The sequence below is a fragment of the Orbicella faveolata genome, unplaced genomic scaffold (assembly GCF_042242905.1).
Source record: "Orbicella faveolata isolate gen_17 unplaced genomic scaffold, um_ofav_v1 contig_25, whole genome shotgun sequence".
In the NCBI taxonomy this organism is placed as follows: Eukaryota; Metazoa; Cnidaria; class Anthozoa; order Scleractinia; family Merulinidae; genus Orbicella; species Orbicella faveolata.
The window spans coordinates 6077905-6324370 of NW_028301553.1; the positions used below are offsets into that span (position 1 = coordinate 6077905).

General features: G+C 39.4%; 13 protein-coding genes, 2 long non-coding RNA genes and 5 pseudogenes across 22 annotated transcripts in view; 9 read left to right on the forward strand and 11 right to left on the reverse strand.

The window, feature by feature from the left end:
• Positions 1–2910, reverse strand: part of LOC110065737 (uncharacterized) — a 3476-nt gene extending 566 nt beyond the window's left edge. The window contains exon 1 of the mRNA XM_020772898.2: positions 1–2910. This exon is cut by the window's left edge and continues 566 nt beyond it. Coding sequence (XP_020628557.2) covers positions 731–1537 — 807 coding nt within the window. The 5' untranslated portion in view covers positions 1538–2910 and the 3' untranslated portion in view covers positions 1–730.
• Positions 2911–3620: 710 nt separating this feature from the next.
• On the reverse strand, positions 3621–8863 carry LOC110065754 (activating signal cointegrator 1 complex subunit 1-like). The gene is made up of 8 exons (XM_089293252.1): positions 8608–8863; positions 8171–8371; positions 7317–7495; positions 6752–6841; positions 6607–6653; positions 5860–5979; positions 4571–4781; positions 3621–4151 (listed from the first exon to the last, which is right to left on the reverse strand). The coding sequence occupies exons 1-8, from the start codon at positions 8720–8722 to the stop codon at positions 4035–4037; spliced, it is 1080 nt and encodes a 359-aa protein (XP_089149378.1). The 5' UTR covers positions 8723–8863; the 3' UTR covers positions 3621–4034.
• A 6015-nt stretch (positions 8864–14878) lies between these two features.
• On the reverse strand, positions 14879–15837 carry LOC110065739 (uncharacterized; annotated as a pseudogene).
• Positions 15838–21303: 5466 nt separating this feature from the next.
• LOC149108724 (uncharacterized) lies at positions 21304–32009 on the reverse strand. Of its 3 annotated transcripts, XR_016208540.1 has the most exons (4): positions 31908–32009; positions 28556–28635; positions 25521–28303; positions 21304–22258 (listed from the first exon to the last, which is right to left on the reverse strand). XR_016208540.1 is itself a non-coding variant. In XM_089293958.1 (2 exons), the coding sequence occupies exons 1-2, from the start codon at positions 22625–22627 to the stop codon at positions 22061–22063; spliced, it is 321 nt and encodes a 106-aa protein (XP_089150084.1). In that variant the 5' UTR covers positions 22628–24367; the 3' UTR covers positions 21304–22060. The 3 variants fall into 3 exon arrangements, 1 of the variants encoding a protein (XP_089150084.1); XR_016208539.1 differs by having other exon boundaries at positions 25521–28635; XM_089293958.1 differs by lacking the exons at positions 25521–28303; positions 28556–28635; positions 31908–32009 and adding an exon at positions 22505–24367.
• Positions 32010–40647: 8638 nt separating this feature from the next.
• On the forward strand, positions 40648–64009 carry LOC110065744 (uncharacterized; annotated as a pseudogene). Its single transcript, XR_016208482.1, has 17 exons — positions 40648–41146; positions 43601–43725; positions 44800–44887; positions 45971–46084; positions 46852–46923; positions 47985–48073; positions 48795–48909; positions 49493–49546; positions 49666–49743; positions 49846–49942; positions 51129–51286; positions 51836–51875; positions 55431–57936; positions 58787–58832; positions 59181–59417; positions 59956–60033; positions 60494–64009. The product of XR_016208482.1 is annotated as an uncharacterized LOC110065744 (transcript).
• Positions 64010–65575: 1566 nt separating this feature from the next.
• On the forward strand, positions 65576–67151 carry LOC149108725 (uncharacterized). The gene has a single exon (XM_089294846.1). It carries the CDS (start codon positions 65811–65813, stop codon positions 66813–66815), a length of 1005 nt encoding a protein of 334 aa, XP_089150972.1. The 5' UTR covers positions 65576–65810; the 3' UTR covers positions 66816–67151.
• A 1200-nt stretch (positions 67152–68351) lies between these two features.
• Positions 68352–91838, reverse strand: LOC110046993 (uncharacterized). Of its 2 annotated transcripts, XM_089294802.1 has the most exons (8): positions 89501–91838; positions 87485–87701; positions 86146–86447; positions 81733–81873; positions 73913–74241; positions 71856–73001; positions 70940–71207; positions 68352–70461 (listed from the first exon to the last, which is right to left on the reverse strand). In XM_089294802.1, exons 1-8 carry the CDS (start codon positions 89612–89614, stop codon positions 69883–69885), a joined length of 3096 nt encoding a protein of 1031 aa, XP_089150928.1. In that variant the 5' UTR covers positions 89615–91838; the 3' UTR covers positions 68352–69882. The 2 variants fall into 2 exon arrangements, with proteins under 2 accessions (XP_089150928.1, XP_089150929.1); XM_089294803.1 differs by lacking the exon at positions 81733–81873 and having other exon boundaries at positions 89501–90105.
• A 577-nt stretch (positions 91839–92415) lies between these two features.
• LOC110047003 (uncharacterized) lies at positions 92416–110443 on the reverse strand (annotated as a pseudogene). Its single transcript, XR_016208798.1, has 10 exons — positions 110052–110443; positions 109510–109757; positions 108805–108990; positions 102997–103204; positions 102250–102560; positions 101523–101663; positions 100576–100901; positions 98583–99728; positions 95222–95489; positions 92416–94782 (listed from the first exon to the last, which is right to left on the reverse strand). The product of XR_016208798.1 is annotated as an uncharacterized LOC110047003 (transcript).
• On the forward strand, positions 106212–107844 carry LOC149108726 (uncharacterized; annotated as a pseudogene).
• Positions 110444–110572: 129 nt separating the features above from the next.
• Positions 110573–130539, reverse strand: LOC149108727 (uncharacterized). Its single transcript, XM_089293823.1, has 8 exons — positions 130522–130539; positions 130179–130395; positions 128835–129136; positions 127790–127930; positions 113756–114084; positions 111865–113010; positions 111047–111314; positions 110573–110629 (listed from the first exon to the last, which is right to left on the reverse strand). Exons 1-8 carry the CDS (start codon positions 130537–130539, stop codon positions 110573–110575), a joined length of 2478 nt encoding a protein of 825 aa, XP_089149949.1.
• Positions 130540–133755: 3216 nt separating this feature from the next.
• Positions 133756–151593, reverse strand: LOC149108728 (uncharacterized). Its single transcript, XM_089294804.1, has 8 exons — positions 151084–151593; positions 149131–149338; positions 148385–148695; positions 147653–147793; positions 145322–145647; positions 142261–143406; positions 136724–136991; positions 133756–136270 (listed from the first exon to the last, which is right to left on the reverse strand). Exons 1-8 carry the CDS (start codon positions 151258–151260, stop codon positions 135875–135877), a joined length of 2973 nt encoding a protein of 990 aa, XP_089150930.1. The 5' UTR covers positions 151261–151593; the 3' UTR covers positions 133756–135874.
• LOC149108729 (uncharacterized) lies at positions 143578–144168 on the forward strand. Its single transcript, XR_016208799.1, has 2 exons — positions 143578–143841; positions 144019–144168. It is a non-coding gene; the product is annotated as an uncharacterized LOC149108729 (long non-coding RNA).
• A 3744-nt stretch (positions 151594–155337) lies between the features above and the next one.
• On the reverse strand, positions 155338–157345 carry LOC149108730 (uncharacterized). Its single transcript, XM_089293824.1, has 2 exons — positions 156079–157345; positions 155338–155412 (listed from the first exon to the last, which is right to left on the reverse strand). Exons 1-2 carry the CDS (start codon positions 157240–157242, stop codon positions 155338–155340), a joined length of 1239 nt encoding a protein of 412 aa, XP_089149950.1. The 5' UTR covers positions 157243–157345.
• Positions 157346–168565: 11220 nt separating this feature from the next.
• LOC149108731 (uncharacterized) lies at positions 168566–169202 on the forward strand. The gene has a single exon (XM_089294175.1). The coding sequence runs from the start codon at positions 168739–168741 to the stop codon at positions 169090–169092; it is 354 nt and encodes a 117-aa protein (XP_089150301.1). The 5' UTR covers positions 168566–168738; the 3' UTR covers positions 169093–169202.
• A 1438-nt stretch (positions 169203–170640) lies between these two features.
• Positions 170641–171944, forward strand: LOC149108732 (trace amine-associated receptor 1-like; annotated as a pseudogene).
• Positions 171945–178487: 6543 nt separating this feature from the next.
• Positions 178488–179795, forward strand: LOC110046994 (adenosine receptor A2b-like). Its single transcript, XM_020752704.2, has one exon. The coding sequence runs from the start codon at positions 178488–178490 to the stop codon at positions 179793–179795; it is 1308 nt and encodes a 435-aa protein (XP_020608363.2).
• Positions 179796–192536: 12741 nt separating this feature from the next.
• Positions 192537–195338, reverse strand: LOC149108733 (uncharacterized). Its single transcript, XR_016208234.1, has 3 exons — positions 195258–195338; positions 195083–195173; positions 192537–192810 (listed from the first exon to the last, which is right to left on the reverse strand). It is a non-coding gene; the product is annotated as an uncharacterized LOC149108733 (long non-coding RNA).
• A 1382-nt stretch (positions 195339–196720) lies between these two features.
• On the forward strand, positions 196721–216967 carry LOC110046995 (uncharacterized). Of its 2 annotated transcripts, none has more exons than XM_089293192.1 (33): positions 196721–196965; positions 197963–198074; positions 198759–198972; positions 199544–199888; positions 200749–200886; positions 201368–201430; positions 201735–201815; positions 201930–202019; positions 202649–202740; positions 203261–203338; positions 203916–203969; positions 204585–205119; positions 205769–205969; positions 206400–206459; positions 207026–207088; positions 207330–207473; positions 208054–208137; positions 208640–208708; positions 209009–209136; positions 209212–209283; positions 209433–209721; positions 209924–209954; positions 210122–210259; positions 210766–210850; positions 211329–211422; positions 212128–212193; positions 212474–212530; positions 213101–213211; positions 213769–214322; positions 214690–214826; positions 214990–215053; positions 215121–215270; positions 216435–216967. In XM_089293192.1, the coding sequence occupies exons 1-33, from the start codon at positions 196893–196895 to the stop codon at positions 216553–216555; spliced, it is 4593 nt and encodes a 1530-aa protein (XP_089149318.1). In that variant the 5' UTR covers positions 196721–196892; the 3' UTR covers positions 216556–216967. The 2 variants fall into 2 exon arrangements, with proteins under 2 accessions (XP_089149318.1, XP_089149319.1); XM_089293193.1 differs by having other exon boundaries at positions 214690–214790.
• A 250-nt stretch (positions 216968–217217) lies between these two features.
• LOC110047044 (cilia- and flagella-associated protein 44-like) lies at positions 217218–244543 on the reverse strand. 2 transcript variants are annotated; one of them, XM_020752773.2, is made up of 36 exons: positions 244351–244543; positions 241800–242397; positions 240165–240282; positions 239610–239772; positions 238946–239265; positions 237743–237831; positions 237106–237380; positions 236664–236735; positions 236396–236443; positions 236064–236163; positions 235561–235655; positions 234859–235065; positions 234303–234413; positions 233784–233942; positions 233357–233611; positions 232731–232885; positions 231538–231811; positions 230878–231015; positions 230180–230275; positions 229592–229648; positions 229432–229505; positions 228386–228584; positions 228101–228271; positions 227395–227583; positions 226632–226706; positions 226161–226270; positions 224116–224248; positions 223263–223468; positions 222401–222529; positions 221728–221842; positions 220910–221227; positions 220166–220327; positions 219589–219785; positions 218933–218990; positions 218318–218485; positions 217218–217744 (listed from the first exon to the last, which is right to left on the reverse strand). In XM_020752773.2, exons 1-36 carry the CDS (start codon positions 244351–244353, stop codon positions 217415–217417), a joined length of 5967 nt encoding a protein of 1988 aa, XP_020608432.2. In that variant the 5' UTR covers positions 244354–244543; the 3' UTR covers positions 217218–217414. The 2 variants fall into 2 exon arrangements, with proteins under 2 accessions (XP_020608432.2, XP_020608431.2); XM_020752772.2 differs by lacking the exon at positions 244351–244543 and having other exon boundaries at positions 241800–243785.
• Positions 225108–225885, forward strand: LOC110047047 (uncharacterized). The gene has a single exon (XM_020752778.2). It carries the CDS (start codon positions 225112–225114, stop codon positions 225883–225885), a length of 774 nt encoding a protein of 257 aa, XP_020608437.2. The 5' UTR covers positions 225108–225111.
• Positions 244544–246466: the final 1923 nt, after the last annotated feature.

Sequence of the window (246466 nt, forward strand, 5' to 3'; positions counted from 1 at the left end):
AAGATATCCAAACACCGTGACGGTCTTGATTTGCATTGTTTGAACTTGATGACATATTAATGAGTTTGAAAAAAACATGTCCCAAAATTTGTGGTGTTATGTAAATTTATTATAACTTATACGTTTATGTTGATTAACTCAATCCACCAGGGATTGAACTGTAAGAGTTTTGTGCTAATTCCGAACCCAGATCTCCCACTTTACAGCGTCAAACACAGTGCGATCTGAGTACGACTCACTGTCCTCTATATTCTGAATATTATTTTACTGATAAAAAATTCAAGCAGGATAGCTACATTATCTAAACAGAAAATTGTATAGAGTTTGCATTTTTACGAGAACTGCCGACAGGCACCATAAGCAAATTTACGATCAGAATTTATCCGATACTGTTACTAATCCTTTTGCCGCCAGCTGTTAGCGTTTACAGTCTTCACAGAGTGGTTTTGAGATTACAAAGTGAAATCTAAAATACATCATCGTAAAGTTCTGAAAGTAAACTTTCTCTAACCCGTTTCAAATATTGAATTAAGTGTGACTCAACCTGGGCTAACCTGAGCCCTAAGTCCTTTTGGTAAATATAAAAAAACTAATAAAAAACGGAACAGATCTATAATATATCATAGTGTATTTTAAATATAAAAATAAATACCCTATAAATTCAATCTTCTACGTGACATAAATAGTGGTTATTTTTATAGTATATCAGGACTATACCTCTTAAACTTACTTAGCATAGTTCAATGTTTTTTGGCAAGATCTTTTTCGCGGCCAGCGCCTCGTAGTGTGGCATACACTCTTCTACAACAGCTGCTACTTCAGGCGGCAGATCTTCCACGTCAAACGCCGTGCAGGCTCGGGACCTGTTCTTCTTCACTCTTGGTTTGAATCCTGAACTCTTCAGGGCATCCTCGTGCCACCCAGCCCAGGTGTCCCACTCCGGTACAGGACCCGGCTCCCACGAAGTCATGTTCTCTTCATACTCCAGACCCACTGCTTCACAGTAACTCTGCAGGATTTCGTTTGGATAATCCAGAAGATCGTCTGCATCGACGACAACGGGATTTCTGTGGATGTTTCTGTCGACGAACTCGTACAATTCCAACATCTGGCGAAATCCCGCTTCCGCGGGATCGAAGTAATCCCATCCCGTAAGCTTCGGATTCGTGGAGGCCTTGAAGAGCGAGTAAACTGCTTTTAGAGGATGGCGGATCAGGAAGGAGTGCTGAAAGTTTTTAAAACCCTCTTCAGTGAAAATATGCATCTTGTTTTCCACGCAGTAAGCCATCTCCTTTGAGAACAAGAAATCTCTGCCATCGTACTCTTTTTGAAGCATTTTGCTAATGGAACGGTATGTAGCTTGATGATTGGTCTCTTGTGAGGCGTATCTTGGACTTTGCTTCTCTGGGCCAAAGTAGTACGCTTTTGAGTACGGTTCGTGAAAGATTTTCGAGTTCTTGAGAGTCATGATCGATCTCTCAAACGCCGTCGAGACGCAACGGGGAGCCGTCCATAGAATTATTCTATTTTTTGACATATTGTTAAAGGCTGTGTCAGCGCTGAATAGTACGAACGAATTTGATATAACTTCTTCAGATACTTATTTTCCCGCTTGTCTGTGCGATAAGCTTGTTCCAGCTGACCACCAAGGGTTCTTCTGTGTACGATTCACTCTTTTGATATTAGCTTTCCTTGTGTCCAGAAGTCTGCTTTACTATCAATGGATCTCAAATGGGTCTGGGCGTTGATTCAATCCCGCGGTTTTTATAGCCTGTGACCCGCTGCTCGCAGTGTGTCAAAGGTGCGAAGTATGCTCCCCACGCACTGTCAACTTGAACGTACTCCAGAGAAACAGGTGTACGCTTAGGAAAGCAATTTCCTTCCTTTCACGAAGAAAAAACTGAATGCAACAATTCGCGAAACAATCACATCGGGAAAATCAAAGTGCAGTCCAAAAACCCAATTGAAAGACACACTTTCAGTTTAAGAATCGAGCTACTAAGAATAAATGATGTACTTGAAAGTTTAATGAGAAACCAAAGCTTCTTTTTGCAATTTAAACTGGCTTTGTTTATCCAGTGGATCGCGGGATTAAAAGATCATTTATAGCGGTTTTTATCAAGCTTAGTGGCTATTTGAACATCTGTGTTCTGGCCACAAAAGAAGCCATGTTAAGTTCTGTGACGTCACTTGTTAAAATCCACCTGAGTAATAATTTCTTGCGGGGCGATTTGCGCGCACGAGCTGCTCGCGATTTTTAATCCAAAAATTACAATGAAGCATACATTTGTCGGAAATACTATTCAATGCTAGTCAAGAAAAAAAGAAAGTTTTAAAGCTATGTTTAGAAACATAATTATCAAGAGAAGCGATAACATTTTTAACGCGGTTTTAGATCAACTGACCGTGAAAATTTGACCATGTGATAAGAAATCAAATTGTGCCTCAGAAAATGACGTATATAAATAACTAAAGGATTTAAGCTCATTAATAATTCGTCATGACTGTGACGGGTGTTTGGCATGGATATCAGATCTTAATTAGCATAGATTTTTACGATTCCATTTCTCTGTTTTCTCCTTGGTTTTAGAATCGAACACTCAACACTGTGTTTGACCACATTACCAAACACCACGAATTTCGTCAAAAACTCTCCACTACGCGTCTTATTTTTCACTGTCTTCTCGCTGTTTGGAAATGTGGTCAAACACGGTCTTGTGTGTTTGATCTATTACTTGAAATACTTCTCTGCTTCCTTCTCAGAGTTTTTGACAATTCGCTCACTGTCAAAGTATCAAGATTGTGTCTCTGCGATCAGGCTATATGAAAAAACCTCTTTTTTGCCTCTTTTTATGGCATTAAATTAAGATTGAAAAAAAAAAAAAAAAAAAAAAAAAAACAGTTGAAAGAGAAGCGAATAAGAATGTCTTAAGACCAGCGCCACTGCATCCAACTAATATGTTATCATTAATTGTAGATTATTACGTATCTGTCTTCTTAGTGGACTCTCTTCTACTAGTTTCAACACCTGTTTGGAAATTTTCTTTTCTTTCCAGTCTCTTCATGGTTTATTTTCGTCGTGGGGACATTAAAAGATGCAAACTGAGATAATCGGTCTAATAACATTTAAGATAACACCTGCCACAACACTATGTAGTAACTGGCATCATCTGATGATCGGCGGAGAACTGACTGCAGTGAAAGCACTGTCTATTCATTGATAGGCGGTAATTTCGAAGAACGGTAGAGCGAATTACTGGAATCATAGCTCGGATATGCGTTGGCTAAGGCTTCCTAACCTTGCAATTCTAACTTATCTTCATTGATCATTTTTGCACGAATCCGAAGAGCTTGAACTCTTTGATTTGACCTCATTCTCGTCTCCGAGCGAGGGCTCCGAGGACGAGAATGATTTGTCTTGACACGTCAATCATGCCGCGGTCGACCAATCACCAGGTAGATCAAACTGCGGCGACAATTGCTTTTTGAGTTCATCTAACTTCGGTTTATTTATCCCCCATCTGATTGGTTTCCCTCGTAACACAATTACAGTTCGCAACTTGTTTATACCAGCTAGTGTTTGCGCCTTTCTCTGATTCGCATTGCTAAAGGTTGAGGAATGAGTCAAGAATTTCTTTTTATTGGTTGCGAACCTGGGAGGGGAGTTTAAAACCGTTTGCTATAGTCAACCCTCTTACTAAGGACAATGGTCGTTTGTTTGGGAACAATATTTGATAAAGAGATATGCACCATATATATTTTCTCGCGCTTGGCGCTGGTTTACCAGTTCGATTTCCGATTGGTCCCAGCCAATACTTTGATTTTACCAATGTAATGACATCCACAGTCATTGGGTAAACACTAAGAAAAGCTCTTTTGATACCTTTTCCATATTTGACTTGAAAAGTTTTCGCAGCAAACCAGTTAGAATTTAATTCGTCGTGTGAAATGTCTTCTCGACTGTGTTTATGTATTGATCGAGAGAAAACCGGCGTTTGACCCATTTTCTTGTGCTATAAATCACTGCAGTTGTTTCACGGTAGAGGAACAGACGCAGCGCATTCATAATGTCCCTCGGCATCGAAGCTTCCTCTTTTGGAAAGGTGAATCGTGTCCAGGTGATACTCGCCAAAGCTGAAGTCTTCAAACAACTACAAAAGAAGATTTGTAAAAAAAGACTGTGAATTAAGAGGAATATTGATCCTGGAAAAAACCAAGGGTAGAAACCACGAAATACGCCATGAGTCGTCTTTGCTATAACACACAAAAATCACAACAACAAAAAAACTGTCCGGATGAAAGGGCACTGCCAAGTCTCTATTTCGTCTGAATTTTGTAAACATTTTGTTCAGCTCCTATTTGACAGAATTCCAGCAACATTTTTGAGGTCGCCATTTCGAGATACTCCATCCCACATTTTTCTCAATGCTTGTTGTTTCTTTTCTGTTTCTAGGGTCTGGTTTCTAGGCTTCCAACTCGTATCCGACTTGGCTAACAGCACGAAAATTTTATAGCGAAGAAGATACATGTAATGAATTGATGACATCTCATGAAAATCTAAATGGCTCACCGTAATGATTTTTTTAGCGTCAAATGATATCCTCTTTTTAAATCTGGGTGGTACATCACTCCTGCTCTTTTTGGCTGGTGCTTGCTCGTCAGGATTGTCACGCTGTTTGGTGTTCATTACAGTCGCATGTAGCTTGACTCGGTCATATTCTCGTTTCATTAAACCTTTAGATACGAATTTATCGACCAGGGCATCAGCAAGATTTTGTAGCCTGGTGAATATTGAACAATCAAAAACACCCTTAGTAACTACCTTTAAAGTTTCAGTAGGGTCAGTGTTAAACACAACTTTAATTTTTTTTTTTGCTGATGTCCATCCCTGACTGCAATCAGTTTAGCACCTGTAGTATGATTTTGATACCACTCAGGGGAGTAAGAAGGTTAGAAGTTATTCCCCAGAGCCTCGTACTGAGGTCTATTGTTTTAGGCTGAATTTTAATATATCAAAATTGGTCTATTGTAATCACAAAGAGATTCGAAAGACACTTCTCAAACTCATTATTAAATCATCAAAGAAAATCACAACCATGAAGGAGGTTTGGATACCCGGTCTTAATTAGCATAGATTTTGGAGATTTTACTTCTCTGTTTACTCCTTAGTTTTTGTTTTGATTGAGACGATATATCTCGAGACAGTGTTTCATCAGCTATCCAAACGCCTCAAATTTCATTAAAAATACTCCGCTGCGCATCTCATTTTCAACCCTCTCCTCGGTGTTTGGATATCCTGATGAAACTCTGTCTCTCGTGTTTGATATATTACTTCAAAGGCTGGTTGTGGCTAAAGGAAGGATATTTACTCTTTTGCATGGGGTTCGTCAAAATCATGTTGGAGTTAAAATTACGTAACTCTGGGAATAAGGGTGTTTTGAAGAATTACAATGTTGCTATGACGACCTGTCATTTGATAAAGATGACAATGCGGCCACTTGACAAAAGTGTGGGCATTTGTTTGGTATCAACTTAATATTATTATATACATGTAGGGTGATGGTATAATCTCATCAAAGAACAGGTGTTTTAAACAGTTAGACCAAGATTACTCCAGAAGGAGTCGCACCAGTCTAAAGGTGGGGAAGGAATATTAAACAAGGAGTGACACCTAACATCATAAGCTTGCAATGGATTATGAATGCAAATAGTTGCAACTACTAAGCTCTCTGCCTTCAATAGTGAATCCATGACCCTTAAGTACTTGGTCTGGGGTGATGATGGACTACAGCATATACATGTATTATCAGCACCCATCTCCTACCCTCATTAACCATGGCAACATCTCATAGTTTTTACCTGTTGGAGCCATCTTTGATGAGCACCTTTGCATACAAAACATCAACCTCGGCTGGATCGTCATTCATGTATTCCACACCCTTGAGTTCAACAACTACTGCAGTATCTTGCAGGCAATTGCTAAAGAACACACAGTATGTACATTAGTAACAGTGACTTTCACCCTGGAGCTGAAACATGTTTAGATGTCTGTTTTAATCTTGTAGGAACAGATTTTTAAGAATATTTTTGTTGAACAGATTTTAGGTTTTTGCTTTTGTAGATTTTTTTTTTTAATTTTTAGCGATATGTTGTAAAGCACAGCTGATCACTGGGCGGGCGCTCTAAACCAATTTGTTCTACAACAATTAAGATATGCACTAATTGGTGCAATAATAGCAACAATTTCCAATGCTCTTCAAGTTCAGTCTGGGAAAACTTTTTTTAAGCAAAACATGAAACTCTAGTGTAAATGAAAGCTTTTACACAAGTGTATTGTTTTCATATATTGTACTACTTATTTTGCTTTACAATGTAAGGCATGGGAGGTTGTAGTTTACAGCTTTATCAACAACAATAAGCTATTACTAACAGTAACAAGTTCTAAAAAAATAATAAAATACACCTAACAGTACTTGAGTGAATGTTTGTGAAAACTCCAAGTAGTTGGAATAGACTAGCACTGTTCTGATAAAAGCATTTCTTGTGGAGGATAGAGAACAATCCTGATATGTTTTCTATTTGACCCTTAATTTACGAGGCAATTACCTTACAAGTTCTTCGTAGCATTTTGACAGCAATTCTGCTGCACTTTTCTGCGACAAAAGTAATGTCAAAATGAGCAAGGTAAGGAGAGTTTATTAAAATCATGTTATTTGAAACATTGAATGTTAATTTTGACACATCTTCTTACCACTTCTTTGTCACTTAACAAGGTCATCATACCAACAGTTACGTGAATCTTGCTTGGCAACTGAAATATGCTGGCGTCAATTCCTCGACACTACAAAATAAGACAAAATAAGGATCAATTTCTGATTTTTTGCAAAAAAGTGAAAACCTGAGCTTCTCATCTAACAAATAAAAAGAAGAGAATGATATTAGTCTGGATGAGATATCACACTTGATGGAAATCAACATGCAGATATGGATCATTGACTTAAGAGATCAAGGAATTTAACTGGCTTGTATTAGTAACAGCTTATATTAATAGTATTTTTTTTGTCACCCAGATGATCACAGTAGATGAACTAACAAAAACCAACATATTCATATTATTTTTTGTCAATTAGATCAAATACTGTGTGGTAAATAGTTCTAAAGAGAAAACTGAGAAATATCAATTACAAGGTTCCCTTATTCCTGTATAGTTTAATGGTTGGTTGTCACATATTTTTTAAAATATTATATTTTTCAAAATGATATAAGCACAGTGATAATAGAGCATTAAAAAAATAATCCAGTGTTGAATAAGTTACCTCAAAGCAATCTTTAAGCACTCTCACTTTAAACTCATCAACTTTCTTTGCCAAGTTGCTCTTATACAGAGGAAAACACAAAAAATGTGTAAAAGGAATCTTTTGTCTTGATGATTCAACTATCACTTCAATGCGACTTCTTGCTCCCACAACACCACTTCTATTGGGGCCGGTTATAACTAAAATGGGACATGAAATGAAATTAATCAGCAACAAAAAAGAAGTTTGAGAACAAGTCTCAAAAATGGGAACCTTGCTAATTTTTTGAGTGTTCTATCAAGGAGTAAGGCCTGGTTCACGCTAGCACCATACATGTAATGTTGTAATGGAAAAGTCACCAATGCGAACATTGCCACATGACTGCTACATAGCAGCAACACAATGATTTGAGCAGAATGGCATAAGACAAAAACTATATTTCCTTTATGTTGTTATCCTCACGTTATTATGTCATGATCAGTGGTGCGAACAAGACTTAAAGAAAAGGACCATCGCTTAAAAGTTTCAAGTGTTGGACTCTGAACACGGTAGTCCAAATTTGAACCCTCATAAGTTTGGGTCATTATGTTATGTTCCTGGGATAACATGTTATTCTCACAGTACCTCTCTCAATCTACCCAGGTAGAATGGGTACAGGCAGAACTGATGTTGGGAAATAACCCTTCCAGGAATGGATAAGGCAACACTTCATAATTTTTTCATCATAATTTTTCATCATAATTTTTCAACATCAATGTCAATGTTATCCACATCATCATCTCCATTTTCATCGTTTCTCAGCCTAGAAGGCATAGAAGGCATACAAATGGTAATACTTAAAATCCCTGAAATTTCAGTGGGTATCAAAAACTCACCAACATCTCCTTCTTCTCCCTGCCTAGGAATCATGATCTGTGTGCTCGTTTCTTTTTCAATTTTCTTTTTTGTTTCTGCTCTCTTTCCAAGAATAAATTTAAACAATGAACTTGGAACTTCCATGGACAGTCTGTATCCTTGTTCGGTCTTCTCAACTGACTCAACAGTGTCACAAGCTTCATCTTCCCAAATCAAATCCTCTGAAAGTAAAGAATTTCTCGAATAATGTTTAAGCTTATTTACTTTAGGACTGCTTCATTAGTCCAAAGATTTAATACTTTAACCGACGTTCAGAAATAAGTAACGCCACAGGTGTCGTGAGTTTAGAATTAAGGGTGATCTATTTAAAAGTTTACAAGTCTTACTACAAATGATAGAAAATGTAAGTTTATGATGATCCAAGATTTTAAGCTTAGTGTTAAAAGCTTAAACTTACCTTCATAATGCTGGCCTGAAACCTGGTCCGAATGATGTTCAATTTTTTGTGTAAACGGCAGTTTACGGTAGCATCGTCCACCTATGTTTATTAACGTTGGATTCATTACATCCATGTTTGGAAAACAGAATAAAGGCTTAAATACGGTTTATAGACTTAGCAGACTTAGCTCGATCTTGCTCGCAGTCGCGTTGGCCGCCATCTTGAAAATACGCTCGTGTGGACTGGCGCGAGTCCATCCCAGGTCCCAATGCTGTCAATGCTGTCACAGTTTAGAGTTATCCCCGATTGGTATCCCAAGTAGCCGACGTTCCCTCCCTCCCGTTTTTCCTCGGGCGTTGGGTACGGCTACACGTAGGCTATATCCCCAGTAAAAATACGAAGCTTTGTCTCAATAAATCAAAACACATAACGTCGCTGAAAATAGCCGCAGTTTATAACAGACTGTCTGATCCGACTCCGCAGTTATAACGGCAAACAAATCCGGTTTTGCATGTCGTTATAACTGCGGACTCGGATCAGACAGTCTGTTATAAATTGCGACTATTTTCAGCGACGTTATGCGTTTATGTCAAGATTAAGAAAGCTTTAATTTATTGAGACAAAACTTCGTTGGAGGTTAAATGGTTTTTGAGCAGAATTATGAATGATTTCACTTGCCCCAGGCTAGGGTATCTGACGCTTTCAGTGTTTTGGGTATCCCTATACTGGGGATAACTAAAACACTAGGGATTTGGGTACGGGGGAACTGATATTACTGTTACACCCGGGGCTCTTCCATTCGATAAAAAATTGGAACGGAAACTTCCTTGGGAAAGAATTCAGAAAATCCAGACATGGTTGAAATTTTCCGAAAAGCGAACCATTCAACCGAAAATTCTGGAAAGTCAGCGATGAAAATCAAATAGAACGGAAATTTCCAGGAAAAAATGTTCGCAAATTTGGAGGTTGTCCTCTTTTCCGGAAATTATGCAAATTCGCGATTTCCTTACCAGCCCTAGTTCTTTTGGCCGCGATCACAGCGAGTTGGACATCTCACGCAAGGATGACGGAGACGCGTTTTCGAAAATGGATTTATATTTTACTTTGGAATCTTGCCAGTTACGCCCTCATGTAAATGCAAATCTCCTACTGGGACGAGACTTAAACTGTTCTCGCAAAAATATTGATAAAATAGGTGGAAAAGATGTACGCAGTAGGAAAAACGCCATTCAAAGCATGGTCAAAATGTGCAATAATTTAAACCTTGTCGACATTTGGAGACTCCAACATCCAAACGACGCACGATTTACTTGGCAGAACAGCTCGGGAAAGATAAGATGTAGGTGAGATTATTGGCTTATTTCGAAGCACATAATTCCTCGCACTAGTAAAACAGATGTGAAGTCTTATTATGATTCGAATAAAAATAAACAACCAAAAATCGTCTGGTCCAGGGTTTTGGAAATTTAATAACTCCCTCCTTGATAACGAAGTAAAATGCTTGTTCTTCAAACCCCAAACGTAGAAATGAAACTAGTTAAACAAAATCTCCCGGTTAAGACTATCTATAAATTACCCTTCAAGGTCACGAATGGAAAATAAACTTAGATGTTTTCAATATAAGGTACATAACATTCTACCCACTAACAACAAACTTTACAAAATGAAGTTGAAAACATCTCCGAGCTGTGATCGTTGTAGTCACCCCTACCAAAATTTACTTTATCTCCTATATGAATGCCCCAGAACTCAAACTTTTTGGCAAATGGTAATCGACTGGTGGAACGAAAAGCGATCGGAAACTGTCGCTTGAAATGCTACAGATATTTTATATGGTTATCAACCAGAATCGAATCTTTTTCAAGCCCTTAACCATTTTGTAAATACCACATCTATCTTTCGTGGTTAAACAAAGCCTCTCTCAGCTTTGAAATTTTCAGCTTGTTACTCAGTGAAAAGATCCTTTGTGAACGTACAACTGCTTTAAAAATAATACATTGACGAAATTCAGAGCAAAATGGACAACACTATGTATATGAGCTGCCCCAAATATCTTTGTCTCAGAGGATGTGCTACTTCTATTTTTTCTAGTTCGTCTTTCATTTTTATTTAAGTTTTGTTTATTTTAATTTTTCTCTCTTCCATATATAATTGTTCCGTTATAATAACATCCAATGTATCGAAAGTTAAAAAAAATGCTAGGTATTCAGTATTGTATAAATAGTGTAAAGTAGCTGTATGAGCATTGTAGTGTACTGACCGAAAACAATGTAAAATATCTTATAGGTATAGGCCCTTTGCACGATCCGGTCACATGGTACAAAATCACACATGCTGGTGAGCAAGTTGCGCAGTGGGACTTCCAAAACAAAGGCAGGTCCAGGTGGACTGGTACGAGTTGCATTGTTTTGGAAGTCCCACAGTGCAACTTGCTCACCAGCATGTGTGATTTTGTACCATGTGACCGGATCATGCAAAGGGCCTATTGCAAGCAATGTAAAGTAGCTGTGTTTGTATTTTAAGCTGTATACGTAGATGTATTGTAATGGTAGTTGTGTAAGTATTAGTAGTGTAAGTTATGTAACTGGCTTTACTGTTTGCAAATAAAAGTTTATTAAAAGAGAAAAAATCCATATAAGCACACTACTGAATATATAAGCAAGAGAGCCTCTCAGCAGGCAGGTAGAGCCTCGTTTTCTTAACAGTGAAATGCCGAAAAAAATTCATGCTTGCCCAAAACTAAAAGAAATCAACCGAACGGCATCCTCACGTACCGCACAAAAAGCTGCGGCGTCTTTTTTCCGATATCTGAATACTGCGCCCGTTTCAAGTACTGAAGTTAGCGGAGTACTATAAAACAACATGTTCCACGCTCAGAAGTTTTGCATCTATTAAATCACATTACAGTAATATTCATTCGTTTGCTTTTCTTGAAAAAAAATTCATTAAGAATCCATCTAATGTGAGAATTCTGAATATACCCTGATGTTAAAAGCTTGCAAACAAAAAGTCAGCGACGCGCTTATTCCAACAAAAATAGCATTCCGCATTGATGATATAATCGGAGTGCGTGCTTTTCTCAAGGCATTGTTGAAGTGATTAAAGGTTCAAAAATCGTAACGCAAACATTCTGAGGACGCCTTAGCTTACGATGCATTTTGTTTGATTCAAAATTTTTTTCTCGAAGCAGCGTGCAATGAATTTTAATCTCGTACATAAAGAGGCGTCAAATGACACACCCTTAGTTTAGATGTTGCACATCGTTGTATTGTGAAGCGAAGCCGCGGACATCTTTCATGTTCTTCCTTCAGAAAAGTTCACCTTGTCTATCTTTTTTGTATCATTTCTATTCATTTATCTGTTATATAGCTTTAGTTTTATTTCTAAATTTTGCTAGCCTTCCAACTTTAGCCTCTAAACGGACTTGTGACCACGCCGTGAAGTTCAGTGCGAGTTGTCCTTCGCTCGCGCCGCGGGAATCGTCGAAAGTAAGTTGCTGCATGTTGTTGGAATACTGGAGAAGCAAATACTTTTTTTCTAGTGAATAATTATTGCATGACTCTGCTTGTTTTCCTGCCAATCCTGCCAAGTGCGACCAGTCGGTTAAAATGAAATGTCATTTTCATTCTTGTGTATATGAAAACTTTGACGGTCAAACCGCATTGCTCTGAGATGATGAGGAAATGAATTTTCAATTTTCTAAGCAATTTTACCTAGACTCCGGCCAGTTTCCACAGCCCTGTTTGCAGTTGCTTAAAAATTATATTCCGAGCGAGAAAATATTGCAGTTAGCAGTATTTTATGTTTCGTGCTTCTTTGTAGCCACAGTGCCAGTGTTGCCTCAGTTTTTAAATTTACTGCGCTGTTGCTGTCACTTCAGCCGTCCTTCCCTACAGTAACGGTTTGAAAATGCGCTTTAAACCAGACATGGAGGAGCGTACGTCAGGTATATATTTGCTAATCCCAAGCAAGATTTCACAGGAGAACTTTGTCACGCTCCAGGCTTTCAGGCTTTTGCTTGTTCCCTCTTTCCTCTGAAATTTTGATTCAGGTGCAATCATGGTCATAAATATAGTGTTTGTGTCCTTATGATGTCGAATTATTCGGCAAGATTTCCGTATAACCCCATACATTTATTATGTATACAGCTCTTTGTTTAACTAAACATTAACTAAACAATAGCGAAAACAACAGCGCTCCTTTGAGACTTATCTGATTTGAATAACTCTAAATTTTACCTTTTTTTTCGTGTCGCATACTTTTAGACTTAGATTTTTTTCGAATTTTCTATCTAAAATACGCAAAAACGGAACGATTTCTTGGAGACTTCGAATAATTTTTCGAGTTTTAGGTCTAAATTATGGAAAACCGAAACGAAATATCATAATTTTGGGCGCATATACCGTATTTTTAAACTGAGCGCAGGCTTAAAACTGCTTAAAATAATAACGATTTAGACCTGTTCTCTAGTTTAAAAAGCTTAAAATACTGTTTTAGACCTAAGCAAAACCGGCTGCTTGCGGTTAGCTATAATCTGTTGCGCGGGTTAGCGACTATTATACTAATTTTGTAAATGTAAACAAAGTGAAATAAAATTCTAGCTTAACTGTCGCGTCTCTGCGCGTTTTTTTCCCCTTGATTTCCTTCCTCAAATTCAGGCCCATGAGCTGAAGCTCTGTATTTTGTTTCTTTCCTCCATGAAGTGGCGATCAGATCACGAACAGTGCATACGGTGGTACGAGGAACAATTTACGCATCTTTGGGCACTTCGTATAAGTCGGCGATATGCTTCCAAAAGGATCATCTCCATAATGTTTCCAAAAGGATCATCTCCATAGTGCTGACGCCACAACCATTCCTGTAGATTGCTTTCGAAGAGATCTTTGGATGTTCCTGTACGAGGCATACTTCGTTTGACTCCCCACCATGTATTTTCAATGCGCTGGGTGTGCGCACCTGTGTCTGGGTCTGCGAAGTTAAGGTTGTGGTTGACTGTGAGATGACTATAGGCCTCGTCTTTTAGGCAGTCGTAAGCTTTCCACATTTCGCTCATCAGGCGTGTCCCCGGCAATATGTGGGCGCGTATATGATGGGCAAGAGTGTGTCTTTATCCCTTTGCCCTACCGGAACAAGGAAGCAGGCTTTGGTTTCGCGGCAGAGTTTAAAGAAGGGTAGGGGGGTAATTCTCAACTGAACCTCGTAGTGTAGTGGTGTAGAAGAGAGACTGGTAAGCGAGAGGTATGCGAAAGGTAAGTGGTTCGAGACCTGATGAGGTACAAGAAAAAAAAGGAGGAAAAAAGATCCGTAAGGAGCCTGGGTAATATGGAGAAGAAAAACAGAGAAGAATGGAACTAGGGGAGAAGAGAATCGGCGAAAAGACAACGCTCGCGACAGCACGTAATCAAATCCTCTTTTATTCACACGGTAAGTAGTAATTATCAATGTATATATTCAATACCTTAGGGAGTTACTATTGTCTTCAAAAACAATAGAGCGCATACATAGTTAATAATTCAGAATGCATAATAAATGTATGGGGTTGTACGGAAATCTTTCCAAAAACACTTCATCTTGTATTGTAAGATTAACAATAAGGACTCTCCCGTTTTTGTCACCGGTTATGCTAATATTTTCAGCTTTTAGAGTTGGTCGAATGAGAGTCATCACGCCTCTGCTATGTTTTGAACCATGGGAGTAGAAAATGTCTCGTTCCCACTCCCCTCGCCAGACATTTTCAATTGCTTTGTCGTTATAAGTTTCTTGTAAAAATATAACATCATATTTACCATTATGAAGCCACCGAAATAATTTTCTCCGTTTGATCACCTTGTTGATGCCTCCAATATTCAGAGAAATGTATTTCACACTCATCACAGCTTGTACAATTTAAAAACTCTAACATTTGTAAGGCCGCAACCAAACACGCTTTATCCAGGTGTGCCAAACCAAGATACTACAAACGAACATTACACAAAACAAAAAACCTGAAAAAATGCACATACTGATTGAGGCGCTTAGCGGCTTGTATAGAAGAGATATTGTTGGTATACGCCAAAATTCCACGTTAGTTTTGGTTGTTCTCTTCTACAATTCCCCGCGCGTGAGTTAGAAATTCAGATTTTTGAGTTCATTGATAACCTGCTATCAAGCGTTCTTCGCCAAAAACAAGCCAACCAACAACAAAAAAGAGACACTCAAGAAAAAGAAGAAGAAAGCCCGATCGCAGGTTTTCTAATTAAGGCAAAGAACAATAAGAAAAAGTAAACAAAGCAGGAAAAAGTCGCGCAACTTTCTTCATAAATGGATGCAATAACCATGGAATAACCAGCGAGATTGAACCATTAACGAAGAGAGAAACTGAGAATAAATTTAAAACCTATCTAAATCCTCTTGGCTGTAAATTCTAACTGGTTGGTCAGCTAATGATATTTTCATAAGGATTTTACCGTCTATTGTCCAAGCACTGTGCCACTGCTCCGCCTTCTTGCGCCTCCAGACTTAAGCAAAGAGTTCGCGCCGCATTCTTGTCAGATTTTCGTTGGCGTATACGATACCAGCGCCTTGAAAAGTTCCGTTCAAGTTTTGATTCTTGAGACTTTTGCGAGCTGCATATAGCTCCTTCCTTGCACGATATGATTTGAATCTGACAATAGTCGGCCTGGGTTTGCTTCGGTTCCTGCCTGTAGACAATCTGTGACAAATATCGATGTCGTCATCTCGAATCGGAACATTGCCGGAGCGCTTTTCCAAGTGTAATAACAGTTGCTCGGCAAGGTTTTCGCCTGTTTGCTCTGCAGGTGTACCGTGTATTTCCAAATTGTGCTTGCGGGTGTACTGTTCGAGATCATCGATTTGATCAATCGCCATCCCCAAGTTGACGTACAACTGGTCTCGTTCTTCGATAGTTTGGCTTAAGGATTTCTTAAGGGAATTGATTTCAGTCTTGAGCTCTTTTTTCTCCGTCGCTAATTTCTCCATTTTAGTAATATGGAACTCCAGTGACATCTGAAGATCGTTGTACTGTTCACGAATAACTTCATGTTCTTCAAGCAGTTTGTTCGTGTTTTCTTGGATGTTGTTTAAGACTTTCCAGAACTGCCAAATCCGCTATGTTAGGTTTCGTAATTTCACGGATTTTGCAGGCGGCTTCTCGGTTTCTGGAGAACTACTACCACTGCTTCTTTCAACGCTTTTACCTGGGAAGTAGTATGTAATTTGTTCTTCCTTTCGTATTTCCTTATCATCCATTCCTTAACACCACAGCGGGGGAAAATAAAGGCAGACTACGAAAACGTGCTGCCATTAGACCGTCCCCAGTCTGTGAGAAGGTTTACTACCATTGCATATAGTTTTCGTTTAGAGATGTATATATTTTATGGATGGCATTTTAAACCTAGAACTTTATAATCCATGATAATGGGAAAAACTCGTAATTGTTTCGTGTTGCTTACATGAAGTTAATGCGTTGTCTTGTACATGCATGAAATAAGGGTATTTTTCTTGGGTAAGTCCAAGCCTAGCCCTTTGCGAACGTTGTTATCTGAATGTTACAGAATTTAGCCTTTTTGTCCATGTAAGCACATAATTTGCAAACGACGCATTTTACCTACAGTAATGAAATTGTTTGATGTTTTGTGTCGGTAGTTGTTTTTTTTAACGGAGCTCCGGCGGCCCGAAGGGCCGCAAAGCGGAGCCCCATACTCCTATGGGAAAGAAAAGGAAACCCATGAATTGATTTTCTCATGGTTATCATGGCTAGCGGTATTGCTCTTGGGCGCGTACGCACGACGACGACGTTGGAGTCGCGCAACATGGCGGTCATACTCCAAATAATAGGCTGGCAGAGACCTGCAGCCTTGGTTTACCGTGTACCTCTTTGGTTTTGGACATCCATGTTATGATCAATTGACACCTGTCAAAACAAGGTATCCGCTGACCAGTATCACGTGACCATATTGCGAGCTCAAGTTTAGGGCTCATCGAGGTCACGTGTTTTTTGAAGTTGAACGCTGACCAAGTGCTGGTTTTCGATTGGATCGCGAGCTCACGTCAGGTTAACTTGTTGAAAACGGGGCCGGGTTGTTCGGAAGCCGGTTAACGCTAACCCAGGATTAAAAGTTAACCGAATTATAACTTTATTCTCTATACAAATGTTTTTCGCTGCTTTGTTTTGTGTATATTGTGATTATTAAAACTCGAAACAGAAGGCCAAATAATACACAGAAAACCTCACCGCAAAGTTACAAAACTCAAATCAAAATTCTACCTTTTCCTGGGTTAACGTTAGCTTAGTCGGGCTCTGAACAACCCGGCCCAGGAGCTACGCTTTTAGGCTGGCCTAAATCTATATATTTTTTTCCATTGGCAAAAACACTCTTTCACGTGACTCTGATGATGACTTCCGCTCAGGTTGTCGACTCGTCAGTCGTTGTCATCGATAACAGTCCTTTTCAGGATCGACTGTGACGCGCAGGTTTTAACTCTGTTGTATTTAGGAGTGGGGATAAATCCTACTTTCACATTGTGATAGTTGGAAAGTTAAATTAAAGAACTGTGCTTTGAGAGACTTATTTCAAAAATAGAGCCCATAACTCGGGGCGTCTATCTTCCTAACTGTGCGCCTGTGAAACGGCTTTTCAAAGACTTTTACCGCGACCGATCACAGCATCCTGTTACTAATAACAAGTGATGGCTTGCAGTGTCCACGCGAACAGCCATACTTATTCGCTCATGTACATGAGAAAAATTCTCGTACTGGGTTGCATGAAAAGGAATAGCGGTACGTCTCTCCTTTGTACCTTGTCGTTGCGCCGCTCTGTGTAGCATATTGCGGCGATATTTACGTACACACCGAACACCTGGCACAAGCTATGCCTCGCTTGTGTCGTTCTTGGCTTTCTTGTTTAGAGTCATTTCTGGCGCGTCACGAGAACCGAGTTTTCAGCAGGATGTTTTTTCGTATCGTGTGCACGACAAAAGTTTGTTTTTTTAGCATTCTGTTTTTCCCTAATCATTGTGGGTCATTGCTCTTCGTAAACTAATAACGCTTTCGATGTCGCTCTTTTTGTTTGGAAGAGAGCCTCGGGAGCGGAAGCACTTACGGGATTGTTTGGGAATGACCATGTCTAAGCGACTACCAGTCAGCTAGTGTTTTTTCTAAATCAGCAACAATATTCTTTGGGAATTTCAAACTTTCACAGCTTAACCAACAACGTTTGAACTTACTTACAACAACTTTTCTTGTCATATATGAGTGAGTGGAGGCGAATTATTGAAAGTTAATTGTTGCTCTAGAGGAAGAAAGACGACACGTTCATTCAACGATATAAAGTAGCTCAACGCAACGATTCCTACCCGGCTCCCCGGCAAGGTGAGATAATTCTTAATGCACGTTTTGATGAATTCCTCCTCTCACGCACAGAGAAAAATCATTATACTGTATTGTCTTCACCATCAGTAATTATTTTCGCATAGTAATTTTTTTTTAGTTAGCTCTGAATAAACCGATATTCCAGAATCAAATATGCGCTGTTAGGCTAGAGCCCTGCACCCCAGTTCACTGGGCGGCTTAGAGCTAGTTCTACTGCAGTCTCCCCGGGGGGCGGGGCGGTACTCCCAGAAAAGTTGGGCGGGGGTGTGCGGCCCACTTCCCAAAACCCTGACACTATTTATGACCAAAATCTGCGATTTTTGCTACTCTATATATGACCTGACCAAAAATTAATACCCTATTTATGCCCGTTGTGGCAGGCACAGTTCAAGTTATGAAGGGCTTTTGTTGACAGTCTTATTAATAACGATGAAAAAGTAGCTTCTTCTAAGAAACATACGCAATTAAAGACTAGAGTGCTAAAACCATACCCTATTTAACACCGAAATGGCCAAAATCGATACCCTATTTATGACCAAAACGGCTGAAAATCCTTACCCTTTGGGGCCGCACATACCTATATAGCACATATAAGGGGGTACCCCCCATCCCGGGCTGCAGTCTGCCTGTATATAGTTCCTCTCTGGTTTTCTTGCGCCGGCTAGTTTCACTCAAGTATGCTTGAGATAAGTAGCACTTTGGTTTTGCATGCGGTTAGTTTCACTCCAGTTTGCTTACGAATACTCGGTTCCATATAAGTACCACTTTGGTTTTGCACGCGGTTAGTTTCACTCCAGTTTGCTTACGACTACTCGATTCCACTCTAGTTCGGTAAGCTTTCACTCTGGTTTTACTTACGGTTCGTTCCACTCTGGATTGGTAGCCGTAAGTTCCACTCCGTCCTACCAGCGACTAGTTCTACTGCTGCAGGCTTCTTTAAGGACAAAGCATTTCCAACACTCTCTGCTGAACTTAACTTTATGCATAAAAATTAACAACAAAACGTTTTTACATCTGCAGTTTAAAGCTGCAACAACCGACCTGTCAAGGCCATGTCCGTCAACCATCGTGTTACACTTCCTGGCGAATCGTGATCATCTCTAAATACGGTTTACATTAACATATTTTCCTTCGCATTGTTAGCTCTTTACAAAATGACTTTCTGACTACAATTTTACACTGTTCCAGTTAGATCTGATTAAAGTAAAATTAAACCAGGAATACAAAAATTATTATTATAAACAACATGTTTCTAGCATCAAAACTAAACTTAACAATTAACTTACGTAGAGAGTTGTCGTTGAACAACTAGATAAACATTACATTTGGAGAACAAGGGACGGACTTAAGGTACCGCCTGCTCCCTGAATTACAGGAGTACGTGTTCCAAGAATGATTGTCTCAATTACAAATTCAGGGAGTAAGATAAGGAACTATAGTTGTTCACGCTGAAAAGGTGTTAAACAGCTCTGTAATTAAGGTCAAGGAAAAAATTCCCTTATCGTAAATTTGGCAATATTACTCTAAAAAGTCAACCTAAAAAACCTAAAATATAAGGGAAAGGTAATTTCCAGGAAATTCTTGCGTAATCATCCAACCAAGTAAAAAGGCAATCATTCTTTTAATACGAGAACAAATAACTGTTATTTTTATAAGGTAACTAACTACATGCAAACATTCTTTACTAAAACAATATTTACCACAGAAACAGGACATCTGCTCTACGCCGAATTCACGATAAGAGAAAGCATATGTTGATCGGTACTAATAACAACTCAGCGTAAGTATTCAACAAGTTAAGTAAAACCATCTTCTCATACTAGGAGAAAATACCAATTGATCTACGCTATTAGAGGTGATCTTAATATTCCCGAATACATATGTTACATTTATAATGTGACCCTTTTTGTTCCTGCACCAAAACAATTAAGCTATAATGTTTTTAGTCTCCAAATCAGTCATTATACGCGAATACCTCCTTCTTAATACATTTTTTACCAGTAACAATATTAACTCAGCTGGCTTGCGGTTTGTTCTATTCTGGTTTACTTGCGGTTAGGTCCCCTCTGGTTTGCCTATGGTTAGCTTATATTTTTCAGCCATAGTATTAAAACAGTGTTTTATCTAGAAACAAGTGTTTTTAAGGTCTCTCAGCGAATAACTGAATTTGGAGTATACATTCTAGGAACGAATATGCTATCATTCAATTCTACATGATATATTTAGCGCTTGCAGGGAAGGTTATTGCTTTTGGCTCTCCACAAGGACTGTTGGATATATGAAGGCGTTACAAACTAGGAAACATCCTTAATTAGATCAATCAAACTTTTGGCTGAGAGAACTACACTTGAAATCTTCGCTGTCAATGCCAATCCGTCTGTGGCGAGCGTTGCAGTGACAGTGAAAGACACTTGAACAGCAGTCATGAACCAATCCCACTTGCTCATCTCGCAGACCATACTCTCAATGATCATCCATAGGAGTCCAAATGCCTGGAGCTTCTTGATAAGTTCGAATATGGTTTTAGCCATTTCCCATGTATCATTTCTTTCCCACGCAGTTTTGAAATCCGAAATAAACGTCTCTATCGCCATCCTGGCCTCTGGATTCATCCCAAGAAAATCACAGGCTTTTTCTATTGCGCGTGACCTGGCAAAGCTGCTCAAAGATATTTTAATGCCCGTCACGTCCAAGACAAGGAGAACAACATTGATGACGGTTCTAGCATATTTCAAGTACAGCCAGTGCATAATCTAGGAAGAATGGATTAATTGAAACAAGACGCCTGTTGGGCGTACACTCCGGCCATTTTAGGGGTATGTAGGTTTCGCGTTTGAGATCGATGTTGGGGGGTTGATTTATGCCAAAATGATATGTATGTATGCTTTAGAATAAACAATGGGCTGTTGGGCATTCAGTTGGGCTATTTTAGGATTTGGGTTGGAATTGGAAGATAACTTTTTTTTTCTTGTTGTGCTCTTATATTTGGCTCTTATATTTGGCTCTTCCTGTTCTGGATTATAAATGGGTGGGTGGGGCGGGGGTTTACCTGTGATGAACTGGTGTGGTACAGATAGCTGAGCAAAGTGCTGGCTTTATGATACACGTATAATTGCATTTTGAGTTTTCAATATGGTAAAGGAAATGTTTGGTTTGGACTAATTATAACATGTGATTACTGAAGTACATCTGACTAGGGGTTTTTCAATCCATAAATCTAATGAGGGTGCACATGCGCCGAACCATGAACCACTCTGTTTTAGGTTTAGGTTGTGAAGGTAATTACAAAAGCTGCATAATTGTTAGTGTTTCTTTCCCTGCATTCCCCTAATAAAATACAAATGTTTTCTTATTATTAACTAACAGTTTTATTTTCCTTATAGAAAATAAGTTAACATGGTGATAAGTAGAAGGCAGGAAACTATGTAAAATTGTACGGGAACAACAACGAAACAGATTCTACGAAAACTAAGAACGGTATAATAAGAATAATATTAGGAAGGCTAATATTGTTCTTGTATGGTGGAAATAAAATGGGCTTATTTTCCACTTTAAATCTCTTGTACAACATTAACTAAAACATGATAAAACGTAGTCAAGCATTTACCAAAATATTAATATTAAAACACTAACTAGTACATGGTAGTACTGTGTTTTGGCAATGTTTGAAAATGATTTTGTGACTGTGTATTTGGAACAACAATTATTAAGACCAGTATTGTAAATGTCATAATGTGTGGTCCAACATTATCTAAAGCATGCTAAACATTAACTACAACATGGTGGTACTTTTCAAAGTGATCTTGTGACTGTGTGAAGGTTCCACCATCAGAGTTTTAAATTTCTGACACAGCAAGAACTAAAACATGGCAAACATTAACTAGAACATGGTAGTGCTTTGGTGAAGGTTCCACCATCAGAGTTTTAAATTTCTGACACAGCAAGAACTAAAACATGGTAAAACATTAACTAGAACACGGTAGTACTTTGTTTTTGCAACAATTTTTCAAAGTGATTTTGTCATTTTTGTGAAGGTTGTATCACTTAAGACAACAATAAAGAGTTTATGAGGCCACTAAGTGTCTTGTCACTCCAAGTCTTTTACTGTGTTTTTACTTTCTTTGATGGTGACTCTTGTTCTTGGGAATCACCTTGTGTTTCTTTAGCTGGTGTAGCATGTTCAATTACTTTTCTGTCCAGATCCAGTCGTAAGATGTACTTTGTATTGAGAAGGTTGATGACATCTTGCTCTGTGGGCTTTATTTTGGGAGTTTGCCAATTAAAGAGATGCTGAATGACCTGAAAATTAATAAAATGTTGGGATTGAGGAATGAACTGAAATGGTTCTTGTTATATATCATAATCTGGTGACAGTCAGTGTAAGGAAGGAAGGGGGTACTTATTGGAATAACAAGACGATAGTCGAGGGGAAGCGCTTCTACAATGGGGGTGCTTATTGGAAGGAGGGTGGTAAATGAAATCATTATTGAAACGTTTTTAAAGTAAGGAATGCATGCTTGTACAGTGTACAGTTTAGATACTTACTCCTGTATTTGCTGAAAACCATTGCTTGTTGTTTAGGCGAACCATACAGTGGTTACTTAGCTGTGTGCTTTCTTTTAAGAACATGGTCGAACATGTTGGACTTGTTATTGTTGGACTCTCCATGTACGTAGTTTATTGTACACAGCTCGACACGGAACTTTTCCTTTTGAAACCTTCAAGTCACATGTTTTACAAATGTATTCATTGTTATCAAATGATTTCTTATTTGTGAAAAGAAAGCGAGCATTATATTTAGCTTCCTTAAGTTGAATAACTGATTTTCTATAAAGTAGTCTATTGCACACAGAACATGTGTAGTATGGACCTTCCATAATCTTCTTATGGAAAATTGAAATAAAATGACTCAAGTCATATTGTGAGGTTTTATTCGGATCTTTTGGAACTTTTTTGGATCTTTTATTGTGAGGTTTTGTTTGGTTATTTGGATCTGATGTTTTGTTTTCTTTCCTCTTATGACAAAATACATTTTTGTAATATAAAGCTTTTTGTTCTGTGCGGACTTTTTTCTTAGCAGGTTCAATTTGAGCATAGTTCCGTTTGCGTTTGTTTGCAGCTAATACTTTCTGTGAAGTTGACATATGCTTTTTCCTAATTCTTTGCCTTCCAGTATTAGTTAATTGGGATGTACACAATAAAAATTGAATACAGTACTCTACTTCATGACAGTTGAATTTGTTTGTTATAACATTGCCCAATGTTTGAATAAGGGAATCTACATCATTGTCTTCAAATAATTGAAGTCCTTGATTTTCATGGAATTCCATTACAAAATATTTTGTCTTCTTTGTTTTAGTGGTACCACGACCAGAATGGCAAAAAACACAACATACACAGTAACCAGAGATCCATAGAAGAAATCCAGTATTCATGTTTTTGTTTTCTAAAATTAACCTCTGAAGGACTAGTTTGGTGGACAAAGAACCACATGAAAGGATTCCTTGGTGTTTTGAACTATATTCCACATCTACATCAGCGTCATAGATCTTAAGCCTACTTGGTAACTCATTAATTGTGGGCTGGTTACTGATGTCAAGGTTTTCTTTGTAAAATATATTTCCATGTTCAACAACAGCTTCTAATGTAACTGACTTCCAATTACTACATGGTTTGATAATTGAAAAACAGATACAATAAAAACATATGGCACAGTTCTATTTTGCATTAGTTTCCATAGTAACATCTGCATTAACTGCAGCTGTTTGACAGGTCACATTTTGATCATTGGATGAGAATGGCTCATTATCATTATGAACAACTTCATTTTCTGATACAGAAATGTGTAAACCTTTAAGCTCAAATATGGCATCAACAGTATATGAAGTCTGAAAGTATTCCACTAATTTATTCATTCCCTGGGCATGCAACAATACACATGTTCCTTGAGGATGGGCCATACCAAATGAATCTCTAGCATGGGAATCAAATACTTTAAATGTACCATCTAAAGTATGATAAATTGCTACAGTAGTATTCTCTATTGTCAACAGGAATGAGTTATAGGTTTCTGCTAGTAAAGTGTGCAAAGCCCTATCCAGGGGCATGGAGTAAGGAAAGTCTTCAATTGAATAATTGCTGTTTGCATGTAGCCTGCAAGTATAACTTTCACTATACTGCAGCTTGTAATTAGTGTCGAACACTGTAATCATTGTTGGTAACTCTGTTAACATCAAAAAAGAGTTTCTGGATATTCTTGATAGACTAGAATACAGTTCATTACCAATGTTCATAATTTCAACCAAGTCTTCTGCAGAAGTAATTGAATTCTTGTTGTTATATATTAGACTACATACTACGATTATCAGTTGAGTAAGGCGGGACGAAAGTTTGGTCACCAAGTTTTAACGTAAAAATCGTGTTGTTGTCACGGGCAACTTACCTCGTTTCTGTTGGTAACAATATCAACAGCCGTTGGTCACCTGTCGCGTCGCCTACAATTTCGCGCACTTTGTTGCCAATTGACGTCAAAGGCGGACAAGTTGCCAACGGATACGGAGCCAGTTGCTCGTGACAACAACATGATTTTTACGTTAAAACTTGGTGACCAAACTTTCATCTCGCCTTACTCAACTGATAATCGTAGTAAAGACATGGCTACACATTGCTGTCCAGCATTTTGACCAAACACTGCAACATTACCTTGACAATATGGTGCATCGAGTGTTTGAGAAGGAACAACTGAAACTGGCCCTGGATTTTTTTCTATATCCGTACAAAGGCTTGATTGGCAATAGTTGACTCTGTGATTCAAATTCTTATAAACCCGTGATTCTGTTGAAATATCTTTACTTGATGCATTTGGAAATCTACCGTTTCCTTTCAGCTTAAACTTCAGGTTAGCAGTCTTACGATTTCCTCTGCGTGATGCTACAGCAAGATGAGATTTCATTCCCACGGAGAAAACTCGCTTTTTTCTTAGTTTAACCTTATGAGAAGATCTGCATTGAACGGTGTTATAACTGTAATCAACAGTTGAACGAGCACTTCTAAATGTAGTATAAAGATGAATTCGAGATGACCGTGGTACATTCCTGATAATGTGTTTTTTAATTAACCTCCTTATTTTCCTGCTTTTTTGTAGAACACGAGTAAGCCGTTTCACTGAAATTCTGCTTGGTTCACGATCACATCGAACTATATGGCAGCTAGCCTTAACACGATGATAATAAATAAACTCAGCATATCGAGATCTACAGTCCTTTATTGAAATAGACTTGTCTTTGCCAAGTTCTGAGCAAGAATAATTACGGTCATTATTCACTTCTAACTTGTTTACATAGGAATTCTGGCATTCAGGTTCTGAGTGGTACATTTTCGTGCAATCGATTTTTGCGCAGGCATTCAGTGTACTTTCATAAGTTTGGCATTCAAGGTATCTCACTGGCATTCAACTTTTATTTGTATTCGGCCGATATGAAGGCTAGAATGTTGCAGTGTTTGAGAAAAGCTACAGCACAACTCAAAATCATAACAAAGAAAACACAACACTTGAGCTTACCTCTACAAAAGTGTTCGCTCGCCAGTAAACAGTATTCCACCGATCTTTTCCGCCAGTACTTTTCCACAAGTTTTTCCACGAGCGTGGCCTGTCACGTTGAGCAAGTGATAGGTCCGTGGAAAAGCTCGCCAGCAAAGCGCCCTGGGATTACGTCACACTATTGCGCAAGAATGCAGAATTCTGGCGACGACTACAGATCAAGCCGAATTTTCAACTCCTGCCCTGGCCCTGAGGGCCTGGGCCGGAGTAATTAACCAAGTGCGTTTCTAATCATTTATAAACCTTGTCTAAAATAATAGGTTTGAAAAAGCTATTCTAATTGCCAATTTACACTCTATCTACCTACAATACCTACCTTCCACCCAATCGATTCATCAGCCCGCCCGCCCGCCTGTCCGGGCCTGCCAGCCAGCCAGCTTATCAAACCAAGTCAATGTAAAGCGTCTTTAGGCAAACAGAAACTTGTCAATTTTTCATTTGAATATTGTCCCCAAGAAGTGCCCGGCCAAAGTAGTGCTTAGATCGCCCGTGATGGGTTAACTTCCTCAGATAGTTCTCAAGACACTCAAAATTTACTTGCTGCTTAAACCTCATTCGACAACAAGGAAGCAGCTGAAATGTGTTTGCGACCATGGATTGGATAGAGAACGGTATAAACATTTAATTATTGATCCCCGTTCTAGAGTTTAGTCGTCAAAAATATCTACTTTTGATAAATTTTGTGTTCATGGCGTTTGTTTTTGCAATAGATCGTTTTCACTGTCACGCAAGAAAAAATAAATCGAAAACCATCCAGTGGAAAAAGCTATGAAATTATGATGTTATAGAAGATAACTAAATAAGCCATTTCTCCAAGTTTTAGGCCTGTGCGTTTCCCCAAACTTCAGATATTCGTCGAAATGTTTCGCCGATATTTACAGAGCCCAGTATGAAAACGCCATGTTGGTGTACCTCCGTGGTACACCAATATGGCGGCGGGAAAATAGTGTAAACATCTGGAACTTACTTTGGCTATCTAGGCGACTGATTATCAGTACTGATCAAACAAGCATCTACATAAGCACTTTTCCTAATGCTTTAACTTCTAAAAAGGCTCAAAATCATGGGATAAGTATATATTTTTCGACAAACTCGATCATAGCCTTGTGTCACGCACCTCCATAACCCTGAAATTCAAAATGCTCCGGATTCCAAAAGAAGCACGCTATTGAGCTGTAAAATTGTAAACAGATATAAATATACCGCCTCTTGTACCTGATGAGGACAAAAACTTCGGTGGCTCTTTCGTTTTGGATTTTAGAAAGTGATGACGTCACGTGAAAACGATCTATATTTTAAAAACTAAGGTGTATTCACCAGTTTGTTTATCGAGCTAGAAGATTCTAGCATTATTTAAATAGTTCACCATTAGGGTAATGTAGACTTCCGAGAAATGAAACAAAGAAATAAAATACTCTGCACAAATTCGCCTAACTTGTCCACGTTTTCACCAAATAAAACGCTAGATTGGGACTTTAGGAGTGCTATTGCATCAAATAATATGAGTCACAGCAGGACCTCTGAGTTCGTTTCAACATCATTGGAAAGAAACTTTGATCTGCATAATTAAATCATAAATATCTAAGTTTCTTGGAAACCCAAGGATCAATACAGCATTGGACTAAGTTTATCTATGTGAAATATGACATGACGAAAAAGGGGCGGCAAGAGCAACATTGATTTATTTATACCACTGTGTTTAGTCAGGATTTCCAAAAAGTCATCACAAAGCATGTTTGAAAAGAAATTCGAAAAACCTAGTCGCGCATGTCGCAATGGCGAAGGCTTCGCAACGTTATTTTTCATAGAACTAAACGTTGTTCTGCGGTTAAAAACAGGCTCTCATCAGTGGCTCTTCTCAGCATAAGAAGCAGGCGAACTTGTAGCATACGGAAATTTTCGTCAGGCTTCGCCGTATTCAGCATTATCCGGTCGCTTTTTTTTTTTTTTTTATAAACTTTCACTTTCGTATTTATAGAGCTTGCCAAACCTTGAATGGGCTGCCAGGATAAATTCGCGTTTCATAAAAATCATGAACTACTGGGAAATGAATCGCCCCCGCGTAAAACCGCAGCAGCCTACTTAGAACACCAAAATTTTCCCTCGGAACAATGTGAATACTCTTTGACTGCCATTACGTAACGGCATGCAACCGACAACAGTCTGTCTCTTAATCGATAACTGTTGGCCGTGTTCTCACTGTCGATATTTTCTGACGTACTCAGCCAATGAAATCATTGCTCATATAGCCCAAAATTAGATTTTCACCCTGCTTTCATGATTAACTTGTTCATGAGCTTCTCGAACTTCATTTAACAACAAGAGGAAACGGGTGCACGACAACGGACTAGAATGGACTAGAATTACTTAATTCTTGTATTAATTTTTTATTAACTGTATTAATTATTTATCTATTAATTGTAGTTATTTTATGTATCTTATTAGTACACGACCCCTCAAGCTTGTTAGCTTTGACGTCTTTTATCGTATATAAATAAAGGTTGTATGTATGTATGTACGTATGTATGTATGTATGTATGTATGTATGTATGTATGTATGTATGTATGTATGTATGTATGTATGTATGTATGTAATGGTCATATAAACCAGCAAATACTGATACCCGCTCATGAGACGTTGTTGCATCGGGTACTAATCAACAATTGAAAGTAATTCTGATTACAGATTAATACTCACCGATGTTTTACTTTTCTCGATAAAGCACAAGGTTTCAGGACACCGCCTGCAATGGTGAGCGATGGAACTAGGCTATATTGGACTTGTTTAATCTTCCAAGTCAGATACATTTTTCGATTGGAGGAGAACATGTCACGTGCCATGGATTAAAACACACTGAATCCCTTGGGGCGGGCTAAGCCCACTAACTCCAGTTTCAACTTTAGACTCGCACGTGATCAGGTCGTGGACCAGAAAAAGCCTTGCAAATTTCACAGGGAGCTCTCACATCTGATCAGCGGAATAAAGATTTACTTACCTTGCTAGTGTCGTCTGATGTCAATGGCGGCCATTTTGAAGACGATTTGCTTGAGAGATCTGGAACGAGTTGCGAGGAGTCTGAGAAAGAAAAATTTTCGAAACGGTTCGGATATGTAACTTTAGAGTGGAAAAACGTATTATGCATGTCCGAGTTTTGACTGTGCGCCAGGCATTCTCTTTCCCAGAGGCCGCGCTCCTTCTGTCAGCACCAAGAATCGCGACCTTTGGGAAGGTCTGATTTTCTGAGCACGGGCAGAGTAATCGTTAGGTTTCTCAGACTTGACTCTTTGCGTGCGCAGAGTGACGGGAAGTCGGTGAATTGCGGACTTCCTGTGTTGGACCTTCCCAGAGGTCGCGATTGTTGGAGCTGACTAAAAAGGAGCGCTGCCTCTGGGGACGAGAATGTGCGCCAGGCTCCAAGTTTGAAAAAATGGCGGTAATTTCGTTGATCGTGTTAATAAAAGAAGTTGCGAACTTTATACATTTTCCCAATATTCCCGATAGGCAGCAACATTTTATAATCACTAATGGAAGCCAGTTGTATTGTTTTCGTGGGGAATCAATTTTTTTCAGACAAAATTAACCTAAAGACGGTTTCCGAACCCTTTCTTTTCTCGCAGAATACAAGAAATTTCGTTGCAAAGACACATTTTATCTACAGCCCTTTACATATTAAGAAATAACACACAAACTGCGGTGACAAACATGAAAATAAAACGCATTTTGGAAAACAAAAGTCATTAACTTGACGTTTCGTATGTTTCGACATACATCTTCAGCAGTGACCGTTTGGAATAGAATTAACAACTAAATGTAATTAAAGATAAGTGTCTGATTAAAGTGCACCAACACCAAAAAAAGTTTTTCTCTAAAACGAATCCGCTTGTTATTCGAAGCATTTGGGCGAAAAACTTTTTGAAGTGTTGCGCGACCGCGTTTTAGGAAGTCTGGGGCGGCGGTTGCTGATAACGTCTACCCAGGAACCAAACACGATGGCACCTCAGTCAGCTCTCTGTATTTGCTCGAGAAAATGGAAAACAAAACTGATCGTTTTAATATACTTTGGGACTAAAAGGTCCAAGTTTTGTTTCAGAATCATTTCTTTCTCGTCACTGGAGTGAGAGTTAAGTTTGGATTCGGAAGGCTCCGAAATAAACTTCGATCGAGCATGTTCGACAACTGTGAACTCACTGTTCAGAGCTTTGAGAGCAATTTGCGATATTTCAAGCGACGACGGGGAAGACTTCTTCGCGGACGAGCTGCTTGTATATTAGAAAAGGAAAGCTAGATACGAAGTGGAAGAGCAGGCAAACGAAAAGCAGGAGAGAAAACTCAAGGACTGCTTTGGACGGGGTGTCTGGAAAACCCGAATAGCGAATAGCGAATAGTCGCGAATAGCGAACAGCGAATAGTCCCGAATAGCGAATAGCGAATAGTACGAATAGTGCGAATAGTGGCGAACAGTCTCGAATAGTGGCGAATAGTGGCGAATAGTGGTAAATAGTGGCAAATAGTAGCAAATAGGGTACCCAGTATCTCGCAGTCAACCTCGAGCAACTTAGGATGGGATTTTCCCGCTAAAAAGCACAGACGCTTATTAGGACAAAAGGTGTTACTAAAGGTAATTTCTTCTGTTTTAACCGCTGCAAAAGTGTAAATACGTCTTTATTAGGTTATCCTTGTGTTTTCTGTTTTCTTAATGTCGGCGATGGACAGCCTACTAGCCTGAGTCCTGAGAAGAAAAGGTAATAAATTCAGTGAAATTCTGTTGTTTATTTAAATAATTAATTAACGCTGGATATTAGGTCTAAAGCGGTGACTATCGACGACTATTCGTCACTATTTGCCACTTTTCGCGACTGTTCGCCACTATTCGAGACTATTTGCACTATTCGGGACTATTCGCGACTATTCGCCATTCGCTATTCGGTTTTTCCAAACACCCCTTTGGATGGTAATTTCGTCACTTAAACACAGGATTTCCACGCGTGTTTATAACCCGTTTACTCTTGTCCTTAGCGAGAATGTATTTTGTCAAGGTATGCATGGTTGTTCATGGTTCGTTGCAAAGACACATTTTATCCACAACTCTTTACATAGTAGAAGTAGCTTCTTCTAAGAAACATACTGAATTCAAGACTAGGGTGCTAAAACCATACCCTATTTCAGACCGAAAAACTAAGGTGTAATAACTTGTTTGTTTATCGAGCTAGAAGATTTTAGCATTAATATTTAAATAGTTAACCATTACTGAGGGCAATGCAGATTTCCGAGAAATGAAACAAAGAAATAAAATACTCTGCACAAATTCGCCTAACTTGTCCACGTTTTCACCAAATAAAACGCTAGATTAAGACTTATAATCTTTAGGAGTACTTCTGCATCAAATAATATGAGTCATAGCAGGACCTCCGAGTTCGTTTCAACATCATTGGAAAGAAACTTTGATCTGCATAATTAAATCATAAATATCTAAGTTTCTTAGAAATCCAAGGATCAATACAGCATTAGACTAAGTTTATCTACGTGAAATATGACATGACAAAAAAGGGGTGGCAAGAGCAACATTGATTTATTTATACCACTGTTTTTAGTCAGGATTTCCAAAAAGTCATGTGGCTACAAAGCATGTTTGAAAAGAAATTCGAAAAACCTAGTCGTGCATGTCGCAATGGCGAAGGCTTCGCACCGTTATTTATCATAGACCTGAACATTGTTCTGCGGTTAAAAACAGGCTCTCATCAGTGGCTCGTCTCTTAACATAAGTGGCAGGCGAACTTGTAACATACGGAAACTTTCGTCAGGCTTCGCCGTATTCAGCCTTATCCGGTCGTTTTTTTTATTTATAAACTTTGACTTTCGTATTTATGGAGTTTGCCAAGCCTTGAATGGGCTGCCAGGATAAATTCGCGTTAGTTTATAAAAATCATGAACTACTGGGAAATAAATTACCCCCACGTAAAACCGCAGCAGCCTACTTAGAGCACCAAAATTTTCCTCGGAACAATGTGAATACTTTTTGACTGCCATTACGTAACGGCATGCGACCAACAACAGTCTGTTTATTAATCGATAACTGTTGGCCGTGTTCCCACTGTCAATATTTTCTGACGTACTCAGCCAATGAAATAATTGCTCCTGTAGTTCAAAATAAGATTTTCACCCTGCTTTCATGATTAACTTGTTCATGAGCTTCTCGAACTTCATTTGACAACAAGAGGAAACGGGTGCACGACAACGGACTAGAATGGTCATATAAACAGCAAATACTAATACCCGCTCATGAGACGTTGTTGCATCGGGTGCTAATCAACAATTGAAAGTAATTCTGATTACAGATTAATACTCACCGATGATTTACTTTTCCCGATAAAGCTCAAGGTTTCAGGACACCGCCTGCAATGGTGAGCGATGGAACTAGGCTATATTGGACTTGTTTATTCTTCCAACTCCAAATACATTTTTCGATTGGAGGAGAACATGTCACGTGCCATGGATCAAAACACATTAAATCCCTGGGCGGTCTAAGCCCACTAACTCCAGTTTCAACTTTAGACTTGCACGTGGTCAGGTCGTGGACCTTAAAAAACCTTGCAAATTTCATAGGGAGCCCTCACATCTGATCAGCGGAATAAAGATTTACTTACCTTATTAGTGTCGTCTGGTGTCAATGGCGGCCATTTTGAAGACGATTTGCCTGAGAGATCTGGAACGAGTTGCGAGGGGTCTGAGAAAGAAAATTTTCGAAACGGTTCGGATATGTAACTTTAGAGTGGAAAAACGTACTAGTATGCCTGAGTTTTGACTGTGCGCCAGGCATTCTCGTTCCCAGAGGCCGCGCTCCTTCTGTCAGGACCACGAATTGCGACCTTTGGGAAGGTCTGATTTTCTGAGCACGCGCAGAGTAATCGTTTGGTTTTCACAGCCAGCCAGATTTGTTAGACTTGACTCTGTGCATGCGCAGAGTGACGGGAAGTCCGTGAATCGCGGATTTCCTGTGTTGGACCTTCCTAGAGGTCGCGATTGTTGGAGCTGACCAAAAAGGAGCGCTGCCTCTGGGGACGAGAATGTGCGCCAGGCTCCAAGTTTGAAAAAATAGCGGGAATTTCGTTGATCGCGGTGATAAAAAAGTTGCGAACTTTATGTATTTTCCCAATATTCCCGATAGGCAGCAACATTTTAAAATCACTAATGGAAACCAGGTGTATTGTTTTCGTGGGGAATCAATTAACCTAAAGAAGGTTTCCGAACCCTTTCTTTTCGCGCAGAATACAAGAAATTTCGTTGCAAAGACACATTTTATCCACAACTCTTTACATAGTAGAAGTAGCTTCTTCTAAGAAACATACTGAATTCAAGACTAGGGTGCTAAAACAATGCCCTATTTAAGACCGAAATGGCCAATACCCCGTTTTTACCAATACAGCTGAGAAACCCTACCCTTTGAGGCCGCACATACCTATATAGCCCATATAAGGGAGTAGTACCCCCACGCCCGGGCTGCAGTCTGACAGTATATAGTTCCTCTCCGGTTTTCTTGCGTCGGCTAGTTTCACTCAAGCTTACTTGAGATAAGTACCACTTTGGTTTTGCATGCGGTTAGTTTCACTCCAGTTTGCTTACGACTACTCGGTTCCACTCTAGTTCGGTAAGCTTTCACTCTGGTTTTACTTATGGTTCGTCCCACTCTAGATTGGTAGCGGTAATTTCCAGTCCGTCGTACCTGCGACTAGTTCTACTGCTGGAGGCTTGTTTAAGAAGAAAGCATTTCCAACACTCTCTGTTGAACTTAACTTTATGTACAGCAACAAAACGTTTTTAAATCTGCAGTTTAAAGCTACAACAACCGACCTGTCAAGGCCATGTCCATCAACCATCGTGTTACACTTCCTGGCGAATCGTGATCATCTCTAAATACGGTTTACATTAACACATTTCCTTCGCATTGTTAGCTCTTTACGAAATTGACTCTGACTACAATTTTACACTGTTCCAGTTAGATCTGGTTAAACTAAAACTATAAATCAGGAATATAAAAATTATAATTGTAAACAACATGTTTCTAGCATCAAAACTAAACTTAACAATAAACTTACATAGAGAGTTGTAGTTGAACAACTAGATCACATTACATTTGGAGAAGAAGGGACGAACTTAAGATACCGCCATTTCCATAAATTACAGGAGGCGTGTTCCAAGAATGATTGACTCAATTACAAATTCAGAGAGTAAGATAAAGAACTATAGTCGTTCACGTTAAAAAGGTGTTAAACAGCTCTGTAATTAAGGTCAAGAAAAAAGTTCCCTTATCGTAAATTCGGCATAAAATAATACCCTAAAAAGTCAACCTAAACAACCTAAAATATAAGGAAAGGTAATTTCCAGGGAAATCTTGCGTTATTATCCAACTAAGTAAAAAGGCAATCATTCTTTTAATGCGAGATCAAATAACTGTTATTTTTATAAGGTAATTATGTGTAAACATTCTTCACTAAAACAATATTTACCACAGAAACAGAAAATCTGCTCCACGCCGAATTCATGCACGATAAGAGAAAGTATGTGTTGATCAGTACTTATAACAACTCAGCGTAAGTATTCTACAAGTTAAGTAGAACCATCTTCTCATACTAGGAGAAAATAACAATTGATCTACGCTATTAGAAGAGATCTTCATATTCCTGAATACATATGTTAAATTTATAATATGACCCTTGTTATTCCATCACCAAAACAAGTAAATTATAATGTTTTTAAGTCTCCAAATTATTATACGCGAATACTTCCTCCTTAATACATTTCTTACAATTAAGAATACTAACCCAGTTTGCTTGCGGTTTGTTCTACTCTGGTTTACTTGCGGTTAGTTCCCCTCTGGTTTGCTTATATTTAACTTTTATTTTTCAGCCATAATATTAAAACATTGCTTTATCTAGAAACAAGTGTTTTAAAGTCTCTCAGCGAATAACTGAATTTGGAGTATACATTCTAGGAACGACTAAGCCATCATGTAATTCACGTGACATATTTATCGCTTGCAGGGAAGGTCATTGCTATTGGCTCTCTACAAAGACTGTTAGATTTATTAACCCTTTGGAAACTTGGAAACATCCATAATTAGACCAATCAAAGATTTGGCTGCGAGAATTCCACACGCAATCTGCGCTACCAGAGCCAATCCCCCTGTGGCAAGCGTTGCGGTGACAGTGAGAGACACTCCAAGACCAGTCATCAACCTATCCCACTCGCTCATCTTGAAGACCACACTCTCAATGATCATCCACAGGAGTCCAAATGCCTGGAGGTCCATGATAAGTTGGACTATGGCTTTAGCCATTTCCCATGGATCATTTTTTTCCCACGCAGCTTTGAAATGCGAAATAAACGTCTCTATCGCCATCCTGGCCTCTGGATTCACCCCAAGAGAATCATGGACTGTTTCTAATAGGCATGACCTGACATAGCTGCTCACAGCTATTTTAATGCCCATCACGTCCAAGACAAAGAAAACAACATTGATGACGATTCTAGCATATTCCAAGAGCAGCCCGTTCATGATCTAGGAAGAATGGATTAATTGAAATTAGCAAAGTGCGTTTCTAGAGATGATAAATCTTGCCTAAAATAATACGAAAAAGAAGCCGTTTTTTAAAACATTTAACGATAAAAATTGCGATAAAACATTTCGTAAAAGCATGTTAAAAGTTTGTTGACGACGTTTCGACGTTTGGCTAACGTTATTATCAAATCAAAGAGTGAATGATAAAAAATGTTTAAATACTGAAAAGACAATAGGTGATGGAATGTTAAAAAAAAAAAAAGAGTTTTGCGCGAATCCATCACCTATTGTCTTTTTAGTATTTAAACAGTTTTTATCATTCACTCTTTGACTTGATAATGACGTTAGCTAAACGTCGAAACGTCGTCAACAAACTTTTATCACGCTTTTACGAAATGTTTTATCGCAATTTTTTTTATCGTTAAATGTTCTAAAATAATAGGTTTGAAAAAGCTCTTTTAATGAACAATATATTTACACTCAATCTACCTACAATACCCACCTACCCACCCATTGATACACCAGCCAGCCATCTTATCAAACTCAGTCAATGTAAAGCGTCTCTAAGCAAACAGAAACTTGTCATTTTTCATTTGAATATTGTCTCCGAGAAGTGCCCGGCCAAAGTAGTGCTTAGATCGCCCGTGATGGTTTAACTTTTAAAAACTAAGGTGTAATAACTTGTTTGTTTATCGGGCTAGAAGATTTTAGCATTAATATTTAAATAATTAACCATTACTGAGGGCAATGCAGATTTCCGAGAAATGAAACAGAAATAAAATGCTCTGCAAAAATTCGCCTAACTTGTCCACGTTTTCACCAAATAAAACGCTAGATTGGGACTTATAACCTTTAAGAGTGTTACTGCATCAAATAATATGAGTCATAGCAGGACCTCGGAGTTCGTTTCAACATCATTGGAAAGAAACTTTGATCTGCATAATTAAATCATAAATATCTAAGTTTCTTGGAAACCCAAGGATCAATACAGCATTAGACCAAGTTTATCTATGCGAAATATAACATGACAAAAATAAGGGTGGCAAGAGCAACATTGATTTATTTATACCACTGGTTTTAGTCTGGATTTCCAAGAAGTCATGTGGCTACACAGCACTTTTGAAAATAAATTCGAAAAACCTAGTCGCACATGTCGCAATGGCGAAGGCTTCGCACCGTTATTTATCACAGAGCTGAACATTGTTCTCCGGTTAAAACAACAGTGGCTCTTCTCAGCCTAAGAAGCAGGCGAACTTGTAACATACGGAAATGTTCGTCAGGCTTCGCCGTATTCAGCCTTATCCGGTCGCTTTTTTTTTTTTATAAACTTTCACTTTCGTATTTATGGAGTTTGCCAAGCCTTGAATGGGCTGCCAGGATAAATTCGCGTTACTTTATAAAAATCATGAACTACTGAGAAATGAATCGCCCCCACGTAAAACCCAGCAGCCTACTTAGTCACCAAAACTTTCCCTCGGAACAATGTGAATACTTTTTGACTGCCATTACGACGCGGCATGCGAGCGACAATAGTCTGTCTATTAATCGTTAACTGTTGGCCGTGTTCTCACTAAAACTGTCGCTAAACTCGTTGTTTTTAATATTTTCTGACGTACTCAGCCACTAAAAGTATTCTTGGTTTTCATGTGACGTAGTCATATTCCAAAATTAGAAATTATCCTTCCTTCTGAGGTTTTAGTTTCATCAGATAAAAGGCCCTGTACGAACGTGACGTTTGGCAATGTTTTAGCTCGACAGAGTTCTTCTTTTTGTAACAGAGCACTCCAAGCTTTTGCGTTGCGTGACATGAAAATGGCGGCCAGAAAAGACTGTCGCGTAGGTCAAAAGACGAGTTATCGCTTTAGTTTTTGTTAAATAAACGGTGCTTGCACTAGAAGAAACATTTATTTCAATGTGTCGGAGCACTAGAGTAAAAATGTTCGTTTCAATAGCAAAACTCAAGGACGGATGTTTTTGTTATTTTACGGTCGCCATGTTTGTGCCCCTCCGAAGGGCACAAACATGGCGTCTCCATACAAAGCTCTATAAATTTGGATGACACGCTTCTGCGAATAACGGGCGAATGAACAACAGCAGAAACCTGATTCTTGGCGAGGTTGTTTATATAGCAATCATCTATCATATCCTAGATTCTTGAATTTATTTATTGAATGGTTACGATTTTTAGTTTTGATCTCATGACTGGTGAAAACCAAGAATTGCTCAGATAGTCGAAAATTAATTTTTCACCCTGCTTTCAAGATTAACTTCTTCATGAGCTTCTCTAACTTCATTCGACAACAAGAGGCCGAACAGGTGCACGACAACGGACTAGTTAAAGAATGGTCATATAAACCACCAAATACTGATACCCGCTCCTGAGACGTTGTTGCATCGGGTGCTAACAATAATTGAAAGTAAATTGGGTTACAAATTAATACTCACCAATGTTTTACTTTTCCTGATAAAGCACAAGGTTTCACAACACCGCCTGTAATGGTGAGTGATGGAACAAGGCTTTATTGGACTTGTTTTATCTTCCAACTCAAATACATTTTTCGATTGGTGGAGAACGTGTCACGTGCTATGGGTCAGAACACACTAAATCCCTGGGGTGATCTAAGCCCACTGACTCCCTTGAAAAACAACAATTTGAACATTAGACTCGCACGTGATCAGGTCCGTGGACCTTGAAACCTCGCAAATTTCACAGGGAGCCCTCACGTCTGATAAGCAGAATGAAGATTTACTTATCTTACTAGTGTCGTCTGTTGTCGATGGCGGCCATTTTGAAAACGATTAGCGTGAGAGATCTGGAACGAGTTGCGAGGGGTCTGACAACGACAAATTGTCGAAACCGTTCGGATATGTAATTTTAGAGTGGAAAAACGTATTAAGCATGCCCGAGTTTTGACTGTGCGCTAGGCATTCTCGTTCCCAGAGGCCGCGCTCCTTCTGTCAACACCAAGAATCGCGACCTCTGGGAAGGTCCGATTTTCTGAGCACGCGCAGAGTAATCGTTTCGTTTTCTCAGCCCGTCAGATTTGTCAAACTCGACTCTGTGCATGCGCAGAGTGACGGGAAGTCCGTGAATCGCAGACTTCCTGTGTTGGACCTTCCCAGAGGTCGTGATTGTTGGAGCTGACCAAAAAGGAGCGCTGCCGCTGGGGACGAGAATGTGCGCCAGGCTCTAAGTTTGAAAAAATAGCGGGAATTTCGTTGATCGTGTCAATAAAAAAAGTTACGAACTTTATACATTTTCCCAATATTCCCGATAGGCAGCAACATTTTAAAATCACTAATGAAAACCTGGTGTATTGTTTTCGTGGGAAATCAATTTTTTTTCAGACAAACCCTTTCTTTTCTCGTAGAATACAAGAAATTTTGTTGCGAGGACACATTTTATCCACAACTCTTTACATATTGCATCCATATAAGCAACCCACTGAATATATAAACAAGAGAACCTCTCAGCAGGCAGGGAGCCTTGTTTTCTTAACGGTAAAATGCCGAATTAAATTCGTGCTTGCCCAAGTATAAATAAATTAACCGAGCAACATCCTCACGATCACGCACCTTATAATATCACAGTCCGCCGCTCTTTCCAACCATTGCGAACCGATCATGCGAGCCATTGCAGCTTGCATTATTACCTGAGCCCGCAAGTAAGGCTAGGGATGCGCAGAAAGCTGTGCAGTACGTTTTCCCGCTCTGAAATATGTAACAACACTTTCATCACGGGGGGCTGGAAGCCCTTTCCGTAATGCAGGGCGTCAAAGTTCGCTCGAGTTTTCACAGATGCAAAGAAAACTTTTCCTTAATCAGGTTCACTCGCCGGTTTTTTCACTTGGTTGCTACTTCAATGTTGTGACCCCAAGCTTGGGTGTATCTTCTGTTTATGCGTAGAGGAAAATGTAAAGTAAGATTGTAATGTTTGTAAATGTTTATTTCAATCGTTTATCTTTGTGAAAGTTCTCAATTTCTGTCCGTATGCAAAATGGATGACGTCCATAAAAATGCCATATAAATTATAACCGAGTGTCAACTTATACCTTGTGGGATTTGCTGACAGATTTGTGGGATTTACTGACAGATTCTGTAAATAGAAGATAATAAAGTCGATTGATCTCAAATTAACTTCACTGTTTGGTATGTAGAAAAACAAGCACTGAGTAGAGTGTCTTCTCACTGTGTTCCTTTCGCCAATCTGGAATGAAGAAGAAATTAGTCGGGCGAAATTATACTTTGGGCCTTATTACATGAGTTTTAAAGCTAGCCTTTGACATAATAGCGGAGCTCCGGCGGCCCGAAGTGCCGCCAAGCCAAGCCACCTACCCATATAGGAAAGAAAAGAAAACCCATGAATTGATTTTCTCATGGTTATCATGACTAGCGGTATTGCTCGTGGGCGCATACGCACGACGAACGGCGATGGCGACGGAGTCGCGTAAGATGACGGCCATACTCCAGGTAATAGGTTGACAACCGTGAGACATGTACCGGCTCGGTTTGTAGCGTCGCTCTTTGATATTTGACATCCATGTTATGGTCAATTGACACCTGCCAAAACAAGGTATCCACTGACCGTATCACGTGGCCATATCGCGGGCTAAAGTTTAGAGCTCATCGAGGTCACGTGTTTGTTGATGTTGACCGCCGATCAAGTGCTGGTTTTCGATTAATTCGCGGGCTCATGTCAGGTCAACTTGTTGTAAACAGGGTCAGGTTGTTCGGAAATCGATTAACGCTAACCCAGGATTATAAAAGTTGACCGAAGTATAATTTTTTCTTGTATACAAATGTTTTTTACTGCTTTTGTTTTGTGTATTCTGAGGACCATTGGATTACTCAAACTCAAAACAGAAGGCCAAACAACATTAACGGAAAACCTCAGCGTAAATTTGCAAACTCAACTGAAAATTCTCGCTTATCCTGGGTTATCTTAATCGGGCTGTTAACAACCGGGCTTTGAACAATCCGCTATCAGGCTTGCCTAAATCTATATATTATTGCTGAAACCAACTTGACGGTTTCAATTAGACAGCTGTAAACCAGGCACACGCTATAGCTTGGTTTGAAAGGAGACACCACTTAGCGCTTGCCTGGTTGATTCGCTTTGGCCCCCAAAAAATCTATTTGGGCCATGATAAATTTCCAAATCCCTGAGTGACAGTAAAATAAAAAAAAATAATAAAAAAACAAAAAAACAAAACAAAAAAAGAACAGATATTTTGCATTCCGGAATCCCGCCCCATAGTTTGGGCCAATTCCAGATCCCAAGCATATCCTTCCAGACCTAGCCAATTGTAACTAAAGTCAATTATCTCTACTGACCACGTGAAGGTAAGGTAAAACTCTGCCTACGAGCCAAGTGGCCTATCAGGCTGGAGCTTATCCCGGTTTCTCTGTTGTAAAACATCTCCAATTGACTTTTGCTACTAAAAAGGAAAGTTCCGCCAAATTGAAATTAATCCGCTTCACCTAACGCAAGGACTGTTCATTTAGCAAAACATCCCTTGACCTGTGCGACAGCCCTCTCGCCGCAATCTTAATGTCACGCAACGCAAGAACTTGGAAATTCAAACGTGCACTATTACAAAACAATGAGCCCTGTCGAGCTACAACTTTTTAAAACGTCAAGTTCTTATCTAGGGGATTAGGTAATTTTTAATTTTGGACAGTCGCAACGCCACATGGAAACTGGCAAGTGAAGGTCTGTGTACGGCATTACTTCAGAATCAACGCACCACAATTCACCAACAATACCTTGCGATTCAAAATCTTCTTGAATCACAAGGCATTGTGGTCCGTGTTCCCTGTATTTTTCGAACTGGATAGCATGGCCCATGACATGGCCACGATGCATAATTTGAAATCTTGATAATCGGGAAACTTGGGGACCTTCTATATATAGAGCCTAGCTATCACAAAGGATAAAGGCTGCAGAAAAAGCGAAGAGTTTCCGTCATGAGTCAACAATCCGGCAAGGGGTCGAAGAAAAACACCAAGATGAGGATAAGAGCTTTCCCGGTAGGTGGACTTATCAACAACTTTCAAGTTTATTGGCATTGGCTTAAAAATGCCACTTAACATTGTGAATTTTCATTTGCACTCGATTCACTCATTTTCACTGACACGTACTGAACACCTGCCACGAGATACATGTATAGCTGATGTATAGGCGGTGTAGTAGCTCTCGTAAGCTTATAGTTTTTTTGCTTGTTTATAGCAGCTGTTATTGTTTTGGGGCTAAGGACATTGTTACTGTTAGGTTTGTTCCATTGTCATCTCGAAGGGTATCAAGCCATTCATGTGAGACCTTTGAGAGCTGGGGGCATGACTGTTACAAATGAGTCACTCACTTATTCGTACCCGGAAGTTCGATTAATCAGCCAGTTACCAGTGTTTAAGAAAAGTCTGAAGTTTTCAATAACAAGTCGATGTAAACTGAAACAATTACATTATTCGCTCTCAATTTCTAGGCGTGATAGTGGACATTAAAGGGCACAGCCTGTGTCAACTATAACATGATAGAAATCTTAAGCTTGCAATCCAATTTCAAAATAGATGAATGAGTGAAAGTTTGAGAGAACAAGAAATGTTGTGGGAACAATTGAGCCAAGGGGTGACCCAGTGTGAATGTTAATCCACAGATTATTTGTGTTCTCTCAAACTTTCATGAGTATTTTTAAATCTATAACTCAATGAAAACATGTGGAAAATGTTTTTTTAAATCTTTTTTTTAGAAAACAACCCAAAAATGATAAACAATGTTACTACAACAACTTTTAAAATGTTAAAAATTGTTGTCACTGACTTAAAAATCTTAAAAATAGACGTTTCAGCTAAAATACTATAACCTTCTTCAGTGATGAAATGAATGTTAACGGCGTCTATTTTTAAGATTTTTAAGTCAGTGACAACAATTTTTAAGATTTTATTACTATGCCTGCTTACAACTACAGTATTTTTACAACAACTTTTCTGTGCTTCTATTTAACAATTAGATTATGAGCTTGAGATTTCTATGAGGTGATAGTTGATGAGGCCAAAGGCCGAATCAACCATCGCCTCTTAGAACCGCTAATGTCCTTCTTTTAGTCTTATCAGGAATTTAATTCACCGGTATCCATTTACATCTAAATTAACTTTCTTCCAAAACTTCGGAAAAACGATAAAAATGTCGCATTTTGTGGAGGACCGACAGCCACTGCAGTCTAATGGCTGATAGTATACGAGTAGCTCAGCCAATCAGATTGCAGCATTTGCATTAGTATATAAGTAGAATTCTACTAATGAGTTTTAGTAGAATTTTACTAGTACACTAATGCAAATGCTGTAATCCAATTGGCTGAGCCATTTCACAGTATATCAGCTATTAGTGTGAAGTGGCTTAGTGTGGTCAACAAAATTGCAACGTTTCCTCGTTTCTCCAAAGCTTTGAAAGAACATTTAGAAACAAAAGGAGGGCATTTATAGTTTCTTGGGTTAAAAAAACCTTGAAAGTTTTGATAGAAACTGATAAGCATGCATACATGAGTGCAAATGTCAAATTGATAATTTAGTCCATGCAAATTCTCTAAAGTGTGTAGTTTAACACTATTAGCACTGAGGGCATGTTTTGATAACAACTTATGCTGAAGGGTTTACCCCGGTTGAATGTGTGATTATTATTTAACTGCCATTATTATGCCAGTGCCAAATGCCCCCTGACATGCATTGTTAAGAGACCAACTTGGCCAAATTGCAATAATTCTGCTTAATGTTTGCACATAATTATGTCATCATATTTAATTTGAAGATGTCACAAAACCCCTCTACATAAAATGTTTAAATCCACACCACCAAATGTATATTTTAAAAGAGACTAGAGGAATTATGATCATACCAAAAAACCAATCCTCTCTTGAGGAATGGTTCTCGTGCAACAACAGTTTAAAGCAATCTCAGTGTCCCCTCCCAGAACCACACCTACCAGTACCGTTTCTGTTCATTTATCAACCCCTTATATTTTTTCTTTCATTTTTGGACAAATACTAAGCACCTGCTAAAGAAAGTGTTATTACCATGTTTCTAATTGGTTTCGCCTTGAAAGTAGGTGAATATTATATTGATGCAAGAATATCACATTGCATACTACACTTTTTGGTGCTAACAAGGGCAGGAAAAACTTCTAGGACTTTTTTTAAGTTCTTAATTATTATGGTATTAATTATTGTTCTGCTCATCCAGGAAAATTAGTCTCAATATAAGTGGAACACAAAAAAAGTGTACCAACTTCAATCATCAAGGGGTCTCTGTTTTTGGGCTTCGAGTGTTCTCTAACATTAACAATATTATAAGATCTGATTTGATTTTTTATGTATCAACAAACAGTTTTCACCTTTTAACAGCACTTGATTCCCTCTTTCAAAAATTAAGAATTTGGCTCCGACATGTGTGCTTGTCATACATTGTGTATTGATTTATGTGCTTACTGATTAGATGACTATAGATGATAAATATGCGGAAGATATTTGGCAATTGCTGAAGACTGCCTTTCAGCAGATTCTGGTCAGAAAGGCGACCGAGAAGCTATACATGCCACATAGTGCTGAAGAATTGTATAGGTAAATGTTTCTTAATAATATAGTTAAGTTTATAACCAAAGGTAGTATGTATGCACACATTCATTGCCAGGCTGTGAACTCAAAGTTTCCTAACCATGAAATCTTGGGTGCCCAGTACTTAAGCATATGTGAAAAAAGTAAGTTGTTCCACTTTCCCCAAAGGGAAAAGTTAGTTGCCTGTGGCACATGTGCACTTCTAGAGCACAACCCTGCATTGTACATGTACAGTGTACTACAATGTAACATGTGATTTTCCTTCATTTAAGGTGGCTCAAAACAGTTTCAAGCACTCTCCAAGACTTTTGATGGGTCATTGTAACCGCTCAATTGATGCGACAATCATGGTATTAAAAAACTGCCCAATCATTGGTCATGGTGAACACGTTGCTATCATTTTTGTGACACAATAAGTTTACATAGTGCTCAACTCTATCGCCTGCTAAAAACACTGTTAATTATAGCTTTAAGGGTTAATATTATTGAAAAATAGCATGAAGAAATTTTTTATATTATCAAGTTGTGGTTAGCAGGATAAGATGAAACTTTTAGCAGAGTTTTAAAAAAATCCGAATATGGGGTTCAGAGCCACCTTAAAGTCTTGAAAATTTAAGGTGGCTCTGAACCCCATGAACAGATTTTTTTTTAAACTTGGCCAAAAGTTTTGTCTTATCCTGCTCATCAAAATTTGATAATATTAAAAAATTTCACCTTGCCATTTTTGAATTATAAGTCCCTAAAGGTGTCATTAAGGATGTTTTGAGCTGGTGGTACTGTTGCTATGGTAACCTATTGGACATCAGAAAAGTGATAACAACATGTTCACCAATGATTAAGCAGTTTTTTGATACTGATACCATGATTGTAGCATCAAGTGATAAAGAGTGGTTATAACGACCCATCAAAATCTAAGTCTTGGAAAGTGCTTCAAACTGTTTTGAGCCACCTTTGTAGTACACTGTGCATGTACAATGTAGGGCTGAAAGACATGCATAAATTATTTAGTTAATGAGACTTAACAAAGGGATATATATATAAGCTGTTGATGTCCTAATGATGTTAATTTAAAATGGACAGGAATGCTTACACTCTGGTGCTTCACGGGCATGGAGAGATGTTATACTCTCGACTCCAGGAAGTTGTCACAGAATATCTGGTAGAAAAGGTATCAAACTGCGTTAACTACAGTTGAACCTCCATTAAATGGCCACCCTTGGGAAAATGGAGGTGTCTGCTTAATAGGGGGTTTTATTGACAATATTTCACTGACAATAATTTTGGGACTTTGATAACTGGCACTTAATGAGGGGTGACCGCTTACTGGATGGCCACTTTATAGAGGTTCGACTGTACTTTGATTTCCTAAAAAATTAAGCTGGTTCTGAACCCAATCCACAATTTTTTTGATACCCTGACTCCAGCATTATCAAATTTTTACCCCTTGAATTCTTTGGCTGATCACATAGAATTCTATGAGAGATTAAAAATGCCGTTTACCGTTTGCAAATATCTGCATTAGTTTGGGAGATATTTGAGTTTGAAAAATGTGTTAAATATGCAAATGAGACTGATGACGTCTTACGCTCAACCAAATATTACATCAAGTATATAAATAGAGCTATCTCGGTCAATGTGCAGCAGAAACCATTGAAACTTGGTAGGCTCTTAGTTCTACATGCAACACACCTAAGGCTGTAAACATTCCAGTTCCTATGACAACCCACTCTTTTCCAGTCCCCTCCAACCTGATTTCAATATTTTAGTGATTTTCAGCGCGAAAAACATTAAGCAAGGCCATGAAATCGACTAACATATTTATATGCTTGCTGGGTCATGCAGATCAGGTACCATTGGCAAATATCAACGTAGGACGCTAAAGGTGGCCAGGAAAGCCTTTAATATTAGGGAGGTCTGGAACCCAGTATCTTGCCATGGTATCAAAATTGTTAGGTTCATATTCTGGGGCACCTCAAGTAGAATCGTCCTGCCAAGAGTCATTCATTTCTGATTCAAAGTGGCTGAGATATCTTGTTCATCCGAAAACGGGCTGGGTATAAAATGAAAGTAAAATGTACGTCGTACTAACGTTCTGAAGGGAAGTAATTATCTGTGTATTTGGAGAACAAGTTCGATAATAATGCTGTAAATTGACCTGAGTTCAAGCCTGTTAGCTCAAGTATTTACTTTGCATGTCCTCGGCACATTTTCAGAGAGGATCTTAACAAGCTTCCATTGTATTTCTCTCAAGGTATGCCACGATGTATTGCTTTCACACCATGACAACTTCCTGGACACACTGAATACTGCCTGGAGTAGATATCAGGAATCGATGGAATTTATTAGAGATATCCTTATGTACATGGTATGTTCCTTTCCTACATGTTGATCTAACATAATAAATAACTTAACTGGAGTGAAAACTTAACAGCAGTTTACTAGTAAGTGAATATGAAATATCATAATTATTGTTATGGCAAACTGTTCCATGGTGAATAAAAAAGTTATGACTGGTTCCCTGAGAAATCTGAATTTTACAATACTAACCATTAAGATGCACCGCTCGTTTCAGCGAATTGCTTCTTCCAAACATTGCACAAAAGAAAACAGTTCGTACGTGTAAGTAGAAATCTTTTCCCTTCGTGTTTGGTGGGCAATTGCAGTTTAAAACTCATTCATAGTACAGTCAAAATCAGTGAAAATTGACCACATCGTTTCTTTGTTCATTTGTTCAATGGATGTTTTCTCAATCACACGGAAAGCTATACCTCCAAGAGCTTTCCAAAAATACGTTATTCCCACCCCACACCCGCCACCCCGCCTAGGAAATTTTGAAATTCACAGGCTTGGAAATTCTATTTCAGTCTTTTCCAGTCAGTATTTGGGCCTAAACTGAAGAACAATCAAACCTATGAGTTTAGCAACCGTTCTTTTACTCATAATTTCAAGGAGCTCGATCAGAGAATCTTTCCTATTTTGTTTGTTATTTAGTATTAAAATATGCAAGCAAACTCCATGATTGTTCATCAGTGATGATTAAACATTTGGTGATTGAATATGTCCATCTCGCTCTCCTGCCGAGCCATTCTTTAGTTAAGTATTATGTGTTATATTTGTTAATTGTATTCGCAGGACAGAGTTTATGTTCACCAAAATGGTGTTCACGATGTTCTCACGTTAGGATTAATTCTTTTTAGGGACTTGGTAAGTTTTTTTTCGGGAAATTATTTTCCCGATTTTTATACAGTGGAACCTCGTCAATCCGGTCACCAATGGGCCGCAAAAATCTGGCCGTATTAAAGGGTTCTTTAAATACGAAAATGGCTGACCGAGCTTTTGTTCGGGCAAGAATAAAGTAGCCGTAATAACGAGGTGGCCGTACTAACGGGGTGGCCTTAAGGCGGGGTTCCAACCGTGGCAATAATTTGTGCCAAATCACTCATATGCACTTTGATTTCGTGACTCCTAAGGGCCTTAAAATCACTTCAAACTATGGGAAGAGAGTGGAGAAAAAAAAAGTTGGACATTCCTTGTAATTTGCATATCGTCTACTTTATATCGGCTCTGGCGAAAACACTGTTTTCATAAATCCAGACATGTTTATATTTTGGTAACAATCAAATTGCCGTCAAAGTTTTATGCGTTTGTCCTTGTATTGATTGCATATGAAATCATTGTTATGGCTGCACGGGTTTGCCTCATGATCCACAGACTACCTAGTCAATGTTATAATGAGATTCACAGTCAATAAGAGGACATGCGCATAGCTTTTCACAACAACAAAAAGCGAAAATGGTCAGAAGTAAACTGGTGAATCTTTTAGACAAGAGCTGCTGTTAAGTAAAAGTATGAGAGAACCAGAAACAAGATTTCCATGATTCTATTCTTGCATCAATAAGGTTACCTTGAACACGGCAAAAGAGACAGACTTCCATCGACTGAATTCCGCCTCAAACATTGGCTATTGACTGGGAGACAATGCAATCTAGTTTCATATGAAAGTAATGTTTAACGATTCTGATGATTCTGTCTTAAAACAGTTCCCATTTAGATGCCGCTTGCCGCTTTTAATTTATATCAGTAGCTAGATACGCCTAACACCCTGTAAACAGATGTAAAAGGTTCGAGACTGTGGACGTCATCTTCGTGCCTGTCAATGAGAAATCATATGATACAGGATCATGTTAAGACCATTAGATATGCAGAACGTATGCTAATGTGCATAATTATTTTTCTGTTATACTTTTTTGTCAAATTGTTTTAAGGTGGTGAAGCATGATAGTATAAGGGATCGTGTATCTCAAACATTGCTTTCACTGGTGAGAAGAGAACGTGAAGGAGAAGTTGTTGACAGGTACACTGTATGCTGTAGTTATACTGTAGAACACAGATTTAATTAAAAACAGTACAGCATTTCGATCAATAGGGCCGCACGTTTTATCCTTGTCAGTAACTATAGTCAGTTAACAGACCTGTGTTCTCTTAAGGTCGCCGTGAGCAAGAGAAATGAAAAAAACACAAATTAATAGAACAAACTCATTCTCATATACTCGCTTCTTTAAAACTACACGTAATAAAACAAAAGAAACGCCTGTGGACAGACTACAGTGGAAAATACCTTGCTGACCTTTCCATTGGTGGGCAACCACTTCATCCCGTAACATTTTCATAATTTCCTTGGCAGGTAGCAGAATGAGTAAAGGTACACCATAGGTGGGAAAACAATTTTTTTTTCTAAAATCAGACCAGGGGCCTGTTTCTTGAAAGCCCCGGAAACTTTTCGGGCCCGTAAAGAGAAATAGCAAAATCTCGAACCTTACGATTAGAGAGCTGTTTTATTCACTTATTCTTAATATGAAGAGGGGTTCCATTTATACCAGAAGTTTCAGGCGTATACACTTCTCCGTTTTTAGATACAGATGAACTAAAAATGGCTTTACGGGCCGGAAAAGTTTCCTGGGCTTTGGAGAAACAGACCCCAGGATACAATGAGGATACTAAAAGGATTTGATTTAGTGTCCGGGACATAAGATCCATCATCTTGTAGTAAGAATTAGATTTTTTTTTTCTTGAAGGATGGCCATTAAAAATACATGTGAAATGTTACTGGCACTGGGAATTAACTCTAGAAGTGTTTATGAAGACTGTTTCGAGAAACCCCTCCTTGACGGGTCTGCAGAATTCTTCAAAGTAAGAACTTCACAAGGCTGACAGTAAATGCAACTTAACAGTAAGAGTACTTATACTCACTTAAATTACTGTTATTGGATTACTTCCATTTCACCAGCGTGAGATAGTGATGAGACTGGTTGTTGTTGTTTTTTTGGAGTTGCTAATTGCGGAGGGCGTTATAAATTGCAGGGAATTTTCTATGTTAATGTTTCTGAGATGTTAGGGGTGGTGCTTTTATTTGAAAGGGAGGCTGTGTCATAGAGAAATGAATTAATGAAGAATTCCAAATACAGAGACAATTCGGCAAAATGTTGGCAAGTCAATCATAAAATGAAAAATCAAGGGTATTTAAAATACTGTGCAATACAGTACAGTCTCTTCTCTAAGGCCGGGAACTTTTAAAGAGTTGAGCTAGGTGGATAGTTAGTTCGTCGTAACCTTGTTGTTTAGAGACAATTGCATTCCACGAAAATTGCTCCTCCTCATGATAGTTTAAGGTGTTCAAGTTGTATGCGCGGTTTAGTCATGTAATACCAATTGGGGCTCTTTTCTTTGATAGATTAGAGTTAACTTTTTGTTATTGCTTCACTTTTCTTGACAGTTGGAAAGTCAGATTTTACTTGCAGAGAACAATGTATCAGTGTATCTGCAGAAGGTCTGTCAGTTTCTAGTATTCAAGCGTATTCACATTGGAGTTTTTTTTGTTGTTGTTGAATTCTGATTTGGTTAGACTGACAGAGGTACTGATGTAACTTCCAATGATATTCCAAACAGGTCGAAACTAGGATGCAGGAGGAGGTAGAACGCGCGCAAGATTGTCTAGATCCCACCACAGAGGAAAATATTATAGAGGTAACATGTACTTGATATCGAGAACATGCAACTGGAATGAAAATACAGAAATATTTGAATCCCTTGTGTAGTTCAAAACTTACAATTCTTCTCTGCATACAGATTGTCCAAAAGGAGCTGACTTTCTATAACATGAAGACAGTGATTGAAATGGAAAATTCTGGTGTCAATCATATGCTTAAACACAACAAAATAGAAGGTTTGTTTAGATTCAGAGAGTTGTTTCCATTATTTTTGTAATTATCTAATGGTCCAATGATCACGATGGTGCAGATGAAGTTGTTACACTCCCTAACATTCGTTGTCAATGTCGTCTTTGTACTTTTTTGATTACCTCCAGGGCCGTAGCTAGTAACAGGCAAATCGAGGCACTTGCCTCAGTCATTTTTTTCGTTTTCGTTGTTTGTAGTCGTCAAAAACACCCTAAAATCCCAGGAAGAGAATTAAACCATGGACATTGCCTCAGTCACAACTCATTTCTTGGACACTGCCTCAGTCATGATTGGTTTCTGGCTACGGCCCTGACCGCACAATTTATTTACGGGTTATTGACTGAGTCTCGGGGAAAGCGGCCAATAGCAGAAATTTTGGCAGTTGATATAATAATTTTCTTGCCTTCTCCGAGTTTGTGCTAACTGGCGCGTAATTTCACTCGTGATTAGCGCGCGCGCATTAAAAAAATGGCGGCTTCTTCTTTACGGCGAGACCTCGCTATAGAGGTAAATCGTCATTTCCTCAAAAACGAGTACGGTGACCTATCATTTTTTTTCTGTTGTTTTGAATTGAGTAATCAATTTCTTTATGTAAAATAAATACGGACCAATTCTCAGTGTAGAACAAGAAACGTAAATTTAGCAAGCAATCGTGACTATAATGATTGTGCTATTATAAGGATTTTTTGGGTACAAACAAGGTGCTGTTGCTCCTAAACGAGCATGGGGACCCCTCATTTTTATTTCAAAATAATATAAACAATCAATAGACAAAGTTTGACAAAAATTTCAGTGCAGGTTCTATTTCAGTGGAATGACCTTATTAGTGCCAGTATTTTCAACACCTTTGATGGCAGATAGACTTTTAAATTTCTAAAGCAACTACAAAGCCAAAGCAAAAACGTAAAAGAACCTTTCAGGTGTTATGGACAGTTAAGATAACCTTACAAGTAAATATGTCATCAGTGACATAATGCCCCTTGACGGTTCTTGGGCTGTGGGTTTAATGGCTCCCGGGATCATGGATTGCTTACATTAATTCAATGTTAGTTTTAAAAGGGAGGGAGGAGTTTCTTGTAATCATGCGCAAAGATTTCACCGTGATGATGATGATGATGATGGCATCATCAAGAATTTCTAAATTTTACTTTTAACTGTTCTTTTCATATTCAGATCTATTAAGATTGTTCCGCCTCTGTAAGAGAGTCCAAGGAAAAAATAATGATGTTTTAATGGATTGGTTGAAGACGGTGCGCGACTGTATGAGGCGATACTTTCCAGAAGAGGTGACAGAAATGGAAAGTGTTGAAGATCCCACCTTCTACTTTGAGGTTAGGGGTGTATTTTATGTCAATTTTTCTAGGCATCGTGTAGCTCTGCGACAATCTTTTAACACACTATTTGCCGTCGTGAGTGAAAATTTGTATCAGCAGCTACATTGTGTAGGGTAGTCATCAAGTTAGCGATCGTTACACAGCTTAAATGCAGTACGGCAGTACGATTCTACAAATGTGTATACAAGCTGAAGCATTTAAAGTGCGGTAAAGAAAAAAAGAAGTAAAAAAAAAAAACTTTGCAATAATGCCACAAACCTGATGCAAACGAGTAGTAAACTAATTCAATAGTACCTGACATATTTACTTCTGATGATAATTATGGTAATATTTTGATCAGTGTCTCGTGTGGTTGTTGCGTAACGCAGATGTAAATGTTCGTTATTTGCGAGGGGTCTGTCTGGTGTTCTTTTGTACGAACCCCGTATTAGGTCGCCGATGTGCACAGTTCAAGATTCTATAGTTTCCATTTGGCGACAAACTCCTTAAAACTTTCTTGTACTATATTACAGAAGAGGTAAACGTGTGCATTTTGTTCTCCTCTAGGAATTTGAGCGAGTTCTCAATCTCATTGCAGAAAATAAAGGTAAATACACGGTTGATTGACTGAGAAACGGACGGTCGGACGGCCTGACTGTCTGACTGACTGACCGGACGGATGGAATAACTGATGTAATTCATTTTTTTTTTTTTTTCATGATAAAGTTTAACGTGATGCTGCTTGTAAAGTCGTGTTGGTAGATGTAGCTTAAAGAAGTAACAATAAGCAATGCATATTATAAAACACCAGATCAACTACTGCTATTACTACTATAGCAAATCTCCACCAGTTAGCGTCGCCTTTACTGAGTAAGATGCGGTAGCTACCAGGTGACTTACCTTAACAGCTGCAAGTTAAAAATAAACTTTAAACCTCATGGTAGTATTTTTTATCCGGAATTTGATTATTTGCATGAATGGAATCTTTCAAAGCAATGATATTCTACCCAAATGTATTATAGCATAGCGCGCGCGCTAGTCCTATCTAATTCCTATTGAGCCATCACGAACGAAATCTCTTTTTAGAAAACAGTCCTAAGAAAATACGCGCGCTGATTGGTTAAAAATCGTGTTTCTATTTAAGCAATAGACCACTCTTTCTAATTGTGCACTGGCGCAATAAACCACCGGGATGTTGAAAAGCTAGTAAATCACTCGCCTAACGGCTCGTGATTTACAAGCTTTTCGAGTGTTCTCCCGGCATCCCAAGTGCTTTATTGTGCCGGTGAACCCATGGAAAGCGTGGTCTATCGCTTTTATGAAATAACTATAGAAAACGTCTGTCAATGCGAGGAAAATTCATTGTGCTTTCTTGATCAAGTTGCTTATTCTCATCAACAATCACAGCAACTGGAAGAATGAAAGCACAGACTCCGCGCCGCACACGAAATCCGCATAGGGACGAAAACATTTCATGCTAAGAAAGTTTTAAGAAAGGAAAGGTTATCAATGAAAGGCAAAAAGCAAACTAATTAACTCAAAAGTATTTTGATGGGGAAATGCAGTGATTCGTAGGTGGAATCGGTCATCACGAAAGTAAACGGCTGAAAAGACGAAAAGTGTGCAAGTAGTCCAAACTTCATGTGCTGAAGGCGAAGCGATTCAACGCTGTGTTTAACGATAACTTTCCAATGTTTAGCGAATGTAATAAAGGTTAGTTCGTATAGTGTGATCGTCCGGGTGAGGGTAGTTCTGAAAAGAACTGTTTTTGGTGACTGACGTTTCGACAACCTGAGTGGAAGTCATCTTCAGAGTCAAGTGAATAGTTTTTTGTCAGTCGATGATGTTATAAGTCTGGTCCGTGGAACATGATTGGTCAGTTTAGCCATGATGGTATTGGCTGAAAGACTCGTGTAACTATACCTTACGTTAAGGGTACTTCTGAGACCATCTCACGGATCCTACAGCCCTACAATATCCGTGTAGCCCACAAACCTACATCTACGTTACGACACTTACTGACCAACGTGAAAGACAGGGACGAACCTAACAACAGACAGGGAGCAGTTTACAAGATCAAATGCTCCGACTGCCAGGCTTCCTACATTGGTGAGACTGGCAGAAACCTTAACACGAGACTGACTGAACAGAAACGAGCCACGAGAAATGGTGATGCCAACAATCACATTGCTGTACATCATCAACTGACAAACCACAACATTGACTGGGACTCTGCTCAGTGCTTAACCTACAGTTCAAACTATTTTCAACGACTGACTCTGGAAAGCTGGTACACTAACCTAGAACAAACGCCTCTTAACAGATGTCAACAACCACCGGCGCCTTACAAACGACTTACCCATGACGGAATGAAACCGACAAACGGACGTCCGACAGACCGACGTAATTTGACAAACAATAGACAGACCAAAAACCGACCAATTTGGCTAACAATAGACGGATCGAAACCCACCAATGACTGATGACAAACTTTACACGAGTCTTTCAGCCAATACCATCATGGCTAAACTGACCAATCATGTTCAACGGACCAGACTTACAACATCATCGACTGACAAAACACTATTCACTTGACTCAGAAGATGACTTCCGTTCAGGTTGTTGAAAGGTCAGTCACCAGCAACAGTTCTTTTTAGAACTACCTTCACCCGGACGATCACACTGTACGAACTACTGATACTCCTGGGTTCAAACCATTTACTATGTAATAAAGGTTAGTAACAGAAACGCTGCTTCCGAAATTTATTCACAATTTATTTACTTATTTCTGATAGAAAGAAATCTTTCCCCTGCAAAACTTTATCTAAATACTGTTCACAGACACCTCGAAAACGCAAAGAAGCGGCCTATTTTTTATGTGTTAAGTTTCATTGAAATTTCTCAATTATATGTTCGACTAGACAATCATTGAATTATGATACGTGCGCCGAGAAGTCTGTAGGCAACTAAATTAGGGTAAGAGTTGCTGTAGGCAAACGCAGTAGCAACGTTAGCTTCTTGTTTTGCTCTCCGAACTTTTCAAGTGCATATTAGCGGAGCTCCGGTGGCCCCAAGGGCTGCCAATCGGAGCACCATAACTGTAGGAACAAAACCACATGCAATGCATGCATAGAAAAAAAATTCATGCGACGTTTTTTCGTGGTCAACATTGCTAGCGGCATGGATCGCGGGCGCGTGCGCCTTGCAACGATGACTACGTCGTGCAACATGGCTGCTATACTCTAGCTAATATGCAGCCTTGGTTCACAGCGTACATCTTTGATATTGGACGTCCACCTTATGGTCAGTAGACTAATTTCGATATATTAAAATTCAGCCTAACACAATAAACCTCAGCACGAGGCTCGGGGAAATAGACACCACAAACTCTGTAGTTATTCCCCAAGGCCTCGTACTGAGGTCTATTGTTTTAAGCTGAATGTTAATATATCGAAATTGATATATTGACACTTGTCAAATCAAAGTATCTGCTGACCAGTTTAACGTGACCATATCGCGTGCTCAGACTTAGAGCTCATTGAGGTCACGTGCTTTTTTAAGTTGACCGCTTCCCAGCTTTTCATGCTCGTACCAGGTTAACTTATTGTAAGGAAGAGCTCCGCTTTTATGCTTGGCTAAATCTGTATATTAAACTTGACAATGCCCAGCTAAAATCATCAATCATGCGAACCTAATAAACAGCCCAGCTCATCGAGAGTCTTACTGTAGTTCAGTGGCAAGAGAACCTGACCGGTATCTGGGAGGTCATGGGTTCGAATCCCCATCAAAAACCCAGGTTTTTTTGCTCTGCGCCACACTTATGACATGCTGAACGTTTCATCTTTCACGTGATACACTTGATTTATGATGTTGCCGACTGAAATGTGCCATCAAACCCAGGCGTCAGGCGTCAGGCGTCGTTGTACCTGTTCTACTTAAATCACGTTGCTTTTCGCGTTTACTTCCTCCCTAAAAATTCTAACCGGACAATTAGGCTTTTTGTGGCGCAACTTGCACAGGTTCAACTAACTAGAAAGTTAAATTCCTGGCGAATTTGCTCACATCTACTGAATTTGATAGCGGGGCTAATAGCTAGCTATACTTTAATTTTTTTCGTGTTGGTAGGTTTGTTTACTTAGTGTCTTTTGTTTTTTCATCTTAATACCTCCAGAGATTCTTGCACGTGGGCCTTTGGCTTTGGAAGCTTACAAAAATGCCCTCACGGAAGGAAAAACTCATGTCAAGAGGGTGCCAGTCATGTTGATCGGTCAAGAGCGCTCTGGAAAGACCAGCTTACAGAAGTCACTCAAGGGAAAACCTTTCAACCCAGATGAAGGCAGCACTGTAGGGATAAACGTTGACCCTTCTCATTTTAAATTATCAACCGAGATTTGGAAGCTAGGGGAGAAAGACCAAATAACAAATTCTGGGTCGACTATATCTTATGAGCACCATGCAGCCCGATTAACTGTTGAAAATTTGAGGCAGAATAAAGGTACTCCTGAGAAAAAACTTGCAGAGTCTCTGAAGTCTGGAAGCACACCCCTCGTCGACCCAGTCTCTGCCACTGTAAGCAGTGATCTCCAGTCAGCATCTTCAGCTTCCAATGTGCCAAGTGGCCATGACTCTGTGGTGGAAGCAGATATTAGCAATTTCACTTTAGGAGCTTCAGCTGCAGCTGTAGCTGTTCCTGGCACCAGCAGCCACGAGTCAGCAGCCTATCACGATATCCCTGAAGATACTCGATCTGGTGAGATGCCAAGAGATTCAGAAGCTATTCAAACATCCAGAGGCCCACAGGACGCTGATTTCACACCTGACATGTCAGAAGATATGGCAACTTTGGTTGAAATGTTTCTTAAGGAAGATAACAAAGTGGAAGAAGAAGAAGAAGAAGAAGAAGAAGAAGAAGAAGAAGAAGAAGAAGAAGAAGAAGAAGAAGAAGAAGAACGAGAAGAAGAAGAAGAAGAAGAAGAAGAAGAAGAAGAAGAAGAAGAAGAAGAAGAAGAAGAAGAAGAAGAAGAAGAAGAAGAAGAAGAAGAAGAAGACGACGACATATATTCAGTATTGTGGGATTTTGCCGGGCAGTCGGTTTACTATACAACTCACCCAGTTTTTCTTACTCCAAGGGCGATCTACCTCTTGGTAAATAATCTGAGCCAAAATCCATATGAAATAGCCGAACCGGTTGTGAAGCGCGGGCTGTGTGGAAAACGGGAAGACACATTTAATGTGAAAATCAATTTAGATTATCTAGATTTGTGGATGTCCTCTGTTGCTTCCCTAGCCATTCAAGATGAGAGTCGTGAGGTATACCCGGAATCTGAATCTGAGAAGCTTCCCCCTGTTTTCTTGGTGGCACTCATGCTGACAAACCTTATGGTGGTGGTGATCCTCATGCACTGGCCGAGAACGTATTTGGCTCTCTACGGAGCAAGCCCCACAAAAGCCACCTGTATGACAGTGTCTTTGTCGTGGACAACACAAAGTCAGGCCATGAGGTTCAGTGTTCCGAAGTCGTACGCTTGCGTAAAAAAGTTCTTGAAGTTGCTAAGGAACTGCCACATTTGAAAGAGCCCATTCCCATCAAGTGGTTAAAATTCGAGAAGGCTCTCAATGCTCGGAGAAACGATGGTGACAAATGGATCCCTCTTGACAGTGTTAAACAGATTGCATTTGAAGAATGTAATATTACAGATGAAAAACAATTTTGTACATTATTGGACTTTCTACATGACCAGAGAATTCTGATTCACTTCAGCGACACTCCAAAGCTGGACAAGTTGGTAGTTTTGGAACCTCAGTGGTTGATTGACGTGTTCAAGAAAGTGATAACCATCAGGCCTTGTGATCGTAAAGAAGAGAATTTTCAACAACTCTGGTGTAAACTCGAGGAAACAGGAATACTAGAGGAGAAACTTCTAAGTCATGCTTGGGATACTCTCTTTGACAACAAAGAAACTATTGAGAGTCTAATTGAAATTATGGAGAAATTCAGCTTGCTTTGTCTTTGGCCTTCATCAGATGCTTCATGTAATAAGCAGTACCTGGTGCCATCCATGTTGATGACCTATCCACCAGAGGGTATCATGAAGCTGGTTGCATCTGCCCAAGTTCCACCTCTTTTTCTAACATTTGAATCTGGTCAAGTTCCGTTTGGCTTGTTTTCGCGACTGGTGTTGCAATTCATTCAGTGGGGCAAAGATAAATATATGAGCGCAGTGGACCCACACTTGTACCACAGTTTTGCAAGATTTTACACCTCAAAAAACTGCTCTGTAATCCTGCTGTGCCATTCATCTTCCATTGAAGTTGTTGTCCACACGTCTGCAAATGTCAGCAATGACACCTTTGTCGTGAGCTGTGCCCATGCAGTACGTAGGCAGCTGGGACTGTTTCTTGAGTCCATGCGAAATGAGTTTTGTTGGCTGAAGAGCATGAAATATGAAGAAAGTTTCCTCTGTCCAATCTGTTGTCAGGGAGGTGAGATTTACTACTGTCGCAAACATTGTGCACAAGGTTGCAAGCAAGAGGAATGTCTGCACTTCTGGTCCGAGTCTGAATTGCACAATGTTGAGACGAACTTTTGCACCAAGTTTGCTGTTGCAGAGAAAACTAGTGTTCAGGTCGAGCAGTTTGCACCATGGCTGGCGCCTATAGGAAATCAGGTAGTTAAGCGAAAAGTAATGTACGTTTGTGAAAGTGTTAAATATAACAAAGAATGTAATAGAGGGTAAAGGAGGGGGAAATGGTTTGACTCCATACTGAGCACTATTATTTTATTAACATACATCGCTTAATGGACTTAAACAACATATGATCTTAATTACAGTACTTCCATGAAATTACTTTAACTAGCATAACATTACGTTAAAATTAACAGAATTGTCCATTTCAGTTCACAATCCAACTTTGAGTTTAAGTTTATATCATTGTGAAGAATGGTTCCCATTTTAAACCGTCAGCAACTCGTCCACCAACTGTCGGCTGACATAATAATACTAGCAAATGAAACTACTTTGGTTCCTTTAAATTGTGTATTAAAGCGTGCCAGCGACTTAAAAACGATTGCATATTGACTCATTTTGCTTCGATGTGCATCAGTCATTAAAAATTGGCTAGAAATTGTTTCTCAAACCTGTCAGGCACACACTAAAGATACATTAAATATCTGACTAGCCTCGATCTCTGGGCTTGCGCTGTACGTTACGGGTCCTTGTTTTCTCCCCTTTTTTTATAGCCCGAGCACGGAGCACTCGGTCCGTAACAGCGGACTTCGAACTCGTTTAGTAAGAGGTATATATATGCAGAACACCCAGAGCGTATTGTATAACACATTACGCGGGTATATCTGTGAGTAGCTACCAAAGGGTAAAAGATAATGTCAAATTTTAAAGGTGGATCTACCTTCCTGATTGCACTTTATTGCATATTTGTTTCTTAAACTAATCTTGTGTCTATAGCACGTTATAAGGAAGGCACTCCCTGTGGTAATTTTTTCATATTTATATTCCACAGCCAACACTTGGCGAAAGTGATGGAAGAAGCGTAGCCTCCGTGGAAGGTAACCTTATATGATTGTGTTTTTGTCCCTAGAACCCTGGCCGAAAGGGTTAGATGTGTTGAAATTTATTATGTGGAAATAGTAACCAACCAAATAGCCCTACAAAGATCTTTCGTCCAGTGTTGAAGTTGTTGCACTACAGAAGATTTGGGGCACGTGTTTACAACCTGACAACTAACATTATCAGGTGGGGGAAATTAGGAGTAAATTGAATGCGGTTTTTTTTTTTAAATTAAAAGTGATGGGTTCAAAAAAATTGTGCAATTCTATTACATGAGACTGGCACTGTCCTCTTGCTAGAAAACAACATGTAACAAGCTAATTTTGTGAATTTGCCGCCATTCATAGGAAGTAAAGAAATTGCCATTCCTGATCAGGTTCTAGGAGCTCTTTTGTCACAGTCATGTGATGCCAAAGAGACTGAACTTCAGCTGAGAAAGACTATAAAGGTAGAGGACGCCTCTCTGGAACAGCCAGATTCTGAGACCAAGACAATGATTCGTTGCTTAGCAAGGAAAGCTAAAGAGTCAAACAGACTTGATGTGTTCCACCATTTGAGAGAGATTACACCAGCTGGATGTACCGGTGAGTCTATCATTGGGCAAACATCTTGTAATCGATTGCCTTTCTATAAATGTTTTTGTTGTGAATTTATGGGAGTTAGTACTCCACGTGTACGAACAATCATAGCACGTACTGTTAACATATATTGCTATCGTCATGGAACTTGATTTGGTATCATAATTCTACGGAGACGTTTGTGAAATCAAAATGTGTATGGAGTTTCTTTGTAGTAATTGACTGTTCACTAAAATGTACTTAAGCATTTCACATAAAATGGTCTGAAAGGAGTAGTTCCCATTTTTGGATTTTTCTTTTGAACAACTAATCGCATTTTAATCTGAAAACCTTACCAAGAGGTTACATCGCTAGTTTTGCTTTTGTCATGGCAATGGCAGTACCACTTTCAGAAATTCCTCTATCACATCGCTTGGGGTTCTGCTAGCCGTGGCTGGTGTGAGGCACGTTTTGTCATTTCCCCCATGGTCTGGCATCCACGCGTCGGGAAAATAGTGACCGCTATTTTTGTTCCTCTATGACCACACCCTTTGCTTTTCTCCAGGTCCCTTGTTGTCTGAACACCTTGATATTCGAAGCATCCCAGTTTCCAAGGGAAGAGAACTTACAATTGACTTGAGTGGTAAGTTATGCTGGTTGTGCTGAACAGGGGCGTGACCGCAATTTCTAAAATGTAAATGGATCTTTCCTGCATTCCTCTTCAGTGTGTAAGAACAATAACGCCAGAACGAGGTTGGGGTGGACGTTTTCGTAGATTCAGTTCTTGTATTTCTGTCCACTCTGACCTGGACTCAGCGTTCTTGGGAAAACAGGGAAGGTATTTTGTTTTGAATCTCGTGCACTCAAATATCTCAATTTTCATTGCTTTCTTTCTCTCCACAGCAAGTTACCTTGATCAATGATCAGGAGTGAAAACGAAATTGTTTATATTAAAATCTTTATTCAGTGTCAGCTGCCCACTTTAAAGACCAATCAACAGATTCTAAACCTTTCTTTTGTATTTTTGTTAGTTCACGTTGTTCTTTTCATTATTTTACCACGCCAGTGTATAAAAATTAGGTTTGATTTTGTGTTTGTCCTAGGTGGTCCAGAGTGGGAGGTGGTTGCTGAGGGACTGGGCTTAACCCCATCGGAGATCCGTTTCCTTGACAAGCGTACTTTAAACCCGTTTGATGCTGCACTGTCTTTCATTGCTAGGCAGCGCCACATAACCGTGGGTAACCTATACGACTTGCTAAACGAACTTGGATATCCTGTGATAGCTGACCGCCTGCTGTGAAAGGATATCTTTTGTAATTATGTTAATTTGCTCAACTCCCATGCAAGAAACTATCCAACTAATTCCCAAATTGGACATCACTTGGTCCACTGTACAGAATAGGACTACATGCTCAGTGTCCAACTTGGAAATAGTTAGATTTAAAAGAGGCTACTTTCTGCTAAATTGGCAGTCCTTAGTTTTTCTCAATCCAGCTGTTTCTTAATAGGATAGAAATGAACCGGTTCATTCTAACCGAGGAAGAGAATTCATAATTAGGTTTATGTGTAGTTAGAATGGAAAAATAATGGGCGACTTTACACTAGACTATTTTGCAAAACGAAGCTTTTCGAAAACGATTACGTTACGATAATCGTGTGATTTCCCTGCCCGGATTTTCCTTAAACACAAATCCAAAATGGCCCGTGATTGCTCCGTTTTCAAATTTCTCCGGCGTAGTGTGGACGGAAAACATTCGATGCTTTTTCTGAGTGAATTCTCCGTTTTCAAATTCGTTCGGCGTAGTGTGGACGGAGAACATTTGATGCGTTTTCAGAGTAAAACCTCCGTTTTAAAATTTCTCCGGCATGGTGTGGGCGGGGCGTAATATAGTTTTGAAAACCTGTACTTTTGCGAAGCCATGCAATTTATGAAAATTGTAAACCGTGTTCTGCAAATTGCTGTACCGGTACGATAAGGCATACCATGGTTTAAAATTTAAAATAATTTAAATCGCTTTTTTTACTTAGAAATGACCTCGGAGAGGTCGAAACGTCGTTCTTTTTTATCGCTAGTTTTTATCTTTAAACATCAAAGGCAATCCTTAAATACTCATGCCTATAAAAAAAAAATGGGGAAAAAACACACAAAAAACAAAAAGTCACTTTAAGTCACTTTAAACCTAGCATTAAGCATGATGAAAGGAGATTGACCGTTTCGTTCCCTAAGCATTCAATGTAGCTCAATGTTGGACGTATAAATCTTTGATGGTTCAAAATCGAAATAGGTGTCAAGTCTTGGGGCGTAATTTATTGATGGCTCAGAGTCGAAATAGCAGTCAAGTTTTAGGACGTGTTAATTTACAAGTAACATCGTCCATTGACTTTATTACAAATATATTTGAAGAACAGTCTTGGTTTTAAATATATAAGTATTTTATATGTCTTGGTATTTGTTTGGTATTGAAATTGTGGTAGCAATGCGCATTTTAATCAAATGGTGCTCTTGAAAGGATGTATAAAAACAGTTCAAAGAAGCAGGGAAGAATTTACGAAATCTTTCATCCGACTTCTTGTTACTGTGAAGGCTGGTTTGATTATCCGAAATATTTTGTAAGTACACTTTCAGTGACGATCTAGTTTAGGTAATTTGTGGGATATTTTTATATATGGCGGAAAACAGTTGTCGGTGAAGTTTGCATGGATATGGAAAAATTGGCAATGAAGAGTTTTTTTAATTGCTTTCTCGTTTGTAACGGTAATATTCAATATTTTTGATGACACAAGAAAGAGTTTCATGAATGCCGCCTGGGTGTACAATATCGCCACGGATTTATACACGAACTTTCTTGAAAAACTGACTGGAATACCTGTCCTATCTTGTAGGGGTTGAGAATCGTGAAAATTCTTTTAGTCCCTGCATATTACCTGCCTCGTAGTACGCGTTTACAACGTTTAATGACAAAAGCACGAATTTCGTGTTCTTATTGCGTGTTGTTCTTATAATTAGATAAGGTTTCATTTTAGTTAAGTAGCAGATGTAATTTTTAACATTTTGCAATGTATCCTTTCTTTATTAGGAAAAAGGTTCAATATTTTTATTCAGTGGATTTTGATTTTATTTTTAGGACTTGTATATGTTATTGTAAAGCGCATTTGATCATATACATATATGTTAATTTGCGCTGTAGAAATGTATTAATAATAATAATAATAATAATTATTATTATTATTATTACTGTTAATTTCGTAGTAACAGAATATTACATTTGCCATAAAACTGGAGTGTGCCTTCACACGGATGTGTAAAAAACAATCTTTTTCTTAATAAAAAGAAGCAAAAATTCCAAACCATTTCAGGCACGAGATTAGTTAAGACGAGTGACTTGGACAGTTATTGTTTATTGGTATGGAAATTTTACTGTTTATTGTTATGGCAGATTATGTTACTTTTACTGGCTTTTTTTATAACATATATTGTAAAATTATGTCGTGAATGATCTTTTAAGTACCTATCTTTTTTTTTTTTTTACCTCCCTTTAATTTAAAAAGAGACCCTGTTCATTTAAACGTGCACACTCCCCAAACTGGTAAGGGGTGGACCATTCTTTTTTCGTGGGCTGGGATGGGGGACGAGGTTGGGCAGTTACCAAATAAAATTCCTGGAGAGTAAAAACTGGTCAAAAAAATTCGTGCAAGTGTTTTCTACTGTCGTTATTATTATTTTTGAAATATGGCCCACCAGAAAAATCATGCACAACCTTAAGGTGAGAGAAACATTTTAGGCCCAAGAAAATTGTCCAACCCCTCCCTCCGCCCACCCCTGGAAAATATAATGGTCCGTCCCTAACTTCATATTGTATATCTTGTGTTGGCTGCTGATCCTTCCAACTCATTAATTTTGTTACTATGGCTTAATTACATGTGTTTTCGATGGTTAACGTTCTGTATTTAAGTATTCCACTCCGTCATGTCTCACACTCATCTCCTTTGAAAGCTGCTCACAAGAAATACACTTTTAAGGACTTAAAAGACATTTTACGGTAATTTGTAAACTTGACGTAGAGAAATCCTAGGAAGTGGTGTCAGCCATCTTAATAGGATCAATGAAATCAAACTTTCAATTTTAATTAATTTTTTGTGCCCTAGGTAGAAACGCTGTATTGTTGCAGCAAAACTATTCCAGATTAATAAATAGAGATTTTTTTATTATCATTATTCCTATTTCTGAGTTTAGTGAGATTGTTCTGTTTCATTTTACCCATAGATAACTTGTGCTCTAATAATGAACGGTTATCAGCTGACTAATTTTGAATACGTCTGAACAAGTGATGTTTTGTTGAATCGGAAAACAGAGATCGTTTGTGAAACTAAGAAACTTTGTCTGCGATATAGCTTCTGAGATTATATCATTTTGTGCAAGCCTTTCTCAGCTCAACTGATTTGAAGAAAATGGCGGTTTCGTCTCAACGGGGTTTCCAGTTTTAGTTTATACTATTTGTCATCGCTGAAAGATCAATACAGGCCTGTTTGGTCGTGGTCTTGACTAGAAGGTAGTGTACAGAATACCATGTGAAGGTGAAGAATCAGTATGCATAGAAGAAACAGCGATTATTCAAAAAGAGAGCATGAATGTAAAGTCAGACTGACCAAGGAAGACATTTTATGAGGTAGACTGGATTCAGTTGAACAACGCATGGAAAAGGAGGACGGTAGTTTAGCGCGACACAGTGCAGAATGTAACAGAGAGATCAGTTGGAAAGAGGCGAAAATAAAAACCATAAAAGAAAACTAAGACAGCGAAAGGCCCTTAATTGAAGGGATTACGTCACCTGGTGAAGAATGGAGGAAATCGAGTGCTAAACTCTTTTGAATAACTAGAACACTGGAAACACCCTAAATCGCTTTTTTTTTTTAGAAATTTTTCATTGAGCTCCCTTAGATTACTGTAATAGGAACGAAATACTTAGTAAAACTTTCATTTCCAAACTAAACAATTTCACGAATTCCAAGCACAATTTCATTTTCCTCTGGCAAACAAGACAAATCAAAAGCCTTTTCAACCTTAAAGACAAAAACACTCACGCATCACACCCTGTCTACAAAGGAAACTGTTCTGGCGGTGACAGCTACATTGGCGAGACCATGAGAAATGTGCAGGTGTGATTTGATGAACATACTTACAGTGGTAACGACTTTGAACCTGCCCGCCATTTACGAGTGAATCCTTCGCATTCTTTTGGCTTGCGAATGCTTTGCAAGGCTCAATCCACTGCAAAGTGTAGAATCCTCGAAGGCCTAATGATCCAACAATGGAAACGTTATTTAAACAGACAGGTTCATTGCTGCATTGTGTCTGTACCCATCGGGAATTACGTAACTGATTTATTAAATACGCAATTAGCGGACGGTCTTTACTTACCCTGAAGATAACCTTGTGTCGACACGGTTCGGTTTGTTACATTTAACTTTTTTAGCCTGGTAAATAGAAATTATTTTTAATAATAATAATAGTAATAATAATAACAATAATAACAATAATAAAAATAATAATAATAATAGCAATAAAAGCAATAATAACAATAATAACAATGATAATAGCAATAATAAAAATAATAACAATAACAGCAATAATAACAATAATAATAGCAATAATAGCAATAACAATAATAACAATAATAACAATAATAATAGTAATAATAGCAATAATAACAATAATAACAATAATAATAATAACAGCAGTAATAACAATAATAATAATAACAGCAGTAATAACAATAATAATAATAACAGCAGTAATAACAATAATAACAATAATAATAATAGCAATAATAGCAATAATAACAATAATAATAATAACAGCAGTAATAACAATAATAACAATAATAATAATAGCAATAATAGCAATAAGAGCAATAATAATAATAGCAACAATAGCAATAACAACAACAATAATAACAATAATAGCAATAATAATAATAATTATAGCAATAATAGTAACAATAATAACAATAATAATAATAGTAATAATAACAATAATAACGAATAACAAGCGTGAAAGAAGTGTTCAAGGACACGGCTGTCAATGTGACGGTAGAGGGACAAAAACATCTGGGTGCGGTGATAGGTTCACGGGAATATCAAGAGGAATACGTTAGCGAGAAGGTGACCAACTGGGTCAGCGAGATTACCAAGCTGACAGAGTTTGCTCTTTCTCAGCCTCAAGCGTGTTATGCTGCTTACACCTTTGGCCTCAAGCACCGATGGACCTATTTTTTGAGAACTTTGCCTGATATTCAAGAATTATTGGAACCTTTGGAGAATGCCATATCTAAGGTGCTCATTCCTGCAATTACGGAGCATAGGTGCACTCGGCTGGACAGGGACATTCTAGCACTGCCAGTCCGTCTAGGGGGGCTTGGCATGACAAACCCGTGTCTTGACGCAAATCTTGAGCAATCCTCCTCCGTCAAAGTTACCATCCCGCTGGTCCAACAGATCGTGGCTCAATCCCATCAGATGCCGGATGATTCTTTGGTCAAGCCACTACAACAGGCAATGAGGAGTGAGAGAGCAACGGTGCTCCAAGACAGGGCAGAGCATATCAGAGGGGTAGCCCCACAGAAAGTCCAACGGGCACTTGACCTTGCTGCGGAAAAAGGGTCATCTGTTTGGCTGACGGTACTCCCCCTTCGCGAAATGGGTTTCAATCTAAATAAGAAAGAGTTCCGCGATGCAATCAAACTGCGCTACGATTGGCCGGTCGATGATATCCCCTCCACCTGTGTATGCGGTGATGCTTTTACAGTGGACCACGCAATGATATGCAAGAGAGGTGGGTTCGTTACCCAACGTCACAATGAGCTGAGGGACTTAGAAGCCGAACTCCTGAATATGGTTTGTACCGATGTTGAGATTGAGCCTGTCCTGCAAGACATCTCGGGTGAACAGCTGGGAAGAGGTTCTAATCGAGCTCCAGATGCGAGATTAGATATTCATGCGCGCGGGTTCTGGGAGAACCAACGATCAGCATTCTTTGACGTGAGGGTTTGTCACCCTAATGCTGATTCGTATAGGGACCTAGAGCTCCAACAGATATACCGCAATCATGAGAACGAGAAGAAGCGTCTTTACGCGAGGAGGGTTTTGGATATCGAACAAGGAACTTTTACGCCCCTTATTTTCACGTCAACAGGCGGCATGGGAAACGAGTGCCTGCAATACCATTCCAGACTGGCGCAGCTGATCTCCATCAAGAAAGGAGAACATTATGCTAAAACAATCTCCTGGATAAGAGCAAGGACATCCTTCGCTTTACTAAGATCCGCACTAATCTGCCTAAGAGGTTCAAGAGCTAGAAGGAAAGCCTTTTGTGACTTTAAGAACATTGATATTGACGTTGAAACCCAGGAGGGAGCCATTATGTAAACACTGTTGAAATACATTTTAATAGTTTATTTCTTCTTTTACTTACTTTTACCTTGTATATACCTCATTTATAAAAAAAAAAAAAAGTAGTAGTAGTAGTATTAGCATTAGTTGTAGTAACCATGATATCATGACATATATGATATGACGATAATGATAATAAATTGTTATTATTATTATTATTATTTTGATATTATTATTACTATTATAATTACCGAAAACTTAAGGAACAACAGAATTTCTGAATTTTTTATCAGATACATGTAAGATTCAAGTTTGTATGGAAAAGTGCTCAATAAAGTTTGAATTTCTTATTTAAAAAAAAAAAAAAAATAACGAATAACAATAATAGCAATAACAACAATAATAACAATAATAACAATAATAATAATAACAATAATAACAATAATAATAATAACAATAATAGTAACAATAATAACAATAATAATAATATAATTATCGTTTTTCTGCCTTGAGCGCAAATCTAGAGTTTTAGATCACACTGCACAGTAAAGGTCGGCACACACGAGGGTCTTGTCCCAGCAACTAGTCCCCTGAAGAGTTTACAGGGAAGGAGTGCTCGCAGGGACTTGTCCCACGAACAATTCACACGAAGCGTTTTGACGAACAAGTCGCAGGGACTTGTCCCAAAAATTCAAACTGATTTGAATTCGAGGACCAGTCGCAGGGAACAAAGTTTGGTCCCTGCGACAAGATTTTGAAGCAAAAATGGCCAGTTCACACGATGGGACTTGTCCCCGCGACTTGTTGCAGGGACTAATCCCCTCGTGTGTACCGATTTCAAGGCGGTCCAGCAATAGCGAATCGTGTGACGCAGAATTTGCTCGCATGGACAGCACAAACAGCTTTACAGGTATTTTCATCCTCCAAGAACAAAAATCCACGCAATGTTCGTGGCAACATTATGTAGGAACTACTATGGCCAAAAATAACTTGAGAGGAACCATTTGGAAATAATGAATGTATGGGGGAGTTGACTCTCTCATCTTTCATCCTCTCCTCATATAGTAAGGTTAGAGCGCAAGGTTTACATGATCAAACTGAAAAGAAAACAGTTTCGAATCAAGCAAGCAATACTTGGTTGCCCCCTTCATCTGTTCCTCGATTGTACTCCAAACACGTGCGAGCATGTGTCTTGATGTTATTTTGCTCAGTAAGTCTTTGGTACGAGCTGTACAGGAGTTAATATGCTCTCAAATTGGGAGCATAAACTTCACGAAACAATTCTGACAAACGACAACAAGAGACCTGCGTGCCAAGAAATGTGAGCAAAAGAACTTAGTAAGTCAAGATAAGGAAACTTAGCAGTGGAAAATGAAACACTCACCGGATAAAACTTATAAGTCATTGAAAACTGATGATGATGATGATGATGACAATGATGACGATGACGATGACGACGACGATGATAATGATGATGTGATGATGATAATGATTAATTCTAGCGACTACCTTAACGTCTTTTGTAATTACAGTCAAATACCAATCTTTTGTCAATCAAATTTTCAACCGAAAGTTTGTAACAGTTATTTAATTCAATGCCAAGCAATCTGCAATACTTCTCAATGTATAGCATAAGTTCATTTATCCCTCTTCGCATTTACTCACGTTGGACCTATTGTTTAACCCTGCTACCATTTTACACGTCATGTTTATACGTTCAAAGTTCTTGGTTAATAACAATAATCCCAATATAGGGGATGTCACACGGTAGTGTGATGATATGAGATTTATGTTCGAATGTCAAGAACAAAATCTCAGGAGTGAGCACATCGACCACAACAACATAAAATTCGTATCTTCGAGCTTATTAACTTGCGCTGTTCTTTCTGTTACCTGGGCAATAAAAATACATCATGGAGGTACATGTTTTCAAATACAGGGTGTGTACAAACATTGACTCAAACAACACACAGAATGCAACATAGTCGGTTTAACCAAGCAAAACAAACTTGAACTGGTTTTAAAAACTCAAAATTGCATAGAATCCATAGTTACTTGTCCGCATATAGCGGCTGATTCTTTGGATAAAGCTGTGAAGTGTGAGGGCTTGCATTCTTATCCGTTTCAGTTTCAGTTTCGCACACAAAGCACGAACTACTTCATGATTGCTGGCCCTTCCACCTGCGTAATATCGGTCCGCTATTTATGTTTTCTTGTCACGTTTCGAGAAATTTTCTGAGAACCTTTCATGTAGTTTTCCATTATTTTTATTTTTGTCGTTCTCATCTGTTCAGAAAACACAATTACATCGTCGTCGCTCGACAAAACAAATTTACCAACGGCCGCCATTATTCCGGACAACAAACCGAGTTCATTCAGCCAAGTTTGTAAAGGTGGGAATCGTGACGTCATTTGCCGATAAATATGCCGATAAATATGCCGATAAATATGCCTCTCGGGTCCCGTATGAAGTTATTTGTGGATTCTATGAGTGTTTTACTCCTGTACATATAATAAAACATTATATGTAGCTATCCAACATGTTGTGGTAACCTAATATGGACACCTCATTATTTTGAGCACAGCGGTGCGCAAGGAACAAAACTAAGTCAAGAATTGGCTCCATAATCTCCGTTCCTATTAACAGTGACAAACTCGTTACTGGAAACAGTTTGATAGGAGACCGATATACCGGCTTAGTTAAGTAACCTTACCACTATGTTAAGAACACCTTGCCTTTACAGAAGGTTGACGCGTTCCTGGAAAGATAAGGTAAACCTAATAATAAACGGCAGTCAAGTCCGCACTTTCTGCATTGGTGCTAATGAGGATGTATAAACAGCATTTCCTAAATTAAAGAAGGAATTGACTAATACGTACTGTCATACTTCTGTTTACCTAGCATTCACATCTATGACTCTGGCACTAGACTTACTGACAAGTTATAAGATACATATGCGACACATAATAAGTATGAAATAAATTCAAACTTTTTCTGTCCTAACGTTGAGATTTTGGATTTACGCATTAAAGTCTGCAAGTCACAATGCAAAAATAAGACATGATGTAGGTGCAATTGGAATGTCATTTCCTACTTTCTTTTTTACTCAAAATGCACCTTCCCGTCTTCGGTTTCACGATGATACGAAACAGGAGTCCCTTTGGGCTTTTTTGGCTTTGGTTTCGTTGGGGGTCCTAGTCTTAGCGATGAAGACTTTGGAGGTAGTGGTGGTGGTGATAGCGTTGAAGGCTTCGTAAGTGGTGGTGGTGGTAATATATTCTCCTGAAAGTCGTCACGATTCTGCAGCTGTTCCCACCCCTTTTGTGCTGTCAATCTTAACTTTGGATCTTTGTTCCAACACGATGCCATGACATGTTGCCAATTCCCCCATGGATGTTGGGTGCCTTCAATGTGAGTAGGTCGAAGGTCTTGTTTCACCACGTCTTCCCAGACCTTGTGTTCTTGTCTGCTGTCAATGGCGGCTCCAAACGCAATCTCACCGTACCATAGCTCCCAAAGCACATACCCAAAACTGTACATATCGGCCTTGCTGTTGTAGATTCGGTTTTCAAAGACTTCAGGGGCTATGTATATCGAGGTGCCGCAAATCGTACCAGTTATTTCGTTTTCATGCTTGGCTACTCCCACATCTGCAACTTTCACCCTTCCGTCGGGTACCAGCTACACAAAATAAAAATATATCTATCAGTACAAGGTACATTTTAGAAATCACACCATTAACACATTATTAAGTTCAAGTTAAAGTTTCAGCTCTAATCTCCTTCTTAACCTGTTTGTAAGTATCGGAGTTTGTTAAAGCCCATAAATCGATTATAGAAAAGGAACGCGACTTGGCCCCAAGGAAGACACGCACTGATGTGATGCATTGCGTTTGTTGTCATGCCAAAACTCTTGATGTCATCATTTTTGGTAACAGGAAGGACCTGGTGAAAAGCTTAGGTGTTGATTTCGCTGGTTATGCTCTGAGTGTTAGTAGTGTATTTTTTTCCGCAACTGTTAAATTAGATAACTAATCCAAATGTTTAGAAATGGATGTGGAAACCATCATTTCAACAACTTACCAAAATGTGAAAAGTAAACTGATCAACATGACACGAGCGTGGGACAAAGAAAAAATGAGTCCCCGACAGGAACTTACCAAAATATTATCCAATTTTAAATCTCGGTGAGCAAATCCTTGACCATGAATGTATCGCAAGGCATCCAAGATATTTAGAGCCCAGCCTAACACCCTCTCCATGACTGCTTCCTTTGGCAATCGTGCAGGAGCTTCCTCCGGATGAGACATCACGTGATAACTAAGGGAACAGCTGCATAGCTCCAGGATGATCATCACTGTTGTTCCATTTCGACCATGCTGAAGATTGGTTCCATAAAACTTCACAATGTTAGGATGACTCAGTTGTCTGAGGAAAAATAATTCAAATAAACACATAGCTTAGCAAAAAGAGAAGTTACAGCGATAAACTCGGAGTTGTACCTCGTCGATTTCTTAAAATTTGACTTAAGACGTGATGTACCTACAACCTATGGCGTGGACTTAAATTATAAAATCTTTGATTTTCCATAAATGCGAAAATATCTCGACGTCTCCAATGGCTTGCTGATCAGGCCAGGATGGAAGATATTTCATTGTAACAGCAATGAAAACAACAAGAATCAGCAAAACGAGTTTAAAAAAATTGCAGTGCTGTGTCAACGGCCTTATACTCCCTCAATGTAACCCCTTCCCCCAACCCTTTGGATAAGGGTGGGTTTAGGGATTTGCTGCTTCAAAAGACTAATGCCCTACTATTCGGGGAAATTTCAGTCTGTCAAATGCCCCCCCCCCCCCCGATCTGCTGGTTTGTACTGGAAAATTATATTATACTTGATTCTAAACAGAGAAATGCTAAGATATTTATAAGCAGCTGAAGGGCAAGGTAATTTATACAAGGAACATGTCTTCATGATGACCGAGAGCGGGCGAAAATTCACTGATAACATAAGCACATGTTAGACCTTACGTGTACTCATTCCAACAGGAGGACTAGGTGTTCAGGATATTGTTTTACCTTAAAGCTCGCTCCTCGTCAACGAAATGCCATACGTTATTGGTCGTGAGTGGATCTCTGTACCTCTTAAGTGCAACCTCAATTTCTGGCTGTCCTTGGCGAGAAAGAACACCTCTGTACACTGTAGAGAAGCTGCCATTTCCAATGATGGACTCCCACTTTTCATCGCATTTCAACTCTTCATCTGTGAAATCCGACTTCCTGACCTCATTTAGATTGTAGACAGTTAAGCTGCGTTGCAACAACTTGACCTGTATCCTCAAAGGTTCGTAAACTTCCTGGATCTCAGTCTTGCTTCTTTTGTCTTCAAGTAGTTGCTGATACCACTGTTCGTCGCCTTCCCTCAGTTGAGGTATCTTCTCCTTGATCTGTTTCAGAAACTGCACTGCGTCTTCCAGTTGTGTATTGATGAAAGGAAGCAGGCGGTCTTCGGTAGCAATGACTTTGAGGCATTTACGTGATCTTTTTGACATGTAGCTATATGGATCATCATTGTAGCTTTCCAGTTTAGTTTTATGTTGGGTCATCTTTTTTAATTTGGTACCAAGCTTACTGAGAACTCGAGGAGAACTAACCACCACAGATGCCAAGCCTTGTCGAAGCCATGTTGGCGCGGTACTTTTCCGGGAGTTGCTTTGTGTCACTTCTTCGTCCTGTGAAGCGTCTGCTTCGTTCTCGTCAAGGAAACCTTGTTCTTCCACTTTATGGATTTCCTCTGCCATTACATCGTACTTTTCAATACAATATTGGATCAGCGAAACCTGAGCTCTTGCAAACTCATGTTGGTCATCTTCCCATTGCTGAACAAACTGTTGTGTTCTCTCCGAAATGTACTTTAGTACTTCACTTTTTGTCTCTTGCCATGACGCCGAGGCTGCTGGTACTTTATCCTCAGACCAATCGCAAAACTTCTTGATAATTTCCTCTGATTTGAAGTGCGCCGCTAGCTTTGCTATGATCTCTTCGATTTTTTGTGACTGATGCTGACTCAGTTCACTAAATCTACGTTCCTGAGAGCTTTTTAGTTCCTCCATACGGCTCATCACTCTTTTGATCCTTTTCTCTGTTTCTTGATGTGACATTTCTGCTGACTTCAGTGATATTCTGATTTGACGGGAGACGTGCTCAAGGAGATCGTCAAGCTTTCTGTTGGATAATCACGTTAAAACATGACTTTAATAACTACTTATTAACCGAGAGTGAGGTCTTTAGAGGAGAATCTAATACCGAGACGTTGCTACCAATTCGGTAAGCCCGAGGTTTGAGATTTTCCCGTACAGACAGAACGTTCGAAGTTAATAAGTTGTTTATTATATGGCTTTTTGTTTTGGTTTTGGGGTGCCGTAATAGCCCTTTTCACGGTTAACCTTTCTCATTTGCATTACAATATTATCTAGCATGTATGTGAGGCAATTTCGGGCTATTTTGTAGCTTTAACCGGAAATTGCCTCGCATTCACGTTGGATTACATTGTAATGCAAATGAGAAAAACTAACCGTGAAAAGGGTTATTGACCCGTGTGCATTACGGGAGAATAATGCCCCAGAAATAACGAATCAGAGCGCGCATTGTATCGGTTACTAATACAAGCCATATAACAATGACCTTGAAATTACTTCACAAAATCCCCGTTTTCGAGCTTTCCAAGAAAAAATATCAAAACCAATTTAATTGACGGAAAATATCTGGACCATTTTCATCAGTGAAGCCTGTTACCTCAGATGATATAAGGTAAAGAAGAGAAAACATTCATTTCATGATCAGTTACAATAATTGGAGAGGGCAGTGGCTCATCGAACGCTTAACTTCAGTTTTAGTAGCCGGAAGCTACAAGGTGAATTGCTGAATTAGCACTGGATAAGACGATATAGAGCATCAACGCCAGGGCTGGGGAGGCGCACTGAGAAAATAAAGTGTGTACGTTTTGCCAAAAATGCAACAACTAATCTGCTCAGGGTTTCATGATCAAACTCAATGTTCGAGCACACATGCAAATTATGGAGTAATTAAATTAAATTTATTATTTTATCTTCCTTTTGCATACTTTAATTTCTCACCGGAAATACTTTTGAAGATTGTTCTTCATGGATGACACAACAAGATTACTGATTCCTGCGATTAAGTCGTTAAAATCTCTTGTGATCACACCAAACGTCTGAGCCAGCTGTGCGGTTTTGCACGACAAATAGACGATTTGGGATTTCGGATTTAGGTTACGAAGCTTCTTCGAGAGCTTTTCGATTTGTGCTTGTTTCACTTCCTCGCGTTCTTCCCTTTCAATCAGATCCCACTTGTTAGCAACAAACAAGGTACAGCCAGTGAATAACGCAAGGTCCACCTCAGCATTTTCCTTGAGCTTTTGAGCGTAGGTGAGTAACTTTTCTAGCTGTTAAGGTAAACAAAACAGACGTGTACAAGTTAGCTAATCCAAACAAAAGTAATGATAATTCAATCTTGATCACTGTTCATTACAAAGATGAAGATTACAATACAATTACGCGATCATACAGTTAGGAAACATTTTATTTACGACGGAACACTGTAAGAAGGAGTAATCGAGAAAATCCTTCGTTTTAAGGTGGCTCATAATAGTTTCCAGCACTTAGATTTTGATGGGTCATTATAACCCCTCTTTATCACTTGATGCTACAATCATGGTATCAAAAAACTGCCCAATTATTGGTGAACACATTGTTATCATTTCCATGACACAATAGGTTACCATAGCAACAGTATGACCTGCTAAAAACACCCTTAATTACAGCTTTAGCGGCCTATAATCAAAAAACGGCTAGGTAAATTTTTTTTTATAGTACCAAATTTTATAAGCATGCTAAGACGCAACTTTTAGCAAAGTTTCAAAAATTTCTGTACATAAGGTTCAGAGCCACCTTAGAAGTTTTGAAAATTTAAGGTGGCTCTGAACCCTATACACAGAATTGATAAATAGTGGTTATAACAACCCACCAAAATCTAAGTGCTGGAAACTGCTGCCACCTTAAATTTAGCTCTTATTAACCGAGCAGGAGGTCTATGTGGGAGAATCTTGACCGAGGTCGTTAGTACAGACCGAACGCAGTGAGGTCTGTACACATGACCGAGGTCAAGATTCTCTCATACAGACCGACTAAGTTCGGTTAATAAGATGTTTATTATATGGCAAACAAGAACAATTTCATTCGTTTAATGTAACTGGTTAGTAGTTAACTGACATTTTGCTTGTGAGCGGCGGTGAGCGGAACTTACCAAAGTTTGCTCGTCTTCTTTGCATTTTTTCTCATTAGGCTTTTTGGCACTTCGAGAAATAAATATTGTTAGAAGATAATAGTCAATATTTGCATTTTAGTTTGCAACTTTTTCACCGCAAAACATTAGCGGTCTAGATGCCGGTCTAGATGCCGGTCTAGATGGGAAAATCTAGACCGCGCTCAATACCGATTTCAGCCAATCAAATTCGAGAATTCGGTAGTTTCCAGTCCTTGTTAGACACAGCCATATAATAAAATTAGTTATTAATATCTTTTAAATACAGTTAACTAGAAAGTTTACCAAAAAGTGAAGATTGGGATCAAGATAAACAGCGCTTTCATAGGGAACGTAGTTTTTTTTTTGTAGTTTTTGCCATGATGCTGTTACAGCAGTGGGGTATATACTACAAAGTTCAGTATGATAACACCAAAATTTAAGAATGAAAATTCAACAGGCTGAAGTTGGAACACAGTATTAGGATACACAGCTCATGAATCAAGTTTAAATAGCATGGATTTCTGCCAAGTGGTATATGAGACGATAATCCATTTAAGTCAGCTTTAAAATAGTTTGTATATTGTACATTGAAATTTTGTGCCATTTATAGTGTCAAGTTCGAACACTCGCTTGTAACCCTAATATAAGGACTGAAGTTAACTGTTTTTCCATAAAATAGTGAGAGCCCATTCATAGTTTGTGTCCAAACGCAGTCGTTAGAAATTAGTATATCGAGCTGTAAGTCACCTCGCAACTCCATTGAGTCCGTTAAATGACACCGCTTCTTAATAGATCCACGAATGATGAGAAACACTGTCATCAAGACAATTCAGTTTGTAGGTAAATCGTGTCACCTCCACTTGAACAAGCTCGGCAACGCCACGAAACTCGGCTCACTTGAGCCTCCTGTGCTAACTACCAAGCGCTTCAGTACGTAGGAATATAATTGATACTTTCACCTTCAGTAATCCGATGAACAAGTAGCCACAATTATTCGCCAAAGGCGAAGTGAACATTGGAATCCTAGAAGTGACTCGAGTTTCTTTTTCCTTTTCTTCTTCAGTGTTTTTTCTTTTTCTGTCGAAAAATCACTTACCGAAAGGTAGCGTTTGTCTTTCCGTTCTTGCGTTCAAAGAATCGTCTGGGGCTTTTAATCTTTCGTTTATATCGGTTGCTTTCGAACTCACAATATCACGTAGGTTTGTGAAGGAAAACCACAGAAACTTTTTCTAAGTCGAATCGCTAAGGAAGAACCATAAGTTTTTTCCTTACAATGAAGAAATCGTTTCACCTTCTACCTCTCGAAAATAACTAACTTGACACGATGCAAGCGACTGTAAAACGGCCTTAGACGGCGGATGTTCGAAATCCGGGGAGGGACTGGGGACTCCTATATGTAAAGGTCGGGGATGCTCGTCGTCTCGAGTACAAATAAAGGATTCTGGTCTCACTTAGGGTGTTGGTGACAAAAAGTCACCATTTTTAGCTGTCAAAGTATCCTTTAGGATAAACTCGATGAAATAATAATGAAAGAAACGCTCTCATTTCATTTCTGTTCTTAGGTTTGATATCCGCTGGTTTCTGGATTACATGAGTCGGGTGTACAAGTGTGCGCGCGATCCTTTCTTGAACAGTGGCTAGTAATCGAACCTATCCCGTTTTAAGTGGTATCTTTTAGGGGTCTAATGAAGCTCAAGCAACGCCCACATTAGTCTCCTTTAGGAGTTAAGAGCAAATGTACACAAAAATCAAAAATAGTTCGGTGAGGCTTGAAAAATCGAATTTGCCCTCCTGTTGCATATAAGTAGGCCTTAGTAAAAGTAAACACGTTATGTAGTTTTTTTCTTCAAATATCTTGGTATTTCCGAGAAAAAGGACATTATCGATTTCACGTCCAGACTCAATCTAACGAGTGCTTACTGGGCTGAAAATCGACCATTTTCATTCGATTCGCATTTCCAACTATTGAGCGCAAAAAAGTTGTAATACAACCAACTTAATGCAGAACTATTCCTTGTCCAAAACAGCCCAGTTTTAAGAATATTGGATTAATCCAACTATTTGGCGGTAAACAAAACCAAAGTGTTCTCTAACGATGAGTTCGTCAGTCGGTGAAAAGAAATGTCATTTTGACCATGCGCCATGTCTCGGAATTCGAAAAGATTTTAGATTCTAACTACACTAGGATAGGTCTTTCAATATATGTAAAGTTTAGTTTGGGCAAATGATTAGGCACTAGTGAAAAAATTATTCAAATCACACACAAAAAAATTAAAATAACGCCAGCAGTCGAATGCGTGACCAAAAGTGCTACCATTGTTTTTGTCATTAAATTACTTCAATTCGAAATATCACAGGAATATCAGCACGACTTAAGCATAAAATAATATAAATGTTTACCTTAGCTGAGTTATCATGTCTTGACTATCAAACAACATTCCCATCCTGCCATTTTAACGGTGTTCCATTAGCTTTGCATAACCTGTATGCATTCGTCTGGTGAATTTGAATCCCCCAAATTGCTCAGTATGACCAAGTTCCTATGTAAATGTTCCTACGTTTTCCGTTTTGTTGTTCGGTACAATCATTCAACCTGCTTTCAGGCAGAAATCCCCAGTTATTAGCAATAACAAATAAGCCGCCATCTTCGATCGCTCCGCGTCTCTTATTTGTAAGGAAAAGAGGCTGAACTTAATCATGTCACTGATGCTCTACGTTCTAACAATTACCCCCAAAATGTCATCTCCAACATTCTAAAGAAGATATCTTCTACTCGGCGTACAAACTCCATCCCAGTACCTGAGGAACTTGTTTGTATGTTTTTCAAATGGGCCACACCTTCCGATTCCTCTAGTTATGCAGTCCTCCCCTACATTAATGGAATTTCTCAGCCTCTAAATAGACTTCTTCAAAAACATGATATTCGAGTTGTCAGCAAGCCAGTCAAGACATTACAACAGGAGTTTCCCTCTCCTAAATCGCGACCTCCGATTGAACTTCAACCAAATGTGGTTTATAAAATATCTTGTGCCGACTGCCCATGGAGTTATGTAGGCGAGACTGGCAGATGCTTTGAAACGAGAAAAAAAGAATACATGAGGAATGTGATGTCTTACGAAAGAGGTTCCAACATCGCTAAACACGCTTGGTCTTCAAATCACTCTATTGACTTTAAAAATTCCCAAGTGATTGACAAAGGCTCTTCACGTATTCGTAAGACGCTAGAATCATGGCACACCGCTTCGACAGATCATGCAGATAACAATTCAAGGCCGCTCCCCAATCAATACTCCATTCTTTTAAAAAAGAACAATTAGTTCATTAACACTTATATTTTTCCATTTTAATGTATTCTTTTTGTAGTTCCACCTATTTTTGTATATATTTGTAGTTGTTATCTTTTCCATTTTTTATCCATCGAAGGCTGTAGTCTGACAGCCGAAAGCTCTGAAAGTTTTAACTTTATATAGCCAGTGAACGTTTTTTATAAATTTTTAAAAGTAACTCTGTTTGAAGCTCTGAAATCCCGACCCTTACCCCCATGTAAAATATGTTGTAACGCACTGGTTTGGGATAAACATCTTCAGTCAAAATGGGGGCCTTTCAAACGTCTTCAAAATAGAAACCCGAAAGTCACACGTGGTATAAAGCTTTAGAAGTGACTACTGGCTTAATCAAACGACACAAATAACACAGATACACAGATAGAATGACACATCCAATAATACGTACATGGGACTTGAGACAGGAATTGTTTTTCTTCAAAGTCGGATATGAGTACTGACAAGAAATCCAGGGAAAGGATCAGTTTGCAAGATTCAGGATACTACAAATCGAAGTGGGTGAACACGTTATTTTTATGTCATTTATACTGCTTGGTAATGCTGACGTTTCGAACTGAAGTGTTAAATGCCGATATGCTGATGATACTTTTGGTCACGTACCCGGTAGCTGCTGGCGTGATTTTGTGTCTTTTGTGAACGATTTTGAATAATTTTTTGACGAGTGCCTAATCATTTAGTAAATGGTTTGATCCCAAGAGCATCAGTAGTTCGTATAGTGTGATCTTCCGGGTGATGGTAGTTCTGAAAAGAACTGTTGTTGGTAACTGACGTTTCGACAACCTGAGCGGAAGCCATCTTCAGAGTCAAGTGATTGGTTTTTGTCAGTCGATGTTATAAGTCTGGTCCGTTGAACATGATTGGTCAGTTTAGCCATGATGGTATTGGCTGAAAGACTCGTGTAAAGTTTGTCATCAGTCATTGGTGGGTTTCGATCCGTCTATTGCTAGTCAAATTGGTCAGTCCGTTTTTGGTCCATCTATTGTTACTCAAATTAAGTCGGTCTGTTGGAAGTCCGTTTGTCGGTTTCGTTTCCGTCATGGGTAAGTCGTTTGTAAGGCGCCGATAGTTGTTGACATCTGTTAAGGACGGTGCCAACTTTTGTTAGTGCGCATATTTTCTGCCCATCACGCAAGGCATGGTTTAAGTGCCACGCGCGCGCTGGGGTTGACATTGACGCAATCAACTACGCTACCAAGTACACGACTAAAAGAAAGCAAAATTTTCCTACTGTGACCAAATCTAGTTTAATGAACCCGTACTCAAACCAGGAACACCAAAATAGCAGCATATCACCAACCACTAACTGTTAACGTCTTCCAGCTGAAAAGCTAGCTGTTATCTGGCGAAAATTATACTGAAATCCAAAACAAGTGCGAAATACGCAAATGTTTTACTTACAGGGGATGTGACAGGAAAAAATATAACGGGCACCGTAAAAGTTTTCAAAAAAAGATCAATAACTTTAAAAAACGCGTGGTTACCCCCACATTTTATGTTATGAAATGGAAGTGGCAAGCCTATTCAACACGTGATTAGTTTCTGGTTGTGACCAAAGGTATTAAGACTGTATTTTGGCTGAACCAGAGTAAGGCTGTCAGAGACGCTAAAAGCGCTATTGCAACGATTTTGTTATCAAAAACATACCAAAAATGGTTTTTATGTTACCATTTACCATGTAGTTTTAAGACCTTTATAAATGTGCTTGCTTTTCTGTTTGTAAAGGAGATTTCGAAGGAAATTTGCGAAGAAATATCCTTTCCTTCTTTTTTCAGAAAGTGCTGATGTCAGCATTTTTGTTGAGATTCAAGGCTGATTATCTGGAAAAAAATGCTTGGCTACCCCAATTTTTCTTTGTGGATTCCAATGGCCCTCGCAAAGATCTACTTTTTCGACGTGGTCCTAACCCGGCGCAAAACCCTTTGTATTTAGTGGGCACCGTCCTTAAGTGGCGTTTGTTCTAGGTTAATGTACCAGCTTTCCAGAGTCAGTCGTTGAAAATAGTTTGTACTGTAGGTTAAGCACTGAGCAGAGTCCCAGTCAATGTTGTGGTTTGTCAGTTGATGATGTACAGGAATGTGATTGTTGGCATCACCATTTCTCGCGGCTCGTTTGTGTTCAGTGAGTCTCGTGTTAAGGTTTCTGCCAGTCTCACCAATGTAGGAAGCCTGGCAGTCAGAGCATTTGATCTTGCAAACTGCTCCCTGTCTGTTGTTAGGTTCGTCCCTGTCTTTCTCATTGGTTAGTAAGTGTCCTAACGTAGTTGTAGGTTTGTGGGCTACATGGATATTTTAGGGCTGTAGGATCCGTGAGATGGTCTCAGAAGTACCCTTAATGTAAGGTATAGTCACTGTAGAAACAGGCGTTCGGTTCCTATTCGTTGCGTCAGCTTCAGTAAGTCGGTAAATGTTTCGTGTAATAAAGTCAGCGTTGTGAAAAACACGTTCAAGGTATCTGTTTTCGTCAAGTAAGCTGTCCCGTGTGTCACAAACTAGTTTCGCTCCTCTCGTCAAAGTCTTTATAGTCGTGGCTTTGTGTGAAGTCGGGTTGTAGGATGATTCGTCAAGTAATCTGTCGGTATGCGTCCGACGTTTTGCCCAAACTAAACTTTACATATATTGAAAGACCTATCCTAGTATAGTTAGAATCTAAAATCTTGTGGAATTCCGAGACATGGCACATGGTCAAAATGACAATTCTTTTCACCGACTGAGTAACTAAATTTTGGAGAACACTCTGGTTTTGTTTACCGTCAAATAATTAGATTAATCCAATATTCTTGAAATTGCCCTCTTTCAGACAAGGAATAGTTCTGCAATAAGCTGTTTGTATCGCAACTTTTCTGTGCTCAATGTTTGCGAAATGCGAATCGAATGAAAACGGTCCATTTTCAGCCGATTTTCAGCCCAGTTGGGACTCGCTAAATTGCACGAAGTTGAGTCTGAAGGTTAAATCGAAAATGTCGTTTTTCTTGGAAAGACAAAGCTATTTCAAGGAAAAAACTACAGCCTGTTTGCACTCTTGCTAGGGTTAGCTATATGCAAAAGACGAGTGGACTTTTCGGCTTTGAAGGAGCAAAATGACATCTCATGCAAAAAGATCCTGTCTGTAGCTTAGAAGGCCGCCGGTCGGGTGTGACGATGACAGTCATCAAACCGTTTTTGAGGGGAAAATGCAGCAAACTATTTGTTACTGTGAGCATCAAGGCAGCTTAAATTTGAACCGTGTGGTACATTAAGCAACGTCAATTTGTTTTCTTTTTGCGGAATCCTATTTTTATAAGCGCGTACCCTGTCAGACTGAATCCCTCCTGCGTTATAACTGTTGATCACATACATGAAGCAGAAGGCACGAGGCAAGTAGTTGAGGACAAATTCGCTCATTACGTCACTTTCTCCAATTCCAGGGCTATCAACTATCATAACGCCCTCCTGAAAAGACAATGAAAATCCTCGGTTAGAAAAGGTATTTAAAGGCCAGTGTGAATCCTAAGTAACTTAACCGATCCTCAGACGTACAAGTAAACCCAAATATGTGCCACCACCGAGAGGATGTGCGCCGCTTAATACACTCGCATGTATTAACAGTGTGCCTCGCTTCTCCTCAGTCCGTTATCGTAAACATTCAATAACATTCTTAGACCCGTATCTCTGGTCAAAACTGAACCCGTGAGGCAAGCAGCGAACGTCACTGAACAATTTTAAAAATAACATTACACAAAGAGACCTTACCGTTTTCACTGAGAGCACGTACACAAAGTGTGTTATATGCACTACTTGATGAAATTATATACATATAGCATGATAAATACTTTTGTCATGATTGTAAATAGATAAAATAGTAGTTTTGCTATTTTTGGTATTAGTAAGGTAGTTTCACTTTCGGATGAAGAGCCATTTGATCTATTGTGGAAATGCCGAAATAAAGTCGTTATTATTATTATTATTATTGTTGTTATTACTATCATTATTATTATTATTATTATTATTATTATTATTATTACTATTAAGAGTCCCTGTCCATAAAAATGGAAAATAACTCGGCAAGGGTCGAAAATTCGATTTCGCTCATATTTTCATGGTAGATAGGCTAGGGAATGCTAAAAACTACTGGATAGTTTTTTTGGCAAAATATCCTTTTATTTCAAAGAAATATGCAAATTACCAAATTCCGTTAAAATCGTCATTTGACGCACCATTTTATTAAACAAGTTTGAGAGCCTCGCATGTAAAACCACATCATTCTTCCGTCTTTAAAACACTCAAATAGTTTTGTGCAATGTTTAAATGTGTACTGGGTTGGTTTTAGGGAATGTTGCGTTGTCTTTTTGGGTGCAAAATAATTAAATTTCGAAGACATGTATTTCATTCACTTAAAAGTACTTCGTGTATATGATTAATTTTCACCATGTGCGAAACCTTCAAATGGATTAAGCTTCGCGTGGTTGAATCGCAGAAGGAAGATCTACAGATTCCTGTAAAAATTTCTTTGGGCAAATGATTGTGAGCGACGCGAGAGCTTTTCAAAGTACGTTAAAAATGCGAATATTTGACCATTCCCTCGTCAAATTTCAATTCAAGGGTTAGACGTATATTTTAGCATGCGCCGCATGACTTGACCAATGTTAAGTTGAAATAGACACAGAGCTGATAATTTCGAAATGTTCTAACCTCATTTGCTGTAAAAGGCAGGTCCAAAGCCGATTTGACGTGTTTCTCTCACCATTTGTCGCACATAATGCAGAAGTTTGCTATTGTTTACATAACGTCCGATGTACATGGCCAACTGTCAACTTATTTAATGGTCGAATACCATGAATCTGTGACCCTCTTTCGACACATATGATCACCACTGCATCTAAGTCAAAAACGGCTAAGTCATTTGTAGATAGTTGCTTGCTTTGCACTACACAAAAATATTACGTTTCATCATCATGGTTTGATGGCTTGAATCCTTGCTTGCAGCGGTTCCTTGTTCGTCACGCAATGCTGTCATCCCATTTTAGGGGGTAGGGGTAGGACAATTTCTATCCTAATACATAAGGCTCCGTAAGGCTGGGAACCACTGGGAGCACACAATCGTGTTGAGTAGGAAGAGATTAAGTTAAGAAATGAGAAGAATAAATAGTTTACCATTGCCCCTGTTGTCATCTTTTACTCGACCACCGCTACCTACACGCCCTGCGCAATATTGTAACGCTAAACTCATACCTACAATCCTCGACAAAAGTCCTTGGCACACCTGGATCAGATAACACGAAAATGCATTGACAAGGTATTTTGGGGACAATACCTAATCACATCATTAGAATAGGGAACCCCCTTCCCCCCCCCCCCCCCCGACAATGTTGTAAGCAGGCAATGACGACTTCATCACGATAAATAACATTGAATTGGGGGGAAGGGGACGAACTGATAAATTGCCCTGACAGATATTGCAAAAGTGGCAAGGTGTGCCAACACTTTTGTCAGAGATTGTAGGTCTTTTCGCGCTGTGCAATTATTTTTGGTTTACATGTAATACAGTGGGCTACCCCCGGGGAAATGGGTGGTGACCGCTTAATGGGGCTAGCCGCTTAAATAGAGGTTGATGTACCTTGAACATTTAATTTTTCACTATCGGGTTATAAATTTCTTGGTGAACATGGAGTCAATTCAAGACAATCATGATAGACGTGTATTTGAATTATCACTCGTCATGCACCTTCAATTTCAGACTCTTATCTGCCATCGCCCTTTCCAAAACAAAGTTTTTAAATTTTGGGTGGCCGCTTAATAGGGGTAAAGACAATAATGAAACCCTTATCGGAACGACCAAATGGTGGCCGCGGAGGTAACCGGCCAATAAGTGTTTTATTTACAATATTTTACTGACAATAATTTTTGGACTGTATTGACAACAGTCCTCTATTTTCTGTTACAAACATACCAATGCCTCACCACTAGGCAAAAAAAAAATACGCCAAATAAAATGGCATGGCCAGGGCTATTTACTCACGTAATTACTAATTAAATTTAGTCTTTTTTTTTCTCACGAATTAGACACGTTGTGATTTCCTATTTTTATTTCAGTTAGTTCTTGCTTCATTGATCTATGATTTGTTTCATGGCGATTTTTTTAAAATTCTAGTGAGTACAGGCACTAGCTTTATCAGCTGTTGTCTGAAACATCAAAACGTACAACAAACGTGATTTGGACCGACCCAAGTACACTATAGAAAACGATTATATAAATATACACATATTATCATATATATGAACAAAAAGATGAACAATGATTAAATTGTTTCATTTATCCTGCGAGTGCTCTATACAAAATAGATCAAAATGTGCAGCACATGCCGTGACAGCATTGCGTGACGAACAAATAACGGCTCTAAGATTGCGCTGCGCCGACGGGCTTATCAGCAATCGATCAAACGTATTATTTTGGCGCAGTGCAAAGCAAGCAACTATCTACAAATGACTCAGCCGTTTTTGACTTAGATGCAGTGATGTTCATATGCGCAGAAAGATGGTCACAGATTCCTGGTATTCGACCAATAATAGGTTGACAGTTGGCGATGTACATCGGACGTTAACCTTGTGTAAACAAAAGCAAACTTCTGCTTTATGTGCGACGAATGGTGAGAGAAACACGTCAAATCGGCTTTGGACCTGCCTTTTACAGCAAATGAGGTTAGAACATTTCGAAATTATCAGCTCTGTGTCTATTTCAACTTATTATAGGTCAAGTCATGTGGCGCATGCTAAAATATACGTCTAACCCGTATATTGAAATTTGACGACGATGGTCAAATATTCGCATTTTTGACGTACTTTGAAAAGCTCTCGCGTCGCTCACAATCATTTGCCCAAAGAAATTTTTTCAGGAATCTGTAGATCATCCTCCTGCGATTCAACCACGCGAAGCTTAATCCATTTGAAGGTTTCGCACATGGTGAAAATCAATTATATTCACGAAGTACTTTTAAGTGAATGAAATACATGTCTTCGAAATTTAATTATTTTGCACTCAAAAAGACAACGCAACATTCCCTAAAACCAACCCAGTACACATTTAAACATTGCACAAAACTATTTGAGTGTTTTAAAGACGGAAGAACTATGTGGTTTTGCATGCGAGCTCTCAAACTTGCTTAATAAAATGGTGCGTCAAATGACGATTTTAACGGAATTTGGTAATTTGCATATTTCTTTGAAATAAAAGGATATTTTGCCAAAAAAAACTATCCAGTGGCTTTTGTCATGCCCTAGCCTATCTACCATAAGAATATGAGCGAAATCGAATTTTCGACCCTTGCCGCGAAATTTAGAATTTGTCTGATTTTTACGGGCAGGCACTCTTAGGTAGATTAATAAGTTTTACGTTCTTACCTTGAAAAAAGTTTAGTATGTGTAAAAATTTATATCTCTTATTCATTCATTATTATTATTATCATTATCATTATCATTACCATTATTATCATTACTATTTATGATTTGAGTGTCCGCTATTAGTTATTGAATTCAGATGTTATTTTCCTTCAAGAAAACGTACTCGTCCCCCTTAACTATTTAAATACTATCTAAATACTTAGTCCCTTAAATAAAGTTCCTTCATTCGTTCGTTCGTTCGTTCGTTCATTCATCTGTGTTCTACAACACATCGTCATTTCCTAGTCTAAACATTTTTATCTACGCATCATGTTATCATAATATTACCTTGAACAATGGGTGTGGAAAGAACAATTCTATCTTCGTGTAGGGTACTTTTTCTCGACCGCTCTTCAAGCTGACAAATTTTTCGATCTGCTTCTTGTAGGATTCTTTTCCATCTGTTACCAGTTCCTGGAACATTGGCTCACGAGTCTCTGTACCAGTTTGCTTGAAGTGCACGCCAATCTTTGGCTTCTCGCCATATTTCATCTCGCAGATTGTTGATGTTGTACTCAATAGTGCGTATGGTAGAAGATCTTCCCCGAGAATCAGATTGATGACACTGCTTTTACCAGCACTTGTTTCACCTATTCACGGAAGGTATAAAAAAGCATTAGTACATGCACCTCATCATGATCTGTCGGACATTGTAAACTTTTTTTTTTATACATAAGAATATTGCTTTTCCGGCCCTACCTGAGTATTCTTAAATTTCTGCCGATTTTAGGCTGAAAATATTCTTGTGAATATTCATAGATTATAGCGTATGTAATTTCGTTTTTCGAATGTACTTGGTGTCTGGATGGTGTTAAAGTAATTTTGGAGCCAGCCTGCGGGCATTAAAGCCTAATATTATGCACACAACTTCTTGCACAAATTTTATCAGCTTTTCTATTTTTCTTGCTTTTTGGCTAGTTTTGCCGAAAGGACGAAATTTATAAGGTCTAGTTAAAAACATATAACTGTATTGTATTTACAAATTTTCAACACGCAAAATTATGTTCTTTTCAAAATTCCAACCTCGGGTTTATTCTTAAGATATTCTTAAAATTTCGCAAAATTCAGCCTGGATTTTGTTATAAAATACATTCTTATAAAAAAGAAGTATATATTAGTTCATGGAGATCGTTTACGTGTGGTTGGTGTTTGAGAAGAGTTACCGATAAAAAAGAGTGTATACATCTCTACAGTAGTCTCGATTAAGTCGATTGATTGTAGCTCCAGATTTTCTTATATTTCTGCCGATTTTAGGCTGAAAATATTCTTGTAAATTTCATAGATTATAGCATATGGCATTTCTTTTTAGGAATGTATTTGATGTCTAGATAGTGTTTAAATTGATATGATGCCCATAACTTCTTGAAGAAACTGTTATAAGCATCGAACATACGGCTAGTGCTGTTTTCGTTGCTTTTTGGCCAGTTTTTCCGTTTAAAGAAAGGAAGAATTGTAATTGTATTGTATTTACAAATTTTCAACACACAATGATCACATTCTTTCCACAATCTCTGCCTAGGGTTTATTCTTGAAATATTCGTACAATTTTACAAATTTCAGCCTCGATATATACTTATAAAATGTATTCTTAAACAAACAGTGTAAAACAGAAGCTGTATCATCTCACCTGCAACAAGTACAATGTATTGACCTCTTGGTTTGAGATCACTGATGTTTTTCTTCAAAGTTGTTTTGAAGTCACTGTCTCCTAAGCTTTTTTGTAGCGTTTCTATAAAGTCAGTTTCCAGTTGATCCAAGAACTCCTCCGTTCTGATATAAAGCTCCAAAAGCCTTTCACGTTTTTCAGCATCTGACTTCTTAGCTTCCGAAAGGATTTGATATGTCTGTAAATGAAAACAGAATGAAAACAACAGTGGGATAGCCGGGATCTGTATCGAGATGTCATTACACGAGCGACAACAACTAAATTGCCGCTACAGTGGTAAGTTTTAACCCTTAGTATCACCCACATCATATACGCGTATCATGGTTTCAAATACAAAACTAATTCATCTTCGAGGGCATATCGCTTTAGATTTTGTCAGTTGAGCCATAATTTCGAGGTTTGTAAGAGTGCTGCTTACCTTCAATAACATCAAGAATATTTTCGTATGCAAGGTTTTTAAAATTAATATTGGTTTCTGGATCAAAATTATCGAAGAAATTACGATCAATGATGCAACAGAATAAGATCATGTAATACATGACGATGTTTTAATCAAATAGGTCTTATTTAATGAGTTGAGAATCAGAACTAATGTGCCATTGAATATCGTTTGCCGTAGGATCTGTTACGTAATCTTACTATTATTGACATTGAAAAAAGCTTACTGCTCGAATTGATAACACAACATTAGACTTTATATCACATTTATTAAGGTGAAATGTTTTTTCTTACTTCTTTTACCCTAAACTCTTAACTAGCCAACCAAACCTTCCGATGCTAATCTTAGGTTTGAGATTGTAGGTTCATCATAAAATCTTAATTTGTAAAAAGGTTCGTTGGGTCAACCTAACAATTACTCCTTTTAAAAATCTTGAAACAACTTTTAAAATTTTATTACTATGCCTGACTACAACTACAGTATTTTTAAATTACTCCTTTTCCCGGAGGAGTTTAATTTCCAAAAAAAAAAACTACTACACTTCTTGCGTACTTGTGTTTAAATCAGCGAACAACTTTCAATAAATGTAGGTTCTTTTAAATTCGTGGAAAACTAGAACAACAACTTGACTCAGTGCTTGTCTAATATGATGGCGATGCATGTATTATGACGTGAGTAACATGTCGCGTCGATAACTAGGACGCGTACGAGGATTCTAGGTGGCGAATATGTAAGGTTTTGCAACAAAACATTTTCGTAAATTTCATAGTGGAGTCACTTGAAAATAAACCAAATTGTCTACGCCTAAAAGCTAGTTCCATTTTAAAATCAAAAGCAACTTTTATTGACCCGTTTCAATTCACTACATATAGATTCAATTACATTCGTGGAACACTACTCTTTACTTCTGGGAAACAAATTCAGTCTAAAATCAGCTTCATTGTTCAGGCGGTTCCGTCGGTAAAAAAATAGTATTTCGTTAAATATAAATCATTGTATTTCGTGCAGCAACAGTATGGGGAAAATGCATGTCTGTCTCTAATCTAATGAGGCGTCTCGATGCATGACTGAATCCGCTGGCTGAATTAGCAGCCAACAGTGTATAAGGACAAAACATCGTCCCGCACCGTTCACAAATGGAATAACATAAAATAAACTCTTCTACTCAATCCCGATTTGAATGGCATTTTTCACTTTCTGGTAGTTCACTGAGGTGTGTCAGTGTTTTCTCCACCAAAAACAAATGACGACTACTCTAGCCAATTAATTAAGTATAAAAGATTCATCGCAAAACAATCAATAAACTACGAAGAAAAAATGGATCTACAATCAATCGACGTAATCGAGACTACTGGATATATTTATATATAATAAAATTTGCTTCGTATTAAACTATGCAGGAGTGCAAATAATTGCAATGCTGCCGGTAGCTTTCATGGAAGTTCGAAGCGCTGCTAAATGGTTTTTTTACTGTTGCCAGCTCTGCAAAACACAGTTCCTATCACGATCACCCTATAGCATTTCTGGAGAATTCTTACCTGTCCTGCTGTCCAGCAAGGCTTATCTACCGACGCATCTAGTTCTTCTTTCACTTTAGCTTTCATCTCATCCAATGTTTTTAATCCATTGCACGAAATACCAAACGCCTTCATAACGTCAAGCAATTCCGATAGATCGTCGATTTCTTCGATGGTTTTCGTTTTGCACTAATTTAAACGAATTTAAGCCAAGAACAAAGCACAACAAGCGGGAAAAAGGTAAATGCCTACATTGTAACGCAGAGAGACGGCTAGATTTCAAGGAACGGAAACCATTCTTTGTCCTTGACGGTATACCGACAATTGTGACAATTGCAGCGTCGATCTTGTGTGCAGAGGGCATGACTAAGTAATTCTCAGACAACTGAGACGGGGGAACACGTCATGTTTATTTGTTGCTCAACCGCACGGGGGTCAAAATGCATGGCTACACTGAATCATTAATTCGACTCAGTTTGTCCCGAAAATATATATTATTTCAACACTTAAACAGAGCAACTACGACTAGGTAATTCTTCGGTATCATATTGTGATATGATTTCTTGTGTCGCAGGCTTCTGTTCTAAGACAATTTGAAGATATCAAATCACAGACCCTTTCCAAAACTTCGTAAACGCCCAGAGATATTTACAGAGGTTTTTTTCTGTTTTTAACCGCGCGGCCATGGGCCGAGCGCGGTTCTAGGTTTACCCGTGGTTTATTAATTTTTTTTATATTTTTTTTGTCGGTGACCAGACGCAGACCTCCGCTCGGCCAAACTTTGAGTCACGCAACGTGTGATGTTTTTCCGCCAGAAGCTGTTAAAACATAAACACACGGACAATTTTACGGATATTGTTTTCTTTTTTGTGGGTAAAATATATTTTCTTTTCGCTTTATCAAAGCGTTGGATTTAAAGGGAATAATAAATACGCTGAAAAAAGGTATTGCGTCAGCCATGGAATGCGCTGACGTTGCAGCTTTCACTTTCGCTACGTGACAAATAAGATCGTGTTTACTTTGCAAGTTTATTTCCGCAGAAGCGACGGTCATTAATTTATTTGTAATTTTGCGAGTATTTCTTGCGGTTTTAGGCAAATGAAGTAAATCCTTTGACTGTTTCATCGCAGCGAGTTCATAGATCGGAAAGAAAATTAAATATTTGCAAGCCAAGCAAAGAACGTGTCAGAACGTGCAAAGATTACGTCATTGATAGGGAAATAACCACCGTACTAAAGATAGCCGTAGATAACGCAATTCTTGAATTATGTGACTCGTGTGACTTCTTTGCTAACCCTTAACTCAAGGGGAAAAAACAATTAAATTTAATCGTGACTTTAAAGAAAGAAAGCGGTTTGTAATAGTGTTCGTATCTTCATGCCCATACATATCCCGAAGAAACTTCCAGATTAAGACTATTACGTCATCGGAGATGTCACAACGGCTACGCCTGATGGTGCGATAATAGAGTTTATGTTGATCAAGTGCTGTGATGTCTACAGTAATCAATGAATCATCAAAGATTGCTTTGGAATATGCACTGCGTTGCGACTGTAGTACTAAGAAAACAGTTAAATTTTAAAAGCGCGGTTATAAGATCTAACAGATCTTCTTCTTTCTTTTTTCTGAATTTTAAGGAAGAAGAACCTGGTTAGCGTTTAGCAATCTATCCTTCTACCTAGGAAAGGAGGCCCTGAAGGAGAACGAAAATACTGAGGTATTTGACAGATTGATACTTTTTTCATCAAAAGCGCAGCCTTTTTACAAGAGCTAGGCGTATTGTCATGTTCCCCTTCCTCTGATAGCGCTGGATGAACTCTCTCATACTTACTAAAAGCCATTTCAAAGGACGTCTGGGATCAATAGTAATAAATTCAATGAGCTCGAGGTGAGAGTATTGTGTCATAGTGCACTGGTTTTCCAGGCAGCAATAAACATCCATTTGGCCTTACACCTCCGTTGAGACCCCATGTAAGAAGCCCACTCTATAAAATTAACCCGGCCTAGTCGATTGAACGTTCCGTAATCAAACTCAATCGAACTCCAATCGTTCGATTGGGTTGGATTGGATTGGGTAGGGTGCGTAGCTCCCGGTGTTGTGGTCTGGCCGTGTCTCGCGGGTTAGTGCTTCAAATGGGGTTAACCTCATCGAACCTTTCTTCCACCGACAGAGTTGTCCAAGAAAAAAATGCTATGTCTATTACAGTTGAACATATCGAACTCACCCAAACGTTTTGCCAATCGAACACAATCTAAAATTCAAAAATCGAACAGTTGTACGATCGAACCTAATCGAACTCCAATCGTTTGATTGATTTGGATTGGGTCCGCAGTCGAACTCTAGATTGATCCATCCTTTGGCATTCCAAACCGGTTTCATTTGGTTTCAAACAGGGCGTTGAGGTCAAATAGGTTTGTGTAGGATTGAACTTCAAAGTACTTAAGACAATAAGCATTTGACTTAATTTAAAATGTGTATATATTCTTTGCAGTTGGGTCACTTAGTTCTAACAGGGAAATCTCTCAGTTTATAATTATCTCATTCTAGTAAGGCTGCAGTGCTTATAGATATTTTTATTACCGGTTTTTTTCGATTGGTTCAATTTTTCCAATTGGTTAGGTAATCGAACTCGCCCAAGAATGTCCAATTCGATTGTGTTCGATTGCTGGAGAAATCGGCAGTCAAACAAACGCGTGGAGTTCGATTGAATTTTCATCCGGTTTTGTTCGATTGACGACGCCGAAAATTTAACCAGCAAAGGGTAGACATTTCACTTTCGACATTTCTTGCTCCCTGATTCTAGACCTGTGTACCAGGGGATTACATCATGGTTCTTCAGAAGGGAAGTTGACTTTCAACCGTCTTCAAGGTTTTGCAAGTCTTTTTACCAGTAAAGTTGACATAAGTTACACGTGAATCACCAGTCAAGTCGGTATAAGCCGCACTCATATTTATGTCAGAGAAACCTAATTTACCAAAACTAACTAAATCAAATATCTTTGTTATGCATAAAAGGTAACTTCAGCTGTTCGAGTTGCCCAAACTAATAGATTTCATCATCATATCTTGGTATGTTTACTTTTGCAAAAATCTGTATTCCAAGAGATTTCTATGCAAAGAATGCATAAAAAAGAAAGTAAACAGACAGAAAACTAACTATGATTTTGGTGTAGGTCCTGATGAAAAGTGAATTAAGTTCTACACTGAAAGAGCATAGAAAATTGAGTTTAAACTCACGAATTGAGAACAAAGGACCTCGAAGGTGTTAGAAATGTAGGGGTCAGCAAGATTTTAATGAGTTTTAGAAAACTCCTCATTATGCATAAATGTGTGACCTGGATTCAACCTAAAGTAAATTTTTATCTTTAAGAATATTACTTCTCAGGAGGCACGCCAGCTGAAATCACGTTTTCGGATGTAATGTTAGCTAATGTTTGTTTCCTAAATGAAAGTAACGTAAATGGCAACGGAAATAGAGTTCGTTGAAGTTTGGTTGTTTGTCCTGATACGCAGATTAAAGTAGACCTCAATAATGATGGAAGAAATACGTGCTTGTACGTAGAATATGTCCAGCTAAATCGTTTCTCAGAGTTTAGCCGTAAGATTGAAGTTAAGCGTAGGTTGTCCCAAGACATTACGAAATCGTTAACTAAACTTAAAATAATCCAAATTCCAGTACATTCGTATAAACAGTTAAGATGGTTCTGATGCTGTAAACGCTCTTGTAAGCCAAAACATAAAGAAAAGCTGTTGAGACACAGTTAGCTACGATAAACACATAAGACTCTCACAATCTAGAAGTATCTAAAAGTGAACCACAAACGAGTTTCCTCCAAAAGCTATTGGCATCTTTTCGATGTTTTCTTTTCGTTTAACCTTTGATTGTTGGCTAAAATTAACATAGAACGGGGCCCCGAACTTTTCTCAAAAAAACATATTTCTTTTCTTGGTGGTTTATTAACCCTTTGATAATTTTCACGATAAGTCCCTAAAATGATCCCTTAAGCATTTTTTTTACACACTGTTAAGGTTTAGTAAATACCATTGATATGTTTTACTCCCCAAAAACGAACCCACAATAATAGAAATAGGAAAATCCTCTCCTACAAGCAAATCGAAGTACTGAAAGAATATCAGGGAATATGTCCCGTCATAATCAGTTCTATCGATGGCAGGGGAAATTCCTGAACGAATGAAATACCGGTTAATCAAATATGAATAAATGTCGCTCGAGTAAATATCAAATGAAAACAATGCCAATCAAACAAACATCAAATAGATCCCAAACATATCCTAAAATTCGTCCCAACATAATATTAAAACTTGCATGGACAAAGCGATAACATCCTCAGAAAGGTACCATTATTTTATATTAGTATATATTGTTTACAATGCAACTTTCTTCCTCTATTCCTATTGTTCATAAATGATCTCTACTTGCAAAAATACTTGCTATTCAGTTTGAAAGAGTTTTTCTGCCTAATTTATGTGCTTAAGACAAACGATCTCTATATCACAAGCTAAATTCCGTTGTGTCAATGGAAAATGTGGTGCAAAACTAAAGTTCGTATCTAGCTGCCCCTTCTTTTCTCGAAAACACACTGATTATTGCACCAGACCGAAACGAGAGGGATGTATAAACCCAAAATGCCCAGGAACTATACCTTCCTGATAAATTATATACATTAAGACAGTAAATTATTCCGCCTTGTTTTAAAAGAGTCTATTGGATAAAGATGACCTTGTTTGATTGTGGGCCAAACAGATCTATCCTGCGCCCTTTTTTCGAAAGCCAATCGACCTTACTTCAGTATCAAAGGCTAATCAATGTTCTAACTTATTTTTGATAAAAGTGCTGTTTCAGTGCTTCCGAATATAAAAAACCCTACAAAACCGAAATCAAAATTTATACAACCTGCTGAGACAGTTTAGTAAGTTCTTGATTACAAATCTCTCCAGAAGGGCGTTGCTCTGGATTTCCATCCCAACACCGGTCCATCAATTGTTTCAAGCGGGCTGGAGGCTTTTTTCCACCTTCCATATCTCCCGGACGGTAGCCTTTATCCACCAAACGAAACAAAGCTGTTATCGGCCCCCTGAATTCAGCAAAGGCCTGCCGCCCGTACCACATCTCCCAAAGTATTATGCCAAAGCTGTAGATGTCTGCTTTGCTGTCATATAACTTGGAATGAAACACTTCCGGTGCGATGTACACAGGGATCCCCGCCAAAGTACCTGTGATCTCCTTTGCGTCTTTAGAAACGCCAACATTAGTTATCTTCACTGAGTTTTCCTCTGATAGCTTGAATGTAAAAGAAGGAACACCTGTAGTTTTACTGTACTTGGTAAAGTAAACAATTTCTCTTTAGGAACTCCTACAAAACATAGTTTAGTGTTGTATACTTTCGGTATCTGATGTGTTTTCCTCACTCCCCACTTCCCACTCCTCTTTTTAATAACATCCAACATAAGTGTAAAGTATACATGTGTAAGTACTCCTTTGGTCTTGAAACAAGAAAGAATTAAATATATTACCCAATATTACGTTTCAAAGTTTGGCGTTTGCCTTTTTGAACTCGAATTAAGACAGATTTCCTTCTTTTTCATTCAATTTACAAACCATCAGGCAGAAAACACTAAATGTTTTTCGGTTCACCTAAAGCCATTTAAAAAATTAAGGTTTTGAATAGTATTTAAGTCAATATTTTTACATTGCCATAACACAAAGTTCAACCTCATACCAAAATGTTTTCTAGCTTGAGGTCCCTGTGGACAACTCCTTCTTGGTGAATAAACGCAAGAGCTTCAGTGATCTCCTTCGCCCATTGATATACTTTTTTGATGACAGCAAGATTCGTGGTTTTTGCTGGAGCTTCTTCTGGGTGATCGAAGATCTGACTCTTCAAGTTTCCTTTGCACTTTTCCATTACCAGGATCACTCTTGTGGTGCCCTCTTTCTTGAGAAGGGATTTGCCATAAAACTTTACAATGTGGGGATGGTCCAATTTTCTGACGAATAGAATAAAAAAAAAAACACGCAATATAGATACAAGTATTGCAAAACTGGCTTTAAAAAAACTTTCATATTTTTTTGTCTTTCTTTCTAATCTTATGTTCCTTACTTCGTTGTCTACCATACACACTCTCGACGAACGAAGCATTCTAAATCTCATAAAATGGCGACTAACAACGGCTTAAACTCCAAACAAGATCCAAAGATATGAAAGAAGGAAACGGTTGAGTTTAATTCACAATTATCCACTTTGCCACTGGACCCTGTGTAACTAATTCCGGTAATTATTCTGTTCCTGGGTTGTTAAACGCGGCACCGGGCCTGCAAAACCCACAGTTTAACCTTTAGTTACGATGCACATTGCAAATCTGTACCGAATATGCCATCTGTACATAAGGGCTATCGCGATAGCCATAACTGTGAAAAAGTATTTGTAAATATATTGAAATCACATGAGCGGTTTTGGGAAAGGAGCTTGAAAAGAGGGCTTAAAGGGATTTCGATCACATTGAATTCACTGAGAATCTCCGTCGTCCGCGACAAGTCTGGTGTCCGGTACTTTTAGATTGACAGACTAGCTCAGCTTTTGTCCGATGTCTGATATTCATGTGAAGGCAGCGTTGCCGAGAAGGTTGGGGCTCCTGGCGTGAAATCCGGACGTCGCGCGTTAGAGTCCCGCCTACTCCCGCCGTCCCGCTCTAACCACTATTAACCTGAATTTGTTTCCCAGCAGACCGTACTGCAACTCTTCGGTCATTCTTGTAATATCCAACTGGTCTGCAACCGCCAGTTGTGGTCTTTAAGCCTACAATGCTTATTTGAAAAAGTTTGTTCTTTCAGTTGTAGATAAGTGCATTGACCACTATAACCATTCAACATCAACATCCTGATGCTGGGAAAATTTACAGTCTGTTTGATCCCTCACAGCGATCCAGATCATATTCTTAAGAACTTTATAGAAAACGTTTGAAAACTGAGGAGTAGTTTGTGAAGACTGTAAGGGTGCATTCCTTTGGGATGATCCGGATCAGGATTAACGAGTCAAGATCAATCGAATCATGGTGCATCAAGAAGACTGATAAATCCTTGTCCAGGGTGTATTAAGTAGTTTGATGCATCATGATCAGAGTGGTCCGATAACTCCAGGTTACTAAATATACAATTTATGGAATGCCAAGTCCAGTACTTTCCTAAATCAGTTTTTAACTGAGTACAATGTAGTCAGGTGGCTGTGTTTCAGTTCCAGTGGATTATTTCAGTGAAGTGTAAAGACCACTCCAGATTAAGAATAGTGGATATATGTTGCGTTGCCGACAATCTTGAAGATCATTCCACAAAGTGCCTGCTCCTAAATGAGCTCTGCAATTACTGAAAATCTCTTTTCTATTCTCCCTTCAATATACATGAATGGCGAGGTTAAAGAAACTCAGGAGCTTCCAGGGAAATTCAGTTTTTAAGCATGTGACAGCAGTAATAGCCCAGGGATTGACTGGGGAGCCCAAACTACTTTGGACTCATGAACAACTTAATGGCCAAATCGTAAACACTCTTTCTCCTTGGCCATCGTAGCTTTAGAAGAAACAAAACACAAACCGCGGTGATAAACATGGAACCAAAACGCATGTGAAACAAAGTTAATTTCCTTGACGCTTAGTATGTACAACATACATCTTCAGAAGTGACCGTTAACTAGATTACAATCGAAATTTAAACGCGAAGAAAAATAAAAAGACTGGTATCTAATAATATGTAACAAGACTAATAGTTATTAGTATATTCTCAGCTCCGACTATTGCATTTCTAGCTCTCTGATTGGCTCAAAAACTCCGACTATGAGCCATTAGTCGGAGTTTTACCTTATATGGAAAACAGTGCGCCAAGTTTAAAAATTTTCCGCTCTGTAAAATTGTTGAAATAAAAATCGGCGGCAAAAACCCGATTAAGAATATACTAAAACAATTATTCCATTCGACCTTGTTGGATATGAAGTGATCATAACCAACTCGCGCTACGCGCTCGTTGGTTATTTATCACTTCATATCCAACGCGGTTTCATGGAATAATTGTTAAATAACAAACAGATGAGTCTGCGAGAGAGAAAAAAAAATTACCATCATAACAATAACAATACAAAATGTTAGTAAAGAAAAAGTTTTTCACTGCCAACGTTTTCATTCAAGGCTGGCTTTAAATCACGAATTAACAATGTTTCCTTAATTTTACAATGTATATCTGACCTACCAGTTGCTAAGATATCAAAATTGTCCCATTTAATATTATGACCCGTGGAAGTAACGTGATCCGCAATGGCTGAGGTGTGACCGCTTTTAGCAAGGGCCTTAAAATGTTCAGTTTTTCTATCGTGTAGTCGACGCTTTGCTTTTCCTATATGAAAATCATCACAGTCCCAGCAGCTTGCCTTGTAAACCACCTTAGACATCTGAGAACGGCTGAACCTGCCCTTGTACGGGAAAAAAGACTTAATTCGGCGGGTGTTTCGGAAAATTATTTTAACGTTAAAACAACCATAAAACTTATAGATACAAGATTTAAGTTGCTGGGTAATTACTTTACTTTGGAACCCTAAAAATGGTAAAACAATGAAGATGTCTCTCTTGGGAACTGTAGTGATAGGGTCGTTAGGTTTGTTTTGATGTCTATTCACTAGATCGTTCATGTTGTACGTGATGATACCACGGGGATAACCACTTTTTTCTATACTAACATTTTGTATTATTATTATTATGGTAATTTTTTTTTCTCTTCCGCAGACTCATCTGTTTGTTATTAACTAATAGTCTTGTTACATATTATTAGATACCAGTCTTTTTTTTTTTCTTCGCGTTTAAATTTCGATTGTAATCTAGTTAACGGTCACTTCTGTAGATGTATGTTGTACATACGAAACGTCAAGGAAATTAACTTTGTTTCACATGCGTTTTGGTTCCATGTTTATCACCGCGGTTTCTGTTTTGTTTCTTCTAAAACTTAATGGCCTTAATCATCTTTGAAAGTTTGAGAGAAACCGGTGAGATGGCATGTGTCACGCCTGCCTGGTCCTCTCATGGACAGACTCTTAAATCACTTACCTCAAAAGTTCTACTTCCGCCATGATGAGGCTTGCATTTTTGAAATCAAGCATGTCGCTGCAAACCTTTAATGCTACAGTTTGCTCTTTTTCTTGCCTTTTCATCTTCCCTTGATACACAGTGGCAAACGCACCACATCCAATACGGGAGGACATGTCTTCTTTCCAGTCTAACTCCTCGCTGCTAATGTCGATGGCACGGATTTCCTTTAATACAAATACTGCCAGATGTCTCCTGATATCAGAAGCTTCATCCACGATTGGTCGGTACAACTCTTTTATCTCTTTCTTTGAACGGCCTTCATCACGGAGTTGTCTTAATAACATCATGTCAGCCTCGATCAGCTCGGGAATACGGGCTTCAATTTGCTTCAGACACAGCTCAGCCTCTTTCAGTTGGTCTTTCACAAACACCTCGAGCACGCTTTCGTTTGTAAGATCTTCGAGATAGTCTGCAGCTGTTTTAGCCATAAAAGCACATTTGTCTTTTTCGTATTTCCGTTTCCTACTACTAGCTTCTATCTTGCTTTTAATCGACAGTATTCCCACCACAGGGGCACCAATTACCAGTGCAACTAAGGAAAGTGAAACCCATATTGGGCTAGTGACGCCGATGACAACCTGTTCAGCTATAGTGAAGCCTTCATCAGCTGGCATACTTTCTGGAACATCGACGTCATCATCTGTGACAGCACCCTGGAGATCCCGCAGCTACCCTTTAACAAAATTGTATTGTTGCTGAAAGTGTCGTAAAAGGGATTGGCGAGCATCTGAAAATACTTGGTTATCTTCTTCCCAATGCTCCATGATTTCCCGCAGCCGATTGTTTAACGCTTTCGTGATGTTGCTTTTAGTCACTTACCAGGAGCTCTCTGCCATTGGAACTTCGTCTAAGGTCCACGTGGTGAAGCGATTTCTGACATCGTCTGACTTCAGATACTCACCGAGCATCTGGACAGCACATCTGACACGAGCCTTCAAGTAGTTATGAAGCTTGTCCATGACTTCGGTTTGTTTTTCTTCAATTCGCATCAAACGAAAGATAATTAAAGCCAATTTGTTGACGACTTTGTCCTGGTCTCTGGAAGCGCTCATCACAAAAGCTTTTGCTTGATAAAGTATCCTTGAGAGAAAGTAATCCAGCCATCTACAATAAAATAATAATGGAAAGTCTATAATTCAAATGAACTGCTTTTATGAATCGAACATACAAATGTATGCAAGTTAAAGTTTCAGAATAGTGTTTCATTTTCATGTGTTATGAAGGAGTAATCTGGCTTGTTGTCCGAGCGACTGCATCAGTTTGCAACAATGACGCTAAGATGGACCACCCACGAATTAGTTCGACTTCAGTTTTGTGAAATATCTCACGTTTCCTTTTAACCACATGGTATTTATTAAGTTCCGTCCAACCGGTCATTTTGGTCAAATGCCGAGATAGAACTGAAAGCTGTAAAAGAGCCAGTATCTTGTAAAAATAATAATAATAATAATAATTTAACCACCCTGTGCGTTCGTTAAAGTTGTTTGCGTATCATCAGAAAGTATAATTTCGGAATTGAAATCGTACCAAGAATGATGTAATCGAAGTATTTTAAAAGTTGTAAACATAGTCCTGTTTGTTTAAAAACTAAGTAAAAACAGGAGAAAAATGTTATTTAAATTATATCACAGTACAAACCTATGTTACCAAAAAGGTAAACAAAAATTTAACAGTTTTAGTACGTTTTCCAGCTAAATCGCACTACACCTTGCCAGTTGCTAGTCATTTATCAAGAGAGGATGTCTACAAAATGTTCTTGGTCAAAATTTATATGTTAAGAAGGGAACGGGAATGGTCTTTACTTTGAGTTTCATTTTGTAAACGTACATGATGGACATTTCTAAAGGACCTGCATGATTCATTATATAATATATCAAAATTGTATATTCTAGTAATTTATTATATTAGCGTTTAAAATTGAGAACTTAACAATAAATGCTAAAATGCTTACTTCCAGTGCATTTCCAGCCGCGCTTCAATGCTTTTCAAAACCATCGCCCTCATACCATTCATCAGGGAAAAAAATTCTTCAGTAATAATTCCGTGTTTCTGAGCGACACTGGCGTATTTTGTTGACATATAGATTATCTGTGAGTTGGGATCAAGACCTGGCCAACACTTCTTCAGCTTCTTGGTCGCGTGATTCTGGACCTCTTTTACTTCTTTCTCCGGAACTTGGTCCCATTTATTGCATACGAACAAAGCACACTGGGATGAGACTGACTCTTTCTGTCCCTCAAGAGTCACCTTTCTTACGTCATCCAGTAGCTTTTCAAGCTGCAAATCAAAAGTAACATAACTTAACATGCCGGCACTTTTTGTTCAATGGAATATTACGCCTGTGGGTATCTAAAACACGTATAATTTATAACTGTAATGCAAGTGTGATTTGTTACAAAATACTGTGCTGATGCTGCAGCTTTAGGTATATCTGGGAGCTGGTCAATAGTATTCTTTTTACGAACTCACACACTGACCAGCTCCCAGATGGCTTGATAGCTCAGTTGGTAGAGGACTGCACCGGTATCGCAGAGGTCATGGGTTCGAATCCTGTTCAGGCCTGAATTTTTTTCAGGCTTTAATTTCACAACTGCTTAAGTTGTGTGTATGGCTGCGATGATAAATCAGGTCTTCGTATATAAATATTATTAATTGACTTTTAAGTATCAAGGGAACCGCTAAGAATACGGTAGAAACCTGGGTTTCTGAAGCTTTTGGCTTCGAGCCTGACGTCCGGGGCTCCCCTCGTTCTAGAGCCCGGACGGGTCTTGCATTGGAACCCATCCTTGAGGCACTAGCTCTGAAGCCCTGCGATCCGTTTGTGCCAATTCGAGGAAGACAAAGCATTGCTACAAATACTCAGTAATTTTACTACTTTCATCCAACGACAATACTTACTCTGTCTTCCTGAACTCCTCCAGCGTTTACACTGTTTATGACATAAATGAACGCAAAGGCTTGAGGCAAATACTGCGTGACTATCTCATCCATTATGTCAGACTCACCAATACCAGGACTGTCAATTATAACCACACCTTCCTGAAAGATATTGAATTGAAAAGTGGGCTACCATTTTTTCACTGATTATTTTCACGAAGCAACGATGCCATGCGAGATGATCGACAAAATGTGTAGTTTATGAAAAACTTAGAATGGGCCATTTTACAGCCGTGTGCTTAGTTACTGGCCATGAATGCAAGCGAGGCTGGAGGTGACCTTGCTTTGATACAGACTTCTCTGCTCTTCTCGTTTATTTAAATGCCAACTAGCTAGTTAGCAAAAGAACAACTTGATTTACACAAAAAAGTAGTGAGGTCTGTATCAAAACAAGGTCACCTCCAGCCTCGCTGCCATTCAAAGGCCAGGTCAGTAAGCCAACTGTAAAATGATCTATTATTTCAATGTTTCCAAAAATATTTATTATTGACGATTCATTTGGAAGATATTACATTTTTAATTGTGCTGTAATGTTGATGACGTGGCTCAGCTGCTGATGGGACGTGTGGAGCACAAGGGTTCTATGGAACCTGTTTGCTTTGTAGGGTACGTACATTTTTTAACAACTATACAGACATACATAACTGATGAGAAAGGATTAATTAAATATGACGTCATTAATAAGTACCTCTAAAAGTTGGTGAGGCCAAAAGAGTTCAACTTTTTTGTAAATTGAACCTTTTTCTCGATCACTCTTCACGTGAACATAAGGAGAGATCTGCTGAAGATAACCTTGTTCAGAGGATTCAGCCTCTAGAGGGAACTCCTTAATTGGAAGCCCAGTTTCAGGATCCTTGTCCTTAAAGTGGACCACGATTTTGCGTTGACGTCCATATCTCAATTCGCATATGGTGGACGTTGTACTGAGTGCGGAATATGGAAGAAGTTCCTCTCCCAGGATAAGGTTAACCAAGCTGCTTTTTCCAGAGCTTTTCTCACCTTCAAATGTATTAACCACCTATTATTGGATGGCCTTCATAGTCTTCTTTAAATTAGTTGTTTACATTAACGTTAATTGCGATCCGTCGGAATATATCATGAGAAATCTCGAAGGAATTGCTGCAAATTAACGAAATGCGTGTGGTGTTGCCTGGTTTTTACAGCTTTAAATTGCACTTAAGATCTTTCCTGTTTTTATAAGAAACTAGCTGTTTACAGGCCTGGAACCATTAGCAAGTTGCTCCATGTAGGTTCAGGAATATTTCTAAACATGGTGTACTGACAAGTTCAAAGCTATGTGACTTTCCTAGTATTGAGTAAGTTACAATCGATTCGGTGTCACGAAATTCTTGTTGTGTGAATGTGATTTTTGGAATTCGTTCTGGAAGAAGTTGGTAATCAAACAATTCTTAAACTATTGCTTGGTGTTATTTACCTGCCACAAGCAGGAAGTATCCTTTCCGTTTCAGCTGTGCTTTGTGATGTTCTATCTTTTGTTTAATGTTGCCCACGTTCTTCTGCAGCAAAGCGAGAAGTTTGTCATCTATTTCTTGCAAAAAGTCCTCGGTATGGGAGTAACACTTAAGTAAACTATGTCTTTTCAAGACATCTTCATCTTTTGCTTCTGTTAAAATGGAGAAGGCCTGAAACGAGAAGGCAAATGTGATACATAGCTCAAATCAAACGTGCTCTTGATTTGTATTTGCTCTTTCAGTCTGTCGCACGCGACTGAACTTTAATTGTGGCGATTTCTCGTTATGCTCATCATATCCAACACTGCATCGACTGAAGCTACATACGTTTCATTGCGGTGCTGGAATATATTTTAAGATTGAAAAGGAAGGAGCTACAGATTCGATGCATTTTCGAACTCTCAAAGACCCGCAGTAAAGGTTTATTTTGGGCAGCTGAGGGCTAAACGTGAGACAGAATGGAAGAAAATGACAAGGGACTGGGAGAGTCCTGGGAGTCCAAGACTGGCGTAACGTAACCTCGATTGTCTATGTTTCTGTTTCGTCATTGGTCATTGGTCGCTACGGAGTCACGTAAGAAAGCGAACGAGCCCGGAAAGATCAGTTGCGTGCGATCCTACTGGAAGGTCGGACATTTGTTGCTTCGCTCGCTCAGTTTTGAGCAAACACCGAGAAAATCGCAGCATGAATGCCGAAAATATGAGTGGAAGGGACGCCTTTTCACCGGCAGAAGAAGAAAATCTACTTTCTGAAGAAAACGAGTCAGCGAATTCTTTGCACCAGGACACAGACAAAGTGCTTGTTGACGTATTGTCGGCCTTGACCCAAATGAGTTCCACCATGCTGTCCATGTAAAACGTAATGAAACGGTTAGCTGGTGCACCAGAAGACCATGCTACACCACCGAAAAAGGGGAAAAAACCTCCTGCAACTAGTGGAATGAGCGATAGCGGAGATTCAGACCCTGAGAAGTCAGATTCCGAGGAACTCAATTCCCCGCCCAACGGCGACCCGGCAAAACTGGGCAGCTCTGTCACAGAGGACGCATTGCTCAATGAAATTGCTCAAGACTTTGAGTCGGACGAGCAAACTGACCCGAACGTCGCGCAGAAATTGGCGGATATCATCAATAAGCGATGGGGTTCTAAGTTGGAGGAAGCCAAATTAAGAGAAAAATTGGCGAAATACAATCGACCCGATAATTGTGAGAAATTAACTGTGCCAAAGGTCAACCCCGAGATATGCACTAAGCTGAAGCACGTGACCAGGAGCGCGGATTTACGTCTTGCAAACAGGCTGAAAATACTTGTCAAAGTCGGTAGTGCAGTCGCCAAATCGACCGACACACTGCTGGCTATCCGTGCAGATCCTGAGAAGACTTCAGCGTCGGCTCTCACTGAGAAATTGGGGCAATTAGTCACGTATAACGCTGACGCTCTTGCATTGTTAGGCCATGCAAACATTGAGCTCTCTTACCGTCGACGCGACGCTATCAAACCAGACTTAAATAACGAATATTCCTCTTTGTGTGGCTCTCAAGTACCCATCACGGACTTATTATTTGGCGATGAGCTGCAATCTCAACTTCACAATATCAAAGCAACTAACAAAATTGGCCATACGAATACTGCAAAGTCATCTTACCGAAACCATAGCGATGGCTGGAGGGGCAAATCTTCTCCTCTAGTGGAAAGTCTTTTTTAGGGAAGAGGGGCCGGTCTTACCGACCACACAACAACAATTCCTTCAAACCACGGGAAACCGAGAAGAAATCCAGCCAGTGAAATGCTTTTATATCCCGACAGACAAGGTAGATATGTTACAGTTTCTTGAGCACAAAGTTCACTGCTTTAAAGCAGGGGGGCTGAGAGAATATTATAATCAGTAGCAGGCCTTAACCTCAGACCCTGAGATATTGCAAATGATATTAGGCCAGCCAATTGAATTTACTAGGACTCCATATCAAAGAGTAGTTCCCAGAGAGAAGAAAATCCTTGATTTGAATGAACAGCATGTCATTGATACCGAAATAGATAAACTACTTGCTAAAGGTGTTATTACCCCAAGTAGTCACGAAGAAGGGGAATATATCTCTCCTATTTTCACCAAGGCCAAAAAGGATGGCTTTTTCAGAGTTATTTTAAATCTCAACTGTTTAAACATTCGTGTGCAATATCACCATTTTAAAGTGGACTCCCTCAATACTGTTTTACAAATGGTAAAACCCGGATGCTTTATGGCGTCAATAGACTTAAAGGATACTTGTTATTCTGTGCCTATTGCCACTGCAGACCAAAAATACCTGAAGTTTCAGTGGCGAGGAAAACTGTATAAATATGTTTGCTTTTCAAATGGATTGGCATTTTGCCCCAGGAAGTTTACTAAATTATTAAAGCCAGTATATTCACATTTATGGAAGCTGGGGCACCTTTCAGCAAGTCATATTGATGACTCATATCTGCAGGGTGATGACTATGATGACTGTGAAAGAAATGTTAGGGATACTGTCAAATTATTTGATTCTCTTGGGTTTACTGTACTCCTTGAAAAACCATCCTTTGTTCCACAACATCGAATTACCTTCATGGGTTTTATTATAAACTCAATTACAATGACAGTCTATCCAACCTCTGAGAAGATCGAGAAGATCATTCATACCTGTCAAGGCCTGTTGGAGTGTCCACACCCCACAGTAAGAGAGGTGGCATCCACCCTTGGATTGCTCATATCAACTTTTCCAGCAGCAAAGCTAAAGCACTTGCATTTTAGGTCACTGGACATGGACAAAATTGAGGCCTTGCGCCTAAACAATGCAAGGGTAACTTTGACGCATTTATTCAACTGTCTGAGTTGTCTCGCAGTGATTTGCAGTGGTGGATAAACTCAGCAAGGTCACTGCATAACCCTATAAGCTTTCCCCAGCCAGAGATCACTTTATACACAAATGCAAGTAAAGAAGGCTAGGGAGGAGTACTCAATAATGTAAAGATTGGGGAGCATTGGAGTCCTGAAGAGGCTTCTAATCACATTAATTATCTTGAAATGCTTGCAGTGTTGTTTTCTCTCAAGGCATTTCATAAAGAGTTATCAAGGAAGCATGTTCTTGTACGAATATGACTGCTTTGTCAGATTTAGGTAAAATGGGCACGAGCCATTCAAAAAGCGAAATGATTTAACCCGTACGCTCTGGGAGTGGTGCCTTGACAATAACATGTGGTTAACCAACAAGTCATATCCCAGGAAAAGAGAATACTCTACCTGATGCAGAGTCCAGGAAATCTAGAAAAGAAACTGAATGGGCCTTAGACAGACGAATTTTCCACGAGGCTGTTAAGAAAATTCATGTTGAGCCTCAGATTGACCTATTTGCCTCTAAGCTTAATTACCAGTTAAGGCCATTTGTTGCCTACCAACCAGATCCTGAAGCAGTGGCTATCAATGCCTTTTCAATTTCTTGGAAACCTTATCTTTTTTATGTTTTTCCTCCTTTTAGTATCATCCCAAAAATGTTACAGAAAATCCAAGCAGAGGGGACCACAGGACGCTGGTTGTGCCATGCTGGCCGACTCAGCCATGGTGGCCATTGGTAATGAGACTGCTGGTGCGGGAACGCCTTGTGCTTCCCAAAGAGAAACACACCTTATTTCTACCTCAACAGCCAGGCTTGGTGCGTTCACTACACCAGAAGCTCACACTTCTGATATGTCACTTGTCCGGAAATCACTTGAAGGCAGAGGTCTTTCGAAATCGGCTACCTCACTCATCCTGGAGTCCTGGAGAAAGGGCACCAAACAACAATATAAACCATTCATCAATAAATGGGAACAGTACTGTAGTCAAAGGAAGATTAATCCTTTTTCAGCAACTATAGAACATGGGATTAATTTCCTGGCAGAACTTTACCAGACACGGATTGGATATAGTGCCCTCAATACAGCACGGTGTACTTTATCTACTGTTTGTTTTACATCAGAGTATTACACTTTTGGACAGCATCCCTTAGACTGTCGTTTCATCAAGGGAATTTTCGAATGCAGACCCTCTCTACCAAGGTACCAAGAAACTTGGGATGTGACGGTGGTATTAGACTATCTAGCGAAACGTAATTGGCCCACCTGAGAAACTTAGTTTGAAGAACTTGACTTTGAAAGTGGTTATGTTGATGGCGTTGCTTTCGGGACAGCGTCGCCAGACTCTGCACACATTATCAATTGATCGTATGCAAATAAGTTCTGATAAGTGTTTGTTTTTCATTAACTCATCGTTGAAAACTTCGAGACCTGGTAAACATTTAGCTTGTATTGAGTTTCTGGCCTATGCACCAGATGTAAGTATTTGTATTGTAGAGCATCTTCAGCAATACCTGAAGCATACAGATACTCTTCGAGGTAATGTAAAGCAGCTTTTTATTAGTTACTCCAAGCCTCACAAAGTTGTTTCGAGTTCGCACTCACACTGCTTTAAAATCTCACGTGACTCCGTAGCGACCAATGACCAATGACGAAACAGAATACCTAAATTAAACGAGGCTTGCCTGTAAGCTGAAGTTTGATTTGGATTCTGTGAGTCATTGGTCGGGAGCGAAGGAGTCATGTGCCCACCCGTGTGTTATTAAACCACCCATGATTGGGTGTAAGTGCTCACATCCGTTAAAGACTGATCTTCCCGGGCTCGTGCGCTTTCTCACATGACTCCAAATCAAACTTCACCTTACAGGTAAGCCTCGTTTAATTTAGGTATTTTATCTCATGATAACGGATAAATACAGAAACCAATTATTAAACATTCGCCTCTCACCACCGAAAAAAAAAGCCTTCAATACAGGTTATAATAGCTTTCTCCCCTCATATTTTAATAAGGAGCTTAACCCTTTGGAGCCCAAATTGATTTTTAAGGATTTCAGAAAATTTAAACCCGAATCATAAGTTTTTACTTTTTTAACATAATCAGGTTCTGCAAAAAGCATTACAATCCTTGATAATTGCATTTTATTTTGAGCGCAATTAGTAAGGTGTTTGATGTAACATGAAACCATTATAGGAGTTAAATTGTTAACAATTGTGTCACGCCATACACTCAAAATAGAAAAAGTTATTAACCATGAAGGCCAAAAGATGAACTAAAAAAAAACCTCAGTCGTTTATATCTCCCACCTTCTAGCTGCCATCCTAAGTATGTTTTCAAGGCTATTCCTTTTGGAGTAGCCACAAGGTTGAAAAGAAATTGCTCCGATGAAATTTTCCTTGCCGAGTGAATAGCTGAGTGCAAAGTGTTCCTTGTTAGCCAAGGCTATCCTTCTAAATTAGTTAATGATCAATTCTCTAAAGCCTCCGCCATTTATTGGAATGATTTACGAAGCGAAGAAATTATTTCCTAAACTTGTCCTATTCCAGTCTCTTTCGTTGTAATTTTTTTGGCCAAGTTCTTTTCTTGCGAGTGTATGGACCGAGACGGAGTCGAGGTCCATAGACACGCAAAATCTTGACCGAACAAGCTTGGTCAATAAGGAATTCATTATATAGCTTCTGCTTCCGCTTCGAGGAAATTTTCCCGCAAGACACAGCGTGTAATCCCAAGCGGACAAGATAGCGCCATTTTGCTCGCTCTGGTAGCTATAGCTTTTTTTTTTTTTTATCAAAGGCACCGATATTGACACAAAGCATCGGTTATTGAACCGCATAACATCTCGAGCTCCCAGGCCAAACTAAATCATGCGTGGATTTTAAATTCGATCACACGGGCTCAGCCTGACAGAGATAATCTCAGCTCACCTCCTTTGCAGTCCAGCTGGATTTCCTTTCTGACTGTTTAAGTGTCTCTTTCAGTCTCTGCTTCATCTCGTCCAAAGTTCGCAGTCCCTTGGTCGAAACACCAAGTGACGCCATTGTTTCAAACATGTCCACGACGTCATCGATATCGTCGATCTCTTTTTCGATAGACATATTCCTAAAAGATACCTTAAGCGCGTATAATGTAAGCTTAGTAACGAATTACAGAATCACTTAGAGTCATGAAGGACGTGATAGCCTAGATTTCCCCCATGTAACTGACGTTTTAGTGCGAGATTTTAGGACAACTTGATAGCTTGAAAATTTTAAACGATTTGTATGCTGGAAGGAGTTTGCGCCGAGTAAACTTAGGGCACTCACCCTAAGTTAAAGTTAATTAATGGTTTAAAAGCGTCTCAACGTGTCGGTTACAGGTTCATTAAATTGTTTTCCTCTTTTTGTTGCAAATTTACTGGAATTTCTCATCAATTGTCTTGTGTTAAATGCTGTGTATTGATTATTATTTTTCGTGCCAGTGATCTGCAGCTGCAGTGTGCTAGTAATGCATTGAATAACAAAGGTTGCCGCGGTTAATACTGACTAAACTATCAAGTTTCTCTCACCTGGTATTCACTCAGAAAAGAAAACTCCGATGCTACAAGCTTTTGTTCGACTACTTCATTGAGATTGCCACTTGTGTAATCTTACCTCCTTAGCTGGAAGAACAACTTTCCCGATAGAAAGCTGTGTTGAAATATCCTGACGATCTCCTTGAACATGTCTTCTAGATATCCCCTCAGAACCTTCAGACCTTGGTTTCTCCTGATTAGTAGGCACTGTGACCATACCTTTAGACGCAGCTGCTGCTTGTGATGTAGCGTCTGCAGGCAAAGGACTTGAGGTTATGGGACATCCACCTTTTGAAAATTGTTCCACGACGATGTTTCTGACATAATCTGAAAGTACAAAAGACAAATAATAACCTTAAACGTAAATAGCAAACTGTTTCTGTCATACACAGACCAGGCAACGATAAATAAATCTTCTGTGCCCGTACATGAATTTGTGGATTAAACAAGGAAAGGCTAGGACTGTAAAGTAAAGTAATTTAACGTTGATGGTAGAGATGGATGAAACCAAAGTAAGAATTATGGAAAAAATACTTTTGAAATCGACACCTGAACACACGAAACCGAAGCTTGTGAAATTTAGTTTGTCTCATTAAATTCGTTGTCGTTTTTTAAGCTTACCTAGATTTGGGTTAAGCGGTTGGAGCTGATCTCTAACCTCGGTGTTACCCTGTTGGAAACGATCTCTGATATCCGGAGGTAGTGATGGTGGTGATAGCGTTGAAGACCTCGGAGGTAGTGGTGGTGGTGATAGTGATGAAGGCTTCGTAAGTGGTGGTGGTGGTGATATATTCTCTTGAAAGTCTTTACGATTCTGCGGCTGCTCCCATCCCTTTTGGGCTGTCAATCTTAACTTTGGGTCTTTGTTCCAACACGATGTCATGACATGTTGCCAATTCCTCCACGGGTGTTGCGTGCCTTCAATGTGAGTGGGTCGAAGGTCTTGTTTCACCACGTCTTCCAGGAACTTGTATTCTGTTCTTCTGTCAATGGCGGCTCCAAACGCAGTCTCACCGTACCATAACTCCCAAAGCACATAACCAAAACTGTACATATCGGCCTTTCTATTGTAGATTCGGCCTTGAAAGACTTCAGGGGCCAAGTAAATCGAGTTGCCGCAAAGCGTACCGGTTATTTCGTTTTCATGCTTGGCTACTCCCACGTCCGGCAGCAACTTTCACCCTTCCGTCGGGTGTCAGCTACACCAAATACAAAATATATCGATCAATACAGGGCACGTTTTAAAAATCGCACGATTAAGTTCAAGTTAAAGTTTCAGGTTAAAGTAGTAACTCCAATATCCTTCACAATCTGTTCAATGTCTGTAAGTATCAGAGTTCGTTAAAGCCGATAAATTGATTATAGAAATGGAACCTGACTTGGCCCCAAGGAAGACACGCACTGATGTGATGCATTGCGTTTGTTGTGATGCCAAAACTCTTGATATCATCATTTTTGGTAGCAGGAAGGAGCTGGTAAAAGCTTAGGGGTTCATTTCGCTGGTTGTACTCTGAGTGTTTGCAGTGTATTTTTTTTGCGCAACCGCTAAATTAGAGAACTAATCAAAAATGTTTAAAAGTGGATGTAAAAATCATCATTTCAACAAGTCAACTTACCAAAACATTATCCAATTTTAAATCTCGGTGAGCAAATCCTTCACCGTGAATGTACCGCAAGGCATCCAAGATATTTAGAGCCCAACCTGATACCTTCTTCATGACTTCCTCCTTAGGCAATCGTGCAGGGGCGTCCTCCGGATGGGACATCACGTGAGACCTGAGAGAACAGCTGCACAGCTCCAGGATGATCATCACTGTTGTTCCATTTCGACCATGCTGAAGATTGGTTCCGTAAAATTTTACAATGTTTGAATGACTCAGTTGTCTAAGGAAAAGAATTCAAATAACCACATAGTTTAGCAAAAAGAGACGTTACAGCAATAAACTCAGAGTTGTAACTCGTCCATTTCTTACCATTTGACATAAGACGTGACGTACATGTCACCTAGTGTATGCATATATGTATGGAGTGGATCTATATTATTCCCATATATGCGAAAATATGTCCACGTCACTAATGGCTTGCTGATCAGGCCAGGATGAAAGATATTTCATCGCCACAGCAATAACATTAACAAGAATCAACAAAACGAGTTTTAAATGAAACTGCAGTGCTGTGAAAACGGCCTTTTACACCCGTCAATGTAACCTCTTCCCCCAACCCCAGGGATAAGAATGGGTGTAGAATTATCTTGGCGAAGGGCATGATAATTTATACAAGGAACATGTCTTCAGCAGAGAGCGGGCGTAACCGCTTGTAACCTAAGCGCATTTTAGAACTTACATGTACTCATTCGAAAACTGGGAGGACAAGGTGGACATTTACAATCTATGCAACGTAACTTGACGATTTCGTTTTCAGGATATTGTTTTACCTTAAAGTTCGCTCCTCGTCAGCGAAATACCAAACGTTATTAGACGTGAGTGGATCTCTGTACCTCTTTAGCGCAACCTCAATTTCTGGCTGTCCTTGGCGAGAAAGAACACCTCTGTACACCGTAGAGAAGCTGCCATTTCCAATAATGGACTCCCGCTTCTCATCGCATTTCAACTCTTCATCAGTAAAATCTGACTTCCTGACCTCATTTAGATGGTAGACAGTTAAGCTGCGTTGCAACAACTTGATCTGTATCTTCAAAGGTTCGTAAACTTCCTGGATCTCAGTCTTGCTTCTTTTGTCTTCCAGTAGTTGCCGGTACAACTGCTCGTCGCCTTCCCTCAGTTGAGGTATCTTCTCCTTGATCTGTTTCAGAAACTGCACCGCGTCTTCCAGTTGTGTATTGATGAAAGGAAGCAGGCGGTCGTGGGTAGCAATGACTTTAAGGCATTTACGTGATCTCTTTGACATATAGCTACATGGATCATCGTTGTAGCTTTCCAGTTTAGTTCTATATTGGGCCTTCTTCTTTATTTTGGCGCCAAGGTTACTGAAAACTCGAGGAGAACTAACCACCACAGATCCCAAGCCTTGTCGAAGCCATGTTGGCGCAGTACTTTTCCGGGAGTTGCTTTGTGTCACACCTTCGTCCTGTGAAACGTCTGCTTCGCTCTCGTCAAGGAAAGCTTGTTCTTCCACTTTATGGATATCCTCTGCCATTACATGGTACTTTTCAATACAATATTGGATCAGCGAATCCTGAGCTTTTGCAAACTCGTGTTCGTCATCTTCCCATTGCTGAACGAACTGTTGTGTTCTCTCCGAAATGTACTTTAGTGCTTCACTTTTTGTCTCTTGCCATGTCGCCGAGGCTGCTGGTACTTCATTCTCAGACCAATCGCAAAACTCCTTGATAGTTTCCTCTGATTTGAAGTGCGCTGCTAGCTTTGCTATGATCTCTTGAATTTTTTGTGACTGATGCTGACTCAGTTCACTAAATCTACGTTCCTGAGAGCTTTTTAGTTCCTGCATACGGCTCATCACTCTTTTGATCCTTTTCTCTGTTTCTTGATGTGACATTTCTGCTGACTTTAGTGATATTCTGATTTGACGGGAGACGTGCTTAAGGAGATCCTCAAGCTTTCTGTTGGATAATCACGTTAAAACATGGCATTAATAACTACTTATTACACGAGAGTGAGGTCTTGAAAGGAAAATTTAACACCAAGACCTTGCTACCAATTCGGTAGGCCCGAGTTTTGAGATTTTCCCGTAAAGACAGAACGTTCGAGGTTAATACGTTGTTTATTATATGGCTTTTTGTTTTGGTTTTGGGGTGCCGTAATCGACCCGTGTGCATTACGGGAGACTAATGCCCTAGAAATAACGGATCAGAGCGCGCATCATATCGGTTACTAATACAAGCCATATAACAATGACCTTGAAATTACTTCACAAATCCCCGTTTTCGAGCTTTCCACGAAAAAATATCAAAACTAATTTAATTGACGGAAAATATCTGGACCATTTTCATCAAAGAAGCCTTTTACCTCAGAAGATATAAGGTAACGAAGAAAAAAAACATTAATTCCAGTTACAAAAATTGGAGGAGGCAGTGGCTAATCGAACACTTAACTTCAATTTTAATAGCCGGAAGCTACAAGGTGAATTACTGAATTAGCACTGGATAAGACGATATAGAGCATCAACGCCAGGGCTGGGGAGGCGCACTGAGAAAATAAAGTGTGTACGTTTTGCCAAAAACGCAACTTAACTAATCTGCTCAGGGTTTCATGATCGAGCTCAATTTTCGAGCACACATGCAAATGATGAAGTAATTAAATTAAATTTATTATTTTATCTTTCTTTTGTATACTTTAATTTCTCACCGGAAATACTTTTCAAGATTGTTCTTCATGGATGACACAACAAGATTATTGATTCCTGCGATTAAGTCATTAAAATCTCTTGTGATCACACCATACGTCTGAGCCAGCTGTGCAGTTTTGCACGACAAATAGACGATCTGGGATTTCGGATTTAGGTTACGAAGCTTCTTCGAGAGCTTTTCGATTTGTGCTTGTTTCACTTCCTCGCGTTCTTCCCTTTCAATCAGATCCCACTTGTTAGCAACAAACAAGGTACAGCCAGTGAATAACGCAAGGTCCACCGCAGCATTTTCCTTGAGCTTTTGAGCGTAGGTGAGTAACTTTTCTAGCTGTTAAGGTAAACAAAACAGACGTGTACAAGTTAGCTAATCCAAACCAAAGTAATGATAATTCAATCTTGATCATTGTTCATCACAAAGATGATGATTACAATACAATTACGCGCTCGTACAGTTAGGAAACATTTTATTTACGACGGAACAATGTAAGAAGGAGTAATCGGTTGGCCGATCGCCCTGCTATTGGTCCTGTGGTAAATTTTTCGGGTTATTCCTCTGACCTAAAAAGGCAGCTTTTCCCCTTGACAGTTGAATGAAAGTGGCTGAGAGCCACGGAACTTGGAAAATAAATTATGAAAGGGTGTAATGAGGCATTGCTCATTAAGGAGCTACTTGTGATGTGAGGGCAGTCTAGCTTTCGAACAAGCCCATCAAGCCTTTTACCACGCAAGAGTGTGTTGTGTTATTTGCAAAATGAAACAGTTCAATGTTAAGAAACTATTTGTTACTCGGGCCTACCTACACGGTTTACATTATATGCATCTGTACACGTTTTCCTAGTGTTGTAGTCAACAAGGGCAAGATTATTTTGTTCGGTCAAAAGTGATGTATAGACTAGGAGTAATGTCCAATGCTTGCTTACAGCCAGCTCTAAGTTGGCTTAAGATTGTTCGATGCAAGCATGGATTTCGTTCTTTGGTAAAATTCGAGAAAATCCTTCGTTTTAAGGTGGCTCATAATAGTTTCCAGCACTTAGATTTTGTGGGTCATTATAACCACTCTTTATCACTTGATGCTACAATCATGGTATCAAAAAACTGCCCAATCATTGGGGAACACATTGTTATCATTTCCATGACACAATAGGTTACCATAGCAACAGTATGACCAGCTAAAAACACCCTTAATTACAGCTTCAGGGGCCTATAATCAAAAAACGGCTAGGCGAATTTTTTTTATAGTATCAAATTTTATAAGCATGCTAAGACGCAACTTTTAGCAAAGTTTCAAAAATTTCTGTACATAAGGTTCAGAGCCACCTTACAAGTTTTGAAAATTTAAGGTGGCTCTGAACCCTATGCACAGAATTGATAAATAGTGGTTATAACAACCCACCAAAATCTAAGTGCTGGACACTGCTGCCACCTTAAATTTAGCTCTTATTAACCGAGCAGGAGGTCTGTATGGGAGAATCTTGACCGAAGTCGTTAGTACAGACCGAACGCAGTGAGGTCTGTACACATGACCGAGGTCAAGATTCTCTCATACAGACCGACTAAGTTCGGTTAATAAGATGTTTATTATATGGCAAACAAGAACAATTTCATTCGTTTAATGTAACTGGTTAGTAGTTAACTAACATTTTGCTTGTGAGCGGCGGTGAGCGGAACTTGCCAAAGTTTGCTCGTCTTCTTTACATTTTTTCTCATTAGGCTTTTTGGCACTTCGAGAAATAAATATTGTTAGAAGATAATAGTCAATATTTGCATTTTAGTTTGCAACTTTTTCACCGCAAAACATTAGCGGTCTAGATGCCGGTCTAGATGCCGGTCTAGATGCCGGTCTAGATGCCGGTCTAGATGCCGGTCTAGATGGGAAAATCTAGACCGCGCTCAATACCGATTTCAGCCCATCAAATTCGAGAATTCGGTAGTTTCCAGTCCTTGTGAGACACAGCCATATAATAAAATTAGTTATTAATATCTTTTAAATACAGTTAACTAGAAAGTTGACCAAAAAGTGAAGATTGGGATCAAGATAAACAGCGCTTTTATAGGGAACGTAGTTTTTTTGTTTGTAGTTTTTGCCATGATGCTGTTACAGCAGTGGGGTATATACTACAAAGTTCAGTATGATAACACCAAAATTTAAGAATGAAAATTCAACAGGCTGAAGTTGGAACACAGTATTAGGATACACAGCTCATGAATCAAGTTTAAATAGCATGGATTTTTGCCAAGTGATATATGAGACGATAATCCATTTCAGTCAGCTTTAAAATAGTTTGTATATTGTACATTGAAATTTTGTGCCATTTATAGTGTCGAGTTCGAACACTCGCTTGTAACCCTAATATAAGGACTGAAGTTAACTGTTTTTCCATAAAATAGTGAGAGTCCATTCATAGTTTGTGTCCAAACGCAGTCGTTAGAAATTAGTATATCGAGCTGTAAGTCACCTCGCAACTCCATTGAGTCCGTTAAATGACATCATTTCTTAATAGATCCACGAATGATGAGAAACACTGTCATCAAGACAATTCAGTATGTGGGTAAATCGTGCAAACTCCACTTGAACAAGCTCGACAACGCCACGAAACTCGGCTCACTTGAGCCTCCTGTGCTAACTACCAAGCGCTTCAGTACGTAGGAATATAATTGATACTTTCACCTCCAGTAATCCGATGAACAAGTAGTACTTAACAATTATTCGCCAGAGGCGAAGTGAACATTGGAATCCTAGAAGTGACTCGAGTTTCTTTTTCCTTTTCTTCTTCAGTGTTTTTCTTTTTCTGTCGAAAAATCACTTACCGAGAGGTAGCGCTTGTCTTTCCGTTTCTTGCGTTCAAAGAATCGTCTGGGGCTTTTAATCTTTCGTTTATATCGATTGCTTTCGAACTCACAATATCACGTAGGTTTGTGAAGGAAAACCACAGAAACTTTTTCTAAATCGAATCGCTAAGGAAGAACCATAAGTTTTTTCCTTACAATGAAGAAATCGTTTCACCTTCTACCTCTCGAAAATAACTAACTTGACACGGTGCAAGCGACTGTAAAACGGCCTTAGACGGCGGATGTTCGAAATCCGGGGAGGGACTGGGGACTCCTATATGTAAAGGTCGGGGATGCTCGTCGTCTCGGGTACAAATAAAGGATTCTGGTCTCACTTAGGGTGTTGATGACAAAAAGTCACCATTTTTAGCTGTCAAGGTATCCTTCAGGATAAACTCGATGAAATAATAATGAAAGAAACGCTCTCATTTCATTTCTGTTCTTAGGTTTGATATTCGCTGGTTTCTGGATTACATGAGTCGGGTGTACAAGTGCGCGCGGGATCCTTTCTTGAACAGTGGCTAGTAATCGAACCTATCCCGTTTTAAGTGGTATCTTTTAGGGGTCTAATGAAGCTCAAGCAACGCCCACATTAGTCTCCTTTAGGAGTTAAGAGCAAATGTACACAAAAATAAAAAATAGTTCGGTGAGGCTTGAAAAATCGAATTTGCCCTACTGTTGCATATAAGTAGGCCTTAGTAAAAGTAAACACGTTCTGTAGTTTTTTTTCTTCAAATATCTTGGTATTTCCGAGAAAAAGGACATTATCGATTTCACGTCCAGACTCAATCTAACGAGTGCTTACTGGGCTGAAAATCGACCATTTTCATTCGATTCGCATTTCCAACTATTGAGCGCAAAAAAGTTGTAATACAACCAACTTAATGCAGAACTATTCCTTGTCCAAAAGAGCCCAGTTTTAAGAATATTGGATTAATCCAACTATTTGGCGGTAAACAAAACCAAAGTGTTCTCTAACGATGAGTTCGTCAGTCGGTGAAAAGAAATGTCATTTTGACCATGCGCCGTGTCTCGGAATTCCAAAAGATTTTAGATTCTAACTACACTAGGATAGGTCTTTCAATATATGTAAAGTTTAGTTTGGGCAAATGATTAGGCACTCGTGAAAAAATTATTCAAATCACACACAAAAAAATTAAAATAACGCCAGCAGTCGAATGCGTGACCAAAAGTGCTACCATTGTTTTTGTCATTAAATTACTTCAATTCGAAATATCACAGGAATATCAGCACGACTTAAGCATAAAATAATATAAATATGTTTACCTTAGCTGAGTTATCATGTCTTGACTATCAAACAACATTCCCGTCCTGTCATTTTAACGGTGGTCCATTAGCTTTGCATAACCTGTATGCATTCGTCTGGTGAATTTGAATCCCCCAAATCACTCAGTATAACCAAGTTCCTATTTAAATGTTTCTACGTTTTCCGTTTTGTTGTTCGGTACAATCATTCAACCTGCTTTCAGGCAGAAATCCCCAGTAATTAGCAATAACAAATAAGCCGCCATCTTCGATCGCTTCGCGTCTCTTATTTGCAAGGAAAAGAGGCTGAACTTAATCATGTCACTGATGCTCTACGTTCTAACAATTACCCCCAAAATGTCATCTCCAACATTCTAAAGAAGATATCTTCTACTCGGCGCACAAACTCTATCCCAGTACCTGAGGAACTTGTTTGTATGTTTTTCAAATGGGCCACACCTTCCGATTCCTCTAGTTACGCAGTCCTCCCCTACATTAATGGAATTTCTCAGCCTCTAAATAGACTTCTTCAAAAACATGATATTCGAGTTGTCAGCAAGCCAGTCAAGACATTACAACAGGAGTTTCCCTCTCCTAAATCGCGACCTCCGATTGAACTTCAACCAAATGTGGTTTATAAAATATCTTGTGCCGACTGCCCATGGAGTTATGTAGGCGAGACTGGCAGATGCTTCGAAACGAGAAAAAAAGAACACATGAGGAATGTGATGTCTTACGAAAGAGGTTCCAACATCGCTAAACAGGCTTGGTCTTCAAATCACTCTATTGACTTTAAAAATTCCCAAGTGATTGATAAAGGCTTTTCACGTATTCGTAAGACGCTAGAATCATGGGACACCGCTTCGACAGATCATGCAGGTAACAATTCAAGGCCGCTCCCCAATCAATACTCCATTCTTTTAAAAAAGAACAATTAGTTCATTAACACTTATATTTTTCCATTTTAAGAATGGCTGACTGTTAGGATCAAGAAACGCCGGTCAACGTCCCATTTGACAAATCGCTCATATTTTGCCCAAAGATACCCTTAGGTGACCTAATTCTAAAAATCATATTTAAAGGTTTCAGCGAATTTTTATTTTTCAGAAATTCGCGAAAATTTGAAAGCGCGGTCAAAGTGCGGTTTTTCGTGTAATAAAATGACCGAAATAAGGTGCGAGGACGAAGCGCTGCTTAAGTCTTAAAATAAACTCAATTGACTTCAAACTTCACACAAATGTGGAACAACCACTCTAATTTATTCCTCGCTTTAAACTAATCTCAGATATGTTGATATAGTGGTTTTCCGAACCATTTTAAAAACAGCTATGAAGCGTGTGAAAAATAACGGCAAAATATAGGTCATGTTTAACAGCATAAAAATGCGTCTGGTACCTCACTTTCCGATTATTTTACTTTATAGCCTTAAAATATCATTATTAAAGATACACCATGCCTAGTTTCATGCTCGAACTCGCAGTATTTCCCTTTGTGAAAAACGAAAATCTATGTCAATGTGTTGGGCGCAAATAACACAATAATTATGCACGAACCAGAGACAAATCAATTTCAATGGCGAAAGTAAAAGCCAATCACTAATTAGAATCCCGTCAATTCACTGCTATCAGTAGAAACATAATGTCCACTGCATAAAAACTGTTTTTAGACGTTTTCGAACCATTGCGCGTTAACTTTGTTTAATTTCGTGTCCGCCGTCATGTCTAGTTTCTCATCGCGTGTATTTCCTTAACGTCAACAACACGTGAATGGTTGTCATAACAAACGCAAGAGATTTCCTGGAACCTTAATGTTTTCGATTCACCAAAACGCTTTAAGTTCGTTAAGACACAATAATGGGTCAACTTGGAATGCTGTTTAGCATCAAGGACGTTAAAGGACTGTAAATTAATCGAGTTGAAATATCTTGAAGCAAATCAAACTCGCGCCCTTATTCTAATTTGGTAAACAGCCGATCTCCGTTCAAGTTCAAGAAGTCGAGAGGTTAATCCGGCAATGTATTACTGGTACAACAACAAAATCAAACCGAGGTCATCAAAAGTGTAAGTTTAAAAGTGTAGTGGCAAGTTCCAAATAAATTTCGCCTATATAAATTGGAAACAAGATGTGAAACGGTCTGACCCGAAACAAATAAACAAAATATTAATAGGACTAATTTAACCCGAAAATGTTACAGAAAACATACCTAAAAGCCGTCGATTCCCCTCGATACCACTCCGCATTGCCTTAAAGAGCCCAAGCTTTCTGCTGTAAGAATCAGGGGCCTCATGAATCTGTATTTATTATATCGGCAACCATGCTGCGTGGCTGATATTCGAGACTCAGTAAAACTTGTCACACAACCGTACGAGCAGCCCAGTCACGCTTTCACTGCTCTTGCGCAAATGTTCAACATTTCGCAATTTACATAAACCGACTACAAGTTTAAAGTAGTGACAGTAGATTAAAATGCGCTTTTTAAAGCTGTCCTATCGAGGAACAATTATTTCTTGTTTTTGAATGGCTCTTAGTTGTAGCTACAGTCGGGGAGTAGGGGGGGGGGGGGGGGGGGAGGGGAGAGGGTATTCCCGGAAATTTCGGATATCTGTATGCCGTGGAAGATTAAGTGGTCTCCAGCTCTTAACACCAACACTGAAACACTAAATGATTCTCGAAGTATCGCTGAGTCAATTAACCGTTTGCGCGCATATTGCATTGACCGTGGACAGGTGGAAAAACAGTTAAACCGGAAAAGCCTGTTGCACATTGTAATTTAGCGTTGTCCAACACGCAGTCGGTCTGGTTGTAATGTTAATCGTATTTGAGAGAATCTCAAGTTTTCTTTCGACACATACTGGGGTGACATACTACTCGATGGGCGTGGCCGGAAGCCACGAGTCAAGTCAGTCAATTTGCCATGCTTAACCGAGAAGAGTGATAGTGAACCACAAGTGGAAGGACTGCAGATTGTCCCTACGCTTTACCCTAATAGGCCTATGTGTTATTCTAATGAACTGATGTTGAGCTCGCTCCAGGGGGGCGGTGAGATGAGAGACCCTGGGAACGAGGCTGAGACGATTCGGCCGTGAGTTTTTCCTCTAAAATGTCTTCCTCCTCTTCTTCCTCCCCTTCTCTACAAAAATTTAACGATCCTCCCTCTCCCCCCCCCCCGCCAGAGGTGTTTCCTAAATACTGAAGAAGCCAAACACCGACAGCTCCTAAGAATACTTCCACCAAGTGCAGTCAGTAAAATACTTCAGAAGCGCCGAGTATGGAGCTTTTCCGCGCAGAAGTGGGAGAGGTATATCTAGTCCCATGCCTTCGCACCCGCACGGTAACATAGACAGTTTCAGGTTCTTTAAGTCACCCTCCATCGCCAAGGCACAGGAGTCTTGCTGGTCGTGTATCCAAAGGATGCTGGAGCTGAAGTATTTCTACAACTTCCTTTGCCCGACTAAAATTTCTCTCCTCTTCAGATGCCTGAACATGCATCTCATCAGGATCACTTTGGCGCATTGCGGCACTTAGGTGAGAGAAAAACTAGCACCTGAAGAAGACGAATATTATAAGGATCCCGGGCACTGCGCATTCCCGCGCCACCAGTTCGGCGTCAACCTTTCGGCCTGTCGTTTGACCAACGCGGAATTTTGCCATAAGATACAACTGCTGCTTGTCACTGACTGCCCTGAGAGCCCAAATCTTTTTTCAAGCAACGAGGGCTTCCTGGTGACCTATTGTGGCTTTGAGTTAAGCGCCAACGCCTGCTCCAAGCAGGGTTTGTAGCACATTTTGGCTACGTCCATAAGGGAATAGCTCTCCAGGGACTGAGTACATTTCTCCAGCGACAAGTGCCTCTCTAAAGTAGAGCCTATAAAAGACACGAATGCAGCTGCCTTGAAGACATTGGTTACTATCCATGGAAACCTCAGCAGACGCTTCCTCGGTCACACCCGTTGATAATGGCACTGATGTTAAGGTCGCAGTCACTCCTCTCGGTTAAGCATGGCGACTTGACTGACTTGACTCGTGGCTCCCGGCCATGCCCATCTAGTAGTATGTCACCCCAGTATGTGTCGAAAGAAAACTTGAGATTCTCTCAAATACGATTAACATTACAACCAGACCGACTGCGTGTTGGACAACGCTAAATTACAATGTGCAACAGGCTTTTCCGGTTTAACTGTTTTTCCACCTGTCCACGGTCAATGCAATATGCGCGCAAACGGTTAATTGACTCAGCGATACTTCGAGAATCATTTAGTGTTTCAGTGTTGGCGTTAAGAGCTGGAGACCACTTAATCTTCCACGGCATACAGATATCCGAAATTTCCGGGAATACCCTCTCCCCTCCCCCCCCCCCCCTACTCCCCGACTGTAGCTACAACTAAGAGCCATTCAAAAACAAGAAATAATTGTTCCTCGATAGGACAGCTTTAAAAAGCGCATTTTAATCTACTGTCACTACTTTAAACTTGTAGTCGGTTTATGTAAATTGCGAAATGTTGAACATTTGCGCAAGAGCAGTGAAAGCGTGACTGGGCTGCTCGTACGGTTGTGTGACAAGTTTTACTGAGTCTCGAATATCAGCCACGCAGCATGGTTGCCGATATAATAAATACAGATTCATGAGGCCCCTGATTCTTACAGCAGAAAGCTTGGGCTCTTTAAGGCAATGCGGAGTGGTATCGAGGGGAATCGACGGCTTTTAGGTATGTTTTCTGTAACATTTTCGGGTTAAATTAGTCCTATTAATATTTTGTTTATTTGTTTCGGGTCAGACCGTTTCACATCTTGTTTCCAATTTATATAGGCGAAATTTATTTGGAACTTGCCACTACACTTTTAAACTTACACTTTTGATGACCTCGGTTTGATTTTGTTGTTGTACCAGTAATACATTGCCGGATTAACCTCTCGACTTCTTGAACTTGAACGGAGATCGGCTGTTTACCAAATTAGAATAAGGGCGCGAGTTTGATTTGCTTCAAGATATTTCAACTCGATTAATTTACAGTCCTTTAACGTCCTTGATGCTAAACAGCATTCCAAGTTGACCCATTATTGTGTCTTAACGAACTTAAAGCGTTTTGGTGAATCGAAAACATTAAGGTTCCAGGAAATCTCTTGCGTTTGTTATGACAACCATTCACGTGTTGTTGACGTTAAGGAAATACACGCGATGAGAAACTAGACATGACGGCGGACACGAAATTAAACAAAGTTAACGCGCAATGGTTCGAAAACGTCTAAAAACAGTTTTTATGCAGTGGACATTATGTTTCTACTGATAGCAGTGAATTGACGGGATTCTAATTAGTGATTGGCTTTTACTTTCGCCATTGAAATTGATTTGTCTCTGGTTCGTGCATAATTATTGTGTTATTTGCGCCCAACACATTGACATAGATTTTCGTTTTTCACAAAGGGAAATACTGCGAGTTCGAGCATGAAACTAGGCATGGTGTATCTTTAATAATGATATTTTAAGGCTATAAAGTAAAATAATCGGAAAGTGAGGTACCAGACGCATTTTTATGCTGTTAAACATGACCTATATTTTGCCGTTATTTTTCACACGCTTCATAGCTGTTTTTAAAATGGTTCGGAAAACCACTATATCAACATATCTGAGATTAGTTTAAAGCGAGGAATAAATTAGAGTGGTTGTTCCACATTTGTGTGAAGTTTGAAGTCAATTGAGTTTATTTTAAGACTTAAGCAGCGCTTCGTCCTCGCACCTTATTTCGGTCATTTTATTACACGAAAAACCGCACTTTGACCGCGCTTTCAAATTTTCGCGAATTTCTGAAAAATAAAAATTCGCTGGAACCTTTAAATATGATTTTTAGAATTAGGTCACCTAAGGGTATCTTTGGGCAAAATATGAGCGATTTGTCAAATGGGACGTTGACCGGCGTTTCTCGATCCTAGCAGTCAGCCATTCTTAATGTATTCTTTTTATAGTTCCACCTATTTTTGTATATATTTGTATATATATGTATATATTTGTAGTTGTTATCTTTTCCATCGAAGGCTGTAGTCTGACAGCCGAAAGCTCTGAAAGTTTTAACTTTATATAGCCAGTGAACGTTTTTTATAAATTTTTAAAAGTAACTCTGTTTGAAGCTCTGAAATCCCGACCCTCACCCTTATGTAAAATATGTTGTAACGCACCGGTCTCGGATAAACATGTTCAGTCAAAATGGGGGCCTTTCAAACGTCTTCAAAATGGAAACCCGAAAGTCACATGTGGAATAAAGCTTTAGAAGTTACTACTGGCTTAATCAAACGACACAAATAACACAGATAGAATGACACATCCAATAATACGTACATGGGACTTGAGACAGTAATTGTTTTTCTTCAAAGTCGGATATGAATACTGACAAGAAATCCAGGGAAAGGATCAGTTTGCAAGATTCAGGATACTACAAACCGAAGTAGGTGAACATGTTATTTTTATGTGTATGTCATTTATACTGCGTGGTAATGCTGACGTTTCGAACTGAAGTATTAAATGCCGATATGCTGATGATACTTTTGGTCACGCACTCGGTAGCTGCTGGCGTGATTTTGTGTCTTTTGTGAACGATTTTGAATAATTTTTTGACGAGTGCCTAATCATTTAGTAAATGGTTTGATCCCAGGAGTATCAGTAGTTCGTATAGTGTGATCTTCCGGGTGATGGTAGTTCTGAAAAGAACTGTTGTCGGTGACTGACGTTTCGACAACCTGAGCGGAAGCCATCCTCAGAGTCAAGTGATTAGTTTTTGTCAGTCGATGATGTTATAAGTCTGGTCCGTTGAACATGATTGGTCAGTTTAGCCATGATGGTATTTGCTGAAAGACTCGCGTAAAGTTTGTCATCAGTCATTGGTGGGTTTCGATCCGTCTATTGCTAGTCAAATTGGTCAGTCGGTTTTTGGTCCGTCTATTGTTAGTCAAATTAAGTCGGTCTGTTGGAAGTCCGTTTGTCGGTTTCGTTTCCGTCATGGGTAAGTCGTTTGTAAGGCGCCGGTAGTTGTTGACATCTGTTAAGGACGGTGCCTACTTTTTTTAGTGCGCATATTTTCTGCCCATCACGCAAGGCATGGTTTAAGGTAATTCCTCTGAAATAAAAATGACAATATATTTTTGTTCAAACTTTGTCCACTGAATATTTGTCATGTGATAACTTCAATTTTGAAATAAAAAAGGGGGGTGCCCATGCTCATTAAGGAGCAGTGACGCATTGAAAATGCCCCATTTTGGCATTATTTAATGCTTATTATAAAAACGCATTCCCAGTAATTGTAACATCTTTGTAAGCCCGGACTCATAAGAACACGCATTAAACTACAGTCAATACATTGTGTCGGACACAAATAAACGTTTAAGTTTGATTCAGACAGAAAGCTAAATCCTTGATTAAAAATTTGAACCAAATTTCTTGACGTGGTTACCGACTGCAAAATAGAAAAGAACACAGTGTATCTGCTATTTTTCTTATTTAGTCAATTTTCAGCAATAGAAATTAGATCAGTCTTTTCTCACGCAAAGCGTATGATTAGTTGATTACAACGACTGGAAAAAAAATTGGGGTGCCCATGTTCGTTGGTGAGCTAGAGCCATTTTTCAACTGACAGAGCTCAATATAAAGGCAAATCCGCCATGTTTTCAATATGCGCGTGCACAAGCGCGCGCTTATGACGCCATAAATTATGCGCAGTAAGGATGCGCAATGCAAATGTGAGGAATGACCTTAAGTGCCACGCGCGCGCTGGGGTTGACATTGACGCAATCAACTACGCTACCAAGTACACGACTAAAGCAAAGCAAAATTTTCATACTGTGACCAAATCTAGTTTAATGAACCCGTACTCAAACCAGGAACACCAAAATAGCAGCATATCACCAACCACTAACTGTTAACGTCTTCCAGCTGAAAAGCTAGCTGTTATCTGGCGAAAATTATACTGAAATCCAACTGTAAACAAGTACCTGCAGATGGCGTAGTGCGCGCGCAAAACAAGTGCGAAATACGCAAATGTTTTACTTACAGGGGATGTGACAGGAAAAAATGTAACGGGCACCGTAAAAGTTTTCAAAAAAAGATCAATGACTTTAAAAAACGCGTTGTTACCCCCACATTTTATGTTATGAAATGGAAGTGGCAAGCCTATTCAACACGTGATTAGTTTTTGGTTGTGACCAAAGTATTAAGACTGTATTTTGGCTGAACCAGAGTAAGGCTGTCAGAGACGCTAAAAGCGCTATTGCAACGATTTTGTTATCAAAAACATGCCAAAAATGGTTTTTATGTTACCATTTACCATGTAGTTTTAAGACCTTTAGAAATGTGTTTGCTTTTCTGTTTGTAAAGGAGATTTCGAAAGAAATTTGCGAAGAAATATCCTTTCCTTCTTTTTTCAGAAAGTGCTGATGCCAGCATTTTTGTTGAGATTCATGGCTGATTATCTGGAAAAAATGCTTGGCTACCCCAATTTTTCTTTGTGGATTCCAATGGCCCTCGCAAAGATCTACTTTTTCGGCGTGGTCCTAACCCGGCGCAAAACCCTTTGTATTTAGTGGGAACCGTCCTTAAGTGGCGTTTGTTCTAGGTTAATGTACCAGCTTTCCAGAGTCAGTCGTTGAAAATAGTTTGTACTGTAGGTTAAGCACTGAGCAGAGTCCCAGTCAATGTTGTGGTTTGTCAGTTGATGATGTACAGGAATGTGATTGTTGGCATCACCATTTCTCGCGGCTCGTTTGTGTTCAGTGAGTCTCGTGTTAAGGTTTCTGCCAGTCTCACCAGTGTAGGAAGCCTGGCAGTCAGAGCATTTGATCTTGCAAACTGGTCCCTGTCTGTTGTTAGGTTCGTCCCTGTCTTTCTCGTTGGTTAGTAAGTGTCGTAACGTAGTTGTAAGTTTGTGGGCTACACGGATATTGTAGGGCTGTAGGATCCGTGAGATGGTCTCAGAAGTACCATTAATGTAAGATATAGTCACTGTAGAAACAGGCGTTCGGTTCCTATTCGTTGCGTCAGCTTCAGTAGGTCGGTAAATGTTTCGTCTAATAAAGTCAGCGTTGTATTTGTTTTTGTGAAAAACACGTTCAAGGTATCTGTTTTCGTCAAGTAAGCTGTCCGGTGTGTCACAAACTAGTTTCGCTCGTCTCGTCAAAGTCTTTATAGTCGTGGCTTTGTGTGAAGTCGGGTTGTAGGATGATTCGTCAAGTAATCTGTCGGTATGCGTCCGACGTTTTGCCCAAACTAAACTTTACATATATTGAAAGACCTATCCTAGTATAATTAGAATCTAAAATCTTGTGGAATTCCGAGACATGGCACATGGTCAAAATGACAATTCTTTTCACCGACTGAGTAACTCAATTTTGGAGAACACTCTGGTTTTGTTTACCGTCAAATAATTAGATTAACCCAATATTCTTGAAATTGCCCTTTTTCAGACAAGGAATAGTTCTGCAATAAGCTGTTTGTATCGTAACTTTTCTGCGCTCAATGTTTGCGAAATGCGAATCGAATGAAAATGGTCCATTTTCAGCCGATTTTCAGCCCAGTTGGGACTCGCTAAATTGCACGAAGTTGAGTCTGAAGGTTAAATCGAAAATGTCGTTTTTCTCGGAAAGACAAAGCTATTTCAAGGAAAAAACTACAGCCTGTTTGCACTCTTGCTAGGGGCTAGCTATATGCAAAAGACGAGTGGACTTTTCGGCTTTGAAGGAGCAAAATGACATCTCTTGCAAAAAGATCCTGTCTGTAGCTTAGAAGGTCGCCGGTCGGGTGTGACGATGACAGTCATCAAACCGTTTTTGAGGGGAAAATGCAGCAAACTATTTGTTACTGTGAGCATCAAGGCAGTTTAAATTTGAACCGTGTGGTACATTAAGCAACGTCAATTTGTTTTTTTTTTTTGCGAAATCCTATATTTATAAGCGCGCACCCTGTCAGACTGAATCCCTCCAGCGTTGTAACTGTTGATCACATACATGAAGCAGAAGGCACGAGGCAAGTAGTTGAGGACAAATTCGCTCATCACGTCACTTTCTCCAATTCCAGGGCTATCAACTATCATAATGCCCTCCTGAAAAGACAATGAAAATCCTCGGTTAGAAAAGGTATTTAAAGGCCAGTGTGAATCCTAAGTAACTTTACCGATCCTCAGACGTACAAGTAAACCCAAATATGTGCCACCACCGAGAGGATGTGCGCCGCTTAACACACTCGCATATATTAACAGTGTGCCTCGCTTCTCCTCAGTCCGTTATGGTAAACATTCAATAACATTCTTAGACCCGTATCTCTGGTCAAAACTGAACCCATGAGGCAAGCAGCGAACGTCACTGAACAATTTTAAAAATAACATTACACAAAGAGGCCTTACCGTTTTCATTGAGAGCACGTACACAAAGTGTGTTATATGCACTACTTGATGAAATTATATACATATAGTCACAAATACTTTTGTCATGATTGTAAATAGATAAAATAGTAGTTTTGCTATTTTTGGTATTCGTAAGGTAGTTTCACTTTCGGATGAAGAGCCATTTGATCTATTGTGGAAATGCCGAAATAAAGTCGTTATTATTATTATTATTGTTATTATTATTATCATTATTATTATTATTACTATTAAGTAGATTAATAAGTTTTACGTTCTTACCTTGAAAAAAGTTTAGTATGTGTAAAAATTTATATCTCTTATTCATTCATTATTATTATTATTATCATTATCATTATCATTATTTATCATTACTATTTATGATTTGAGTGTCCGCTATTAGTTATTGAATTCAGTTGTTATTTTCCTTCAAGAAAACGTACTCGTCCCCCTCAACTATTTAAATACTATCTAAATACTTAGTCCCTTAAATAAAGTTCCTTCATTCGTTCGTTCGTTCGTTCGTTCATTCATTTGTGTTCTACAACACATCGTCATTTCCTAGTCTAAACATTTTTATCTACGCATCATCTTGTCATAATATTACCTTGAACAATGGGTGTGGAAAGAACAATTCTATCTTCGTGTAGGGTACTTTTTCTCGACCGCTCTTCAAGCTGACAAATTTTTCGATCTGCTTCTTGTAGGATTCTTTTCCATCTGTTACCAGTTCCTGGAACATTGGCTCACGAGTCTCTGTACCAGTTTGCTTGAAGTGCACGCCAATCTTTGGCTTCTGGCCATATTTCATCTCGCAGATTGTTGATGTTGTACTCAATAGTGCGTATGGTAGAAGATCTTCCCCGAGAATCAGATTGATGACACTGCTTTTACCAGCACTTGTTTCACCTATTCACGGAAGGTATAAAAAAGCATTAGTACATGCACCTCATCATGATCTGTCGGACATTGTAAACTTTTTTTTTTATACATAAGAATACTGCTTTTCCGGCCCTACCTGAGTATTCTTAAATTTCTGCCGATTTTAGGCTGAAAATATTCTTGTGAATATTCATAGATTATAGCGTATGTAATTTCGTTTTTCGAATGTGCTTGGTGTCTGGATAGTGTTAAAGTAATTTTGGAGCCAGCCTGCGGGCATTAAAGCCTAATATTATGCACAAAACTTCTTGCACAAATTTTATCAGCTTTTCTATTTTTCTTGCTTTTTGGCTAGTTTTGCCGTTAAGAGAAAGGACGAAGTTTATAAGGTCTAGTTAAAAACATATAACTGTATTGTATTTACAAATTTTCAACACGCAAAATTGTGTTCTTTTCAAAATTCCAGCCTCGGGTTTATTCTTAAGATATTCTTAAAATTTCGCAAAATTCAGCCTGGATTTTGTTATAAAATACATTCTTATAAAAAAGAAGTATATATTAGTCCATGGAGATCGCCTACGTGTGGCTGGTGTTTGAGAAGATTTACCGATAAAAAAGAATGTATACATCTATACAATAGTCTCGATTAAGTCGATTGATTGTAGCTCCAGATTTTCTTATATTTCTGCCGATTTTAGGCTGAAAATATTCTTGTAAATTTCATAGATTATAGCTTATGGCATTTCTTTTTAGGAATGTATTTGATCTCTAGATAGTGTTTAAATTGATATGAAGCCCCTAACTTCTTGAAGAAACTGTTATATAAGCATCGAACATACGGCTAGTGCTGTTTTCGTTGCTTTTTGGCCAGTTTTTCCGTTTAAAGAGAAGGAAGAATTGTAATTGTATTGTATTTACAAATTTTCAACACACAATCATATTCTTTTCAAAATCTCTGCGAAGGGTTTATTCTTGAAATATTCGTACAATTTTACAAATTTCAGCCTCGATATACTTATAAAATGTATTCTTAAACAAACAGTGTAAAACAGAAGCTGTATCATCTCACCTGCAACAAGTACAATGTATTGACCTCTTGGTTTGAGATCACTGATGTTTTTCTTCAAAGTTGTTTTGAAGTCACTGTCTCCTAAGCTTTTTTGTAGCGTTTCTATAAAGTCAGTTTCCAGTTGATCCAAGAACTCCTCCGTTCTGATATAAAGCTCCAAAAGCCTTTCACGTTTTTCAGCATCTGACTTCTTAGCTTCCGAAAGGATTTGATATGTCTGTAAATGAAAACAGAATGAAAACAACAGTGGGATAGCCGGGATCTGTATCGAGATGTCATTACACGAGCGACAACAACTAAATTGCCGCTACAGTGGTAAGTTTTAACCCTTAGTATCACCTACATCACATACGCGTATCATGGTTGCAAATACAAAACTAATTCATCTTCGAGGGCATATCGCTTTAGATTTTGTCAGTTGAGCCATAATTTCGAGGTTTGTAAGAGTGCTGCTTACCTTCAATCACATCAAGAATATTTTCGTATGCAAGGTTTTTAAAATTAATATTGGTTTCTGGATCAAAATTATCGAAGAAATTACGATCAATGATGCAACAGAATAAGATCATGTAATACATGACGATGTTTTAATCAAATAGGTCTTATTTAATGAGTTGAGAATCAGAACTAATGTGCCATTGAATATCGTTTGCCGTAGGATCTCTTATGTAATCTTACTATTATTGACATTGAAATAAGCTTACTGCTCGAATTGATAAAACAACATTAGACTTTATGTCACATTTATTAAGGTGAAATGTTTTTTCTTACATCTTTTACCCTAAACTCTTAACTAGCCAACCAAACCTTCCGATGCTAATCTTACCATTAGCAGTTTGAGATTGTAGGTTCATCATGAAATCTAAATTTGTAAAAAGGTTCGTTGGGTCAACCTAACAATTACTCCTTTTCCCGGAGGAGTTTAATTTCCCCCCAAAAAACTACTGCACGTCTTGCGCGCTTGTGTTTAAATCAGCGAACAACTTTCAATAAATGTAGGTTCTTTTAAATTTCGTGGGAAACTAGAACAACAACTTGACTCAGTGCTTGTCTAATATGATGGCGATGCATGTATTATGACGTGAGTAACATGTCGCGTCGATAACTGGGACGCGTACGAGGATTCTAGATGGCGAATATGTAAGGTTTTGCAACAAAACATTTTTGTAAATTTCATAGTGGAGTCGCTTGAAAATAAACCAAATTGTCTACGCCTAAAAGCTAGTTCTATTTTAAAATCAAAAGCAACTTTCATTGACCGTTTCAATTCACTACATATAGATTCAATTACATTCGTGGAAAACTACTCTTTACTTCTGGGAAACAAATTCAGTCTAAAATCAGCTTCATTGTTCAGGCGGTTCCGTCGGTAAAAAAATAGTATTTCGTTAAATATAAATCATTGTATTTTGTGCGGCAACAGTATGAGGAAAATGCATGTCTGCCTCTAATCTAATGAGGCGTCTCGATGCACGACTGAATCCGCTGGCTGAATTAGCAGCCGACAGTGTACACTGTTCACAAATGGAATAACATAAAATAAATTCTTCAACTTAATCCCGATTTGAATGGCATTTTTCACTTTCTGGTAGTTCACTGAGGTGTGTCAATATTTTCTCCACCAAAAACAAATGACGACTACTCTAGCCAATTAATTAAGTATAAAAGATTCATCGCAAAACAATCAATAAACTACGAAGAAAAAATGGATCTACAACAGGAGCCATAATCGGGGACGGAGACCGTAAGCGCGCGCCATTTCTAGTATTGGGGTTGTCCCCATGATATGGGACAATAATTCTATTTTTAGAACAAATTACGCCATCGCCTGACGCACACGCGCGTACATGCTGCGAGGATTTTTGCGGATGTCGCGCGGGGGAAATGGCGTCCGAAATTCCCGAAATTTTGTCATGTTTTTGGCCCACAACTCAACGCGTTTACGTCTGTTGGAATTTTGCTTAAGTAGTTTCGTCGTAAGCTTCTCCAGTTTGAGTGAAGTAAGACAGTATCGAATTTAAAACTTTTGCAAACTCGCCAAGCAAACAGAAACCATAAGAAACTATCAAAAACAGGGTTTGGTTATGATTAAGCATTTTTTGGGAAACTCACAAATCAACTCGATACCCAGAGTAAAGAGTTTTCTTACATAACTTTTCTTCACAAAACAAACGAAAAACTGACGCGTACAACTAGCGCGAGCAGATATTATTCATTCACAGCGCGAAAAAAAATAAAAAAAACTCACCTTTTCCATTAGCTCAGAGCATAAAACTACATATAAGAGTCCTGGTTCTTATTCCCTGCCTTATTCCCTGCCATCGCTGTGAAAAATCTGCAAGAGAATCTCGCAGCTCTCACCATTTGATCACTCAACGTGACAACATCCGCGCGAGAGCCCCCGACACGTGCGCGGTTCCGCGCGGATATATGACGTCAGGATGGCGCAATTTGTTCTAAAAATAGAAAAATTGTCCCATATCATAGGTGCGCGCGGATCCCAAGACTTACGGTCTCCGTCCCCGATTATGGCTCCTGATCTACAATCAATCGACCTAGTCGAGACTACTGGATATATTTATATATACTAAAATTTGCTTCGTATTAAACTATGCAGGAGTGCAAATAATTGCAATGCTGCCGGTAGCTTTCATGGAAGTTCGAAGCGCTGCTAAATGGTTTTTTTACTGTTGCCAGCTCTGCATCTCATCCAGTGTTTTTAATCCACTGCACGAAATACCAAACGCCTTCATAGCATCAAGCATTTCCGATAGATCGTCGAACTCACCCAAACGTTTTGCCAATCGAACACAATCTAAAATTCAAAAATCGAACAGTTGTACAATCGAATCTAATCGAACTCCAATCGTTTGATTGATTTGGATTGGGTCCGCAGTCGAACTCTAGATTGATCCATCCTTTGGCATTCCAAACCGATTTCATTTGGTTTCAAACAGGGCGTTGAGGTCAAATAGGTCTGTGTAGGATTGAACTTCAAAGCACTTAAGACAATAAGCATTTGACTTAATTTAAAATGTGTATATATTCTTTGCAGTTGGGTCACTTAGTTCTAACAGGGAAATCTCTCAGTTTACAATTATCTCATTCTAGTAAGACTGCAGTGCTTATAGATATTTTTATTACCGGTTTTTTTCGATTGGTTCAATTTTTCCAATTGGTTAGGTAATCGAACTCGCCCAAAAATGTCCAATTCGATTGTGTTCGATTGCTGGGGAAATCGGCAGTCAAACAAATGCGTGGAGTTCGATTGAATTTTCATCCGGTTTTGTTCGATTGACGACGCCGAAAATTTAACCAGCAAAGGGTAGACATTTCACTTTCGACATTTCTTGCTCCCTGATTCTAGACCTGTGTACCAGGGGATTACATCATGGTTCTTCAGAAGGGAAGTTGACTGATCAAAGCAGAGATTTGTTTGATAGGGTTCCAGCCTTTTGATATCAATGTTCGGGTAAGAAGAACACCGTTTTTAAATTGTCGGAAAAAATTAATCACAGGGAAAATTTTCTAAAAGTGTTTGTACGGCGGGAAATTTTCCTAATTGTCACGAAGCAGATTTTGTTTCACAACAGCGTAGGCTTTATTGGGTATCATCGTCAGGCTTACAGAGGTGGCTAAGTCTGTCAAACGTCTTCAAGGTTTTGCAAGTCTTTTTACCAGTGAAGTTGGCATAAGTTACACGTGAATCACCAGTCAAGTCGGTATAAGCTGCACTCATATTTATGTCAGAGAAACCTAATTTACCAAAACTAACTAAATCAAATATCTTTGTTATGCATAAAAGGTAACTTCAGCTGTTCGAGTTGCCCAAACTAATAGATTTCATCATCATATCTTGGTATGTTTACTTTTGCAAAAATCTGTATTCCAAGAGATTTCTATGCAAAGGAATGAATAAAAAAGAAAGTAAACAGACAGAAAACTAACTATGATTTTGGTGTAGGTCCTGATGAAAAGTGAATTAAGTTTTACACTGAAAGAGCATAGAAAATTGAGTTTAAACTCACGAATTGAGAACAAAGGACCTCGAAGGTGTTAGAAATGTAGGGGTCAACAAGATTTTAATGAGTTTTAGAAAACTCCTCATTATGCATAAATGTGTGACCTGGATTCAACCTAAAGTAAATTTTTATCTTTAAGGATATTACGTCTCAGGAGGCACGCCAGCTGAAATCACGTTTTCGGATGTAATGTTAGCTAATGTTTGTTTCCTAAATGAAAGTAACGTAAATGGCAACGGAAATAGAGTTCGTTGAAGTTTGGTTGTTTGTCCTGATACGCAGATTAAAGTAGACCTCAATAATGATGGAAGAAATACGTGCTTGTACGTAGAATATGTCCAGCTAAATCCTTTCTCAGAGTTTAGCCGTAAGATTGAAGTTAAGCGTAGGTTGTCCGAAGACATTACGAAATCGTTAACTAAACTTAAAATAATCCAAATTCCAGGACATTCGTATGAACAGTTAACATGGTTCTGATGCTGTAAACGCTCTTGTAAGCCAAAACATAAAGAAAAGCTGTTGAGACACAGTTAGCTACGATAAACACACAAGACTCTCACAATCTAGAAGTATCTAAAAGTGAACCACAAACGAGTTTCCTCCAAAAGCTATTAGCATCTTTTCGATGTTTTCTTTTCGTTTAACCTTTGATTGTTGGCTAAAATTAACATAGAACGGAGCTCCGAACTTTTCTCAAAAAAACATATTTCTTTTCTTGGTGTTTTATTAACCCTTTGATAATTTTCACGATAAGTCCCTAAAATGATCCCTTAAGCATTTTTTTTACACACTGTTAAGGTTTAGTAAATACCATTGATATGTTTTATTCCCCAAAAACGAACCCACAATAATAGAAATAGGAAAATCCTCTCCTACAAGCAAATCGAAGTACTGAAAGAATATCAGGGAATATGTCCCGTCATAATCAGTTCTATCGATGGCAGGGGAAATTCCTGAACGAATGAAATACCGGTTAATCAAATATGAATAAATGTCGCTCGAGTAAATATCAAATGAAAACAATGCCAATTAAACAAACATCAAATAGATCCCAAACATATCCTAAAATTCGTCCCGACATAATATTAAAACTTGCATGGACAAAGCGATAACATTCTCAGAAAGGTACCATTATTTTATATTAGTATATATTGTTTACAATGCAACTTTCTTCCTCTATTCCTATTGTTCATAAATGATCTCTACTTGCAAAAATACTTTCTATTCAGTTTGAAAGAGTTTTTCTGCCTAATTTATGTGCTCAAGGCAAACGATCTCTATATCACAAGCTAAATTCCGTTGTGTCAATGGAAAATGTGGCGCAAAACTAAAGTTCGTATCTAGCTGCCCCTTCTTTTCTCGAAACACACTGATTATTGCTCCAGACCGAAACGAGAGGGATGTATAAACCCAAAATGCCCAGGAACTATACCTTCCTGATAAATTATATACATTAAGACAGTAAATTATTCCGCCTTGTTTTAAAAGAGTCTATTGGATAAAGATGACCTGGTTTGATTGTGGGCCAAACAGATCTATCCTGCGCCCCTTTTTCGAAAGCCAATCGACCTTACTTCAGTATCAAAGGCTAATCAATGTTCTAACTTATTTTTGATAAAAGTGCTGTCTCAGTGCTTCCGAATGTAAAAAACCCTACAAAACCGAAATCAAAATTTATACAACCTGCTGAGACAGTTTAGTAAGTTCTTGATTACAAATCTCTGCAGAAGGGCGTTGCTCTGGATTTCCATCCCAACACCGGCTCATCAATTGTTTCAAGCGGGCTGGAGGCTTTATTCCACCTTCCACATCTTTCGGACGGTAGCCTTCATCCACCAAACTAAAAAAAGCTGTTATCGGCCCCGTGAATTCAGCAAAGGCCTGCCGCCCGTACCACATCTCCCAAAGTATTATGCCAAAGCTGTAGATGTCTGCTTTGCTGTCATATAACTTGGAATGAAACACTTCCGGTGCGATGTACACAAGGGTCCCCGCCAAAGTACCCGTGATATCCTTTACGTCTTTAGAAACGCCAACATCAGTTATCTTCACTGAGTTTTCCTCTGATAGCTTGAATGTAAAAGAAGGAACACCTGTAGTTTTACTGTACTTGGTAAAGTGAACAATTTCTCTTAAGGAACTCCTATAAAACATAGTTTAGTGTTATATACTTTCGGTATCTGATGAAAAGTACGTGTTTTCCTCACTCCCCACTTCCCACTCCTCCTCTTAACAGCATCCAACATAAGTGTAAAGTATACATGTGTATGTACTCCTTTGTTCTTGAAACAAGAAAGAATTAAATATATCACTCGAGTTTACGTTTCAAAGTTTGGCGTTTTGCCTTTTTGAACTCGAATTAAGACAGATTTCCTTTTTTTTTTTTTCATTTAATTTACAAACCATCAAGCAGAAAGCACTACATGTTTTTCCTTTTCCCTGAGGCCATTTAAAAAATTAAGGTTTTGAACAATATTTCGGTCATTATTTTTAAATTGCCATACACAAAGTTCAGCCTCATACCAAGATGTTCTCTAGCTTGAGGTCCCTGTGGACAACTCCCTGATTGTGAATGAACGCAAGAGCTTCAGTGATCTCCTTCGCCCATTGATATACTTTTTTAATGACAGCAGGATTCGTGGTTTTTGCTGGAGCTGCCTCTGGGTGATCGAAGATCTGACTCTTCAAGTTTCCTTTGCACTTTTCCATTACCAGGATCACTCTTGTGGTGTTCGCGCTCTTGAGAAGGGATGTGCCATAAAACTTTACAGTGTGGGGATGCTCCAATTTTCTGTCGAACAGAATGAAAAAAAACACGCAATATGGATACAAGTATTGCAAAATTGGCTTTATAAAAACTGTCATATTCTCTCATGTGTCTTTCTGTCTAATCTTATGCTCCTTACTAATTCATCTGCCATACACACCCGCGACAAACCGATTACTCTGAATCTCATAAAATAGCGTCTAACAACAGCTTAAACTCCAAACAAGATCGAAAGATATGAAAGAACGAAACGGTTGAGTTTAATTCGCAATTACCCACTTCGCCACTGGACCCTGTGTCATTAATTCCGCTAATTATTCTGTTCCTGGGTTGCTAAACGCGGCACCGGGCTTGCAAAATCTGCAATTCAACCTTTAGTTACGATTCACATTGCAAATGAGTACCGAATATGCCATCTGTAGATAAGGGCTATTGCGATAGCCATAACTGTAAAAAAGTATTTGTAAATATATATTGAAATCACATAACAGGTTTTGGGGAAGGACCTTGAAAAGAGGGCTTAAAGGGATTTCGATCACATTGAATTCGCTAAGAATCTCCGTCGTCCGCGACAAGTCTGGTATCCGGTACTTTTAGATTGACAGACTAGCTCAGCTTTTGTCCGAGGGTTGTTATTCATGTAAAGGCAGCGTGGTCGAGGAGGTTGAGGCTCCGGGCGTGAAATCCGGACGTCGCCCGTGAGGGTCCCGCCCACTCCCGCCGTCCCGCTCTAACCACTATTAACCTGGATTTGTTTCCCAGTAGACCGTACTGCAACTCCTCGGTCATTACTGTAATATCCAACTGGTCTGCAACTGCCAGTTCTGGTCTTTAAGCCTACAATGTTTATTTAAAATATTTTTTCTTCCAGGTGTAGATAAGCACATTGACCACTATAACCATTCAACATCAACATCCTGATGTTGGGAAAATTATTTACAGTCTGGTTGATTTCTCACAGCCTCACAGATTATATTCTTAAGAACTCTATAGAAAACCTTTGAAAACCGGGGAGTAGTTTGTGAAGACTGTAAGGGTGCTTTCCTTTGGGATGATCCGGATCAGGATTAACGATTAATCAAGATCAATTGAATCATGGTGCATCAAGGAGACCGATAAATCCTTGTCCAGAGTGGATTGAGTAGTTTGATGCATCATGATCAGAATGACCCGGATAACTCCAGGTTACTAAATATGAAATTTATGGAATGCCAAGTCCAGTACTTTCCTAAATCAATTTTTAAAGTACAATGTAGGCAGCTGGCTGTGTTTCAGTTCCAGTGGATTATTTCAGTGAAGTGTAAAGACCACTCCAGATTAACAATAGCGGATATATGTTGCGTTACTGACAATCCTGAAGGTGCCTGCTCCTGAATGAGCTCTGCAATACATGGCAATCTCTTCTCTATTCTTCCTTCAATATACATGAATGGCGAGGTAAAGAAACTCAGAAGCTTCCAAGGAAATTCAGCTTTTAAGCATGTGAAAGCAGTAATAACCCAGGGATTGACCGGCAACGGAAATTACTTTGGACTCTTGAATAACTTAATGGTCTTAAAGTGCCACTAACCCCAAAAATTTTTTTTCGCTAATATAAATTTCCTTTTTCTCCTGATCACCACTGCGAAAAAATTATCGTTTTAGCTCTTTTCGTTAATTTTCTATGAATTTTTAAAGTTTGCAAATTTGCCCTTTTCCATGTTCACGACCGAGGAATAGCGGAGAATGGGACGAGTTGGCTTTTGACGTCACTTCGGGAATAACAATATTTTGCTTCTGAGAAGAATGTATGCGAACATGCGATAGTGTGTGTCAAAATCGCTGCAGAATGCAAGGAAGATATGTTGTTGGAGGCTGTAGTAATACAGGATGCGTAGAATAGAGTATTCCTCTTCATTCGATACCTCTATCTCGATGAAACTCTGCCAGAAACGAGAAAACGACCAAAGAAGTGGGCTGATCTGTGCGAAGCTAACGCCGGGGAGCCATTGAGGATTTCTTCGATCTCGGGTTCGCCGCTACTGTAAAAACCTAGAGATTTTCATGGCCTGTATATTCTTCTCTATCTCTAGTGGAAAGCTTGAAATTGTCAAGGTACCACATAAGACACGAATTTGGGATAAGCTGCGAGCCATCTGACTATTTCGAGCGCAAACGATCCTCCGACGCGAGTCCCAGACGAAACTATAGGTGACGAAATTACACGGTAAATTAAACGCATCGCGTTTTGAAATAGAGACTTGACTTGTCTAAACGAATAGTAAACTAAACTCACGTTCTACAACGACGCGAAGAAGATTGTTGAGGCTTCGAACTGATGAACTAGCTATGTATTTGTGGATTTTAATAAAAACACACGCACGTCGGAGGTCGCCTGTAATCTGGCCGTGTTTCTCAATGGCCATTCCGAATACAAAATTGTGTTGCTCTTGGAGTTTCGTCTTCGAGGAACGAAATACATCTAAATTACAAACTTAGAATGGATCAAGCATTTATAAATATACGAGGAAAGTGAAACAAACGATTAAGATTCGACCCTGTAGCTACCGACGGAGATTACTGTGCTGAAAGAAGAATGCGCTTATCAGTCAACCGAAACGCAAACTAAGAAGTCGAGGACTCCCAGGTTATTAGCGTGCGTAAAATGGACGTTTCATTCAAAATAACAGTGAAGTAGAAATGCATTCATTTAACTGGAAGTATACTGAACCTCTTTTCAAGATCTTGTCGAAGGATTTTCCATGATTTCACTAGTACGGAATATGCAAATTTGTGTAGGTCGTGTTCGTACACAGTAATTGAATGTGCATATTCTACGGTCGGCCGACAATAACGAAGCAAAAAGTTACCTCACCTTCGAAGATTGTTTGCCGACATCTCTGCTTATCTCTTATGTTAAAACTATTTTCAATCAATGATTTGGAGAAGTAGGCAGGAGTGGATTACGACTGCATCGCATTTTAACTTGTATTTCGGGGGAAATTAATATTTGAATGTAAAAGTGTTTTGTCACTCCGAAATTTGCACGTTCTGTAAAGTCAAATTACCAACTCTTCGTGTTCATTGACATCTTTATAACCCTTTAAGAGCTGTAAGCTAACTCTTCAGTCATTGTTTGTACCCTTATAACCCAAATGGCCCGGCAAATTGTCGATCCCGGCCTTAATATAATTATACAACGCGGCGATCTCGACTGGCGACCCGCACTTCGAAAAGGAAAAAAAATATGTACTTCGCAGCCGTCCAAATCGTAGCTAGACTCCGAATTGTAATGCTAGATGATACAGTTCTTTCACTTAAAGTTCTTGTCCAGTTTTGATAAAATATGAATCACAAAAACCCCGAAAATGCTCTGACTGCCCTCGAAGCTCAGTCAAAAGTCTCTTGAGCGTTTTAGCCCGGTTCACGAGGTGACGTCACTAGTAGCCCGACCCAGATCCCACCTTGCGCGGTCGTGAACATAGAAATTACATGTTTAAACGCTTGTAGAAACGCAGGGATTTTATCAATCGAGATAATTTTTTCGCTGAACGTATCAAGAAAACCGGCTCAACATTGATAACAATAGGCATTGGTATAAGACCTAAAATTGGTCTTATATGGTCATTTTGAACAATGGCGGTATAAGCTTCTAAATGCCCGCGGGAGTTTTTGAAATTTCCGATTACCATACGAGCGCGAAATTTAAACGATCGGAAAGACTGAATGGAAGACAAATTCTCCCGAGGGGAGATGGTATTGGTATAATCCTGTCGGTGCAAATAGTTGCGGTGGGGTGGCCGGTAGGGTGACGGTTGTACACATGTATTTAAAAGTGAAAGTAAAAGCTGTCGACAAGTAAGGCATCTTTTTGCTTTAAAATTGCTCTAACCTGATAAACTCACCACGCGTGGGAGTGAAAGTGAAGTTCGCATTTGGCTAGATTGCAGGCTAAAACCCATAAGATCAGTGTAGGATGAACGCGAAAATAGCGAGCGCGATAATCGAGCGGCAAAGCTGCTCGCTTCGCGCTCCCGCTGTTTCCGTGTTCGACCCACGGATTGAAAAGCAGGAGGAGAGACTGCTTTCAGTCGAGCATTCGGCCACAGCTATCAGCCGCACTTCCGAAACCGCTCCATCTCACTCGGTATTCTTTTCGGCCGTCAACGGACCTTACAGCCAATATTTTTGACACTTTGTAGTATTTCGACATTTTCGCTCAGGGAGATGTAACTTCGACAAAGCTCAGTTGATAATAACGATCAGATCATTGAAAACAGTTTGCTTTAAAGCCAAAAATTGAAAGAACGCCGTAAATTACCATACGACAAAATACACTAGATTATAACGTGCTTGAGGATTATTCATTGCGATATTTGCTGACACGTTTTAAGATGTGTGCGCTCTGCTAAAAAGTTAAAACTCTTCGATACCTTATTTCATTTCCAGACTGATAGTTGTTCTAAAGAAAAGATCACACCTTCGTTTGCTGCGAGCTTGATTGAAAACAACGGCGCTCTTTCACAACTAAAAAGTCACACCTCGTTTATAAAGTGCCGCGCGCTCGACTGAAAACAGTTGAGTCAAAATTAATCTGGACGCTCCGCGAACACTCAAAAAATTGAAAACGAATAACTTCCATGACGATTGCCAGGTTTCAGAGAAAGATTTATACGCGCAAAAACAGAATTTCAGTCACGCATTCTTCACTCTAACCACCGCGCGGTCGACTTAATAAAAAGCAGAAAAGTTGTAACGCCGCACGAATGACAGACAAAGAATGTTTTCAGCAGCATACCTATTAAAACGAGTCGGAATTAGAATAAAAAGGGATTTAAACCGGGGGTTGTATTTAGAGAGACGTGGTCCGAATGCGACACATGTGGATAATTAGTTTTTGAATTGTGATCACCTCGATGCGCACAGCGGCGGTCAATTTGCCTTGGGGTACACCGGTGAGAATTGACTTTACGAGAGAAAAAATTACGCTGCCCACCCCAAGTGCAGCTTAATTGTTCTGCCGAAAGTTTTCCGAACAACGGCGACGATTTTGGTTTGGCTTCCGACGAAGTCCCTCAGGGTTACCAAGAACGAAGGGCTATTCATTTTTGCTGAACGTGTGATGTTGAGCCGGAACAATAGACCATTTCTTGATACGGAAGTAATCAGGGAAACTAGTAGATTTTATTAAAGGAAAAAAAATTTTGGGGGTTAGTGGCACTTTAATCATCTGTGAACGTTTGAGAGAAATCGGTGAGATGGTATGTGTCACGCCTGCCTGGTCCTCTCGTGGACAGACTCTTAAATCACTTACCTCAAAAGTTCTACTTCCGCCATGATGAGGCTTGCATTTTTGAAATCAAGCACGTCGCTGCAAACCTTTAATGCTACAGTTTGCTCCTTCCCTTGCTTTCTCATCTTCCCTTGATACACAGTGGCAAATGCACCACATCCAAGACGGGAGGGCTTGTCTTCTTTCCAGTCTAACTCCTTGCTGCTGATTTCAATGGCACGGATTTCTTTCAATGCAAATACCGCCAGATGTCCCCTGATATCAGAAGCTTCATCCATGACTGGTTGGTACAAATCCTTTATCTCTTCCTTTGAACGGCCTTCATCACGGAGTTGTTTAAATAACATCTTGTCACCCTCGATCAGCTCGGGAATACGGGCTTCAATTTGCTTTAGACACAGCTTAGCTTCTTTCAGTTGGTCCTTCACAAACACCTTGAGCACGCTTTCGTCTGTAACATCATCGAGGTAGTCTGCAGCTGTTTCAGCCATAAAAGCACATTTGTCTCTTTCGTATTTCTTGATCCTACTTCTATCTTCTATCTTGCTTTTAATCGACAGTATTCCCACCACAGGGGCACCAATTACCAGTGCAACTAGGGTAAGAGGAACCCATATTGGGCTAGTGACGCCGATGACAACCTTTTCTGCTATAGTGAAGCCTTCATCAGCTGGCATACTTTCTGGAACGTCGACGTCATCATCTGTGACAGCACCCTGGAGATTCCGCAGCTGCCCTTCAACAAAATTGTATTTTTGCTGAAAGTGTTGTAAAAGGGACTGGCGAGCATCCGAAAATACTTGGTTATCTTCTTCCCAAAGTTCGATGATTTCTCGCAGCCGATTGTTTAACGCTTTCGCGATGTTGCTTTTAGTCACTTCCCAGGAGCTCTCTGCCATTGGAACTTCGTCTAAGGTCCACGTGGTGAAGCGATTTCTGGCATCGTCTGAGTTAAGATACTCACTGAGCTTCTGGACAGCAACTCTGACACGAGCCTTCAAGTAGTTATGAAGCTCTTCCATGACTTCGGTTTGTTTTTCTTCAATTCGCATCAAACGAGAGATAATTAAAGCCAATTTGTTGGTGACTTTGTCCTGGTCTCTGGAGGCGTTCATCACAAAAGCTTTTGCTTGATAAACTATCCTTGAGAGAAAGTAATCCAGCCATCTACAATAAAATAATAATAAAAAGTATATTATTTAAATGAACAGTTTCTACCAAGCGAACATACAAATGTATGCAAGTTAAAGCTTCGGAATAGTGTTTAACTATCAGGTGTTGCGAAGGAGTAATCTCGCTTGTTGTCCGAGCGACTGAATCAGTTTACAACAAGGACGCTACAATGGACCACCCACGAATTAGTTTTGCGCCAACTTCCTTTGTGAAACATCTCACATGTTTCCTTTTAATCACATGGCATTTTTAAAGTTCTGTCCAACAGATAATAGGCACCTTAAGATACCAGCACGGGACGAGCTAGGACGGCTACCGGAAGTAAATTGACTCAACCGGGCATGCGCACGAGAACTCTCGCCTAATCTCTCTGCCGTCCTCATCTCGTCGAGGACGCCATTTCGCCCGACTAGCCGTCGTATCGAAGACGTGAGTATTTTGCACTTGTTTTGCCCCGATAACTGTTCCAATCGCCTTTATTTTCAGTTATATTGATAGATATGTTTATAGCGTTCACAGTTTTCGTGATTGTAGCGTAGAATACTACGCTGAGATACGAAAATGTGAGTAAAAATATTCCTCGTCTGTTCGTTTGTGTTTCTGCAGCCACTGTGCAGACGCTATCACGAGTGTGCAAGCTCAATACAAACTCTATGCATTGAGAATACAACAGTGTAAGTACAGTTGATAAATTGTTGTAAGAATGAATGCCATGGAGCATCTATCGAGCAAATAAAATACACATTTTCAAACTGATGTTTAGTTGTTGTTTTTATACTACCCAGAATTTGATGCAACGTTTGTTTGATTTTTATAATGCTTGTTACAATTACAGATGGAAATTGAAACGTTCAACAAAAGTCAGGATTCTTCGGCGACAGAATTCCCAAACGCTTTAGTGGTAAAAAGCCATCTGAAGCAGGTCGATCAGATTGTTCGTTTAATTTTTTCATACGGAAATTATGGTTTCTCTATTAAAATATTGACAGATGTTTGCTTCGCTTATAAAGAAAAAGAAATTCAGCATCGCTGTTCACTATCGTTTAAGCCTAATAGGATAAGATTTCTATCATCTCTTTTATAGTCTAATGGATGTCATTGCTTCTGTGAATAGCTTGTACGAGGTTCCAATTATTGACGTCGCCGTCCTTTGCGAAAATGCACATCTTAAGCATTTTGTTTTTGGCGACACGACGGGACCCGCGAAAGTTTCCCGCGTCCACTGCCGTTGCCGTCCTGGCCTTCCTGTCCTCGTATCTTAAGGTCCCTAATTTTGATCAAATGCCGAGATAGAACTGAAAGCTGTAAAAGAGCCAGTATATTGTAAAAAAAAAACTTAATTCAACCACCCCGTGCGTTCGTTAAAGTCGGTTGCGTTTCATCCGAAATCCATGAATTCTGATTCGGAATCGTACCAAGAATGATGTAATGGAAGTATTTTAAAAGGTGCAAAGATACTCCTGTTTGTTTAAAAACTATGTAAACACAGGCGAAGAATGTTATTTAAAATGTATCACAACACAAACCTCGGTTAACGAAAACGTAAACAAAATTTTAACAGTCTTAGTATGTTTCCTGGTTAAATTGCACCACACCTTGCTAATTATTTATCTAGAGAGGATGTCTACAAAATGTTTTTGGTCAACATTTATATATTTTCGAGGTGTCGGTAAAGAGGATTACGATAAAATTTGGACCGACTACTAGATTTATACGAAAACAATTAGGTTATTCGCTCTCGATTTCTATGCTTGATTGTTGACTCGGGCTGCACCCTCGTCAACTATCAAGCGATAGAAATCTCGAGCTCACAATCTAATTGTTTAATATATCATAATCTTATATCCTAGTAATTTATCATATTGGTTTTTAAAATTGACAACTTAACAGTAAATGCTAAAATGCTTACTTCCAGTGCATTTCCAGCCGGGCTTCAATGCTTTTCAAAACCATCGACCTCACGCCATTCATCAGGGAAAAAAAATCTTCAGTAATTACTCCGTGGTTCTGAGCAACACTGGCGTTTTTTGTTGACATATAGATTATCTGTGAGTTGGGATCAAGACCTGGCCAACACTTCTTCAGCTTCTTGATCACGTGATTCTGGACCTCTTTTACTTCTTTCTCCGGAACTTGGTCCCATTTGTTGCATACGAACAAAGCACACTGGGATGCCACTGATTCTTTCTGTCCCTCAAGAGTCACCTTTCTTACGTCATCCAGCAGCTTTTCAAGCTGCAAATCAAAAATAACATAATTTAGCATGCCGGCACTTTTTGTTCAATGGAATATTACGCCTGTGGGTATCTAAAACACGTATATAACTGTAATGCAAGTGTGATTAGTCACAAAATACCGTGCTTGCGCTGCAGCTTTAGGTATATCTGGGAGCTGGTCAACAGTATTCTTCATCATCTACGGGTATATTACGAGCTCACACACTGACCAGCTCCCAGATGGCTTGTTCGCTCAGTTGGTAGAGGATTATACCGGTATCGCAGAGGTCATGGGTTCGAATCCCGTTCAGGCCTGAATTTTTTTTAGGCTTTAATTTCACAACTGCTTAAGTTGTGTGTATAACTGCGATGATCAATCAGGTCTTCGTATATAAATATTATTTAGTGACTCTTAAGAGGCTGTTTCTGTAAAACCCGACCACTGAATTTACTTCGAAAATTCGATTTTTCTCATAAGCTGGGATTTCGAAGCCCTTACCTAGTCAATCACTAAAATGAGTTTTATTTGATTAAAAATTCTAACTGAATTTTTCTATGACTGATTGAAGTTCGGTCCGCTCGGCACAAGTTGCTTGCCTGCCGAAACTGGAAAAATAGCACATATTGCCGGCGTTCTCAGTAAAAAAAAAAAAAATATTCGCTCAAAAGTCCCAATTCTTTTTTTCAACTATAGATATATCATAGCAGTTTGTTTAGCCACGTTGCAATTATCATTCAATGTTGTTCCTTCAACGGTTAAAAGAAGATTTTCTGCGCGTTAAATCGAGTTTTGAACCAAACACGAAATAGCTCTACTTTGAAGGCACGTTTTAAAAATGTGGCACCTGTTTAAAACTGCTGAACTACATTAATTTAAAACAACAATAAAATTTGTCTGCCCACTAGGGTTTCAAAACTAACGACCGCTTAAAATTCAGGAAATTTTGAAAATACTTCAGTGGGTAACTAACATATTCGCCTCCGTAAAGTGCTCCGATAAATTCACGTAAATCTCTTACCTGGCTTCAAGATTAAAGTTTTGGTCCTTTGTGGCGATCCTTGAAACCTAGGTAGCATTAAAACTGCCAGCTTTTCCCTCCAGCTGTAGGTTTGTATACAAGGTACATTTAAACGTTCCTCATCTGTGTCGAACGCGACGGTCGCATACTTCGATGTTCTTTGTATTACTGACCATTGTTTTCCTCGAAGCCGGTTTAATCATGTAGAGGTTTGTACAAGCAGTCTTTTGGACAGCTCTCGGCACACATACATGTATGAAGAATAAACGGTGATCCGGAGATGCAAGGAAGGATTGATAAAAGCCACCGCCATTTTGTGTTTACAACAGGTGTTTTAGTTCCCAATCTTCCCGTGAGTATCACGGGAATCAGTGATGTGATACTCTCGAGAAGATTGGGAACTAAAATACCTGTTGTTAACACAAAATGACCGTGGCATTTATCGATCCTTCCTTGGATCCCCGGATCACCGTTTACTCTTCATACATGTGTGTGTCCCGAGAGTTGTCCAAAAGAGTGCTTCTACAAACCTCTCAAGAGGACTTTACAGGATTAAACCAGCTTCGAGGAAAACAATGGTCAGTAATACATAGAACATCGAAGTATGTCACCGTCCGGTTCGACACAGATGAGGAACGTATAAATGTACCTTGTATACAAACCTACAGCTGGAGGGAAAAGCTGGCAGTTTTAATGCTACCTAGGTTTCAAGGATCGCTACAAGGATCGAAGTAAATTCAGTGGTCGGTTTTTACAGAGACAGCCTCTTAAGCATCAAGGGAGACGCTAAGAATACCGTAGAAACCAGGGTTTCTGAAGCTTTTGGCTTAGAGCCTGACGCCCTGGGCTCCCCTCGTTCTAGAGCCCGGATGGGTCTTGCATTGGAACCCATCCCTGAGGCACTAGCTCTGAAGCCTGCGATCTTTATGTGCCGATTGGAGGAAGACATAGCATTACTACAAATACTCAGTAATTTCACTACTTTCATCCAACGACAATACATACTCTGTCTTTCTGAACTCCTCCAGCGTTTGCACTGTTTATGACATAAATGAACGCAAAGGCTTGAGGTAAATACTGTGTGACTATCTCGTCCATGATGTTAGACTCACCAATACCAGGACTGTCAATTATAACCACGCCTTTCTGAAAGATATTGAATTGAAAAGTGGGCTGCCATTTTTTCGCTGATTATTTTCACGAAGCAACGATGGCATTCGAGATGATCAACAAAATGTGTAGATTATGAAAAACTTAGAATATACCATTTTACAGCTGTGTGCTTAATTACCTGGCCATGAATGTAAGCGAGGCTGGAGGTGACCTTGCTTTGATACAGACCTCTCTGCTTTTCTTATTTAAATGCCAACTAGCTAGTTAGCAAAAGAACAACTTGATTTACACAAAAAAGTAGTGAGGTCTGTATCAAAACAAAGCCACCTGCAGCCTCGCTGCCATTCTAAGGCCAGGTCACTAAGCCAACTGTAAAATGATCTATTATTTCAATGTTTCCAAGTGTATTCACTATTGACGATTCATTTGGAAGATATTACATTTTTAATTGTGCTGTAATGTTGATGACGTGATGACATGGCTCAGCTGCTGATGGGATGTGTGGAGCACAAGGGTTCTATGGAACCTGTTTGCTTTGTGGGGTACATACATTTTTTTATAACTATACAGACATACATAACTGATGAGAAAGGACTAATTTTATATCACGTCATTAATAAATACCTTCAAAAGTTGGTGAGGCCAAAAGAGTTCAACTTTTTTGTAAATTGAACCTTTTTCTCGATCACTCTTCACGTGAACATAGGGAGAGATCTGCTGAAGATAACTTTGTTCATAGGGTTCATCCTTTAGAGGGAACTCCTTAATTGAAAGCCTTGTTTGAGGATCCTTGTCCTTAAAGTGAACCACGATTCTTGGTTGATCTCCATATCTCAATTCGCATATGGTGGACGTTGTGCTGAGTACGGAATATGGAAGAAGTTCCTCCCCCAGAATAAGGTTAACCAAGCTGCTTTTTCCAGAGCCTGTTTCCCCTTCAAATGTATTAACCACCTATTATTGGATGGCCTTCATAGTCTTTTTTAAATTAGTGGTTTAAATTAACGTTAATTGCGATTCGTCGGAATAACATATGTGAAATCTTGATGGAATTGTTGCAAATTCACGAAATGCTTGTGGTGTTGCCTGTTTTTTAGAACTTTCAATTGCACTTAAGATCTTTCCATTTTTATCAGAAACTAGCTGTTTACAGGCCTGGAACCATTTGCAAGTTGCTACATGTAGGTTCAGGAATACTTCTAGACATGGTGTACTGACAAGTTCAAAGCTATGTGACTTGCCTAGTATTGAGTAAGTTACAATCGATTCGATGTCACGAAATTCTTGTTGTGTGAATGCCAATTTTGGAATCCTTTCTGGAAGAAGTTGGTAATTAAACAATTCTTAAACTATTGCTTAGTGTTATTTACCTGCCACTAGGAGGAAGTATTCTTTCCGTTTCAGTTGTGCCTGATGATGTTCTATCTTTTCTTTAATGCTGCCCACGGTCTTCTGCAGCAAAGCGAGAATTTTGTCATCCATTTTTTGCACACAGTCCTCGGTATCGGAGTAAAGTTTACGTAAAGTTTGTCTTTTCAAGACATCGTCATCTCTTGCTTCTGTTAAAATGGAGAAGGCCTAAAACCAGAAAGCAAATGTGATTCATTGATCAAATCAAACGCGTTCTTGATTTGTATTTGCTCTTTCAGTCTGTCGCAGGCGATTGGACTTTAATTGATGCTGATGTCTCGTTATGATCATCATATCCAACATTGCATCAATTGAAGCTACGTACGTTTCATTGCGGTGTTGGAGTATATTTTTAGATTTAGTGGGAAGGAGCTACAGATTCAGTGCATTTTCGAACTCACAAAGACCCGCAGTAAAGGTTTATTTGGGAAGGTGAGGGCTAAACGTGTGACAGAATTGAAGAAAATGACTAGGTACTGGGAGAGTCCTAGGAGTCCAAGACTGGCGTAACGTAACCTCGATAGTCTACGTTTTTAACCCATGATAGCGGATTAACACACAAGCCAATTATCACACATTTGCCTCTCACCAACGAAAAAAAGGCCTGCAATACAGGTTATACTAGCTTTCTCCTTCCATCTTTCAATAAGGAGCTTAAGCAATGCCGAGGACAACGTCTACTGATAATAGGATTAAAATTTTACCTTGGAATTTTGTAATAGACTGTTTTCGATATAAAAATAAGGGACTTGAATGACCTGTTTATTCATTTCTTTTGTTTGTGTCCTCTAGGCCTCACCATCAAGCTGAATTTTAATATGTCGAAAGTGACCTATTGTCTAGATCTGTTCAGTACTCCTATCTGTAATCTGTCTAAAAACTTGCTCAGACTACATGTGTGACCAGAGCGTTCAGTTTCAAAAAAAGATACGGTTCATATTCCCTGAAAATTATGAGCAGAACTTAGCCATTTCACGAAGCTGCTTTGCAGAGTACCGCACCTTAATAGACAAAGATTTTATATGTAAATCACGTGCCTATAGCCATTTTTTGCTCATTAAACCTTTTGTTTGGTGACATTGCCGTTGGCGTCGCCGTCACGGTTTGCTTATAAAGTTTGTTATTAATTTTTAACATTGATGAGAACGACAACTTAACTCAGTGGTTGTGTTATGATCGGGATGCATATCTAATGATCCGCAGTAACGTGTCACGCCGGTAACTGGGACGAGTATTATAGCTTACAATTATGTGGAGGTTTTGTATCAAGTCACTTTTGTCAATTTCGTAGCAGAGTTACTTAGAAATAAACCAAACTGTCTCCGTATAAAAGCTAGTTCCCTTTTAAAATCAGCATCCAGCTGTCATTGACACGTTTCAATTTACTGCATGTACATGTAGATTCAATTACATTCGTGGAAAACTATTTTTTGCTTCTGGGAAACAACTGCAGTCTGAAATTAGTATCATTGTTCAGGTGGTTTTTAGCACAAACTGGTATTTCGTTATCCTGACAACGAATTTTATGCACTAAGCATTAGGGAGAAAACACATGTCATGCAGCCTCTAGAATCTAATGGGGCGTCTCGAAGCATTACTGGATCCACTTGCGAAGCCAACAACGTATATTAGGACAAAACACTTTCCAGCATGGCCTATCCAAACGGTTACCCAAATCTAATACCCTAAAATAAACTCCTTTACTTAAACGATTCCTGATTTGAATGGTATTCGTCACTTTCCGGTAGTTTATGGAGGTAGTCAGTGTGTTTAACGCCAATTATCTCACTGCAACTGGTGAACGTTGCTAAACGATTTTGCTGTTGACATCAATGCGAAACACAGTTTCCGTCACTAACTGTGTTATCTTAATTTATAACATTTTAATTACATTCGAGTCGGAGAATTCTTACCTGTCCTGCCGTCCAGCTAGGCTTATCTTCTGACGGATTTAATTCTTCTTTCACTTTAGCTTTCATCTGATCTAATGTTTTCAGTCCTTTACACGATATACCAAGCGCCGCCATCGCTTGAAACATTTCTGATATATCGTCGATTTCTTCGATGGTTTCCGTTCTGCTAGCAGCCATTTTACTAATTCAAACGAATTTAAGCGAAGAACATCGCATAACAAGATGGAAAAAGGTAAGAGGCGTCATTTAACGCAAATAAATGCCTAGATTTCAAGGAATGTAAACCATTTTTGGTCCCTTATGGTGACAGTTCTTGCGCGTGCAGAGGGCATGACTGCGTCATTTTATGAAAACTGATCCGGGGGGGATTCGACATCAACGGTTCGAGGGTCATGCGATTACTTTGACACGTCCTTTAACAGAAAAGCTCCGGCTAAGTAATTAGTTCAGTCACTATACTGACTGAGGCCGGCAGCTTAGAAGAATCGAAGTATGAACGGGGTTTAGTCAAAGACGCAGATTGTTATATAGCTGGCGTTTTTTCCGCTACAGCGCACCCATTCATTGGCTAGTTCATGGTCACATGACACAAACAATGAAACTGTTTACCGTTACATGTCATGAGCGGGCAACATGGCGAAAACTATGACGTCAAACGGGAAACAGTTCGCTATTACCCGCGAAATGTTGACTGCTATTGCACGTGATCAGAGCGAGCAGTTGAAGGTGGCCCGATGTTGTCGCTGGAATCTTAGTGCGTTTACCAAAATTTGCTTTTGTTTTGTTTTGCTATAAGACAAATCACTTAATGACTAGTACCTTGGGGAACAGTGAATTTTGTTTCCATCGAATCTCAATGTTTCCTTTCGACTTCCTCGAGGGAAACATTGAGATTCGATGGAAACGAAATTCACTGTTCCCCTCGGGAGCAGTATTAGTGCTAACTGTGGACTTCATACGTCATACCGGGGGTAAAATTCCGCCCGAGTATAAATTGTAGACAGCTACAGGCTTTTTAAAAGTATCGTGTGACGTGTAAGACTGAGACTTTTGAGTCGATTCATCATCGAGAGCTAACTGTAAACAGCAAACCCAAGTGACATTCAGGCTAACCCCGGTACTGTTCAGGTTAACCAGGCGCAGAATTTAACTCCGATTACCCTGGATAACGCTTAGCTTAGTCTTTTTTACGGTTAGCGTTCGATAATGGAAATGAAACGATATTTACTTCAAAGGTCTGCAGTCAGCACTCTATATTTTATCCCTGGTCCGCAGTCTGCTTTTCAACCTCAGTCTGCATTTTACCCCGTACTGCCCGGTTTCAAACTGCCGCATGTGCTCGCAGTGATCTTGAAGTCCGAGTAGTGTTTCAAGCGTATTCTACTATTCAACAAGGTCGCAAACTTACATTTTTTATCCTTTCCGTTCTCGAATCTGCATTTGAGAGGTCATTCGTAACGTGCACAGCAAGTAACAGAAAAAGCTTAATTTTGTGTGTCTGTGCGAGTCAGAATTTATAGAGAATGAGAATATCTCATAAGTCTAATTCTCCTTGGAATGTGCTCTAAATACATGATCAAGCTTAATTTCTGTGAGAACACGGCAGGAGTACCCGACGGAGCCGCTCGACAGAAAACCCGCTCGACAGGCTGCAATTACGCTGGCTGGGAAATATTAGCATTAGATCATTTACTGGCTGGGATTTTCGTTCAGCGTCTGGCTGGCTAAAAACTGATTTAAAACACTGTCCCTAGCTGGAAAAAACGTGACTTGTTTGTTTTTCCTGGCTGTGACTTTTTCGAAAAAGCAAGCAATTAAACTGCTTCCGTCCTAAAGTCTTCCGCAGCGAGACGATAAACCGCAAGCGGTCGTACTTACTCCCAGCGCCACGCGCTGCAAAATAATGCAAATCAACGCGCGCGTGATGCCATGCCCGAAAATGATGGCTCCATTATCAGATTGTTGCGGTTTATCTTTTTTATCAACCAGTAAAAATTGCATAACACCAGCAGCTGTCATTTTCAATGACGTAATGACACTGGTATCTCGAATGGTCAAATCCGTTAAAAACGTTCCTTTCAATGAACACGGCCGATCTCCAGAATCTCCGATCGTTTGTCGCTCCAAAGGCGTGAAGAAGCCGTCACTTCAGAAAACCGCTGCTGGCGCTATTGTGCTGCAAACAGTCAGCAGTTATAAAGAAACAATGGAAAGCAACTAAAGGTTGGTAAATTCATTCCTGTAATTCTTTTGCTTGCACACGGGGCAGTGATGGTACATTGTACTGGAATCAGTGACACTGTTCGCTGTCTGTTTTCCATTAATTCTTTCATTTATAGACAACTAAATTCAAAGAGGTATCGGCGGCATATGAACCTAGACTCTAAGGTGTTCATTTACAGTACATTCCTCTTTTGCAGTCATTCTGAGTTATTTCGAGGGCTCCGCTGGTAAAGGAAAGAATGGAGATCTGCGAAATCTGAGATCTGCTGTGAAAGTGACTTGACGCAGGCAAACAAAGCAGCTGGATAAAGGGTAGGCATAATGTTCTGTTTACACGCGCTAGTCGTCTGCATCGGTGGTCAACTTTTCTCTCTTGATGTTAAACTAATCAAGTAAAGTGATCTCATTGTACCATACACTCATCGTTTCGCTCACAGCATTTTTGGGTTGCTAGAAATCTGCAAATTTGCCTGATCGAAAATTTCCCGAAAGTTGCCGGAAGACGAGGGACAATGGTTTGCCCTCGTTTTCAGTCTTGCTGGGTACATTAAATGCCTTAGTCGTGGTTCAGTACTAGCATAACGAGTTAATGTTTGTCCTATGGAAAACAGGTGACTATCGCGCGTTGCTCACCGGAAATGACCGTCGGGTGGATTCATTCCACACTGTTCGCTGTCTCTTTGAGCTTTGAGAGAGATGCTTGTGGTGAACTCATTCCACACTGTTCGCTGTCTCTGAGAGAAATGCTTTTATTTTGAGACCCTAAACTTATTAATGTATCGGCGATTCAAGATTGCCGGGAGTTAATTTACATCTGCAGTCGTTCTGAGTCATTTCAGAGGCTGGAGAGAAAAAAGAAAAGAGACTAAGGGAAGACATCTGCCAGATCTAAGTTCCGCTGAGAAAAGGACTTACCAAAGAGACAAAGCAGCCGGATAAAGGATAGGCATATTTGTTTATATGCACTAGCTCGGACTGTATTGTTGGTCATACAACTATCCTCCCTGATGCTAAGATAAAGACACCTGACTAAGCTCCCTAACATTTAAAGGGATCAATGTACTGTACAATCAACGCCTCGCTCATAGCACTTTTGTATTGCTTTAAATCAGTGCAACTTTGCGTGATGGAGTTTTTCGAAAGATGCTGGACGACAAGGGTCACTTGTTTGCCCTCTTTTTCAGTCTTATTGGGTACATTGAATGCAAGGGACTACCGCGCGTTGCTCACCGGAAACGGCAGTTAAATCATGCAATGTATTTTATTTGGCATAATAAGTAAAATGTTAAAATTGTCTACGTTATTAAAATCTTTGTCAGCTAAAAGAACTCAAGATTTTACCTTCTTAAACTTTCCTTCAGTTTGCAGTCGAGAAGGAAACAACTTTCGTCTTTCTGTGCGGCTTTCTTTGAGCAAAAATAGATCATTTGTCGCCTTTGGTTGTGTTCAGTTCACAAGGCTAGCTGGTCGGACCTGTAGGTCCTGCGTGTAATCATGTACTAATTGAATTTCCGAGCCAGGAACCGAAGGATCTTTCGAAGCCTAAAACACTGTTTTAGAATTGTGAAAAGCAAACTACTAAGCAAGTGTCCGGAAAATATTGCCAAAGTACAATTTGACAGGCATAACGCGCGATGTGTTTGATTGCGCCAAGCAAGTGAATTTTCGGTAATAAACGCGATCCAAAACAGCTTTCATTTGAACTCGTCGTTGACCTACCAGTTGAGGCAACGGTTTCATTCTGCACGCTAGTGCCGTGAATTAACTAGAGTCGTGTAATGAATAATCTATCGATGAACTGTATCGTAATGGACACTTCTGCCAGTTTAAAATTCTTTGACCAAAGAGCGCACGTCTGGATAATTATTTTGCTAGATTATTTGGCAGGCATTTGTCGCCTGTGATATTGGGCGGGCGCAAAGGCGAAAACTCCTTTTTTTTTCGGCATGTTCACTCGCTTAACACAAGACCAATGGGGCGAATTTCTTTGGGGTGATCCGGGTCAGGATTTATAATCCGAGATCACACTGATCATGTTAACGAGAGGCCGCAAATGACTTTTGGAACGTCAGGAGATATGTTGACCCATGAGAAACTTGACACTGCCTAAAGACATGACCGCAAACAAAAGTGGTTGTGTTCCTCATTACGCGCCTTGACAAGGTCTGTGCACCCAGTATGTGCACAAGAACCACACAAAATTGCAAACGTCGTTTCAGTTCGTCGACTAGTAGAGAGGGTGCTTGGGGGTATAGATCACGTTTCACGGAAAATAAAAAGGCCTTTTCACAATTCACTAAAACTGATATAATATTGACATTTTACGCTTCACGGAAAATAAACAAGAACGTTTTGGAAATTCACAGCTCACGATCACTAAGACAAATCCAGTGCACGCCTGACGAACAAGTAACGATTCCTTTTGCTGCGAATCCTTGCGGCTTCTGTCGTGAGTCTTTTGGGGTGATCGCCTGACGAACAACTAACGACTGCTTTTGCTGCGAATCCTTGCGGCTTCTGTCGTGAGTCTTTTGCGGTGATCGCCTGACGAACAAGCAACGATTGCTTTTGCTGCGAATCCTTGCGGCTTCTGTCGAGAGTCTTTTGCGGTGATCGCCTGACGAACAAGCAACGATTCCTTTTGCTGCGAATCCTTGCGGCTTCTGTCGTGAGTCTTTTGCGGTGATCGCCTGACGAACAAGCAACGATTCCTTTTGCTGCGAATCCTCGCGGCTTCTGTCGTGAGTCTTTTGCGGTGATCGCCTGACGAACAAGCAACGATTGCTTTTGCTGCGAATCCTCGCGGCTTCTGTCGTGAGTCTTTTGCGGTGATCGCCTGACGAACAAGCAACGATTGCTTTTGCTGCGAATCCTTGCGGCTTCTGTCGTGAGTCTTTTGGGGTGATCGCCTGACGAACAACCAACGATTGCTTTTGCTGCGAATCCTTGCGGCTTCTGTCGTGAGTCTTTTGGGGTGATCGCCTGACGAACAAGCAACGATTGCTTTTGCTGCGAATCCTTGCGGCTTCTGTCGTGAGCCTTTTGCGGTGATCGCCTGACGAGCAACCAACGATTCCTTTTGCTGCGAATCCTTGCGGCTTCTGTCGTGAGTCTTTTGCAGTGATCGCCTGACGAACAACCAACGATTGCTTTTGCTGCGAATCCTTGCGGCTTCTGTCGTGAGTCTTTTACCGTGATCGCCTGACGAACAACCAACGATTGCTTTTGCTGCGAATCCTTGCGGCCTCTGTCGTGAGTCTTTCGCGGTGATCGCCTGACGAACAAGCAACGATTGCTTTTGCTGCGAATCCTTGCGGCTTCTGTCGTGAGTCTTTTGCGGTGATCGCCTGACGAACAACCAACGATTGCTTTTGCTGCGAATCCTTGCGGCTTCTGTCGTGAGTCTTTTGCAGTGATCGCCTGACGAACAAGCAACGATTGCTTTTGCTGCGAATCCTTGCGGCTTCTGTCGTGAGTCTTTTGGGGTGATCGCCTGACGAACAAGCAACGATTGCTTTTGCTGCGAATCCTTGCGGCTTCTGTCGTGAGTCTTTTGCGGTGATCGCCTGACGAACAACCAACGATTGCTTTTGCTGCGAATCCTTGCGGCTTCTGTCGTGAGTCTTTTACCGTGATCGCCTGACGAACAAGCAACGATTGCTTTTGCTGCGAATCCTTGCGGCTTCTGTCGTGAGTCTTTTGCGGTGATCGCCTGACGAACAAGCAACGATTGCTTTTGCTGCGAATCCCTGCGGCTTCTGTCGTGAGTCTTTTGCAGTGATCGCCTGACGAGCAACCAACGATTGCTTTTGCCGCGAATCCTTGCGGCATCTGTCGTGAGTCTTTTGCGGTGATCGCCTGGCGAACAACTGATGATTGCTTTTGCTGTGAATCGTTGCGGCCTCTGTCGTGAGTCTTTTGCGGCGATCGCCTCATTGTAACGAACAACCAACGATTGCTTTTGCTGCGAATCCTTTGGGCTTCTGTCTTGAGTCTTTTGCGGTGATCGCCTGACGAACAACTAACGAGTGCTTTTGCTGCAAATCCTTCCCGCTTCTGTATTGAATCTTTTGCGGGGATTTGCTATTTCACCATCGAAATGTTATACCGACAAAGGCAACTAACATCTGTTTGTTTCGTGGGTTCATTTGAAAATAAAAATGACAGACACTTGGTAGCCAAAGCCTAGTGAGGGCTTTGTAATCTTGTCTTGTTTTTACTTCATGAGCTAAACAGTTTTTCTTTGCATGGAGGTTCGTTGACTTTTTGGAGCAATAACTGTGGAAAATGAAATGAATGTGAAAGTTTGTCGTATGTAAGCGTTTGAAACAAGTGATAGCTTGCTTGTTGTACTTATAATAACAACAATAAATCTTTATTAACTGAATATCTAGATTACGTCTGTTAACCGGATGGACATTGTTTATACTTCCCTCTTCTTTTCAAGTTTGGAGGGAATTCACGATTTATTTTCAGAGTGAAGCTTGGATCCCTAAAGGATAATCAGAACACTGTAAGCACATTTTATCTTTCCCTTTTGTTTACTGTTGTATGGTAAGTGTAATCTTTTAAGTGTTTATACAGAAGCTTTGCAGTCAAATGTAAAAATGGAACCATTAACTGAAAATGTATGAAATCCTTCATCGAGCCAAATTTTGTTCGTTAGAGACTGAAAATGGTCAATTGGACCGATCTATGGCGAAAAAGAAAGTTCTGGAGAAAATTTGTGCTTTTCTTTCACCCTTTGAATACCAAACTTTCGCCAAAAAATACCGTTTTTAAGCGTTTAGTCAGGTTTTTTAGCTTCCATGACATTTAAATTGATGACGTCACAAGTAGTACAAAGAGCACGACCATTAATTACACATATATGCGTAGTTGGTATTCAAAGGGTTAACGCATTTTTTGCGTTCAGAGTACGCAGTACTAAATCCGTTGTTATATTAATAGTTTTAAGGTAATATACCTTGCTACGGTATATCGAAATTACTCGCCCGCTGGCTGGCAAAAAATGGTATACTCGAACATGCTGGCAAACTTTTGGCAAACTTTTCTTATGCTGACTAGCTAGGTGACAAATTTAAAGCATGCTGGCTTGTTGACGACCTCAAAGTCGAGCGCTGGCTGGGAGTCCGATAACTTCAAAATCCTGCTTGCTGGCGGTGAAGAGCGGGTATTTTTTTCCCAGGAAAGTTAAATATTAAACAAGATTGACGTAGCGACACTCGGGTAATGTTAAGCACACTGTACGGTGGATTTTCTTCGAAACTGTCGTTGGGTACTCCTGTCACGGGGCATTTTGAAGCCCCGCTGATAATTTTGAAGCCTCGCTGATAATTCGATACCTCAGTATAGTCACTGAACTAATTATCTGGCCGTAGTTTTCCTGTTAACGTCTTGAGATAATAGATTTTTCGGGATAGAATGACTGAGTCGAATTAGTGATTATATAGCCAAACATTGTAACCCTCGTTTCAGTAGTAAAACACTAATAATTAATAATTTTGTCAAGTAAATTGTATTTGTTTCTACCCGACGTGGAGTTGTTTATTCCGAGGCCACAAACTTCGCGTAGCGCAGTTTCATTATCTTTTCTCTGGCCCATGGTTTATCTGTTGGCATCGTTGCTCGCATAGTTCTTTTGTCATAAAATTTGCCGTAAACTGTCTCAAGGCAATGTGAATAGTGAGTATAAGAAGCTTACGCGAGTTTTGAACAAAAAAAGGAGCATTTTTCGATTACAACACATCCCTCAATAGACCATTTTACAGTTGTCTGCTCAGTGACCTGGCCTTTGTATCGTAGCGAGGCTAGAGTTGACCTTGTTTTGATACAGACCTCACTGCTTTTGTTGTGTAAAACAAGTTGTTCTGATGCTAACTAGGTGCATTTACATGACAAAAGCAGTGAGGTCTGTATCAAAACAAGGTCAACTCTAGCCTCGCTGCCATACAAAGGCCAGGTCACTGAGCAGACAACTGTAAAATGGTCTATTGCAATTTTATCTTCAGTAATCTTTGCAAGCTGTTACTAAAGAGAGATTCAAAATATTAGCTTGTTTTCACCAAAATACTGCATTGCTTTGTTTCTAACCCTGTAATTAATGGTAGGTCGTCGTTCAAATAGCAGTTCTTTTAGAGGTATAAAAGTGAAGTGTGTTCCTGTGTTCCCGTGTTCCAATTCCCGTGTATCATTGGCATGCATAGTTAAAACCACCAGAGGCCTTCGCTACGAAAGATACAAGCACATGAAGTTTACACTTTAGGAAAAAAAATTGTAGTGATTTAGTACTTTAAATTTGCCCAGCTTTGCTTTTAACCCATTCCTCCGCTCAAAAGGAAAACAGGTTACAAACATTTCCATAAGAATCAATGAGAATATCGTTACAGATCAACAATCTGTAGTGGAGGTGATGGGTGATTATTTCTCCACGATGGCAAATGATATCGGTGGTCAACATGTATTAAAACTGACAGAACAAGACTTTAACAATCATCAAAGCGTGAAAGCTATCCGTCGTGCTTTCTATGACTCTTACTTTCAATTCGAAAAGACAAATCACAGCCAAGTCGAGAATGAACTTAGAAAGTTAAACACTAGTAAAGCACCGGGATGGGACGAAATTTCGCCAAAAATCCTCAGCTTAACTGCTGGAGCCATTGCAGCCTCGTTGACAGGGCTTTTTAACAATTGCATCAGTACGGGACAGTAGCCACGCAGCTGGAAGATGGGAGTGTGGACCCCAGTCTTTAAAAAGGATGACAGGACTAACTGCGCTAATTACCGACCCATAACAGCTCTAAACTCTGTAGCAGAAGTGTTCGAATCTCTGCTCAGTAAGCAAATCAGTGATAAGACTGACTCAGAGATGTATAGCAAAATGTCAGCCTACAGGAAAATGCATTCCTGCGAGACCAATCTCATACGTGTGACAGAGGACTGGAAAAAGCTATGGACAACAAGGAATGCGTGGCAGTCTTGTCAACGGACATGAGCAAGGCTTTCGACATCTCTACATCATGCTCTCATGATAAAGAAACTTGAGGCGTATGGGTTCTCTCATACATCTCTAGAGCTTATGCGTTCTTATTTTCAAGAAAGAAAAAATCGAGTCAAAATTAATGGTGTGACTAGTTCCTGGAAAGACCAGTCAAGGGGCTTTCCTCAAGGTTCATCGTTTGGACCGCTGCTCTGGAACCTGTTCCAAAACGATTTATCCCTAAACGTGTATACCAGCAATCTGTTTATGTACGCTGACGACCACCATGTATATTTCAATGGAACACGCATCGAATCTATAGCTTCCTCCCTCAAGAATGAAACAAAAACTGTATCACAATGGTATAAGGCCAACCTTCTCCAAGCTAATCCGAACAAATACCAAATTCTAGTCATGACACCTCAACAGGGTGACAAGAATGCAATGGACACGTGTACCATGACAATTGATGATCAACAAATTAGACCGACGAGGGACCTGAAGATACTTGGAATAAACATGGATGACGAACTCTCCTTCAGCGATCATGTTAGCGACATATGCAAGAAGGCCAGCCAAAAAGTGGGTGTGTTAGCAAGACTTCGTAATCTCATTTCATGTGAGACTAAGCTCCACTTATATCTAACTGCAATAATCCCTAATTTAACATACTGCCACACATTTTGGCACTTCTGCAAAGCTTCTGACAGGCGCAAGCTTGAAAGAGTACAAGAACGCGCGCTAAGAATCATCTTTAATTCCAAGACAGACACCTACGATGCTCTTCTAAGTCGTGCAAAGCTACCCTCCCTTCATAATAGACGTCTTCAGGATATCGCGATCCTAATGTTCAAAGTGAAAAACGGCCTTGTACCTGACTACATAATGGAACTTTTTAGAAATTCGAACAAGGGCTATTCTCTTAGAAATGCTGACTTCGATCTGCCTCGTTTCTCTTCAGTTCGTTATGGAAAACACTCCATTAGATATCTTGGTCCTTACCTTTGGTCAAAACTGAGCGCAATTGACAATAAAATAGACTGACCATCGGTAACTTTAGGAAGAATATTAGAAACAAAGACCTCAGTGCTCTAATCGAGGATGCGTGTTCAAACTGCCTTATATGCACTTCTTAATTCTTGAACTACTCACTTAAATATCAATTTTTATTTCTCTCTTGTATTATACTGTATTTGTAATTTCAGAAACAGTTTTTATATTATTTATAATTATTTATTCTTACTTATTCCTAGTGTACCCAATTAATTTTAATTCGTATTCTTAACCGTACATTTTAAATCTCAATACATTGCAACGTAGTTGTGTCCCCAATTAGCTTCTGTGAGCTAAATACCTACCTTGACACTTAAATAAAGTTACTATTATTATTATTATTATTATTACTTGCAACAGCCTCGTATCCAGTGTCTTCGTTCCCCTTGACCAGCGGTCGGGGAAATCACCCAACGCGCAAATAATCAGGATCGGACCAATTAACTGTAGTCAAATATATTTGCTCCACACACACCAAAATAACGAGATAACAGCAGTTTGATTAACTTTGAAAAAACGCTGCTGAATTTACAAATCAGGGATAAATTTATTTCTCTTCCATAGCAAGTGACAAACATCACTGCCTTACATGTAACTTGATTCACCTTACAACATGGTTTATTCCGTTTATGGAAATTTTATCGACATAATCCGTCTTTACATTCGAGATTCCTTGTCGCAACTGTTTGATTGCCTGGACTATAAATATTAAAACGAATAATACACAGGTGTAATAAGATATTCTCGGTTGGAATTCATGGAGGAAAAACGAAACCTTGATCGAAGAATGAAATGGAAAAAAAAATAAGTATGTGGAGATATCACCTTAGAATTTCGGCATTGGCATATAAAAGATACTGCTGAAAAACTCATCGTGTCAAACGTGTTTCTCGACGTGAAATATTCGTCATGTTACAGTTTGTCTTAATCCATTTTTCTAACGCTTGTCAAGTTAATCCATTTTAGACTGGTGATTGGTTGCTTGAACATTATTAATCTTACAAATGCTATGAGTGTGATTTGTATAGGTAATCGCATAATTTCGATAAAAATTGGTAACAAATATCTCAGGAGTAAATTTTTAAACGGCTCACGAAATTACTCGAGCCCGTAACACGAGTACAATTTTGAAGAAAAAGTACTAAACTATTTACGAAATACTAATTTGGATGACCAAGGGCTTATAAAATAAAACAAAGATGTAAATTATTACCCAGTGAACAGCAAAGAAAAACTGTATACTGTCCATAAAAGCCGTTAAATTCCTCCATTTACAGAGGCCGAAAGTTCGAAATTCTAACCATATGTTAGCGGTCAAAGTCCGTTTCCAAAAAAGAAGCCGTTTGTGTAATTTGTCTCGATGACTTTCGCACTCAAAGCGTTTCGATACTTTTTAATTGTGCACTTAATTCAAAGCGGTACATTTTGGCCTGTGTGACGCCGTAATGGAAGGATTCAACGAACCTTCAAATGATGGACTGTTTAAATGTTCCGTATTTTTACTTTTACTATTTCCATATCAAATGATTGTGTGTCAAATGGCCTTGTTCTATGACTCTATAAGAACAAATGCGAATTTCTGGCGAAATCATTAACCCCTAACAAGATAGCGGACAATTATTTGAGGTTAAAAATCGTATCTTGCTTTCCCGAATGAAGGTAAGTGCAAATTTTGAATGGCAAATATAATTTCATTGCTTGAAAGCTTTTCTTTTCTTAGAAACAAATTTATAATTCAGCTTGCTAGTATTTTCTCTTCTATTCTCGTGTTTGCACTTGGTTTGCTTTTCTCCGGTTTCAATGATAATAAACGGTAACGATTTCCTTCTTTTCATATACGCTGTTTGGTTGCCTGAGCAAAATAATATTAAAATACCAGTTTACTACAAACAACGATAAATAAACGGTTTAATTAAATTTTTATGTCAGATTTAATAAAACGATATTGACTAAACGATGCGATTTCAAATGTTTTCAATATATCGCCTTTAGGGCATATTCGAGACGTTAAATTCCACCCCTACACGTAGGAATATCGATTGTCAGGTAAAACACTGAAATTTGTCTACTCCGTAATTGACGCAGGCAAACACCGTGGTCAGATTCCTTTTTCACCAACAAGTATTTATCTTCCACTTTGGTTCGTCGCGTTTTACAGCCACTGAAAGGTCTTGGTACTTCCTAGGTGTGCATTAATTCATAACGGTACTACTGGGTTCCATCAAGGTGTAATTGAAGGACACAGCTACACCCGTCAAATAATAACCTTTTGGGAATTTCCGAGTTGTCTCATGTGACGCTGCTACCCTACAAAAAAGTGATTAAATGATTCAGCGACCAACGTTATTGGCAAGTGACAAAATAAGAACTCTTTTTTTTATTTTCCTTGAACAGAATGTGAATTTCCGGCTCTGAAATCGAGAATTCCCTTTCGAGAAAGTGGTCGTTTTGCTTACGGCTCAGTTATTTAGGTTAAACTTTGGGAATCTGAGGTAGAAGCAACTTTGAATGATAATTGAGATATTATTTTAAAGTTACACAGTGATTTTCCTTTCAAATAAGCATAGATTAACAGAGGGCCGGTGATGCAGGTTATGAGGTCTAACAAAGTTTTTTCAATGCACGTCGTCGTTCGCTTTTTTTGGCCTTGACCGTACACATAACGCTAGCCTGTGTTACTCGATCTTCCCTCCAAGAACGAAACTAACTAACTAACTAACTAACTAACTAACTAACTAACTAACTAACTAACTAAAAAAACAAACAAACAAACAAATAAATAATAATAATAATAATAATAATAAGTCAAAGGTTTCAGTGATGATATAAGAATGGAATTTGGGCTTGACAAGTGCGCCAAAGCTACATTCAAACGAGGAAAACTGGCGAAAACCGAAAACATCGAACTCGATGTTGGCACCACCACACAAGACCTCGAGCAGGAAGGCACCTACAAATACCTTGGTGTGAATGAAGGAGATGGGATCCAACATGCAAAGATGAAAGAGAAAATTCGGAAAGAGTATTACCGTAGAATTCGCCTGGTGCTCAAATCCGAACTTAAGGGACCGTTCATTTTTTATAAGGTAGGGGGGGGCTGGTGGGATTTGGGGGGGGGGGCATGCGAAAAAAAATGACTTTCGAGGGGGGGCCATCCCAAAAAAATAAGGGAAAAAGGGGGGGTCATGTGAAATATTTTAGTAAAACTTTAAAATGGCATGATGTTTGAATATCAAAAAAATTGCTATAGAATAAACATAGAAGGCAGGATACAAATTTATTATAAACTTTCCATTTGCTTTAAAAAAACGTTTGGCGACAAAAAGCATTTGTAGCTACTGAAAAGAAGTATTTAACACTGTTATTTTCGAATGCAACTTTCACTGGCAGTCATCTTCATCTTCGCTGTCGTCGAGTTCTTCGTTGCCGCTTGTGCTGCTATGGGAGTCTCTTTCACCAATGCTGCAAGAAGCAGCAATGCTTTCCGTCAGAGTGTACTCTTCAGGGTACATGAAGGTGTAAACATAATCTCTGACTTTCTGCTCAAGGTTGGCGGTGATTCTGCTTCTTGCAGCATTGGTGAAATAATTCCCTTCCAAGAGCTGTGTGATGTATGGCCCATCGCTTCTAAATAACGACGTGGCAACATGCTCAACTTCAATACACTCTTCCGGGACGGCCGTTCTAGGAGGGTACACAAGGCATTGTGGAAGATCATTTCCTAGCAGGTTTCCAACACAGATTCCATGAACTCGTTGGACGTTGTTTTCAGTCCGCTTCCTCTTTCTTTCATTTGACTTTCTGCGGTTTTCTTTTTTCCTTCTCCTTTTGTTGATTTGCTGTTTGAGTATGCCCTTGAATATGCTGTTATAATTGCTCTTCTTATTTTCTAGTGCTTCCATGTCCTGCGTGACCTTCGTCAACTTAGCTTCTATAAATTTGATCTGTTTTACATTAAAACTGTGGGCAAATTGTTCGCCCTGCTTTAAAGCAAGCCCATTGGACTGAAAGAGTGTGGAATCGTGGCATTCAACTTTTCCACCATTGCTCTGTGTTCTTTGATGGAGAAGTTCAGTTTTCTTCCATCACTGGGCTTCAACTGGTACCCTGGCATGGAAAACTCACTCGCCCTTTCTGAACAGCCATCCGCACTTAGAAAGATTGCTTCTTTTGCTTGTAAGATGTCAAACTGCCTGGATCGTTCAGCTGTAAACCTTTTCTTAAACGACTTGTCGCTTTCGCCATTATTGCACATTTTGGAATGAGCCTCTTTCATGATTATTATGGACGTGCCCCGTTCTACATCGTGCAAGACATAGCAGCACTCAACTAACGTCAAGGAGCTTAAAGCAAAAATACGCACTCAACGTATAGCATCAACCCCATTTTAAAGACGGGGTTTGCAAAAGAGGAGGAAATAAAAAGGAGGAATAAACATATACATCGAGCAAGAGAAACACAAGCTCGATCAGATAGCTGCAAGAAACATAGGAATGTCTCTAGACAAACATATAGCTTTCTCAAAGTAAAGCTACGGCGTCTCCGAAGGAAATCGTAGGAGAACAAATATGATATCCGTGATAACGATCTACCTACTGTGCTTGCAAACAGTTCTAATCACAGCCGGGCCCGGCGTCACAATATAGAATGCAAGTAAGCAACATGTTCACGGTAAATTTCATATTTTGTCCCTCAAAAGCAAATTCATGGAGATTTAAAAGCATATCTTGCAATAGAAATGAGCCTAAACAATGCATAAACACATGGCAAATTACAGAGGTGTCAAACTCAACGAGTCGACATGCAGATAACAGCGGAAACCATGCAGACCTATGACCTGTAAAAATTTGCCATAGCACGATCTAACGGCTCAACTCCACTAAAATTCCTCCTTATTACAAAACATGAAGTGCCCTTCATGAACACGAGTGAAGCGACAAGAAAGGTCGAGTGACCGAACAGAGAACGGTAAATGTACAAATGTCACGAACCGTAAAAGTCGTGTAGGCTAGTCAACCCCATTTTACCTTGAAAATTAAGAAATTTTAAACCATAGATAAATTTAAACCACAACAAGTATGCTAAAATTTATAAAAAGTAATCCACTATTAGCAAGATTTGAGAACACTCGTAGCTTTTTGTTTTACCTGGACAGGGCAACATTTATACATGCCTATCACTAGAGTAGAGGTAAAAACCTTCCAAATAAAGACATCTGTAAATTAAATGTAACAATGTGTTTCACACAACACATCAACAGATTTCCAGTTTTTTCACAACACTTCGTACTTGGTTCAGTATCACAATGCAGGAACAAGGAAAGACTCTGTTCCAGGCCACTGTTACTTCCGTAAGATTGAGAAGTTTATGAATGAGCACTATGAGGAGGGGGAGAACTACAGAGAGTTTCTAAAGTTGTCCTGTCAAGAAAAGGTAGGAGAAATTTGTTCTTTTTGTTGTGAATGGACTGGATCACCCATAGAAAGATATCCTAAACCAGTTCCTGACCATTCCTGCCTACCGGAATACCACTACCTCTCCTACCAGAAGACCCCAAAAGAAGGGCGTGATCCAGATGACTGGCAGCCAAGGGTCCAAGCGAAGAAAGAGCATGGAGGTGGCAGGCTGGTTTTATCTGACCCAGAGAGCGTTGCTCTATTTGCAGATAAGTTTATTGTCAAATCAAAGTTTGTGGTGGATTATCTTCAGCATCTTGAAGTGCTGGAATTTAAAAGGAAAAGGAGAGCAGAAGAAAAGGCAAAGTTAAGTAGGGACGCAAAAGATAAATCATATGAGCATTATCCTTGGACTGAGTTGTGCGAAGATCTAACCAAGCTTAAAAAGCAACGTGTTCCAGAACAAAACAAGTACTTGAACCACCACGGGCTGAAGCAGCATTTGAAAAGCAGCAAGAGTGAGAAAGTAAAGGCAATTGTAAGACATTCATGCTTGCGGCAGAAGAGTCCTCTCAGAGCTGGCCAACCAACACTGAGAAATGCCAGGACATTGACACAAAATGACAACAGGGTAAGCGCTGACAGCAGTGAAATGGATGAAAGTGACAATGATGAGTATGACAGTGATGCCATTGACTCTAGGGGAGAAGATGACTCAAGTGATGTCATTCTTGCATTCATCAATTCAGATGAGGAAGATACCAATGAGAGGCCAAATGCCACACGCTCAGGGCGAGCTATAACTAGGAGATCCGAAATTGACTTCTCTTTCTTTTGATTTGTTTTTTAAACAACAGCTCTCTGTAGTATAGGGATTGTAAATATTGTCTTCATAGTGAGCACAATAACGTGAAGTAGGGGGATAATAGAGAAATATTAAAGAAGTTGAAATCTAAATATTGTTTGTTCAATTTTTTTTTGGGGGGGGGTCATCCCAAAAAATGACCGCTATAAGGAGGGGCCATGTGAAAAAATTGGTAAGCTGAGGGGGGGTCATGCGATTTTTAAATGGTGCTTCCCAAATCCCACCAGCCCCCCCTCCCTCATAAAAAATGAACGGTCCCTAATGCTGCCAATAGAATTGACGCAATCAACACTCTTGCTGTCCCAGTCGTCACTTATAGTTTCAACATCATAAACTGGAAAATGGAAGAACTTATGAAGTTAGACAGAAAAACAAGGAAGTTCTTGACGATGGCAAAAATGCACCACCCAAAAGCTGACGTGGACAGGCTATATATCCTTAGTAAGGCAGGTGGAAGGGGTCTTGCACAATTAGAAATTACCTACAAAACAACTACAATTGGCCTAAACACATATCTCAACAACAAAGATGATTACCTCCTCAAAATTGCGAGGGATCACGACCGCGGCAAGAAAACAATGTCCATACACCATCAAGCCGCAAAATACGGGCGAGAACTCAGCTTACCAGAAGCTGAAGTGGCAGAGAATGAGCCAGTCACGACCTATCCCTGAAGGGTCAAGCTGAAAGCCAAACACCAAGCTTTAGAACAACTCAAGAGCAAATGGGAAGAAAAGCCTTTGCATGGTCAGTACCCAAAAAGAACAAAAGAGAAGGATGTAGATCAAGACAAAACCCACAATTGGCTGAGTACACCTGGCCTCAAATCAGAAACAGAAGGTTTCATTATTGCTGCCCAATATCAATGCATTAAGACCAACTATTACCGAAACAAGATCCTGAAAGATGGCACCGACCCAATGTGCAGAATCTGTGGGTAATTTCAAGAAACAGTTGACCACCTTGTCTCCGGATTCCCTGAACTTGCCAAGACCGAGTACATACAAAGACACAATAAAGCTCCAGCATACCTCCACTGGACAATATACAAACACTATAACATCAAAGTACAAGATAAACACTACGAACATGAACCAGCTACTGTGACAGAAAACCAAACAGCAACTATACTTTGGGACATGCCAATCCAAACCGACAAAGAGATAAAAGCAAACAGACCAGACAAAGTGGTGAAAGACAAGAAGGAAAGAACCTGTCTGCTTATCGATATGTCCATCCCCACAGAAAGGAACACCTCCTTGAAAACAATGGAAAAACTCACAAAGTACAAAGATCTTGAGATTGAAATCGAGAAAACGTGGGGAATGAAAACAACAACTGTCCCAGTGATCATTGGAGCTTTCGGGCTTGTCAAGAAGGGAAAAGAAAACTACATCGGCAAGATCCCAGGCAATATTAGAATAACAGAGCTACAGAAGACCGTCCTCCTTGGAACTGCTCACATACTTAGGAGGACTCTATCCATCAAGTAATCCAGCAGACTTATGACTGCCCTAGGCTCACGGATTGAACTCGGCACCATAAGTTAAAAGCGGCAAGACTTTAAGGACTTATAATAATAATAATAATAATAATAATAATAATAATAATAATAATAATAATAAACCAAACGGAGACAATACACTTGATAACTCAGTTTTTTTTTTCTTTCGAGGAGTGTGGCTGTAACACAGGCTAACAAAACGCAAGAGTTGTATGTATCTGACTGATTTTTCAAAAACACGCTCGTAGAAATGAAGCCTTCATTGAGGGTCATTCATGTAAGCTATGTATATATCTATTTATATATCTGACTGATTTTCCAAAAACATACCCCTAGGTTTGAACTCCTTAATTCATGTAACCTGTGATTGTTTTTTTTTTTTTGGGGGGGGGGGGGGGGGCTCCTTATGGGAGCTGCTTGCGAAGCCCCTCCTTTCAATTAGTCTTAAGTTTGACCAAGTAGACACTCGTTCATGAATTTTAGTTCGTCCGGTGACTCGAAGAAGGAGCTGACGATCGATTAGCTTTCTATAACTATTTTCTAAAGTCTGCCCGAGGACATCATTCAGTCAAATGTAGGTGCAAGTCTAACGATTTGCTAGTAAGCGGCGTCCACGTGCACTGAGATGTGACGGGTCGCCATTTAGTCCCGTAATTAGGCAGTTTGCATTGTAGTGATAATGCTCTGCTTGCTTTAGACGGCGAACAGCTTTAGCCACATCAACTAGGGCTTGGAAGTGCTATTAAACGGACATCAGTAGCTGCTGTTGGCGATATTTGGCCTGAACTTTTTTAGAACCGAAAAAAACTCGTACTACATCAGGCGACAGAGTTTTCCTTACGTATACTTTATCTAACGAGCTTTAGGCCATTCAAGTTTTTCATGCGCAAGACAGTCATAACCGCACCACCGTACTCCCAACTCAAAACAGTGGTACACTGGTACCCTAGAAGCTCGATTTCCGCCGCTCTCTCGAGTGCAGTCTAAGGTGGAGCGCGGGCTCCTTTCCAGAACAGCGACTGGTAATTGAGCTTAGGTACACCAATGCCTTTGGGTTAGCTGACGCAAAAGCTGCAACTTCACAGCAAAAGAATGCAGGCATACTATCTCCTATTTGAAAGGCCAATGATTATTATAATACACAGAACGATCAGAGACCTAAGGCAAACAGTCAGTGCTACACGAAGACGAAAATTATGGTGCATAGAAGTATCAATGAATACCTTATATTCATAAGACTTATTGTATACCTTCTGTCCATCTGCCCCCCACCCCAAAGAAAAAAGATTTGCATGACTAAATAGAGCATTTGTACCTTTGTTAACCTTTCTCTGGAGTCGTTTCATTGACAACTGAGTCCCTTCAGAGTATGGTTTACCTTCAGGTAGGAAACACAGGTCAGTTACATTCAACATTAGTCAGGAAACAAAGGCGTATTTTAACGAGAGTTATACCCGTTTTTATTTTACTCGTCATAGGATTGATTGAAGGAACGGCAGACAGGCCTAAAAGCCGAAGCTGAAGACCGCATGTGATCGAGAGAGGGATTTGGTTATTTAACGGACCCTGTATCCCAACGAGAGACATTCTTCACGTTCAGCATGGACATAAACAACAACGAAACAAGCATCAATTCATTCATTTCGACGTTTTATTTCCCGTACGCACCCCACATATCATGGGAAGTCGGGGGTTCAGCTTTTCACTTGATTATAGGCCTTACAACGGCCATGGCTTCATTTCCCACCGTTCTTTTGAACGCATTAATAATCCTGGCTATAAAACAAAGAAGAGAGCTACACAAATCCTCAAACATTATGTTGTCAAGCATGGCCGTTACGGATCTTCTAGTTGGCCTTATAGTTATGCCGACATATGCCACAATTGATTTCTTTACGTTAAGTCAAGTTTCGTTTGAGTATACCTGTATGTTATATGCGGTAAATATGTTCTTCGGGCCTTTGCTCTCCACAGTTACTTTGGATCACTTGACTATCATTGCTTGGGAGAGGTACGTGGCGGTACAAAAATGGATGGACTACAAGCTTATCATCACGAATGGCCGCCTCAAAAAGATTGCGATAGGTGCCTGGCTATCTGCACTCTTCCCAACGGCTGCATACCTTGCTTTGACAGTGGTCGTTGTGGACCGTATAGTTTTGGACGGCGTTTTAACCGGGTGGGCTGCTGTTGAAACTATTTGTTTATTTCTTATTGCCTTCTTCTATTAGAAGATTTACCTCGGAATACGCAATCGTAATCTAAACGAAATCTCTCAAATCGACGTTCTAATGAAAGCAAAACGGCTGGAGTCTAAAGTTGCCAAGACAACTGGTTTATTAACCGCTGCGGTAATATCCTCGTCCATTCCAGTATTACTTTTTCCTATCTTAGGAAATGTTGTGCCACTGTTTCGTACAAAGCCCCTAACCGGTTTACACAGACATTTATTCAGTTGAACTCTCTATTTAATCCGCTGCTTTACTGTTATAGAGACCAACGTTTCAGAAAGGCTCTTAGCGAGCTGTTGAGGATCAAAGAGCCTCAACTGACAGTCAGTGGTTGGTGCCGCTCAATTTTTAAGGCAAAAGGATCCAGTTAGCTCGTTAGAGCTTCACTTAGTAGGAAAACGTATCCAACACTTAAAAAGATCACTATCTTGCAATCTAACTGGTGCTTTAGATTCTGTCCATGGACCACCTAGTGTGATTACTTTGAAAGGTCTTTGTCTGCTCCTACCCTTGACATACCTGCAGCAGCTCCTTAGATGACTTGGTTGCGCAGCAGCCTTCATCCATCGTTGAAACAAGTGAAACAATTTATGTTGAAAGCGTCGTGTAATGTGAAGCGAGGTAAGACATTCCTGAAGGTAACAGCAAGCCTGAAATAATGCCATGAAATCTAATAAATATATCAAGACCTAAATCCTGTGATTCCAACAAGACTCCGTGAAATTTGTCAACCACGACCTGTCATGGAACGGTTGAAAGGCCATATACTTTGACAGTGAATATCACGGCCCCATATGAAGCGTCTCTGAACAACGTCTCAATTGGAGGCAGGATTTTTAATATATACGAAGTAACAAGTTAGGCGAACACCGCCAGAATTTCAATGTGTACGTAAAACATAATTCTATGCAGAAACAATAGAGCCAAAACTTAACAAGAACTTAGGCTTACCTTGAACTCCACAAGGAGAGAAAGCGAGTGCAAAAAAAACATCACATTCTCTAGCTAAGAAAAAAGCTATGAGCCTAATTTCCACGTCTGTTAAACACGATCTCACATTCTTACTTTGAGTTAATTGTATCAATTCTTTGACCTCGCCGGCCGCGCTGTTGTGACCGATACATGACCACAGTCATAAATACCTCTCCCAGCTTTCATCTACGTGTGAGCAAACGCCTACCGGCGAAATACTACATATTCAAAAAAGCGAAACAAATGAAACCAAAATAGCCGATCTCAACTTTGGAGGTCTTCGCGTACCCAGGCTCTCCATGTTATCGGACCTAAATGTAGGTTTTTCTAGTCCCCCCTAAAACCTGCCAAACAAGGGGTGAAGACTCTTAAACAGAAACAATCTTAGCAGGGGAGGAAGGGGAAAAATGTTTAGTCCAGGTTTAATGAATAAATTAATCAGAATGGAGAGAGTGAGTGAGTGAGTGAGCGAGCGCGTGAGTGCCATTGGACTGCCTCGTAAAGCTCATGGATGACGTCACCCATGAGCTAAAAATGCTCTTCAACTGCTACATGTGCTTAGTAGGGATTTTTGGACCGATAGCGAATTGATTCGTCTGCTTTTTCTAAAAGTTTAAGATCTTGATCCTTACTTTTAAAGCTTTACATGATTTGTCTCCTTGAGAAGCCTCTACAGTCCTTTAAGAACTCTCCGTCCATCTACTTCTTTCCGTCTTAACTGTACCAGCCTTATAACTTTTTTAACACAATCTTCCAGAAAGCTCCCATCTTAATGCGGATGGCCAAATCGGTATAAGGTGGTCCGTTTTACATGACATTGTAAACCAAAGGTCAATTATTATTTTTGTTTTGTTTCGATCCCAAAATTTCGTGGAAAATGGATTTTTCATTAAATGTGGGTGTTTTAAGCAAGCTAGAGTAACCCCAAAATTTGGAGTTTCAATTTTCGATTTTGTTTAGTTTTAGAGGTGCCTATAAAAAAAAATTCCTCGAAATAAAATAAAATAAAGAAAGCAAATCTGCCAAAACAAAGGCCATTTTCGTTCATTGCATAAGTTGCTTGACTTGTGTGGAAAAAATCAAGGCAATCCATGGCCATCGTCCACGAAAATTTGAATGATGGTTTTTTCACGGACACGCTCTTAACAAAGATTGCAAATTGACTCGTTTCGCTTTCGACGAGCTTCATCAATTTGAAGCCGTTCCACGTGAATAGAAATATATCGTTCTGAACCCATCAGACGCACAATTCTATTTTCAGTTCTAGTTACATTTACAAAATCACGATAATTAAAGAATTTACCGTAATAAGTCTGATAAATGAATCGAAAAAGTAAATTAAAATGAAATGGCCCGGAACAATAAAACGCACGACATCAAGGCAACTGTTGAGTACAGCGGCCCAAAGACGTTTTCATGAACAGACCCTTTTTCCAATTAGTGCGGAGAATTTTCACATTTAATGTTCCGCTACTCTCCATTTATATATTAATTGAAAGCGGCAACTATTGTTGGCGCTAAAGGCAGTTCCCTTTACTCCAAAGGATTCGGAAACTCTTTAAATATTGGACCAATTAGAATTTTAATCAGTTGCCCTGATTCCAGTAGCAAACAATTCTGCGTCTAATGGCATTACTATTTATGGATAAATCGACAGAAAGCAAACGATTTTTAGCGGCCCTTTTTCGCCACTTTTATTTTCGTAAATCTGAGGTAAGAGCAGTTGTTAAAGATAAATGTTACACCAGTTTTCAATGTTCACGATGTTTTTCGTTACCATAATTTCCCGATTATCGTTTCAGTATTTCAAATTTCCTTTCATCATTTTTATTCAACACAACGTAAAAATAGACCTACCTTGAATTTTCGAAAAATTAGCAGCAGCAGTTGAAGAGCATCCCCTTGAGGCCATTTCTGCCTGCATTAGAACTTTTTTAGCCCAGTTTTCCAAAAAGCTCCAATATTAGTACAGATGACCAAATCGGCAAAGGGTGGTTCGTTTTATTTCACATTATAAACCAAAGATCAGGGGTTTTTTTTCTTTTATTTAACTGTTTCGGTCACAAATTTTCTTGAAAAGTGGATTGCCTTAATTTTCTCTACACAAGTCAATCAACATATACGATTAACGCAAATGGCCCCTACTTCGGCAAATTCGCTTTCTTTATTTTTTGACGAATTTTTTTTATAGGTATAAAATCGAAAATTGAAAGTCCAAATTTTCGGGTTACACTATGCTTGCTTAAAATTTTACAGTTAATGAAACATCCTAATTTTTTCAGAATTACTGCATAATTCTTTCTTCCTTCTACACAACTAATAATCACTTGCTTACCTAAAACACAAGCAAAGTTGTCCTGTAAGAAGACGTTTTTGGCATTTTTGCTAACGTAGCCCCTAAGCAAACAGATCTTTTTTTTAAAAGAAGTGGAACCTCTTCATGAATGATGACTGTTATCAGCTAAATGTATTGAAGCTAAGCTACAATTATTTGTATCAAAAGTTGTGTGCACTGTTAATTTTGAAGCGCAAAACAATCGAGCAAGTAGCTGAAAATTCAACATTTTCGATAGCAAATTGACTCGTTTTCCTTTGAATTCGAATTTGAAGTCGTTCCGTGTCAATGCAATAGAAATCGTTCCTTAACCCGTCAGACACAGCTCTATTTTCAGTTCTAGTTATATTTACAAAATCATGATAATCAAAGAATTGACAGGTGTAATAAAGTAATTTTGAGTCTCAAAAATGAATCGAAAAAGTAAAACATAGCGAAATGGCCCGGAACAATAAAATGTACGATAACAAGGCAACTGTTGGGTATAGCGGCCCAGAAACGTTTTCAGAAGCAGACAGTTTTTCCAATTAATTAGTGCGGAGAATTTTCACATTTGATTTTCCGATACTCTCCATTTACACATTAATTGAAAGTGGTAAATATTGTTGGTGCTAAAGACAGCTGTTCCCTTCACTCCAAAGGATTCGCCAACTCTTAAAATATTGGACCAATATAATTAGAATTTGATTCAGTTGCCCTGATTCCACTAGAAAATAATTTTGCGTCCAATGAATGGCATTCTATGGCTAAATCGACAGAAAGCAAACGATTTTTAGCGGCCATCTATCGCCACTTTTATTTTCATAAATGTGAGGTAAGACCAGTTTTAAACGATAAATATTACTCCAGTTTTCCATGTTCAAGATTTCTTCGTTACCATAATATCCTGATTAATGATGGCAGTAATCTTCTTGCATTTATAGGATTTAAGAGCGAATGTAGCCAAAAATCGAACATTTTCGATATAAAGTGGGAACAACCGAAATATCGATTGCGCTCATATTCTCAGCCTTAGTAGACCTTGATGTGAAGCAAATCACAGCATACTTCGTTTCGCTGAATATCGATTTACTTTCGAGGTAATCGATAATGGCCGCTTTTAGAGCTCAAAATTTCAGACGAATTTCGAAGCTTCGCGGAACAAAATTAAGCAATCTAGAGCAATAAAAACTACCAAATCTCTCAGAACAACTTCAAACACATGTTAACAGCAATGTGAGCACTTTCTGTCCATATATTTACAAATCATAGTTACATATACCCGACCTACGTTTAACTAGATTGAATATAGGGTAAAAGAAACCCGTTATAAGTATGAGCAGCAACACAAAAAAGAAATTCGTCGAGAACCCGTGTTTTAGAAGGCAAAGGCTAGTTCTTTTGGATCTCTCAACTATTTGGGGGGAAATGTATCCAAAGCGATGTAATTGAGTTTCAAAGGTGGATAAAATGCGCTGATTTAACGGCTCCCAAAAAGTCACCTGAATTAGCATAATTGAAGCTTGGCCAAAAATATTTAATTCTTTCGCAGTTTGCGTTCAATAGTAAATCAATGTAACTTAGAACCTCTAACCTTTTTGTTTGGTGTCAAAGAAGAGGGCTGTAGTCCCGACGTTATTGCTTGCTTTGGGGCGATCCTTCAAGATTACTTGGCCGTAATTTCGCAACGCATCATATTAGTTTAACGCACCCCAGACGGTTTTAATTTTTAATGATCTTCTGTTCCAAATTAGTTAAACATCAGTTCTGGACTACTGTTAAACCGCAAATGCGAGCGACAAGTCTTTCCTTTATAGACAGATACCTCTTTGCTTGAGTAAATATCGCTAATTAATTCACAATAAGTTCAAGTGAAATCGACAACTACCGCGAGAGTTAAGTACATTATGTATGGCCTATTTTGATTGTGTCGAGGGTAACTTTAGGTTTTAAAAAACACTGTGAAAATATTTATCCAAAAATATGAGAATGTTAAAGGTCCCTGATCGACAGAGTCGGAAGACTCAGTTTGTGATTATTTTTGATGGTGGAAAGCGCAGGGCCGTTGTGCATGTGTGACAAATAGCGGTTACACCCGGACCGAAAATCTAGCATTTCTTTCAACAGTTTAGCTGTTAGTAGCATTATTATTATTTCTTGCTAACTCTACAGAAAGCAAACGACTTTTTAGCGACCCTTAATCGCCCCTTTTATTTTATGTAAATCTGAGGTAAGAGAAGTTTTAAACGATTAATATTATTTTAGTTTTCTGTGTTCAAGGTTTCCCGAATTGCATGAGGAACGTTCCCAGTCAAACGATCAGAGTGGGTCAACATTAGTATCACTTGATAACGGGTCAGCTCAGTAAATTGCCGAAAGGTTAGGCGAAATATTAAGACGGAAAGTGTAAGTTACGCTTTGCAACCTAGTCGTGTACGTTTTGTCAAATTTATGAAGATCTCTTTCAGATTATTCGTACTCACTTCGAAAATTAATTGTAGGAAATAAACCTAAACAAAGTCTTTTCTATGGCTTAGCTACATAATCACATACTGAGGTTTTGTCCGGAAATTTCAAAGTTAAAATGTACCATTCTAGTAAAAGTTTGTTTTCGAACGTTTTCTTCAGCTCTTTGCCCCTTTTATTAATTGTTACGTTAATTATGGTTTTATGTCGAACTACAAAGTATTAAGAGTGAAATTTATTACCTAACGTTAATCAGAAAATTGGCAGGTGTTTAGAATGAAAATAATTCTTAAATGAATTAAATAAATCAAAACCGTAAATCATCAAGAATAGCGCACAAAGTTTTGTGCGTAACGCTGTTAACTGTTATCGTAGAATTTCGGTAATGCTCCCCTTGAAATACTTGCAATCTGCAACCAATCTAGATTGCATTCAAAAAGAAAACGAACAGTATTTCCAATTTCCCTTTATGATTTTCATTCAACACAAATTTAATAAAAAAAAAACAGACCTACCTTGAATTCTCGAAAAATTAAGGTGGCTCAGAACCCTCCCCACAGAATTTTTTTAAACTTTGTAACAAGTTGCATCTTATCTTGGTTATCACTATTCGATAATACAAAAGGGGGGTCACCAAGCTCGTTTTTGAGTTATAAGCGCTCAAAGGTAACATTAAGGGTGTTTTTAGCAGGTCATACTGTTGCTATGGTAACCTACTGTGACACGAAATTGACACCAACACGTTCACCAATGATTGGGCAGTTTTTTGATACCATGATTTTAGCATCAACCTAGATAGAGTGGTTATAATGAACCATTAACACTGTTTTGAGCCACCTTAATACCGAAGACTTTGCAGTTATTTTAACGGCCATAGTCCTACTTCGAAGAGAGTCCAACTTCGAAGCAATACTGCACATTTTGTTTTCTGAGGTCCCAAACGCTGCATTAAATCCGCGATTTCTATTCAAAACACAGCTGAAAGAGTATAGCTCGTCGTGTCGGCGGTTATCGAAGGAGAGAAAAAATTTCCAGGTTCTTTACCAGCAAGGTTATTAAGGCTCTCAATCCCATGATTTTGCTTTTCGGTGCCTCTTTAATGTTGTTCAATGTTTCTTCTTTCCATTTTGAACATTGGCTTACATGTTTTGGCCGGACGGAAGCCCTCTGTCAACCTCCGTACGTTCGCTGACTTCATAACAAAAATGTTTGGCATTGATTTTCTACCCATGGTGCTCCGCTATAAAGTCGTAAATATTTAGAGCAATGCAATTTACTAGGTTTGTAGAACTAAAGATGAGACAGGAAACGTATTTTAAACTGTGATTATGTGCGTTTTGATCTTAGATCCTGTTTTGACAACCGGATTGAAGGACCAGAAGGGCTTCATATGAAGACAACATGCAACCAAACAACACCGAAGCAACCATCAAGTTTTCCAGTTCGGCATTCTATTGCCGATACGAATCAGGCGAATTACGAGACTCTCAGAATACCACCTCTGTTTACTTGATTGTAGCCGTTCTGACATTTATTCCTTTACTTCCTACCATTCTTATGAACGCGATGGTTATCCTAGCTATAAAGCAAAAGAGAGAACTACAAAGACCCTCTAACATTCTGTTGTCAAGCTTGGCTGTTACAGATCTTCTAATTGGCATTACGGTAATGCCTTTATTTGTCATTGTTAATTTTTTAATATTCCAGCAAGATTGGTCTGAACTTACATGCATGTTATTCTTGGTGAATCCATGCTTAATGCAACTGCTCTTCTTGGCTACCTTATTTCACTTGACAATTATTGCTTGGGAGAGGTACGTGGCGATACAGAGGTGGATGGACTACAAGATTCTCATCACAAATAGCCGCCTCAAGAAACTGGTGATAGCTGCCTGGATCTCAGCGCTTTTTCCTGCGGTTCCAAACCTAATAGTCAGAGTAGCTGATGGAAATGGTGCAATTATAGGAGCCTTTTTCGTGGTGTGGACTGCTGAGGCAGCAGCTTGCTTAATACTTATTGCATATTTCTATCGAAAGGTGTACTTTGGAATACGCGAACATAAAGTAAACGAAATCCAGCAAGTTGATGTTCTCACGAAGGTTAAGCTTGAATCCAAAGTTGCCAAGACAACTGGCTTGCTGACCGCTGCACTGATATTCTGCTTTATCCCAGTAGTTGTTTTTACCATCTTACATATACGATATGTTTTCCCAGCCACTCGCGCAAATGTTGGTCTCCGGATTACAACTCTGGTGACGCAGTGGAATTCATTGTTTAATCCACTGCTTTATTGTTATAGAGATCGCCGTTTCAGGAATGCCATTGGCGAACTTTTACGATTGAAAAAGCCTGCAGCAATCCAGTCAGCAGTCGGTGCTGCTCAATATGTCAGACGAAAGGAGCCTTTAGGATCGTCAGAGCACCACAACCCGAAAGAACGTAAACAACGCTTGACAAGATCAGCATCTTGCAATTCATTAGTTGCTTTAGATTCTAGTCTTGGGGCATCGACCGAAGTTATGTTGAAGAGATCTTTGTCTATCGCCGCGCTTGATAAATGCAGCAACACCTTTGACGGTCTAGAGCTGGGGAAAACTTCATCCATCGTGGTAACGAATGCAACAATACACGCCGAAATAGGCGTCCAAAGTAAAGCGAGGGAAAACAATCTTGATTGTACCAGAGATGTGAGCAAACATCAAGCTTAATCGCACCGTATCCGGATTAAGCCAAGATAGAAATCGTGGGATTCCATTAACTCCGTGAAAGTAACCAATCACAGTTATGGCATGATTCGAAGACTGAAACCGGCAAAGACAAACTTCAAGGCGTCAGATAAAGTAATCGACTCCCCTGCAAGCTATAACTGAGAAAAAACTTTGTTCAAAGAGAAACGTGGAGACTGATCTTAAGCTTTATGGAGGCAATTCAGAAACTTAAAATAAGAGAAGTCTTGCCACCAATATTCTTGACCAATCTTCTCTTTCAGCCTGTCTATACCGTCTGCGCAGAATAAAAAGAGTTCGAAAGCACCCAATAATTGATCATTCAGGTGCTTGGACTAAAAGTTGCTCACCAAAATCTATTGTGCTAGTTGCGTATATTTTGTCCGAATTAGAATTTAAAAGTAGACACAAATGTTAGTTGATCAATTGAACAAAAGTAGATGTGAAATTAAGAACGTTTTGGCAGAAAGGTTTGAGTTTTTTTACCATCAAAAGTTCAAAATTGTGTATGCTTCAGTTTGCTCCAACAACTAATGTTGATGTTGAGTTATTTTGACAGACTACCAAGCACAGGAAAGGATTAACTAGTATCAGCCACCTTAAAGGAAAGTGCCTGCACGATATTACGTATAACGGTTTACAACTATGGTATTAATTAATTAATTAATTAATTAATTAATTAATTAACTAATTAATTAGTGTCTTAGTTTTATCTGAAAGTAACGTGGTAATACTTTCATGTGAAATTTCGTTGCTTCGTGTTTTCATGGCAACGATACTAAAATTATAATGCGAGTTATCATAACAGAGAGAATAGCGAAAAACTCTCTTCGCGTCAAAAGAGGCGCATTTAAGACAAACTTTGGTCTTATTTGAAGCAATTTCATCAAAATGGTGTTCACCAATCGCACCATGTACTATTATTTCAAAATATTCCTTAAGAGTTGTTTTCGCCCGTTCCCGTGATTTATTTGCAAATCAAACATTCAAAACTACTTTATTTGACTGATATTCCATTGGCCCTACACCAAAATTTAAGATAACGGTATTAATATGCTTACAGCAAATTTGGCTAGTGCAAAATTCAAGTTACTGATTTCCAGATTTTCTTTTATTTTTATCGTTTGCAAGCCCTTCAATATATTACACCAAACTTCTACCTATTTTCACTTAACGATGTTATTTTAACTTCGATAAGAGAAGACTGTTAACTACTAGCTCTGATTGAAACTGTTATGTATGGTCCGGAAAAACACTCTATTAAAATTTTAGGTAGTCCTACACTGAGCTTGAAGTGTGAATAAACTTGTAACAGCGTAGAGTTATCTTGCGTCAATAATTTAGACAGCGCCACGAAACTTTGGAAAAGTATAATCGCTAGTACGTATACAATATCTATACAGCACGTGCATGTACCAATTTTTATCACTTTTCCAAAGTTCCGTTGCTCTTAAACATTAGCCACCCACCCCAATTTCGCATCAAAAACGAGTTTGTCTTAAACTCTTGCAACTGAAAGACTTCATAAAGGTAAGAATAAAAACAGGTTTGGTTTGATTCGAAATGATTTTCCTGTCGCGTTAGGGGCCATCAAATATTTGTCCTCATCAGGGCCCGCATAAAATTGGCAAAATCAGTTGTTTATCAACAGTTCACAAACTTATGGTCATCATACCAGAAATCAGAAATAGCGAGAGCCTCCATCTACCCAAACGCAGGACTTTCATTTGTGTTCCGCGGAACCACTGTATGGAACTCTCTTTCAAAGGAATTAAACAACTGTCCCTCTGTAGCTTCCTTCAAAAGGAATTTGAAATCCGTTCCACTGAGCAACTGCGTCGTCTTATCAACAATTGTGGTGTATTTAATATTTTTCATTTAAACCAATAAGTTATTGATCCCGCGTCGTTTTTTTTTTTCGTAACTGTAGTGACATTTATTAGCAATTTTCATTAAACCAATTATTGTAATTATTGTAATTTAACGTCAATATTTCTGTAAATTAGGCATGAAGATCCTCTCGGGGAACCTAATAAATCTTGTTGTATCGTCATAGATTACTAGCATAGCAACGATACAACCTGTAAAACAACACTTGTTATTTTAGCTTTAACGTTAATGCTAACCTTTGGGGGTGCCTTCCGGGAAATCTTTGGAAAGCGCTTTATTTTTGGTAAAACTCCGACAAACTATGTATCACCGAAAAGGTAATAAAATGAAGAATCCGAATATAGTAACATTTTAAATTATTATGGTTTTCTTAAGCGGGCGCGAAGCTTCAAACTCAAAACTGTAGATGTTCACTTCGCTGAATTACCTGCCTTTGCATTATCACCTACAACTCAAAATTCAACAACGGCTCTCTGAAGCTCATTTTTTTATTACTGAAAGTTACGTACCAACGTATGGAGAAAAACGGACAATTGTTTTTTTTATTATTATTATTTTCCAAACACTTGTTTGCAGGATACTATTGTGTCAAATTAATGAAGTAAACCTCTCAAACTCATTAATAATTCATCAAGTTTAAAGAGAGGAAATCGTGACCGTGACGGTGTTGGATATGTGATCTTAATTAGTATAGATTTTTACGATTTTAATTCCCCGTTTTCTCCTTAGTTTTAGTTTCGATTGAGAAGATACATCAAACACTCAAGACAGTGTTTGACCACATTTCCAAACACCTCGAAGTTCGTCAAAATACTCCGCTATGCGTCGTATTTTCAACTCTCTTCTCGTGGTCAAACACTGTCTTTCGTGTTTGATATATTACGTGAAACTAAAGAATCAATGTATAATTGATTGTACCCACGGAGACCTTCTAATCAAATGTAAAAAGTCTCATCATGATACTACACTGACATCAAAAGCCGCTGTAAATTTAGACTAGTACAAACAGAACAATTAGTCGACAGAGCGGTTTTCAATATTGAGCGTCGTTAATCTAAAACCAAAGTAATCACTTTAGCCAGTCACAAATGAAACAGGCACTACCGTGAACCAGTCAAAACTCGAAGTTATTACATGTAGCTGACGCGAAGTGAGGGAAAACGCGGATGAACGAGTCACAACTGGTGTTGATTTGCTTTTGATTGGATGAAAAAGTGCTGCGAGATCTTTGAGCCAATCAAGCAAAAGCAATAGACCATTCTCGAGTTGTGTTTTGCCTCTGTGTCAAAAGAAGTCTCCGTGCGAAACCATTCATACGGAAATGTTTTCCACCAACATGCTCATTTTCATGTAAATTCAACTCATTTTCATATGAAAGGTTTTGCTCAAGGACTCGTTTTGAAACAGAGGCACAAGGTAACTCGGAAATGGCCTATTACTTTCGACACTCAAATGAGAATGACACTATCAACCGTAAAAATTCTAATTACTATAGTTCCTAACGAGTGTCCAAGATGTAGCCAGTTAACTCAAATGATAGATGACTCCAGTAACAGACTTTACAGGACCCCTCTGATAACAGTGTTGAATACACTGATTTGCATACACTTAAGAGCCATATTTTTTTCAATTCAGGTGTCGGTCCTGCTCGTGGCAAGAATTTTTGTCATCCAGTTGGAATTTACGCCAAATCAATTGACGTCCAGGTTTGTTGGACTATGAGTATCTACTAAATTTTGAGTCCTGAATTTTTCAAGCAGTCGAGATTTCTCCTTTATGCGAAGGTACATTATTCTAATGAGCAATTTTTCTAAGTTAAAGAAAGTTTTTCCTTTGTTTCATAGATACGCAATCTTTAGGTACCGCAAAGAGTATCTCAAACTCCCAACAGTTTTCTCTCTCTCTCTTTGCATAGGCACAAATATGAATCTTCACTTCAGTTTGAAGAAAACTTGATAGGAAATTTGTTGTTGTTGTTGTTATTCGCTCAATTAAATTTATCCCTCTTATTTGTAAGAGGATAGAGGATTTGAATGAACCCTTTGAGAACAGCTCAATTACTGATCCAATATCACCTGGTATAGAGCACCGTTTATACATGGGCGAATGACATATTTCAAAAAATAACCAGCTGTTATAAATATTGCTTATAGAGCAGCGCAATAAAAAAATATCTGAGACATAATTGGATGGAGAAGGCTCAATGATTGACTGGGGATTTTCAGGAATACTACTCAGTAGGCCTGCCCCGATTGTGCTCGTAAAGTTTATTATTATTATTATTATTATTATTATTATTATTACTATTAAAATAGGTTTTAGTTTATTTCTCTTATTTACTTTTATCTCGTAATGTACCGATATTGACGTTGAAACCCAGGAGGGAGCCATTATGTAAACACTGTTTGAAATAGGTTTTAATAGTTTATTTCTTTTACTTACTTTTACCTTGTATATACCAATTTGTATGGAATATGTTAATTAATGTTATGATGATGATAGTAGTATTAGTATTATTATTACTATTATTACTATTATTACTACTATTACTATAATCAAAACTATAACAAAATTCTCGAACGTGATTGGCTATCAGCAGCCCGATTTGAGCATTAATTGGACAGTGTACGCGTCATGCTTGTAATTGGACAGTACACGTCATTTTGCGCGCGCTGTTGCGGTGCACTCTTTTGAGTAAACTGCTGTGTTTTTCAGCATTCATTACGAAGTTTAATCGTTCAGCGATCAATCGATGGTTTGTTCGTTTCTCGAATTTTGTCATAGTTTTGATTAATTGGTAACAGGACATCGTGTCGTCAAATTCAGTCTGTAATCATACCCGTGATTAACAAATCGGACTCCACTCAGTCCTATTACCATTATTTATTAATATTAGAACTATTACTATTACTATTACTATTATATTACTATTACTATTACTATTACTATTACTATTACTATTATATTACTATTACTATTACTATTACCATTATTATTATTATTATTATTATTATTATTGTTATAGTAATTGGACCGAGTGGAGTACAATTCAGGGAGTAATCGCGTGGGTAATTTCAAAATCGGACGAGCGCGAAGCGCGTGGCCGATTTGAAATTACGAGCACGATTAGTCCCTGAATTGTACGACACGAGGTCTAATTACTATTACTACTCGTATCTATAACAAATTTCGGAATTAAAAATGTCTTTTGAAAACTTCTTTTCAGCGAAAACGTCTGTAGCGCTTTTCATAAGTTTTGAAAACTGTAGGAAACATTGGGAAGGAAGCCATTAAAGCGCACGTAATTGACCTGCAAATCACGTCGGTATCCAATTACAAAAGGTTTAAATTGAATCCCTGTAATTGGACACCCACGTGACCGCGCGCCTATTACGTGACAAGTAGGCGCGCGGAGAACCAATCACAATTCAGAATTTTGTTATAGATACGATTATTATTACTATTGCTATGATGAACCACACGATGTTTTTGAAGTTCATTTTTTAATGAAGACAATACATATTTCAGAATTGACATCATCCACCGTCAGTTGTACAGTGAGAAACAAAATGAGAATATGCAATGAATAGTATAACAAAGTGAGATATTAACAAGAATAATTGAAGATGAAGGCGCGAACCAAAAGAAAAGGTAAAACTATTAAGGTAAGAAAGGAGACTAATTAGTATGAAAGGGATAAGTTAAGATGTTCGACCTGGGAATTTAAAGACGGCTGCTCCCAAAGGATGTGCAGGGCTTCCTTGATTTTCAATTGGAAGCTTGTGGAAGCAGAGTCGAGAATTTTAAAAAAATCTTCTGAACAAAGGGAACGACAATTTTCAGAACTTCTCAGGTGTTTAAAGATGTGGGAATGTTTCTCAGAGGAGAGATGTTCGCGGATGCGACTGGCGAAGTGTCTGTTGGTTTCACCAACATAACAGGCACTACAGCCTGCACATGAGAACTTCTGAATGACTCCCGATCGTAAATCCACAGGGATAGGATCCTTGACCCAAACCAACTCCTGATTTTAAACGGGGTGAACACCAACGTAATGTCTGGGTCAGTGCAAAAAGTGCTAATTAATATCTAAATTCTGCGTTGCGTTGTGATAGAAAAAGGACCGATGAACGGCAATTTAAAATACAAACAATTGTCCTTACGAGTAACACCGTGAGAGGAATCGGAGGTGAGATGATTGTTAAGAAATTTTCTAACAACATTCTCGATGACGTTAGGAGGAACAAATTCCTCCTTAATGTTTTGATAAGGTTATTTATGTCAAGGTGAAAACCAGCCCAAATATGAATTGTTGACTTTGACTAAAAATAATCTTCCTATTCAGTGACGTTTTAAATACTTTTAAACTAGGCAGAAGTCTGATTTCCGAGGGAATCTAGTTCCACAGAGCAGATCCTCTGTAGTGTAGGCTCTCTTTTGCATATTCAGTTCTTGGTCTGGGGACAGCAATTTATCTCATAGTTTGTAAGATTGTGTACGTGTACATTTGAGGTGTTGGTAAAAATACGCCTCAGGTACGATGGGGAAAGATTATTATGGATTTCATACATAATCATAGCCAGTTGTTTAAATCTTTTGCTTTCCGAACTTTCCCAGCCAAGTTCATCCAACAAAACACTTGATTGACTTTCGTAATTTAAAAAGGTGACATTTCTAGCAGTCCAATTTTGCAGTTTTTAAATTTTGTCTATTGGCCCCTTGGCGATATTTCCCTATGCAGTGCTACAGTAACTGAAATAAGGCATAACAAGTGCACTGTACACGTTCATTCTAGTATCAAATGGCATAATAGTCTTTACACGCTTTAAGAATTTACTAGAAAAAAGAAAGTTGATACGGGCGAGAAAGTCTCGCGCAACCACTTTTCAAATCGATAGACTTCCACAAGTTAAATACACGTGTGTAGATTTGGGGGAGGGCTAAAAGTAGCATCTTTAAAACGTTAGGTAAGCATTGGTTGGGATTCCCGCACCTAAAACGCGAGTGTGGCGCGTCTCTAAACGCGCGAGAACTTACGAGAGAAAAGAAAGTTGATATGGGCGAGAATCTCTTACCCATAAACTTTCTAAATCGATAGACTTCAACAAGTTATTTACACGTGTGCAGATTTGGGGGAGGGCTAGAAGTAGCATCTTTAAAATGTTAGGTAAGCATTGGTTGGGATTCCCGCATCTAAAACGCGAGTGTGGCGCATCTCTAAGCGCGCGAGAACTTACGAGAGAAAAGAAAGCTGATATGGGCGAGAATCTCTTACCCATACACTGTCTAAATCGATAGACTTCCACAAATTAAATAAACGTGTGTAGATTAAGGGGAAGGCTAAAAGTAGCATCTTTAAAACGTTAGGTAAGCATTGGTTGGGATTCCCGTACCTAAAACGCGAGTGTGGCGCGTCTCTAAGCGCGCGAGAACTTACTAGAGAAAAGAAAGTTGATATGGGCGAGAATCTCTTACGATAGACTTCCACAAGTTAAATAAACGTGTGTAGATTTGGGGGAGGGCTAGAAGTAGCATCTTTAAAAAGTTAGGTAAGCAATGTATCGGATCCCCGAACCTAAAACGCCAGTGTGGCGCATCTCTAAACGCGCGAGAACTTACGAGAGAAAAGAAAGTTGATATGGGCGAGAATCTCCAACCTAAGCACTGTCCAAATCGACAGACTTCCACAAGTGAAATACATTTGTGTAGATTTAGTGGAGGGCCAAAACTAGCATTTTTAAAGAACCCCGTAAGCATAGTTTGGGATCCCTACCCCAAAAACTCGACTGTGCCGCATCGCTAAACGCGCGAAAACACGCGAGTGAAAAACTGAAATAAATGGGTGAGAATCTTTAACCCAGGCATTGTCCAAAGTGACAGACTTCCACAAGTGAAATACGCGTGTGTAGATTTGAGAAAGGGCCAAATGTAGCATCTTTAAAAAGTCCAGTGAGCATAGTTTGAGATCACGACACCAAAATCGCGAGTGTGGCACATCTCTAAACGAAGGGAAACAAGCGAGAGAAACAAATATAAATGGGCGAGAATCTCCATCCCAAGCATTGTCCAAAGCGACAGACTTCCACAAGTAAAATACACGCGCGTAGATTTGGGGGAGGGCCAAATTCAGCATTTTTAAAGAGCCCCGTAAGCATACTTTGGAATCCCCACACCAAAAACGCGAGTGTGGCGCATCCCTAAACGCGCGAGAACTTACGATAGAAAAGAAATTTGATATGGGTGAGAACCTCTTACCCAAGCACTGTCCAAATCGAAAGACTCCCAGAAGTAAAAAATACACATGTGTAAATTTAAGAGAGGGCCAAAACTAGCATCTTTAAAAAGCCCCGTGAGCATAGTTTGAGATCCCGACACCAAAAGTTCGAGTGTGCCGCGTAGCTAAACGCGCGAGAAAAGACAAGAGGAAAGCAAATGGACATGGCTAAAAACATCCACCCAAGCACTGTTCAAATCGATAGACTTCCACAAGTGAAACACACGTTGGAGATTTGGAAGAGGGCTAAAACTAGCAAATTTAAAAAGGGAGATGAGTAAAGTTTAGAATCCCCACATCTAAAACGCGAGTGTGCCGCCTCGCTTAACGTGCGAGAACACGCGGGAGAAAAGAAAATTGACATGGGAAACAATATCTAACCCAAGCACTGTCCAAATTGATAGACTTCCACAAGTAAAATACACTTGTGTAGATTTGAGGGAGGGCCAAAACTAGCATTTTTGAAGAGCCCCGTAAGCATAGTTTGGGATCTTCACACAAAAAACGCGAGTGTGCCGCATCGCTAAACGCGCGAAAACACGCGAGTGAAAAAAAGATATAAATGGGCGAGAAACTTTAACCCAAGCATTGTCCAAAGCGACAGACTTCCACAAGTGAAATACACGTGTGAAGATTTGGAAGAGGGCTAAAAGTAGCATCTTTAAAAAGTTAAGTAAGCATTGGTTAAGATCCCCGCACCTAAAACGCGAGTTCGGCGCATCTCTAAACGCGCGAGAACTTACGAGAGAAAAGAAAGTTGATATGGGCGAGAATCTCCAACCATAACAACGTCCAAAATCGATAGACTTCCACAAGTGAAATACGCAAGTGTAGATTTGGGGGAGGGCTAAAAGTAGCATGTTTAAAAAGTTAGGTAAGCACTGGTTGGGATCCTTGGACGTAAAACGCGAGTGTGGCGCATCTCTAAAAGCGCGAGAACTTACGAGAGGAAAGAAAGTTCATATGGGCGAGAATCTCTTACCCATGAGGGGACGCAAATGACTTCTATTGTAAGTATCTCTTCCCGGTGTTTTTTTTGTTTGTTTGTTTGTTTCTTTGTTTAATTCTATGAGAACAGGGCTGTATTCCTCTAAGGCTGTGGGTGTAATTCGTAAAAACACTGAGTTCTTCTGAGTTCTTATAAATCATTTAGAAATTCTTCGTTCCCGTTGAAATTTATGTTGCTGGCACATGGGTGGGCACTTTATGTAGACCCTGATGCAAGATACCTTAAACTATTTTTACTGTTCATGATGCACTGCTACGTTAGTCTGCTTTATAAATATTTAACTGCTCTGGTGGAGTTTTTAATTTCAATACGATTAAAAGTTCTTTTTATGCGTTCCTGTTAAAAATGATGCAAAGTTGTCAATTTTAGTAATTTTAATTTGAAGAAAAGGTCCTGTTAGTACTTTGTTGTTACTTGATGGAAATTTTGCGGGGTTTGTTTTACCAGGGCGCTTCATGACGCCTCCTGGAGTAAGCTATACCTTCCCTAGTTGAATCGTCATCAGTTTATCGTAGGTTATTCAGGTTATTGATTGGAAAAATAATTATACTTTTGAACCTTAGTTCCTCTATTTTCAGGGGATGGGGGGTGGGCTCACTTCTTTCGGAGGTCGTTACTTACGGACTTTTACGATTCGTTGCGTGTAAGAGCCATTGGCCAAGCGATTTCCAAGCCATTGGTAGCCGTGCATGGTCACCTAAGGCACTGACAATCTATCTTAGCTCCATGTACTAAGGTTCTCCTCGCGTTTTTTTTTTTTTTTTTTTTTTTTTTGGTTCTCGGCTGTGCAATTGTGCGATGTTTTCTACGCAATAACTTCAATTGCCAAGCATGATAATAATGCACGTGGCTCCCACTGCCAACGACATACTCAGACAAGTATTCCACATCATCTGGGTCAACCTCGTTCCCAGGGTCTCTCATCTTACCACCCCGATGATAGACCCTGGGAACGAGGTTGCATCTGGGTTTCTATTCCTTAAGATCTGTTTTAGATTGATTAATCAAACGCTCCTTTACGCCCGGACAAGCATCTCGATGCAAGCTCAGAGTTTATTGTGATGGCTTTCATTGGGTAAACAAGACATTTACGTCTGCTCGCCGCGCTCAACATCCATTCGTACGTAGGCACTTTGGTATCTAAGTTCAGTTCGTAGATCTGAACTTGGGTCAGGGGGAGAAGCAGAGGAAGGTTCATGTTGTGTAATTCGTTCATCATTGCGGGATTACTTGATTTATCGACATTCCCCGGTTTTGTCCGCTCACGTTTTTTTCCTGCCCAAGTCTTTCTTCACATGTGTTTAGACGTGATCCGATACATAATGACCTTGTTTTGTTCCAGATTATTGGCGTCGGTGGAGTCCGCCATCATTTGAAAGCATCGGGAATGACTCGAACGCGCTATTTTCTTTTAAAGCACTATTAATATCGTGACTTCATTTTAAAGTTAAGCAATGTTGCTGATGTTTGTTTAAAGACCTCCTCGTTAGATCACCTCTCACCTATATCAGGAACTGACTACAGCAGTGCTGTAAAAACTTTAAGAAATTTTTTTAAGATTCGCGCATAAAAGCGCTATCTAGGAATATACGGGTCTGTAATCTTATTGAAATTCTGGCAGTTGTTGTTAAAATAGTTATAATCATGGTTAGCGTACGTCACGAGACGACCTTCAGTGTTAATAAGTACATCACTAAAGCTAGTAATCATAGGGTTTAGTATCACCCAACAGTGGACCAATGCAAATCCTGCATTTTGATTGGCTAATAGTCGTCTAGTAGCGAAATTGGCGTAATCGAGCGTGACGCTTTCCTTCGTTTTATTCCCAAATAAATGTTTCTTCAACTTGCCTTTGCTAACTTTATTATTACCTTTTCTGTCCGACTAGTTGGGTGATACTAAATTCCTCATAATCCCTTTAGTTTGACCCTCAGCCTCCGAAATCATTTAAAATCACCAAGAAATGTCATGAGGAAAGACAGATAAGGATTATTCGATTGAGTCCGAGAATATCTGCATCTATCAAATCATATTACAGTAATATTCATTCGTTTGCTTTTCTTAAAAAAAAAAATTCAAAAAGAATCTATCTCATGGGAGAATTCTAAATATACCCTGATGTCAAAAGCTTACGAACAAAAAGTTATTCCAGCAAAAATATCATTCCTCATTGATGATATAATCGGAGTGCGTGCTTTTCTCAAGGCACTGTTGAAGCGATTAAAGGCTCAAAAATCTTGAGGAAAAAATTCTGAAGACGCCTTATAATGCATTCTGTTTGATTCAAAAAAATTTCTCGAAGCAGCGTGGAATGAATTTTAATCACGTATGTAAAGAGGCGTCAAATGACACACCCTTAGTTAAGATGTTGTACATCGTTACACTGTGAAGCGAAGCCGCGAACATATTTTATGTTCTTCCTTCAGATCAGTTCATCTTTTCTATCTTTTTTTTTTTTTATCATTTCCATTCATTTAATTGTTATATAGCCTTAATTTTATTTCTAAATTTCGCTAGCCTTCCAATTTTGGCCTCTAAACGGACTTGTGACCACGCCGTGAAGTTCACTGCGAGTTGTCCTTCGCTCGCACCGCGGCAATCGTCGAAAGTAAGTTGTTGCAGGTTGTTGGCCTACTGGGGTAGCATATGCTTTTTCCTAATGAGTAATTATTGCATGACTCTGCTTTTTTTCCTGCCAAAATGAAATTTAATTTCCATTCTTGTATAAATGAAAACTTTGATGGTCAAACTGCATTGTTCTGAGATGATGAGGAAATGAATGTTCAATTTTCTTAGCAATTTTATCTAAACTCTTGCCAGTTTCTACAGCTTTGTTTGCAGGTGCTCAAAAATTATACCCCCAGCGAGTGAGTATTGTAGTTAGCTGATGCTTATGTATTGTTTTGTTTCGTGCTTCTTTGTAGCCACCGTGCCAGTGTTGCCTCAGTTTGTGAATTTACTGCGCTGTTGCTGTCACTTCAGCCAAAAGCAATTGTGTTGGAGCAGTCTCTTTCAGCAAAACAAGCTACTCCTGGTCAGCTTCTTGGTGATGCAAGCCACCACTTCAATTTTAGATAAGTCAATTGTGTTGTTTTTCAGACGTTTAAACCCCGTCTTGTTGATAAGCCCAATTTCATGGTCAGATTGGTTAGTGGTCTGAACCAGTCCGAACGGGTGATAAGGATTTTCGATACTTCAAAATACTAAATTCGACTTGATTGAAATGAAGTCATTGGTGTAAATTAAGCGACATTGTGTTTAACCCCCTCTGAGGATTTTCTCCTGGCATTGCCCTCTGCTTTAGGAATGAGGAATGTTCATAGGAGTAAACTAAATTTAAATGTCAAGAAAAGGACAACTACACAAGTTTATCCGCATTCACCTCTCGGGTTCTGCGGCATATTTGTTTTTCATTAGTTCGTTACTTAGTTATCTTTTATTATACGAAGGTTTAAGAGCTTATTGGAGTCTAGTCTTTAATTTGCTCTTTGCACCTTTTTTACATCAGTAAAGTTTACTCTCGTTAACTACAAAAATCTCGTCCGATCGCTTTTCTTTTTTTGCCTCTGCAGTGATTTTGATATCATATACCTATAACATATTCACAACTTTATTTGTTAATCAGTAACTATTTCATCGTCGGTCCACTACTTGTATCAGGATCGAATTAACGATGTACATCAAAATGAGGTATTTTTTTTTTCTTAAAGTTTATTCTTAAAATCGAAGCATAAATTTTAAGGTGTTTCTGCACTTTTCTTGTGGCCTGTTCTTTGTTTTTCTGCCGTGTCACAATCCATTTTCCTTACTATTCTTCAGTCTACCTGTTGACAGAATCAAATATTAACATTACATTATAATGTGTCAACTAGAATCAACAGATATGCGGCGAGGTATCCAAATGTGATGTTGCAGTGTTATTCTACTGTCCATGTTTTCATATTTTCTCTTCAAATAAATTAAACTTAATGTTGCTCGCTTGAATAATGATATATTAACAAGCTGCACCTATCTTTTAACTTCCGATTTTCTTGATAAGGAGAGAAAAGCAGCAATGGCCGATGGTGCATGATAGTACCTCAGCTAATCACAATGCAGCATTTTTATTAGTATATATACCAGTAGAATTCTACTGAAAATAAACACGTAACTGTATCATTGTGAAGTATAATTAATAACTTTTTCTTATTAATCTTTACATTATACCCAAGAGTGATCAAAATCAAATATATTTTCAGTTGGCCATGGGTAACAACTCTGAAATCATCAGATAAACTACATCGATTTTCTGCCCTGTTTTGCTCGTAACTACTTCAGGACTTAGAAAAAGACAACCTTTAAAAAATCGAACCTTGCTTCATCTAGCTGGAATGTTAGCATGATCTTGTTTCTTTATTAACGATCAGCAACACGATCTGCCCTAGCTGATCTGAACAAGTGACCGGAGTTTACCTTTTAAGTTTCTTTTTATATTTTGTGGACTCACAAAGATAACGAGCTTGTTCTTTTACCATGTTTGCTCTGGACGTATTCGCAGCCATGGGCTGGGTCGTAGCGCATAACTCCCTCTTCAAAGAAGTCGTGTGATATTAAAGTTAAGTTAAGCCCTGCTCGGCTGTGGTAGTACTTGGGTGCATGGGTAATCGCTGATATTTTCAAAACGGCATTTCGTGTTATTGTCTTTTCACGTTTTTCCTGTTCTTGATTTCCGGCATGATGCTACTAATTCATGCCTCAAACGTATCGATTGCAGTAATCGAAAATCGCAGAACAGAAAAATGAAAAAGAAAGCTCTAATCAGGTTACCAAGCATACCCTCGCGTTTGGTCTTCTTTCGTCTGTCTAAATATTGGAATTTGTAATAAAGTTCTCAAACCATTCATTTAACCTTGCGTTTCTTCTTGGATCAGTATCAGTTATAGCTTACTAGATCCTGTACCATGTGCTGGTACTTCACGATTTTAAAACTGACGGGTGTTTTCAACGATTACTAAAAGGTCCTTTTTTGAACTACCATAAAACTTATCACATTTCAGTTTGAAGTAAAGACCTTGTTTGGTTACAACGCTAAACATCCTTACTTTTACAGATCAAAAGGTCCAAAAGAAATAATATATCTTTAGCAACAATATCAGTAGTAATCCCACCTTAAGCTTTGATCATGCAAACACATTGTGCTTCAGCACCTTATTTTGGGTAAAACAAGAGAAAATCACAAAAGGAAGTAAAGCCGGCAGCGCAAGCAAAACAAACCCCCCCCCCCCCCCCTCTCCCCTTAGCTCAAGGTCTAGATCCGCCATTGTTCAGTACGTCTCAGAAGAAAATTTGAAGTCAATGTGTTTTCCACTGTCTTGGTATCAAGAAAAATACAAAATATCCTGAGATCATCATATGTTTTATTCAGTTCAGCAAGGCAAAATTTTTTAATTTCTATGAACGAAACATGTCAAACATATTTTTTGCGCCTGAAATTGCGAACGACCACACAACTGCGTCGACCACACTTGTGCTGAACACCTCGCGAAGAGAATGCAATCTCTTTGGACATATCTCCGGTATCTTGTGGAAAAAAAATCGTCAATAATTTGGAAACAGTTAGGTATATTTGTCCGTGGATAATAGATGTGGATAATAGGCGGTACGCAAACTTAAGCGGGGAGGAAATTTCGCATGCCTCGCTAAATTTCAAGGGTCATTCAGCACGGACACTATTGAGTCTTTGCTCTACATAAATTTTAGTCAGAAATAAATGAATTAATGGTAACAGTCAATGAACAACAACTTTCTCTCAGCCTGCAGAATAACCTTCGTAAAAGCTGTTGAAGTTATTGGCGTCGTTTTAAACTTTAAAAATAAACTGGACATAAATTAGGGAACTCACAAGGGAGAATATACACCGTAGCGCTCCGAACCGGGAACGGAGGGGTTGCAACTGATTACGAGCGAAAAGGCATAACTTGCGGTTGAAACAAGCTCAGTATTAAACATTTGTAAGAAACATTTTAACTGGACTGAATCTGTATGGACTGCTTACGAACGATAAACCTTGTTCATTGTTAAGAAATCAGTATTTCATCAACTTACTCATCAACTTACTTATTGAACGGTGCTTTCATTATGGCGTCTCATAGGCGTCACTGATGAACACTGAGCCGAAACGTTAAACGTGCAAAAATTAAAGCGAGGGCTAAACGAGACGAAAAACGGTAGCAAATCAGTAACGAATAAACAACTAAGAGAAGAGAGATACAGTTATAAACTGCAGACTTACCTGAAGGGACTCAATCGATGAAAGATACAGGTTCGCCTTGTAACCGCACATGCAACATGACCGACACCAGAGTGATGGGTGTGTCCCTTGAGACTTCGTTATATAGGTAATTAAAATTCACATCAATTGTGAGAAATATTCTTCGCTCACACCGAATTTTTTAAGATTGTTGTTCATTGATTAATTTGAATCAGCAATCGGGAGAACAGATTGCGTTAACAAATTCTTGGTTGTCATAGCTTCCTGACTTGTAATAAATCTTGACGGGGTTTTAAATGGAACAATTCTTTTGACTTCGACCGACGGGTAATTTTAGGTGAGAAAGAAATGAAGAGAGAAAGAAAGTATTACACAGACGCATGCAGGCGTCGATACATTCTCTTTGTTTTCAACTGATTATTTACGCGTGTAAATCCAAGCCGCTTATGGAAGTATGCGGTGTTTTTGTGAGTGTCGGGCGAATCAAAATTTGATTCAACCTTGATCTCAGGCGCTTTTTCCTTTGCCTCCCTCGTCATTGAGGCAAGAGATTTTTTCGAGAGGCACAAGAGAGAGAGCCTGGGGTCAAGGTTTAATTCAACTTGACGAGTAAAAGTATTTAAGAAACAGAAAACATGTACCGACCAACCCCCATGCTTACGGGGGGTGGTCGCTTACGAGAACGTAGACCATAATCGGTCAAAATTCTTCCTCATTAGCATATGGTACTGCAGAGACTTACCCCATGGATCAGGGCCCATCTAAAACCATATAGTAACTTTTAGTAGCCACAAAAAATGTAAGCTTTCCAAAGATATTCATTTAGAGTAATCATGGTTCGTTTCTGATAAAGTACAACGTCTTATTATCCAATTTCCGCTCCATTATCTTTCAAGCGGTTGCTTACGGGAGGTTAAAAACAGAAGAAAATGTCAAACTTTTAGCTTTAAAAGTGGTCGCGGTATCTAACGAGAGGTGGTCGCCTACAAGAGGTTCCAAATATAGTGATTTGACTTGAAGACTTTTGGTATTTTGGAAAATTGGTCGCTGAGGAAAGGTGGTCGCAACCGAATTTAGTTGACTCGAGCCGTGAGAACAAGGTTCAGCCGCAGGCGCAGCCCTCGTCAGCTATCACGCGATATAAATCGAGAACGAATAATCTAATTGTTTAATAGAACAAAACAACCGTGCCAAGATTACCTACCGCTAGCTCTAAGGAAAAAGCCCCGGGAAGAGGGTTGCGGAGACTGTGGTAACGCGTATAGGAATGTGAGCCTAATTAAGCTGCGCCCTCGTCAACTATCACGTGATAGAAATCGAGAGCGAATAATCTAATTGTTTAATAGAAACTCGATTTTAAACCAATCAGCCCGCGTATTTTCTTTGGGCTATTTCTAAATATATTATACTTTTTTCACATTCGTATACGCGTAACCACAGTCTCCGCAACCTTGTTCCCAGGGCTTTTTCCTTAGAGCGTCAGGTAATCTAGGCTCGGTTACCAAGTTTGTTGTTCGTTGACAACAAATGGCGTCGTTGATCACAAAATGGTAGCCATACCACATATTTGGCCGTACCTAGCCACAAAGGATCTAGAGAGCATTTTATTTGCGACTCATTGATAGAGAAAATATTATAGTAAATAGTACAAGCACCATGTCGACTATGATTAATGGGCAGTTGATTCTGGAAGAAGAATATGATGAGAACTACCAACCCACTGAGCAGGGTAAGCTAAAAAGGTTTTAGTAAATCGTTCACGTACATGAAGGGTTTTAGTCAGTAACGAATTGCTGAGAATGTTAGTGCCTTCTTTAAGTGCGCTTTAAGATAAATATAAATTCATTTCATATGACTGTGGAGCTCGAACAATCGGCAAGGCACGAAATAAAGGCTGCAAGCAAAAAAATGGTAATGGTCGGAGAAATGAACGACAAAAGCCTAATTAAGCTTATGTCTCATGACTGTAAGACTTTTAAAAATAAAAGAGGTATCGGTAGTTCCAAGTTATTTTGATAGTCTTCCATCAGCCTTTTTACTAAACAGTTTAATGTAGCGGACTGTTTTTTCTATATTCAATTATTTCACAAGCCACAGATTTTATAGCGCTAATGATTGTACAGCTGTAAATGGGCATCTTCACTGATTGCACTCCAATAAAATGTACCATGCAGAAAACCAAGTGGAATAGAAGATTTTGTTACACAATTATTCAATCATCAATGCTAGCAGATAACATCATTATAGTCTGGGCAGCAACATGATTGTGTAGCTGCAGAAGCATGTCACCTACAGTAGGTGATATGCTTCGGGTAGTTGTTAATTGACCTTATGATACTTTGATTTGGAGGGGAGGGGGATAAGGTGATCTGGCAATGGAATAGCTGTTTTAGTGTCACCCTGGCATCCATGAGGGATTGAGGGAATGGGTAAAAAATACTTCGAATCGCTAGTACATGATAATAAAACTGGAGATATGGTAAGTGCTGCCCTGATAGGCCACCTGGCTAAAACACAGTATTTCCTTCATGATGCAAAATCTTTTAAAAGGCTTGCACATGTAAAAGTGGTCTTTGCTGCTGCTTCCTCGATGTAGATACTTTTCATATATAGCATGCTTTGGTATATTGCTTTATGTTACAAAATGCTTTTCAAGCACACATATTTTTACTTCCCTCAGTAAGGTCCATTTAAGTTATGCATAATTCTAGAATTTTTCTTTGCAGAGATATTTGAGTATGCACAGTCCATTGGTATAGATCCTATTAGAGAGAAAGATCTTCTGTTCATTGCACGGGAAGGAATTGTTGCTCCCTTACCAGCTGACTGGAAACCTTGGTGAGTACAACACAACTACCTCATTGTCATTAATACATTAATGTTAGGGAAACTTAAGTTCATTATAAGGTCTCCTTCTTATTTAGCAACCCTGTTAATTATTTAACCAGGGTAGACTTTGTTGGCCAAGCCTCACTCTTCCGACTTGATGACTTCAATTTCTTACAGCCATCCTCTTATGTACAGTACTTGCAAACATTTTTATTTCTTTAAGAAAAATACATACACATTTGCAGCTTGGCACAGAACCTCAGAGAAGGAAAGGACAAACTCAGGTTTTGTGTTGTTAAGCCAGGCGGCAGTGGTTGCCTGTGACTGAGTGGCATGGCATGGACAAATTTCCAGATCATCCCTCCCCTCCCCCTCTGGGTTTGTGGATAAAAGTCAAGTGAAAATACATATAACTTTGTGGATAACATTGGTATCAAGGATGATTTTTTTTGTCATTTCAACAGTCTGAAACAAATTCTCCCAACTAGAACCATGATGTGGATGGAAGCTGGGGAGGGAAATTAAATTGTAACTCAGTGACCCAATCCTTTGTATGATTCACCAATAAATGTACAATGAACTTGAGATCTAGACTTATTGATTACAGTTATTTACATATGATGTAAGTACCATGTTCATGTGTTAGTTAGATTGAAATGAAGATGCCAATTCATATTAAACATTGCTTTTCAGTCAAGATGCCAGTGGAGATATTTATTACTTCAACTTTCAAACTGGGGACAGTGTCTGGGATCATCCGTGTGATGACTACTACAGGAACATGGTTAGTGAAGAAAAGCGGAGAAGAACTGCCATGGGCACCTCATCAAAGAAAGAAAGCAAGAAGAAAGACAAAAAAGATGGTGGAAAAAAGAACAAAACATTAGAAGCACCAATAAAGCAGAAGGTAAGCATTGTACAAAAAAAAAATTCAGTGATGCAAGAATTGAATGCAAACACTGGAATCCCAATTCTTGATCACTTGATTTCTTAAACCTCCAACTAGCGCAAGCCAAAAGTTGTTTCCTTCAGACTTTTTTAACTGCAATTTGGCCACTGTATCTCATGGCATTCTTTTTAGTCAATGAGACACATCACTGATCTTTACTGAACTATACACATATTTAACATAACTACACCTGTTGAGTGTATACATAGCAAATGTGGGAGAAAAACTGGACATAGACCTGTATAAAAATTTATGTCCTCACCTCTAGAGGCAGTTTCCACTGTTGTTGTGAGTGTGCCATTTCCAAATTACCTTTAGCCTCTTTCCTAAAGTGGGTTTCGGTGCCCATCCTTTCAAATGAAAATTAGACATGCAAATTAGACTTATTTTCATATGAAAGGTTGTATACCAGGACTTGCTTTGATAGAGAGGCTTTCAGGTCAACTCAGAAGTGGGCTATTGAATTATCTCAAATACACCTTGTAATTATTTGTATTTTTGAATTGTTTCTTGTGTTCTTTCCTCCTAGTCTCTCAGCCCAGGTCTGGCACCACTTAAAGGTGAAGGTTCCTTGGCTCCACTGAGAGATCCATCTCCCGGACGGTCACTTGGTAGTTCCCTTGGTGCAAGCTCAACTGGAGGGACCCTTGGTGGAACACCTCTTGGGACAGGACCTCTTGGAGGAGGCTCTTTAGGTAGGGGGTCTTTAGGAGGCAGTCTTGGAGGGGGTTCCCTGGGAGGCTCCCTGGGAAAGGGCTCTTTAGGTGCAGGATCTATGGGAGGACTTGGAACTGGTGGACGATTATCAAATGTTGAGCGGTATATGGATCCCTTTCAACAGCCTCCTCTTGGTACAATCAAGGACGCATCTGGGGTAAGTTTAGTAAAACTTGTTTTTCAGTCTAGATACACCTACATAGTCAGTACCCTACAAATGTTTCACATTTTTGAATACAAATTAAGAACAGTTTAAAGATTCAATTCATCCTTGCAGTTGATATTTTCCTTAGAATTACTGGCTTCCTTAGAGTTTTTCAAACTAAGGTGATTCAATTATTTCCTATTTTTTTCTGAACATTTGTGAAGATTTTCAAGTGGGATTCAAAGATTTTTTGACCATGTACAAAATAAATTTTATTCTAAATTCAATGCCAAGCCAAATGCAATCTACAAAAAAACTGCTGCCTGCCGAAAGACAGATTGGAATGGAACTTGAATATGCAATGGCTTTCCAGCATTCTGGTTGGCAGTATTAATCAAGATATGGGATATTATTATGGTACTTGCAAAACTTGCAAAAGTCACCCAGGGTGTAAAGAAAACCACTCAAGTTTTCTAACTTTCCCTTCAGGCAAGTTGTAACTATGATGTTCTAATCTGAAAGTCATTCTCAGTAGCCCTTCAAAATGTCTAAGTAGCATGATTATGATTAATTTAACTAAGACATTACAGTACCGATCAAGCGTTCCCTGTTAGGTTTCTTCTGATCAGTACTGTTTCTGCACTTATCTGAACTTATCTGCACTTTCCTCTCTGGTGAACAAGGGATAGAATCCACAAATCTGACTGCAAAATCCATTGGCCCCAGGCTATTGGACATGAACTTCTTTCAATGCTGTCACCCTACAGCTTGTGGACGATGAACAAGTCATGTGAAGCAAGTGATCAAACAGATCAATGCATGTGGTGTTGTGCTCATTAATACGCTCTTCTTCTTCTGTTTGTTCTATAAAGCAACGTTCATCGTCAGATCAAGAGAAGTTAGGTCGGGCAGTCAATGACGCAAGTGGAACACTTACTCTCAGCACTGGGTTAGGAGACAACATCAACCTGAACTTCATGTCTGGCCTTTCAGATGATGAGGAAGGACAGGTCAATAAATAATTGTAATACATTTCTTTTGATTAAAAAGAATCTGATGATTCTCTTTAGTTTATAATGAAACTTGTCACATTTTAGTCCTCAACTGACAAGTATGCTAAACTGTTCAAATCGAAAAGAAAAAGAGAATTGCTTTGAAAAACAATGTGCTGGAAAAAAAACAAAGAAAATACTGCTTGATAGCTTTCATTCAAATGGTCAACACAGATGTAAAAGTTTGAACCAGCATGCCCAGTACCATAAATAAATAGTACCACATGACACTTCTGCTGGAGAGCTTTCATTTAAATGGTTACACCTTAATAAGGCTTCTGCACAGACTTGAAAGTTGAAACTGATGTTTTACAAATGTACATGTACATGTACATCATGGTATTAAACAGTACCTCAAGAAAATACTGCTCAATCATCCCACTAAGAGTTTTATCCAGAGGCTTAAAATAGCTCTTTTAATTGAATAATTCTCTTGCAGAGTGATTTTGGAAGACCAACTATTGATCTTGGTGTACACGACATAGCAGGACATGGTTATGAGGTGAGTTCAAATTGACAGAGAGTTATAAAACAGGTTTCAAGGATAATACCAAATACTGTTTACAATATATGAAATGTAACCTTCAGGATGCTCAGTGCTGTTGGCTGATATTCATATACGCTGTACACGTAAGTTACTAACTAGGCACCACAGCATATGACCATAATTCAAGACCTTTTCTTTTTTTTTTTTTTTGTAAAACAGAGAAACAGTTTCTGCTTTATGTTTTTTTTTTTTTCAACAAAATACAGTGCGGTATACTCAAGCGCTTATAATTGCTATGTCCGTTACTTTTTGTTTTCAGGATTCAGAAGTGGAGGAGAGTTCAAATCTCAACGCCCCAGCCACACCCTCCATGAGTGATGTTGACGACGGAGAAGAAGTGGTAAGCTTCAGAACCTTGCTTACATCAGCATGTGTAACTGTTATCTTATGGGAATTATATCAATAGGTAAGGTGCTTAATGCGATAAATAATATGATTGTTTTGTTCTGTACAGGACTTTGGTATCAACAGGACATTATCTGACAGGTTGGAGGGAATGAGTGCTGAGCTGCTAACTCCAGCAGCCAGTGCAACAAAGGCTGAGGTAATAACAGTCAGATCTCACCAACCTGTATGAAATAAGCTATATGTATTGTGTAGAACTTGAAATTTCTGTGAAAAGCACACTCAAAAAAGGTGACAAATTCATTTCATTTTTTTCAACCAAGAAGCGCATTTCGGTATGTCTTAAGTTCCTTATCTTCATCAGTGTTATGTCCAAGATGCCTAGCATTGCATAGGGCTTCGCTGGGTTGCTGAAAGACAGACAGACAGACAGACAGACAGACAGACAAAAAGACAAACAGACAGACAGATAAAAGAACAGATGCAATAAAAAGGCACATAGACGGACATGCGGATTGATGTATGAATGGACAGATGTATGGGTGATGACAAGCAGTGACACAGTGGTTTTCAATTAATTGTGGAAAGTAATCAGGAAATTACTGTGGTTTTGGTTTTGGTTTTACGACACTCAATTGAAAACCACTCTGTCAATAGAACAACTAATGACTGATGGCGTTTGAAAACAATAGATAATGTCAAAATTAGCATGGGATTCATCTTACTCTTAATAACAAATCACCAGAGAAAAATGTGATAAATTCATTTCAACATCAAGAACAGGCCTAGGGGACTTGTGGTAACGAAGATGGTATGTTCTGTTATTAGGCCCAAACAGGAGGTGTGGCAGCCGTCAGCAGTAGTCTAAGGACAAAGGCTGGAGTTAAGAGTGACATCTTGGTTCAAGACCCAAAAACTAGGTAAACAAAGTGAAACAAGAAACACATAAGCAGGTGTTTCATTAAGGGCTGAGCACTGGGCAAATTTACAGGCTGTGAGGATGATTTTGCTTGCCTGGTTTGACCATCTGGAGGAAAGTTTTCTTATAAAGAGGTTAAGTTCAAAAGGTTTTGCCTGCTTGTGAAAACCAGTTTCACTCCGACCTGCTGAAAACGTCAATGAAACCCCTGCATAAAACTATATCAAAATCTTTGTAGTATTACAGTCTAAACCTCCCTTATGGCCACACATGGACACCATGTTTTCGCAGATAGTTTCTTTTAGTAAATTGGTTCACCCAAGACCCTTGCCTAGTTCCTGTACAGCTTTCTCTCAGGCCCTCAAGGTCAACTGATTTTGATATCTGCTCACCACTGACAAATCACGATATTTTACTCAACCTTGTCCAATAATCGTTACTAATTGCTCTTTCAACTATCTCTTTCCAAAAGTTGTCTGTTCAGACTCGTCTTCAAGTGTAAGTTTCTATTTCATCAATAGGGAGGCTGGCGGAAAAACAGACATGTCTGAAGAAGAGAGATTACAGAGGGCCAAACTTCAGGCAGAGGCGGCTGAAAGGTGAGAGTAATTTAATTATTAAATAACGAAAAGTTTGTTGCGTTAAGAAAAACACGAACACTAGCAAGGACATCACTGACTTATCGATAAAAGAGAGTCGACCTTTCACTAACTAAACAAACGCGTGGAAAATTGTATAGCTTAGACTTCTGTTGAGAGAATGGGAGATTTTTTCCAAGTAACTGGCAAACATCCGTCTCATATTTCTACCGGGCTTAACACTTGCCTTCATTTCTTTTCACAAAATCAAACCCTTAGCAGCAAACTGCAACTATTTTTGGCCTGATTGAGCCCTTTTAGCATGACAAACACTTAACGTACAATTATTCCACAAAACATTTCTCATTCAAGACCATCATCACGTTTTTGCAACTGGACAAAAATCAAATAATAGGAATATTACCGATGTTTTGTATAAACCGACAAGTTTTGCAATCTTGAAAATCGTATTTAATGTTCCATTGACGTGTTCTCATGCTCGGCGCGTAAGTTTTAAGTAAATTGAAGATGGTAAATCAATTGGAATCGTGTTTATACCGTTTAAGATATAACTTAGTTTTTCTGCATTTCATAACAGGAGGGCGTCACAGCAGAAGGAAAACGAAGTAGCGCAAGGACAAGAACAAGAAAGGTTAATATCTACTGCACGTATTTTTGTCCCAATCTTAGTTCAGTTTTTTAGGGTGGTACGACAACACAGTCCGAGTTTCTTACTGTTTTTGGTATGTCAGTCGATGGAGGAATTTGATTTTCTACGCTTAAATCACTAAGCCAAATATGTAAACTCTTTCTTTTTGATAAGAATGTGTTTTATAAGAATATCGAGGAAGAAAGTGGCGAAATTTTAAGAAAATTTTAGGAATAAACCCGAGGCAGAGATTTTGAAAAGAATATAATTTTGTGTGTTGAAAATTTGCTGGAATACAATCCTTTACTTCTATAAACTGCAAAACTAGCCAAAACCCAACAAAAACAGCACTAGCCGTATGTTCGATGCTAATAAATTTCTGCAAGAAGTTATCTGCGTCATGTCAGGCTTTGATGCCTACAAGCTGGTTCCAAAATTACTTTATCACCATCCAGACACCAAATTTATACATTCGAAACAGACATGTCATACGCTGTAATCTAAGAACATTTACAAGAATGCCTAAAATCGACAGGAAAAAAAGAATATTCAGCCTTGGCCAGAAAAACAATGTTCTTGAAAAAAATAGAGTGTAGTGACGATCTGTTTTTCCTTTAGACTTGCAAGAGAAGCAGCGAAAGCCATCGAAGATATGAGAAAAGCCACAGAAAAAGAACTGAATGAAGCAAAACAGAAGCTACAGGAAGAGAAAGACGACGCGTTGAAGAAACTCGCAGAACAATATCAAAAAGAGCAGGACAGTGAGGAAGAACGGTTAGCAAAACAACACGAGACTGTCATGAAAACACTCGGAGAGAAAGCAAGAGAGGACGCGTTAGAAGAAGAAGCCATGCTTCAGGAAGGCAAGCAGGACGCCATAAGGAAACTTAAACAGCAGTTACAAAGAGAACAAGAACAGGAAGAAGCTGAACTCAGGAAGAAAAAGGACGAGGCTTTGAAACTGCTACGAGAAGAACTGGAGGAGCAGGAAGAACAACAGAACGACAAGATGGCGGATGAACGAGAAAAAGCCTTGCGAAAAATGCGGGAAACGTTTGCCGCCGAGATGGAAGACAAGAAAAAGAAGCTAAAAGAAGAACAGACAGAGTCAATAGATGAGTTGAGAGAGAAACTAGAGAAAGAAAAAGAGATGGTAAGCTTGAAAAGGTTCTATTTGTTTATCAAGTATTTTTTATCGTATCGTAAGAAGGTGACACGGGCAACAACTGTTATCCTTATGTTTTGTTAAAATTCGTTGTCTGTTATCTGTCTTTATGGTCCCCAATTTCAATCATTCTTGCTCCTATGTGGTTGATTATTGCCTTATTGGGGTTTTTATGCCTTGGGCAGCCATTATTTGGAGCTTACATTAAAAATGACACCACTTTAGTGCGCCGCGAAAGTCACCTCGGTTAAATTAGAGCGGCTTTCGCTTGAGCGTTGAAGTTAATTCGCAAGATTTTGGTTTTGCATTATTACAATAAAGGATTAGCTTAAAAAAACTCGCGCCATTTTGTAATCCAATCTGAGGTAAAAACAAAACCAATCGTGATTCGTTCCCACAGGTTTTCCCGTGCTATGTGTCTGCTACATACATGTATTTAGTTCGAGCACTGGATTTTCTGTGTCCTTTGTGATTGGTCAGAGTGATTACTTTTTATTGGTTTTGGTTTTACGAAACTCAGTTGAAAAGCGCTCTATTGTGTACAGCTCGTGCGATATGTCTGCAAAGGTTTCTTTCACATGTGCTCAAGAAATGCCAGTGTACAATTTCTTGATCTCTACTGTCTTTCCTTTCATAGGCGTTGGAGGAACTACAACAAAACAACGAGTATGAACTCCAACAATTGAAAACGGAATTAAGCGAAAAACACGAGAAGGCTTTAGAGGAACTGAAGACCGAGCTGGAAGAAGCTCAAAATAACGAGTTAGCTGCAGTCAGGAAATCTGCTGTAGAGTCTAGAACTAACTTTACGATGAGCATGGACTCACTGGATATCGAGGTAATGTAGAAAATCTCTCGCTATTTATCAACTTGAATATGATTAAGGTAACTTAACCGCTGTAGCGAGATGGTGAAGCGTTATGCTTAGCCCTTTGACGGAGCAAAGGCGACAAAGCACGTTGCTCTAATGAAGGTCTAAACGCTTGAAACCAAACGTCAGTTTCACAAAGTCGCTACTGTTGTTACTTTACCTCTATCAGCTTCTTGATAAATAGTAATAAAAACGTGTTTTGCTTGCCCGCCAATGATACTTTAATCCTTTAAATCCAACATACAAATTAGAGTTGAAGTATATGGTAAGTATCAAGGTTTCTTCGCCTTGGTTGTCTTGACCGGCTTTCATTGTAGCTGACTTCATCTTGGTTTTTTATAAGGATTTCCCGTATCCTTGCTTGTTTATGGTTTCACTGATTTCTCTATATTAAAAGGCTCAGCAAGACTTTTTAAAAAAGAAAAAGGATTTAGAGGCAAAGCATGAAGAACAGTTAGTAAGTATAATGATTATATTCTTTAGATTACAGTCACATTTATAACCATTGCCTTGAAATTGAAGCTTTATTTGTTACACATATTAGCTAAGAAAACGGGGACCTTTTGCACTCGACAATAAGGATATCGGCGGTAGAATTGGTCTCACCGTCATGGGTATTTGACCAGCCTATCGACGGTTTTTTTTTTTTTCGCCCTATATCCTACTGGTCAACGTGCTCACAGGATAGTATTGGACAGTGGCAGAGGAGTACTAAGCTTGTTGTGTCCACATATGAATTAAACACGTAAAAGTGAAAAAAAAAAAAATATATATATATATATATGAAAAGTTATGATCCCAAATAATGATTGTCCCATTACCCAAAGCTCTGATGACAATGATCTAGCCTACTCAGTCAAACTCTCCTTATATTTTACAAGAACGTATAGTTAGAAGTTAAGAGCCGAGGTTGAACTTTCTTAATTTTTTGATAATTCAAGCCAGAACATTTTTTGTTTCAAATGTTCACATCTTTGTCAAAGTTTTTGCAGTCGAAAACTCCTCTTTTTCATATGTTTGCAGGAATCGTTGCAGAATGAGCACGAGAAGAAAATTTACAAAATAAAACAGGATTGGAAAGAACAGGTAAAATAATGCACCGCATAAATAAATTCTGAATTAATTTAGGGACGTTGGAAAGCGTGAATTAATCGCCGTCACGCCAACTTCAACCAAATGAAATTACAGATTTTGAATCCTTCTTTTATCTTGCTGTTTTCATCCTTAAATTACAAGCCGACGTTCTAAGTGCATTGTGTTTTGCTTTTATTTAGCTATCGGCAAGTTCGCAGTGATAGTTTTTTCGGTTTGCTTTGTATGTCAACAGGAGACGAAGGAAAGATTTGACTTGAGCGAGAAATGGGAAAAGGAGAAGAGAAACTTGACAGAAGAACATAGAAAGAACATGAATAAACTTCAACAGGAGATGGAGACTGAGAAGAACAAGTTACAAAAAGAACTCGACCAAATGGTTTGCGTTACTTTAATCTTCAGTTTAACTTTCTCATCTACATGTAAAACAACAGCGGAAGGCAGCGTGGCCGAGTGCTCGGGACACTGGGCTTGAAATCCAGAGGACCTGGGTCTAAGTCAGCTGTCATCGTCTGAAGTTCAACCCCTTGGCCATGTAGTCTCGTATCCTTTAACATTTTTACGATAATATTTTTTCTTTGTGTGAACCAGCTGGCATAAAAATACCTCCAGTGGCCCTAAACCTGTGGTTATTTTTAGAAGACCTGCATGAAAGCTAGCTAAGGCTGAAGTGGTTTCCTCTCTAAATATTGAAATTTTCTTTTTTTATCTTTGTTTCCTGCCAATGTTCTTCAAACGTTTCACATGACAATAAACTCTCCATACAAGAGCATGCCTATCTCAACTTCCGTTCTAATTGTCGCCCAGCTATTAATTAACAGCAAATGATTTGATCAGATTAAAAGCTGAACCCAAGTTTCAGTTTTGGAAAAACCATTTCAGTTTCTTTGGATGCTAAGTTTGCCAAGACATGGTTCCTTGTAGATTTGTAACTGTTGTTTCTTCCTCTGAACCATTAGGAAGCAAGAATGGCAAAGGAACGTGATAACCGTCAGAAGCAACGCGAAGCGCTTGAGACAGAGGAAGAAGAATTATCGGCTCAGGTAGCAAAACTTAAAGATAGTTATTTGGTGACCATTATTTCGTTTTAAGCTCGGGCCAAGAGTGGTGTGGTCGCGTTACAAGTCATATATATGACTTTATTTTGTCTCGAATTTACAGAGTAGCTATGAAGCTAATACCTTCGAGAAAAATAACATTGTAAATACAAAAACAACAAGTTTTACTGTTAACTGTTATGTTTGACTACATTGTAAAAAAATCTAACCAGTGTAGTAATCAGCAATCATGCCTGAAAGGAGACTGTTTTCACCAGGCGTTTGAACTTAATCTGAACTTTGTCGTCGTTTAGCTTCATGTCAGTGTAGGAAACTTTTCTCTCCTTTTCTCTCCTCTTGACTAAGTCCTTTCCGTGTAATAAAGTGAGACTAAGCTGTGACAGATGTGACTCAAGTACAGCACGTTCTTGTAGTTCGAGATTTGAAGAGAGGAAAGGAGGATCTCGACCATATAAAATTAATCGTGGTTTGTCTGTCGATTTTTCAGAGAAGAGAGCTGGAGGAGAGTCGACAGGAGTTAGAGGAAGAGAGAAGAAGACTCATGCAGCAAAGAGAGGTGGGTAAAGGAGCTCAGTCGCAGCATTTTGAGTTATTTTGGCCAAAACACAAAATTGTCTCTAAATTGAAGGAAACCTGAAAATAATAGTTCACTTAGACAGAAAAACGCAAAAGGGATAATAATAATAAAGCATAAAGGAACAAGGATGGTTAAGGATGGAGAAGATTTATTCGGATTGCAAACGATGAACGTGAAAAATTTAGGCTAAACTCTTCAAGATGCACAAACCATGGCGTAGCTCCTTTAAGTATCCTGGCTGCAGCAGTGCAGTCACGTGATTTTATCTCTCTTTACCAGGCCCTAGCTCAAGCTGGCGAGCAAGCGGTGGCATCAGCAGGAGAAGATGAGACCTTAGCGAGACTACAATTAGACGAGGTCAACGCAGCTATCTCAAACAGCGAGCAGGAATTAGGCAAGCTAAACAGGTTTGTCAGTGTACTTTGGAACATCGATGAGTAGTAATTGGAAAGTTAAAGAGACTTGATTTGTTTTTGTTTCAGACAAAAGAAGAACCTTGAAACCGAAGTGGAAAAGCTGAACACCTCCAAACGCGAGCTACAGCGTGACATAAGGTTCGTGACATAAGATTGCGTGACCAAGCTGTTTAAGATTCTCTACTTTGCCTTTACTCATCAGTATGTATTTTCATCTTTTATTTTAAAAGCTACCTAATCTTTGCATGTCGTCCTAATACCTTACTACATGTATTATTACTCAATAGCAATCTAAGCAAAAATCTCAAAGAACTGAAAGAGAGTTGTCGACAACAGAACGAAGAATTGCAGGATATTTTAATTCAACGGGAGAGAGTCCAAGAAGAAACTATCACGAACGGCGAACGTGAAGACACCTTGGTAAATGACAGTGGCCTAGAAAAACCCGCGGCTTCCACACCAAGCAAGGTCAAAGGCGCCAAGAAAAGTGCCAAAAAAGAGGAGGTTGATTTGGGTTCTGAAGATGAGGCCTTACATGTAGAGGACCTGGAACCTCCTGGTGTAGCTGCTTCTAAGGTATATTTCATTGGCAGTGGTGTTTAGGTCCTGTCCGCCCTTCGCTGGAGGAATTTCAAAACGGAAATTTACACTGAAATACCCTAAGTACTTAGAGAGAGACATAACCTCAGTCATAACTTTTTCATGGACATTGCCTCAGTCATAATTCTTTTCTGGCTACGGCCCTGAATACTAATATGTTTGTATAATTTGTTTTCAGGCTGATCATCTGCCGCCACCAGATATCAAAGGTACCTTTATTTCAATTGTTTTTGTCGGTGCTCTCTTTATTGTTTTGTTTTGTGTGTGATTTGTTCTGAGGCAGGGGTAACGCTTAAAAAGACTCCCTACAATAGCGTTTATTTTGCCAAATGTTCTCGATTGAGAAACAATACTAATGGTTCTTTCATTTTCGTAGTTCACCCTGACAGCGAGGAAGATCTTTCACCCGGAGAGTTCTCTCCTCGGGTTCCCGTGCCTTCGACGGCCAAAAAAGGTTCAGCGGGGGCCCGTGTACTTAAAGAACCTGCAGGATTCGCGAGAGCTTACGACTTAGGTGAAAAGTGGTTTGCAGATTACGTAAAGATTTATTTGTATGTTCAGGGAAGTTTGAACTTCACAGCACTATTTTTCGTTTAAATTAATTCATTCAACAGTTTTTACTGATATCTCGTCGTTTTGCAACATCTTTTGGAACAAACAAGACACATTTTGTAGGGAACCCATTTTTTTGTCCTTTAACTTGTAAATATGAAGTTGCAAAAGGTCTTTAGCTGGGAAGAAATTACAGTGCAGTTGTTCTGACCAGAATCAGAATTTGAGCACCCAGTTTCTGTTTCCCGTTATACAATTAAACAAGGGAGAATTTGGCTTTTGTTTAGATATTTTCCCTGAATTGATCGACTCCTTCTTTCTTGTATCCCGCGTGCTTAAAATTGGTGATAAAGTGTAAGGAGAAGTTACACATTGAATGTTCATAGCAGAGATGATCCAGGACAAAATGGAAGAATTGTTCTACAATTGTGTGTTAGCGCTCATGACATGTTCTTGCTAATCTTTTAGTGGACGTGTCATCAGAAGAAAGTTCTTCCGAGGATGTCCAAGGTTCCTTCCTTTATTTGAAAAAACAAGCTGAACTGCGTAACAGGTGAGCTATGCTGCCAGAATATCGGCATCGAGCGCAACGAGGTCCGTATAGAGGAAAGAGACATTCCCCCTATACAGTTTTTTTGCACGACTCAGTTATGCTCACAAAGCTATGGAAACTTTACCCCGTCCAAAAGTTAGGAAATATGGCACTGGCAATACAGCACTCTGTTTGGACCAGCAATAGCGCATTTTGATTGGACTAGCAATAGCACATTCTGATTGGACGGGCAATAGCGCATTCCAATTGGCTATCGTCAGCTGGCTTAGTCATGTAACAAACTGACAAGACAAATCTAACAAAACTTAGTTGATCGTCATGTCAAAACAAACTGTAACACCGCCGTTTTGTGCTTGTGGCCTTAATGTTTTTCTCATTATGCTGGTGCAACATGGCTGGGAAAAACTGGTCAAACGCGAACCTTGAGTGCAACTTTCCTTTTTTAACTGTATTTAATAGCTCTGAGTTTCCTTTTCAGTGACTTGAAGAAGCGAATTGCTGTAGAAGGAGACGCAATAACACGAGCTAAAGAATTCCTACGACGACAAAGACGTTCAGTACAGAGAAGACAAGTAAGCTTGTTAGTTTTGAGCTGCATTTTCCTAGCACAGATTATTACAGCAGTTCCCTGGAGCATTTTAGAACAATTCTGAGTTCCGCTTTGAACAGTTCGTTGCCAAAGCGTACTTCAATTCCCTTGTGTGTTTTAATCACCTAGCTTTACGTTTGTGGAGAACTGGAGAAATAACAGCTCGGCTCACGAGATTTCAGAACTGCTACCGGCCAGAAAAAAAAGCATTGATGGAGAGAAATTGCTTTTCAAGTAATATATCAAACACGAAAGACCGTGTTTGACCACATTTCCACACACCGAGAAGAGAGTTGAAAATACGACGCGCAGCGGAGTATTTTTGACGAACTTCGAGGTGTTTGGAAATGTGGTCAAACACTGTATTGAGTGTTTGATATATCTTCTCAATCGACACTAAAACTAAGGAGAAAACGGAGAAATAAAATCGTTAAAACCTATGCTAATCAAGATCAAATACCCAAACACCGTCACGGTCATGATATCCTTTGTTTAAACTTAATGAATTATTAATGAGTTTGAGAAATTCAGGGAAAAATCAGGGAAATTTATTGATTTTTTGTTAGTCCGGACAAGGCAGGGGATTTACTTTCACTACAGGAAAATTCTGCATTTTGGTATAGAAGAATTCAAGTGGCAATTAAAAGCCGAAGTTAGGATAATTTGTCGGTTTAACTTTTCTTGCCAGGCAGCCCTAGAAGATGCTCGGAAGGAATGGACAAATGATATGTCACAAAACTTTGCAAGAGGAAAGGTATGTTCCAACAGACGGTGTAGTGTATAGACACTGCAACGGTAAAGCAGCGCTAGACTTGATGAAGTAACCTATGAACGTTTTGCAAGTGGTACAGTAAATCACCGAAACGATTCAAAGTGTCTGTTCGTATGATAATAAGTATCCCATCTCAAAAGATGAAATGCGGTAACCGCGTGGTAGTAACTTTACTGTAATATATTTTTATAGACTTTCATTGTGGTTGCAAAACGAGTTTCATGTAAGCCTCATCCAAGTATCTTCCTTCCTTATCTTGCAGCCGCTGTCCAGTCGTAACGCTCATTTCTTGGAAGATGTGAGAACACGTTTAGACGAGGTCAGTGATATAAGATGAGATCTCTGCTGTTATACAGTGTAACGAGTGCACGACAAACGATGAAAACGTCAGTTTTTTGAAGGCAGTGTGCTGTACGGTTGTGTTCTTGGGCAGGCTTCTTGCTCAAGTGGTCAGTGTTGAGAGGTCAAAGAGATTTGGTATAGTTCGTCCCACAAGCTGCCAAGTTTAAGCGCAGTCTTGTTTTGTAGATGCATGAAGCAATTCAAAGTAGTGGAATTTAACAGCAATGTATTGAATATTTTTTGTTCGAACCGGGTTTGAAAACTCAACATTTTACAAAGAGTTTGTTAGCTCATTAGCGCTTTTGCCACCCAGAAATTTTTCAGCTTTTTAAAGCCAACTTCTTCTTGAATATTACAGCCAAATAACTGAAATTTTCACCAATTACTAAGTTTCACAAGCTCTCGAAATATTTGTAGTCAACTCTTGTCTAGCGCGATGCCTTCTCTGCGCAAAGTCGTACGTCAATGACAGAAAATGTAAACAAAGATCCGCCTAAAGGATGTAACCTTATTTTGTCTTGTTCTGTTGTTGTTTTGTGTATTGTAGGAAGAGGCGGAACTCGGAGTGGTAATGGATAACATGAGCGCTGGCCAAGAATTGTTGAGACAGAAAGAGGACAGGCTGAAAGTTTTGGAGAACGCTTTGCTCGGGGGACTGGTGAGTTGTCGCGGATATTGTCTTAGTGCAACTGTTAGGTACCAGAACTATCGTTAAAAGAAACGTGTAACAGCTACTTAAGATAACTGAAGATTCTCTCGTCCAACTTCTAACTTTTTGTCCATAAGTAGTCAACGTGCGATTCAGTTAAGAAATAGAAAACATGTTTCGTGTTTCTATCGCGTTTTAGTCTAAATCTATTAGCGAATGCCGTTCTTTGATTGGTCACGCTACTCACTATCTATTCTGTGTAGCGGAGCAGTGAGCCCTTGTTAACAAAATGGCGTTTCCGAAGTGTCTGTGAAGAGGATTTCGATAAATTTTGAACGACTAGTAGATTTATACTAAAACAATTAGATTATTCGCTCTGGATTTCTATGCGTGATAGTTGACTCGAGCTGCGCCCTCGTCAACTACCACGCGATAGAAATCTCGAGCTCATAGTCTAATTGTTTATTAGAAAAATCAGCGTGCGTATTTTCATTGGGTTGATATCTAAATATGTATAAAAACCAAGAATTAAACCTCAAGGTCTGAATTTTCTTTCCGTCCATTAGTCAACTGCATCCGACTCAGAGGACACCTTTCTTAGAAACGACAGACATGCTCGTCCGTCACGCTCGTCCGACAGGCACCGCCCACGAAAAACGCCGCGTAAGACGGTTGATGACGACGACAGCAGCGGAATCAGCAGCAGCGATTATGGTGACGTCATCAGCGGAAACGTCAGAAGAAGTGACGTCAAAACGGGGAGGCAGCCGAAGGTGGCCATTCCCAAGAGTTTGAGGAAACCTACCACTGGCGAAGAAAGTTCGGAAGCAGTTCAATATTCACTGCAACAGATCAACACGGATTTAGCGCGAATTTTGACGTTACTACGGACAAGGCCGCCTGCGTTCACGTACCCAACCGTCACGCAGCCGATTCCGGATGCTCTCAGAGGTTCTCGTGTCACGCCTGTTTATCCTGAAGCAAGTCATAGCAGTCAGGGTCAGTTTGCTTATCAGCCTGGTCCTCTGGCACAACCTTATCAGTTGAGAGGTGCTGGGGTGCCTGTGGTACCGGCTGGTACATCTTCGTTACCCGGTCACCAAGTGCAAACTCAAAGTTTGTAAGTTTTGTTTAATATAATTGCGTGTACTTGTTCTTATTTTTAACTGTTCCCGACGACTGGAGAGAGATCAATCCATGCATTGCTGGATCAGAATTGGGCAATCTTTAATGTTTACATTGGCGGTCTTCGATGTCCTCAATAGTATATTTATCGAAATTTTCCACTTAAGTCAAGAGTCCATGAGATCATGGTCTCTTGGCTAGGTCAATTTGATAGGATCATGCCAGGCACATTGAACAAGTGACTTTTGAAAGAATGAATATGACAAGAGTTGTCGCATGCACAGCAGTTCAGTGGTATCTATTAAACTTTCAATGCTGCGGAAATGTCCCAATCATTGATTTCTTCTATTTGTCTATTGCAGCAATCCTCTGAGCAGTGTCCCACCTCACCTCCAGGCTTCGTACAGAAACCAAGAGAGCACAGAATCACAACTGGAAAGAAAGTGGAGATCATATTTTGGAGGTACAGAACGTATGACCCTCAAACAAGGATCATTCGGTAATAACACAAGGAAAATTTTCATTTCACACGGTAGTAACATAAGGAAAATTTTTTGGCAACTTGCAAGTTACAAGGCAAAGGTTGCGTCCAACATTACAAAGAAGTAATGCATATCGAAGGCTACTGTCACTTTTCCTGAAAATTGTTTTTCCACTTTCAGATCAATTACGTGACACACCAACCTCGCTTTCACTCGGACCTACGATGAGCCTACCGGCGGCAAGGTAAACAAAATAAAAGCGTGTTTATTCTATGCTAATTCTGGTACTGAAATTATTTAATTTCTACCAGGGAGCCGCCAAGCTTAAGGAACTGGACCTCAGAGAGAGAATTAAGTACCGCTGAGCGATTGCAGTCTCACGCGGAATGGCTTCGAAATTTTCGACGCGACGCGGGTCTGCAGGTGAACAATTCGAGGGGACTGGAGGAGAGAGCGATGTCGTATCCTTTCTTTGTGCACAAGTAACATGTTTATTTGATTCGGGTGTCTGGAAAACCCGAATAGCGAATAGCGAATAGTCGCGAATAGCGAACAGCGAATAGTCCCGAATAGCGAATAGCGAATAGTACGAATAGTGCGAATGGTGGCGAACAGTCTCGAATAGTGGCAAATAGTGGCGAATAGTGGCAAATAGTAACAAATAGGGTACCCAGTATCTCGCAGTTAACCTCGTAGCAACTTGGGATGGGATTTTTCCGCTAAATAGCACAGACGCTATCAGGACAAAAGGCGTTTCTAAACGTAATTTCTTCTGTTTTAACCGCTGTAAAAGCGTAAATACGTCTTTAATACGTTACCCTTGTGTTTTCTGTTTTCTTAATGTCGGCGATGGACAGCCTACTAGCCTGAGTCCGGAGAAGAAAAGGTAGTAAATTCACTGAAATTATGTTGTTTATTTGGATAATTAATTAACGCTGGATACTAGATCTAAAGCAGTGACTATTGACGACTATTCGTCACTATTCGCCACTTTTCGCGACTGTTCGCCACTATTCGCACTATTCGAGACTATTCGCACTATTCGGGACTATTCGCTATTCGCGACTATTCGCTATTCGCTATTCGGGTTTTCCAGACACCCATTTGATTCGTCCGTAAAGAGTTGTTTTCAATTGTATTTGAGTACCGAAAAGTATTTTTGTTTTGCATTACTCTACCACGTGATTGGCTGAAAAATCTCGCGTCACTTTTTCATCCAACCAGAAGTAATATCAAAAGCAATCGTGACACGCTTGCACACGTTTTCCCGCGCTTCACGTCAGCTACATGTAATTACTTCGAATTTTGACTGGTTCACTGTGTTGTCTGTGTTCTTAGTGATTTTCAATTGAGTGTCGAAAGTAGTGATGCAATTTCTTTGGTCTTGGTTTTACTATGGTTTGAGAATGGCTGAGTAGTCTAATTGGTAAGTAATTGGTTTGGTTTTGGTTTTACAACACTCAATTGAAAACCGCTCTATAAAAGTACAAATTGCGAGTCAAGCAGATTAGCTAGTATAGTAAAACGTTGAATTTTGTCCCTTTGGTTGTGCGTTCTTTTCCCATTGAACCTTAATTTTCTCGTAAGAAATGGGTTCTAGGACGATGTCCTTAACTTGTCCTCAGATTCCCTGGAAGCCAAGGACCATCAAGCGACTTTCAACCTGGGATGTCCCGTGGCCGTTCGTTAACTTCTAGACCTCCCCGGCTAGGGCTCACAGAAAATAATCAAATCCGATGGGTTTAATTGCAACCCGAAGAAAGAATCGTTTACAGCGTTCTAAGATGTCGGTAAAGCGTTTTGTAACAGCGGAAAAACAATTTTATCCGCAGTGGTCGCTAACGGTTTTACAGAACAGTCGAGTCTTGTGTGATTTATCTATGCGTGCGTCGTACAGAGAATTTTCTCAGTAATCTTTGCGTGAAGTTATGTCGAGTTCGGAATTGTGATTTTCTGTGTGAATTGTGAAATAGCAAAATCAGAGAAGCGTGTGCTCAACTATGTTATGTGCGCCCTTGTTTTATCGGGAACCTCTTTGAAACCAAAATTTTCTGTAACAGAAATTGCGCGCGGATGAAGTTCCTGCCCGCAAAAACTCTCCTTGAGCGTACGTAATGTTTTAAAAATAAAGATAATTTTGCGACATTGCCGTTCTAAACAGTTGGTCGATTCCTTCTTGAGACAAGAAATTTGTAAAGCAGCGTACCCGAAGAGGCAAATGCGTTGAGTCTCAAAACCCGAAGTCGTAAGAGGAGACCACACCAGCAGGCAGTTTCGTGCCCGGGAGGGAGGAAATGTGCATTTCTTGGACTGGTCATTTCAGAATAACTCGAACCCTTATCACCGCCGCTATTCGGTGGAACCCTCCAATTCTTCACCTTTCATTACAATTAAAGGACCCAACAACATTTCAAACAAAACAACGTCTTTGTTTATTTATATTAGGAGCTTACAACTCGCAAGCGATACAACCTTGTCTTTAAAATCCTGACTAAAAGTTAGTCATCATTCTTGTATTTACAATGTATGTATAAAAGATTCCACGCACTTCAAAGAACTACAGTTTTTTCCACTCAAAATTAAGGTATTCAAATACAATGTGGAATTATTGATTGGGTATTGGCGTCTGTCCAGGGGGGAGAGGTGGCTGTGCCGGGGGGAGTATGTGCCCGCCTTTTCGCGATAGCAGCGTTATTTCATCCTTGAGAGCGTCGATTTCTTGAGCCTGCAGTTGCACCAACTGAACCAATCGCTGTCGTTCCCGGATGTCGGCCTTGCGACTTCCGGTAAACTCGGTCCCCAGGGATTTCTGTCGTGAGTTCAGCATTTGTTCCAGTTCCTTCTTCTCTTGTAGTAGAACAGTGTAGGTGTCCAGTCTTTGTGTGTTTTCACGAGTCAGCTGAGTTACTTTGCCCTTGTATGAATCAATTTTGACCTGAAAAACACACACCACTAAGTGAGCTCAATTTCTGGGTCTGAGAGGTTTCTAGCAAAAATCGCACAATGGAAAGTGAGGTGCCGACTCACTAAGGGACATGTTTCAACAGTAAAATCGTGCACTGTTCAAGTGAGGGAGCATGTAATAGGGGTGTGTAGCTGAGATATGAAGCCCACGTTCGGGAAGACGTCCTCTCGCGTTACGGAATGCTTTTAAGCTCGTACACCGCAAAGTTGGCGGAAAGTTTTCGCCGCTGTTCAACTTGTTGAATTGCACGTTGCAATATAAAGATAACACTTTTCAGTGATGCTATGTACTCTCCTGCATACAGTGCGTCACTCTGTTGTTGCTATATGTCCTCAAAAGGCCCCTTCTTGTGTTTACAGGGTGTTCTATAGTTCTGAAATGTCGCCCTACCTCAAAACTCTCCAAATGATAGTACAATTGAAGGATGGCTTGGAATGAACATGACGGGGATCAAACTTGAAAAGCTTAGCCTAAATAAAACTTCAAACCGAAGCAAAAGCAAGTTTCAAATAGATTCGTCTTGGACAATGAAGTGTTGCTTACATTCCATTTGGCGATCTCCGCGGCGCTCTTGGACTCTTGCTGCCGTAGTTTTTCCTTCAGTTCTTCTACCGTCCTGTTGACTGTGACAGTCTCAAGCTTCTCCAAATCCACCAACCGACCAAACTTCAGCATTAACATGTTACGGACTTTCTCTTCCAAGTCGCCAATCTGCAAGGAAATCATTTAAGGGGTTATCAGCTTGTGATGCTACTTTACACAATGTGGCCAATAAACCTTGACGAAATTAGTACACTAACCTTAAGCCATAAATCCTTGTTTACAAATACAGTGGAAGCCCGCCCGGCCGCCTTGTTAGTAAGGCCACTTTATTTTGGTCCGAACAAAAGCTCGGTCAGTCATTTTCTAATTTAAAGAACCCCTTTAATTAATACGGCCAGATTTTTGTGGCCCGTTGGTGACCGGATTAACGGGATTCCACTGTACGCTGCTTTTGTTCGATAACTATTTAGTCTCCTGTCCTAAAATCTGACGCCACGTCATTAACTGTGGCTCTCCAACAGGTTTCAAAAATAGGGTCACTGTTTGACCCAAGTCAGGGGCAGTGCTGGGATTCCAGCGGTTTATTAAATACAGAGATAATCACAGAATTCTTACCCTCGTTTCCTGGACTTTCTTGTCCCGGATGAGCTGCACGTGAGTTTGGCGATGTTCCCTGGAAAGCAACGATACTTCCGTTAACAAAGTTTCTCGCGCATCTCTTATTATTATTATTATTATTTATTATTATTATTTATGACATTTTGGCAAGGTATAGCACGGTTTAAATATTGCTTTTATTACTACTCCAAACCCACTTCTGCTCGTAACACACTCAAACTAATCTCGGGCAAAAATGTAACGCCTGGGCAACTGGCATTACATTGGATTCCACGATATCGACGGCTCTGGACGGAACAGCCGCCATCTTGGATTTGAACAGCACAGAAGGGAGGCAGTGTGGCCGAGTGGTTAGGGCGCCGGATTTGAAATCCGGAAGTCGGGGGTTCAAGTTCCGCTCTGACAACTAGGCTGGAGTTGTTTCTCGGTAAACCCTAGTTCAACTCCTCGGTCATGCTTGTAAATAGCCAACTGGTCTGTATTAAGCCAGTTGGGATTTTTTAAGCCTATCATGTTTACTTTCTCTCAGTTAAGAGGCATGCATGTGAACTAGCTAGGTTTAGCTAAGCGCATTGAGCGCGATAAACAACATTTGAACAGAAGAGTCAATGGTCTTTCTAAACGCAATCACACAAATGACACTTAATGTTTACCTGTAAAGTCGTTTTTGCTCTGCCTTCTCTTTCTCCAGTTCTTTAATTCTGTGTTGTAGTCGGACGAGCTCTGGACTGTTAAACACAAGACATTGTGACAGATCCTGTGGTAGAGCGCTGTTCAACATGTACTGGATCTGATGAAATCGAAGCACAACTACTACGTCCAACTCGTTCAGCTTCTGTTGTTTTTCACGCTGAAAGGAAAAAAGGAAACGCTTTAGTCCGCTTATTTCCTTAAGTATAGCGTGTGAACTATTGGTAGTCGGCGAAAAAACTCATTAAAGGCGAAAGCTTTAAGGGTGTGTTCCTTTGGGATGAATCGGGATAGGATTTTCTGATAGTAACACAGGGACCCTGAGTGTACGCTCTTAAACCGGCGTCATTTTGGCGGGAAAAACGAAGTAGTCGTCACAATTCTAGTGAAGAGTTTTTGCCGATGTGCTCATACTTTAGAATCACGAGAAGATGTGTCTTACCTCGTCAATTATTTTGCTTACAAAGAGTACATATCTCATACTAGATCATAGTCGAGTCACACTTGGTTCTTATTTAAAGATGTCTTGTGTGTAGTTACCTGAAAAGCCTCCAAATCAGCTTCAGCTGTTTTCAGCGCGCTGTCGATGACCTTAGCTTTCTTGACTAGAGCGTCGTATTCCTTTTTCAGGGTCTCGCTCGTTTTCTTTTCCTCGGCTAGTTCTTCTTCCAAGTCTAAACGACGCTCGCGAAGCTGACACACCTTGAATGAGGGAAAAGAGAAGAACGTTTTATAACAGAGCTAAGAATAGGCTCGGCCCACTACCTCCCGGTGATAAGGATAAAAGTGACGAGGTAAGAATAGGCCGTAAAATACACTAAACATTTTAGATTGATTGTGGTTTGCCACAAAAGTGGAGTGAGAACAATTAAAGCAAAACTATTATCTAGAAAACAAGCACAACCACAAAACACCTTGTTGAGTCCCGGTTGCCAACCGGGACTCAACCGAGTGTTTTGTTGTCAGTTTTGAATTCAGTAATGATTTATAACTGGAGACTTGCTTCTCCTGTCCTTTTACGTTGTTAATCAGACTACAAACAAGCAAACAGAAGACAGGTATACAAGAGAAACTGGCACTTCTTGTCCTCGCAGAGGACTGTCTGCCTGATCGAACGTAGACTACACTTCAAGTAAAAAAGCAAATGTAAGGCGCGACTTTCGGGGATAAGGTCGGAGTGGTTCAGGAAGAACACGCAAGGAAATGCGCGCACTTTTACCACGCGCGCGATACAGCAAGTAGTCACGCTCTAAGGTGTCCACACGCGCGGCTCTAGTTTCATACCTGATCAAACAATGCCTGATCACATCCAGGTGGACACACGCTGTCGTCCAACTCCTCTGCATCAGAGTCCTCCTCATCACTTGAAGATAAATCCTCGTCGCTGTCCTCATCTTCGCTTTCCTCGTCCGAGCCTTCCTGGGCTTGAGTTTTCTTCTTCGCGCGTTTGATTTTCTTCTTGAACACGCGGGTCAAAAACGACTCAAACTTGTTATTCTCGCCGAGAGCTGCAGAGAACGAGGTGTAAAGCGCCTTCTCTTGCTCTTGAAGCTTTTCTATGTCTTGTTTCTTGGAGTCTAGTTTCATTTGACAATCTTCAACCTAAAACAGGAAAAGCGGCACAGTCAATACTGCAGCTTTTGCTGAATCATCCGTGTGCTTGCAACAGTTGCAGAGCACGAAAAAAAATACGACAAGGTACTCAGGAAGAGACGAAGGAGCTGACACTTTAAGTCTAGGTTTTGGAAACTTCTGTTCCCGTTAAAGTGGGTGTTCACTTCATTTCGTCCTATACTGATGTGTTGGACAACTTGCATAGTATATTGGTGGTAATTTCGACTTGGTCGTCCTGGCCACGGCTTATAACACAAATGCCTACCCTGACTTTTAAATCTGAGCTAGAGACAAAGAAAGCTTCAACTGAACTCTCTCGTTGCAATTGGAAGACAGAAAAAAGACGTTTATTCCAATGGCGTCTAAGTCAATCTAAACCTGACACGGGACGTTCTCTAATTAGGTAGGGATAGGATCATAAGGGCATTGTGCCAATCAACTGCGCCACAATCTACTTTACGAACATTTTTAGCAGGTATTTGTCCTACCTTCTCCTGCATCTCGTCTTTCTCAGAAAGTTTTGTGTTGACTTTGTTGGCGAAGCTGTTCTCTCTTTTCTCAAATTCCTTCAGCAGCATGAACTCTTCAAACAGAGTAACTTGCCTGTCGACAGAAAATAAATATATCAAATATTCCAGTGGTAGTTATTCACAAACAGAACAGGGGTATATTTTACAGCAATAACTGATTTATCACATATTTTATTGACAATAAGAGTTGATAATACTTACTACTGGCCCAAGCCATTCATTAAAATCTGTTTACTGAGGCCCCGTCCGCAACTACGCCGAAGGAATTTTAAAAAAGCAGTTTATTTCTACGGTTCGGCCTACCGTTCACACTAATCCGTCACCAAAACGGAGCTTTCCGAAAACGCTCTTCAAACCGGAGGAATTTGAAAACGTCGGCTTCGCGTTTTAGCCTGGACGGAAAACATTTTGAAAACGAAGCTTTTCGAATACGATGGCATCACAACAATCTTGTGATTTCCCTGCCGGAGATTTTCTCAAACACAAATCCAAAACGACCGGTTATAGTTGCGTTTTCAAATTCCTCCGGCGTGGTGTGCACGGAAAACGTTTGATCCAGTTTCAAGGTAAAAGCGTCGTTTTCAAATTCCTCCGGCGTAGTGTGCACGGGGCCTGGCACTGGGAATCTTACCTGAGGTCAGCGCACTTCACAGCGACTTCCAGGTGTATTTTTTCGTGTCTCAGGTATCTCAGATCCGCGTCGAATTTTTCCAGTGTGCTGGTGATCTTGTCTATTAACACATCTTGTTCATACTGCAGCCTGAAAAAAAACACAACAGCATAATCAGGACTTTTTTTCGTAAAATGTCTGAATTGTTTGTGGTTGTTACCGTCAAGATGCAGTCGTAGAGTAGAAAAAACGAAATGCGCTTGTTTGTTTACAGCACGGAGAACGGTTTATTGAGGTTGAAGATGTTGGCTTCTCGACCCATCGCACTCAAAATAACAAAACACCCATCGTTTAGCTCACAAGACTTTTACCGCACTGGCAACGGTTACCAGTTTTCCGCGCTTGCTTCCGGTTAAATATTCGCCAGCAGTTTGCCAGCGGTAAAATCCAAAATTCCCCGCGCTTTCCACGGACTTCACGATTCCCCCGCTTTGGCCCCAAGTCACACGATTTTCCTGTACGTTTTGATTGGTTCATTATACTTTACGCTGACGTAGCGATATGCCGCTGTGATTAATTTGGTTTTAAGTATTAAAAAATAATTCGAAAAACTCTTTAACTGAAACGGCAAATCAAAAATAGATGCGTCAAGACGGTTTGTACGATGCGTGACAGTCCGTAATTTCGATTGTCACGAAACAATTATTCCCGAGCGTCTTGACTACCAAAATAACGCTTGCATCGGTTGTGAAATAAAAACAGTGCGTGACAGTCCGTTGTTTTGATTGTCACGAAACGATTATTCCCGAACGTCGTGACTAGCAGAATAACGATTGCCAAGAGCAATGGATCTCGTTCCTGAAACAAAAAATTCCAATCTAACCTGATTTGCTCTTCATACTGTATCTCTTGTTCCAAGACAGAAGGTTCCTCGATGATTTCTTCTATGGCAGGTTCAGGACTTCCCTTGTCTGTTAAGGTACTCAAACTGGACTTGGGCCTTCCAGAGGAATGTACAGACACGGAGGAAATAGAACGGTCCCTCTGCTGTGTCCCTGGCTTGCTAAGAGCCGCCGCCGGTTTTGAAGGCTGAAATGACAGGTAGTGAATATTAATGTGAGATAAAAGGACGATTTGGAAAACAATACAAACATTTACACTAATTACACTTTTTCTACAAAAAAATTACAGTGAAAAGGTACCATTTTCACTAGATAAAGTTTCGTTACATTTTCCTTAGCTTTGACAGTATTTTCTTGGTTTTCCAAAGTTTTCAGCTAATCAGAGAGCCAGCATCCTGGGACTTTTCTGCCGCCTCGAACGAATTCGTAACCTTTTGGGCCCCCGTCCAAACTACGCTGGAGGAATTTGAGGTTTCATTATGAAAACGCATCAAATGTTTTCAGTCCACACTACACCGGAAGAATTTAAAAACGCAGTGTTTGTTTTTGAAAAAAACTCGGGCAAGGAGATCACGTGATTATCCCGAGTCATCGTTTTCAAAAAGCTCCGTTTTCAAAATGTTTTCCGTCCACACGTAAACGCAAAGCCGGTGTTTTAAAATTCCTTCGGTTTGAAGAGCGTTTTCGAAAGGCTCCGTTTTCGTGACGGATTAGTATGAACGGTAGGCCTAACAGTAGAAATAAAGTTGCGTTTCCAAATTCCTGCCGCGTGGTGTGGACGAGGCCTTAAAAACACTGAAAAGTAAGCAGCGCGAGAGAAAGATCGAAACTCACCTCAGAGCTCCCTCCGCCAAATCCACCAAATCCTCCAAAGCCGCCTCCTTGCTCTTCACCTTGACCTTGACCGACCTTGTCGTCCACTTGTTTCTTGAACTCAAGGAGCTGTTCACGTGTGTATTCAAGACGTCTGCAGAAAGAAGAGGAGAAAGAATCAGTGGAAGTTCAAACGAAATGTGTGACTTCACGCGCACATGCATAACGTCCGCGCCATTTATAGCCGCAAGTTGAAGTTGCGTAGAGACTTGCGTTGGGTGGCCAAACGGACTCGCAAGTTTCCTTGCCAGTCGCAAAAACGCAAGTCGCAAAAACAACCATTTCAAGGCTACGTTCGGCCAAACCGTAACCATCACGCAGACAAATCCTGAATTTCATCGGCTAATAGGTTGCTATAACAACGAATGGACGTCACTCAACTTGCGTTGACTTGGGTTGGGTAGCCAAACGATGAAAAACTTGCATCGACTTGCGCGCAACTTTGATCTCGACCAAAGTGAGCGCAAGTCATCACAAGTCAACGCAAGTGCACGCAAAGCCTGGCCAAACTGAGTCGCAAGTGGACCCAAGTTTTTAACTTAGTCTGCGTGACCACGGATTTAGCCAATAGGATGGTTTTCTCAATGGAGCATGAAGTTTCGAAACTTTGTTTTGCATAATGTATGTTGCTATTGTTTTGAGTTTCCATTTTTGAGGTCGCATGTCAGACTTTCAAGCCAAAATCTTACTCTTAAACGTATTTGATGCCCTTGATCGTTAAGCTTAGCCCCGTTCCGTGATCGTTTAAAAGGGCAAAACAATAAACGCTCTGCTATCGACCGCTTGCGAAAAGAATTCAGAGAGAGAAGTTGAATATTCAGTGGCTTCTAAACAACTGTTTTGAGAGGAACAAAGTTTCAAAAAACTCCAAAAGTATCTTTCGTTACGACGTGCTTCATTGATCTCAACGCATCTTCAAAAATATGTATCAGAAATACGCAACGCTCGAACTTTTTTATGTCGCGCGCGCGCACTGTCGAAAAAACGCGTCAACAAAGATACCATGACAACCGAAAACAAATTTTCAAAACAAATAAACGGTCCACCGCGCGAGTTAATACAACCTCGTCTCTCCAGATTTTGCTTTATTCAAGGATTACACAACAGGAAAAGATGTCGAAAAATCTACTAGTGAGGGTTAAAGAGCTGCAAGATGCAATGGCCTCTTGTCAGAAAAGTACAGCGAACCTAATTGAGGAATACCAGCTGAGCGTTATACAAACAGCCGCAGTGGTGGCGTCCGTTAAAATCAAAGAAGAGAAAGCTCAGATCGAGAAGAAAAAAGAACTTCTTCGGAAGCAGATCGAGAAGGAGAAGGAATCCAGTCGAATAGCTGTTGACACCGTTTACCAGAGGGCCAAACAATCTATTGAATCTTTGATTCACGACAAAAACGACGAGCTACAAGGCGCCTTAGATCGCATGCGGCGACAACACAAAGCGGAGATCGCGAGGGTGAGAAAACAGACACGAGAGAAAACCATCCGGGAGTTTACTGCAGCAAGAAAAAGGAAAATGGCCGCGCTCGAGCCTGAAGAATCAAGGAGAAAGGAGAAGGTCAATAAGGTAGAAGGGAGTGCCACGTGGGAATGCGCCAACTGTGGAAAACTCAGCACTATCATGTTGATGTGCAGCGGATGCCATGGAATCACATACTGCGATGAGATTTGTCAGGAGAGGGACTGGTGCAAGCATGAGGACCACTGTACAAAGTCCGAGAAGGCCGACTAACTGTTTCTTTTTTTGTTTTTCTGGGGGGGGGGGGGGGTAATTTTTCTGTTTGTTCGGGGTTGACTGAAAATTGCTGAGCATCATCTAACATTTCCTTGTAAAATTCTTACTAAATACTCAATAAACAGGATTGCTTCATTCATCCAGTCGTTTGTAATGATACTTTTCCAGCGTTACAACCATTTCTTGCAATTTTGTGCCTCGAGTTTCGACTTGTGCTGCCTCAATTATCAGCTTCTGTGATGACTTTGATAGAAGTCTCAAGTCGTACTTACTTTTCGGGACATTCGTCGGGCATCATTTCGGGAATTTTCGGGATGGTTCGTTTAGAGTACGGGTCGATCTTCTGCTGGACTTCCTCCAGCTCCGCGACGGTTTCCTTCAACTGAAAAATGAAAACAAAAAGCGGGTTTGGTATTTACCTTTGTGGAACTAAAACATTTCGTCTTGTGCTGTGATCGTCCAGATGAGAGTAATTCTGAAAAGAACTGTTATTGGTGACTGACGTTTCGACAACCTGAGCGGAGGTCATCTTCAGAGTCAAGTGAATAAGTGTTTGTCAGTCGATGATGTCATTAAGTCTGGTCCGTTTAAAGTGATTGGTCAGTTTAGACATGATGGTATTGGCTGAAAGACTCGTCAGTGTAAAGTTTGTCAGCAGTCATTGGTCGGTTCTAGAAACAACCAATAATAAAATAGCAAACACTTGTCAAACGTCAAGGAAGTAAGCACTACAGATGGCTGACCTCTTTGATAATCTTGATTTTCTTGTCGCGGAGCGATAAAAACGACTGGTTGAACTGGAACTTGTAATGATGAATCTGTAAACAACGTAAGAAACGAAATAGGATTAGAAAGACATATCGAGAAGTTATCGAGACCCATTCCTGGGTCAGAGAAGAGCCAGTAATAACGGTTCGATGTAAATGTAATGTAAATGACATTTTAAAATCTCTTTTCAACGATATCCCCCCCCCCCCCCCCCGCATGAGCTGAGCCTCCATTGCAAGCTAGTTCCAGTCCAAAACCAAGAATACGAAACTAGTCTATTGACAGGAGATGGTGGGGTAGCATCGACAAACTTGAACAACGACAGAAATACGTTCTAAAGTTTCTAATAAATTTCTGATATTCCTTAAATTTATTACAGTTCGACATTGCTTCAGAAATTGATACACCATGAGTCGGCAAATAGCCAGTTATGTAGTATTGTCATCAAGAACTCTAACTACTATTCTTTTCAGCTAGACAAAAAGGTTGGCTGAAATTCAGACTTAAATATGGCAAGAACCCTTAAAGCACGTAAACAAGTAAAACTGTCAACTTCTAACCAATCAATGCCTGTTATTCGACCTACGCAGGGCCACAAAATTCCCACCATTTCGGCTCGCACGTAAGCAAGGAACTTGGGGGCCTCTCATTTCCCGGCAAAATTGGACTGCACAGTTTTTGTTTACTGCTATGGAAGATGAAGCAGAATGACCGAGGTCAATAAAAGCCACAATTTACCTGGTCAAGTAAGTTCAACAGTTGAATTCTCTTCTTTTCTGCGTTCACTCTCAAGCTTTCGGGAACAACATAATCTTTAGCTGTTTTGAGTTTGTAGTCGCCCATGTTCTCTCGAGCTTCTTTTATCGCTGCCACGTCTTTGGGATCTTGATAACCTTCGTCAGGCTTGTTACGATACAACTCGTCCCACTGAAACACAAATATAATTACGTTCTACTTCACTTCGTTCAAGCGAACGTAAATTATTTACCACTTATATATCCGCAAAACAGGTACAACGAAGCACGGGTGGATCGCATACGGACCCTAAAGAATAGTAAATAAAGAATATTTAAATTTCCGTAAAATATAAATAGAAAGAAAAGACCGATCAAGACTTCGCAATAAGCGTCCTCCGACATGTAACACAGAAAATCCGGTGAGGAATGTGACGCTAAAATACGAGCAGAAAATGTATTGACTGTCTTAGAGCGCAGTTACCTATTATACATCAAAACGAATCAAAAATAAAAACCATACAAGAAATTTTTCAGCATGATCTTTGTACTGATTCGTGACAGTTTCAAGACACAACACAAATAAAAGTCTTCTTCTAAACTAAAATCGACAGACAATAAGTAATCTCTTGGGTACCTGCATGAACTGTGTAGGGCGCACATAAACTCTTGCGCATTACATAATTTTATGTTGTTACTTTAAAACATACCTCAGCTTGTCTGGCTAGTCTCTTCTGTCTGCGAGCCTCGGCTTTGGCCAGTGCATTCGCCACTTTACTTCCCAGCTGTCCCTGTGATGCCGGAACTTGTTGCTGCTGCTGCTGTTGTTGTTGCTGTTGCTGGTTTAGAGTCATCTTGTCTTGAGTTCCACGTCTCTTTAGCTGCATTGATCAACACAACACCAATGCCACATTAACATTACTTTACGACCATCAACGTAAACTATTTTAATTACAGACCCTCAGCACTGGTAATTAATGATCAAAAAACCTTACCTGTGCTGCATTCTTTGCTCCACTAGAAAAGCTTTTTCTCCCGTGCCCTCCCCCGTCAGGTCCCTCACCCCCTGCCCCACCGGCCTCCTGTAGTAGCTGGTGATGATAGTCGGGTTTAGCTGCTCTGAAGCTCGTGACCAGGTGTGGAGTGAGAAACGCGCGGAGGACGATCCGGTCACATTCAACCTCGTCTTTGAATCTGTCAAAGAAAGTACCATCATTGATAAAAATGTTATTTCTGACTACATTATCACTACATTGTGAAGCAAGCAGGTGATGAGCATAAAGAAGGTTATCATCTATGTGATACTCTTGTGATGTAAAACGAAATTCCCAAAAGAGGCATTGAGAGAAATGTGTAACACCCAGTCAGGGGAATATATTTGGAACATGGACACGGAGTGAAAGGAAAGCACGTGAAGAACGATATGATTACACCAACGAGTGAAAAATGTAGATATACTTACAACATCAACAATGGTGCTTAGGGCCCGTCCTCAATACACCGGAGAAATTTGGAAACGCATCTTTATTTCTACGGTTAGGCCTACCGTCCACACTAATCCGACATGAAAACGGAACTTTTTGAAAACGCTCTTCAAACCGGAGGAATTTGAAAACGCCGACTTTGCATTTTACTTTTAGTCCCTGTTCAGTGTGGACGAAAAACATTTTGAAAATGGAGCTTTTCGAAAACTATGACGTTACGATAATCTTGTGATTTCCCTGCCCCAGTTTCCTTAAACACAAATCCAAAATGACCACTGATTGTTGCGTTTCCAAATTTCTCCGACGTAATGTGGACAGAAAACATTTGATGCGTTTTCAGAGTGAAAACACCGTTTTCCAATTTCTCCAACGGAGTGTGAACGGGGCCTAAAGCTAGGAAGAATAAAACTTAAAGAATAAAACGGGCGAACAACTCCAACAGCTTTACCCCCACTCGAAAAAATTCTCTAATTAAACTTGTGCCTGTTGACAACACGCGATCACAAAATTGATCACCATTTAACAGTGTTTGAATTAACCGACACCAAACTTCTCACCTCTTCTGCAGTTTTTTCAGACCAATTGATTGCTTTTCAGCTTCCCATGCCATCTCTTTATGAACAAGCTCAATCTAAATGACAAATATGACAATAACTTAGCGATAGTTGGACTCGGTCATTACTGAAGAGACAGAAAATTAATCAAATATGCACTTACCTTAGCTTCAACCTCCGCTTTCTGCTCTTTGATGAGATCGGGGTCGATTTCAAATTCCTGGAAATGAAATGGTATTGCCGACAGTCATTTTTCGTCCTGGGTATTACTAAGTTTAGGTAAAGAATTTTAGTCTCTTTTAGCCTAATACAGAGTGTTTTTTATCATGAAGTGAACATTAGGGACCAAAAGGTGGTATTTTCCGGTGTTACAAGGTAGGATCTTGGGTAGAATTTCTTGAAAGACCTCTGTAGCCCGGTCCTGATAAAGTTTCACAATGAAAGGCTTGAACCACGTGGACAGGGATGGGGCGCTAATAAAAGCAAGCTGTTTAAGAGTTATGCGAGAATCAAAGTTCACATTTATTGAAACAAAAACGCACAGCGTTACGAGAGTATAAACATTAGCTCGTTAGGAACCCCACCTCGCTGAATTTGTAACAGATTAAGCCCAGTTCAAAATAGGAATGATATGTGAGAAACCCAGCCAGTGGGCAAAGTTAAGGAAGGCTTGATTCCAACCTCATAGCCTTGAACTCTCGATCAAGCTGCTTCTTACAACTGTAGTTGTCTACTTTATTTACATACTTACATCGTGTGTAATCTGAACGTGAGGAGGAAGTTTCTGATTCTTGGTCATTAACTCTTTGAAAGCTCGTCTCAGATTTCCTATCTTTCGACGAATGTTCTGAGAAAAGTACAGTTCACGTTAGAATACAAAACACAACAAGAAATATTTGAAGCTGCATTTTCAACAGAGGTATAAATCACCAATCATTAAAGGAGAAAGAAATATCACTGCCAACATGATCAAGCCAGCGATAGACTTGCCACAAGTCGACACTTTCTTAATCCTTGACTTATTTATCTCCCTCGAGCGAAGCGAGAGCATAAATCTTCGAGCGCGAGCGGCGAAACTAACAGGCCAGGGAAGAATTATTGGAAAGGACTTTTAGAAAGTCTAACCAGCCACCGCATCATGCAGTGGCTGGCAAGGGCGCCTGGGGTGGGGGGTGTCAGGAAACATCGCACCAATCACTCGTGGGCTAGCAATAAACAGGCTTAGGACCTTAATTTTAGACTGAAATAAACTTCATTCAAGTGTAATTCGTCCCGTTCTCTTCCAGTCTTGACCATCCGAAACACTGGATTATTCTCACTGCTTTGATGTTTAATTTGACACCAATACAACACTTGACCATTCGCACGAGAAACCACGAGGGGTCCACGAGGTCCAACATGCGCGACTTCGCGCTAAACTTCAGAAATAACGACTAAACAAAAAATTACCTGCTTTTTCTCCTCAGCAAGTTTGACCATTCGATCGTGCTCTGCTTTCTGTTTCTCAAGTTCAATACTGTAGTGGTTTGGATCATCAATATCATCTATCTTCTTTACTATCTCTTCACCTTCCTCGCCGATTAATTTCTAAAAATAATCAGAAAAAAAAAACCAATGTTCTAAAGAGAAACAAGAAGTTTCCAACAAAAAAGAAGTTTTAATTTTGGTTAGACAATGTCATTTTCGTAAACTACAACACGAATTAAGTTTCTTTTACCATTTTACTATTCTTATCTTAGGCCCCGCCCGCACTTCGCCAGAGAAAATTTGAAAACGTAACAATAATCGGTCATTTTGGATTTGTACTTGAGGAAAACTCAGTCAAGGAAATCACATGATCATCGTGACGTTATCGCTGCCAAAAAGCTCCGTTTTCAAAATGTTTTCCGTTCACTTTAAAATGCAAATCCAGCGTTTTCAAATTCCTCCGGTTTGAAGAGCGTTTCCGGAAAGCTCCGTTTTCGTGACGGATTAGTGTGGACGGTAAGCGTAACCTTAGAAATAAAGATGCGCTTTTAAATTTCTCCGGTGTAGTGTGCACTAAACCCGGATTGTCGATCAAACATAGCAAAGAATAAATGATTGGATATTCATCTCAGCTTATCTCACCTTTGCTGACGGTATAGAGACCTTATGTGGCACATTGAGTCCTTTCACTGCCTTATCCATGAAGCGAAACACGAAGAAGTTGCCGTCCTGTCCAGCCGTGAACACATATTTGTCATCGAAGCTCGTCTTGATGTGTCGTATGCCGCCATGATGGTTGTCGTGCACATTTAGCGCCCAGAATGAGCTGAAGTGTTCAAAGTCGTTCGAGCCATCGAGAGGATGGATACGAATGACTCCGTTATCTATTCCAAGAAGAAGGAATTTACCTGAGTGACTGAAACAGGAAAGGCGAAAAGCCTGAGTGTTAATTGACGACTGCACAGTATAAGAATTACAGTTTTGTTTCTGTCAGTGTACTAAATATAAGCCTGATATACCAATTGGCGCATCAATATATTTTAATTGTATTGTAACACGCATCCGTATCATCAGATTTCCTTTTAGAATCAACATAGTTACAAATTTCCTTATGACATTCAACAATATTTTATTTCAGAGAACAACACTCGTCAAATGATATGAACACGTCACAAAGTGAGTTTACCTACAACTAATGACACTAACAGTCTTCGCAAACTTGGAAAATGAGGATTTTCGCAAATTGCTTTGGAAAATTTACAAAACTCTTGTTGCAATAATATAGAATTTCGATGGGAAACGTTTTTCCAACATTTACATGTAGTCAAAGATTGTGTAGCCAGTTAGGAGGAGCGAGAAAAGCGGAAAGAGAAAAAATAGATGGGGGAGTACGAATAACAATTTTTTACAACCATCTACATGTGCTGGGCGTCGATAACCGTCGAATTCTGACACCTGACTTCCTTTACGGGCAAAATTGACCTGCATGTACATGTAATTAGAGACAAACCACGGATCCTTGTACTTTACAATGCAAGTCTGTTTCAGGCGTTCATTTAGTTGAGTAGCAGCGCTATAAACGGCAAGAGAAAAGGAAAGGAAAGGCCAAGAGGTATGGTTTTTCGCGCTGCTGCAACTAGTAGTACATCTAAATGTGCGCCACTCACATGTCTCCCTTGGAAAAGAAACAAAAGTGAAAAAGCGCAAAGGAGCATATGTCGTCTCAGCTAGCCCGGTCAACTCGCGGTTTTTCGTGGCCAAACTGCGCTTAAAGAACTTTCACTGACTCAGCTAAACCGCACTGTTAATAAGACAAAAACGCGGAATCATCTTACCTGAAGCACACAGATCTGATTGGCTTATCATCACTGTTATCCACAGGAATGGACCTCACAGGTTCATCTCGTGTATCTTCCTGTCCTTCAGCAGGAACAGGTTTCTTGCCGTCGTCAAATTCACACTCGTACATGTAACCGGCATCCCATCCGTCCTGAAACGAGACGATCATTTTAAAACTTACCGCTCAAAAGTGCTAGCTAGGAAATTAAACCTGCAGGAATATTTTGGCGCCTTATTAATTATCCTCATTCACAACGCGTATTTTGCGCGACTGCGCCAAGCTGTCAATTGATACACAGCAACGACCAAAACGAGAAATGCTTCGCGATCAAACACAGTCAAACATTGTTTGGTGATCAAACATTTTCCCGTTTGGACACTACTGTCAGGTGTTTGATAAAATTTGACCGACGTCAAATATTTGTTCAAACACTGTAAAACATTTTGTTCGTTCAAACATGTATGATACCGTTTGGCCACTCAGTAAAAAATCGACTTGTTTGGTCACCAAACAATGTTTGATCGTGTTTGACCACCAAACATTTCCCATTTGGACAGGGCTTTAGATTTTACAGCAAAAGTGTGACTTTTCATTTTACAGCACAAGGTAGTAACAACTCACCATTGAAACCCAGAATTTATCCGGTTTGCCGTAATAAAATCCTTTGATAATTTCGCCCGGCTCTCGATGTTGTTCCTCTTCTGTTTGCTCGCCTTCCTTCTGTTCTTCATCCTCTTCACCTTCCTTTTTTCCTTCTTCTTGTTCCTGTTCTTCTTCGTCTTCTAAACCTCGCGCTCTTCTACGTGCTCGTTCTTCTTCTTTCTTTTTCCGTTTCTCTTCTTCTTCTTTGGCTTTTTGTGCTTCTTCTTCGGCTTTCTGTGTAACGTTAAACATATCAACGATAGCATGTAAACTCACAAACTGAACTCACAACTGCATAGACGACATCTTTCGACCTGGCCTACCTTGTCAGAATAAGGCCAGGAGTATCAAGAAGTCATTCCGTAAGAGATAAATTGACTGCAAACAAAATTTAAAAGTAGCTCACCCTCAATTTATCTTTGACACTCGTGAAGTGATACTCTCTGGTCTTCAGATTGGTCAGGGGGAGGTGATAAGTCTTACTTGTGTCATATTTATCAGAAGCAGGAGCTTCGACATGAAGCACGGTGCCGTCTTTACAGCTGATGAGTACACTCTTTGGAGACTGGTGACAAATAAATAAAACATCACAGTAGAAATCACGTGTTGTGCGGCAATTAGAAGCAAAGTTAAAGAAAAAATGACTGAATAACTTAGTCTGACGTCCAGTAACTAAGTCCTATTTAACAATTCACACATAAAGATCAAATTCAATATTAGAGGAGCTCAGTCAAGGCGTGTTGGCCATGTACAAAATTACCTCTACCTAGAAGGAAAGCTGAAAATAGTAGTTTACAAAGATAGAAAACAGCAGGGAGATAATAATAAACCATAAACAAGGATGGCTAAGGATGTAGAAGATTAAAACGGATTACAAACGACAAAATTTAGAAACTGTGACGAAGCTCCTCTATATACTATTTACCTTTCTGTCCTTCGACCACTCTATAGACACAACTGGAGAAGCAGTTTCGATGAAACCAATTGGTTTGTATGTGTCTCCAACAGAGAAGAAAAATACTGTACAGTCATCACTCTGGTGAGAAAGAAAAAAAGAAACCTTGTTCACCTTAGAAGTAAAAAAAAAATTAAGAATAATAAGGTTTGGCTCATTTGAAATTTGGTCAATCTTTCGAAAAATCTATACTTAAAAGGCCTCTCAGAATTAAACACAGTATTTATCCTGGAATTTAAGGTAGGTAGAGGACAAATAGTACCAGTCAGAATCACCTTAACAAGCTAACACCCTCCCATCTCCCCCTCACACAACTACATTGCGCACTATATAAAAAACACCATCCAGCTTCCAAATTTATGCAAGACAAAGACAAAATTGCGTCTCAAATCTAGTCAAAAGGCAATTTTGTTCTGACTTCAGCAACTTCGTAGTAGAAACTTTGGCAGCTTTCATGTTACGTGTAAGCATCAGACACGAACTTTTAATCTTCTCAGGTGCCTCAAAAACAGATCTAGTCACTTACCCCAGTGGCGAGAATCTCTCCTTGATTGTCAATGGTTATTGCAGTGACCGGCTTTGTGTGAGGTTTAAAGACTTGCTCCAGATTCAACTCATACTTTAGCTTGGATTTCTTGCTCCTTAGTTGAGATGGGTCCACCTTGTTTAGCGCCAGTAAACGAACGACACCATCAGCAAAACCAGTGAGAAGTTTGGTACCCTTAGAATCCACCTATGAGAGTTGAATGAGTGAAGTAAGTAAACAAGAAAGCTGCAAAAGAAGACTTTGAGAATTCTCCCTCTTATCCAGCTACTTTTTTTCCAAGTGCAAATAATATTAGAAGGCATACATATCTACAAATCTGCAGTAGAAAAATTTAATTTGCAACAAAATGATAAATTATGAGTTCTTACCATCTTAAAATTGATAAGTCCTGACAAACTAATGGTAAGCGTGAGCAGGTTACTAGGTTCCAGTTATAAGTAGCTGTAAGTACTTATCATCACACTTACAGGGAACTCAGCAAGAAACACAAAGTACCAGACTGTTTCACATAATAAATTACAGATACATGTCCCCGACTTTTCCCCAAAATTTTACAATTGGCATAACACAATTCACTTGCTCATAATCACTCCATATATGACTCCAGTGTAACTAATTTTGTCGTTTTGACTGCTGAGATCAGAGTCTCACTGTGTTTACAGATGCTATCATCAAACTTACCTCTTTAGGAACCCAAAGCAAGCTTGAACCTCCTGAGTTGTACTTAGCTTGGCACATGGGTGTCTTGGAAAGGTAGTCATAGACTCGAACTGTATCTGTAAAAAATATAAATTTAACCACTTATAGTCAATCCTGCCACAAAAGGACCTACAGGGATTTAGTCTACATTTGAGTGTTTTCCTGTCAGAAGTAACCCCTAATTGGAGTAATATATCATGTCTTGCTAACCCTTTAAGACAACCTTACCAGAGGTTAAAAGATGTGGTATTTGTGTGTGACTTGAAGAGTCAGCCAATGTTTACTTGTAAGGATGAGTCCCTTTGGATAGGTGTATACACAGCATACCACTGCATGGCAAGGGTAGCGTTCCCAGAGACGGGTGTCCGTGTATGGGAAATGTTCTGTATGTTCTGTCTAGTCATAATATTCTGTTCAGGAATCCTCCTTGCTTGGTAGATTCCCATTATGCAAGTGAAATATTTCCAGATCATAAATTCACTTACGGTCCACTCCTGTTGTGGCCACAAAAGGAGCAACTGGGGAAGTGTCAAGGCCTGTGATTGGTCCAGCATGGTAAGAGTGCATCCTCTCTGGTGCATGACTCTGTTACAAAAAAAATGCCACAGTATTAAATGTAGGAGTCAATGATGAATTGTCCTTAACATTTACCTTTTTTCTTCTTTAGTATCACAGAATTCATGTGACTAAAAACAAGACAGGTGAGAGGACAAGGTTGTGCATCTTACCTTGTGCATCTACAGAGACAAGTGACTAGAAAAAAAGATGTGTACATGGTACAATACAACTAAAGAACATTCATAATTTGAATGCTTACCGTATGGGTAAATGATAGATCCAACTTCCATATACCACCAGAAGCATCCTGAAATAGTTTTAAAAAACACAACCTTTTAAAACAATTCCTCGCATTATTTTTCAGTTAATAATAAAACAGAAACAGAAATTTGACATGAGCAAAATGGATTTTTTTTTCCTTAACCTGAGAATATTTCTTCTCATAAAAGATTTCCATGCATTTCTTTCAGTGTCTTTCGATTCCAGACCACTGAGAAACTAGAGTAAAAATAAAAGATTATATTTACCTGGGCATACCAGATTGGAGCTTCAGTATTTACAGCTTTAACCATTGACATGAGTTTAACATCAGTGCCAACCTGTGAGAAGTATTAAATAAGTAAATATTGAGCAACATGACTTACTCTAAACCATCCAAAACATTTGATAAAACTGGAATTACTGAATATAATAAAAATTTCTAATTCTGAGATGAAGCCTAGAGAGGGATGACCTGAAGCTCACTCAGGGATTACTGCAAGTGGGTCAAGGCTTGCACAGGAGGTCCAAGCCAATGACTGAACTCAATCAGCTACAAAGTTCCAACTTTGCCTCTAAGCAAAAAACTGCCTTATAATTTATTGTATTTTCAGTTGATGACCTGAAATCCTTTCAGTACCAGTAATATTAAAATAAAAGCTCTGGAAATGTTGTTAATAAGTACTTCATCTTCTTGTATCATTTTCCTACCTTTAACTCATACATTGGATCCATCTCAAACAGCTGTCCTTCCTCTGTAGTGTCAGCATTATCAATACTTTCAAAGTCCCAAACTTTCACAAAACCATCAACACCAATAGTCATAAGCTCTCCTTCATCCATGAAGAACTGTTCTATCATTCCGACATGACAAGGTTTTCTGCCTTTCTTGGAAATCTCCACTTTAATTAGGCCGCCGTCCCAGAGCAGCATGTTTCCCCATTCAGATCCTGACAGCACCTTACCATCAGGAAGCTCAACAAAACCTGTATGTTAAAATCATTTCAGCAAAAAATAATTAGTTCACAACTTACATGAACTGTTGTGTCCTGTTGTGTCCTGTTGTGTTGTCACAGAAGGGAAACACCTGTCAAATGACTCATTCTCAACTTGAAGTTGATAAACTACATGAAAGGTAAATTCACTGTCCTTTCACTGATACCCGACCTTTTTTGGTGTTGACACTAGCCTTCATTGCGGCATTTTTGCATCAACAAAGACTGACATACTACTTGCTACACAACAACCTTCCATAAATATTCCTGATGTGCGCAGTTTTCTGAATTTCACAATGAACAATGTATATGCAATACAGCCATTTCTTTTCTATCAGTAAAACAACACTGACCTTCTATATCTGACAGCTCTTTGGCACCAAACTTTCCAATTTGTCCTTGCAACTTTAATCCAGTGAATGTGTTTGCCATTGACCAAAATCTGAGTAAGGTTTACAAGCATTACCACCAATTGAAATTAATTAATATTTGACACCATTAGAGAGATCAAGCATGATGTTACATCAAATGGCAAACAGCAAAAAAGAAACTTATTTTTTATTTATTTTTTATTTCTTTTATTTTTTAAATTTTTTTGTGAATTTACATGTAAGGTAATTTTTTTTTTTTTCACAATGACCGACTGTTATTTCCAGCCTGGATTTAGATAAGGATTACAAGAAAAGAATAAAAAATCAGAGGTAATCTTTGCTGTCTGCCGTAAACATCATGTTTAAACTCTCTATTGTTGCAATCCCTCAACCTCGGAATTATGCTGGACAGGTACTTGACTTCTCTGAAATCAATTTCCAGCTTTCTGGTATTTGTAACCTTTTTTGAGATAAATGTAGGGGGTGGATTAACGATGGGATTAAACAGATGTTCCCTCATTTTATCAAACTCTGCACAAATTGTTTTGGAGGTACCTGCTTGTGGAATTTTCCCAACTGAAAGTGTCTATCAATGGAGACAGCCTGATGCACTAGTGATCTCTATTACAGTAACTAGAGATGCCCACTTGAAGGGGATTTGCTTTGTTTTATTCATAAAGTTAACATACTTAGAAAATAGCACAAAGAAAATACACAGCTGATTGATTCAAAATCATGTTCCTATCACTCAATAGAAGCACAGAGTTAGCATGAGCTGTTGACGTAATGATGGAAGCATTTCTCATTCTTCCGAAATTCCACTCATGTTTCTATTAAATAATTAGATTATTCGCTCTCGATTTCTATCACGCATAGAAATCAAGAGCGAACAATCTCACTGTTTTAGTATAAATCTATTAGTCATTCAAAACTTTATCTAAATCCTCTTCACATGCAGACACTTTCCAAACAAGAAGAAGCAGCCGTCATTTTGTTAACAAGGGCACACTGCTACGCTACTCACTATCTATCACTGAATAGAAATTGAGTAGTGTAGCCAATCAGAGAACGGCATTTGTGATAGAACGCTAGTAGATTTATACTAAAACTCGATACAGAAACATGGTACATGTTTTTTATTTCTTAATTTAATGTAAGACAGATGTATACATGTAGTCTACATACCTGATATGTCCGGAGCCACTTGTACACAAATGGCCTTCATCCTCAGGAGAAAATGCCACTTTGTAAACATCCTGCGAGAATGCTTTGGACCTTAGGATGACCTGTTCATTTTTCCAGTCCCACACAGTGAGCATGTAATCTGGTGCACTGCCGACAGATGCCAGCTTGTCTCCTTGGGGCGAGAAGTCCAAATGAGCATAAGCTTCTTCTGTACCATCACGGAGAATTCGGTGCAGCTTGAGTGAGGGGTACTCAAAGATATTTATGTTGGGTTTCTCTCCTTTCTCTGCTACAGCAAAATATTTTCGACTGGGATGGATCTGTTGGAGAAAAAGGAATAAGCAATTTGATTCCTTACTCATACACATGGTGGAAAAGTTGTTTAGAAGCGTTGAACCAGTTGTACATCCCTTCTCTTCATTTCCTTAAACTGAGAGAACAATTTGTTCTGCTGGGGTCATGAAGGGTCTAATATAGATGGTCTTTCAGAAAAATATGCAACTTCCAGATTTGCAGTCAAATTTCACGGGTCTGGTAATATTTCAATTTTTTGATGATGCCTTTGATTCCCAGAGTCCCAACACAAGTCTTACATGTAGATTTAGTATTCCCCAAATCTTAATGACGGTGATTGCTTATTTGATTTAAGAATTAACAAACTCACTGCCACAGCTCCAATTCCACCACCTCCTGTTGTCCTGATGTGCGTCTGCTCCTGCGTTTTCAGATTGAGAATTTCTACAGTGTTTCCAGCTGAGAACAGAACAGAATTCTCATCCAAGACATGGAGGTTTGATCTCTTGGTACACTCATAACCAAATGAATGACTTGTAAAGAAAGAGAGGAGTTAAGGAATGTATCCAGTATAAATAGGCCATTTACAGTTGTGTGCTTACTTACCTGGCCTGTAAATGCAGGCAAGGCTGGAGGTGACCATACTTAGATGCAAACCTCTCTGCTTTTTTTCATTTAAACATGAAGTAGTTAGCTTTAGAATAACTTGATTTACGCAACAAAAGCAGTGAGGTCTGTATCAAAACAAGGTCACCTCCAGCCTCACTGCCATTCAAAGGCTGGGTCACTGAGCAGACAACTGTAAAATGGTCTATTAGCACACAGTCTAATAGTATGGAAATGAAGTGGTGGCATCAGTGATTTCAATTACAAACTACTACTGCATAAACATGATATATATTTCCTGTGATTGTTGAAAGGATACTGAAATGATAATAATTCTGGTGGGATGCCCTCTGTTGAAAAAGCCTTTGAGACAAGGTCATCAAAATCATAATAGAAATCATCAGGAAGAATTCTTTCTGGCTCTTCTTCAACTTCTCCTGAGACAAAAACAAATAAAAAGAAAATTTTTAGTTTTCACTACTTGCTTACTGTGGGTAAAAGGACAAAGTAAAGTCTGTACATACGAGCCAAATGGCCCATCAGGCTGGTGCTTATCTCCAGTTTCAGTAGCATAGAGTGACTAGGAGTATTTCTACTCTCCCCTAGATGGGATGCTGGTCCATCTCAGAGTTATCCCAGCATCAAATTCGCTGGTACCCATTTATACACACGGGTGGAGAGAAGCACTGTGAGAAGTAAAGTGTCTTGCCCAGTAACACAACACAATGACCCTGGTCAGGACTTGAACCTAGACTGTTCAATCTGGAGACAAGCGCACTGGCCACGAGGCCACCATGCCTCCCTTGCTTATTGTGGACTTAGGGTCAAAGCTACATGAAGTGTGTGAGGTAAACTTTGACTCTTGTTACACATAGCCTGAAAGGAATATGACCAGTAGTTGAGCCAAGGAAAGGACTCCCCTTGAGTATTACAAGTCATAACGATCAGGGAACTCTTCAGAAATTTTGAAAAGAAACCCTAAATGGTACCAGAATCTTGTTTTGTTGATGTGGCTCAAATCATTTGCACCCCTAGGGGGTTATGAAATTCTAAAGTAAATTAAAAAGTATTTGACACCAACAATTTTTCAGCTCAAACCCTAAAAGACATCACTATAACTCTTATGGCAGTTCATTTAGATTTTTACATCCTAAGCAGTACCAATTAACAAATTTACTCCTAAAAAGGTACAATGACCATCCTATTGCCATCACATGAAAGTCCCACCAGGCAGTTGAGACTGGTTAATCAATGAGAAAACAATCTTAATGTAAGCATGTACATATAATTTGTGCAATTACATTTTTCTATGAAAGAATCAAATAGTGATTTGTGTCCCATAACTCAGTGCTGTCACATGATGCAACTCATGATATTGTTAATGGATGGGAGAGTACAACTATTTATAAACTACATGCTCACACCTAATGAGAAAACATTCCTAATTGATGTGAGGATGTAATTTATGCAATTGTACTTAAATTTCATGAAAGAATCAAATGGTGGCTTGTATTCCATCACTCACTGCTGTCACATGATGTAGTTAATGATATCACTAATGGATGGGAGTGTAGTACATGGCAGGTATAGGTGACCCCACCTCCCTACCCTCACCCCTACCAAGCACTTTTCAAAGACTACCCTAGGTAACAAATTAGCTTGTACCCTCTCTGAGTGGAGAACATAACTGTGACAGTAAAGTCTTGCTCAAGAACATAGCTAAACATAACCCTGCCCAGAATTCAATCCATATATTCTGAAGTCCAACATCCCAACCATTTCAGCACCGTAGCCTAACTTGCCTTACAAGTGAAAAAACTCAAAAAATTTACATTGTTTGTTAAGTAATGATTAACATTTTTGCAATTTAGCAAAATTTCATGAAACAGTGAGTTTTTCACCGTTTCACTCTCTACTATTTTGATATCCTAATTCTTATTACATACATTATTACCTGATTCAGTTTGCTTTGCTGTAACTACTTGTGCCTCGTTACCAGCCATTCCTGTTTCATCAGCTTCTTCATCGTTGTCATCCTCCATGCTTTCTTCCCGTTCTGTACCCTCCTTCTTTGCCTTTTTCTTCTTTTTCTTTTTCTCACTACCATCTGATATCTTTTCCGCAGTCTCATCTACTGCAGCATCATCAATTCTGCCTTTCTCTGCAGTTTGTTTATCGGAGGATTTTTCTTCACCATCTTGACCACCATCTCCATGATCTGCTTGTGTTTCTGGTTTATCACCTTCAGCAGCTCCAGAACCTGATTTGGATGCAGTACCATCTTGTTCTTTCCCTTCTACACTAGATTCTGTAACTGATCCATCTTTGTCACCAGTTTTAACTGCCACTGAGGTTTCTTCACCCTCAGCAGTTTTACCCTCTTTAGAACCATCTTTTCCTTGTAATGCCTCCGATGCACCTTTGTGTTCACTAGTCTTTGCATCATCTGCTCCTTGCTGATCAGAACTGCTTGCGGTTTGGTTCTCACCTTTGGTTTCTTCGGACTGTTTGTCTTCCTTGGAATCTTTACCAGCTTCTGCTGCTTCAGAATCCTGTTTATTGTTGGAAAGAGAATCAGAACTTTGTTTAGAATCAATGCCTTGATCTTTAGATTCTGCTCCTTCATTCATCGGAGGTGATACATCATCGCTTATTTTATCATCACCTCCAGTTTCTTTTGATTCAGATTTACTATCACCACTTAACTTTTCAGCATTGTTATCATGTACAATATCATAGCCTGCTAAATTTGATTTATCACCATAGTGATCTTGCCCTGGTTCAGCCGATCCTATGCCCAATGTTTGCGACACGCCTTCACTTGTGTTATCTGAAGAAGTTGCCTCTTCGGCTTTATCCTTGCTTTCTTTGGATTGAGAAATATCTTGTGCAGTTTGTTTCGTTCCATCACCCAGAGAGGCCTCATCTTTCTTTGAGGTATCTTCTCCAACACCTCCACTGGCAGACTCATCTTGCACAAGAGCTCCACCATCTTTACCTGCAGCTCCTCTTTTACTTCTTGACTGTGGTCGAGACCCGCTACCTGAGCCTGAACCAGGTCTGCCGCTTGATGGTTGCTGCTCTTGTCCTCCACCTCCAGGTACCTTAGTAGACCCCGATCCTGGCCTAGACCTGTTGCCAGCTCCAGATCCAGGTCTACTGCTGGCTTTCTGTTTACTTCCTTCTCCTTTTTTTGTTTTTTCAGACCCTGATCCTGGTCTTGCTTTGCCTGATCCCGGTCGTGAGCTCGCCGATCCAGGTCTTGAATAGCGCATAGTACCCCCGTGTCCTTGAGTTGAGCCTTCATTCGCAGTCTTATCAGAAATGCCTTGATTTACGTTTTCTCCCTCACTTAGAGATTCGCTTCCTTTACTTAAACCTTGATCATTAACCTTTGGATCTTTTTGACCGTCTACATGCGCAGATATATCAGATCCCTCCTCATTCTGTCGATTAGATTTTATGTTTTCACCAACAACAGAATCTCCCAAAATGTCCTCGTCGTTGGGTTTCGCTGAATCCTCACCAAAACCTCCACTTTCTCGGGATTCGTCGACGTTTGAATCATCACCGCGACCATCTGTAACATCTACAGTGTCTTCTTTCTCCTTGTTCAAGACATCAGATTCTCCTGGACCAATTTCGCTCTGTTCTCCACCATCGTTTCCAGTGTCTACAGCAGTCTCTTCGTGGGACGAACCTTCGCGCCCTTCGTTATTTTTCGCGCCTTCATTATCGTAGTCAGCATCTCCAAGCTGTAATCGCCGTAAAGCTTCTGCTTTAAGTTTATGTGTTGCACTCTTTAGAGAACGAGATTTTGAAGTATCTTCACTTTCTTCCTCTCGTGAATCTATGTGAGTATCGGAGCCTTCGGGTTTGTCCGACATTTTGAAAACGACTGAGTTGAGTTCGTCGCCATGGTGATATTTTTAATTTATATTTCAAATAAAATATATAACTTCTCTAGCACACTGTAAGGGCCAGCGATCGAAAAAGAAGAGCTTGACTATCACGTTAGGCATGGCATTCACATCTCCCAAAGTTTTTCCGGGTAAACGTTTGAAACCTTTCATAAGATCGGTATCGATTTAAGCTTGAGCTTGAGTTTAAGCTTCTCCCGGGAGGTTTCTCCGCCGTAAGTCTTACCGAGATTCACTTATTCAAGAAACGAGAAGTGTAACCATAAGCTCAGCATTAGCCGCATGATTGGGAAATTAGGAAATTTTCAGAAATGACTTTCTGTTAAAAACGCTAGCTAAAGTGCTTTAAATTTATCTCTACGTAGCCTTTTTAGTAGGCGTTCGTTGACTCCGTTTTCAAACTGCTTTTTCACACACTCGTAAAAACTACAGAATATGTATAAGCAGATCTTGTAGCGTTTTTACAAAGCCAGTTCCGTAGACAGGCGAAAAACATCTGGTACTGGTGAAATATAAATATCAAGTCTGAATAAGCTGAAGCTTTATAAAGCTGCAAATGAAACCTACATCAGTGGGTTTACTTACCATTACACTCCACGTTCAAATCAAATCATAGGATTTCGTATAATTCTAGAGAGGATTGTTCTCATTATTCAAAGAGTAAATATTAAACGTAAGTTGAAAGCTCGTGGCCAAGCTTCTTTGTTTTTCGTTGATGAAGAAGCGACGTTGGCTGCACGGCTGTCCGCTGTGCGCCGTCTATCAGATTGAGGGAAGCAGCTGCAAAAAGCGCGCGCGTGACAATGGGACATTTCAACATAGTAAGAAAATTTGTCTTCATTCATGTTTTTGAAAACATAAAAACGTGATAAAAACGGATGAATCCGAAATGTTTAGCATTAATTTGTTGCTTTTATCACACAGTTAGAAATTGCTCCTATTGCTTGTTACTAAACTCACAACAGTAGAGTAGAAACCTGCGGCAAGGAGTCCTAAACGGTAATAAAAGTTAGATTGACTTTTATTTTCTCCTATCTTCCAAGTCGCTGTACACGGTACAACTGAATGGGTCGACCGGCCAGTTTTATCAAGATCGTGCACCACCAACCTTTTCCCGCCCTGGTTTCATATACATTTTATTTTATCATTATTATAATTTTTCATAAAGCTGACGACTTCTAGAAAAAAATGATAAAATAAAACTGTGCATCGAAATAGACAAATCAGAGAGTCTTCTTGCGTTACTTTCCTGAATAGCGAATGGTCCAAACGTGATATTTGGAAACGGACACACGACCCTCCTAGCCCCATAATTTTTGGTTCCGCTCTAAGACCCTAACATATAGATTTAGGCCAGCCTAAAAGCGTAGCTCCTGGGCCTGGTTGTTCACAACGAAATTGACCCAGGAAAAGGTAGAATTTTGATTTGAGTTTTGTAACTTTGCGTTGAGGTTTTCTGTATATTGTTTGGCCTTCTGTTTTGAGTTTTAATAATCACTATATACACAAAACAAAGCAGCAAAAAACGTTTGTATAGAAGAAAAAGTTACAATTTGGTTAACTTTTAATAACTTAAATAATAACTTTTTAATCCTGGATTAGTGTTAACCGGCTTCCAAACAATCTTGCTCTGTTTTCAACAAGTTAACCTGAGACGAGCCCGCGATCCAATCAAAACCAGCACTTGGTCAGCGGTCAACTTCAAAAAAACACGCTACCTGAGCTGTAAACTTGAGCGGATACCTTGGTTTGACAGGTGTTAATTGATCATAACATGGATGTCCAATATCAAAGAAGTACACGGTAAACCAAGGCTGCATGTCTCTGTCAACCTATTATTTGGAGTATGGCCGCCATGTTGCGCGACTCCGTCGTTGTCGCCGCCGTCGCCGTCGTGCGTACGCGCCCACGAGCAATACCGCTTGCCATGATAACCATGAGAAAATAAACTCATGGGTTTCCTTTTCTTTCCTATATGAGTCTGGGGCTCCGCTTGGCTTCGGGCCGCCGGAGCTCTGCTATAAATGCTACTTGTTATAAGGGGAAAGGACTTTATACTTTATACCCTGGGACGTTCCCTGAGGCAGTATCGTCTGTTCAGATGGCGTTTTTCATGATCAGGCTTCACTTTAATTATTTTATCGTATTCAGTTATAAATATCAACCTGCGTTTTATCACAAGTGTCTGTTATAGTAGGTTGGCAGAAAATAGGCGACATTAAAAACCGCAATAGCTGTACTGAAAAGTTATGACGTACTTTGAAAATACACGTGAATACAACGAATGTACACGTGCACACTTAAATTATAGAGGACTCTGAGCTAAGAGGGTTGTAACTCATATCTACAAGAAAGAGGTGTCTGGTCATCGAAGGTCTGTTTGAGACAAACTGATCGTGAAATTCGAAACGTGCGACAAAATAGTTGAGGTGACTCCTAGAAGAAAAGACACATTCTTAAGAGCCGACGAAAAGTCATTAATTTAACGGACTGAAAGACATAATTCAGATGATTAAGTCATATAGGGCCAATAAGTTAACTCTCGCTGGATACTGGTCGATAACACCCAGTGGCAATCTCCTTTCACTTCGTCATTCCGATAAATCGCGTCATTTAGATTATATCTGTAAGACAACAGTAAAAATCACATCATTGTAGGGTCGCGCTGAGCACTGATCGATTTTATACTATGGCAGTACAA

Excerpts from the sequence above, each read along its gene's own strand:
- LOC110065754 (XM_089293252.1), bottom strand. The coding sequence starts at position 8,722 with ATGGATGTAATGAATCCAACGTTAATAAACATAGGTGGACGATGCTAC. Across the intron at positions 5,980-6,606 it reads TGCTACGAAGAACTTGTAAG|CAATTGCCTGCAAGATACTG; the intron begins GTAATTGCCTCG and ends TGTGTTCTTTAG. Across the intron at positions 4,152-4,570 it reads ACGCTAAAAAAATCATTACG|TTGTTTGAAGACTTCAGCTT; the intron begins GTGAGCCATTTA and ends CTTCTTTTGTAG.
- LOC149108724 (XM_089293958.1), bottom strand. The coding sequence starts at position 22,627 with ATGGAGAGTCCAACAATAACAAGTCCAACATGTTCGACCATGTTCTTA. Across the intron at positions 22,259-22,504 it reads GGTTTTCAGCAAATACAGGA|GTCATTCAGCATCTCTTTAA; the intron begins GTAAGTATCTAA and ends ATTAATTTTCAG.
- LOC149108725 (XM_089294846.1), top strand. The coding sequence starts at position 65,811 with ATGACAAACCCGTGTCTTGACGCAAATCTTGAGCAATCCTCCTCCGTC.
- LOC110046993 (XM_089294802.1), bottom strand. The coding sequence starts at position 89,614 with ATGAAGGCGTTTGGTATTTCGTGCAATGGATTAAAAACATTGGATGAG. Across the intron at positions 73,002-73,912 it reads AATCTTCAAAAGTATTTCCG|AAAGCTTGACGATCTCCTTG; the intron begins GTGAGAAATTAA and ends ATTATCCAACAG. Across the intron at positions 70,462-70,939 it reads TAAAATTGGATAATATTTTG|CTGGTACCCGACGGAAGGGT; the intron begins GTAAGTTCCTGT and ends TATTTTGTGTAG.
- LOC149108727 (XM_089293823.1), bottom strand. Across the intron at positions 129,137-130,178 it reads ATACATTGTACTTGTTGCAG|GTGAAACAAGTGCTGGTAAA; the intron begins GTGAGATGATAC and ends TTCCGTGAATAG. Across the intron at positions 110,630-111,046 it reads TAAAATTGGATAATGTTTTG|CTGACACCCGACGGAAGGGT; the intron begins GTAAGTTGACTT and ends TATTTGGTGTAG.
- LOC149108728 (XM_089294804.1), bottom strand. The coding sequence starts at position 151,260 with ATGGCTGCTAGCAGAACGGAAACCATCGAAGAAATCGACGATATATCA. Across the intron at positions 148,696-149,130 it reads ATACTTCCTCCTAGTGGCAG|GGGAAACAGGCTCTGGAAAA; the intron begins GTAAATAACACT and ends ATACATTTGAAG. Across the intron at positions 147,794-148,384 it reads GGCCTCACCAACTTTTGAAG|AAAGGCGTGGTTATAATTGA; the intron begins GTATTTATTAAT and ends AATATCTTTCAG.
- LOC149108730 (XM_089293824.1), bottom strand. The coding sequence starts at position 157,242 with ATGAGGCGATCGCCGCAAAAGACTCACGACAGAGGCCGCAACGATTCA. Across the intron at positions 155,413-156,078 it reads AGCAAAAGCAATCGTTGCTT|GCAGTGTCAAGTTTCTCATG; the intron begins GTTCGTCAGGCG and ends TCATGTCTTTAG.
- LOC149108731 (XM_089294175.1), top strand. The coding sequence starts at position 168,739 with ATGCCAATCCAAACCGACAAAGAGATAAAAGCAAACAGACCAGACAAA.
- LOC110046994 (XM_020752704.2), top strand. The coding sequence starts at position 178,488 with ATGCAACCAAACAACACCGAAGCAACCATCAAGTTTTCCAGTTCGGCA.
- LOC110046995 (XM_089293192.1), top strand. The coding sequence starts at position 196,893 with ATGTCGACTATGATTAATGGGCAGTTGATTCTGGAAGAAGAATATGAT. Across the intron at positions 200,887-201,367 it reads CAGATGATGAGGAAGGACAG|AGTGATTTTGGAAGACCAAC; the intron begins GTCAATAAATAA and ends ATTCTCTTGCAG. Across the intron at positions 208,138-208,639 it reads AAGAAGAATTATCGGCTCAG|AGAAGAGAGCTGGAGGAGAG; the intron begins GTAGCAAAACTT and ends TCGATTTTTCAG.
- LOC110047047 (XM_020752778.2), top strand. The coding sequence starts at position 225,112 with ATGTCGCGCGCGCGCACTGTCGAAAAAACGCGTCAACAAAGATACCAT.
- LOC110047044 (XM_020752772.2), bottom strand. The coding sequence starts at position 243,732 with ATGTCGGACAAACCCGAAGGCTCCGATACTCACATAGATTCACGAGAG. Across the intron at positions 235,656-236,063 it reads GGCCACAACAGGAGTGGACC|ATACAGTTCGAGTCTATGAC; the intron begins GTAAGTGAATTT and ends TATTTTTTACAG. Across the intron at positions 227,584-228,100 it reads GACTAGCCAGACAAGCTGAG|TGGGACGAGTTGTATCGTAA; the intron begins GTATGTTTTAAA and ends TTTGTGTTTCAG.